The sequence below is a fragment of the Phacochoerus africanus genome, chromosome 2 (assembly GCF_016906955.1).
Source record: "Phacochoerus africanus isolate WHEZ1 chromosome 2, ROS_Pafr_v1, whole genome shotgun sequence".
In the NCBI taxonomy this organism is placed as follows: domain Eukaryota; kingdom Metazoa; phylum Chordata; class Mammalia; order Artiodactyla; family Suidae; genus Phacochoerus; species Phacochoerus africanus.
The window spans coordinates 71,148,835-71,437,192 of record NC_062545.1 but is presented as its reverse complement, the minus strand read 5'-3'; the positions used below and the strand labels follow the sequence as shown (position 1 = coordinate 71,437,192).

Here is a 288,358-nt window from a genome sequence, read left to right as displayed (position 1 = left end):
ATTGCTTTGTCTCTCACTGAATTCCTTCTGAGCTGAGAAACAAAGAACCTAAGCCTCAGTAAGTCCAAACACCAGGTAAATGATTAAAAAATTGTGGGTTCAAGTTCCAATATGGGTTCTGCCTCTGTTCGAGTTAGAGGTGTTTTGGTTTCAGAGGGTAGGTGGGAACTAATACTTTTCTTCTCTCTTTCTTTCTTTTTTCTTTTTTCTTTTTTTTGCTTTTCAGGGCTGCCCCTGTGGCATATGGAAGTTCCCATGCTAGGGGTCAAATCAGAGCTACAGCTGCTGGCCTACACCACAGTCACAGCAATGCCAAATCTGAGCAGTGTCGGTGACCTACACAACAACTCATGGCAACACCAGATCCTTAACACACTGAGCAAGGCCAGGGATCAAACCCACATCCTCATGGATACTAGTTGGGTTCATTACTTCTAAGCCACAATAGGAACTCCTAATCTTTTATTCTTTGAATCTCCCATAACACCACGAATAAAGAATAAAAATGATATATCAGAAGTAGTAAATTTGACTTTTTTAAAAGGAACATTTTGACCAAAGTCTTTTACTGATTAATCCCGTCAGTCTTCACTGTCATCTCTCTGCCACTAACAGACAATTCACTGTTACTCAACTTTTCTCTAATACACAATCTCCAAACGACATCTCCAGTCTGTTTTTGGTTTATAACATCCGCAGACAACAAGTTCCAATAACAATTTATGACTGAGAAAAGAGATTTCTAACTGAAACCGCTGTTGGCAATAAAGACACTAAGATTGATTCTGGAAGCCTAGCAATCACAGAAAACAACAGAGGCATATAGATACAATGGACTTAGGCATCCCGATTCCTGTGGAGAAACTGTGCAAAAAGATTCACATTTCTCAGCATCAAATCCGAAAGGCCAAGAAGAGATAGTCCTGTCACTTTACCCATGACATCAAATCTTCTGGACCCAGGCCCCCAAAGCCCCTTGCAGGGCCACTTGAGAGTACTGAACTTCAATCCTCAATCTGGGCCAAGGCCAACCTGCTTGTGACAAAGTTTTCTCTACAGAGACCACTGTTAAAGCTTCCAGGCTAGTATTAAATATGAGGTAAGATTCTCCAGTTAAAGGAACCAGAGCTTCTTAAATAAATGGCTGGTTGGAGGACAGTGAAAATACAAGATAAGCTGAGATAATCCTTTAGTGCCAGAAAAGATGGAGTTGCTCAAAAAATAAATAAAAATAAAAGACATGGAATGACAAAGGGACTCAAGAGTCCCGAAAGAGGAGTCTTTTCTGTGGCACAAGGGGGCCAGTGGCATCTCTGCAGCACTGAGACACAGGTCAGATCCCTGGCCCTGCACAGGGAGCTAAAGGATCAGGCATTGCTGAAGCTGTGGTGTAAGTCGCAACTGTGGCTTGGATCTGATTCCTGGCCTGGGAACTCCATATGCTGTAGGGTGGGGAAAACAAAAAATAAAACTGAAAGAGATCCCAATGGACAAAGCAGGAATAATTTGAGCAATGAAATAACACAGCATTGGATTATAACCCAAGTTACTATATAAATATCCACGAGTCCATGCTGATATAAATGAATGATCGAAGAAATGAATGTGGGAGAAGAGAAAAATACCTGCATAAATAATTTCAAATAATTCATGTAGATACCCCATCCTCGAGGAGGTGAAGCTAAATCCTCTTTCCTCCTTGATTTAGCATCTTCCTTCCAAAGAACAGACTATGGTAAGCTGGGGAGGCTTACTTTACAGTGGAGAAACCTATCAAACACTACTTTGGAGAGATGATCAAGGTTAACAACTTAACATCACAGGTCAGAAGTCAAGTTCATCAAATACACTCCTTGATATGATATGGTGAGAATGGTATTTTGCCTCTGTAGCATTCATCCCCCAAACCTCGAATGCCAGTATAGTCATCAAAAATCATCAGACCAACCAAAAATTGAGGGACAGTCTACAAATAACTCCTGACCAATACTCTTCAAAACTGTCAAGATCATGAAAAGCAAAGAAAGACTAAGAAACTGTCACAGGCCAGAGGAGATAAAGGAGATGTTAAAACGAATTATGGAGACATTACAACCACATACAGTGTGTGGTATCTTAGATCCCAGAACCCGGACTAGAAAAAGGATAGTAGTGGGAAAGCCAGAGAAATGTGAATAAAGTTTGTAGTTGAGTTAATAGTATTCCAGCATTATTTTCTTAGTTTGACAAATACACTGTGGCTCTGTAAGATGTTAACATTGGCAGAAGCTGCTGAAGAGTACAGAAGAACTCTCTCCATCCTGGTGCTTCTGTTTCATTTATTCTGAATTTGCCTTGCCTGGAAGCTGAAACCCAGTTCCTTAAAATCAACCAGGATGAGTGGATCTGGAAGAAAGCCTTCTCCTCAACAATGAAATTAATATTATAGAAATACTTTCAACTCCCTGGGCAGAACTTGTGATGCCTGGGGATAGCATCTACCAAAGATGAGCAAATAAGAGTTATAGGTCAGTGTTGAAAACGCTGCATCTTAGCCTTTTGAAATTAACAGCTTGCTTCAGTGCCATAATTCAGCATAAAAGGAACCAGTAGTCTTTGCCATGAAGAATTGCTAGTGACTATGTTATTTGCAACTATTAACACTTCTCAGTTGTGATCTTTGGTAATTACTTCTAGACTCCAACACTACCTTCATTTTTCACTCCAATTCTTTCTAAAACTCTCTTACAACACATAGTGTGTTTAGATTAATTTTACCTGCAAAATCAAATTTTAAAAACTAAAAGTAGAGATCAAGATGGCAGAGTAAGAAGACATAGACTTTAACTTCCCCCACTAACACATCAAAAATACATCTGCATGTGGAACAGTCCTGGCTGAATACTAACTGAAAACTGGCAGAAGAACTCTTATAAAACCAAGGCTGCAGATTATCAGGTAGGAAGGGAAGAAAAGTAATCTTCTAGGGACCTGTACCCCAGGGAGGGGACTCAGATGAAAACGGAGATTGCACTGGTAGATACCAGTGGCAGTGAGCAAGTCAAGCCACAGACTGGGCATTCCAATCCTGGAGTCCTATGCAGAGGAGAAAAGCTTTCTTGGCTGGTTGGAGGACCACTGTAACAGCTGGAAAGCTTGGAGAAGCCTGAACTCTGCTGGTAAGAGTGTGTATGGGCTGACATGCTCCCACTGCAGCATGGGGAGAGGTCTGCTCTAGCAGCTGCCAGATTTCCTGCAACCATATCACTGTAGACTCTAGTCCAAGCTAAGTAAATGCTCCAGCAAAACTCATTCCACACTGCAACATGGCACTGGATCTGGGGCTGTAAGAACCAGAGAAAACACTTGATCTTAGGATGCAGAGCCTGAAGGTATCACCTGCCCAGATTTCAGACTATACTACAAAGCTACAGTGATCAAAACAGTATGGTACTGGCACTAAAACAAACACATACATCAATAGAAGAGAATAGAGAACCCAGAAATAAACCTATGCACTTATGGTTAATTAATCTGTGACAAAAGAAGCAAGAATATACAGTGGACAAAAAATAGTCTCTTCAGCAAGGGGTGCTGGGAAAACTGGACAGCTATATGTAAAACAATGAGATTAGAACATTTTCTCACACCATATACAATAATAAATCAAAATGGCTTAAAGACCTAAAAGTAAGACCTGAAACAGTAAATCTCCTGGAAGAAAACATAAACGGAACACTCTGCTATAAATCATAGCAGTATTTTTTGGATCTGTCTCCTAAGGCAAAAGAAATAAAAGCAAAAATAAACAAAGGGGACCTAATTAAATGTAAAAGTTTACACAGCAAAGGAAACCTCCAACAAAATTGGAAGACAACCTACAGAATGGGAGAAGATATTTGCAAATGACATGAGCAAAAAGGGTTAATATCCAAACTATATAGACAGTTCATAATAATCAATACCAAAAAAAAAGTAATCAAAAAAAGCAGAAGGCTTGAATCTACATTCTTCCTAAAAAGAGATACAGATGGCTAACAGGCACATGAAAAATGCTCAATATGCATAGTTATTAGAGAAATGCAAATCAAAACCACAGTGAGGTATCACCTCACATCAGCTATACTGGCTATCATCAAAAAGTCTACAAATAACAAACATCGAAGAGAATACAGAGAGAATGGAACCCTTGTACACTGTTGTTGGGAATATAAATTGGTGCAGCCACTATGGAAAACAGTATGGAGGGCCCTCAAAGAACTGAAAATAGAATTACCATATGATCCAGCAATCCCATCCCTGGATATATATTTGGAAGAAAAAAAGTGAATATAAAAAATACCTGCACCCCAATGTTCATAATAGCACTTTTTTACAATAGCCAAGATATGGAAACAACCTGAATGTATACCAACAGATGAATGGATAAAGACATGGTCTACATATGCAATGGAATATTGCTCAGTCATGAAAATAATGAAATCCTGCTGTGAGCAGCAAAATGAATTGACCTAGAGATTATTATGTTTAGTGAAATAAGTCAGATAAAGACAAATACCATATAATATTACTTATATTTAGAATCTAAAAAATAATACAGATATTCCCAACATGGCACAGTGGGTTAAGGATCCAACGTTGCTACAACTGTGGTTGCAGTTGTGGCTCAAATTCAGTCTCTAGCCCAGAAACTTCCATATGCTGTGGGTTCAGCCAAAAAAGTTTTAAAAAAATACAAAAATAAATAAGAATACAAATGAATGTATATGCAAAACAAAAAGAGACTTACAGATATAGAACACAAATTAGTGGTTACCAAAGGGGAGAGAAAAGGACTGGGGGAAAATTAGGGGCATGAAATTAAGAGAAACAAACTACTATGTATAAAATAGATAAGCAACAGGTATATTGTATAGCACAAGGAATTATAACTATCACCTGGTAATAACTTTTAAATAGAGTATAATCTGTAAAAATACTGAATCACAATGCTGTACACCTGAAACTAATTTGTAAATATACTATACTTCAATTAAAAAAATGTTAAGTATTCCCAGGTCGCCTAGCACTTAAAGGATCTGGCATTGTCACTGCTGTGGGCTCAGGTTCAATCCCTGGCCCGGGAACTTCCCTGTGCCATGGGCACAGCCAAAACCAAATTTTTTTAAACTAGTGTTTAAAAAACATTTAGGTCATTTCTTCAACTAACATCTATTTGAACAAAATAAAATTGCCTCTTTGACTTGATAATCAAAGATTTAAACATGTTAATAGTAATATCTCATTTTATACCATACATTTGAACCAGTAAACAGTATTATACACCTAAATTCATCCTTACACTAACCCTCATTCATCCTTACGATAACCCAGTCAGGTAAGGTAGGTTAGCTACTCTCAGGGGAAAAAGTTAGGCAAGATGGTTTCTGTCATACCGGGAGCTCAGCAGTAGACAGGTCGGAAACAGAAAGAAGCTATAGTGGGAGGGACTGCAGTTAGAACAGGCACTGGCAAAGGGCAAACCCCTTAGAGGGAAAGCCATGGAGCACATTACAGAGAAGGGATGGACTGGGTCTGCCCTGGACCAGAAGACATCTCATTTGGAGAAGGTAAAAGCACAATGAGCCTCACGGAGCCTATAGAAGCCCAGGTGATGACTAAGATCTGCAGAAAGAGTATCCTGGCCCTAGCAATGCTAAGGCCTGATCCTGGCAGAACACCTCGCCTAGGATACTTCTGACCCCATCTCAGATTTCCTCAGGAGCTACACCGACCTGACCTCAAGACACCAGCTTAGAAGCCTGGAGAGACCGGCTCTAATGGTCATTCCCATTTTTTCAAATGAAGAAGCAATAACCAAGGTGGACTATGCAGCCAGGCTGCCTAGATTCACATCCAGATTCCACTACTTTCTGGGGTGTTAAGTGAGTGAGGATGGCTATACTGTGTAACAAGTAGACCCCTCAAAGGTGTAATGGTTCAAAATGTGTTTTTCTTCTCTCTGATGCACCAAGGAGGGCACTCCTGACTGGTGGGAATGACTCAGGCCCCTTCTACATACAGTGCTGCCATCCCCCAGGGCCTCATTATAGTCCCTCCAGCAGGCAAATGGGGAAAGAGCAAGGAGGGGCACTCCTGCCTCTAAAAACCTTTAGTCTGGAAAGGACACACATCTCTCACATTCCATCAGCTGGCACTTAGCCTGGTGGCTACTCGTCCTGCAAAAGAGACTGGGAAATGTCAGCTGGCTACATGCCAAGAAAGAAGAAACAGATCTTGGGCATGTGGTTTCTGCTATACTAGCTGTGTGACCTCGGGAGACTTACTTAGCATCTCTGTGCCTCATTTGTTCTCAACAATAAAGTAGGGATTAGAATATGACCTGCCTCTAAGAGTCTATATGAAGATGAAGTGAGTTAATACACAGAAAGCCTTTGAACCCTGTCATGTTCTTAGTCGGCCCTCCATAGATGCTGGCTACTATCATCATCATCAGCTCTGTCATCCCTTTTTTCAACATCACCATGATTATTTGAAAACTAAGTGTCTGGAATTGAAATGTATATATTTTGACTTAGAATCCGGGGAGAAATATTCCTTCCCTTCTAGACTGCTGCCACAGTCTTGAGCATTTTTATAACCTGATTCAATCCTCAGCTGTCCTCCTGAGATTCAAATATTGTTTCTCCAAAAAGCACAAATGAGAAAATTTGGTCATAATCGTTGGAAGCAACCACTGGGGCTAATGGACAGACATGGTGGCCTTATTTGATTTCAAGAATAATATTTCCGGGCTTTTTTTCTTGCTTTGAAATTTTTCATTTCAGTGAAAGACAACGAGAAATGTCATGTTGAGGAGAAAATTCAACTAAAGGCTCATTGTTCCCTAGGCTTGTATTTTGAGGGGAGAATATACATATTTAATTTTTTTTTTCAGAGAGCGGCTTAGTATCTCTTCCTAGATATTTGTTTATTAGGAACACATTAAAGCAGCCATGGAATTCTTAATCATTCTTTGCCCTTCTAGCCTTTTGCTTAAAACAGATTATATCATTCCATTTTTAGTTAATTCTATTTCACTGGCATGAATATTGAGAAGAGGATCAGGAAATGAAAATTTCTTTCAGTGAATAAACTGGGCACTTTTCAGTTAGGTAAATAAAAATAGAAGGGAAAATATTATCACTCATGAACTGTAAGTTTTCATTCAATATCCTTGAGCTATTTGACCCTCTAATGCTGTTGTCAGCCAGCATATAAACTGGGGCTTGATTATAAATGTACCGTGGTTATGCTTCTCTCTGAGGCTGCCTGTGTATTTTGCAGCGGCCTGGATTCGTTTATTATCTTATCTCACTCATCAGATGCGAAAACCTGCAGCAGAGTCGATTCAGCCCAGCAAGACTGTCTTTAACAGGATAATGTATTACTGGGTTTGAAGCTTTGATTTATCCTCACAAAAACCGGAAGCATTAAACAAGTAGATCTTGGAGAGGTATAATCAGGTCATCTCGCATCTCGTTCACTTTCAAAGTCATAAAGGTAAAGAGAAAGTCTACTCATGTGCTCTCTCCTAAAGAGGCTACCTCTGTACCCAGGAAATTCTGGGAGCGGGATATTTCTAGAACATGTGGGATAAAGAATGCTGTGAAGAGCCGTCTGGAAAACATCACAGACACTTCCCTGAGTACACCTCACATTATTGGGCGACCACCGCAAGCCTCTTAGAGGTGCAGGAGGGGACTTTAGCTAGAGGAATGTGGCCAGGACTGCGAGTTGTCTGCTAACATCTGCTCCCTGCTTTCCAGAAGTAAGAACCCTGGCTGCGCACATGGTTGCCCAGCAAGATTACATTTTCAAGACATTCTTGCCGTTCAGTGTGGCCAGGTGACTAAGATTTTACCCAGGTAATGTGAGCAGAAGTGTTGTATGTCTCCCCCAACCCATCAGCCTCTGCCCACTGCCCTTCCCTTACCAATAGGTTAGTCCCTGATTGGGGCAGTGACTCAGTGTTGACCGTGCAGACTATGATAATGCCCTAGGGTCTTGCTCCTCCAGCATAGTCAGGGAACAGCATCATTGCATCACCTGGGAGCTGTCAGAAATGCAGAATCTCAGGCCCCACCCCAGACCTGCATTTTAACAAGATTCATAAGCACAGTGAAATTTGAATTAATTGGCTAAGAAATGGCAGAGTCATGACTTAGAAGGAAACTGGGTCCTCAATGGAGCAGAGCTATCCCACTGACCTGCCACACTCACTTTGATACTGTTATGTGTGAGAGAAAAAGAAATTGTTGTTATTATTATTATTATTATTAAAGTCACAGTATTTGGGAGTGTCTTTATTACTAAAGTTTAGATTTATCCCAATACAAGTAGTGAGACACCATCCACAGGGTCTCATTTGTCAGACCTTATTTCAAACTCCCATGGAAGTTCCAATCCCCAAATAGATCAATTTATAAACACTGTCAGGAACCTACAGTCTTCTCAGCTTAAAGATAAACTAGGTGAGACTTCAGGGCCCAAAGATGGTTCCCATTACTAACTAGGGATTCCTATCCTAGAGGATTCTGCCACTGGGAAAATCATCAACAAAGTCAAGAACTAAGAAGGAAATAGAGTTCTTAGTGAAGTCACTATGCGGTCAAGGCTAGACGTCAAGAGCGGAACTGCTGTCATGAAATCAGGGCTACAGTAAGGGTGCTCTGGGACCCTCCTGGCTCTCTGGAGCAGCCACCTCCCACCTGCATTCCCTGCACCCCTAACTTGACCCCCTGTCCTCCACATGCTCTCTGATCTACTCAGAATACTGTGGTCTTTCACCTAAGTTCAAAACTTGTGTTAAGGTTAGCACCTTATCTATGAAGGAAATGACAAACCTGTATTCTTAAATGATACGTCTCACACAAACTCAATCTTGTTTAATTATCTAAAGAGCTCAAATGCTTAGCATGGCATATAACCCCATTCTAAGTCAGAATTCTTGCATCTCCAGCCTCAATTTCTTCTGCTTTCCCCATCACAGACCTGCTCCATATACTCTTTTGTTTTCAACAGACAGACCATTTTGTCATTCCATTGGGACCATTTCCCATCTCTTTGGCTTTGCACCTGCTTTGTTCTATAGCTTATGTGTTCTTTTTTTTCACAACCATTCTCTATCTGGATAAGTCATTCTTCAAGCCCAAGTTTAATGCTTCTCTCTCCTGGAAGCCTTCCCCCAGCTCCACTTTGGCTGAAGTTCTCTCCCTCTTCTGTTTACAAAAGTTAGGAGCCCAGTTACTAGTTAAGATACGGTATTTTAATTAGCAATTTTCTTTTATTACTTTCAAACTATCTGGAAATACTTAGAAGGATACACTATATATTTAAATTCATTTTTTAGCACATAGAAAGTAAATTCAGCACATAGAAAGTAAATGGCTGTTAACTAAATAAATTCTCTCTGTCACCCCATTCTCCCTGGGTCCACTTATGCATAACTATTGTACTTAACAGAGCTTCCTTGGAGTTCTCATTGTGGCTCAGCGAGTTAAGAACCTGACGTAGTATCCATGAGGATAAGGGTCTGATCCCTGGCCTCTCTCAGTGGATTAAGGATCCAGCATTGTTGTGAGCTGTGGTGCGTGTCACAGACGTGGCTTGGATCCTGCATTGCTATGGCTATGGTGTAGGTTGGCAGCTGCAGCTCCAATTCAACCCCTTGGGAACTTCCTTATGCTGCAGGTGTGCCACTCTCCCCAAAAAAAGAGAGAGAGTTTCCTTTGTAAAATATATGTACACAGGTCCCTGGCTGGCTGCACGCTTCCATTCTCAGGACTCATGTACACTTTTTAAAAACCTATGAGCACTCAAGAGCCAAATAATTTGCAACAGAAAGTACCCAAATAACTTTGGTTGACCAGCTGAATGAAAAGCTTTCTTTAAGGAGTCTTTAAAGAGGAATTTGCCATGTCACTAAAGTAAAAATTTGAATTTTCCTTTAGGTTTGAAATATATACAACAATTCCATTAAATGCATTAGTCAAATTTTTAGTTTTCCTGTTGGGATTTAATTTTTCTATTTTTTTTTATGGCCACACCTGTGGCATATGGAAATTTCCAGGCTAGGGGTCAAATCTGAACTGCAGCTGCAGGCCTATGCTACAGCCATTGCAATGCCAGATCCGAGCCACATCTGCAAACTATGCTGCAGCTTGCGGCACTGCCAGCTCCTTAACTCATTGAACAAGGCCAGGAATTGAATCCATGTCCTCACAGACACTATATCGGGTTCTTAACCCACTGAGCCACAATGGGAACTCCCTAATTTTTCTGTTTTCTGAAGCTTTTTATTTAATAAAACTTTCCTAACATTTGAATTTACCTTCAACACTCTGCTACTTTACCCTTAGTGCCCAGTGTGGCTCTGAATATGTTCTCACAAAACTGAAACCAGGTAGAGTTCCTGCTGTGGCACAATGGTATCAGCAGCATTTTGGTAGCACTGGGATGCAGGTTTGAACCCAGCCTGGCACAACAGGTTAAGGATCAGGTATTGCAGCAATTGTGGCTTGGGTCACATCTATGGCTTGGATCTAATTCCTGGCCTGGGAACTCCATATGCTGCAGGGCGGCCAAAAAAGAAAAAAAATAAATAAATAACCAGGGCACCCTGCGGACGTGACCAATTACAGGGCTGAAGTAGGAAATGTACAAGATACTTTGTTACACCAGAAAGCAAAGAAGCTCTTGAAGACTTCCAAAGTCATGTCAGTATAAGTTAGGAAGCAACTTGAAACGTCTTCTACTGGCCAAAGAAGAGACAGTTTGAACATTTAAAAAATACACCTTTAGGTGAAATACAAATTTCAATGGAATGAAATAAATCAATTAAGTTTTTTAAAAATCGATGGATTTGTGGTGATATGCCCATCCTCCCAAAAACCAAAAACAAAATTTAAAATCCTCATTGATCATCCTTGGAGGATCTATGGGACCAAGTCACTACTCTGAAAAGTGGTTTGAAAAGGAAAAATTCAAGCATTTATCCTACTTTTTTTGTATGAAGCAGACCTCAGAGCCTGTAAAACTGCATTCCTGCACCTCCCCACATTTGCACAGCCCACCTGCCCCTGAGACGTGGACATCCCCACCACTACCACCACTGCCTGCTCTCCTAACATGGCTAACTGTCTCAGCCTCCCCTGAGAAAAATGTCTGGGCTCTGAGTGTGGCACCTGTCATCCCTGCTGCTATGGAGGCAGCAGCAGCAGCTCTGGGGTTCAGGTCCAACTTGAGAGGATAGACACAAAGCTCCTCCCACTACTTCTGGACCCTCCCACGATGGCTCCTCTCACTACTTTTGGGCCCTCCCCCTATTTCTGGGCCCGCCCACTACTGGCTCCTCCCCCTATTTCTGGACCCTCCCACTAATGGCTCCTCCCTCTATTTCTGGACCCTCCCACTAATGGCTCTTCCCACTACTTCTGGACCCAGATACAGTTTCAAACGTTAGTGCATGGGCTCTAATTTCCCGAAGAAAAAACCGGATATGGGAAATCAGCAGCAGACAGAATTTGTGTCTCTTCCTCCTTTATAGACTGTTCCAAGATGTAGTGTTCATATTGCTCTCTGGCAGCCGTCCTGTGTATGTTTTTGTAAGGCTATGCCAGTGCAGTTAACATGCCACTCTACACTTGCTTTTCCTCCTTTCGTGCCTCCCATTCCTTTCTCCTTCACTCACGCTGTCGTTGAATTGCCTCTTCCAGTGAAACTTTACCATGTAAATCCGCATCCTGGGAACTCCACATGCCACTGGCATGGCTGAAACCCCCCCCCCCCAAAAAAAAAACAAAAAAACTTCAGCATGCAAACTGTGCCTCAAACTTTGGTTTCTAGGGAACATCATTAGGTCACAGGGTAACCAAATGGATGAAGACACAAAAGAAATTGGCATTATATGAGTTAATATATAATGAAGAAATTATAGAACTAAAATATCACCATTTCACAATCTCATAAAATAATGGGTCCATTATTTTCTACCTATCAATGGCTGATAATATCACAAGAGAGATAAGAAGGTATTGTATTCCCCTAATGGAAGCAGGCAGAGAGAAGGGTTGCACTCTGATTTCTGGGCTGGGAGAAAGGGTCTTTCTCCTCAGAGACTAGTACAATAGGAGCGTTGCTATCATATGTGCCCTTGACATCTGAGAGTAACCCCTCCTTTACCCTGACATCATAAACCTGACATAATCCAGCCAAAACAGTCTCTCAGTTTTGCAAATACAACTCTCATGTTTTCAATACCATACCCTCCATCCTATCCATTCCTTGACCTTCTTTGAAAATTCCATACAAACTGCTGTCTTGAAATGTCTGCAGCAGAACTAGGAAGAGAGAAGCACTGCAGAGAGCAAAGCGACGGGTGGAGGCTGGCGCAAGTCTGTGCCGTTGATGAAGCAATTGAAAATAACTCCTCCATCAAGTTTTCCTTGAACATTCTCCAAACAGAAATGATTTTTCCTTCCTGTGAGATTCTAAAGCACTTGCTTTGTACTTTTTGCAAGTCAGTGATCACTTTCATGCTTTTCTAACTTGAGTATTTATACCCACCTTGACAATGGACTAGAATATAGGCAAAACCACAGAGTAAACGTAGGGCATTTTCTAAGCTGTCAATTTCACATAAATATTTGAGGAACAAACAAATTAAAACAAATTTTTTTCTTCTTTTTATGGCCTCACCTGTGGCAGATAGAAGTTCCCAGACTAGGGGTCGAATCTGAGCTACAGCTTCAGGACTAGGCCACAGCACCTATGCTGCAGCTTGCGGCAATACCAGATCCTTAACCCACTGAGCAAGGCCATGGATCGAAACCACATCCTCACAGACACTGTGTTGGGTTCTTAACCTGCTGAGCCACAACGGGAACTCCCATAAACAAATTTCTTAAGAGTATTTTATTGTTAAATAAGACTGTATGTATACTAGCGTGCATATTTTTCTTGATTTTTTTTCAGGTAAAACATGTAACAGCTTTAAATTTTGATACTTAACTTCCCTGAGTTATACTCCCTGTTTGAAGGAGGTACAGGGGATCTAGACAGAAAGGTTTAACACAACCCTGGCTTGGTAAGCATCTGGTGAGCATGCAGGTATCTTCACATAATATATATCTCTATTGCTGTTATCATATGGAGTTTGAAGTTTTATTTTTTTGTTTTTTTGTGTTTTGTTTAAGAGGTGGTTATTTTCATGGGAGACAAGAAGTCTTCTGGAGGGAAAAAACTGAGACCTCAGTCCTATTTTTTCAAGATTCAAGATTATGGAACCAGAGTTCCCATTGTGGCTCAGTGGTAATGAACCTGACTAGGATCCATGAGAATGTGGATTCGATCGCCAGCCTCACTCCATGGGTTAAGGATCCTCTGTTGCCATGATCTGTGGTATAGGCTGCAGATGTGGCTCAGATCCCGCATTGCTATGGCTATGGCATAGGCTGGGGGCTGCAGCTCTGATTCAACCCCTAGCCTGGGAACTTCTATATGCTGCGGGTGTGGCCTTAAAAAAAAAAATTATGGAACCATGTCCAGATGGCCTGGGATGTTCCCGAGGAAAGCTAGGAGCCAGAGAAGGGCTACACATCTCCTGTAAGACAAGCCTATGTAGAAAGAAGGTAAGTGCCAAGTGTCAGAGTATCCTTGGAGTATCAGCTTGGTTCTCAGACTCTGGCTGGTAGGGGCATTGGTTAAAAAAAAAAAAAATACACTAAAAGATTTCATAAAGAGTTGCCAACGTCCACACCAGATTATGGTTCTCCCTAAAATGAAAATGTTGGTGGGGAACACTGAAGATCCAAGTGAGTCCTTTGGAACCCACCTGTAACAAGTTCTTTCTGTATTTCTGCTGCAGGAGTCACTCTGCCTAGTGCATGTCTAATACGTGGTCAAAGTAAGGCCTTTACTTAAGAGGAGGAAGTAGAGGATGATGGCAGTGCTAGCAGAGATCTTCTTTTTAATGACATTAATTGTCCTTGCTGATCCACTTACTTCCCCTTTGCCCAAGCACAGGCACCACCCCTGGTTAACCTCGTATTTAGTTGCAGAAGATAGATGATGATGATAAAGATAGATAGATGATAGATAGATAGATAATGTAGATATGTGTGTATATGTACACACACACCACACCACACGCACGCACACACACACGAACACACACAGTGTTCTTTTGTGTTTCTCAGTTAATAGTGATTAAAATTTATGTAACTTGGGGCAAATCACCTCCTCCTGTGTTTCCTCTCCTGATGCTCCAGGGCAGATGAAATAGGCTTCTCTATTCCGTGGGTGGACACTCAAGGAAATTTATGAACTAACTGATGAAGTTACTGCAGGGAATGTCATCATTTGCTATGCTCTTCCAGCAAAAAAGGATTTGGTTTTTATGAATATCAATAAAAAGCTGCTTCTCTGAGTTTCATAACATTATTTTCTTCACTATCGTATTCACATTCCCAAAACATAATTCTCCAGATTTAATGCTAAGAAACCATTCTTAAAAGGTTTAAGAGATTGCGTCTTATTGGAGGAATTCAATTTTGCTATGAGAGCTGGAAAGGATCTCAATTTATGTCAACACAGACATGCATAAGATTTAGTGGGTTTTGTGTTGACTCTGCATTATCAGAATTTGAGGCATGCCTTAATTTTCTTGGAGTATAAAGAATGCAGGAGCAGGGAGCTAGATGTGCCCTGTTGAAGGGTAAACACATCCATGTGTGTATCTGGCACTGGGCTCTTCCAGGAAAATGGTTGATTTAAGCAGCATGGGCTCTCATTGCAAAGCAAGCTCTCTTCAGTCTGCTGTTCACAGAATCACATGCTTGTGCCAAAACATTTTGTTTCATGAAGCACTTTGGACTTTTGCCATAATGAGGAACTATGATTCTTACAAGGTCAGTAAAGGTTATCAATAAAGACCCAGAGTCTACAAATGCATCCTAGCCAACTGAGTTACAGGATTGCTATAATAAGAGCACCAGCATCAGCAGAATTACAGCCAACAAAGAAAAATAATGACTTTCTCAATCTGAGTCCAAGAAGTGACTGGCTTGTTAACAGAAACAAAAGAACCAGCTAGCACGGATTACGATTTCCAATACTTCTCAGAAATGCCAAGTGTGTTCATTCTTTATTTCTTCCTATGAGATTCACAATTCTCAAGTAAAAATACTTTTTATTTGAGCTCTTTCCATCTTTTTTCCTTTGTTAGTCCTATTTTGTTAATGTAATTCCAATTCTAGCAGTAATAAGAACTTTGGTTCAATAACCTATTATTTGTAATAATTACCAACCAAAAAGACCAAGATGGAAATCACACTCACCAATTTGTTGTAATCCTCTAATGCACATTTAAATATATATTTGTGTATTTCATAATGTATTAAAATTATGAAACATCACATCTCTATTGTTTCTCAGCAGAAAAGAATAAACCAATGAGAAAGTTTTGTTGGATGGCTTTCAGGAGCACAGTTTAGCTGTGGATGCTCATATCAGGTAGGTCCTAAAGAAGATATTCACTAAATAACATGAGCAACAGTCTAATAAAATGAGGCTGATAATATTATTATTACTATTGAGAGTACCAACGCACACAATAAATAAGAGCATATTTTAACAAATAATGCGGTAATCCTCATATTAAATGTCTTGGAATTGTTTGGATGAGAAAAGTACATAGAATAAGAGAATGCGGAAGGTGGGCTATAATATCTTTTTTTTTTTTTTGTCTTTTTGCCATTTCTTGGGCCACTCCCATGGCATAAGAAGGTTCCCAGGCTAGGTGTCCAATCGGAGCTGTAGCCACCGGCCTATGCCAGAGCCACAGCAACATGGGATCTGAGCCACATCTGCAACCTACACCACAGCTCAAGGCAACGTCGGATCCTTAACCCACTGAGAAGGCCAGGGATCGAACCCACAACCTCATGGTTCTTAGTTGGACTCGTTAACCACTGAGCCACAACAGGAACTCCCTATAATATCTTTTTCAAATCAACTTTGTTAAGGTACAATTTACATACAATAAAATCATCTATTTTTAAGTGTAAAATTTGATGAATTTGACAAGCCTATATACCCCTGTGGCCATCACCACAATCAAGATCTAAAACATTTCCATCACCCGAAAAGATTCCTCATGCCATTTCGAATTTAGTCCCTCTCTCCCCAGCTCCAGGTGACCACTAATCTGACTTCTGCCACTCTAGATTATTTTTGCCTTTTCTAGAATTTCATATAAATGGTACCATACATACATAGATACAGTACCCGGCAGCCTTCTTTTGTTTAGCTTAATGTTTTTGAGATCTACCCATGTTTTTGCATGCCGAAGTAATTCCTTTTCATTGCCATTGGGCATAATTTATGTGTTTGACCAGTAGCTGTTTTGACTAGTAATGTAATGTAGTGAAATTAGTATTTTCTAATTTATTAACAGTTAGCTGTTAAATTTTGATTAGATGCATTCAAGTGTCATCAGTATGAAAATGTCTGGATGGTTGGGTTGACCATGATTTTGGTGTTTTTGTTTTGCAGTACATTGTGCTTAAAAAAGAAAGTTATAGAACTACTTTGGATCTACAATGATGTTTTCTCCCACTAGAAAGTATTTCTTCCATCAACCCCTGAAGGTGCTAAGCAGTCCATGACCCACATCTGTAGCCTCACTTGCACGGCAGGGCCCTTTGGATCCCAACCCAGGGCCTGAGGAAGAGGGTCACCAGCTTCTAACGCTGCTACTTACTAGACTCAGATTTCTGATACTCCTTCCCACCATCTCCCTGCTGTCCTAAGACCATTTTTTTAGCAGATTCTTCCAGATCAAAGACAGAAGACTAAGAATTTCCTATCCAGAAATTTGGCCTAGAAAATCCATACAATTGTTTTATCTCTACAGTGCTTTACAATGTTTAAAATTTTCATCCAGATTTTGTAGTTGTCTCCAGTGGAAGAAGTGCTCATCTGCTATTTCCAGTTTGAAGTGACCCTTTGTTCTTTTCAATGAGAACCTTCTGCTTCCTGGATCCTGAGAAAATTGAAACCTGATCACTACAATGAAAAGCAGAGCTAATTGAACACCTGGCAACCTGCCTTCCATCCTGCAATGTTCACTTTTCATTTTTACTGAGATTCTCCAGGTCATTCTCATGCATATTAGAGTTTGAGAACTATTTATCTAATTCATGTTCCTAGTTGGCTTATTGACAGAGGAGTGTGCCTGCATGTGTGTGTGTGTGTGTGTGTGTGTATCTATAGTCTGATTGTATGTTGCATTCAATTATTTGAAGAATCCATAATCCAGATGTGACTGGACCATAGTTGCTATGAATCACATATGTTACATTCAGAAATAAAATAACTCTGCCCTTCTCTTCCCTCTACCTGGTATTTTCCCTTCTGGGTCTTCATATACTTTTTGCCTCACTTTCTTAGATCTCTTCTCAGAGAGCCCTTTCTTGATGACCCTACCTAGAATGGCCCTATCATCCTCTATCCCCTGACCCTGCTTTATATTTCTTCATGGGAGACAATCTACATGAATTAGAATTTCATGATTAGTTTCATAAATAACAAAAAAAGCATAATTGGAAGAATTAACTTGTTAACATGTTTATACTACCCAAAATAATCTATATATTTGATACAATTCCTGTCAAAATTTTCAATGGCATTTTTCACAGAAATAGAACAAACAATTCTAAAACTTGTACAGAACCGCGAAAGACTCCGAATAGTCAAAACAACCCTAAGAAAGAAGAACAAAGCTGGAGGCATCATACTCCCTTATTTCAAACTATACTATAATGCTACAGTAATCAAAACAGTATGGTATTGTCATAAAAACTGACACATAGATCAATGGAATAGAATAGAGAGCCCAGAAATAAACCCATATATACATTACCAATTAATTTATGACAAAGGAGCCGAGAATACACAATGTGTTGGAAAACTGGACAGGCACATGCGAAAGAATGAGACTGGACCACTGTCTTATACTATACACAAAAATTAAGATCTGAAACCAGAAAACAGTAATAGGCTCCTTGACATCAGTCTTGGTAATGATTTTTTGGGTTTAAATCCAAAAGAAAAGACAACAAAAGCAAAAATAAACCATTGGACTATATTAAGCTAAAAAATCAAAATAGAATTACAATATAATCTGAAATTCCGTCTGTGTATTTATTTGAAGAAAATTAAAACAATAACTGTAAAAGACATATGTGTCCCCATTTTCACTGCAGCATTATGTGCAAGAACTAAGACACAGAAACACCTTAGTGTCCATTGATAGATGAATGGATAAAGAAATATAATACACACACACACACACACACACACACACACACAGTGGAATATTATTCAGCCATTAAAAAAGAAGGAAATCCTGGAGTTCCCGTTATGGCGCAGTGGAAACGAATCTAACTAGGAACCATGAGGTTGTGGATTTGATCCCTGGCCTTGCTCAGTGGGTTAGGGATCTGGTGTTGCCATGATCTGTGGTGTATGTTGCAGACACAGCTTGGATCTGGCATTGCTGTGGCTGTGGCATAGGCTGGCAGCTGTAGCTCTGATTCAACCCCTAGCCTGGGAACCTCCATATGCCACAAGCGCAGCCCTAAAAAGCTTAAAAAAAAAAAAAAAAAAAAGAAGGAAATCCTGCCATATGTGACAATATGGATGTACCTTGAGGGCATTATGCTAAGTAAAACGAATCAGATAGAGAAAGATAAATACCAAATGATCTCCCTTGTACGTGGAATCTGGGGGAAAAACTCTAATTCATAAATACAGAGAACAGATTGGTGCTTGCCAGAGGCAGGGGAAGGGTGTGAATGAAATGCATGAAGGTGGTCAAAAGGTACAAACATCTGGCTATAAAATGAATAAGTCGTGGGGATGTAATGTATAGCATGGTGACTACAGTTAATAGTACTGTCCTGTATATTTGACAGTTGCTAAAAAGTAGATCTTAAATGTTCTCTTCACAAGGAAAAAATGTGTACCTACATGTGGTGATGGACATTAACTAAACTTATGGTGATCATTTAGGAATGTATACAAATATTCAATCATTATATTGTACACCTGATACTAACATAATCATATGTCAATTGTATTTCAATTAAAAAAAAAAAAAAACTAAAGAAAGCTGGGAGTTCCCATCATGGCTCAGCAGTTAATGAAACCAACTATTATCCATGAGGACTTGGATTCGATCTCTGGCCTTGCTCAGTGGGTTAAAGATCCAGTGTTACCTGAGCTGTGATGTGGATCACAGAGGAAGCTCGGACCCGAATTGCTCTGGCTGTGGTGTAGGTCGGCAGCTGCAGCTCCAATTCGACCCCAAGCTTGGGAACCTCCATATGCCGGAGGTGCGGCCCTAAAAAGACAAAAAGTAAATTAAAAAAAAATAAGGAAATCTGAATCAACTCTGTGGACTTAGTTAATAATAATATATATCAGTCTTGGCTCATTAACTGTGACAAATGTACCATACTAATATACGATGCTAACACTATGGGAATATTGGAACTCTCTGTTCTATCTTTACAACTTTTCTATAAATCTAAAACTCTTCTAAAATTAAAAGTTTATTTAAAAAGAAGACAAAGCCTGCCATTCTGAGGAGTTAAGAAGCCCGGGTTGGGGATCGGCAGCCTCTGACTGGGAAGGACTCCCCTCCTTCCTTCCTGCACTGGAAAAGTCTTGGGTTTTGCTTTGATGATTTGTTTTCCTGTTTGACTTTTAATACTCAGTCTGTGGGCTGCTTTTCCTACAAGTCAGTTTCTCCATCTATAAAGCTGGAATGATGATCGATGACAGTGTGGGGAGACATCTCGAGGAGCAGTGAAAAAGCGATCCTAGGCCTGGGTTTGTTAACTTGTAGGATGGGTTCTTACCCACATACCCAAGCATCTCCAACAGTGACAGGCAAACTGGCCGCCCCTAGTCTTTATGTGAAAGTCAAACTGGATCTGCCTCTGGATTCTTCCTTCAGGATGTCTCATTAAATTCACTTGAAAATCTGTCCTACTACACTGGCAGTTTCTGCTGTCTTCCAGACAATATTGGTATTTTATGAGAATGGCAAACCCAGAAACTTTTGCAGAGCTCTGTCAGAGGATCAGCAGCTCGTCTATGAAACATAAAAGTTTTCAACTTGGATGTCAGAAAAGGTGAATGAAAAGATCCATCAAGTGACAACAAGAAAAAAAAAGAAAATGTCACACTAGAACTAAGAACTCTTAATAAGAGTCTCTTTGTTTTTCTGCCTCAATACAGCTTTACGTGTGGATTTCTCTTTCATAAAAGAGAAGACAAGCACATAATTAATCAAAGACAGAAATGAAAAGTCACACTGTCTAGCTCTATTTCATTAGGAAGCTGTTTCCAGCATTGTTTATTTTGGCACTGCTAATACAGGAGGAAATGAATTTGAATAATAAAGGTAAGATCTTCAGGAGGCATACACCTATTTTTATACAGAGGAAGTAAATACAGTAACTAGGCTATCGCACCAAGGTATGAGTGTGTGTGGGTGTAATAAAGTAAAGATCAGTTATGACAGGGTCAGAAATCTACGAATTAACCTGAGATAATGCACTAGAAAAATAGAGTGCTGTACACACCCAAGCTTTTGCTGTTGGAGATCGTACAACAAAATGGCCTAAAATACATGCAAGTGGCAGGAGAAATGCACACCTTTTTCACCTACAAGTCGCTATTTTGCTCTCCAGCATCTAAAACACCTTCTGTGTCTGGGAATTGGCCCTCCTTGTGAGTTTTGGTCACAGGTAATGACTACCTCCCACGGTCCAAGCTGAAACTGCCAGATACTCACGCTCACAGCATCCTTTGCAGCTAACATCTTGAGCTTCATGGGTTCCATATACTCCAGACCTTGAGACAGGGGATGCAAAGGAGCAGGAACAGCAAGCAGAGTTTCCACAGTGGCAGCAGTGGCGGCACCCAGGACTGAGGGGCTGCAGGGACCCAGCACCAGTGGTGGAGCACCCTAGCCAAGGCACAGGGTGTACAAGTCAGTGTTCAGGGTGCCCAGGGCAGTGTCCTCGCCAGACCAACTCTGTGGTATCATCTTGGATGGCAAGTTTGTCCCCAGTTGAGAACCACTGTCAGAAAAGAACATGAAGAAGCTGATAAAGTAAAGGACTTCAGGAGTGGAGAGCTTAATAAAAGAAGGTGACAGTCCATAATTCGTAAATCCTTAATTCAAAGGTTGGAGAGAAAACAGGAGACTCCATCTGACTTTGCCTAAAGACTCCTTTACGTGGTACAGGGGCCAGGCTATGAGAGCCACTCTCAAACTTGAGTTGCACACTGTTACGTGGCTCCCCACCCAGCCGAGCCAGGGGTGCTCAGAGAGCTGCAAGTTGGGGAGGCTTCTAGACCTCGTTGTGAGCTGCTCTTGAAGCTCTCCCACCCCAGCTGCCGGGGAGGTGCCTCCACACGGCCTTCAGCTGACAGCCCTCTTTGGGAACTGCCTCAGCTGAAGAGAGTTTGCCCCAGGCGATGCCCCCTTCCAGGGAGACGGCCACACCCAGGGACTGATAACAGAGGGGTATAGAGGCCCAGCCCTCTCACCTCAAATTTAGGACAAACCCAAAGGGCCATCCCGGCTTTCAAACACTCTGTGGGGGCAGCTGAGGCCTTGTTTGAGACTGAGCTGGGGCCGGGGCCCAGGGGAGCTGGCTCTCCAGAGGAGGAGGGAAAGCCCTGATTGACAGCCTTGGCCAATTCCCACAAGCCGGCTCCACTTAGGACAGCTCAGCTTCTCTCTCAGCCCCTTTCTGCTTTGTCCCCTTCTTGTCATGGTAATCCCAAAGAGCACAGCCTGATCAAACTCCTACACTCCAATTCTGTCTGCCTCAGGGTCTGCTTCCAAGGGAACCCAACCTGAAGCAAACGGGGACTTGGCGAGTGGCAGACTTCTGGAAGGAGAATAAGCTCCCACTATGGAGAGAAAAGAGTTCACTGTTCAAATCACGAAGAGCTTGCTCATGATGCAAAGTGGTTTGGGATTTATCTTGTGGACAATGAGGAGACAGTGGAGGGTTTTAAATTGGCACTAACAAGATCTGATACATATTTTAGGATGGTTGTTCTGAAAGCAGAACACAGAACAAACTGGGATGAAAAAGAAGTCCCACAAGAAACTGGGAGAATTTGGTGACTGATTGGATGTGATGAAAGAAGAGTCAAAGATTAAGTTAGGATTACTACTAGTTTGGGAGATCAGTTCATGGTAGAGAGTGTTAGGAGGAGGATATATTTCTAAGATGTGGAATTTAAGTTATACCCACATGGGGGGTTCCCATTGCGGTTCAGCGGGTTAAGGGTTTGATCCCTGGCCTCCCTCAGTGGGATGAGAATCCTGCATTGCCGCAGCTGAAGTGTAGATCGCAGATGCCTCTCAGATCTGGTGTTTTGATGACTGTGACGTTGGCCTGCATCTGCAACTCTGATTCAACCCCTAGCCCAGGAACATCCATATACTGCAGATGTGGTTGTAAAAAGGAAAAAAATTATATCCATATGGACCATCAAAGCTGGAGATGTTCAGAAGGGAGTGTTTTATATATATAACATCTCATATCATATTACTTACAGTTCTACTTTGACTATTTCAAAACAAGGCTATATAAATATGTACATTATAGCAGGATGAAAATAAATAGGTGAAAAAATTGAGTGGAAAAGAATTAAGGCAGGTTAAGGTTAACACAAAAGCAAAAGGCAGACCCTGAATGACAACAACTACAACAACAAAGGCCACCAAATCTGTCCTGAGCTTCCTAGCGGCAAAGCAGAGAGAAACACAAGCAAGCACACATTTCATTGAGACCCCAATTTAAAAGCAACTCAGTGCTTCAAAGAAGCACCCATTCTGAGATACTAAGTTGCTGTGGCTGTGGTGTAGGCCGGTAGCTACAGCTCCAATTCAACCCCTAGCCTGGGATCTTCCATATACAGCTGGTGCGGCCCTAAAAAGACAAAAAGAAAAGAACTTTGTCTAGAAATTTACCGATAATAGCCTTCAAATGCTTGCTTGGGGGAAAAAAAATTCAGCAATCGCTTATCTATCCTTTGAAAAACACAGACAAAGGTCACTGTCAAAACATAACCCCAAATGCAAAGGAATATTAGGTTATACCAATGATATCATGGTTACTATCACATGACTAAAGTAATGTCACTGGCAGCAGCAGAATGTCTATACAAGGCTTTATTAACATTTTCTAGCTTAACTCTAATTTTAAAGTAAAAATTACAACTGATGTTTATTTCAGGAATGACTAAGTCTTAAGAAAAGATACACATTTTTGAAGGGTAAGTTTCTCCCAACATCCTATCCTAAGAGTATAAAGGTTCAGTTTTTTTTTCTTTTATTTGCCTTGCAAATAAATTCCTCCCTATATCCTTCCATAGCAAAAGAATCACTAGGTTTACCTATGGATTAGCTGATAAAGAAACAGGTAATCTCTGCCCTGAAGAAATTTGAGACCTGCCTAAACTCTAAGGAGGAAGACTTGAGAGAATCAGTTTAAGAGGTTATTGCCAGTGCTGCTTCCCCATAGGGGTTTGGGAGGTGAGATACCATGAAATGCAAGGAAATAATGCAAACAGAAATTATGGTATCCCCCTAAGTCAAATAATTTCTGATAAATCTTCAACCAATGCAAATGTCATGGGGAAAATCCACTATTTTACATCAGATTTTTAAAAGAAATAGAAATAGGAGTAGGCTGTACCTCTTGTATGAGAAAAGAATGAACAGATGTAAAACAGGCAACCATATGAAAAGCCCATTGAAGAGAACTAGATGATTAATACCCTACGAACAGGCTGGGGCAGCATGATTTATCTCCATCTCAGAATGGAAACCTACGATGCAGAAAATGAGGTTAAAATGAAAAATGTAGGCATCTTGACAAATAGCAGAATAGGAGATAATCTATGTTTAAAGTTAGGGCATGAATTAAAATGAAGAACCAAAATTCTTATAAAGAATCCAAAAATCTACTGACAAGTTTTGGCAAGTCCGTAGAGTTGGAATGCTAACCTGAGATTTTTCTGTAGCCCAAGACAAACTATATGCGTAGAATGAAATGACCCACTGCGTTTCTTAGTAAGATCATGATGCTTTACTGGTGGCAAAGAGGATTTTACTGGGAGGGCCAGGAATGGAAACCACTTCGATGTTTCTTTGTGACATGCAGAGGAATCATTCAGGGCCCTCAGGGATATAATTGCACTTAGATGATGAGTCACTGCAGAAATTAAAGACAACTAGAACCAGACCTGGTGCTCATCAATATTCTCATAATATTATTAATAATCAAAAGATCATTTACCAGGTGCCGGACAGAGTGTGTATTCTCTTTCTACAGATGAAGATGCAGGCTTGGAGTGGAATGAGGGCAACTGTCAAAGAATAAGACTAACAAATGGCTCTACCTTCTATTGTCCTATTAAGAAGAGCTCTTAGATGGTTAGAGCTCTAACCATCTAAGAGATCCATCCATCTGTGAGGCATGGTCACAAATGTTTTACCCTTTTCCATAACCTGATGTTGTATCACTACATTTCAGATGAGAAAACTAAAGCTCCATAAGTAAAGTAATTTCTTCAAGGTCACACAAAGCTGCCCAGGGGTAGAAAAGGGGTTTCTGTGCTGGAGCCTTTTTGCACTAGTTCACAAGAATAGATTTTTAAATTTCCACAAATTTTGCGGGTGATCAGTAAACATAAACACTATTAAACTATATAGCACAGGGAACAATATTCAATATCTTGTAATAACCTATAATGGAAAAGAACCTGGATGTATATATCAGGAAAGAAACAGAATCACTTTACTGTATGCCTGAAATGAACAAAACACTGTATGTTAACTATACCTCAATTTAAAACATTTAAATGAGAGTTAAAAAAAAAAAACAAAAAAAGAGCCCTTCACAATTCCACAGTACAACTTGGAGCGTTTTCCTACACTTAGAGGAAATATATCTCCATTTTCCTTATTCCCACTTCTCAAGATCAAGGTCATAAGCTTTCCAGAGGAGTCATTAAACAATTACAGTTTCATTTTTTAAACACTTCATTAGCATAAACTTTTCCTTTAAAAATCAAGAGCAGTCTTAGGAGGATATTTCATTTCTTAAATACATTAGCGACTTTTTATCTTTCGCTCTGGATTTTCTGTAGTGTAAAATGTTATTGAAGTATATATACAAAAAGTGCATAGAGTTCAACTAATTTTCACAAAATAAACATACCTATGTAACAAGCTTTCAGATAAAGAAATTGAACATGAACTGATCCCCAGAAGTCCTCATGCACCCACCCCTATCACTAACATCTTGAATTGTAACTCAGTAAATTAACCCTGTCTGTTTTGGAACATCATATAAATGGAGCCACACAAATTTACATATTATTGTTCTGAGTGTCTCTCATTCAACACTATTTATGAGATTCATTACATGGTTGCATGGCTTGTCGTTTGTTCATTCTTACTGCTATGGAGCATCTGTCTTACCATTGATAGGTATTTGTTGGTTCTTTTTTTTTTCCTTCAATTTTTGATGGGAGAGATGCTGCTATGAATACTCCTATGTCTTTTTTTTTGCCAAACATATGGCAGTCAATTCAGATTTATTGGCTGTATTTTTGAGGACTCTGAATGGAACTTAAAAATATATGATTTCTCTCTTTTCAGTGTGTATGTCTTTATTAGATGTTGGGCTACTATTTGTGAACATTCACTCTACATATTTTGTTAAATTATTCTCTAAGAGCATTTCCAGTGCTTGTGTCAAGAAATGGCAAAGCCTTGATCTTCTGCAATATGTTACTTATTCCATGTTAAAGGAATTCAACAGTCACCAAATAAGATGCCAATATCAGCTTTACCTGATGGACTATGGCAGACTAGTTTCACAACCAGTGAAAAGCGATGGATAATATTTAATTTTTAAAAACTTCTTAGGAAGTTCCTATTGTGGCTCATCAGTAATATACCCAACTAGTTTCCATGAGCGATCCCTGGCCTTGCTCATTGGATTAAGGATCCAGCAGTACCTTGAGCTGTGGTGTAGATTACAGACGTGGCTATGGTGTAGGCTGGCAGCTGCAGCTCCTAGTCAACCCGTAGCCTGGGAACTTCCATATGCCACTGGTGCGGTCCTAAAAAAGCAAAAAATGATGGAGTTCCCGTCGTGGCCCAGTGGTTAATGAATCCGACTAGGAACCATGAGGTTGCGGGTTCGGTCCCTGCCCTTGCTCAGTGGGTTAACGATCCGGCATTGCCGTGAGCTGTGGTGTAGGTTGCAGACGCGGCTTGGATCCCGCGTTGCTGTGGCTCTGGCGTAGGCCGGCGGCTACAGCTCCGATTAGACCCCTAGCCTGGGAATCTCCATATGCCGCGGGAGCGGCCCAAAGAAATAGCAAAAAAAAAAAAAAAAAAAAAAAAAAGCAAAAAATGAAACCCCAAAAAACTTCTTAAATGCATTGAAGACTGGTGAGAAGAGACTATAAGAAATACTGTGGTCAAAAACTAAAGGAGAGCATGCAGGGAGGAGAGGACGCTGGTCTGCTTCCATCTTGAGGGCACACACTGAACTAGGTGAACAGGAGCTTTGAAATGCACAGACAGTAGAGCTCGCACCTAGAGTAAATCCTCAATGGAAGGATGAACTATAATAACTCCTATCTCCGAGAGGATGGCAAAGGTAACGGCTAATGAGTGAAAAAAGAAAAAAAAAAGTTATAATAAAAAACAACCCAGAGTTCCCATCGTGGTTCAGTGGTTAATGAATCTGAGTAGCAACCATGAGGATGCAGGTCTGATCCCTGGCCTCGCTCAGTGGGTTGAGGATCTGGTGTAGCCATGAGCTGTGATGTAGGTTGCAGACATGGCCCGGGTCTGATGTTGCTGCAGCTGAGGTATAGGCCAGCAGCTGTAGCTCCGATTGGACCCCTAGCCTAAAAACCTCCATATGCAAAGGGTGCAGCCCTAAAAAGCAAAAAACAGGAGTTCCTATCTTGGTGCAGTGGTTAATGAATCCAACTAGGAACCATGAGGTTGCGAGTTCAATCCCTGGCCTTGCTCAGTGGGTTAAGGATCCAGTGTTGCCATGAGCTGTGGTGTAGGTTGCAGACATGGCTCAGATCCTGTGTTGCTGTGGCTCTGGTGTAGGCTGGTGGCTACAGCTCCGATTAGCCTGAGAACCTCCATATGCCTCAGGGTGCAGCCCTAGAAAAGGCAAAAAGACAAAAAAAAAAGAAAGAAAAAAGAAATTGACTTAATGATTAAAAACCTTGGAGTTCCCACTGTGATGCCATGGGTTAATGATCCAGCATTGTCTCTGTGGCTGGCACAGTTTGATCCCTGGGCTGGCTCAGAGGCTTATGGATACAGCGTTGTCACAGCGGTGATGTAGGTCGCAACTGTGGCTCAGATTCAGTCCCTGGTCTGGGAAAATTCCATGTGAAGAGGGTGTGGTAAAAAAAAAAAAAAGCTGAAAACCTTTCTACATGAGAGATAATAATGGGCTCTTATTTAAAGCCTCCAGGTTTCAGGGTAGTTTGCTGCACAGCAACAGATAACTACAAGAGCATCTATATTTGCTATAAAGGGCTCTGGGAAAATACTTACTGACACCTAAGAATTATTATTAATTTTTTTTGCTTTTATTTTTTAATTTTTTTTCCATTTATAATGATTTTTATTTTTTCCATTATAGCTGGTTTACAGTGTTCTGTCAATTTTCTACTGTATTAGCAAGGTGACCCAGTTATACATGTATGTATACCTTTTTTCTCACATTATCATGCTCTATCATAAGTGACTAGACATAGTTCCCAGTGCTATACAGCAGGATCTCATTGCTTATCCATTCCAAAGGTAATAGTTTGCATCTATTAACCCCAAATTCCCAATCCTTCCCACTCCCTCCCTCTCCCCCTTGGCAGCCACAAGTCTCTTCTCCAAGTTCATGATTTTCTTCTCTGTGGAAAAGTTCATCTGTGCCATATATTAGATTCCAAATATAAGTGATATCATATGGTATTTGTCTTTCTCTTTCTTACTTCACTTAGTATGAGAGTCTATAGTTCCATCCATGTTACTGCAATTAATTTCTATTTATTTATTTATTTTTGTCTTTTTGCCTTTTTCTAGGGCTGCTTCCCATGGTATACGGAGGTTCCCAGGCTAGGGGTCGAATCGGAGCTGTAGCCACCGGCCTACACCACAACCACAGCAGCACAGGATCTAAGGCACCTCTGCAACCTACACCGCAGCTCATGGCAATGCTGGATCCTTAACCCACTGAGCAAGGCCAGGGATCAAACCCGAAACCTCACGGTTTCTAGTCAGATTCGGTAACAATGGGAACTCCACTGCAATTAATTTTAGATATGACCTGGTATTAGGTTTAACACAAGTCTTATCTTTTAGAAATACATTTTAAAGTATTTATGGATGAAACTATATGAAATCTGTAATTTTCTTTAAAATAATGCCATAGTTAAGGATCACATGAAACAGGAATAACTGTGTGTCAATAATTCATGGAGCTGAGTGATAGGTATAGGGCTCATCATATTCTCTTCCTTTTTGTGTATGTTTGAAACAGCTCATAACAGGATTTTTAAGTCCCAGGGATGAGAATCACAACATACATATTGTATAAATACTCTTTTGATGTATTTGATACTTAATTTAAAAATTAAAAAGTGAATTCAGCATTGCCAATATAAATTTAATATAACTTCTTAGATAATTTGGATACTTCTCACTTGTATCTTTTAGAGGAAACACATGGTAGTTTTACCTTTGAACACACTTAAAATATTTATTTAAAATTTTCTTATTGAAGTATAACTGACTTACAATACTATGTTGGTTTCAAGCGTACAACATAGAGATTTGATGTATTTATACATTAAAAAATGATAACCACAGTAAGTCTAGTTACCATCTGTCACCATGCAGTGTTATTAGAGTATTATTGACGTATTCCCTATGTTGTACATTCTATCCCAAGGCCTTATTTACTGTATAACTGCAGTTTGTATCTCTTAATCATCTTCATCTATTTTGCACATCCCCCCATCCTCCTCCATTGGGAAACCACCAATTTGTTATGTGTATCTTTGAGTCTATTCTTGTTTTGTTTGTTCATTTGTTTTGGTTTTTATTCCACATCTCAGTGAAGTCATATTACGTATCTTTCCTTTTCTAACTTATTTTTCTTAGCATAATGCCCTCCAGGCACATCACATTGTTGACAATGGCAAAATTTCATTCTTTTTTATGGCTGAGTAATATTTCACTGTGTATATATACCTCATCTTCTTTATCTAGTCTCCAATCTACAGACATTTAGGTTTCTTCTGTGTCTTGGGTATTGTTACTAATGCTGCAATGAAAACTGCGGTACATATAACTTTTCAAACTACTGTTTTCATTTTCTTTAGATAAATACCCAGAACTTGAATTGCAGGATCATTTGGCAGTCTTATTTTTAATTTTTTGAAGAAATTCCATACTGTTTTCCATAGTGGCTACACCAATTTATATTCAATGCGCAAGTGTGTACTTTTCTCCACAACCTTGCTAACACTTGCTATTCCTTGTCTTTTTGATAACAGCTATTCTATTAGGTAAGAGGTAATATCTAATTGCATTTTTGATTTGCTTTTTCCTAATGATTAGTGATGTTGAGCATCTTTTCATGTGCCTGTTGTCTACCTGTATGTTTTCTTTGGAAACATGTCTAGTCAGGTCTTCTGTCCATTTTTTTAACTGGATTTTTTTTATATTGAGTTGTATGAGTTTTTATATTTTTTGAATATTTACCCTTATTGGATATATCATTTGCAAATATCTTTTTCCATTCAGCAGGTTGCCTTTGTGTTTTGCTGATTCCTCCAGCTCCATTTTTCTTTCTCAATAGTGCTGTAGCTATTCACTATCTTTTGTGGTTCCACACAAATTTTAGGATTATTTACTCTGGTTCTCTGAGAAATGCCATGAGTATTTTGAAAGATATTGTATTGAATCTGTAGATTCCTTTGGGTAGTATAGACATTTTGACAATATTATTTCTTCAACTCATGAATATGATATATATTTTCATTTATTTGTGTTTTCAATTTCTTTCATCAAAGTCTTACAGTTTACAAAGTATATGTCTCATCTCTTCAGTTAAATTTATTCCTAAATGTTAAATTATTTTTGATGCACTTGTAAGTGGGATTATTTTATTATTAGTTTCCCTTTCTTATTGTACATTATTATCAAATGCAACCAATTTCTGTATATTAATTTTGTATCTGCAACATCACAAAATTCATTGATTAGTTTTAATAGCTTTGTTGTTGCCTCTTTAGGGTTTTCTATATATAGTATTATGTCATCTGCAAATAGTTACTATTTTACTTCTTTCCTTCCAATTTGGATGTATTTTGTTTCTTTTTCTTGTCTGATTGTTGTGGCTAGAAATATCAAAACTATATTGAATAAAGGTGGAGAGAGTGGGCATCTTTGCCTCATTCCTGATCCTAGAGGAAATTCTTTCAGCTTTTCACTATTGAGTATGCTATTACTCATGAGTTTGTCCTATATAGGCATACCTCAAAAATATTGTGGGTTTAATTCCAAACCACTGCAATAAAGCAAGTGTCACGATAAAGAGATTCATACGCTTTTTTTTTTGTTTTCCAGTGCTTAAAAAGATTTGTATATACTACACTGCTATTAAGTGGGTAATAGCACTCATTATGTTCTTTTAAAAAGTATGTAAATTAATTTTAGAATACTTTTCTGCTAAAGAAGGCTAACCATGATCTGAGCTTTTAGCAAGTTGTAATATTTTGCAATAGTAACATCAAAGATCACAGACCACAGATCACCATAACAAATATAGTATTAATGAAAAATTTTTAAACACTGAGAATTACCAAAATGTGAGAGACATGAAGTGAACAAATGATATTGAAAAAATGGCAGAGGAGTTCCCTGATGGCTTAGCAGATTACAGATCTGGCATTGTCATTGCTGTAGCTCAGGTCATTGCTGTGGTGCAGGTTCAATCCCTGGCCCAAGAACTTCCTCATGCTGCAGGTGCAGCCAGAAAAAATATAAACTTGTTTGCTATCAAGTTGCCGCAAATGTTCAATTTGTAAAAACAAAAAACAAAACAACAACATCTGTGAAGTGCAATAAAGTTAAGTATAGTAAAACAACTTATGCGTGTATTGCTTTTCATATGTTGAGGTATGTTCCTTCTATATCCACTTTGTTGAGAGTTTTTATTGTAAATGGATATCGAATTTTATCAAATGTTTTTTTTGCATCTATTGAGAAGATCATATAATGTTTATCTTTTGTTCTTTTAATGTAGTGTATCACATTGATTGATTTACAAATGTTGAAATTTCCTTGCATTCCTGGGGTAAATCCCACTTGATCATGGTGTATGATTCTTTTAATGTGTTGATTTACTTTGCTAATTTTTTGGGCCACATCTGCGGCATGCAGAAGTTTAATACAAAAGGGATCAAACCCGTGTCACAGCAGTGACCCAATCCGCAGCAGTGACAACACCAGATCTTTAACCACCAGGCCATTGGGGAATTCTTTTTTTTGTTGCTTGTTTGTTTGCTAAGGTTTGAGGATCTTTAGGTCTATGTTCATCCGTGGTGTTGGCCTATAATTTTTTGTCATATCCGTGTCTGTTTTTGATAATAGGATAATTCTAGCCTTGTAGAATGAGCATTCCTTCCTCTACAATTTTTGAAATAGTTTGAGAAGGATAATTACTAACTCTTCTTTAAATATTTGGTAGAATTTACCTGTGAGGCTGACTGGTCCTGAGCTTTTGGGTTTGGGGAACTTTTCAATTACTGTTTCATTTTCATTACTAATAATTGGTCTGTTAATATTTTCTATTTCTTCCCAATTCATTGTTAAGAGATTGCATATTGCTAAGAATGTATCCATTTTTTTTCTAGGTTTTCTTTTGCATTGGCCCATACTTGTTTGTTAATCTCTTGTGATCTTTCGTATTTATGTGGTGTCAGTAGTAAATTCTTCTCTTTCTTTTCTAATTTTATTTATTTGGGCTCTCTTTTTTTTTTTTCTTGATGAGTCGGGCTAATAATCTATCAATTTTGCTTATCTTTTCAAAGAACCCTCTCCTAGTTTCACTGATACTTTCTATTGTTTTTTAGTCTTTATTTCATTCCTTTCTACCCTGATTTTTATGATTTCTTTCCTTCTACTAACTTTAGGTTTTGATTGCTCTTTTTTTTCTAGTTCCTTTAGATGTAAGTTTAGGTTATTTATTTGAGATTTTTCTTGTTTCCAGAGATAGGCTTGTATAATTATAAACTTCCCTCTCATAACTGCTTTTGCTGCACCTCCCTTTTTGTGGGGCAGGAGTGTTGGCACCGCCCATGGCATACAGAGTTCCCAGGGCAGGTATCAAGCCAAAGCACAGTTGTGACTGATACTACCACAGTGGCAACATTGGATCTTTAACCTGTGCCAGGCCAGGGATCAAACCTGTGTCCTGGTGCTGTAGAGATGCCACCAATCCCCTATGCCATAGCAGGAACACCTGTGTTTCCATTTTCATTTGTCTCCAGGTACTTTTTTTTTTTTATTTTCCTCTGATTTCTTCAGTTAACCATTTGTTGTTTGCTGACATGTTTTTAGCCTCCATACATTTGTGATTTTTGCAATGTTTTGTGGTTGACTTCTAGTCTCATAGCATAGTGATTGGAAAAGATGCTTGATATGATTTCAATTTTCTTAAATTAATTTAGGGTGTGTGTGTGTGTGTGTGTGTTTGTGTGTGTGTGGCCTAGGTGATTTATCCTGGAGAATGCTCCATGCACTCTTGAAAAAAACATGTATTCTGCTGCTTTGTGATGAAGTGTGCTAAGTATATCTATTACATCTACCTGGTATAATGTGTCATTTAAAGTCAGCGCTTCCTTTTTGATTTACTGTCTGAAATATCTATTCATCAATGTAGGTGTGATTATTAAATTTCTCTATATTACTCTTAATTTCTCTCTTTATGTCTGTTAGTGTTTGCTTTATAAATTTAGGTGCTCCTATGTTGAGAGCATAAATATTTATAAATGTTATACCCTCTTCTTGGATTGAACTCTTTATCACTATGTATTGACCTCTGTCTTTTGTTAGTCTTTGTTTTAAAGTTTATTTATCTGGTATGAGTATTGCTTTCTTTTCATTTCCATTTACCTGAAATATCCTTTTCTATCTTTTCACTTTGAGTCTGTGTATATCTTTAAATCTGAATTGAGTCCCTTTTAGGTAGTATATAGAGTTAGGTCTTTTTTTTTTTCTTTAAATCTATTCAGCCACCCTATGTGATTTTTTAAGTTTTTTTAAGATTTTTTAAAAATTGACAAAAAAATAAAAATAAAAATTGAAGTATACTTAATTTACAGTGTTGTGTTACTATCAGGTGTACAAAATGATTCAGATATACATATGCACACAGAATGTACATGTATAAATCTATACATACATTCATTTTCAGATTCTTTTCCATTATAGGTTATTATAAAGCATTGAATATAGTTCCCTGTGCTATACAGTAGATCCTTGTTTGTTATCTATTATATATATTGTAGTATGTATGTATATTAATCCCAAACTCCTAATTTGTCTACCCTCTCTTTCATTCTGGTAACCATAAGTTTGTTTTCTATGTCTATGAGTCTATTTCTCTTTGGTATATAAGTTCATTTCTATCATTTTTTTAGATTCCGCATGTAAGTGATATCATAATATAGTGTTTGTCTTTCTCTATCTTACCTCAATTAATATGATAATCTCTAGGTCCATCCATGTTGCTACAAATGGCAGTATTTCATTCTTTTATATGGCTGAGTAATATTCCATTTTTTAATTCATTCATCTGTTAATGGACACTTAGGTTGTTTCATGTCATGGTTATTGTAACTAGTGCTGCAGTGAACATTGGGGTATATGTATCTTATTCAATTACAGTTTTCACCAGATATATGCTCAGGAGTGGAATTGCAGGATCACATGATAACTCTATTTTTAGACTCTTAAGGAACCTCCATGGTGTCTCCATGGTGTCTCCATAGTGGCTGCACCAATTTATATTTCTGCCGACAGTATGGGGGGTTTCTTTTTCTCCATACCTTCTCCAGTGTCTGTAGATTTTTGATGATCGCCATCCTGACCAGCATAAGGTGATATCTCATTGTAATTTTGGTTTGCATTTCTCTTTGATTTGGATATTGTTGAAATAATAGCAACATAGTTTTGGAAGTTCTAGGCACAGTAAACAGAAAAGAAAAAGAAATAAAAGAAACCCAAATTGGAAAAGAAGGAAAACTATCACTGCTTACAGATGATGTGGTGTTATACATAGAAAATCCTAAAGATGCTATCAGAAAACTACTAGAGCTCATCCATGAATTCAGTAAAGTTGCTGGATTAAAAATTAATACACTGCATTTCTATACACTAACAATGAAATATCAGAAAGACAAACTAAAGAAACAATCCTGTTTACCATGGCATCAAAAAGAATAAAATAGCTAGAAATAAACTTACCTAAGTAAGCAAAAGACCTGTTCTCCAAAAACTGTAAGATATTGATGAAAGAAACTGAAGTCAACACAGATGGAAAGATATAATGTGTTCTTGGATTGGAAGAATCCTAAGGAAATCCACAGATTCAATGCAATCCTGATCAAATTTCCAATGGCATTTTGTCATAGAACTAGACAAAATAACTTTAAATCTGTATGGAAACACAAAAGACCCCAAATAGCCGAAACAATCTTGAGAAAGTACAAAACTGGAGGAGTCAGGCCCCCTGGCTTCAGACTATACTACAAAGCTACAGTCATACAGTACTATCGTATGGTACTTGTATAAAAATAGACACATAGATCAATGGAAAAGGATAGGAAGTCCAGAAATAAACCCACACACCTATGGTCAACTAATCTAATACAAAGAAGGTAAGCATATACAATGGAGAAAAAATAATCTCTTCAATAAGTGGTGCTGGGAAAACTGGATAACTATATGTACAATAATGAAATTAGAACATATTCTTAACACCATATACAGAAATAAATTCAAAATAAATTGAAGACCTAAATGGAAAAGTGTATACTCCTAGTGGAAAACATAGGCAGAATAATGGAAATAAAAACAAAAATAAACAAATTAGACCTAATTAAACTTAAAAGTCTTTGAGCAGCAAAGAATATCATAAACAAAATGAAAAGACAACTCATAGAGGAGTTCCCGTCATGGCTCAGCAGTTAACAAACCCGACTAGCATCCATGAGGATGTGGGTTCAATCCCTGGCCTTGCTCAGTGGGCTAAGGATCCAGCGCTGCCATGAGCTGTAGTGTAGGTGGCAGATGCTGCTCAGATCCTGCGTTGCTGTGGCTCTGGTGTGGGCCAGAGGCTACAGCCCTGATTGAACCCCTAGCCTGGGAACCTCCATATGCTGCTAGTGCAACCCTAGAAAGAAAGGAAAAAAAAAAGACAACCACAGAATGGGAGAAAATATTTGCAGATGATGCTACAGGCAATGGATTAATCTCCAAAATGTAAAAACAGCTCATACAGCTTAATATTAAAAAAAAACAAACCAACAACCCAGTCAAAATGGGCAGAAGACCTAAATAGACACCTCTCAAGAAAGACATATAAGTGGTCAACAGGCATATGAAAAGATGCTCAATATTGCTAATTATCAGAGAAACACCTTATGTGCTTTGATTGAAGCATTTTTAACATTTACATTTAAAGTTATTAATACATATGTACTTATTGCCATTTCGTTAAATGTTTTGGGGTTGTTTTTGGAGTTCTCTGTTCTTCTTGGACTCTTTTCTTGTGGTCTGGTGATTTTCTTTAGTGTTCTATTTGGGTTGTTTCCTTCTGTCTGTCTTTCTTTTTTTGCATCAGCTGTTGGTTTTTGGTTTGTGGTTTCCATGAGGTTCAGATATATTGACCTATAATATGTTAGTTTATTTCAAGCTGATAATTACATGTCAGGATGCTTTCTAAAAGCACTGCATTTTTAATCCCCCCGGCCACGTTTTATGTTTTTGGTGTCATACTTTATATCTTTGTGTGTGTATCCCTTAACTATTCATTTTATAGTTAATTTTATTACTTTGTCTTTAACTTTCCTGCTAGCTTTTTAAGTGGTTGCATTTATATATATAAATATAGATATATAGAGATATATAGAGATATAAATATAGATATATACTTGGCTTTACTAGTGAGATGCTTTCTTTATATATTTTCATTCCCGGTTATGGCCTTTTCTTTTTCACTTAAAGAAAACCTGGTAACATTTCTTTTAAGGCCAGTTTAGTGGTGATGAACTTTTTTAGTTTTTGCTATTCTGGGAAACTCTTTCTCTCTCTTTCAATTCCGAATGATAACCTTGCTGGGTAGGTATTCTTGGCTGTCAGTTTTTTCCTTTTAGCACTTTGAATAAACATGCTATTCCATACAGTCTGCAAAGTTTCTGTTGAAAAATCAGCTGATAGTCTTTTGGGGTTCCCTTGTATGTGACTAGTTATTTTTCTCTTAAAGTCTTTAAAATTCTCCCTTCAACTTTTGCCATGTCAATTATATATATCCTGGTATGAATCTTTGAGTCCAGCTTGTTTGGGAATTTTTGCACTTCTGCTACTAGATGTCTATTTCCTTCCCCAGGTTAGGGAAGATTTCAGACATTTCTTCAAATAATTTTTCTGGACCTTTGTCTCTTCTCTCTCCTTTCTCTACAAGGCAAGTAAAAGTGCTAGTATTGGAGTTCCCATTGTGGCTCAGTGGTAAATGAACCCAACTAGTATACATGAGGACGAAGGTTCAATCCCTGTCCTCCCTAAGAGGGTTAAGGATCCGGTGTTGCTGTGAGCGATGGTATACGTCACAGATGAGGCTCAGATGAGGCTCAGATGAGGCTCAGATCCCAAGTTACTGTGGCTGTAGTATAGGCCGGCAGCTTATGGCTCTGATTCTACCCCTAGCCCGAGAAGCTTCATATGCCATAAATGTGGCCCTTAAACAAACAAACAAAAAAGGGGAGGGGGGGCTAGTATGCTTGATTTTTTTTCCAGAGTTTTCTTAAGCTATCCTCATTTAAACATTCTTTTTTTTCTGATTGGATGATTTTCACCATTCTGTTTTCCAGATTGCTGATCCATATCTCCGTATCATCTGCTGTAGATTTTTTCTAATTTATTTTCCAATTCAGTTGTTGTATTATTCAGCCCTAATTGCTTCTTTCTTACAGCTTCTAACACTTTGTTGAAGTTCTCACTGTGTTCCTCCTTTCTTCTTGCAGATTTGGCAAGCATCCCGATGACCATTACTTTGAACTCTTAATCAGATAAATTACATATTTCAATTTCATTAGGGTCCCCCCTAACCTGAGGTTTTATCTTATTCTTTTCTTTGGAACATAATCCTTTATGGAGGAACTCTTCAAATACTTTTCAGATTGAAATGGACAGGAAGAAAAAGAATTATGTATCCTGCTTACTAAAACATATAGCACATCATCTTACTAGTATGAAACACCCCAAACACCCCTTGCCTTCCTCTCTGCCTTCTTGCCAAGACTGAATCCTTAAGTTCAGAACAGCTTCCTCCTAGTATACCAACACAACAATTTCATGGACAATTTCTGGTCTCAATTTCCCACTAGAACGTATGCCCCTCCCTTCAGAACAGGGACCTCCTTATACTTACTTTGTGTGCATGATCCCAGCAGAGTACCTGGCCCATGGTGCAGGCTCAACACATTGTATGACTAGGTATTGCATTTTGCCAGTTCTCACCTCTCACTGGTTTATGGTGAAACTTAAAAGGGATGAAAGTAAAAGTCATAAATTAAATTTCTAATTGCACCAGATCCTCTGCCCCAGGGAGAAAGCAGGCAGCTTTCATCTTTGGAGAGACGCTTCTTTGAGTGAAGGAGAAGATTCCTTCCCTTGCTCACTCATTTCTGGGAGCAAGTGAAGCATTTCTTTGTTTCTTCACTCACTAGTCAGGCATGCCCACCATGAAGGATCCAACGGAAGATAAAACCCTGGCTTGCTGCCAGTCACACCATGGCTGTCTCTGCGGGGACATATTACTCAGGCTCATTTTGGCATAACTTCCGTCACTTCAGTTTACCCAGAAGGGGCAGGGTGTGAGCTCCTGGAAGGCAGCCACGTCATGTCTACAGGGCACAAAATAATGGGATTCTTCTGTGTGGCCTCACCCAATTTAAATTATCCTCTTAAGTATCTCAAACACTAAATGCAAACATTCAACCGCCCTCCTCCCTGAGCTCTTGACAAGGCAAAAGGAGTTTGAGAAAACTCCTTTTTTTTAAAAATTATTATTTCTTTTTTTGCTCTTCCATAGTCAAGAGAAAACAAAAAAGGATTATCATGCTTCCCGGGAGCATGACATAATTTCAGTTAAATTTGAGTTTGGTGTTTAACATGTCAGTTTGTCATTATAAATTGATTTTTCTTTGTAGATCAAGAAACAAAAGAGGTTTTTGGGAAAAAAATGCTAAAGGAGCTGAATACCCACTCATCATGGGTGGATTAAAAAAATCCATCCTGTTTCTTTAGTTGTGTAGATAAATTTTCATGACTTTTCCCTTTTCTGGTAGTTGTTTATTTTTCCACATGGTATAAGTCAGGTTAATTCAAGCATTTCACACCTAGGATCCTCTGAAAGATAGTTTTACATTTAAATATATTTAAGTCCCTAGGTCCACTTTTTCCCTTCCTGCAACTGTGATTGCTCTACTTCCCATGTCCTCCTGTTGTGACTCTGGCCAAGTTCTCCCAGCCCTCCTAGAGCACAAGAGTACAATTTAGTCACCCCTAGTCCATAGGAACCAATAATGCATCCTTGTAGCTCAGAAACATTATTATAGCTTTCAGAAAGGACCTCTCTACCCTAGTCCTAAAGACCTACTTACTCTGTCAACTTAACAAGCCCAGTTCATCAAGGAAGTCATGCACTGTGTCTATTTTATAAAATGTACCCAGCTGTAGGAGATATTTTATAGGGAATGTGTCTAAGGACTCTACACATGTTGACAATTTCTGTTTTCTTTTGCTCAGTAGGGAATTGGTCTTTCTTGCAAAATTGGAAGGAGGGACCACCATGCTTACCACTCCTTACCAACCATCTCTGTTCTATGGGTCTCCTTGGTCAGCTCAGTACAAGTAGAGAGTTGTTACTCACCATCTACATCCACAGCAACCAGATCTGACCCATTTGTGTGCTTACCTTTGAGATGGAGGGGAAAGAGGAGTCTCTGGAGTTCAGATCAGTTGCTCTGATTCCCATTTCCACTGGGGATTGGCTCATTTCTGTTTACTTCTCTCAATCATTCGTTTTTGGTTAGTGACCAGGTCACACAATGAAGAAATTCATATGGTCTGAAATGGCATGTGAATGTGTACATGCGTTAAATAGGTAATTTAGAAAAAGCATATTTGAAAAAATAAACCAGCAAGAACCTGGAACTCATGTCCTGGAACTAGGTTTCCTATTGCCTTAAACAGCTCTTATGAGCACATTCTTGTCAGTGGCTGTTTGAATTAAAAAGCAAAGCATGCATAACACAGACTCATCCAACCCTTTACCAGACTCTGAAGAACAGCTTGGGGTGGCTCTGTTTCATCAAAGGAAGCTCTGCTCTGCTCCAAGAATGGCTTGCTCATTCTGCTGATGAAGTGGTTGTATTGAGGTGCCGGAAACAAAGCAATGATGTGGGGATAATTTCTATAAAACTTGATGTTTCATCCAAATGTGATTAACACAGCCAAGAATTCTTGCCCTTGTTACCGAGTCAGAGGTTGAGTTAATCAGAGCTAATCTTTATCCACATTTGAAGAAAGGTGTCAATTGATTTTCCTTCCTTTCCATATGATAGGAGGGAGCCATAAATAAGCCTTTTGGTTTTTTATTTGAACATTTTTTTAGTGAGGATCAGAGAATGGAATCTGCCAGATTAGAGATTAATTTAGAGAAGCAGGGTATTCAAGGTGATCAACAACTATGCAAATGTTGTAAAAAAAAATGGTTATTAGATGCATATTCCAGAGATACTGACATTTAAAGCTAGAGCAGGTCAGAAGCTATAAATATAGCCTTGTCTTTGTTCTTTGGGAAGCAGTAGAAGATTATGATAAATATGCACATGAGGATATCAGAATGATTCAAAGTTTTGTTTTTTGTTTTGTTTTGTTTTGTTTTGCTTTTTGGCCACAGCGTGCAGTGGCTTGATGTGGGCTCAGTTCCCAGACCAGGGATCAAACCTGGGCCACAGCAGTGAAAGCACTGAGTCCTAGCCACTAGACCACCAGGGAACTCACAAGAAGGATTCAAAGTTTTAATACTCCCTCTGTCACTTAAGGTTATGATGGAACTGAAGCTAATTGCTGGAGCCCTCTCTATACCTCAACGTCCCATCAACAATAAGGGGTAGGACACCAACCATCCTCACTGAGAAATTGAATGACATAATTTAAGCAAAGCTCCTCGCACAAAGTACTCAACAAGTGGTAAGCATTTCTACTTGCTGCTTAAACCATTAAATCAATGTGATACTTCTGCTTCAGGTAATAGTGAAGATTACATACCAAATCAAAGGAAATAGTAACAATTTATCTTATTTGAATTAGTGTTAACTAATACGCTAATACACTAATTTTCTCCGCAATCCACACTTCCTTAACCATGTACACTCAGAAGATTTCTTTTTCTTTTTTTATAGCCAAACCTGTGGCATATGGAAGTCCCCAGGCCATGGGTTAAATCTGAGCTGCAGCTGGGGCCTACACCACAGGCACAGCAACACCAGATCCAAGTTGCAGCTTCGACCTATACTGCATCTTGTAGCAACACGTGATCCTTAACCCAATGAGTGAGGCCAGGGATCAAAGCCACATCCCCACAGAGACAATATGTGGTCTCTAACCCACTGGCCCACAATGGGAACTCCTTAATAGATTATTAAAAAACAAAACAAAACCAAACACCAGTAAGTACATATGCGACAGCTGATGTCCAGAAACCTTTCCAAATACATGATAATTTGACTACAGCAAGCTGACTCAGAGGTGGCAAAACAATTCAGTGTTTGGGTAGAGAACACAAATTCTAGTTTAAAGAGCTAATTCCCTTAGACCTCAGTTTCTTTATCAGCCAGGCTTTGGAATAGAGGGCACAGGGAAGGCATCATCTCCCTTCCTGCTTCTCCACTAAAAGGTGGAGCCAGGATTAAAATCTTTTAGGTACCAATACACACATTTGACTACTGTGCTGTAACTGCTTCCCAAGTTAGGGATAAAGACTGGGCTGTGCCAGTAGTTCCCAACGAGCGACACTCAAGAGAAGCAAGTGGTACAGGGGCAAAAGTTGTGGCTTCTTGGTACCCACTCCTGGGTTTGAATCCAGCTCTGCCACATGTGACAAAAACAAAAACAAACAAACAAACAAACAAAAACCTTGGAAAAATTACTGAATCTCTCTGTGCCTAAGCTTCTTGACCTAGAAGTGAGGATGGAAACAATACCTGCCCATAAGTTCATAGAATGATAAATTCCTTAATGCATGCAATTTGCTTAGAACAACAACTTAAGTATTACAAGCAGTTATTAAATGTTACTTACTTTGATGGACACATGGGAAACGTGCTAAGGTTGGTTTTGTCCTTCATTTATTTGTTACTGAATCTGTGGGACATTGCCTCATTTACATGATTCTTACTCTGTCCCACAAACCTGGGGCAGTACCTTTTCTCCTGACTACTTCAAACACTGCTCATGTATGTTTTTTAATCCTATTTCACAGGGATTTCTGGGACGTGAAGGAGATACTTCTAAATCAAGCTATTCCTTTGCAAGGAATTTTAAGTGTTATTTATCTTTGGGGCAATGGGTCCAAAACCACTAAGCTTTAAAAAGTGGGTTATCAGAACTGCATTGTAAATTGCTGAGAGCTCTAAAACTGTCAGGTAAATTCTCACTCAGGGAAATTGGATTTTATCACGGAGTCTAGCTTTAAAATCAGCATTTAAGGCAAAAATTAAACATAATTAAGCTTACTTTTGGGAGTTCCCGTTTGCCTCAGCGAAAACAAACCTAACATCTCCATGAGGATATGTGGGTTTGATCCCTGGCCTCGCTCATTTGGTTAAGGATCCGGCGTTCCCCTGAGCTGTGGTATAGGTCGCAGACTCAGCTCAGATCCCATGTTGCTATGGCTGTGTAGGCCAGCAGCTGCAGCTCTGTTTCAACCCCTAGCCTGGGAACTTCCATATGCCACAGGCATGGCCCCCAAAACACACACACACACACACACACACACACACACACACACACACACAAATTAGGATTAACTGTCATGGCTCAGCAGTTAGCGAACCTGACTAGCATCTGCAAGGGTGCGAGTTTGATCCCTGGCCTCGCTCAGTGGGTTAAGGATCTGGTGTTGCCCTGAGCTGTGGTGTAGGTCGCAGACACGGCTCAGATCCCAAGTTGCTGCGTCTGTGGTGTAGGCCAGCGGCTGCAGCTCCAATTGGACCCCTGGCCTGGGAACTTCCATATGCCACAGGTAAGGCCCTAAAAAGACCAAAAGACCAAAAAAAAAAAAAAAATACTCTTGAACTCCGCTTTGTCAGTAAATCCACTATAGTCACTTTTTTCCTCCAGCTTTCAAACAGATCGCTTTTTTTTCTGTTAAACACCCAATAAAGAAATTGACTTGCGTTTATGCCAGTCTTGTAGAAAAAACAAGCACCACATTAACCAAGCACTTTATACAAAGTATTTCATTTACTCCTGACAGTGGCCTTATGAAGTATTTGTAAGTATTCCTTTTTCACCTGTGAGGGGCTGAGGCAGGTGTGCTGTGGAGCCGAATATTGATTTCAGTTCACCAAAGCCCCCAATTTCCTTCTACATGTTCCCTCGGCCCTGAATCAATCACCTCTGTATGACACTGGAAGGTACAAATTACCCTTTACCCTGCTCTAACAAGACTGCTTAGCATCTATTAGAGGCAAGGTTGAGTTTAGAGCTTCTCAAATTGAATGCAGAGAAATTGGAGGAAGTCCAAAAAGACTAGGAACCTGTTTGATTGAAGGTCCAAGAGGGATGCAGTTTACGGGTGGAAAGATATGAAGAGGGAGCGAAAGGCCATTACTGGCTCTGCTGGGTTCTAGAGCCATAAATGAGTTATGCAGGGAAGCCCAGAAAGAAGCAGCCAGGCAGTTTGGGTCACTTGATTGCAGCCCTCCTTGAAGTCGGGCTTGGACAGGTGCCTCCTGAGAGTCCCTTCCATCTCAGGGTTCTTGGAATCCACCCTGGACATCACTAAGGAATGTGGCAAAGCTAGACAGATTTTGCCCAGAGCTAGTGACAGATAGTACTCAGCAGATTCCTGGAACACCTCTCTAAAGGGGGACAAGACTTTACTGTCTTCTCATTTAATGGTGGGAGGTGAGGCCCAGACACTCAATTCACAGGAAAAGGGACTGCTTGACAGGCAGCCCCACAACATCAGGGAGGGTCCACACCTACCCCTGAAGGAGAAGTGCACAGGGCCCCAGGGCACGGGGGGGGGGGTAATTTGGGTGTAATCAAAGGAATGTTTGTGATGGCTGGTGCCATAAACCTGTGCCCCAGCTCAGCTCTTCCCCTCTGCATAAACAGGCCTGTGAAAGAGACCCATTACTCAAATCACTGGCCCACAATAAAGTCAGATCCTTTCTTGTAGCCATGCTCTTTCTAGAGGGTACTTTTTCTCTTAATAGTTTTTTTTCCTGATTATGCATACCACATAATTAACACAAAAAAAGGAAAAAACAGAAAAGTGTACCAAAGCAGATAAACAATATAAAGAAAATCAGATAGCACAGGGAACTACATTCAATATCCTGTGATAACCCATAATGGAAAAGGATCTGAAAGAGAATATATATGTATAACTGAATCACTTTGCTCTACACCAGAAAATAACACAAAATTATAAATTAACTATATTTCAGTTTTTTAAAAAAGATCATATATTTACTATACATGGTATTTTTTCCTTATAAAACTCAGCTATATGTTTATGATATAGATAACAGTAATAATAATAATGAAATAGCTTATGTGTCAGATGCTGTGCTAAGGGCTTAATCTGCATAGCCTCTCTTTTTTAGCCATGCCCAGAAGTTCTCAAGCTGGGAACTGAACCTGCACCACAGCGGTGACAACTCTAGATCCTTAATCCGCTGAGCCGCCCACCTTGCATCATCTCTCTTAATGAAAGAAATCTTGGACAGGAATTATTTGATACTTCCTCCAGCTCCAATCCATTATGGCACTTTTAAAGAGTTAGATATTTTCTTTTCCCTTTCTTAAAAAAAAAAAAATCTAATGATACCAGAATATCAAAATCAGCTAGTTCATCTTATCATCTTTATAGCCTCAGAGGTATGGTTAATATAACAACCTGAGTTTACAAAAATTAATATGACTAATAAGCTTTTAGATTTGTAAGGCCCCTCTTGACTCTGCTAATCTGAAAATTCAACAATGGCCCACCACACTTAATCACCTGGCCAATAGTAAAGTTATCCGTCTGATTTCAGAACTGTTTAGAGTTTGTGCTTCAGCCACACTTTATTTTGATGACCCTCTGTAAAGGTCTACTTTTCTTTTTAATTCTGTAATTTTCAGTCTTGTAACTAGTAAAGATGATGCTAATACAAACTTTCTACTAAGCTTTATGAAGGAATTTAAAAGGCCAGCACAGAAGTTCCCACTGTGGTACAGTGGGTTAAGAATCTGACTGCAGTGGCTTGGGCCACGGTGGAGGTGAGAGTTCAATCCCTGGCCTAGAACAGTGGGTTAAAGGATCCTGTGTTGCCCTAGCTGCGGCATAGGTTGCAACTGCAACTTGTATTCAATCCCTGGCCCTGGAACTTCCATATGCCATGGATGGAGCCATTAAAAAAAAAAAAAAAAAAAAAAGACCAGAACATCTAAACAATAAAATGCTCATCTACAATTTCTTCATAGAATTGTCTTTGGAATGTAATATAATATTGAACAATGGTCAATAAAAACTGTAAAGTCCTTACAGAGGAATCCACATTTCCAAACTCTTGTTTTCTCTTTTACTTCGGTTGGTTTGTATTTCTATTTTTAAGCAACTTTCCATTTTTCTACTAACTCTAAACATTAATTCTCCCCTCTGGAACTGAGATAATTTTTGATTTAAAAATCCTTTAAGGAACAGAGTAGTGGTTACCAGAAGGGCAGAGGTAGGGAAATGGGTAAAAAGGATCAGCTGCATGGTGATGAATGGAAACTAAATTTTTTGTGATGATTAAAGAAAGATAAACACTGATATATGAACAAATGAGCAAGAACCATGAAATATTCCTATTCCACCTGAACAAATAAAAAATTAATTGTAGTCAGTTATATTTCAATACAAAATTAATTGTAAAGTAAATAAAAATGGGGAAAATGACAATAATCAATATATAAGGTATATATAAAGTACAAATGAAGAACAAGCAATAATAAAGAAATTTACTTAGAGAGCTCCCATTATAGCTCAGTGGGTTACCATTCTGACTAGTATCCATAAGGATGTGGGTTTGATCCCTGGCCTCGCTCAGTGGGTTAAGGATCCAGCATTGCCATGATTTGTGGTGTAGGTCTCAGACATGGCTCAGATCTGGCATTGCTTGGCTGTTGTGTAGGCCAGCAGTTGCAGCTTCAATTCAACCCCTCGCCTGGAGACATCCGTATGCTTCAGGTGCAGCCCTAAAAAGAAAAAAAAAAAACATAATGTATTTTTCTTTGTATCATGCCTCAATTCCAACTGTTACCTATTATGCAGAAAAATAGACATGTCCCATTCACTAATTCCACACATTAGAGCAACTCCACCAGGTCACTCAAATCAGGTTTAAAAACATGAGAGGGGAGTTCCCATCGTGGCTCAGTGGTTAACGAATCTGGCTAGGAAGTATGAGGTTGCAGGTTTGATCCCTGGCCTTGCTCAGTGGGTTGAGGATCCGGCGTTGCTGTGGCTCTAGCATAGGCTGGCGGCTGCGGCTCTGATTTGACCCCTAGCCTAGGAACCTCCATGTGCCAAGGGTGTGGCCCTAGAAAAGACAAAGAAGAAAAAGAAAAAAAATATATGAGAGGTGAGCAGAATACATTTAAAGGCTAATCTGCTTTTTTTCCTGAGTATATTTTCCTTGGAATTTGGGTTTTGAGATGAGCTGCCAACTTCAGATCACTGCCGTGCCGTGGCAATGTACCATAGAGCCATAATGAAGGCTGTGGGCATGTGTATGCCTAGAACTGTGTCTGGCACATGGTGGTACGTCATAAATATTTGTAGAATGAATGAATTTGCAAATGATGAAATGATTCTAGGAGCACAGTGAGAAATGGGCAGCTCTAGTCTCTGTCTCCTACCAGGAACCAAGCCAAGAAAACCTCAGCCCTTCCCAGGTTGCACAAAGGGCAGTCACCGTAAATCATTTGGTTCCTGGCCTCAAATGTTGGCTGCAGTTGAGTTTCTGCTACAGAAGAGAGTGAGGTCTTTTCATGAATATTGACTTGGACCTCAAATGCTGACCTTCATAATTTTTCTAAGAACCTCTTTGACACAAAGTAGAGAAGTAGCTGTTAGATGTTATTCAGGTCTCCATCCAAATTCCTGAGAGAGAACAACTGCTTATTAACATTAAGATTTGTTTTGTTTTGTTTTTTGTCTTTTTAGGGTCATACCTGTGGCATATGGAGGTTCCAGACTAAAGGTCTCATCAGAGCTGTAGCCGCTGGCCTACACCACAGCCACAGCAATGCGGGATCTGAGCCACATCTGAGAGCTACACTACAGCTCATGGCAACACCAGATCCTTAACCCACTAAGCCAGGCCAGGGATCGAACCCAAAACCTCATGGTTCTTAGTTGGATTCATTTCTGCTGTGCCACAATGGGAATTCCTAACATTAAGATTTGTGTTCCAGGAGTTCCTGTTGTGGTGCAGTGGTTAATGAATCCAACTAGGAACCATGAGGTTGCGGGTTCGGTCCCTGGCCTTGCTAAGTGGGTTAAAGGATCCAGCATTGCCGTGAGCTGTTGTGTAGGTTACCGACGCGGCTCGGATCCTGAGTTGCTGTGGCTCTGGCATAGGCCGGTGGCTACAGCTCTGATTAGACCCCTAGCCTGGGAACCTCCACATACTGCGGCAGTGGCCCTAGAAAAGGGAAAAAAAAAAAAAGTTATTGGGAAATGCAAATCAAAATAACAAGATACCATTCCATATCCATTATGATAGCCATAGTTTTTTTAAAAAAATAAGAAAAAAACAGGGTTGTCAAGAATGTAGAGAAACATAAACCCTCATACTTTGCTAGTATGAATGTAAAATGGTATAGCTGCTGTAGGAAACAGTTTGGCACTTCCTCAAAAAGTAAACATAGGATTACTATATGACCCAGAAATTCCACTCTATGTGTAGACCCAAAAGAACTGAAAACATATGTTCAAACAAAAACTTATAAACAAGTGTTCATCAAAGCACTATTCGAAATAGTCAAGAAGTGGAAATTACCTAAATGTTCATCAACTAATGAATGAGTGAATGAATTGTGGCATATCCATTCAATGGAACATTTTTAAGCCCTAAAAAGGAATGAAGTACAAACACATGCTACACCATGAATTAACTTTAAAAGCATTATGCAAAGTTAAAGGAACTAGATGCACACATATTTATAAATCCATTTATATGAAATACGCAGAATAGGTAAATCCATAGAGAAGAAATCGGATTAGTGATTATCAGGGGAAGGGAGAAGGAAGAATTGGGAAGTGACTGCTCTATGAGTACAAGGTACCCATACCCTTTCCTTTTGGGGTTATGAGAATATTTTGGAATTTGATGAAGATGGTAGTTGTATGACATTGTCAATGTGCTAAATGCCACTGAAATGTAGACCTTGTAATGGTTAGTTTTACGTTAAGAATATTTTACCTTAATTTTTGAAAGTATGGTGGGAGAGTGATGTAGCCTTTGACAATGATTTTATAAACGTACATTTGCTGACAGATATTTTCATGATTTTCTTTAAGTAATAAATCGGATTATGACGCAGGTTCAATCTCCAGCCCAGATGGTGGGTTAAAGGATCCTGCATTGTGGCAGCTGTAGCATAGGTCACAACTACGGCTCAGATCCGATCCCTGGCCTGGGAATTCCATATGTCACGAAAAAATGAAAATTTAAAAAAATTCTTCAAAATTAAAAAATTATGAATTTAAAAACAAAAGAATATAAGGAAACAAAATTGCAAAGGAAATTAAGAGTACAAGATCCAGGCGAAGTGAGACAGGGAGAGAAAAATGGGGGAAAGGAGAGGATGAGAAAAAGGAGAAAAGAAAGGAGAACTAGAGCAAGAATTTTAAAGTTAGTGATATCAAGTGTCAGAAGGCCTATGAGGATAGAAGCTGTCTCCCTCACAGCTCGTAGGAGCATGAACTGCACAGACACTTTGGAGAACAACCGGTTAGTAGTTAATAAAATCAAAATGGACATAACCTGGTAATGTTCAGCATGGCAACTCTAGCTAGTAATACTCTGCTGCAGATTTGAAAGTTACTAGGAGAGTAGAGCTAAAAAGTTTTCATCACACTGGAGTTCCCGTTGTGGCTTAGCAATAACAAAGCCAACTAGTATCCAGAGGACACAGGTTCAATCCCTGGCCCTGCTGGTGGGTTAAGGATCCTGTGTTGCTGTGGCTGTGGCGTAGGCAAGCAGCTGTAGCTCCAGTTCAACCCCTAGCCTGGAAACTTCCAATATGCCGCAGGTGCAGCCCTTAAATAAATAAATAAATAATAAATTAAAAAGTTCTCACCACAAGAAAAAATCTGTAACTACGGCAGGTGACAGATGTTAACTAGACTTATTGTCATTATTTCACAATACACACCAATATCAAACCTTTATGTTGTACACCTGAAACTAATATAATGTGTATGCCAATTATACCTCAATATAAAAAATAAAAAATAAAAATAAAATGGACATACTCAAGAGTTCCACTTCTGGTATCTAATCTGCGTTAGGGAGATCATTACATATGTGTGCAAGGAATCATACATACAACATTTGCTGATAATACCCATGTATCAGAAATAACTTAAATAGTTAAGGGAATGGATTTTTTTTTCTTCTGCTTTTTGGGCCACACCCACAGCATACGACAGATCCTAGCTGTGTCTGCGACCTACACCATAGCTCAGGGCAATGCCAGATCCTTAACCCACTGAGCAAGGCCAGGGATCCAACCCGCAACCTCATGGTTCCTAGTCAAATTCATTTCCTCTGAGCCATGATGGGAACTCCTGGGAATGGATATATTCTGATACACTAATAATACCCTAATATTACACAGTAGTTTAAAAGAATGATTATATATATATATATATATATGCACATGTACATATGTATTTCATATATAATCATATGTATTCTTATGTATTTTATATAGTCATATATATTTTATACATATATGGAAAAAGAAATGAGTTCCAAGTTATTTTTGTTCTAAAAAAAGATAGCTGACAATGTAGTTTGATGCCACACAATGTACATTAGTATATGACATTATATCTACGTATTACTTGTATAATAAAAAACTTTGTTAATAAAAAGAAATGATGGATACAGGGAAAGAATTATGGAAAATTATATTTATTGTTCACAAGCAGGTCAGCTCCCAACTGCACTGGAGGGGAAGGATCCCACAAAGGCATGAACACCATGGAAGAAAGAAAGAAAGAAGGGGGGAAGGAAGGATGAAAAAAGGGGGTAGTGAGCAAGCCAGGCTGGATTCATACCTGGAAGTAGGGGCAATTAACAAGCAAGCACACTAGGTGAAATGAGACCTAGTTTAGTACTTGTTTGCTACTACTTCTTTACCACAAACACTCCTCACATTGCAGTTACCACTTGAGTTGTGCAAGCTGAATTGACTGTTTCTATCCAGCCACAGAAGTTTCATCAAGGACCATACCAAAGGCTGTGGATCTCAGACACAGTTTTTGAAGCAGAAGTGTGGCTGGAAGTCTCAGACAGCCCTGGACCCGTGACTGATCTATGGGGCACCATTTCATTAGTTTTTATCTCATGGAGATTCTGCAGTGAGGATCAAGGCAAGGACATGTATGTGAAGGAGAAAGAGAAAAGTCAGAATGCAACAGGACAGCAACATTTAACACAAAATTTATCAAAGAAGGGAGTATGCTGTGTGTATTAACATGGTGAACAACACTTACAAGCTATCTTAGTTACTGCAAACTTAATGGCTTAAAATAACACACAATTTGGGTGGGTCAGGAGTCCAGGCATGGCTCAACTGGGTCCTCTGCTTAAGGTTTCACAAAACTGAAATTAAGGTGTCTCCTGGTCTGCATTCTCATCTAGAGGCTTGTCTGGGGAAGAACATCTCCAAGGTCACTTAGATGGTGGACAGGTTTCATTTCCTTGTCCTTGTAGAACCCCAAGGGTCCTGGCTTCTTGCTGGCTATTGTCTGGAGGCTACTTTTAGCTCCTAGAGGCCACCTGCATCTCCTCACCTCATGGACTTCCCCAGCATGGCCACTTACTTCATCAAGCCAGAAAGCACAGTCTCTAGAAAGAGTGTGTCAGCAAGACTGAGTCCTTTGCAATGTAGTGTAATCACAGGAGTGACATCCATCACTTGTGCTGTATTTATTGTTTACAAGCAGGTCAGGTCCCAATTGCACTGGAGGGGAGGGATCCCACAAAGGCATGAACACCAGGAGGTAGTGGGAATCATGAAGCCACCTTACAATCTGTCTATCACATAAGCATACCTTTGTTGCTTCCGAGTTTTTAAATTAAAAATGACCAGGAGGAGTTCCTGTTGCAACTCACTGGGTTAAAAACCCGACATAGTGTCCATGAGTATGTGGGTTCCATCCCTGGCCTGGCTCAGTGGCTTAAGGATCCCACCTTGCTGCAAACTGTGGCATAAGTCACAGATTCCACGTGGGTCCTGTATTGCTGTGGCTGTAGTGCAGACTGGCAGCTGCAGCTCTGATCTGACCCCTAGCCCAGGAACTCCCATATGCAGCCATAAAAATTAATTAGGTAAGTAATTAAATAAAAATGACCATGAGTATAATCTTTAAAAAAAATTGTAATGTACTACACTAAGAAGTAAAATCTAAACATAGAATACAGCTATGTCAAACCTCATGATCTTCTCGCTTCCCTAGCACTGTTTCAAAGTTATATGTATATACCATGGACTAGATTCAGTTTGAACTAGATTTCCTACATTACTGAGTAATTCCCAGAGTGAAGAATAAGAGCGAAGGCTTGGAAGACAAGTGGTTTCTGGCCACATATGGGATGTAGGAATATGGGTATATTTTGGCCCTCAGTGCCAAAAGGAGGCAATTAAAGGAGGTTAGTTTTACCATTTGTACTACTTCTGTAGTTATTCCTCAAAAGAGACAATGATTACTCAGTAAATGTTTCTGGAATCAATGTCACCAACCCGGCTTTATAACCTGAAAGTGAGTAGGATTTGCTGTTCCTTCATCAACCACCATAGGGTTTGATCACCAAAACCAAACCAACCCACCAACTTCATCGAAGGAAAAAATGCATTTGATTTTTGCCTTAAGTTGTATGCATCGGCTTATTACTACTTTAAACTTTTTTTTTCATCATTTGTATTTAACGTTTTTCCTTTCTATGACTGTCCATACTCTTTATCTCTCTGCTTTTTTTGAGCCGTTCATCGATTTGAATCAAGATATTAATCGCTCTCGATCCTATACAACCAAATATTCCCATCCCTGCTCTGGTCCTTTATCTCATTTTGTTTACAGTGGGGGGTGGGGAGCGAGAGGGCAGACGTACTGTCGCTTCCCATCCCAGGAGGCCACCCCATGGCTCTCTGCCTAGGATAACAGCGAAGACTAGGTTCATTTTATAACTGTGAGCGGTGTTCACCTCGGGAAACCCGTCTTTGCAAACTTTGGTCGGCCGCCGCCACCAGGTTCATAACCAGTCCAGAGACTCCCCCGAGGCTGCGGCCGCCCGGCCCGCACGGCCCCCCCCCCCCCGCCCTCCCCGCGGCCCACGGGGCGCGCGCCCGGGCTCGGCCCCCACCCGCGCCGCCGAGCCGCTCGGGAGCCGGGCTGCGGTCACTGAGAGCTCTGGCGCTGGGCGGGCGGCGGGCAGGAGCGCGCGACCCCGGCGTCAGGAGCTTGGCACCTGCCGGCGGGGCCCGGCGCTTTCGGCTGTGAAACTTCTGCGGGTGAGAGGCTGGAGCTCCGCGAGGGGCCGAGGAATCCAGGTAAGGAGGGGCCGGGGCGCCGCGGCCCCGGCCTCCCGCCGCCGTCCGCACCCTCGCTCATCGCGAAGCTGGGGCTGCTCGACCCGCACGGCCTCCGCCCCGGCCCTGCCCCAGTGTGGGGGCCGCGAGCCTCAGGCCGCTCAGAGCCCCTTCGCAGCCAGTGCTCCCCGGCTGGCCGCGCCGCCCGGCTCCCGGCCCCGCTCGGGCCAAGTGGGAGCCCTCAGGTGCGCGTCGCGCCGCTCGAGCTCGAAGGGCTGGCGGTCGCTGCTGCGGGTGGGCGCTCGGGGGTCCGCCCCATAGAGGCGAAGCTTCCTCTCAGATCTGCTGTCTCTCCCACTCTTGCAATGAGCACCCTGGAGTTCCCCTCTTTGGGGGGCGAATTTCCTAGGGAGAAAAGCTGGTCCAGGGGACCGCGAGAGCTTTAGGTTCGCCTTGGGGAAGTCGGGCAGCGGCGGGGAGTTTCCCTCTGCAAAGGGTCTCACTGGGGCAGGGTTTTCCGGCTGAGTCGGGGACGCAGAAAGCGGCCTCATCCAAGGTCAAGCTGACCTGCATACTCTATTTGGGCAATCCCCCTGCGGCGGGGGTGGGGGGTGGGGAGAGGAAAGAGAGAGAAAAGATATTTGAAAACCACTAAATTACCTCCTCACCAAGATCGGTGAAGAGGTAACGATACATTTTAAGTGTCGGTATTTTACGAAGAGATTAAAGGCACAGAATCAAATGCAATAATAGAGCTATAGCCAAAAAAAAAAAAAAGTTTTAGGGGACATTTTGCAAAAAGTGAAAAAGTTCTATATGTGAATAATAAATGGAAAAGTGAAATTAGAAGCCTGCTTTTGAACGTAAAACCTAACTTGATTTACCAAACTTCTAGAATCTTCCTTCCTAACTTTTTACTCTTTCGTGGTTAGGCATTTTCAGTTTGCAAGCTTGCACACTGCCAAGTGAGTTTTATAGCAGCTTTAAAAAAAAATTATTGCTGTCTGTTTATACTAAGGTTTGGTGGCCATTTTCTGTCACTTTTAGTACCAGGGACTGTTGCATGAACATACCCCTCGTGTGACAGTACAGGAACTTGGCATTGTCCTTTGTGGCAATGGAAAACCAAACAAGAAGTAGGTGAAACAAAATATAAACAAAAATTAGATCTCTTTCTACATTTGCAAAATGAAGTGGTCCAGTGGATCCCAGATGGTCTTTAAGGCTCTTCCCTTCCCTGAGGGACTCGGTTTGTCTTTTGAAGAGTTTGGGATACACAGATTGAGTGAAATCTAGAGTAAGATGTTATCGGTCCTAAAATTTTATGCATATAAACTGAGAGACCTTTGATGGTTGAGTTTCTTTAATCTCATCAGTCTCTCAAAAAAGCTGAATCATTGTGCATCCTGTGTTTCTAAATGGTGACAATCTATGCTATTAAGTAAAAATGTGTCATGGGAAACCAAAATCCCATGCTTCTTATCACAAGACTGACTAATAGGGTTGACACACTGCAGCATTCAGGTCTGCTTATTTTGAAACAGTCCCCAGGTAAGATCAAGAATGGTTATGAAGCATTTGCTGTTGTACATGAGCATAGCAACACGTAAGCAACATGACAAGCAAGAAGTTTCAAAAGTGCTTTAGAAAATATCCACAATAGATTTGCAAGCCTGCAAATTGCACTTAAAATCATTTTTTGGTAATTACGGTTGTTGGTCAGCTGGGATTATGAGCTGTAGAGAATAGGGAAGAATTTACAAGAGTCTACTGAATCACTAATTATTTTTTAAAGGAAAAGGAAAAAATATATTTCTCTTTTATCTAAGTAGTTACAGAAAAATGTCTTAAAATGAAAGTTACAACAGGTCATTTTGTAAATTAAATAAATAACCAGGAGAGTTCCCTGGTCCAGTGGTTAGGACTTGGTGCTTTCACCACTGTAGCCTGGTTTCAGTACCTGATTTGGGAGCTGAGATCCCACATCAAGCCACTGCATGCTGTGGCCAAAAAATAAAAACATTAGGAGTTCCCATCATGGCTCAGCAGAAGCAAATCTGACTAGTATCCATGAGAACACAGTTTCAATCCCTGGCCTCGCTCAGTGGGTTGAGGATCCGTGTTGCCATGAGCTGTGGTGTAGGTCACAGACGCGGCTTGGATCCTGTGCTGCTGTGGCTGTGGTATAGGTCAGTGGCTACAGGTCCAATTTGACCCCTAGCCTGGGAACTTCAAAGTGCTGTGGGCGTGACCCTAAAAATAAATAAATAATTTAAAAGGCGAAAAAATAAAAAATGAAAGCTTAAAGTTCCTGTAACAATGCTGGCTCCTCCTCCAGCCAGGGAGTTCAGGGATCAATTCACACAGACCTAAAGTGAGACCTTCTCATTTTGTGTTTTTCAACAGAATGACCTCTTAGTGATTCTTATATGGAAGAAGTGGATGGGTAGGGAATGGTACTAGAAGGCAGTCCATGGTGACCTTCAGTTTTTTGTGGAGTCTTTTTTTTTATTTTAAAAAGATCCAAAAATGTGACAGTGTTGGTATTTGTTAATTCTGGATGTTGGTTGGGTTCATGGATTTTTATTCTCTGAAATCACCTTTTATAAAATGATTATAAAGGAAGCAAACAATACAGAAATGGCAAAGGAAAAATAATGTTCCACCATCCAGAAACAACTATCCCTAACAGTGAGTGAAGATCATTGCATTTTTTGCATTTATGCAAATAGAAGGATACAGACACATTAATATGTAATGTTCTGTATAATGTTTTAGGGTTTGTTTATTTTTAGTCTTTGATAGAAGTTTTGAAAAAACAAACTTGTTTGTATTTTTTTTTTAATTTTTATTTTTGTCTTTTTGCTATTTCTTGGGCCGCTCCCGCGGCATATGGAGGTTCCCAGGCTAGGGGTCTAATTGGAGCTGTAGCCATTAGCCTACACCAGAGCCACAGCAACGCCCACAGCTCACGGCAACGCCGGATCGTTAACCCACTGAGCAAGGGCAGGGACCGAACTCGCAACCTCATGGTTCCTAGTCGGATTCGTTAACCACTGCGCCACGACGGGAACTCCGTTGTTTGTACTTTTGATTTTCAGGACTTTAGACTGCTTTTTAAACTTTAGCATTTATTTAAAAATTCAGTATGCAACAGCTCTGACTTTAAATGAGTTTTAAGTAGCTTAAGTTTATTTGCATCTAAGATGTATTTTTAGCTCTTTAAAATAGACCTCATGGGAGTTCCCATCATGGCTTAGCAGTAACAAACCCGACTGGTATCCGTGAGGATGCAGGTTTGATCCCTGGCCTCGCTCAGTGGGTTAAGGATCCAGCTGAGCTGTGGTACGGGTTGCAGACACGACTTGGATCCTGTGTTGCTATAGCCTGAGAATTTCTATATGCCGCATGTGTAGCGCTAAAAGGCAAAATAATAATAATAATAATAATAAAATAATATAAAACAGATCTCATCATTTGAAACTGGGCTTCAACAGTGTCAACATCTGATTTTTACTAAGATGCAAGCTCCATGAGGGATTTATTGAATTACTGCATGTTCATTAGTAATATTTTCCTGGCCATTTGCAGGTTTATGATACAGTCAACTATACTATAATGCTTGTTTTGAAAACCAGCAACATTCCAAATGCAGTTAAAATATTAAGGAACAATTTGAGCATAATGTGAATTTTGCACTTGCTTATACATGGTTTACTCAGCCAGAAGCACCAGATGAACACATTAACCTGCAACCAGCTAGCCGAGTCCTATAGGAATACACAAACTGCAAACACACACAGACCTCAGACATACACCAGCTACCTTGCTTCATGGCATGGTATCCTGCAAAACTGTGTTTTCCTGTTCTTTTGCACTTATGAATTTTTTACATAAAACACACTCATGTAACACCCCAAGAATGCCTAAGCATCTTGATTCAAAAATGCCAAATAGTGCATGCAGAAGGAAAGCTTCAGTATTGAAGAGAAGCTTGAGATAATCAAACATTTTGAAAGAATCAAGAGAATATGTGTCATTTCCTGAGCAGCAGGAATAAGGGAAGTACACACAATGTGGATCATGACAGGCAGTGGACAGAAATCAAAGAAACATCTGTGGCTGGAACCTCAACTACCACAACGTCAGTAACAACGAGGCTGAAAGAAATGGAAGAAATGGAAAGACTGTTGAGCATGTGGATGGAGGATCATGAACAGTCTTTCTTGCGGTCAACGAGAAAGCTCCTCTCTCTAGAGGGACACTTGAAAAGGAATCACTGTGCCCTTCAGGCATCTGTCATGGCTGCTTTGATGGTTTCAAACATCGCTGACCCTGGTGTGTGGCTCACATGTTCATTTAGCCCCCAAAATGAGAAAGGAAAGCCAATAGCCAATTAGCTAGCACGCAGGAACTGATTAGGTGTGTTTGCCAGGAAAGAACCTGAGAACCTGTAGTAAATAACCAGAAAAAAAGTGAGTTCATTTGCTGCATGTAGGTCACTTGGAGGAGAGGTAAAGGAAGGTGTCTACCTTGGATTCATACCAGAAAAGACTGTTTGATGCATCCATGAGTCCAGCTTTTCTTGCATCTTTCATCGGGAATCTCGGAGGAACCTACTGCATGATGTGATAGCGGCTGATGGAAAGGGAGTGGCTTCCTGCTTGTGCTTTAACCATTTCCAGGATCTGCAGAAGTCAGAAGAGCTTGAAGCAGAGCATGAGGACTGTTCATTTAAAGTGATCAAATGGAGAGGTTTACTGCTGTTTCTTCAAATTAACAGTTATAAAGCACTGAGTGATTTGGCACAGGACTCAACTTCCTATCTTTCTGTCGTTCCAAAAATTGTAATTTCTTTTTTTCTTTCCAATTTTATTGAGATATAACTGACATATAGCACTGTATCACTTTAAGACATGTAGCATAATGACTGATCTTCCACACATCATGAAATGATGACCACGGCAAGTTTAGTAAATATCCATCATCTCATATAGATACAGAATTAAAGAAATGGAAAAAATATTTTTTTCCCTGTGATGAGAGCACTTAGAATTTACCCTCTTAACAACTTTCACATATAACATACAGCAATGTTAATTATATTTATCATGTTATACGATATTTGCTTATAACTGGGAGTTTCTTCATTTTGACTACCTTCATCCAGTTCCCTCTCCTCCCACCCCCTGCCTCTGGTAACCACAAATCTGATTTCTTTTTCTATGTTTGTTTTTGAAGTATAATTGACCTACAACATTGTGTTAGCTCCTGGTGCACAGCATAGTGAATTGATATTTCTGTACGTTTCAAAATGATCACCATAAGGCTGGTTACCATCTGTCACCATAAAAGATATTGTATAATTATTGACTATATTTCCCACACTGTAGATTTCATGCTCATGACTCATTTATTTTGTGACTGCAAGTTTGTACCTCTTAATCTCCCTCATCTATTTCTCTCATCTGTCCTGCTGAGAAATTGTAATTTTTTTAAGAAGACATTTAAATTCATTGACTCTAGGACTGAAGGGGGGAAACAAGAATGTTGTTGGTTTGTTCCATTAGGTCAAGATATTTAGATCCAAACTGTGCATGAAGCAGCATGTCCTGGTTTAAGAGAGCAGAGTCTTGGCATCTACCTGCCTGGGTGTGAATCTGGGCTCTATCATTAATATATCCTTAAAAAAGCTACTTAATTTCCCTACACCTCAGTTTTTCTCATCTGTAAAATGGAGACAATGAAACTACCTACTTCAGAAGTTGTGAAGATTAAATGATGTAATATATTAAGGTTCTTAGAAGCATGCCTGTCATGTAGTGAGTGTTTAGTAAATGTAGGTAATACCATAACAGTAAGAGTGCTGGTAGTAGTAGTAATAGTAGTATATGAGGATTAAGAAGTTGGAAAATAATAGGAAACTATATCTAGTCACTTATGAAGGAACATGATGGAGAAAAATGTGAGAAAAAGAATGTGTGTGTGTGTGTGAGAGAGAGAGACTGGGTCATTTTGCTGTACAGTAGAAATTGACAGAACACTGTAAACAAACTATAATGGAAAAAATAAAAATCACTTAAAAAAAGATGGCAAATAGATATTACATTAATTTCCCATTGCACAACTTATCTAAATTTGGTAGAGTCACACAATTAGAAGAATTACAGAGCTATTTGTGGTAAGTTTCTATGGGCTCTTTTTTTGTTGCTGGGGTTTTTTTTTAATGATTTTTTTTTCGGTCTTTTTAAGGCCACACCTGTGGCATATGGAGGTTCCCAAGCTAGGGGTGGAATCGGAGCTGTTGCTGCCAGCCTACACTACAGCCACAGCAACGCGGGAACCAAGCCGTGTCTGCGACCTACACCACAGCTCACAGCAACGCTGGATCCTTAACCCACTGAGCGAAGCCAGGGATCGAACCTGCAACCTCATGGTTCCTAGTCGGATTGTTTCCATTGCGTCATAACGGGGATGCCTGTTTTGTTTTGTTTTTAGTGTTAATCTCTGGGTGTGTCCAAAAGATCAAATATTTGCCATATATATAAGGCTCAATTTTACAAAGAACTGATCCAACTGAAGGTCAACCAAGGAAGCATGGTATTCTGGGACTTTGGAGATTGGTATATGAATGACCAGACTACTCTAGACATTCCCCCTGTGTCCAAATGCTCAACAAGGTTGGGGCCCCACTGCATGAGGAAAACCTGTAAAGTGGTGCTGGGAACCACTTTATGAATGAATTTATGAGTGAATTTAAATGTCATTCCCAGGGCCACTTATCCTGCCTGTTTTCCGGACATGATCAAAGACCTATTATCACCTGATTTTCCTAATTTAAATCTAGCAAGGATTGAGTATCTTTTGCTCTATAGACCTCTAGTCCAAGTCCATCATATAGTGGAGATTATGAAGTTAACAAAAAGCTTCATATATAGTGAGTATTACTAACTGTGTGTATTCATTTTCTATTGCTTTATAACAAATTACCACAAATGTAGTGGCTTAAAACAACACACATTTATTACCTCTATTATTGTGAGTCAGAACTCCAAGCACGGCTAAATTGAATCCTCTGATCAGCCTCCAAAGCTTACAGTCCAGGTGTCAGCCACACTGCACTCCTTGTTTGGAGTCCATCCTCCTCTTCCCAGCTTTTCAGGTAGTTGGCAGAATTCAGCTCCTTGTAGTTGCAGGACTGAAGTTCCTGTTATCCTGGTAACTGTTGGTTGGGTACTTCTTTCAACTCACAGAGACTGCCTACATTTTCTTGCCTTGTGGTCCCTATAGGCAGTTCACAGCACAGGGTTTGCCTTTTTCCAGGCCAGTAAAAATATGTCTCTTTATTTTCCAAGTCCTCTCCAATCCTACAGTGGAGTCTTATATAACTTAACATAATCACAGGGGTGCCCATTGGCCATATAAGATTCTCTAATCAAGGAGCCACTGACACATCTCATTCATAGGTCTTACGCAGACTCAAGGGAAGTGGATTTTAGGGTGTGTACACAAGCAGGGCAGGAATCTTGGGGGTCAGCTTAGGGTCCTCCCTGCCACCATATGTCATAAAGTGAGAAATCAACCATGGCTGCAGATAATCAAATATGGCTTTAGCTGAGACACAACAATCAGAGAAGCCTGACATAGTCTGTGGGCATGTTCTCTAATTTCAAGTCTCAAGAGAAGGCAAGCTTTCGTTGGTATGAAAGGTCAAAGGTATTACTGCAGGCTAGAAGCCTATAAGAGACTAGAGCATTATGTAAAAATAAAGGCTGGTATGGACGAAATGATCTGTCTAAGATTTCCAGTCTGAGATGGTCTGTCTGATACTTCCACGAAGTATCATCAGAAGATGAAATGAGAAAACCATTCCTTATAAGTGCTCAGGAAAGTGGAGTTCTCTTAAGGCAAAAGGAAAAAGTAGTGACTTCCTTTGTAGGATAAAGAGGCCAAGAGCTGAGTAGGGTTGGCCGTCTATATAGGCAGAGACCAGATGGTGACACATCTATGCCTTGGATAACATCTGACTGTAGCATGTGAATATTGTAGCCAAATATCATTTACATTTATATCAACTCCCTGCTCTTAATCTTAGATAATTCTTCCACATTTATACATTTATATGCTATACATATGCACTGTTGACACAGCATCATGCCAAGTCTTTTCATTTCCTCTCTGTTGCTTGAGAGGCTCTAGACCACCACAGTCCAAGAGAAATGTAATGCGAGCCACACGTGTAATTTAAAATGTTCTAGTAACATGGAAAAAGAAAAAAAAATGAGTGAAATTCACTTTAGTAATCTGTTTAATTGAACCCAGTATTTCCAAAACATTATCATCTCAACATGTCATCACATTTATAAAAATTATTAATGTCATCTTTGCACTAAGTCTTCAAAATCCCTTGTATACAGTGCATTTTACTCAAACCAGCCACACTTCAGGTGCCCCACCACCATGTGTGGCTGGTGGCTACTGCCATGGACAGCACAATTCTAGAATTTTAAGGTCTCTCTGGTCATGGGCAGTGAACTTTGACCCTCATTTTGCTTTGTGCTCACTTTATAAATAACTTTACCAGTTCCAGTCCTTATTCAGTGTTATCCTGTGGTATTATAGGATCGTTGTTAAATATCCCTCCATCCTGCCCTTTATCTTCGGCTGTGAACTCTATTGCTAGACCAGGAGCATTAGGTTAAACATGACTCAGATTGAGTCCCCCTTTCCTTGGATTTCCTTCCAAGCTTCGAGATCTCATAATTCCAAAGTGTCTTTGCCCCTTTTGTGTTCAATATCTCAGTAGAGACATCTTCCTTTCATTTCTTCCTTTTAGTCTAACACCTAAGACGTTGATTCTGGTATTGGTTATATCTCACTTGAGCTTCTTGGCTTATTAACCAGCTTGTTCCAAGACTGTGTTCTAAACACTGCTTTCCCACCTGAGCATTATTATCACTGATATGTGTGTGTGTGTGTATATATATATATATATGCTAAATACATAGCATATTATGTATATATACACATATAGTCATTAGAGAATGGCCAATTAATAAAGCCAATATTTTAAAAATACACACTATCTACATTCATTTTTTTAAAAAATTAAATATATATCCCATCTGAGAGAAGAAATCATGATGCTTTAAAAAGGAACATTTACTTAATGGTCAATTTAATATATAGTGGAAGCCATGTAGACAGATAACAAAAGCCATGAGACCTCAGGGCTTAGAAAGTACACCTCAGGCCACCATGTTAAGGAAAGGCTGCAGCAAAACATCCACAAACCTTGACCCCCCCCCTGGAATGATGAGTGTGAGGAAGAAAAATGCCTCCTCACCTGAGCAAAGCATGGAAATGAGAACACACAGGATAAAATGTGCCTTTCCAGCCCTTTAGAAATAAGGAATAAAATCCAGATCCTTACTCTGCAGAATGCTCTGGTGTCTCTCAACCCCACTCTCCTAATAGTTCCAAACCCTGGTTGCAGAACACAATCCCTGGGCAGTTTGTGAAAAAATGCCAGTGCCCAGGCTCCACCACAAGCCCGAAGTAATTAAACAGTCTCTAGGGTTGGTCCAGGCACAAACCTGGTGTTAGGACCTGTAGTCATAATTCAGGTCTGCCCCTCAGCTCTATATTTTGACCTGTGCTAGAAATAAATCTTCTATTCCGTATCATAGAGAGCCATGTTATTTTAGAGCTAAAAGGAGCCTCACATTATTTGTGTAATCCTTTATCAGTGAAGAAACAGGTCTGGAAAGATTAAAACCACACGCTATTTAGGGGCACAGCTAAGACTAGGACCCTTCTCTTAAGTAGGAATGCCAACTGGACCGAATAGATAGCAGACAGGAGCACTAACACCAGGACCACTGCCGTGAACAGATAACTAGGGATCAGAGAACATAACATGTAGTAATCAGCACAGAAAGATAGAAATCAGCCAGACATGGACAAAGCTGAAGCCCTGTAAGCAAGGATAATTCAGAGATGCTTCAGGAATAGCATAAAATAATGGCTTTCAAACTTTGGAGGGCATAAGAATTAACTGGGATCCTATCAGAAATGCATCTTCCTAGGTCCCTTCCTGGCTCAGCAGTTCTAGGGCAGAGCCAGGGAAGGGGCGGTTTAACCAACCACCTGGGTGATTCTGATGGAAGTGATTGGAGGACACCCGCTGGGAATCACTAAGCACCAGTGTAAGGTACAAAATTGTTGATGGCTTCCAGAGACTGGCTTCCTGGCTATCGGAAAGTGAAGAGTTCAGGATGGGTTAGTTCTGAGTGAATACCTACCAGCAGCAGGTGGTTAGGAAACAAGATAGAGAATAACTGAGATCACTCCTGCAGGAATGAGTAAATTTAGAATTTACAATATAAGGTTAGTTTGCCTTCAGTTGTAATCCCCTGAAGGAAAGCATTCTTCTAAAAACTATTCTTCAAATGGCTCAGCTCTGTAACATGCAAGTGCCAAGTACAGTAATGCCATTAATATGTTATTTTTTTACATTGCTAAGAAGTAACGGAGATTTTCTCATTTGAATCTTCCAGCATCCTTTAAAGTGGACAGAATAGGTAATGTTACTTCTGCTTCACTGCTGAATAAACATGTCTAAGTTCATCTAAGTCGCAGGGAGGAAACTGATGCCTACATTTGCTAAATTCTGGTACTGTGGAAGCAGAATGATCTGCTTCTGATTTAGACTGTGAGTTTCAGAGTCAGGCAGACCTGGATAGACTTTTAGTTCCAATATGAGCAGTGTGGTGACCTTGAACAATTTACTTGCCTTCTCTGGGTTTCAATGTCCTCATTTGTGAGACGGAGATGATAATACCTTCCTTGTGGGGCTGTTGTGAAGATTGAGTGAGATAATTTTTAAATATGTCTGGCACATAGTTGCTGAGTAAGTATACCTCCTGAAAGATAAGTAGGGAAAACTAGCTTTAAGTTAATGATTATTTCCCATATGGCACACATACCAAAGTTGGGCTATGATTCCAATTAATGAGTAGAATATTGATGGAATTTTGATCTTCTGGGTTGCTTAGCAACCAAAACTAACACAATACCACAAGCTACTAAAGTTGTTTTAATCAGATCAGGAATTCAGCTGCTCTTCACGAACTGAATGTTTTAAGAAAAAGATTCTCCTATGAATTTGGAGTTGTGCCAGACATCTTAAATAAGTGATGTCCCAACCCTTTAGTGTCTTTGTTCTAAACTCCCTTGAATGTCAGGACCTCCCCCATTTCTTTTCCCGAGGTGACAGAAGATGTTAGAACATCTATTGAATTGAAATGAGATGGAGAAGGCAGGGAGAGAGCTTGCACCTCTATACCTGTGTGTTTAATCCACATTCATTGTGTCAAGGGTCAGAAATACAAAAATATTTTGTCTCATCCCCTTAGAATTTTGGAACCTAGAAAAGGGGAGTGAGTCAATGTTGAACAGTAATACATCAGACTCTTTCATGAGTCTCTGTCCCTGGCAGTATTCTAAGCATTATGGATTGAGCAGTACAATCAGATAGAGCACATCTCAGATAGCCACTGTTAGGATGATTATTTTCCTGGCAGACCATCCTGGCAGAATATCCCAGTGGTCTCGCAACATATTAAATTGCATTTGAAACCTTGAAAGGAGCATTGCCTGTTGGGGAGGGCAGGAAGCTGAGCGGAGGTGGACTTGAACTTCCATCCCCCTGCTGAGACTAACAGCCTCTTTTACCTGAAGCAAGTTATAACCTTACCCTGTGCCCCGCCTTTCTCACCTGTAAGCTGAGCGTGAGGATTCAGAAACTGCCTCCCTCCTGGCCCTGTGATGCACGGAGATAAGAAATGTCCAAGTTCTGAACTGATAAATGCCGTTTCTGAACTAATCAACCGTTTGCCACCAAGTTTATATCACATTTCATTGAACGCCCTTGTGCCTTCTTTTACATGCCCTTGTTCCTTGTATCTCACGGTCTTACTATTTATTTATTTATTTATTTATTTTGTCTTTTTCTAGGGCCACACCCATGGCATATGGAGCTTCCCAGGCTAGGGGTCTAATCGGAGCTATAGCCTCTGGCCTACACCACAGCCACAGCAACACTGGATCCGAGGCGTGTCTGAGACCTACACCACAGCTCACGGCAACACCGGATCCTCAACCCACTGAGCGAGGCCAGGGATCGAACATGCAACCTCATGATTCCTAGTCAGATTCGTTAACCACTGAGCCACGATGGGAACTAACTCCACGGTCTTACAATTTAAATAGAAAAAATGGGGGGACTCAGAAATATTGTTTATTTGCACTTAATTTTGTTTCCATCATTTGTATCTCCGTATATTAACTTCTTTCACAGGGAAGATTGACTTTGTTACTGAAGAAATCCATTGTGCTACTTGGGCATTTCGGCATTTATTTACCCCAAACATGACTTTAGGCCTACAGGCCTTTAAAACAGGCAGCTGGTGGATGAATCATGTTCAACATTCCTATAGTGCTGCTGGCACATTTCAGAGGAACACTCAGGCTCATCACCTGCCCCTGTCAGTTCTTCCTCTCCTAATAAAGTACATCTGTTTTGGTGACTGAATAAAAACACACCACGTGGAGAAAGGCTGGGTGTGGAGTAATTTAATCAGGGCAAGTCAGCACTCCCTGTTGAGCGATACAGTATCAAGCATAGGAAGATGGTTTTGTAGCAGCTCATTGAAACAGAAGTTGACTGGAAAGGGCCGGAAGTACTGTTCCTCTTATAATGGGTCATACTCCAGGAATGGAGGTGGCCCAGCACATCCCCCACGTCAAGAGTTTAAGGGGATGGAATTGCCATAAGAGCCCTTCTGAACAACCACAAACGTTTTACATGGTCTTTTTCAATTAGCATCATTTTAACAATTTGTGGAGGATTATAAATTTTTCAGGCAGTTCAAACCCAAGTTCAGGGCTCTAACGGCAGTGCTTTTTTATATTGACTTTTCGTGGCAATGCTTGGCATCCTGAGGAAGTGATTAATTTAAAAATACCTGAGTTTTAAAAGTAAAGCGGCAGGGAGACTGACATTTGCAGTCTGCATTTCAGGCTACTCGTATTTTTTTTAAAAAAATGTTTCTTTGTTGTGAAAATCCAGTAATACATAGTCTTGCGTTTTTTGCGTTTTTTTTGTTTTGTTTTGTTTGTCTTTTTGCATTTTTGTTTAAAGGGGAGAAACGAAACATGTTCAGGGTGCCAGTCTGCCTTGAATCTCATCTCTCGCAGAGAGATCAGTGGAGTGATAGAAGGATGCAGAATGTTTAAAATGTATTTGAGAGCAGCATAAGTAGAAATAACCATAGGACTGTAAGTTGTAGAGCCGTGTTGTTTATTTTTTTCTTTTAATGATTCACTTGGTGATGTTCTTAAAGTCATTACTTGCTGAGAAAAGAATCATTAACCAGGATGAAAAACTAGGAACTTCGGCAGCAGTAGCTTCTTTATTTTCATTTCTTTCATTGTTGGGAGTAATGCTGTTCCTTTTTTTGACCTCAGCTAGGTCATTTTCACCTCTGTATGTATGTTTTTTTTTTTTTTTTTTCCCTGAGACAAGATCTGGGGTATCTGATCTTTTATTCAGGTGTTCCAGGAAAAAAAAAAAAAATCCATCTCAAAAATCAAAACACTAAATATGGCCAACAAGTTTAAGGTCCTTAAATATTATTTTTGTTTCAAAAAAATCAGTCTAATGAATACTTCACATTGAAACCACTTATTGGAGTTCCCGTTGTGGCTTAGAGGGTTGAGAACCCATCTAATATCCATGAAGATGCAGGTTTGATTGCTGGAGTCGCTCAATGGATTAAAGATCCGGCAGTGCCATAAGCTGTGGCATAGGTCGCAGACACAGCTCGAATCTGGCATGGCTGTAGCATAGGCAGGTGCGGCCCTAAAATGAAAAAAAAAAGAAAAAAGAAACCATTTATTGTTAACACTGGTACTAAATGATACATACCCTACAGCTTCTATCATCATGGGTAAATCTCTGGTGAGTCAGATCACATATTAGCATTTTTACCATATGGCTGAAAGGGTAGGGAATATATGTGTGGAGGAACAAGTCAGTAACATTTTTGACCATCTGGTAAATAAATGTGTAAGTAGCAGGAATTTTAATATTATTTATTTAGTTATGTGGATGCAGCCTTTAAACTGAAATAGCCTCTAATACAGTCAAGTAAAACTGAACTTATATTTCTCAATTTTTAATTAAACATTTTCAGTCTACTATGTGCTCTTATAATCTGACTCCTAATTTTGTGCTTCTTATGTTTATTGATTTATTCAGGCTCCTTACAGTGCCTAATTTAAAATATCTTTCATGGGGGAGTTCCTGTCATGGTGCAGTGGAAACGAATCCGACTAGGAACCATGAGGTTACGGGTTCGATCCCTGGCCTCGCTCAGTGGGTTAATAATCTGGCGTTGCCGTGAGCTGTGGTGTATGTCGCAGACGTGGCTCGGATCCCGAGTCCCTGTGCCTGTGGTGTAGGCCTGCAGCTGTTAGCTCCGATTAGACCCCTAGCCTGGGAACCTCCATATGCCACAGGTGCTGCCCTAAAAAGCAAAAAAAAAAAATATATATATATATATATATATATATTAAAATAAAATAAAATATCTTTCATGGGAGACCACCCGATTGGGTCTGGCATACAGGCTCAAGTACTGAAGTTCTGCTCTGCCACCAAGCACTGTGTGGCCTGGGATAAATTACTTGGCTTCTCTGAGCCTCAGATTCTTCATCAGTAAAGAGCGAATAACATATTGTCAAACAGTATCTCTCAAAGGGTGGACCATGGACGGATGCATCAGAATCATGTGGGGAGCTTGTTGAAAATCCCAACACTCGGGCCCCACCCTCAGAGATTCTGACTCAGGATATCTGGAAACAGTCTATGAATCTGCATTTTAGTCACTGTCCCAGGAGATTCTGGGTTACACTGAATTACTGTTATAGAGAGCAGCTGATTCTAGCACTTGGCTTTCTTGAAAAATATGTAACACATTTAATTCTCACATGACAGCTAACTCAAACACTAAAATTTCTGTAATTTATTATTATTAATAAGCATAACTCTAAAATATGCATTCTATATCTTAGAAATCTAACACGACAGAATTTGTGCTGAAAATATTTTAACTTCATAGAAAATAGGATGTCAATTTGAATAAGTAATGCTGGTGATTCATTACATCTAGTTCTCAAGTCTCCTTGTTTAATTAGGATCCTTTTTTTTTTTCTTCCATAGGAAACCACAGAATATTCGAGGAATACATGTAAGTCAGAGGCCCAGATGAACTTAAGGATGCTATAACATGGGATTCTTAGTTTTTTAAGATCCATATACATCAAGCCCCAGTCCAGTGTCCAGGCTTTCGATTTTGTGAAGAGAGCAAAACTCTGATGATGGAAAAGCCAAGGACTTAATCACTTGCTTCGATATCATCTCACATCCACTGAAACGTGAAGCAGACCATAGCACAGCCATGGAAAGAAATTCAAGTTTATGGAAGAACTTAATAGATGAGCACCCAGTCTGCACCAGCTGGAAGCAGGAGGCTGAGGGAGCCATCTGTCATCTCGCCAGTATTTTATTTGTAGTAGGTTTCATGGGCGGCAGCGGCTTCTTCGGGCTCCTTTACGTCTTCAGCTTGCTGGGGCTGGGTTTTCTGTGCTCCGCTATCTGGGCCTGGGTGGATGTCTGTGCAGCCGACATATTTTCCTGGAATTTTATATTGTTTGTCATCTGCTTCATGCGGTTTGTTCACATTGCCTATCAAGTTCGCAGCATAACCTTTGCCCGAGAATTTCAGCTGTTGTACAGCTCCCTCTTCCAGCCTCTGGGGACCTCTCTGCCTGACTTCAGAACTATTGCTCTGAGCTCAGAAGTGGTTACTTTGGAAAAGGAGCATTGTTATGCCATGCAGGGGAAAACCTCCATTGACAAACTCTCCCTGCTTGTTTCAGGAAGGTTTGTACTCTTGGTGCTTGCATGTCTTTCCTCTTTATTACTTAGTACCTTGTGTTTCTTTCTGCTGCGTTTTCCCGTCTCAACATAGCATAGTCCTGGGCAGCATTCTGCACCCTGAGGCATGAGAAGGCCCTTGACACATGAGTCAAGGGCAGAGTCATTTAGAGTCCATGATGTTATTTGCTTGAAGCAAGATATAATCTAGAGTCTTCATATTTCTTCTTAGAAATCAAATGGATGAATTGGTTTGTCTGGATATGCTATTTGCTTCCAAGCTAATCACTAAGAGTCAAGAAGAGGATGATGCCAGCTTGAATTTTTAGAATACTTATGTCAGCATGCAAAGGGTTTTAAGTAGATTCTGATTGGGCATTTTTTTAAGTAATAGAGAATATTCAGGAGTTCCCGTCATGGCTCAGTGGCTAACGAATCCGACTAGGAACCATGAGGTTGTGGGTTCAATCCCTGGCCTTGCTCAGTGGGTTAAGGATCCGGCGTTACCATGAACTGTGGTGTGGGTTGCAGACACAGCTCGGATCCCGAGTTGCTATGGCTGTGGCATAGGCCGGTGGCTACAGCTCCGATTAGACCCCTAGTCTGGGAACCTCCATATGCTGTGGGTACGGCCCTAGAAAAGGCAAAAAGACCAAAAAAAAAAAGTAATAGAGAATATTCATATTTTATAATCGTCAGTGTTTTCGGTAAATTCTAGAAAGTGCAAGTGGGGGGAAGTGAACTATATATAAAATTTGAAAACAAAGTTTGGGGGAGGAAACAATAATGTGATTATTCATGTTTTTAAAAAAGCTCAATATTTAGTTTCCAGAAGCATTTCCAGTGCTACTTCTTTATGTTCTTCAGTGTTCTCCTTAATTTAAAATCTGACTGAGTGCATTGAAACTTTTTATTGAAATATATTATACACACATAAGTGGGCACATATCATAAGCATAGAGTTTGATGAATTTTCTGATGAATTTCACCCACTATACCAGAATCCTAACTATGTGAGGAACAGCAATACATAAATCTTACAAGAGATTTCTGTCACTTATCATAATGTATGAATTTAATATTTTGCCCTTCATGATTTTAAAAGCCAAAAAATAATCATCAGAGATCTGAAATACTGCTCCCCGCCCCCCATCCCCAATTTAGTGCTCTCTTTCTCCTTCCCTCATAACTGATGTCCTTTGTGTTTGGGTAGGATCAGAGTGACAGTTGATGGCGAATTTCTGCATTACATTTTCCCCTTCCAGTTTCTGGATTCTCCTGAATGGGACTCACTGAGACCCACGGAGGAAGGCATCTTTCAGGTAAGGGATAACTAGACCATGGCGTGAACACTGCCTCTTCTCAACAGAATCACGCCTTGTTTAAATACAGGCTAGCAAACAAATGGAATGGCAGATGACCCAGGAATAACTTAGATTTGACTCTGGAACGTACTGGGTAGCAGGCATGACTTCTCAATTCTACTTGAGTCTGGCTGATGAATATCGCTTTACAGGTTGGGCAACAGAAGAATGGATTTAACATATGCCCAAAAGGAGTCTATGATAAACGTTCTTATTTTCCTTCACTTAGCTGCATATATGGGAATTGAAATATAATTAATTGATATTTGACCCTAAACTAAACACTGCCACCTGTCACAGTTTAAAAAAACACCAAGAACAAAAACAAACAAACAAAAAAATCTGTCCTTATTTCAAAATTAGTGACTTAAAATTCAAAATGCTGATGAATTTCAGTTGTTTGCTGGCAACAAAATACTAAACTTACTGTTACTACTCTGCTGTCCTGCCTGGTTGTTTTGAAAGATACTTCTTTCAGTAGGTACTGTCTATGATGGTGTACTGTTTTCATCTGGTTAATACAAGTGACATACCTGTGTGTGTACACAAATGCAGATTCATATACATCAGCAGAATAGGTAAATAAATTCTATTCCTTATGACAGAAACTGTATTAGGGTTAAATGTCCCTAGTCTTCAGGATAGACTTAGAACTATTTTTCACACATTAGCTAACTTTACTATTGTTTAATATTAAGTAGCCCTCACTTCAGTAAAATGCAAAATATAGACACCTGAATTTAGAAAACAAACAAACTGGTGATGGGCACAACATGGTGCTTATTTGTGTTATTAATTACATACATAGTAATAAATTTTATAGTTTCTATTTTTACAAAATATGGAGAGTCCATGGGCTTTTTTTAATGTAAAAATCAGCAAGCGACATTCCTTTACAACTTGAGTCTAAAACATTGCTGCAGGCTGTGGCGTGGGTCCCAGATGCAGCTCAGATCCTGCTTTGCTGTGGCTGTGGTGTAGGCTGGCACCCGCAGCTCCAATTCATCCCCTGGCCTGGGAACTTCGGTGGGCCTCACATGCAGCCATGAAAAAAACAAAGAAATTTTAAAAACCCAAAAAAAACACCTTGGAGCCAAAAAACCTTGTGGCAGAACATTTCTTGTTTCTTAACCTCTGTTTATGTGTGTGGCCTTTTTTTTTTTTTTCTTTCTTTTTTTTAGGTAACTCTCACAGCAGAAACTGATTGTCGCTATGTGTCTTGGAGGAGAAAGAAATTATACTTGCTCTTGGCTCAACATCGTTACATCTCCCGCCTATTTTCAGTCTTAATTGGCAGTGACATTGCAGACAAACTCTATGCCTTGAATGACAGGGTATATATAGGAAAAAGATATCATTACGATATTCGGTTACCCAACTTCTATCAAATGTCAAGTCCAGAAATGTCCAGATCACCCCTGACGGAACAGTTTCGGAATTCCAGGCGATATTGTGATAAGTGACCCCGCCAAAGTCTGAAGTTTTATAATTATAAAAAAAGACTCTCGTTATCATTCCCCAGATGTAATAGCAAAATACAGAAAATTGAGTTCATTAATATTTTTATAAATCCAACTCAGAGGCAAGATGCCATTGCCAGCTGTTTTATTCATCTCAACTTGTGCATTGTCAATAAATTTTACAATTTTTTTCTGTATTTCTCATTGGAATATTTGGGGAGGGGTGAATAACCATGGGTAGTTTGCCCTTTTCTGCGTGAGAACTGGCAGAATGAAATTCTCCATTCTCGAATATGTCCCCAGATTTATTCAGATCTGCTGCCTTCCCCTATTGAGTTAGGTGTTGCTTCTCAAGAAGCAGACAGTTCCCATTTCAGCTCAGCAGGAATGAACTCAGCTAGTATCCATGAGGATGTAGGTTCAACCCCTGGCTTTGCTCAGTGGGTTAAGGATCCGGTGTTGCTGTGAGCTATGGTGTAGGTCACAGATGCAACTCAGATCCCCATTGCCATGGCTGTGGCATAGACTGGCAGCTGCAGCTCCGATTCAGCCTGTAGTCTGGGAACTTCCATATGCCACAGGTGCGGCCCTAAAAAGCAAAAAAAGCAAAAAAAAAAAAAAAAAAAGCAGACAGTAAGTTCTCTCAGCAAGAGAATGTCCACATCAGTGTTCCCAGAATCCACTTTTTTGCTACAACCTCTGATGAAATCAAGATATATTATTGCAGTGGGCGGCAACTATTTATTTTCAATGTGAAGTTATTTAATATGGATAGAAAGTAGAATAAATGCAAGATATGATAGTATTCCAATCTTTATTTTATTGCTGCAAGTAATTGATCAGCTTAATCATTACTATAAAGTACTTTAAAAGAGGCATTTCATGGGAAACAAAGCTATATATTGATTACTGAGTAAAAAGACTACCTGTGAACAAATAGTGAAAATGTAGCAGAACATCTCAATTTTACCTGTTGGGCTGAAAGTGCAAGAGGAGGTGGTTTGACTGGACAGTGAGGGACTCCTATTGAAAGCCCCACCCACCGCACAAGCAGGAGAGCCTGCCTTTCAGCCCTTCCTTGGATTTGTAAAGAAGAGCTTGAGAGAAAGACAGATCCTCTGTCACAGATCTGATCCCTATCTGGAAAACTGAAGTCTGGGTTTCTGAAAGTCACATGTAGGCCAAGTTTGTTTGTTTGTTTATTTATTTATTTATTTATTTATTTTTGTAGAAAGAGCATCCTACACTTAAGTGTATATTGAGCACGTACTGTGTCTTCAGGTGCTGACCTGGGCCCTGAATACTGCAGATGACAGAGATCTTATCCCTCATAGAGCTTACCTTCTGGAGGTGAGGGAGACAGATAAAACAGTAACTCAGAAACACCTAGAGGCAGAAAGAGATAGGACCATGGAGAATGCTAAATCAGGGAAGACAGATAGGAAGGGGCACTGCAGTTTTAATAGTGGTCAAGGAAGGCCCAGGTGAGAAAGATAACATTTAACAAAGACTTGAAAGAGGCAAAGGAACAGTCCATGCAGATATCTGGGGACAGAGCAATCTGGGCTGAAGAAGAGCAAATGAAAAGGTCTTAGGCAGGAGAAGGAGCAGCTACAAGGCCAGCATGGTTTAGGCAGAGTGAGCGCTAGGAAGAGAGGGCAAAGAGGGGGTTCTAGGGCCCAGTTATTCATAGCAAGACCTTGACTTTGATTCTGAGAATGACCAGAAGCCATTGGAGAGTTTTAAACAGAAGAGCAATGTGATCTGCCCATGTTTGAATAGAATCACGTTGGCTGGTCTGCTGAGAACAGACCAGTGGAAACTGGGACAGGAAGGGATTTGGAAGGGGGACCAGGGTTAGTTGTGAGATGCTCTGAAGTTAAAGAGAGTTGGAGGGGTCTAGAGTTCCAGAGAAAGATTTGGGAGTATTTTGCATATAGTTGATATTTAAAGCCACAAGACTAGATGTGATGGTCAAGGGAGTGGAATGTAGATTGAGAAGAAAAAATGGTCCAAGGTCACATCCTCAGGTGCACAACCTAGTTAGGAGGACAAGGAGGTGGGGAGAGGTCAGCAAGGATGTGAGAAGGAGCAGGTGGTGAGGGAGGAAGAAAATCAGGAGTGTGGGGTCCTGGAAGCCAAGGGAAGAAAGTGTTTCCAGGAGAAGGGAGCAATGAACCGCCTCAGAAGTGCCTGTCAAGGTGATGCGAAACCTGAGAATAAACCATTGGGTTGAGCAGCATGGAGGCCACTGGTGAGCTTGACAGGAAGCGCTTTTAGTGGAGTGACTGGGGATAAAAACTCGACTGAAGTTCAGTTGAGGGGAAATGAGAGGCAAGAAGCCAGCTTCTGCTCATGGCAGATTTATTTGCTGATGAGAATGATCCAGAAGAAAGGGGTGAATTGCTGGAGTGATGACTGTGGGAAGATGAGTGATAATGGGATCCAATGACTTTAAACAGGCACTGGGACAGTTAATCATCAGTAAGAAGAGAGGGCAGAGTAAACGGGAATGCAGCTTTCTGGCAAATGCGTGATGTAATGGGAGCTTGTGAAAGCTCTCTCATAATTACTTTTATTTTCTCAGTGGCCTGAGAGGCAAAGTCAGCACAGAGGATGGGGAGGAAGTATTGGGGTTATGTAAAGTACCTTAGTTTGTCTGTAGGTTGGCATCTGCCCTAAGTGGGACAGCATCTGAATCACTAGTTGGGATGAGCTACTGAGTTATTCAAGCGGGGCATGAACTAAATGGACAGTCAGAAGGTTCTTTTGTCTCCCAGCCACACAATGGCTGTCATAGGCAGCTCTTACAAGCAAACACAATGGCAGCTCTCTGGTACCATTGGAGGCCTCCAAGAAGTATCCACTGGCTTCACAGTGGCTCTGGGAGAAATTCACTCCTTTGCATCTGTAAGACTTTGTGGTATTAAATACTAAAATACAGAGCACCCCAAGTAGCAGTCATACCTTAAGTTATTCCTAGCTAATAATGTAACAGGGGTTGATTATCAGATAGTTTTCTAACCATGAAAGTCAACTGAGAACAAAGTCACACAGAAATAGGATATAGACTTTTGGCTCAAATCATGTGGCAGAGGAAGGGGAAGGATTTACATATAAGTTTTCCAGGAATCTAGCCATTTTTAGGATGAGAGGGAAGGAGGACAAACATCACAGGATAAGGAGATGCTAAGAGATGCTGTGAAACCTTTCCATCCTCACACCTTTGGGTAGGTCAGGCACCATCCCTCAGTATTAACAGATCGGAAATTATCCAACACCTTGGCTTGCACCCAGTTTCTCGCACCTCAAAAAATAAAATAAAATAGGAGTTCCCATCATGGCGCAGCAGAAACGAATCCAACTAGGAACCATGAGGTTGTGGGTTCAATCCTTGGCCTTGCTCAGTGGGTTAAGGATCCAGCATTGCCGTGAGCTGTGGTGTAGGTCGCAGATGGGGCTCAGATCCAGTGTTGCTGTGGCTGTGGCATAGGCCAGCAGCTGCAGCTGCGATTAGACCCTTGCATGGGAACCTCCATATGCCACAGGTGTGGCCCTAAAAAGCAAAAAATAAAATAAAATAAAAACCCTATAGTGACTTCTATTTGAAATGTCGAGCAAACCACATTTTACTATCTCAAAATATTCTAATCAACCTGGAGGGAAAGGAGAAAGCACTGATGTCCTGGAAGAGTACTCCGGAAGTGCAGTATCACAGTGCACTTAAATTTAATCTCTACTAAAAATTGGGCTCATTTTAATCTCAGCCTAATTATTTCCAGCCCTAAAATCCTTTGATTCCTTTATCGCTGGTAAGAAAGCTGTAAGTTAAGCTACCGATATTTTCTTGTGTTAAAACTGCTTTGTGGCTCTGTATACACTATATGTACATGCCCAAAGAAGTGGAGCACCTTGTTGAAAAGATTTCAAGATCGAGGCATTCGAGCATTATCCCCAGTGTGGGGCTCTTCCAAGCCTGGGGCTCTTTGCGACTGTAAAGGTCACAGGCCCTCAAAGCTGGCCCTTGCCAAGTGTGGTCCCTATGACTTGAAGGACCTGAGGTGACTGCTTTGTGCTTTTTTGGTTCTAAATTCTGTGGTGAGGAAGGACTCTGAGAAGTAGCCTGAGAGGGAAAGGGAGTGGCTTTGTCTTAAAATGAACCCATAACCCCACCCGCCATGCACCCCAAGTTAACCCCAGCCACCAAGACAAGTTCCCAGAGGTTGCAGTCACCTTGTTACAGTCTTTTATTTCACCTGGCTATTTGGAGGCTTCCCATTTCCTTGGGGCAGGATGTTGGGGGCGGTGGGGGCGGGGGGAGTCCTTTGAACTTGCTTTGACCTCTGTGCAAATATAAGAGAGGACCAGTGTGATTTGCACTGGACTCCGCACCCTTAGGAACAGAGGGTGCTGAAATTCATCTACCGTGAAAAATAGTACGATGCTCTCTCAGCATTTACAGGTTGAAGAATGTTCTCTCCTCTTCAACAGAGGAGCAGAAGGAAATTCATTTGCTCTCTGCTCATCTGAATAAGCTCTGGATGTCATACTGTCACACGGCACAGAACCAGACGGACAGAATTGATTTGACGGAGCCATTACATAGTGAAATCCCTCAACTAAGCTGGCAAGAGCCATAAAACAAAACATATTGTACTCGGCAGACAGTATACACTATTATAAGAGCAACATATTACACAACAGTATGTACTTGAGTCCTCTGGTTTGATCAAGGGTATAAATATAAATGTGGTATTGGATTGCACATCTAACTGGGTTCCATGTTCTGTTAATGTTACATGTGGTTATAGAAGAAATTAATCTTCAGAAATGGTGTTTTCAAATTAATATTTTTTAATGAAAGATTAAAAAACAGTTTTTGTACAAATTTGAGAAATCAATGGACCTAATCCCATTATTTTTCTTCATTCTACCAAAAATTAACACATTGTATATCAATTTAAAATACAAATAAATATCAATATCATATAGACCTATTATAATAAAATATAGGTTTAATTTGATAGAACTATATTATTTCAAGGTCAAAAAATCTTACAATAATGAAAAGATGCGGCAAGAATGAAATATTACTTTAGCACTTAGTCATCTCATTATGAGAATTACCATCATTTTAACGCTTGATTGTACATTTGCATATAATATCAGCATGGTTTCAACATAATGAAGTTTTATTATTATGCTACATTTGACTAGTTTTAAAACCTGCTAGCTATTAAAGATTGACAGGTAACTTTTTCCCCCTTGGAACTGATAATTAGTCTTGAACTATAATTTTTCCCTTTACTCTCTTTTGATTTAAGCTTTGGCAAGTTTAATAAATTTATTTTATTTATTGGATTCCCCAAATATTTGTTTCTATATAATAGTAGGATTTTTACCTCCATGTGATATAACACCAGATGTTTTGAGTCATCTAACTTGAGATTACAACTTATTCAGTATAAACTTATCTTCCAAAACATATACTTACAAAATGATATATCTATTTAATACTTCATAGTATACAAAGCATCTATACATGATTTCATTTGCTTGTTCCTTGGAAGAATTCCATTTTATGGATAAAGATTGGAGAGGTTATAATCAAACTTATAAGTTTTTGCAAACAAGGAAACCATAAACAAAATAAAAAGACAACCTACAGAATGGGAGAAAATATTTGCAAATGATACAACTGACAAAGGCTTGATTTTCAAAATATTCAAACACCTCATACAACTCAGTAACAAAAAGAAAAAAAAAAACTACCCCATCAAAAAATGGGCAGAAGACCTAAACAGACATTTCTCCAAAGAAGACATACAGATGGCCAATAAACACATGAAAAGATGCTCAACATCACTAATTATTAGAGAAATTCAAATCGAAACGACAATGAGATATTACCTCACATCAGTCAGAATGGCCACCGTCAAAAAGTCTATAAATAATAAATACTGGAAAGGATGTAAAGAAAAAGGAAGCCTCCTACGCTGTTGGTAGAAATATAAATTAGTATAGCCACTATGGAGAACAGTATGGAGATTACTCAAAAAACTAAAAACAGAGTTACTGTATGATCCAGCAATCCCACTCCTGGGCGTATAACCAGACATAACTGTAATTTAAAAAAATACATGCACTCCTATGTTCATTGCAGAACTATTCACAATAGCCAATACATGGAAACACCTACATGTCCATCAACAGATGAATGGATTAAGAAGATGTGATATATATTTGTGTGTGTGTGTGTGTGTGTGTGTGTGTGTGTGTGTATACACACAATGGAATACTACCCAACCATAAAAAAGAATGGTGGCATTTGCAGCAACATGGATGCAACTAGAGATTCTCATAGTGAGTCAGTCAGAAAGAGATGAACACCATATGATATCACTTATATCTGGAATCTAATATACGGCACAAATGAATCTATCTACAAAACAGAAATAAACTCACAGACTTTGGAAAACAAACTTATAGTCACCAAAACGAAAGGGTATGGAGGGATAAATTATAAGTTCGGAATTAACAGCTAAAAACTACCATATATAAATAAACAATAAAGTCTTACTAGATAGCACAGAGAATTACATTCGATACCCTCTAATAAGTCACAATGGAAAAGAATTTTTCAAATAGGCTAAAAAAGATTAGAAAGGTTGAATAACAGATAACGGTGACACTGAACTCAAGCCAGTTCTTCCAAAGCAGTGATCTTAGACTTTTCACACTACAGTAACCATGGAGCCACTAAGTGTCTTGAAGAGAACTAAAATGCCCTTAATCTGAACTAAGGGAAAACTCAAATCTCAAATGCTACTTACACATCTGCTGAACTTGTTAGTGAGAGCATGAGGAATATTATTCAATCACGAACCTTTCTTCCGAGTCATCATCAACTACCTTAAGCTCAAATGTGATTTACAGGTGAAATATGCAATTAAACGTAACTCTATTTAAATGGCTATAAGCTTATGATAAGAAAGCATAGCCAAGCTTCTTCCAGGCAGTTGAAATAAGTTCCTTAAATTTTGGATCTCTCCAATTTCATTTCATATATTTCCACAGCTCATTTGAGATGTCTCCAGAAATTTTCCCAAGAAGGCTATCATGCTTTTTGTGGCGCCGCCCTGATGTTTATTATAGATAAATGAATTCAGTGATCTTTTTAGTGCTGTTTCTCTCTTTTCTGAGATGGAATAAAATTTGATGTATACTGAAACTTTGTAAACTGAAGCTTTTTATGATAGTAGCCAGTAAGGTCTCCGAGAGAGAAGATATTTTTTGATGTGGGGTAAGTGGAGGTTTCTGAAGAACAAGGAATATATCTGAAGTGGGATGTAACTTGGTTCATCTGAGATAAAAGTTCAGCCAATGCACATGCGCAATATCTATTTTTCTGAGAAAAGGAATTCTCTTTTTAAACTTCCCTACTAGTCTACATTTTGTTTACCATTTGGGAACCAGTGCCTGGCATATGACAGCTGTTTTGTAATATTTGTTATGTAGAAGGAAAGAAATTGCATCTGTTCTTGAATCTGTATCTGGATTTTAACAATGAATCCCCCTCCCAATCTGACTTCATGATGCAATGCCATCAGAAGTTTTATCATGAAATAAAATGTAAGAGGTAATAATCTCATTTTTCCTACACATCATTTTTTTCTGCATGATGCAGAGATATTATTTCTTTAAATGACTTTCAAAGCCACATTTTTCTTGCTGATACTGTTGAAGTGAATTTAACAGCACTTGTTCAGAATTTAGTTATTAGTTTTCAGGCTTCAAGATCATTCTTTGCGTTGAAAACCTGAAAGCTGATTTAGCTTAGGGGCTTTTGCATTAGTAACGCAACAGATTACTGTGTTCCCTGTAAGTAATTCCATTTTAAATGATAAATAATATAACTGGCCTTTGTATTTCATTTTTCTCAAAAATTTATAGTTTGGGAGCTCCTCTGACCTCATGTAAAGCCAGTCTCCATACTTCTGTTATAAGTACACTTTTCTATGAACAAGTCATCCCTGATCTAATGCTTAGTATATAGTAAGTGCTCATTAATTTTAAAAAGATAATAAAATGTATAGCAGGTATAAATTGAGGAGACACTGATCAGACATATGCAAAACACATCTTTCTTTGACCTCATCCTTATTCTCACACCCTCTTCCCAGTGACAACAGAAAACACTTGATCCTACCACTTAAAAGTAATTTCTTCCCATTTTAAACAGTCATTTAAAATGAACCCATTAGTCTTTCTGTTTCTCTCCTTATTCCAGGAGGTGCAGGGACAAGTTTATAAAATCTCTTGGTAGAACAGAAGAGGTGTTTCAGCCTCTCCCTGTCCTTTAAGTCCTTCCTGGATTGACTGCTATGTTGCTTGGTCACATGATCTCTAGGCATCCAAGATGGGAAACCCTAGGGTCTGCAGCTGGTTCTGACTTGAGGGCTCTGTGACCCTCCCCCACTGCTGTGTCCTGACCCCAGGCAATTGCTGACCATCAGACTATTCAGTGTTTCTAAATGAATAAATGTACATCTCATGGTTAAACATCACCCCTTCTCTCCTTCCAAACCTATCTTTTCCACCTTGTCCTGTTCATCATAAATCATTTAGAGGGTAAGTCAGGGGAGAGGAAGATGTTGGTGAGAGTGAGCAGGGGTAGGGGAGAGAGGTGTCACTATTATCACTATTATAATGGAGAAGTCATGGTAATTCTAATAAAGTAATTTTTCGGCCACGCCCAGGGCATATGGAAGTTCCCAAGCCAGGGAAGGAACCGGCACCACAGAAGGGAGCCGAGCCACAGCAATGACAATGCCAGATCCCTAAACGCTAGGCCATCAGGGAACTCCAGGGATTTTTAATCGAGGAGAATATTAAATGTCATTTTGCTGTTATTTATTCCTTCTATTAGAAAGATAATATGACCATATCATAATCAAGTTGAAGGAGAAAAAAGAAAAACATTAATTTCACTATTCTTTTTTTTTTTTGTCTTTTTGTCTTTTTGCCATTTCTTGGGCCGCTCCTGCGGCACATGGAGGTTCCCAGGCTAGGGGTCGAATCAGAGCTGTAGCCACCTGCCTACGCCAGAGCCACAGCAACGGGGGATCCGAGCCGGATCGTTAACCCACTGAGTAAGGGCAGGGACCGAACCCGCAACCTCATGGTTCCTAGTTGGATTCGTTAACCACTGAACCACAATGGGAACTCCAATTTCACTATTCTAACCCAATTTCTATTAACGTGTTGGAGCATATTTCTTCTGTTCTATCTCCCATTCATAAAAATTTAAATTGAAAACACAGTTTGTTAAAATATTTAGTAATTTCTTCTATTGGAGACTAATATGTGAAAGCAAATGTACTCCATTATTCCATTACCTAATATTTACTGAGTCCCAAATATACACGAATCATGTGTGAGTTACCATGAAAACATGAAAGATAAATCAAGCACACTTTCTACCCTCCAGAATCTTACAACCTTGAAGGAGAAGTAGGACTTGTAGGTCAATATGTTAAAGGCAGCAAGTAAGAAAAGTCATGATAGAGACAGAGACAAACTGCTCTGGGGAATCCATCTCTGCACTATCACTTGAAAACAGGTGGGAATCACATGCCAGCAGGCTGAGTCATCAATGATGTCAGTATGAATGTCAAGGTATTTTTCATGACTTCATCATATGACATATTACAATGGTCATTAATAGTAATATTTTCTACTAGACGTTTTTTCCGCTCAGCATCTATTTTCTTGGTTTTATGCACTCATTAAGCAAATGACATCATCTACAAGATTTCCTGACTCACGTTGGAACGCTCTGTTGCTTTCAGATGCCATTTTCTGAGTTTATATTCATTGTACTTCTCTCTGGATAACTTAAAGTGATGTAGTCGATGTAATAAATATTAAGGAATTCCCAAGTACTTGTTTTTTCCTTGCTCTAAAGAGAGTCGGTGACTGTCAAATCTGTATCTTTTCAAATCATGTCATTTTTTTTTTTCTCCTATGTGGGGTCGCCATAGTCTTCAAACCAGACATCATTGTCATCACTTTATGTGGGCCTAATTTCACTAAATATGTTTGATCTTGGACTAAAGTAATGACTCATCTTGTTTACCATTTTTATGCCAAATGATAAAGTTGCTGGTGTGTGGCTCATAAATATTTTATTAGTTTTAATATATGCATCAAGCCAGTGAGGTATCTTATTTTCATGGATTTATTACAACAATTTGTGTAGTCGTAGTAATAAAAATTTGCATTTAAATAATTCCTTTCTCCTGGGAACTCTGAGTACTTTTGCACATCAATTAATGCGGATGGCAGCATCATTATTCCCAGTTTTATTTTATTATTCCATCATTATAATGCGTTGCTTTGGGGTTTTGTTTCTAGCCAATGTCAATCACTGGGCTGGCTATTATCAGTCCTCCAAAACCAGCTTTTTTTTTTTTTTTTAAGGATTAATTACATAACAGATTGATATCGCTCAGTAGAAACTCCATGATTGAAAGCTCTGCTTTCACCAGATATAGATTAAAAGCTACGCCCTGGCTTCACTTTCAATCAAAATCTTATCTATACATTCAAATTACATGTTATTAAAAATTTTCGAGTTATTTTTCTATCATTAACACTTTTTCCTTTCTAATCACCAAATTAATCATGTAAAGGAGTTATTTATACACTAAGAAACAGTACCTTTAAAAGCATCATCTTCAGAGCTGTAGCATTTCTCTTCTCTAAAAGTGTTGCAGGAAGGGGGAGGCCTTTTCAAGGCCTGAGCGTGGGCTCTTGTCTAACACTCGGAAATGAACTGTCTGAGGGAGACATACCTACTGACAAAGCAAAAGACTTTGCTGGGAAGGGGCTCCTGGGAGGAGAGCAGTAGGGTAAGGGAACCAGTTGCTTGCAGCCTCAGATAATGAGGTTAGTTTCAGGTTGTCTCTGGCCAATCATCTTGCTTGGCCTATATTGGTCCGACTCAGAGCCCTTCCTGGCAGCACTGGCATCTCTCGGCCAACACGGATTCCAGCGCCAAGGATTCTGGGAGGTTGGTCGTCTCCTCTCTGCTATGGGCCCCTCCCAAATCCTCCCGGTTAGTTTTCAGGGCAGCACCATGTTCTTTATTGGGGCCTCCTGTTATGAGACAACTCATGCAAGCAGTTATTATCATGCCTGCCCAAGGTGGGTGCTTTCAGTCAATGGTTCCCTAACAAAAGCAGAGGTGCTTAAAGTGGGATTCAGAGACAGGCTTCAAGGGTCTGTGAATTTCTGGAATTTCCTAAAAGGGAAAGAACAAAACAGGAGAGGTCTTTACAGTGGGTGGTGCTGTTAGGAAACCATTAATGGGAACCACCTGTCTTGGCCAGGTGCAATAATAACCACTTGCCTGCACACCGTCTCACAAGAGGAGGTGCTGATAAGGAACATGGTGGTACTGGTGCTGCTGCTGCTGGTGGTGCTGGTGTTGGTGTTGCTGGTGGTGCTACTGCTGGTGGTGCTGCTGAAAACTAACTCAGAGAATTCGGGAGGGGCTGAAGGAGACCCCAGTCCGTAGTGTGTCCTATCAACCTTCCTGAAGCCCTCACAGCCTCCCTGGAATCCCTCTTGGCTGAGAGGTGCACCACCAGGAAGGACCCTGAGCCAGACCAAATATGGACACGAGCTGGATAATTGGCCAGAGACCACCTGAAACTAATACCATTCCCATACCATCTGAGGCTGCAAGCCACGTGGCAGAGAATTCTCCTGGGTTCCCTGACCTTGCTGCTCTCTGCCCAGGCGCCTCTTCCGAATAAAGTCTTTTGCTTCGTCAGCACATGCATCTCCTCAGACACTTCCCAGTGTTAGACAAGAGCCCATGCTCAGGCCCTGGAAGGAAGTCCCCCCTTCCTTCAACAGTGCAAGACTTTTGAACCTGCTTCTCTGGGGGTTGGGAGGGATCTGCCTGGGCCTGGGATTCATTTTTGTTTTGAGAATCCAACATGGGCCCGGCTTTGAGGCTTCTCTGGGAATGACTGTGAATTCAGAGCTACTTCCCTGATCCTCTTTTCCCACTTTAGAAAAAAAAATATGATTCTGTATGCTTAGTTGCTTATATTAACTTCTTTCTCTTAGAAATTACCATCAGAATGGTTAGAAAATCCTATTAAATTCTTCATCTATGGCCTTTGTTATTTTAATATTTTAAACAAATAATTCGCAAGTGTGACTCTTCTGTTTTAGAAGGAAAGTTACATGAGGAAGAATAGAGGAAATATCAGGCTTTTAGTTTCTGACCATAGTCACTGTGCACACATTTCTGTCAAATTCCAAAACAGTGAATTACTGTAACTTAGTTCTGTCAAGTGCCCACTTTCAAGAATCTATACTATTGCATATTTTATGAATTTGCTTTTGAAGCCACTATCTCATTTCTGGCTACTCCAGGGAAATCCCAAATCACTGGATATTTTAGCATTAGCCAAAGTCTTACAATCTACAAATTTGGTTTGAAATCTCAGTCTTGCATATGCTACGTTCAGCTATTTAAAACAAGCAAATACATAGAAGATGAAACTACATTTTTATTTCAGGTGTTAGACTATTTCAACTATTTCATCAAACTAGGGAGTTTTGATGATGGAAATTCTAATAATTTTTATTGATTGCGTATCATGTGCAGAACACTCGTAAGTGGGGTAAAAAGAAATACGGTTAAGCTACCAAAGCTGGATGCCAGGCATTTTTTAAAACATAGTTTCTAAAGATCAAGATAATCCTGTAAACTAAGAATTATTTTGCCTTTTTGTTTTGTTTTGTCTTTTTTAGGGCGGCACCCGAGGCATATGGAGGTCTCCAGGCTAGGGGTCAAATTGGAACTGTAGTCACCAGCCTACACCACAGCCACAGCAACACAGGATCCGAGCTGCATCTGCAACCTACACCACAGCTCATGGCAACACCAGATCCTTAACCCACTGAGCGAGGCCAGGGATAAAAACTGCATCCTCATGCATACCAGTCAGATTCATTTCCCCTGAGCCACAACAGGAATTCCCTAAGAATTATTTTTGCAGACAAGAAATTGATGCTCAGAAAAGTTTAATAAGTGATTTGAATTCGCCCAGTTTATTAAATATAAAACCATCGTTCAAACCCAGCTGCTAATTCCAAATCCCTCACTCTTTTCACTACCTTAATAATTCACTGTCCTCTTAAAGGACTGGGTCACTTTTTTTTTTCTAGGGCTGCACCTGTGGCATATGGAAGTTCCCAGGCTAGTGGTCCAATCAGAGCTACAGCTGCTGACCTATACCACAGCTCACAGCAATGCAAGATCCGAGCGAGGCCAGGGATCAACCCATATCCTCATGAATCCTGCTGAGCCACAATGGGAACTCCAGGACTGGGTCACTTTTTTGAGTTTTAGTTAGGTTTTGTTTCTTTTAAGGGTTGAACCATTTTGGATAAAAACTCATTGTTCAATGACTCAAATATCACTCAAATTTTAAGGGAGCCTCTCCTTAAATTTAATATTAGAAATATTTAGACAGTGTTTTACCGTTTTTTTAGACTGTGGGTCTTTTGGATGCAATAATATGAAAGATTATACCTCTTCGCTTTGTTATTTCCTGCTTTTTATTTAGCCAAGATATAAACCTGTTCAGTGCATAACCTCTTCAGTTATTTTGAACAAATTAACAAAGTGAGTCAGTCTAAGCAAAAAGCAATACCTATTAGAATGGCTAAAATCCACAAACTGATTATATCAAACGCTAGCAAGAATGTGGAGCAACAGTAATTCTCGTCCATTGCTACTGGGACTGGAAAATGGTGTACAGCCACTTTGGAAGACCATTTGGCAGCTTCCTACAAAGCTAACAGGGTCTAATCATGCAATCTAGCAATCGCACTCCTTCGCATTTACCCAAATGAGCTCAAAACATGGGCAGACAAAAACCTACCACATATGTTTATAGCAGTTTTAGTCATAATTGACAAACTGGAAGAAACTAAGATGTTCATAAGATGTTGAATGGAGAAACAAACTGTGGTACATGCACACAATGGAATATTATTCAGTGATTTAAAAAATGACCTATCAAAACACAAAAAGACATGGAAGAAGCCAAAATGAAAATTTTAGTGAAAGAAGCCAGTCTGAAAGGTCAGTATTCTGTATGAGGCCAACTATATGACATTCTGGAAAGGGCAACAGTATGTAGACAGCAAAAAAAAAATTGTTGGCTGCCAGAAGTTAGGGAGGTGAGGAAGAAAAGGGTTGGACAGGGGAAGCACAGGGATTTTTACAGCAGTGAAATTATTAGGTATGATACTGTAATGGTGGCTACATGGCATTACTTAAAAAAAGAAGAAAAAGAAAAGGAAAAACTCTGCTTCCTGTACTCACAACACTTCAGACAACAAATGTGTGGGGGGTTTTCTAACACCAACCCCTTCTCCAACTTCCAGATAGCAAATGGGTGTCCTACAATTCAATTCTGATTCTAACTACCCAGAGCTAGCGCAGACACCACACAAGGTCTCAGTGACATAAGACTGCCCCCACTTTGGATGCCCGTCAGAAGTAATGGGCCCACCAGGTTCATACTTCATTCTGACTCGGCTGTAACTCCCACAACTTTGTCCTCTGGCTTGATAATTTGCAGTAAAAACTCAAAGAACTGAGGGAAACATGTAGACCAGTGTATTATAAAGGATGTATATGAACATCCAGGTGAAGAGGTACATAGAGCAAGGTGCGGAATGTTCCCCAGTGCAAGAACCTCTGTCCCGTGGAGCTGGGGCATGCCACCCTCCCAGCACATGGCTGTATTCACCAACCCCAGCTCTCAAAACCCCTTAGTTTATGGATTTTTTTTTTTTTTGGAAGCTTCATCATGTCAGCATGATTGATTATTAACTCAATCTCCAGCCTCTCTCCCTCCCCCTGAGGATGGAGGGTGGATGAAAGTTCCAAGCTTTGTGGCTTGGTCTGTCTGGTGATGTGGCCCCATCCTGAAGCTATTCAGAGGCCCACTCAGAGTCACCTCCTTAGAACAAAACACACTCCTGTCACCCAGGAATTTCCAAGGCATTAAGGAAGCTCTGTGTAAGGTTCTCCTATCACCCCATTACTCAGGAAATTATGAAGGAGCCCTATGTCAGGAATTGGGGATGAAAGACTAGATATTAGAACAAAAGATTCTCCTAGCACCCAGTCAGTCAGGAAATTACAGGGTTTTAGGAACGCTGCTTCAGGAACTGGGAGAAGATACCAAATATATATTCCTTATTTATTTCACCGGTGGATACATGACAAATACATTTGGCAAAAGCCTAAGAACTGTACAACACAAAGACAGACCCTAATGTAAACTTTCGTTAATAATAATGTAACAATATGGGTTCTTTAATCATGACACATGTTATCATGCTAATGCAAAATGTTAATAATTGGGGGATCTGTGAACTGAGGAAAAAGGGGGTATATAGGAGCTTTCTCTACTATCTGCTTAATCATCTATGAACCTAAAACTGCTCTAACAAAACCAAGTCTATTAATTTTTTAAAAAGGAAAATAAATTTTAATAGAGCTAATAAAGTTGGTTGTCGAACAAGTCAATGAAAAAGTTAATGTAACATTTAATAACATGATAAGCTAAGGTGCAGAAAGAATCTAATCAAAAGGAAACTCTCCTACATTGTTGGTAAGAATGTAAATTTGTGCAGCCACTATGGAGAACAGTATGGAGGTTCCTCAAAATACTAATGACAGAGTTGCCATGTGATCCAACAATCCTACTCTTGGGCATATGCTCCCCCTCCAAAAAAAATTCGAAAATATACATGCACCCTTGTGTTCATAGCAGTACTAATTAAAATAGCCAAGGGGAGTTCCCATCATGGCGCAGTGGTTAACGAATCCGACTAGGAACCATGAGGTTGCAGGTTCGGTCCCTGCCCTTGCTCAGTGGGTTAACGATCCGGCATTGCCCTGAGCTGTGGTGTAGGTTGCAGACGCGGCTCGGATCCCGCATTGCTGTGGCTCTGGCGTAGGCCGGTGGCTGCAGCTCCGATTAGACCCTTAGCCTGGGAACCTCCATATGCCATGGGAGCGGCCCAAAGAAATAGCAAAAAAAAAAAAGACAAAAAAAAATTACAATAGCCAAGACATAGAAGCAATCTAAATGTCCATCTACAAAGGGATGAAGAAGATGTAATACACATATATATACGATGGAATATTACTCAGCCATAAAAAAGAATGAAATAATGCCATTTGCAGCAACATAGATGGTCTTAGAGGTTATCATACTAAGTGAAGTCAGAAAAAAAAAGACAAATACCATATGATGTCACTTACATGTGTAATCTAAAATACGACATAAATGAACTTACCTACCAAACAGAAACAGCCTCATAGACTTAGAAAACAGACTTATGATTGCCAAGGAGGCAAGGGGGTCGGGGAGGGATGGATTGGGAGTTTGGGATTAGCAGGTGCAAACTATTATATGTAGGATAGATGAACAAGAAGGTTCTATTGTATAGCACAGGAAACTATATTCAATATCCTGTGATAAACCGTAATGGAAATGAATATGAAAAGAATGCACACATACACACATATATATAACTAACTTTGCTCTATAGCAGAAACTAATACAACATTGTAAATCGACTATATGGCAATAAAATAAAAAATTTTAAAAAGAAAAAAAAATCTAATCAAATCACTGTTTAATAGTTGATCAGAACTCTCTGCTATGAGACCATACCAGAAGAAGCCATGGTCTCTGTGCAATTGGGACCAACATACAAAAGAAAGTCTACACTGATGTAAACCATGGGCAGATAGAAATGAGGAAAGTAATGCTACACACTTTCAAAACCAGTGACTCCCTCAGGTCTTGTTTTATTTTCACAGAATTTATTCTGTCTGAACTTGGAAATCTCATTATGGTTATGTCCAAGTTATAAAAGCAAACTAAGATGTCCATAGAGAAATAAAGGTAAAAGTAACTGTTTATGTCAATCTAAGCTGTACTAGCTGGCCCTCTTGCAGAGGAGATAGGCTGCCCTATATTTTGTTATTTATGCTTCATATCCTTTTCATTCTACGCTTCGATGCAAGTTACCTTCTTGCCTCACATTCGTTTTCAAATAGTGCTCAGAATCATTCAATCTGAGCAGCAGGAGGACACCAGGGAGACTAGGGCACTCCCAAACCTGAGTTTTTGTGTCTAGAATTCTTACTTTTCATTTTATAGAGCTGGTACTCATATATCAATGATAAGAAATTTAAACATAAAATGTATGCTTTTAATCCTTAAATGGGTTATAGTCACGTAGGGGAGAGCTTTAGTTCAGTCTCCTGTCTCTGTGGAACACAGACTCAGCCAAAGCAGACTCTATCCAAGTTCGGGACGCAAGTCTTACGATACTGAATCCAGTACTCTTTTCATAAAAGTGCACGATCTTGAAAGGATCTAAATGCCTTAGATCTTAACCTGTCCCGTAAGGAGTGAGTTCATCCTCTAAGAGCTGACTCCATAACCGCACCTCTGGAGTCTGATATTCCAGTCTGCAAAGCCAGAACTGGGTTCTACAATTTTAGTAAATATGAGTTTAAATTATTACAAAAGTAACATGTAATCATCATAGAAAATTTAACAGAAGAAGCAGGAGGAGGGGGTGGTGGAGGGATGGACAGGGAGTTTGGGATTAGCAGATGCAAACTATTACACATAGAATGGATAAACAAGGTCCTACTGTACAGCACAGGGAACTATATTCAATATTCTGAGATTTAACCATAATGGAAAAGAATATGGCGTTCCCACTGTGGCTCAGTGATAACGAACCCAACTAGTATCCCTGAGGATGCAGGTTTGATCCCTGGCTCCTCTCAGTCAGTCAAGGATCCAGCATTGCCATGAGCCGAGGCACAGGTCACAGACATGGCTCAGATCCCACATTGCTGTGGCTGTGGTGCAGGCTGGCAGCTGCAGCTCCAATTCAATCCTAGCCCGGGAACTTCCATTTAGGGCGAGTGTGGCCCTAAAAGGACTCTCTGTCTCTCCCTCTCTCTGTCTGTCTGTCTCGCTCTCTATATACATATACTTTAAAAATGTATAAATAGATGTATGTATAACTGAATCACTTTGCTGTACAGCAGAAATTAACACGGCATTGTAAATCAACTATACTTCAATTTAAAAAAGAAGCAGGAGGAAGAGCAGAAGTTAGAAGATGAAGAGGGAGAGAGGAGGGATGGGAGAGAAGAAAGGAGGGAGATAAGAGAGAGGGGGAGAAGGTGGAAAGGAAGGAAGGAGGGAAAAAATGAAAAATCATTTATAATCTCAACACTCTGAGGCAAGGAACATAAGCATTTTAGTGTTTTAACATCATGGATGAGTTGTCATGTTCTCCTCACTCTTGTAACTTGCCTTTTTCTATTTAACATCTTTGTATGGGAGGCAGTGTAGGCAGTGATAGAAGGTGGCAGAAACTATATAGGTAGCAGACGAGAGCGTAAGTTCCAGAACTACACTGCCCAGTTAACATCCTGGCCCAGCTTCTCACTAGCTGTGTGAGCCTGAGCAGCCTACTCGACCTTGCTGTTATCTTAGTTTCCTGGCTATAAAATGGAGATTAATAACAGTAGCTACTTCTTCACAGAGTTTCCCGTGAGGATTTAATGGCTTAATATATCTGAACCATGTATAATACTGCCTGGCACAAAATACCTCCTCTATCAAGGGGCAGTACATTTTTTTTCAGTAAAGACCAAGATTGTAAATATTTTAGGCCTTGCAAGTTCATATAGTTTCTGCCACAACTCCTCAATGCTGCCTTTTAGCACAAAAGCAGCCATAAATGAATGAGCGTGGGGCTGGGTTCCAGTTAAACTTTATGGACAGTGAATTTGAGTTTCATATCGTTTTTACATGTCATGAAATACTCTTCTTTTGGTGATTTGGACCATTAAAAAATGCAAAAACCATTTTAGCTCATGAGCTGTGCAAAAATCGGCAGTGGACTAGGCCTTTGAGCCAGAGTTTGCTAACTTCTGTTCTATATAATTAGCAACCATTATTATGTCTCTATATCTGTTTATAAATCAATTTTAATGGCTGCTTAGAACAAGATTGTTTGGATGTCCTATAATTTACTTAGTCCCCTATAGTTAAAATTTAGGTTATTTCCAGTGTTCGTCATTATAAGCCATCCTCAAATATCCATGCAAAGATAGATTTATGCACATTTATTACTAAACCTTACTTAATATGTACGTAGTGGTAGCTATCAAAATGGCTGGCCAAGCAGCTAAAAAGAAAAAGACTCTGAAGAAGCAGCCTTGAAAATGAATCTTGGGCCATTAGAGCAAATTTCAAATGTGAGAGACAGAGCTTTGTAAGTAGAATATATATTCACATACATAGAATTTACTATGTACCACACACCATTCTAAGCCTTTTGTATATATCTAGTCATTTAGTCCTCAACACAAGAGGAAACAGACACAGAAAAGCCACGTAACTTCCCCAAGGTCACACAGTCAGTTGGTAGCAGAGGCAGGATTCAAACCTGGCCTGTGCAGCACTATCGCCCAGGTTCTTGAAGACGCTGCTGTGCTGCTTCTCCACTAGACAGACTTGGCGCGTGTGCACACCCAGGTACTCACTTTATAACGTACTTGTGGTCTTTAGGTCATGTTTGGCACGCAGGAAAAACCTCATCTTCTTATAATCAACACAAATTCTATCCGTCCACGGGACACTTCTGGCTGGAAACTGAGTGCCTAGCTAACCTTACTTACTCTTTTGTCCTCCAACTCCTCCCCTATACCAACTCTTCATTAATTCACCCAGCATTCCTTACCCAAAAGAACGATCCTCTATAAAAGTAATGATGGATTGGACCATACTTTCATACCTTGGTTTTCAATGCCAAACACACGTGCCAGATTCAGATGGAGCTTTGCCTACAGCTGAGGGCCAGGCGCCTCCACGAGAATGTAAATTTCGGATAAGTACCCTCCTTCTATGGAAATAAAACCGTGGCTCAGGCCGACGCGCCCTTCCAAGTGCCCCCGCAGCAGCAGGGCTGGCTTGCTCCCGCTCCTTGCCGGGTCCCCGGAGGCGCTGTCCCGCGTCCCTGTGGACCAAACGGCCAACCTCCGCTGCCATGCTCGGACGCCGATTGCGCACTCTCCCGGTTCTTCCGGCTCGTGTGGAGATGCTGGCGTTTGTCCCAGAAAGGAATTGTGCAAATGGGTCGTTCGATTTTGTGGGGAAATGAAGGATCTAGTTCTTCTATTCCTGATTTCTCTCTCTGCGAGAACCCTGTTGCTCAAGTTATCCCCGCGGAGATGAGCAACCAACGCCGCTGACCCCAAAACGCTCCTCGCCCCCCACTCATGCCCAAACAAGGACAGAACCGAGAAGTAGGGAGGAAACCAGGAAAGAAAGAAGCGGGTGTTTCAAATGGACCACGCTTGTGCAGACGCGGCGGCGACTTGGAAGAGCCGGGAGGGGAGTCCTGGCCAAGGCTGGGGACTCCGCCCGCCGGGGGGCGCCGGGGCGCCGGGCGCGTGCGCGGTGCGGCCCCAGCCCTGGCTGCGGTCTCCGCTATGCCTATTTTAGTCAAAGCCGCTGCCAGCGCTGGGACCCGGCATCCGCGCAGCAGCCTTCTGACCCGCGGATGCGCCGAGGCTTTTGCGTCTGGCGCCCGTCGAGCCGTCGCGTCCGTGTCCCTCGCGTCCCGCCGCTGACTCCCCAAACTTTGGCCAGCGCCGTCCAGGCTCTGCTCCAGGGACTAGCCAGGTAAGGAGCGGGAGGCGCAGCTGTCGGCGGCTCCCCCAGCGCGCCCGGCTGTTTGCAGCCCAGCTCTCTCCCGGCTAAATCGGGAACCGAAAGTTGGATCCCTGCTCGGCTGCGAGCAACTTTGCACTCCCGGGCAGCGTCTGCCTGTTTTCCAAGCCTCGGCCGCCGGGATCCCCGCCCTCGCCTTTCTAGCCGCGCCTTCCCGGGGTTCCCTGTCCTTGGAAGCCGCCCTTCACCCCAGCTTTGGGCTTCGCGCTCAGAGACCCTCAGGTGTCAGCTGCCGCCACTCGGGTCTGACAGCGCCAGCGTCCTCGGGCGCTCCGGCCTCATCGGGTGGCCATTCCCGCGCTCTGCTGCCCTCAAGCCGTGGATGAGCCTGGCCTTTCCTCTCCCGGCGAGGCTCCCGGGGCTCCCGGTCCGCGAACCTACTACGGCTCCTCCTCGCCCCCTGTAGGGCCGCGAGGCGCACGGTACCGCCCGCCCTGGCCTGGCGCAGGGAATGCGAAGTGGGTCAAGGCGCTTACTACCCACACCCCGGAGTCCGAGAGCTTCGGGTCAAGAAGAGCTGACACTGACCCTCTCTCATTAAGGAGCAAGGTGAACAGGGCGCCTGGGGAGCGCAGATAGCTGGAGAACCCGTGATCCACCCGCGCCTTCATTTTTGAGGCTTTAGGAAACCGGTTGCTGGCCGGACAAGTCCCAGAAACTGTTGGCTTTGAGGCAAGAATAAGTGTGAAAAGACTCTTAGCAACTTAATGCCTTTTGCCATTCCGAAGATATGCCAAGGTTCAGTTAGAATTGCAGAATGAATTGAGCGAGTCTACCAGCACCACTTTTGCTCACCGCTGTTACCTTTTTAAATTCTGTAGGTTGGTGAAGGGTTAATGTTAGTTCCGCCTTTATCTGTTCAGCCCTGCACACACCTATTTAAAAACCAGTAGATATACAGGACTTTACTAGAACAGGGACTTTAAGGAATTTGACTCCGGGGAACTAATAGGAGAAAGAAAATTTGCCTTGATTTCGTCAAAATTAATCTGAACGTTTGTCAACTTACCTAACTTTTCCTTGTTAGATCAATTCGTTCTCAGCATAAAGGATAGTTCAGCTTAAGCCACATAATTCCTTTAAATAGGGGTCAAAAGAAGCTGAAATCGGCAAGATCCGATCGATATTTATTGACAATAGGTTACTGGTGTTTCAAAATAGAGACACAGGTAAGTATATATAGGTAAATAATAGACTTTGTATGTTATAAACATACAAAAATGAATCACATATTATGTTAATTACTATGCAATATACATAGAGAAAATAAAATGAATATATGGACTATATTTTTAATACATTGCGGTGCATCAAAATGTGTTGTAGGATTATCTCATCTTTTAAAAATTCATATTACTGTGTCCTTGGTTCTTGGGTTAGTAGATCATAGTTTTCCTGTCATTTCTCTTGACCAGAAATTAATTCTTTAGTGCCACTTGGAGAACTTTTAAAAGCTTGAAATTTAATTACAGTGGGTTAGTTGGCAGTAGGTGTAATAAGTGAATGTAAAGGGGAATATGTATTCATTAACTGACTATAGAAATATGAGTTAGAGCCACAGGCTAGTAAAACTGGGAGGGCTTTCAAAGATAACACATCCAGTTGTCTCAATTCTGAGGAAAAAGGTGACCCAAGGAGCAGAAGTGACTTCCCCTGGCTTATGTGTCTCCCTGGGGCTTGTGGTATAGAACCTCACCCTCTCAACCTCAGGAAGGCTTGGTACTCTCTTGTCTTTACCACTGAGGTTTGGGGCGACCGAAAAGTAATTTCCAAAAGTGTTTGTCATTCTTTTGTAACTTCTTCCATATGGCTTTCACGTCTGCCTCTGGCATTCTCTGCAGAGTCTAGGCCTTGGATATACCTAGACGAATGTGACACTGTCCCTGCCCCATAAAGAACATAGGGTAGTTAGAGGAACAAATGGAACAGTGGGAGTGAAAGCATCTTCTAAACTGCCTAGAAATGGTAATTATTATTAGCTTACATAATGCTAATGCATAAGCTGATGTTGACATCATGAGTATTGCAGGACATTTAATATCATTCTTCCTCCTGAAGAAATGATGAGATTAAGTCTGGCTTGGTTCTTGAAAACAAACTTTTTATAAATTGAGTTTTTGAAATAATGATGCCCCCCCATCTCAATAGGCTTATATTTTTATTGTCTCAAACATTTGGAAAGAAGGGGATTAAGAAGGGAATATAGCCAGTATTTTATTATAACTATAAATGAACTCTAGCCTTTAAAAATTGTAAATCACTAGGTTGTGCACCTATAACTTATGTAATGCACATCAACTATACCGACGTGAAAAAAAACACTTGGAAAGTAGTTGAACTTTTATGATTTCTTTCCTTTTTGTACCAAATCTATATCTAATTCAGCTATTTCTCGTATTTATGACCTGTTTTAGAATTATAGAAAGAGCTCTTTAATTGACTTGATCATTTCATTCATAATTTATAAATTTGGGTATATATGTTTTTCCATTATCTTAAGAGACATGGAATTATTTCACATTAATCTGTTGACATCCTTTCAAAATGCCCAACCCAATGCGATTTATTCTACCACCTAAAACCTTTAGTTGTTTTTTTTTTTAGTAATAAAAAAAAATGGAAAAGTAAGGCTTATGGCACACTCTTCTTTGGAAAGAAATTCATATTTCTAAATTCAATCTAAAGGTATTTTGGGTCCCTGTTTGGAATTCTTTCTCTGAAACAAAGCAATTCAAACATTCTGTAAAACTACATAATTTTTGTCAGGGGCCAATTTGTATAATTAATAATAGGAAGAGTTTTTTTAAGTACCAGGGAACAAAGACAGATCATATAGTCAGGAAATAATGGCACTTTGCATTAAGGCTTAGGTAGGCATGTGTAAAATGTATATTCTTTGAAATGTATTTGCTGCAGATTCTAATACTAAGTAGGCAAATGTACATTCACGACTCCTCCTCCATATAAGGAAATTTACTACTTTCCAATTTGTGAGATGCTACCAGTTAGAATTTTTATGGGAAAGAAAGTAGATTTTTATTATTTTTAGATCTTTAGGCAGGTAGAGGAGTAAATGTAAAGTCTCTCTATACAGAGACTCTCTATAAATAAATAATGTATTTACCATGTGCATATGCAAGAACATGGAATATATATATGTATTACATAGTGATTTAACAACAGCATAAAATTAGAGCCTTCCAAATATCCTAAGCCTTCAAATAGTAAATAATAGGGTGTTAATATTTTTTGAAAGTATGAAAAAAATCTGTTTTTCTAGTTATTTTTCCTGTGTTTGCTTGGAGTCAGTGTCACCAGTGGGACTATGATGGAAAGCTATGATAAATAACTTTGTAATTGCTGTGGTTTATGAACAGTGGTTTTTGTCTTTGAGACTAGTTAATTCCCTTATTTCTCTCTCCTCCAAGTATGTTTAGATACAAGTATATAAATATATGGAGATATATATCTATCTATAGACATATATCTATGTCAAGGAATAGTAGTACACTATGCTAAGTATTTTATATATTTCATTTAATCATAAAGTCAGTGAAGTATTATCATTAACTGATAAGGATATATTTAAAATGTGACAGAGCCGGGATTTGAACCTGGGCCTAATTCATAAACACCAGAGAAATCTATTCATTAACATTTAGTTCACAGAAATAATTTGGTGTAACACCCATTGGGGTGATAAAATACAGCTGTCATTTTTTGATCTTCCTTTTGTTTATTTGTTTTTATAGGAATTTTCAAGATGAATTACACCGAGTCCAGCCCATTGGCAGAATCAACAGCCATAGGTTTCACACCTGAGTTAGGAAGTATCACACCTGTGCCTTCCAATGAGACCACCTGCGAAAACTGGCGAGAGATACATCATCTAGTGTTTCATGTAGCAAATATTTTTTTTGCCATTGGGTTGGTTCTTCCAACTACTCTTCACCTTCATATGATACTTCTTAGGGGAATGTTAACTATAGGTAAGATACCTAACTGAGATTTTATGTAACCTTTCTATAACTGGCATTAGATGGACTTTGTATGGGGGGCTTCTGAGTACCCCTCTGTCAGGTCTATAGCATACCAAAAAAATAAGTCTTCATTAACAAATTAACAGTAGATCAGGTAACTGAGAACACAGGCTCACCCTTATGTACTTAGATAAAGCTAAGTATGTGTTCATGAGTTGTTTAGGTTTTCCAGATATCAGAAAATCCATCCATGAGTGAGAATGTGAACCTTGAAGCCATTCCAACTCTGAAACTGGGGCGATAACCTTTCTATACCTCGGTTTCCCCATGTGTTAAATAAGGGTAAGAATAATATCACCTCCTGAAGTAGTGAGAATTAGGTGTGTGTGTGTGTGAGAGAGATATTTGACTTATAATAATGCCTGGCACATGGTAAATACGCCATAGTTTCAAATCTCGTTATTTAAATAGGCGTTTACTTTCTTTGACCAGTAAAGCAACAATGAGAACAAAAACAGTTACCCAGACACAATTGTTCAAGTAAAATTGGGGAGAGAGGAGACATTCCATTAACCCTGATGAAGCAGATTAAATTAATTCTCATCAAAATACTAAAACGATCCAATTTACTATTTCAGCCAGTGATTCCTAACAAATTAGTCGATATGATTATGTCCCTGATGATTCATTTATTCAGGTGCATTTTTGAGCACCTGTAATATATCATACAGAGACTGAAGAATGCAGTCTCCGTCCTTGAGAAGGACACTCTTTCGGGGGCCAGAGAGAAACAGATGGGCAGGTGGTCACATACGAAACATCAGATGCTATGCTGCAAGTGTGCTCCCAGAGTCTGAGAGAAATGGATGAGGGTCCCACTAAGGAGATGGCATTGGAGCTGGCTTTTGGAAGATGAGGAGAATTTCTGAGTGTGAGTGTGGTATCCAGGTAAAAGACACAGAGGAGAGGGAGATTCCGCATATTGAGGGAGAATGCGGAGTAGTTCATGGTGACTGAAATATATGACAGATGACAAGGAATGGTCAAAGAAGATGCTGGAGGAGTTTCTGCTGTGGTGCAGCTAGTTAAAGGTCTGCCACTGTCTTCGTGCCAGGCACAGGTCACTGCTGAGGCACGGGTTCCATCCCTAGCCTGATGCAGTAGGTTAAGTATCCAGCATTGCCACAGTTGTGACACAGGTCACATCTGCGGCTCAACTTCAGTCCGTGGCCAGGGAACTCCCATAGGCTGCAGGTGTGGCCAAAAAGAAAATACTGGAAGGATAGCTAGAAGATAGCTTGTAGGACTTCTGTGGCTTGTTACCTCTGAGTAGGGTAGGGATTACAACAGGAGGAGCAGTGTGAATGAGAAAAGAAAACCATACTCTATAAAAATCAAAAGCTAATTCTGAATTTTAAGACAGTTTTGGAGGTGAAACAGGAGGGAGAGAGATCATTAAATGTAACATTTTTATAAATGAAGAAACTGAAGCCCAGAGAAATTAAATGACTCATCCAAAATTAAGACCAGGAGAAAGTGGCCAAACCAGCACTGTAATTCAGGTCTTCCAGCTTCCTAGTCAGTCCTTCAGTTATGTTACCCTGTCTCCTTTGAGTAATAATATTTTAAATGTCTTCAATATTTAGTATATAATGTTATCTAAAGAACATTACATTTTTACGTTTTGGGCTATTACTCCAGTTTCCCAAATTACTCAGATGAAATTTAAGATTGCAAATGAATAATTTTTTTAAATGGGAGGTTAGTTTTGATGTGCATATATGCTGTTGATATACTTGTATTGATCATTAGTATTTATAATTTTATTTTAAATTAAAAATATATATTGAATCTTCTATCATAAAATTGATCCCCCCAAACTGCAAATTTGTACAGACTTCTTGGAAAACAGTCGTTTAATGTCATCAAAACCTATAAAGTTCCTTCCCCTGGTACACTGTAAGGTAATCCCCTCTAAGCAAGCAGTCATAAAAACAGATAACATTTTTATGTAGAAACCTGTTTTGGCTACTTACCGGAAATTACAGCCAAAATATTTCATCTGTCTACCAGTAGGGAGATGGTTTAAAAATTAGGGTTTAATCAGTTTCAGTCCTTAAAAGCTATGTATATGAAGAGTTTTAATGAAATTGGAACATCACTGCAGTAAGAGAGTAGGTTTTAAATTGTGTATTCTTTAGGTTTGCTTAAGATAAAAATGCATAGAAACTGTGAGAAAGTATTACCTATCAATAGTGGTTTTCTTTAAGTAGTGGAATTATGAGGGGTTTTTTTTCCCCCTTTGAAAAATTGTTTTTTATGCTTTGTAAGTTTTCTGCAAAAAAGCACCATTTGGTTTTGTTTGTTTTTGGCAATCAGACAAAAAACAAAATGTAACTTTTTTTTTTTTTCTTGTTCTTTTTAGGGCTGCACTTGCAACATAGGGAGGTTCCCAGGGTAGGGGTCTAATTGGAGCTGTTGCTGCCAGCCTATGCCACAGCCACAGCAATGCCAGATCCAAGCCGCATTTGCAGCCTACACCACAGCTCATGGCAACGCTGGATCCTTACCCCACTGAGCGAGGCCAAGGATCGAACCTGCAACCTCATGGTTCCTAGTTGGATTCGTTTCCGTTGCGCCATGACAGGAACTCTCAAAATGTAACTTAATATGATTTTTGGCTTAGGTGTTTCTAAGAAGTGTTTGGTGTATTTTATATACAGAGGACCACAAATGTCTTAAGCTACTTGCTGAAGCTACTCTCGATGTGTAACATGCCTACTTCATTGTTCAACAGGATGTACCCTTTATATCGTCTGGGCCACTCTCTACCGCTGTGCCTTGGATATCATGATCTGGAACTCTGTGTTCCTGGGGATCAACGTTTTGCATCTTTCATATCTTTTGTACAAGAAGAGACCGGTAATTACTAAGAATTAATTATCAAGGAAGAGACTTTAACGCTGAAAAGCTTTTGAAGTATTTTGTTCAGACTTGAGAATGAGCGCCTAGCATCTTGAGACCCTTTTAATATCATTTTGCTGAAGATTCAACTTTCTGTGTACATGCCCCTGAAAGTAGCACACTTGAATACCATGAAATTTGTTCTACAAATGACTAAAAACATTTTTAATCATTAGGGCAATTTACATTATTCTCTCTTTTTAGAACTATATTATTTCTTTTGCCTAATGATATTCCATTGTCACTTGGGACTGTCTTTGCCTAGCTATAAAATTAAGTACTCATAGACAATGTCCATAAACATGCTAAAGATTGACAAATAGCTTGTGCTATTTTTCATGTTATTTTAAAAATGTAATGACTAATTATTTTTTCTTATGCCCCAAACACTCATTCAAGGAAATCACCGTTTGGGTGAGTTATTAAAAACATTACATTTAACTTTTTCTTTTCCACTCTGATTCATCTTGTGTTTTCTTGGTCATACCAAGAACAAACAGATGCAAATCATGCCATAGCCCTTTGCTGACTCTCCAAAGACCACAGAAATATTCAGTAAAGTAAAAGATATAAAGCTTGCTCTAATCTTATGTTCAAAGCCAGCCAGTCATGTAGAAAACTAAACCACTAGAAAACCAGGCAGTTCATAGGAAGTTACAATTTCAGTGATACAGATTATATATATATATATAATAGGTATTCCATTAGATTGTCACCTCCTCAAACATTGTAACCCAGGCTCTTTTGTTTACTGTATTAGTCAGTTTTCACTATTATGCTGTATAAGTGATCTGAAAATCCCAGTGCCATATAACAGTAACAGGTTTTTTTCCTCACTCACCTGACTGTGGCAGCCTGTGTGTCAACCGTGATTGTATTCCAGGTGTCTTCTTTATTTCAGAGTCTCTGCTGAAGCAGCAGGTTCTATTTGGAGATGACATATTCCCAGGGCAGAGAGAAAAATATAAGAGAACAAAAACGATACACAATGTCTTTTAAAACTTCTGCTCAGAAGAGGCATGTGTCAATTCTGTTCCCATTTCATTGGCCAAAGAAATGACATGGCCAAGCCAGATAATGTGGGAGTGGGATGGCGTAAGAGGATATACAATCCTCTTATAGGAGGTGGGAGCAGCAAATAGCTAGAAACAATACTATCATCTACCACACTGACTGTTGTATTCTCAATTCCTGCCAACCATGACTGGCATTTAATAGGTGCTCAGAAAAACATTTGGTAAGTGGATGCTTTCAAAGAGAAGAATTAAGAGGGCTTCAAGGTGTTTTTGTTTGTTTGTTTTTAGGGCCAAACCTGAGGCACGTGGAAGTTCCCAGGCTAGGGGTCGAATTGGAGCTACAGCTGCTGGCCTATGCTGTAGCCACAGCAAAGCAGGATCCGAGCCGCATCTGCAACCTACACCACAGCTCACGGCAATGCCGGATCCTTAATTAACCCACTGAGGAAGGCCAAGGATCAAACCGGAATCCTCATGGTTCCTAGTCAAGTTCATTAACCACTGAGCCATGAAGGGAACTCCTAAGAGGGTTTCAAGAAGGAATTAGTACTTGAGTAAAAACTTTCAGGATGAGCAGATTATGAATACTAATCAAATTTGTCAGTTCGTATGTCCGTTGCTATGCCACATTGGGTAGTGTGCATGCCGGAAGCGAGACATATTTGTGAATAAATTATTTTAAACACTCATTACGAGAACTCTAAGATAGATGATAGTAATAATCAGGATTTTATCTTTTGAATATCAATTTACTAGGACCCCTAGTTCTAAACCTAAGATTCAAAAGTTGCTGATGTGATGGTAGCAACAAGGAAATATTACTTAGTATCTGTGCTTTTGTTTCTTCGTCGACTATAAACTTACCTTTTTGGAAACTATAAATGCTAGGTCCTAATTAAAATGAAACGGCAGGACACATGGGAGCATTGGAAAGGCTGCAGAGACATCTGAGCAGCCCTCATCAGTTGGGTTTCTAAGTTTCACGTCTTGGTTGCCGTTGATTCCATTGAAACAGATGATCCTTTGAACCCCTAAGTGCATTCACACGCAGTTCTGATTTCCCACATTTGCTGGGCCCAAAGGTAGGGCATGACCTGGGCCTTGGATAGTCTGACAGCGGTGGATGATTGAGCCCTTTTGCTTTCTCTTCTGGTAGCCTTCGGGTTCTCCATTCTACCAAATTTAGGGTAGCTCAGGGTACAACTGCTACATGGAAACCTTTTTACGACACTTCACTTTGCTTCAAAATAAGTAAAAGAGAAGATTGCCGCTGTGGATGTTTGTTTTCCTATATTAACGTGTTGGATAACAGTCACATAAAGTGTGGAATGTATGTATCTTCATAAATTTGTATCCAAGTTGATTCTACTTTATGTGCTTATTTTCTTGCTGTAATATTTCAAAGTTAGTGCAGTTTCTTTCTGTGAAACAAAGTGTTCTAAAAATGAAGGGGCCTTGCGTTATTTATAGAAAATGCAGAGATTGGCAAGGTGAGTGTTGTGAACCGCATTCAGAACCTCCACAGCTGCTTTACAGGGAGAGATGTAATCAGCAGCGCAGATCTTCACCATATGTTCTCAGAGTCCAGGTTAACTGCAGAAGTGCCCTTTTAACACCTAAACTTGTGTCACTGCTCACTCTCTGTGGTAAGGTTCGCCTGAGCAAAACACCCAAGGGTGATAGCATGTGCTACAGACTTGTCCGCTCTCAAAACCCCATTTAGACCACAGAAGCCAATGTTTCAGTCTCGCCGCCTTAGTACAGCATCTGGTCATTGCTGTGTTTCAGGTGAAGATCGAAAAGGAACTCAAAGGCATCTACCAGCGATTGTTTGAACCACTCCGTGTGCCTCCAGATCTGTTCAAAAGATTAACAGGACAGTTTTGCATGATCCAAACGTTGAAAAAGGGCCAGGCCTATGCTGCAGAGGATAAAACCTCAGTTGATGACCGTCTGAGTATTCTCCTGAAAGGAAAGTAAGTGCTCTGTGGAAACTGAAATGCCTCCGTTGCCTTGAACCTTCCCATGGCCTCTGGGCAGGAGATGAATGGAAGGGAATCTTGCCAACCAATGGAGGAGGTGGTCACTGAGTTGACGGTTGGTGAACTTCCACTGGACAGCTTGCAGTTAGAAAGAATTTACTGCTCCGCATCTTGTTGATATCAGGATTTTCATTTGTGCATAGTTTTCACCTTTGCGGGGGGGAGGTTTTATTTAAATTTAATGAGGCAGAATTGAAGTAGGTTTAAATTAGGTATTAAAATTTAAGAAGCTTCAGAGTTCCCGTGTGGCTCAGCAGGTTAAGGATCTGGCATTGTCACTGCAGTGGCTAAGGACACTGCTCTGGCATGGGTTTGATCCCTGATCTGGGAACTAACACATGCCATGGGTGCAGCCAAAAAAAATTTAAGAAGCTTAGAGTGTTTCAGAGGTGACTTGTTCATTTTTTTGAATATCACAAAACAACTTCCAGGAATATCAGTCTCCTGAGGAGAAAGCTAGTCTATTGCCCTGGCGTAGATATTTATACGACTTCTTTCCCTCTCAAAAGTGCCCTGGTTTGAGTAGTAAATTTTATGGTCATTCCAGCTATAGCAGTGATGGTAACTATTGGAAGGCCCATGTCCCCTTTCATATGGACTCCTTTTTTTCCTTGTTGGTGGTGAAATTTATTTTGAAGTACACACTTGTGCTTCAGTGCTTTTTCATTATGGCAGTCATCTGTGGGGTCTTTAAAACTTGACAAAAATACAAACCCATTAGTTGACGGAGATTTTAAAATGGCTTTCTGTGTTCTGTGTGAAATATCATGTCTTTGTTAACACTAATCTCTGTCCTCAGAATGAAGGTCTCCTATCGAGGACACTTTCTGCATAACATTTACCCCTGTGCCTTCATAGATTCTCCTGAATTTAGATCAACCCAGATGCACAAAGGTGAAAAATTCCAGGTATGTTTTGGCATGAGTTTTCAGGAGATTGAAACGAGTTAATGTCTCATTCAGAATCCAAAGGCTATGGATGGAAAAGTGGCCATGATTTCTTGAAAAAAGAAATGCCCCTATGGTATATGCAGTATGATCTCATTTTTATAGAACTTAAAGCAGTGTGTGTACGTGCACAAGCAGAGGTCTAGAAAGACCTGATTTAGCCCTCTTGTGAACACTGTCATTTCTGGGGAGTTCCCGTCATGGCTCAGTGGTTAACGAGTCTGACCAAGAACCATGAGGTTGCAGGTTCGATCCCTGGCCTTGCTCAGTGGGTTAAGAATCCAGCGTTGCCGTGAGCTGTGATGTAGGTCACAGATGCGGCTCGGATCTGGCGTTACTGTGCCTCTGGTGTAGGCTGGTGGCTACAGCTCTGATTAGACCCCTAGCCTGGGAACCTCCATATGCCACGGGTGCAGCCCTAGAAAAGACAAAAAGACAAACAAACAAACCAAAAAACCTGTCATTTCTGGGTTGTGCGCTTGATTGCTTTTTTGTTTTCCTTTTTTTGCTGATTTGAATTGTTATAATTTCTCCGTAGAGAACAGCTAATGCATTCATTATGAGAAAAAAGGGAAAATATCAGTTATGGATAATTAGTGCTCTTGAAACATTTAATTGGTTACCTTCATTGGGGAAAACCAGAAAACTGACTTTGCCCTAGAGAACTTAACTTTGTTAATCCTTATGGGGAAAAAAAAAATCTAACCACTATCCTCTTATAGTTAATGAATATCTTTAAGAGCAAAGAACAAAGTTCTTCACAGTTCATGATAATTAGAACCTGCCTACTCGGCATGGTTCTTTTTGTATCTTAAAAATATATATATATTCCATTATGTGACACTTCGTTCTGACTCTTCCTGTCAAGTGTCCAGCTCTCCTATTTCACTCCCCTCATGATTGTTAGGACAATAACCAAGTAATGGGTGAGAGTTTCCTTTAGTCTCAGCTTCAAGATAAAGAGCAGTAAGGAAATAACTTGAGAACAGGGTTTCTTAGGAGCAGGAGGGAGGATGTCTTTAGGTAGAAAATGGAGTAGAAGGATGCTGTCACCTGAGGAAGGAAAACAATCAGTGCTTCTTGATGACAAAATGTTTGAGTCTCATTTTGAGATGCCATACAAGTCAGGAGGCCACGTGAAGATGAAAGGAGGTGTTTAGACATTTGTTAAGTTTATGTACAGAGGTTTCAGGCCTGCCATGCTCCCACCCTGCCTGAGTAACCACACAACTTGTTAAAGTTATGTGCATCTTCCAGAAGGACTCATATAAATTTACTACCTGGCTGCAGTGCTGTGTCCAAGGTGGCTGAGCTGACAATACAGGAGGAGAAAGCAGATGCTGAAATCCTGGCTCCTCTCGTTTATACTCTCCCTTGTGTTTTCGAGGGTCAGCTGAGCACTGAGACTGATTCTATAGTGTCTTTAATCACCACCATCTTCTTTGGAAGAAGAAATTGTAAGGTGGTCAGAGGCAAAGGAAAGAGAAAAGACATACAGGGCCATGTCTTTTTCCTTTCCTTTGCCTCTGACTGCCTTACAATTTCTTCTTCCAAAACCCAGCATCTATCTGATACATCTGTTTCTCTGTTTATAGTCACAAATGGTTTTACACAATAACTCAGTTTCACATAATCCTAGAGACTGTCATTTGGGGAAAGGGTGGGAACAGAACCTCCTCTATTTTCAGAAACATATATGGATATATGCATATATATATATATATATATATATATATATATATATATCCTAGCATATAACATGCACTGTCTTTTCCACCAGACTTCAAATTCTATGTATGATTAAATGAAAAAGGGAATTTCTTCTGCTAGTCACACAGTTCTCTTTTTTGGGGGCCCAGGGTTAGGATTTGGTAGTTGAGAAATGTTCCTCGTGATTGATGTGTTCCTCATGTTTCTAAAAACATGACCAAACTCAAGGTCACGGAGTGAAGGAAAGTTAGTCAGCTTTTCTCTGCATAGAGTCTGGTGGGCATTTCCTGATTAGCCAGTGGATAAAAACTACCCCAGCCATCGTTGAACCTGTGCCGTGTAGAACTGGAGCAGACTCCACCAGAGCAGGCCCTCGGGAGAGATTCTGTTTTGATTGTTTACCAAATGTTCCGACTGGCAGACGCTCAAGAATAAAATAGCTCTTGCACATCTGTTTGGGAGTCTACTGCCTCTTCCTGGACCAAGTTCCCAAATGAAAAAATGTCACGTGTTCCCAAGGACCAGCTTTTCCCTATCTGGGCCTATGGCAGAGGACACTTGGAATTGTCAGTGGCCAGATTTCTCCACCCACACGCTCTGTTACCTGCTGGCCTCATTTTTCTCTAACTTGGCCAGTTACAGGTGTTCTGACAAGACCCTGCTTCTCTTGCCTTTTTATCTTTTTAAATTCATTCTTTAGGAGTTCCCATTGTGGCTCAGTGGAAATGAACCCAGCTACTATCCTTGGGGATATGGGTTCAATCCCTGGCCTCGCTCAGTGGGTTAAGGATTGGGCCTTGCCGTGAGCTGTGGTGTAGGTCACAGATTCAGCTTGGAGCCCCAGTTGCCGTGGCTGTCGTGTAGACCAGCAGCTACAGCTCCAGTTCGACCCCTAGCTTGGCAACTTCTATATGCCGCACCTGCAGCCCTGAAAAAAAAAAAAGATCCATTCTTTGGCATTCATTCCAATGAGTTCTACAGTAGGGTGGAGGGAGAAGAGGAAGCAAGTGGACTCAATGCCCCTTCAGCCTGCACAACGAATGTTGTTCAGGTACCTGTGGTAATTATAGTGCCAAGCAGAGTAACAGAGTTGAGACAGCAACTTTGAACTTCCAGCTGCTCCCCAGGGCTGTTTTAGCACTTACAGACCCAAGCCACTGCTCAGAACTGCTGGGAAGATCTTGAGTATCATTATTACAAAAGGCAGAAGTAGTCTCTGGGGTTTGATTTCTTTGTGCAGTTGCTTTATATCCGGTGAGCTTTGCCATGCCCATTTTTCTTTCAGCTTCCATCTCCCCATTGCCTTCCCAAAGTCAGTCGCATGTCCTGTGCTTCGAAGCCTTAAAATCAAACCTTTATTGACTTTAAGGGAAGAGGAATATCTTGGAGGCAGTTGTCCAAGCTCTGGTGAAATAAAGGAAGACTAGGTTTTCGCTGGCATTTCAATAAAACCTTATCTTGGTGCTTAGTAGATCTTTTGGTTGCAAAGCAATTTAATCTGCAAGACCTGACTCTGCTGTGTTTTAGTGTTGATGAGAACGCAAGAAGAATTAGTTGAATAGACTACGTTCTGGACATTTTCATGTTCCTGGTGTGTGAAATGTTGTGCAGCACATGATGAAGATAATAAAATCGCCCCTGAGGACAGTCCAACGTCAGCCTACCATTTGCCGTTCTAGCACGTTCAGCAATCCCTCTAGTGCCCTTGTTCTCGGGTGAGGTCTTTTTTTTCTGTGAGGGTGTAGGCTTGGTTTGGGACTCATCCAGCGCCTGGAGATAATCACAGCAAACTCACTTCCAAATGCCTGGTCTAATCGTGAAAGAAATTCTCTTGCGTCTTCCATTAATGTGTTTACTTTTATTTCTTCTATGAAATTCTTGCCAAGAACGCAAGCATGGCACTGCTGAGGTCCCTAATAACCTAAGAAGCAAATGTATTTTATGGAAGCTTTAAAAATTCCTAGATTGCTTCATAAAAACTCCTTAAAAATATGTTTCACTTGACTGTTGTCACAGGAAATCATTAAGCAAAATTGTCTGTTTGGCAGAAATGAAGCCATAGCTACCAAGTAAAATGACCTCAGTCAATATGCTAACTACCCTCTTCTAGCTAGATGCCTACTCTTATGAGCTTGTAAGACACATACATACTGTAAGTATGGCTTATTACTGGAATGCCATTATTACATTTAAATTTAATAATCATTTAAACAAGTTTAAACTAGTTTTCAGTCATCAGTAAGAAATGGTTGCATAATGCCATTTGCAGCAACATAGGTGGGCCCACAGATTCTCATACTAAGTGACATAGTCAGAAAAAAACAAATACCATATGTTATCACTTATATGTGAAATCTAAAATATGACACAAATGAACTTATCTATAAAACAGAAACAGACTCACAGACATAGAGAAGAGACATGTTGCCATGTCTGAAGGGAGGGCAGGGGAAGGAAGGACTGGGAGTTTGGAATTAGCAGAGGCAAATTATTATATAGAAAATAGATAAACAGCAAGGTCCTACTGTATAGCATAGAGAACTACATATTCAAGAGAACTATATTCAACTACTATATAGTGTAGTAAACTATACACAGTATACTGTGATAAACTGTAATATGAAAAGGTTATTAGAAAGAATGTATATGTATGTATAACTGAAATTGATGTACAACAGAAATTAACACATTCTAAATCAACTATACTCCAATTTAAAAAAGAAATGGTTGATAGATAAACAACAAGGACCTACTGCATAGCACATGGAACTCTATTGAATATCTTGTAATAACTCATAATGGATAAGAATCTGCAAAATATATATATATATATATATATATATATATATATATACATACATATGTGTAACTGAATCGCTTTGCTGTACACCTGAAACACTGTAAATCAACTATACTTCACTTGAAAAAATAAAATTTTGTTGTTGTTGGAGTTCCCATCATGGCTCAGTGGAAACAAATCTAACTAGTATCCATGAGGACTCATGTTTGATCTCTGGCCTCGCTCAGTGGGTTAAGGACCCGGTGTTGCTGTGAGCTGTGGTGTAGGTCAAAGATACAGCTCGGATCCTGCGTTGTTGTGGCTGTGGCTGTGGTGTAGACCAGCAGCTACAGCTCCAATTCAACCCCTAGCCTGGGAACCATGGGTGTAACCTAAAAAGACTAAATAAATAAATAAATAAATTTTTTTTAAAAAAGGAAACAGTTACTAAGCAAATTATAGTAGCATGTTAAAAGTGGCATTGTGGAAAAGTGTCTCAGTGGAAATGTGAGGTTATTAACACGGCGAAAGAAAAGTTAAATGCATTTACATCACCTAAGTACATTTCTTCTTTTCCTGGATGATTTCCAATTCCTCTTTCCACTTCTTGGATGGATTATATCTGTGCATGGATTGTATCTTCCAAAGGCGGGGGCGAAGTCTTTGCGAAATGGAGACCTCAACTCCCCTAACCCTTTCTGCAACCCTTGGGTGCCTGACTGGGTCACTCTGAGTACCCAGGGCTCACTTTCTCTAGTTTCTTCCAGTGGATTTCTTCCACTGAATATCATTCAGTGGCTTTGTATTTATATACCCATCCCCTGTTCTTTCTGGGAACACCTCAGGATTGGCTTATATGTCTCTTGACCTTATACTTCTCTTTATTATATATATACATACATACATACATATATATGTGTGTGTGTATATATATGTGTGTGTGTGTGTGTGTGTATATATATATATATTTTTTTTTTTTGGTCATGTCTTTCCTTGTTATCAGCTTCCTCCATTAGAATGTAGGCTTCATGACACAGTGCACAGCTGCTCTCTGTATGCGGGATTCTCGATGGTGAGCCGAGCTTGTGGTCACTTCACCAAAGTGCTTTCTGTGTGACTGACTGTCTTGATAAATATAGGACACCTTGGATAGGGTTTGGCCTGGTGGGAAAATATGTCTGGGCTGGAAGTCAGAAGTGTTTGCTCCACCCTTCATTAGCATGTTCTTAAGTTTCTTCCTGCTTTTTATTGGGCATCTGGAAAACGAGGAAGAATGTTCTGTCTTATCTCAGAGGCAATTTTAAAAATCTGCGTACATGATAGATAGACAAGGACCTTAAAGTTTAAAATATAATACATAGGTAAAATGAGTGGCATCATGTGTGTCTGTCATTTCCTAGAACTCCTCTACCCTTTTCCCCTGTTCCGTATTTGTCAAAGCACTTATTGCCACCTGAGGTTGTCACATTTCTTTATGTATCATCAGCTTCCTCCACTAGGACGTATGCATCACAGGGCAGGGATCTTGTCTTTCTTGTTCACTGCCGTAACTTCAGTGCCTTGAACAGCATCTGGCGTGAAATATGAACCGAACAATGTTAGTTGAAAGAACAAATGAAATCTAGTGTTTTATATGGAGTCACAGAGCTGCTGATGCATTTCTTAAATCCCAGTGTGCTTGGTTTGAGGGTTTCTACTTTTAATATAATAAATAAGAATAATTTTCCTCGGAACATTGACCCACCTGTTGCAGCCAAATTTGCCAATTTTTAAAAGATCAGATTTCAGCCACTGGTTAAGGAAGGAGGCTGAGGTTTCTGTGTTCTCTCTTTGTAGACATAAATACCCCCTTTCCACCTGAAACATGTTCAATTTTTTGACTAACAAAGAGGAAAGAGCTCCTTTCAAAATATTTTTTTCTGAGCCCAGATATGATTTTATGTCAATTTGAAAAACCTTTATTAATCTCCCACTTGGACAGGCATCGAGTTTCATGTTGAGGATATAAAAATGGTCTGTGCCTTCCACAGTATTTATGTACATTTGTTAATTCTTTTGTACAATAAATCTGTACCGAGCACCCCTTTGTGTTGGAGCCAGGTATTCAGTTAGGAAGATACTCAGCCCCTTCCTTCAGGGTGCTCAGGAGAGACAGGGCACCACAGATGAGCTTGGGCTCAGTGATAGCATCACCACAGGCAGATGATGGGAGGACCTGCCCAGGAGAAAGGGCTTACTGACACTGAGCCTGGAGTGAGGGCATGGCCCGTCGCCCTGGAGAGAGGCCCTTTTAAGGAATACTTGGGCTCTGAGTAGTGAGTTACAGTGCTTTCCCACTTTCCTATGTAAGAATTCTTAAAGAAAGGGTGGGGTTTCCTAGTTCTGAGCTAACTGGGGGATCTCCGTGTCTGTCACCCATGGGAACGCTGAAGCTAGCTTTGGCAGGTCACACTTAAGAGGTAGCTATGACACGGAATTCCTGTCGTGGCTCAGTGGTAATGAACCCGACTAGTATCCATGATGACGCAGGTTCGATCCCTGGCATTGCTTGATGGGTTAAGGATCCAGCCATGAGCTGTGGTGTAGGTCTCAGACGTGGCTCAGATCCCATGTTGCTGTGGCTGTGGTGTAGGCCAGCAGCTGCGATTCTACCTCTAGCCTGGAAACTTGCACTTGCTGCAGGTGCAGCCCTAAAAAAGACAAGAAAAAGGAGAAGGAGAAGAAGATGGAAGAAAGAAAAGAAAGAAAAAGAAAGAAAGAAAGAAAGAAAGAAAGAAAGAAAGAAAGAAAGAAAGAAAGAAAGAAAGAAAGAAAGAAAGAGAGAGAAAGAAAGGAAGAAAGGAAGGAAGAAAAAGAAAAAAGGAAAGGAGAAGAGAAAAGAAAAGAAAAAGGGAGGGAGGGAGGGTAGGAAGGAAGAAATACCTATGACAGTAGGACCCTTGCTAGCTGTATTCCTCGGTAACAGTCGAGACCATAAAAGCAATTCACATGAGTCCATTTTCTCATTCTCTAGGGTATTTATCTGGGTGAAAAGGAATACTTAGTCATAAATTATATGTCCAATTGGATCATTAGTCTAGTACATTCTTTAGCAGGACTACTGACATGGTGGCTGGTCTTCCATCAGACCTCACAAAACCAGAACAGCAAAACTTGGAGAGTTTACTTTCATGTAGTCTGCAGATTGCTTGGTTTTAAACATAATGCTATACACAGATAAGTTTGTGTGTATGGATCTTATTTTAACGAATATGACAAATCATTGCTATAATAATACCCACTAAATTATTCTGCCCTCTCCCCAAGTTACTAATGTCACAACTCAAATACATTTTGCTCTCTCTGTTTGTTTCTGTGTCAGGTCACCATTATTGCAGATGATAACTGCAGATTTTTATGCTGGTCAAGAGAAAGGTTAACCTACTTTCTGGAATCAGAGCCTTTCCTGTATGAAGTATTTAGATATCTTATAGGAAAAGACATTACAAATAAGCTCTACTCATTGAATGATCCCACCTTAAATGATAAAGTAAGTGTTTTTCTGAGTGTGTTTATTTCATTGAATAAATTAGCCTAGTGAGGTATACCTTCCTTTGTGCAATGTCTGTTTTCCTGGATCTTCATTAAGTAGTCGTGTGTTAAGTGAAATGAGGGTGAAACGAGGATGCTTGCAAATTGGAGACCCTTCAGGGAACCATTTATCCAGAGTGAAGAAATATCATGAATTTGCCATGACCTAGTGAGGTGTCTTCTTGTGAATATCAGGGGCCTCCATTTGTGGTGATGAAGTGCTATCCTCTTTATAGTCTTTCAAGCAGTCCAGGGAAGATGGTAAGTGAGTCCCCCGTAACCCTAACCCCCGACTCACTTACCATCTTCCTTAGGCTGCTTGAAAGAGGGCTTGGGGGTGGCCTTTGCCAGGGAAGGCCAGGCAGCGGGGAGGTTGCAGGCTGTTAAAGGCTGACAGACCCCAGTGAGCAGGAGGTTGGCGTGTTGACCCTGCGTCTTCCAGTCTTGCGCATCCTCCTGGTCAGGTCCCCAGAAAGATCATAACTGACAAGAGAGGTATGGAATGGAAGCCTGTGGCCATTCAGTTAGGAATTTGAGAGCCATGCAGATCTTCAGCGGTTTGCAACTTGAGCTTCATTTCACCACATTTGTGTAGAAGGAAATTAAAACAATTCTAGAAGAGAACTTGCAAAACATTGTTCTGTGATAGATGACGTTCTCTAGGGACTGTGAGTAGGGGTATGTGCACTTGTCAGGTCTTCTGGTCTGGGATGTTATCAAATTAGGTTGGTGCTAGGAGGTCCTGTCATGGCTCAGCGGTGTCAAGCCTGACTAGTATCCATGAGGACGCGGGTTTGATCCCTGGCCTTGCTCAGTGGGTTAAGGGTCTGGCATTGCTGTGAGCTGTGATGTAGGTCTCAGATGCAGCTCAGATCCTGCTTTGCTGTGGCTGTGATGTAGGCTGGCAGCTGCAGTTCCGATTCCACCCCTAGCTTGGGAACTTCCTTATGCCACAGGTACAGCCCTAAAAAAGAAAAAAAATTAAGGTTGGTGCTAATTATTGTTTGGATTAATAAATATCTATTGAGTATATTAAATTTTTATAATGTATTTGTACTAATAACTTACAATAAAAATTAAAGCTAATATGTAATGGGCACTTTCTATGTACCAATAGTTTTCTATTTCAAGGAAAAGTAAATGCTACTTATAGGGAATGTAGGATCTAAGTCCTATAGAGCTCAGAAATTTTAAAATTTCTCTTTGCAGACAATCAAAAAGTTGGACCACCAGCTCAGTCTTTGCACGCAGCTCTCCATGCTGGAAATGAGGAACAGCATAGTCAGCACCAGTGACAGCGAGGACGGCTTACACCAGTTTCTTCGGGGCACCTCCAGCGTGTCCTCTCTTTGTAAGTCATTCCCGCCCCGATGATACTGTGGGATTTTGATGGATGTTGCTGGAAAGGGACAAATGACAACTCTGATCAGAACGTTTCAGGACTTCCCGTTATGGCTCAGTGGTAACGAACCCAACTAATATCCATGAGGATGTGGGTTCGATCCCTAGCCTTGCTCAGTGGTAACAGTTAAGGATCCATCATTGCCATGAGCAGTGGCATAGGTCACAGATGTAGGTTGGATCTGGTGTTGCTGTGTCTGGTGTACACTGGCAGCTGCAGTTGCAATTCGACCCCTAGCCCAGAAACTTCCATATGCCACAGGTGTGGCCCTAAAAAGCAAAAAAAAAAAGTAACTTTTCAGGTAGTAACTATTTGGCAACCTAAAAGTAACAATAAAAATAATCACACTTTTCCTAGCTTCTTTTCTTATTTAGCACATGAGTTAAAATCCAACTTTAGAACTCCCATTTCTATTTCAGAAATTATCCTCTTTTTTGCCATAGACTTTTCTCAAACGCTAGTTCAGTAGCATAGTGTGAAAGAGTCCACGTGTTTTGCTGGGGATCTGGCCGTGTTGTTGTCATGATTTTAGTGAAAGTCTCAGGCCCAGTGTTGTGTTTAAAATGGCAGGAAACATGCTGGAGGTTTTGCTGCCAACTTGTTATCTAGGGGTGAGCACCAGGAGTTAACAGGTAATTGGGTGCTAGAATTTTCCTGAAGATGAAGGAGGCCACTCAACACCCCTGTGAGTCACCTCCTTCACACACCCACCAAGAGGCAAGTTTTCCAAGATTCTTCGAGAGTCTAGCTTGTTTTAAAACATTTTAAATAACACTAATGACAAATGTTGAAGTTTAATAAGTGAAATAAAAGAAATGATTTCAAGAAATGCTTAAAATTATTGTAAGAATTATTCCAAAAATGATTGTATACTGCTGAACAAATTCATGGGAAATAGCAAAAAGGCAGACAGATTCTCCCACTGCCTGAGCTAAAAATTATTAATCTTTACAACTGTATGTTAATCCAAAGTAACTTTTAAGAAAATCCAGATACACATTCAACAGCCCTAAATGTTTATGTAAAATAATCTTGTAACTTTGGATGCTTTAGATACATTGGATTAAGATTTTTAAGTATTTCATAGTCAGGAGAGAGTGGAATTACAGGTCCCTGTGGTTGGCAAAAGCCTGAGCATAGAAATGTGTTGTGCACCTAAGGGAGATTTTGGGAAGCAACACAGTTAGAAATGGCTATATTTTACTCCAAAGTAACTTTCTGGAAGTATAACTGAGGTTGACCAAACTCTGAATCTAATAGTGAATCTAATGTATTATCAGCCTTGTTGAAAATGGTTAGTGGTAAGAATTTTCATTACATGCATAATGATTACTAAGAAAGCCAGCAGAAAGAGAATTACAGTTAAAGATGGTATGTGAATTATTTTTCCTATAGAATAGCATATTTTAGTAGTTACTATTTTTTTTTTTAATCCTACAGGCTTGCTTAGGAAGCACTGAGAACAAACAGTATGCAGTATGACCATTCATTGTCTTTTCTTTCATTTTTTAAGTATAGTTGATTTACAATAGTATGCCAATTTCTGCTGTGACCTAGTCATACATACACATATATACACATTCCCTTTCTTATGTTATCTTCCATCATGGTCTCTTCCCAGAGGCTGGATACTGCTATGCAGTACCATTTTTTTAAATCATTTATCTATACTATTTTTATTATAGAATCTAAATCTTTGGGGGGTAAAATAATGCTTTAGGGGCAAAAAGCTTCTCTTGAGTACGTCACTTAAATAGAATTAAAACATGTTTTACAGATTAACATTGGTACTGTACTTGCCTCCAGAACCATACTTCCTGGTGTTCTGTGGGTGGATGACATGCTGTGCATACAGGCCAGGGTTCTTGGCTCCAGTAAGCATTAGCTGTGTGTCTTGGTGGAAGTCACATGACTTTTCTAACCTGACATGAGCTGTCATATCTCAGCATAGGCTTGGATCTAGTCACAACTCCTGGTCTGTTTCCTTCCTTTCTTCTTTTTCTTCTTCAACCCCTCCTACTTCTCCTCCTCCTCTTTTTTTTTTTTTTTTTTTCTTTTAAGGGCCGCACTTGCAGCATATGGAAGTTCCCAGCCTAGGGGTCCTATTGGAGCTGCAGCTGCAGGCCTACACCACAGACACAACAACACCAGATCTGAGCTACATCTTCGACATGTATTATCACGGTAACACTGGATCCTTAACCCACTGAGCGGGGCCAGGGATCGAACCCTCAACCTCATGGATACTAGTCGGGTTTGTTACCGCTGCACCACAACAGGAACGCCCCCTTCCCTCTTCTTACGGTGAATTTCAAGTTTAATTTCAAGGCCAATCCCTGTGTGGATAATTGATGCTTCCATGTCTGTGGAGAGGTGTGCCATCCTGGGAGGCAGGGTTGCAGCATTTCTTCTCAGTTCCCTTGTCCAGTTGAACTTTGCTATGCTAAAAAATGTGTTCAACCTGCTTACATTGTTTATTTAATTATCTTAGCCTTGGGTTTATTATACAAAATCTTACATGTTTTTGCAAATGCAGAGCCACATGTGTGTGCATACTTTTGAATGTGAGTGTGAGTGTGTGTGTGTGCGTGTGTGAACTGCACAGCAGATCCATGTTCATACCTGCTTCCTTGTGACCAGTCCTCCCTCTGAGTTTCTTGGCTTCACTCCTGCAGTTTAATGAAAGACATGAGTATTTGAGCACAACACTGATATTCCATTCTGAATTATTTAATTCACCTTAACACATGATGCATTAAAAACTGGTTTGTTCTTATTTCTCTCACCTAGATTTTTACCCCAGAACTTCTGAAGACTGTTTTTGTTTTTCTATTACCAGACCCATCAATATGCCATTGACTTTTCCATGTTACAAATGACATTCCTTGTGAAATAGAGACTACGAAACCAATCTCTTAGGAATGTTAGGCTGCGATAACAAAACTTAGCACATATTGAGCACATGGTAGGCCTTAGTCCATGTTAGGTCCCTAAAATGGGTGCCTCAGTTCTTATTCTTCTGGATTTTGATGTGCACGTGGGGGCAGCTGCTCTCAGCACCAGTATGTCAGCTGCATGAATGCTAGTGGACAGAAGGGAATGTTTATTGACAATAGCAGCACCAGGATTATTTCTTATTCTCTGTGCATAATCACATTTAATCTTCACTGTAACCCTGCACAGAGGTATCTCAGCTTTCACTAGATGATGCTGTGCTAAGACAGTCCCCGGACCTCTGGCTACAAGGAAGAAAGATACTGCCTTCTTTCTCTCTCCTGGGTGCTGCTCCAGGTGTGTCCTCCTCACTCTGGGACATTGGAGTGCCCAGTGTTTGGGTCACTGCCATGCATGGAAGAGGGCAGGCGGTGGTGGCAGAATCACCCCATGGCTCTTAAAGCTCCTGTCTCAAGGTGGCACTTGTGTCTCGCACTCATGTCCGCTGGACCAGAGAGGTCACTTAGCCAGAACTACCCCTAGTGGGTGGATCTTTAATCCTCTTGCAGGGGCTCCATGGGAAGGGGACCAGGGAAATCAGGTATGTTAACAATAACACCATCTACCTTGGTGAGGAAATTGGGACTATGAGAAGCTTACTCACTGTGCAGGGAGAGGTGCTGGCAGATAGACCTACACACCCTGTCTCACCCCTCAGGCCAGGCTTTAGACCATATTGCCCCTGTGGTTTAAAAAAGAAAAAGGAGGAGTTCCCATCATGACTCAGTGGTTAACAAATCCGATTAGGAGCGATAAGTTTGCAGGTTCCATCCCTGGCCTTGCTCAGTGGGTTAAGGATCTGGTGTTGCCGTAAGTAGTGGTGTAGGTCGCAGACATGGCTCAGATCCCATGTTGCTGTGGCTCTAGCATAGGCCAGCAACTGTAGCTCTGATTAGACCCCTAGCCTTGGAACTTCCATGTGCCTTTTGCCCTAAAAAGACAAAAAAAAAAAAGAAAGAAAAAGAAAAGACACATGAAATATTTGACCAGTGCTTTATAATGTACAGGTCGCTTTCACACCCATTCTTGCCCTTGAACCTGGTGGTTCTGCATGCTGGGCACAGCTGCTGCTGTTACTCACGTCTTTGCAGAGTCCATAACACTCAGTGAGAAGGGAATATTGGCCCAAAGTCACTTCTTCCCCCTCCACCCGCCTCCTCTGAGAAACTTACCTTCCCTCCTAATTCCTTCATTAGGACCTAGCAGTGCTGCAAATAGGTTTTCTTTTTTTTTTTTTTTTTCCTTTTTTAGGGCCACACCTACAGAGTATGGAAGTATGTAGGGCCACAACCTATACTACACCTTCTGGCAATGCTGGATCCTTAACCCACTGAGCAAGTCTGGGGATTGAACCTGCATCCTCATGGACACTGTGTCAGGTTCTTAACCCACTGAGCCACAACGGGAACTCCCCGAATAGGTTTTCTTAATTTCCATTTCAAAGAAAATTTTGGCCTTCTTCTTTGTATGGGGCTTCTACCTAGGGACATTTAAAATTATCCGGTAATCCTCTCTGGTCAGTTAGCTTTGCATCAGCTTTCATGTTACCTCATATATAACTTAGAGAAAGATGAGTAGTGCTGCTCTGTACAAATTAAAGTTTTTATTTATTTTCCTAATACAACAATTTTGACATTATCCATCCTAGTCACTCATTCATTAACATCCATTTCAACATTTCTCATAATTATTTTTAAAATCAGGATCAAAATGTGCCCATTGCATTTGGTTGAAAAGTCTCTGAATCGCTAGGCTCCACTTCCATCTCTGTCTCCCTCTGTGTGTTTCTGCTTTTTTCTTTTGTTTTGTCTTGTTTTGTTTATCCCGTAGAGCTGAGCTTCTTAAATATGCCTGTGCACACGCATCACTTGGCAATATTATGAAAGGTTTCCGTGCCGCAGACTGGGATGGGGCCTGGGAGTCCCTGTGCTTAACAGGCACCCAGGTGAGGTTGATGTGGCTGGTCCTTGAACTACACTTGGGGTAGTGAGGCTGTAGAATTGCCTGTGTCCTTGAATTTGGCTGATTGCATTCCTGTGGTAGGTGATAAAGATGTTTCTTGAAGCTCACCCAGGTTCTTGTGAAGGCTCTACTTTTAAAGATCTTGAACAGTGTGGGATATAATGCCACAGATGTATTGCATAACATCAAACAGCAAACATTTAGTTAAACAGAAATGCAGTCAGATGTAGAACTACCATATGACCCAGCAATCCCACTCCTGGGCATGTATCTGGACAAAACTATAATTCAGAAAGATACCTGCACTCATATGTTCAAAGCAGCACTATTCACAATAGCCAAGACATGGAAACAACCCAAGACATGGAAACAGCGGATGAATGGATTAAGATGTGGTACCTATACACAATGGAATACTGCTCAACCATAAAAAGGACAAAATACTGCCATTTGTAGCAACATGGATGGAACTAGAGACTCTCATCCTAAGTAAGTCACAAAGAGAAAGACAAATACCATATGACATCACTTACATGTGGAATCTAAAATATGGCAAAAATAAACCTATCTGTAAAACAGAAACAGACTCACAGACATAGAGAACAGACTTGTGGTTGCTCAGGAGGAGCAGGGAGAGAATGGGATGGACTGAGAGTTTGGGGTTAGTAGATGCAAACTATTACATTTAGAATGGAAAAGCAATGAAGTCCTACTATACAGCACAGGGAACTATTTCCAGTCTCTTGGGATAGGACATGATGGAAGATAATATAAGAAGGAGAATGTGTGTATTTGTTTGACTAGGTCACTTGGCTGTACAGCAGGAATTGGCATAACGTTGTAAATCAACTATAATTTAAAAAAAGAAATGCAGTCAGAGAAAGAAGGGAAACTTGAAGTGAATTATTTCAACAAAGTTGCTGCTGACCCCATTTCTTATCCTGTGCTCTGTGTTCACACGTGATGCTGAACCCAGAGTAAGATCTCTACTCTTTACCACAGAGTCTGGATTCCACTTCAAATGATCATTCAAAGCCAAGAAAGTGAAATAATGACATAGTCTGAGAAACACTGCTTCCTGTTTATTCAGTAGCATATAATCCAGGCAATTTAACTTTTTTGCTTTCTTCTTGCTTCATTTACTTGAGCTCCATGTTTGGAAGTGTGATCGTGAGATAGGATGTCCGAGACACAGGAGAGTGATTGAATGCCGTCACATGGACATAAGCTTTCTTCTCTGCTTCCGTGAGCTTCAGGCCTTGACCCTCCTCCTTCCCCTCATGTGCTTCATTGACCTTCTGTTGGGGCATTTATTCACCACGTCTGTGGTGTCTTCTAGCTGCTCATTTTTTCAGGCGAATCATTTCATTTCTTCTTAACGTCTGAGTAGCTGTTGCCTCTTCGAGCCATGCCTTTCCATTCTCTTCTTGTTTTATTGGCATCACTAGATGGCTTTCTTTTCCCTCATCCCTGCCTTTTTTGTCATACATCCCCACTCTCTCAGGCCCTTAACTCTATGTCCCCTTTTTCTCAGGCCTTCCGCACAGAGCTGCCCATGCTCCCGTGTCACCCTGGCCCAGCGATTCTCTAGGTCTGCTGCACAGCTGCCTCCTGAAACCGTCTCCCCTGTTCCCCTGAACTTACCCACCATCTCTGCAGCCCTAAACCTTTCTCTTTGGGGCAGGAAGGGGCTGCAGAATTCCCACTCGTCCTTGCAGCCCAGGGCCCTGACTAGCCATCTGAGCAGTCAGGAACTGATCTGCAAACCTCCTCATGGGATCCACTAATCTCATCCTCCCCATTTGCCATAACTTGTATTCTTTACTTGCATCCCTCAGTGCTGGTGCTGAGTCCCTCTATGGGAAATTAGATACAAAGGCCATACCCACCCTTCAGCGTTATTGTCCAGAAAGCTTCCATCCAAAGTCAATTTCTCCAATTTAAAAAAAAAAAAGCTTATTACCTCAATTAAAAAAAAAAAACCTTTTTTTTTTTTTAATTTAAAAAAGTCGCAATATAAATAGGCAAAGGCAGGAAAGGGGATGATAATCCTTTCTGGTAAAGAAACCATTAAATGCTTCCCTATCCCCATTCATCAAAAAAATGTATCATCTAATTAAAATTCCAAATCCCTATTTTTAATTACTTGCTAAGGCCAGTTGGCCAGATGGTTCAACATAATAAATATAAGAACACTTTGAAAGGAATGAAAATGTCATCAAAGTTAACAGAGGAAAAGGGGGGAAAACCTTACAGAATTATATTGCTTACTTCACAAAAGTGTCACTCCTTGTTAAAAACTGTGTTTCTGGAGTTCCCGTCGTGGCGCAGTGGTTAACAAATCCGACTAGGAACCATGAGGTTGCGGGTTCGGTCCCTGCCCTTGCTCAGTGGGTTAACGATCCGGCGTTGCCGTGAGCTGTGGTGTAGGTTGCAGATGTGGCTCGGATCCCGCGTTGCTGTGGCTCTGGCATAGGCCGGTGGCTGCAGCTCCGATTCAACCCCTAGCCTGGGAACCTCCATATGCCGTGGGAGCGGCCCAAAGAAATAGCAAAAAGCCAAAAAGAAAAAAAAAAAAACTGTATTTCTGAAGCAGAGAGATAAGCCACTTGACAATCTTCATATCACAGTCCTGTTCTTACTTGAGGATCAAACTTGAGGTCGGGTCTTCATTCTCGGAAACAGGTGTGATCTTCACTCTGTATTTAAGAACAACAAATATGTCTGTTTATTTTTTCCTGGGAAGAGAGACCCTCAGGCCCTCATGTAACCAGAAGCACATGGAAATAGAAATAAGCGCAATAAGGACAGAGTTCTGTCAAAGGGAATTTTTCTCACCCAATTCTTTACCACTTAGATGGCAGAGTTGGAACTGGTTGCTGTGTAGGATCTCCTTGGTCTGTGCATAAAAGGGCTTCCTGTGGTTCTCTGACTCCAGAACTTAGGAAGACAGGAAAAGCCTGAGCCTGTGGAGGCCCATGGTTGGTTTGCCCCTGTAGGCAGTGACCCTTCGAGATGCAGAGTGGGTCTCGATCACCAGCTCCTTTTCTTCTCAACTAGGCTCCACCAGGAACTGCTATGTGAACAGTCTACTGAGGAGAGACTTTGCTTCCCAGATCCAAATTCCCCTCTGGGTGTCCCTGGCATTGTCACCCCCCTGTGGTCTGGCAGGAGTGGAGGTGTCCACTGCTTAGTTCAGGCATCTTACATTGAAGTCTCTCTTCAACCTTTGCTCAGAGCCTGTGTTTTTGAGGTTTTCTTCTCTTTGACCCTCAGGATTGCTGCCTGGTGCTCCCATTCTCTTTCCCACCTGAACACGCTGAATTTGGTGCACAGCTCAGAGTAAATGCCCTTCTGCTGCCTGTGCCTTCTCCAGCCCTTGATGTCTATGCAGCTTAGATCCCGCATTGCAGTGGCTGAGGCATAGGCCAGCAGCTGTAGTTCTGACCCCTAGCCTGAGAACTTCCATATGCCATGGGTGTGGCCCTAAAAAAGCAAAAAAACAAACAAATACACAAACAAGCCAACTTCACACCTGATAAGTCTGGATTAAAGTTCAGTCCAAGGCCTTTGTTTTACATACTTTTAGAATAAACTGTGTTAATTAGCATCCAGAGCCAATTGAGAGGTAGGTAATAGCCAAAAATAATGCTAATTAATTATCCCTTTTTGATTATAATAAATACAAAAATATAGTTAACCACTTCTGTCTCCCACTTGTAAACGTGATTTTAATAGAAGGATAAAAATCCAATTTCTGGAAATTTTATGGATATGGAATTATTTGCTCCTCTAGAATTTGGAATAAATGAAAAGTAAAGCATTATACAGAAGCCATAAACCTCATAGTAGCATCCTTGAGGGGCAAAAGAAACATTAATAAACACTTAGCCAAAGAGAAGCTCAGTTTCTTCCTCTGTTCCCTCCTCTTGCTCTCACACTTAGGGAAGGTAATAGGCCTTCTAGGAGAACTTCTGATGATGCATCAGCTCATGAGATTAATGACAAATGAGACCACCTTGTAGAAAGAATTTATTAACATTCAACTTGTGAAATGTAAGATAGTCCCATTGAAGCAGAGTATTATTTCTTTTTGTTCATACTCCAAGTTGGATTTGGATTTATTAATGGACAAAGAAATGATTTGTAGCAGCATAGTGATCAGCTCTGAGACTTTTCAGTGAACTAGCAAGTCTTTGGGGAGGGTGGAGAGTCCTGGGTTCAAAGCCAGTGAACCCCTTCCCTGGGAAGCCCACCTTTCTCCTGGCCATGACTGAGGCCAATTCCCAGGTAGGGCCAAGTGAACATCATACTTGGCCCTTAGTGGTAGAACAGCCCAGGCTATCTGAGGTTGATACAGAGTGGGTTCTCTCTGTGCCTCTGACTCCTATTGAGGGATCAGGCAGCCCGCTGATGCTGACATCTACAAGTCCAATGATATTCCTGTCATCTTCTGGTGCATCTGGCCTCATGGCAAAAGAGCCACAGCATCGTGCTGGGAACTGGGATGCAGGGGGCTCATGGGCTGTGATGCAGCCATGGCTCCTGGAAGGGGATCTAGGCTTCTCTGTGTGAAAAGAACATCAGCACACATGTTCAGCCTTGCATGGCCATTAGGGCACCCTGGTTTATTTAGGGCCAAATCCGTTTCTGAGTGATTCCCTCCCTGGTGGGAAAAGTATTTGCCCACTGCATCTCCCTTGCTCTGTTTCTTTCACAGGCATCCAGGCTGTCTTTGTTTCAGCCTCTGAGTGTAAAGTAGAAATAATGATATGGATGTAATGAGGATGGATTGCTCCTGAAAGTACAGTGCAGTTCCCGAGAAATAAAACCAGCTAGAGGCAGAGACTATGCTTGGTTCATTTTGATTTCCCCAACCTTTAACCCAGCCTCCAGCACCTTGTAGTCATTTGGGACTTCTTTGGGCTGATTGGATGAAAACTTTGTAGCTGGCGACAGTAGTGACAAACCTAGCTGACGCTGACTTCAGGGCTTGGTACTCCATGGCCATGCAAGACTGAACATGTGTGCTGATGTTCTTTTCACACAGAGAAGCCTAGATCCCCTTCCAGGAGCCTGGGCTGTAAGCACTTTCAAGTCATCAACGCTATGAAAGTGGTTTCCCTCAGGGGACATGGTACAGAATAGAGTGATAACAGTCACTTTTCATAGTGAGGTGTGACCAGAGCCCCACTACACGTGAGGGATGCTGCTGGTGCCTCACTGGTAGGGTGGGGCCTGACCCTTTTGAGATCAAGGGTATGTTCATGTGATCTTCCCACGTTCCTCAGGATCAACTTTCAGAAGGCCCCGTGTTGAGTTCTAGAGGTGCGATTTTTCTCATGTACTAAGTAATTGTCAAGGACCTGGCTATGTGTAGGCTGCTTCAGAGAGGATGGGATGACAGCCCTCGAGATGCTTGTTTTCCAGTAAAGGAGATGCAAGTCCTTGTGACCACCGCACGTAAGGAATGCACACATGCAGAGGAAGATGGTGTCTCCCCACAGAAGGAACTAGGGAAGACCAGCAGTGAAGGAGGGCCTTGAAACCCACCTTGAGGAGTGGGTAGGAATTTTATGGGCAGAGATGAGAGTGGAGAAACCATTCCAGGGGAAGGGAAGAGCAAGAGGAGAAGAGGAAGAGGATGGGCTGGATTTGGGGAGCAGTGAGTTTGCCAGAGCTTGAACCAGAAGAGAAAGAGGCCCAATTTGGAGACCCCAGGGGTCACCCTAGGACTGAGGATGACTCTTGCTTTTCTGTCTTCTTAAGGTTCTATCATAAGCTCTACAGCCCTTCCTTTCCCAGGCAAATAGAATGAGAACTGAATAAATTCTTTTGCAGAGAAGTTGAATGTTCTCAGAAAGTTTCTCTAGGTCATTTCCAGCTGTATTGGGTCCTTTTTTCTTACCCTCTCAGTGGAAAAAAGGCAGTCGAGAGAGTCAGATAGCATTTGACCTGATGCAGATGGCAGCTTCAGGTTATTACAGAGTGTCACCCCTGGTTTGATAGATGGCCATAAAAACCAGAGACTAATTCTCCCCACTTCTCCAGGCATAATGCCATGGGCATGTTTGTGTTTATGTGTGTTGTACAATTATTTTTCGAATGCTCTACATTATTGATTTGGCTTAATGCTCTTAGACATCCATCTTGTTTGTTCTGAGCATTTTATCTGATTGCAAATACTCAGTCTAATTTAATATTTCATGAGATTCAATCATAACTTTAGGTTCAAAATATGATGGAAGCCGTGGCTATTATTATGATTATGATTTTTTTTTTTTTGCCATGCCTGCAGCATGCAGAAGTTTCCAGGCCAGGAGTCAAACCCATGCCATAGAAGTAACAACACTGAATCCTTAATTTCTAGGCCACCAGGGAACTCTATGGCTATTGTTTTTTTTCTTAAAAAGTTTTTTTTTTCCTGTACTCAGGACAGTTTAGATTGAAAACCACAAATCCCTGTTTGAACACAAGTCCCATTTCCTTTATTTGCCTTTGCTATGAATTTTAATAAATTTTCTAATGATTTAGGTCATTGCCTTCCCAAGATCATATTAATTAACTCATTTTACTGACTTTTTACAACGGGATTATGACATTCTAGGCACAGATATAAGAACTTTACAAGTGTTAGTCATGTAATCCTCTTAATAACCATATGAAGTAGATGGCATTATTATGATTCCTGTTTTATAGACTGAGAAATCAAGGCACACAGAAATGAAGTAACCCACCCAAGGTCACACAGATAGGCTACATTTCCATTTGAGCAGATATGCTAATTTGAGGTTGTGTTTGGTATGTTTGCTGTTGCCAGTGTGAAAAAGGATGCAAAGAATGTACCTGGGAGATTCTCCATGCTGTGCTAAGAGGCAGAATTGTCTTCTTGGACTGTTTTAATAGAGGCTGATTTTACAGCCTTTACATCAGTAATTGTCTCTCTAGAAACAGTATTTTAATTGACCATAGATGTTTGCAAGTAAACAATTTTTGTGTATGTACAACAAACACATTAGCTCTGCCAAAGTCTAGCCCTGCATAATTATGATCTTTTAATGTTGGAAGATGTGGTTGTGGGTCATGGCATCTCCCCAGATATATGTCAATAACTACATAGGTAATTAATAAGTGACAGTTATTATATGTAACTACTTGTTCGCCCACACATGCCAAAAAAGCCCAGCCATAGAAAAGAATTTGCAACAACATGGATGGATTTGGAAGGTGTTATGCCAAGTGAAATAGAGGAAGACAGATACTGTATGATATCACTTATATCTGGACTCTAAAAAATACAACTAGTGATATAACAAAAAAAGAAACAGATTTATAGATGTGGAGAACAAACTAGTGGTTACCAGTGAGGAGAGGCAAAGGAGGAGGGGGAAATTAGGGGTAGGAGACTACGAGGTGCAAACTATTATGTATAAGATAAACTATAAGGATATATTGTATAGCACAGAAATACAGCTAACATTTTATAATAACAATAAATGGAGATTGGAGAGACAAGATGGCAGAGTAGAAGGACTCAAGCTCACCTCTTCTCATGAAAACACCAAAATTACAACTAACTGCTGAAGAGCCATCAACAAAATAGACCAGAAGCTACCAAAAAAGATACCCTACTCCCAAAGACAAAGAAAAAGCCACATCAAGATGGTAGGAGGGGCACTTTTGCAATATAAGCAATCCCATACCTGCCAGGCGGATGACCCACAGACTGGAAAATAACTGTTTCACAGAGGTTCACCCACAGGAGTGAGAGTTCTGAACTTCCTATCAGGTTTCCCAGCCTGGGGGTCTGGCATTGGGAGGAGGAGTCCTGGAGCATTTGGCATTGAAGGCCAATGGCGCTTGAGGGAAGGAGCGCCACAGGACTGGGGGAAACAGAGACTCAGCTCTTGGAGGGCTCACATAGAGTTTCATGTGTATTGGGTTCCAGGGCAAAGCAGGGACTCCATAAGAGTCAGGGTCAGACCTACCTGAGGGTCTCCTAGGAAAGCAGGGGTTAGCTGTGGCTCACCATGGGGGCAGGCATTAGTGGTGGAGGGAATATCCCAGGGAATAATCATCAGCATGAGCTCCCCTGAAGGTGGCCATTTGGCAAAAATTGGCCCTTCTCATCAGGCCTGAGAAGCCCCAGGCCAAACAGCAAACAAGGTGTAAATACCTTCAACAAACAGGCTGTCTAAAGTCTTCCCAGGCACACAGCTGCCTCTAATTACACCCAGAGACAAAGTCTCATCCACCAGAGGGGCAAGAGTTAGCTTCACCTACCAGCAGCCAGGCATCAGTCCCTCCCATCAGGAAGCCTGCCACAAGCCCCTGTGTCAACTTCATCTACAAGGGAGCAGACACAAGAAGCAAGTGAGGCTATAACCCTGTAGCCTGCAAGAAAGAGACCACACAAAAATCTATACAAAATGAAAAGGCAGGAGTTCCCGTCATGGCACAGTGGTTAACGAATCCGACTAGGAACCATGAGGTTGCGGGTTCCATCCCTGGCCTTGCTCAGTGGGTTGACGATCCGGCGATGCCATGAGCTGTGGTGTAGGTTGCAGACGCGGCTCAGATCCCGCATTGCTGTGGCTCTGGTGTAGGCCAGTCGCTACGGCTCCAATTAGACCCCTAGCCTGGGAATCTCCATATGCCTCGGGCACAGCCCTAGAAAAGGCAAAAAGACAAAAAAAAAAAAAAGAAAAAAGAAAAGGCAGCGAAATATGAACCAGACAAAAGAACGAGAAAAAAAAAATAGCTAAGTGATCTGGAGATGAATAACCTACATGAATAAGACTTTAGCATAATGATGGTAAAGGTGATTCAAGATCTTGGGGGAAAAAAACTGGAGGCAGAGATCAATAAATTACAGGAAATGTTGAAAATGAAATAGAAGATTTAAAGAATAAATAAGCAGAAATGAACAACACAATAATCAAAATGAAAAATTCACTGGAAGGAACCAACAGCAGAATACAGGAGGCAGAAGAACAAATAAGCAAGGTGGAAAACAGACTGATGGAAATCACTGACGAGGAACAGAATAAAGAAAAAAGAATAAAAAGAAAAGACAATCTAAGAGAACTCTGGAACTTTAAGCAAACCAACATTCGCATTGTAGGGGTACCAGAGGAAGAGAGAAAAGGGGCCAGAGAAAATATCTGAAGAGATAATAGCTGCATATTTCCCTAACATGGGAAAGGAATCATTCACTCAAATCCAGGAAGCATAACAAATACCATATGGAATAAACTCAAAGAGGAACACCCCAAGACACACATTAATCAAAATGACTAAAATTGAAGACAAAGTATTGAAATCAGTTAGGGAAAAGCAACAAATACCATACAAGGGAACCTCAGTAAGGTTATCAGCTGATTTTTCAGCAGAAATTCTGCAGGTCAGAAGGGAGTGACATGATATATTTAAAGTGATGAAAGGAAAAAACATACAACCAAGATATTCTAACCAGCAAGGGTCTCATTCACATTTGAAGGAGAAGTCAAAAACTTTACAGACAAGCAAAAGCTAAGAGAATTCAGCCCCATCAAACCAGCTTTATAACAAATAATGAAGGAACTGCTCTAGGTGGAAAAGAAAAGGCCACAACTAGAAACAAGAAAATTACAATTGAGAAGATTCACTAGTAAAGGCAAACATATAGCAAAGATAGAAAATAACCCAGACACAAATATGATATTAAAACCAGCAATCATCAGAAGAGGAAGGTACAAATACAGGGTACTGGAAATGCATTTGCAGTTAAGAGACAAGCAACATAAAACAATCCTGTGTGTGTGTGTATATACTCCTATATCAAAACCTCATGGTACCTGTAAACCAAAAATCTATAGTAGATTCACACACAAATAAGAAAAAGCAATCCAAACACAACGCTTAAAGTCATCAAACCACAAGAGAAGAGAATAAAAGAAGGGAAGAAAAAAGACCAACAGACCAAATCCAGAAACAATTAACAAAATGTCCATAATAACGTACATATCAGGGTTCCCTTCGTGGCTCAGAAGTTAACGAACCCGACTAGGATCCATGAGGATGCAGGTTTGATCCCTGGCCTTGTTCAGTGGGTTAATGATCCAGTGTTGCCACGATCTGTACTGTAGGTCACAGACATGTCTTGGATCCTGCATTGCTGTGGCTGTGGTATAGGCCAGCAGTTGTAGCTCCAATTCAACCCCTAGCCTTGGAATTTCCATGTGCCACAAGTATGGCCCTAAAAAGCAAAAAAAAAAAGAGAGAAAGAGAGAGAGAACATACATATCAATAATTGCCTTAAATGTAAATGGGCTTAATGCTCCAACCAAAAGACATAGACTGGCTGAATGGATACAAAAACAAAAACAATGTCCATATATATACTTTCTATATATATATATGTATATATGTATATATATGAACCCAATTCAGTTCTAGAGACACATACAGACTGAAAATGAGGATGGAAAAAGATGTTCCATGCAAACAGAAATCAAAAGAAAGTTGGACTAGCAATACTTATACCAGACAAAATAGAATTTAAAGATGGTTACAAGAGACAAGGACATTACATAATGATAAAAGGATCAATCCAAGAGATATAACAATTGTAAATACATATGCATCCAACGTAGGAGCACCTCAATATATAAGGTAACTGCTGATAACTATAAAAGGAAAAATAGACAATTACACAATAATAGTGGGGGACTTTAACACCCCACTCACAGTAATGGATAAATCATCCCAACAGAAGATCAAGGAAACACAGGCTTTAAATGACACATTAGGCCAGATGGACTTAATAGATATTTTTAGAACATTCCATCCAAAAGCACTAGAAAAGCCCCAGAATACACACTCTTCTCAAGTGCATAGAAAACATTTTCCAAGATAGATCACATTCTGGGCCACAAATCAAGCCTTAGTAGAGTTAAGAAAACTGAAATAATATCAAGCATCTTTTCTGACTACAACAATACACTAAAAATCAATGATAAGAAAAAAAATTGGAAAAAATACAAACATGTAGAGACTAAACATTATGCTACTAAATAACCAATGGATCACTGAAGAAATCAAAGAGAATATCAAACAATATCTAGAGACAAATTAAAATGAAAACACAACAATCCAAAACCTATGGGATTCAGCAAAAGCAATTCTAAGAGGGAAGTTTATAGCAATACAAGCCTACCTCAGGAAACAAGAAAAACCTTACATCTAAAGCAACTAGAGAAATAAGAAGAAACAAAATCCAAAGTTAGCAGAAGAAAAGAAAACGTAAATATCAGAGCAGAAATAAATGAAATAGAAATGAAGAAAGTAATAGAAAAGACCAATGAAACTAAAAGCTGGTTCTTTGAAAAGATCAACAAAATTGACAAACCTTTAGCCAGACACATCAAGAAAAAAAAGGGAGAGGGGCTCAAATCAATAAAATTAGAAATGAAAATGGATAAATTACAATGGACATCACAGAAATGCAAAGGATCATAAGAGACTACTGCAAGCAACTATATGCCAATAAAATGGACAACCTAGAAAAAAATGGACAAATTCTCAGAATGGTACAATATTCCAAGACTGAACCAGGAAGAAATGGAAAATATGAACAGAACAATCTCAAGTACTGAAATTGAAACTGTGATTTAAAAACTTCTAACACACAAAAGTCCAGGACCAGATGGCTTCACAGGTGAATTCTATCAAACATTTAGAAAAGCGTTAATGCTTATCCTCTGAAACTATTCTAAAAAATTGCAGAGGAAGGAATACTCGCACTCATTATGCACCCACTACCACCCTGATACCAAAACCAGTCAAAGAAAACACAAAAATAAGAAAACTGCAGGCTAACACCATTCATAAACATAGATGCGAAAATCCTCAACAAAATACCAGCAAATTGAATCCAATAATACATTAAAAGGATCATACACCATGATCAAGTGGGATTTATCCCAGGGATGCAAAGTTTTTCAATATCTACAAATCAATCAGCGTGATACACCACATTAACAAACTGAAGGATTAAAAAAATATATGACTATCTCAATAGATGAGGAAAAAATTTTTTGACAAAATCCAACATCCATTTATGATTTAAAAAAACCCTCCAGAAAGTGGGCATAAATGGAACCTACCTCAACATAATAAAGGCCATACATGACAAACCCTCAGCTAACATCATTCTCAACAGTGAAAAAGCTGAAAGCATGTCCTCTAAAATCAGGAACAAGACAAGGATAGTCACTCTCACCACTTTTATTCAACATGTTTTGGAAGTCCTAGCCATGGCAATCAGAAAAGAAAAAGAAATAAAAGGAATCCAAATTGGAAAAGAAGAAGTAAACTATCACAATTTACAGATAACATGATACTATACATAGACAATCCTAAAGACACTACCAGAAAACTGTTAGAGCTCATCAGTGAATTTGGTAAAGTTGCAGGATACAAAATTGATACACAGAAATTGACTGCATTTCTATATACTAACAATGAAAAATGAGAAAGAGAAATTAAGGAAACCATCCTATTTACCATTGCATCAAAAAGAATAAAATGCCTAGGAATAAACCTACCTAGAGAGACAAAAGATCTGTACTCTAAAAACTTTTAAGACTTTGATGAAAGAAGATGACACAAACAGATGGAACAATATACAATGATCTTGGATTAGAAGAATCAATATTGTCAAAATAGCTATACTACCCAAGGTAATCTACAGAGTCAATGCAATCCCTTTCAAATTACCAATAGCATTTTTCACAGAACTAGATCAAAACATTTTAAATGTATATGGAAACACAAAAGACCTAGAGTAACCAACCAAAGCAATACTGAGAAAGAAAAATGGAGCTGGAAGAACCAGGCTCCCTGACTTCAGACTATACCACAAAGCTATAGTCATCAAAAACAGTATGGTACCAGCACAAATACAGATATATAGATCATTGGAACAGGACAGAAAGCCCAGAAATAAACCCTCACATTTATGGTGAACAATCTACGACAAAGGAGGCAAGAATATACAATGAAGAAAAGACAGTCTCTTCAATAAGAGTGATGGGAAAACTGGGCAGCTACATGTGAAAGGATGATATTAGAACTTTCTCTAACACCATACCAAAAATAAACTCAAAATGGATTAAAGACCTAAATGTAAGATCAGAGATTATAAAACTCTTAGAGGAAAATATAGGTAGAACACTCTCTGACATAAAGCTGTGGCAATATCTTTTCAGATCTTCTACTTTCTTAGAGTTATGACAATGAAAAAAGTAAACAAATGGGATCTAATTAAACTTAAAAGTTTTTGCACAGCAAAGGAAACCATAAACAAAATAATTAGACAACCCACAGAATGGGAGAAAATATTTGCAAATGAAGTGGCTGTCGAGGAATTAACCTCCAAAATATACAACATCTCCTGCAGCTCAATTTAAAAAAAAAAAACATCAAAAAATGGACAGAAGATCTAAACAGACAATTCTCCAAAGAAGACCTACAGATGGCAAAAAAAAAAAGAAAAAAACACATGAAAAAATGCTCAACATCACTAATTATTAGAGAAATGAAAATCAAAACTACTATGAGGCACCACCTTACACCAGCCAGAATGGCCACTATCAAAAAGTCTACAAACAATGAATACTGGAGAGGGTGCAGGGAAAAGGGAAACAGCTACACCATTGGTGGGAATGTAAATTGATACATTTTACACTTTGTTAAACAGTATAGAGATTCCTCAAAAAACAAAAAATAGGGAGTTCCTGTCGTGGCTCAGTGGTTAACCAACCTGACTAGTATCCATGAAGATGTGGGTTGGATTCCTGGCCTTGCTCAGTGGGTCAAGGATCCAGCATGGCTGTGAGCTGTGATGTAGGTGGCAGACATGGCTCAGATCCTGCATTGCTGTGGCTGTGGTGTAGGCCGGCAGCTGTAGCTCAGATTTGACCCCTAACCTGGGAACTTCCATATGCCACAGGTGCAGCCCTAAAAAGACAAAAAAAAACCCTGCCATATAATCCAGCAATCCCACTCCCAGGCATCTATCGAGAGAAAACCATAATTCAAAGATGCATACACCTCAGTGCTCATTGCAGCACTGTTTACGATAGCTAAGACCTGGAAGCAACCTAAACGTCCATCAACAGAGGAACAGACAGAGGATGTGGTAGGTATATGCAATGGAATATTACTCAGCCTTAAAAAAGAATGAAATAATGCCATTTGCAGCAACGTGGATGGATTTAGAAACTATCATACCAAGTGAAGTTAGACAGTGAAGACAAACATCATGTGATATTGCTTATATGTGGACTCTAATAAAGGATACAAATAAACTTATTTGCAGAATAGAAATAGATTCACAGACTTTGAAACAAACTTATTGTTACTAAAGGGGACAGGTGGTGAGGGGAGGGATGGACTGGGGGTTTGGGACTGGCATATGCGCACCGAGGTATATGGGATGACTGGCCAACAGGGACCTGCTATGTAGCATAAGGAATTCTACCCAATGTTCTGTGATAATCTATATGGGAAAAGAATCTGAAAAAGAATGATTTGTGTATGTATAACTGAATCATTTTGTTGTACAGCAGAAATCATCACAACATTGTAAGTCAACTATACTTCAATAAAACCTTAAAAAATGAAAAAAATAAATGGAGTATAACCTTTAAAAATTGTGAATATTGTATACCTTAATTTATATAACATTGCACATCAACTATTCCTCAATAACGTTAACAAAAAAAATGTGAACATTTATGTAATGATGTTTCTCTAACTGGAAAACAGTGATAAATGTTGTATTTCCCAAGAGACTTCTTAAATTAAAATAAGAACATGTAGGAGTTCCCGTCGTGGCGCAGTGGTTAACGAATCCGACTAGGAACCATGAGGTTGCGGGTTCAGTCCCTGCCCTTGCTCAGTGGGTTAACGATCCGGCGTTGCCGTGAGCTGTGGTGTAGGTTGCAGACGTGGCTCGGATCCTGCGTTGCTGTGGCTCTGGCGTAGGCCGGTGGCTACAGCTCCGATTCAACCCCTAGCCTGGGAACCTCCATATGCCGCGGGAGCGGCCCAAGAAATAGCAACAACAACAACGACAACAAAAAAAGACAAAAAAAAATAACATGTAAACGAATCCTGTCTTGCTAAATATGATATTAACATTCTCTCTCAACAATGGGGCATTGCTTATGAAACTGTCAGTGGAAGGAACACACAGAGCCCCCAAGTATGTACATATAAGGCCGCCCAAAGTCAGTTTCCCAGGTATCTTTATCCTGATCTCAAAATTCTATCTAAATATAAGCAATGTCATATGCTTTTTATCCAGATGAATAAAGATGAAATAAAATATGTGTGTGTGTATATATATATATATATATATATATATGTGATATCTATGTATTCCTTCCACATATAAGTGAGATATATATATATAGAAAAAATAATAAGTGACAGTGACATTTTCTATGTACCCAGCCAAGCACATGCGATGATTATTTTGTTTAGTCCTCTCTCCAACCCCATGAAGCAGGCCCTGTGAATGCTTCCTTTCCAAAGATATGGACACAGGCCTGGAGAGGTTTAGCAGTGCAGGAAAGGCACACCACACAGCAGGGATGTGAACCCTGGAAGTGTCTGCTGAGCCTCTGGCCTTGGCCCCCTGGGACCCCTGTATATATGTGGAGCTCACCCCAGGCCTTGCCCCTCCTTCTGGCTGACTGCTCTCTGGGCGGCCTGGCCCTGCATCTGCTGCGGACTCTTGCCAGAGATTAATAGCTGATCTTGATAATTTCTTATAAACCATTCTGCTTCCTGTCCTTTGCTCTATTGCAAGTGCTTGAAAAGTCAGATTTCACTCATTACGCCTCCGTCATCAACCTTACTCCTTTGCGGATTGATCGTATCGCTAACAGACCCCGCCCTGCTGGAGCGCAGAGCAAGAATGCAGCACAGGTATGGGTGGGGCCGAGAAAGACCTGGACAAAGCGGAGCCTGACACAGAATGTGGAACTGTGTGGAGGGGAGTTGGCGTGTGTGGTGACATTAGGCACTTTGACAAGCTTTTGCACCTATTTATAATAACTTCTACTCCTACTTTTAGGAAGTATATTTTCTACATCAATCATGGTGTCCTAAATAAGCATTTGGTGAATGCATGGATGAATGAGGGATGGAATGAATGAGTTATGTTTGGTTCCTTGGATGTAAGGGCATATGCTACAAGGGCCTGTGGATCTGCTGCTCTTTGGGGTAGTATTTCCTTGCTTGGCTCCTTCCTCCTGTGAGTCTCCATTCTCCCCCCTCCAACTCCTCCTCCCACTCCCTCTCCCACAAGAGTCCAGGGAGTGGCAAGAAGTGTTCTCTTAACTGGTTAGGTTCTGTGGTTTTAGAGTAGAACCATTCTTCAGGGAAATTAGGAGTTAAATCAGCCTTGAGGGACTTGCATCACCATGTATGTTATTAATGTATCAATGTATGTTCTGAGCTCTAAGCTCAGAACCCACTGGGGCAACCCGCTGGGAATTGCATTTGTTTGAGATGCTCACACCAGCCAGACACCTGCAGTGGAATCCCCTCTACATCTGTCCTCGCCACTGAGAATGGCTCCTTAACTTTGCTGGCCTGGCAGGACATCTGGTCCACACCAAGGTCCTTGGTATTTGCAGGGCCACCTACCTAGTCCTGTCCAAAATATCCAAAAGACATTAGTTTATGCTAAAAGGCCCTTGGTATTTGGTCTTGTCCAAAATGATTTGGCATGGATGTTTTGCAAGGGGCCATGTATCAAGGACTTTTTGGCATGGACCAAATTTACTCATGAATATTTTGGATAGGACCACATTTCGGAGACCTTTTGGTGTGGATCAAATGTCTGCACACCCTTTGTTGTCTTCTTGAAATGCTGGATTGAAAATACAATATTTAGGGAAATGGCATTCCTGGTGCCAGCTACAATTCCCAGAGAGTTTTCTTTTTCAGCTGGAGTTTATCTTTGATGTTTCACACCGGCATCAGCGCAGGTGTCCACTGAGTGGTTTTCCTTTCTGTGTCTCTGACAGATGTCCCATCCCCACACCAGCGAGCCTCTGCCAAGATGAAGCCAATAGAAGAAGGAGTGGAGGATGACGATGAGGTCTTTGAACCAGAGACTCCAAATACATTCAAAGTTCGTCAATTGCCTTGATCCGGAGAGAGGATTCAAGTTACCAAGAAGGAAACTCTCTTGAAGAGATCCTGAAAAATACCAGCACTTTTTCACGGCTTTTAGATTTTTCTGCTTTAACACACCCAGCCTGGTAGAGTCTGAGGGCAGGAACATGATGGAGATTCAAAAATGGGAAGGTTGGGAGTTCCCTGGTGGCCTAGCAGTTAAGGACCTGGCATTGTCATAACCGGCAAGGGTTTGATCCCTAGCCTGGGAACTTCCCCATGCCATGCACATGGCAAAATAAAAAAAAAAAATGGGGGAGGGAGGTATCTTTGCTGTCTTCACTGGTCAGCTTTTTGTTTTACTGAGCCTTCTGACTAAACCTAGTGCTATTTTTGAGAGAGATATTTTCACAGTATTTTCTAGATATATTATCACTTAACTTAAAATCTTAGCGCTTTGTCATCGCAAATGCCTTCACTTTCTCTTTCCAAGTTATTGTGGGTTTTCTTCAGAGATGCTTTTTTTTTTTTTCTGCCACGGCAGTGGGGTTGTCTGTGTGATCGTTTTAACAAGGTCAATCTGAAATCGAGGCTGAGGTAACATCTAAAGGCAGGGACTCTCAGGCTTTGTTGACTCTTTCGGATGGAAAAGTTTAAAGAAAGATGTGATGTCACTCATGCAGATTTTTCTCTCAGGCTGGACACGTACTGGATCGCCTCACTTAGGTGGGCCCTGTGTGGGTGGCTTGATAATGGACAAAACTCGTCAGACTTTGCTCACATCTCCCTTGTAGAGCGATGTTCATAAGCGGGGCTGAAACCTAAAGGAGAAGGATGACAGATGGAAGCTGTTCTGAGCTCAGCGCCGGCCTTCGGCTAAACCAACTCACCGGCCATGTGGAGCCATCTGGCCCCACATGCTGCTGCAGGAAGCACGTTACTTGGGGCGGGATGATTGAGGAGTCAAGGGGCCAATCAAGTGGCCCAGGATGACAGGGCCATCAGAGCCACTGCACTCTTCGGTTGCTCTTCTGACGTTTCAGATTGTTCCTCCAGGGCCATGGCTGTTTGTTCTGATGTGTCCGGGTGTGGGGTACCAAGGCCGGACACATAGACACAGCGGTGGGCAGCTAGTCCACCACAGGCCTGTGTGAGCACCAGCCTAGCTAGTGTCGTGAAGGCCTTAACTCCAGAAATGATGGTATTTGGGAAATTAGCAGTTTGCTTGAATCGTCAGGCTGGTCAGTGTGACGGTGGCACTTGGCCAGGCCACCCACGGGGGGAAGCCCCCTGATGGGCTATGCCCCACTTACCCCCACTGGCCTTTATTTTGGTCAGTGGGGGTACCAACATACCACTGGTACCAATGTTGAAGCAGTCCCCTGTGATGTTAAATAGCCAAGAAAAGTTGCAAATGAGATTATTTTCAGGTGAGCTGAGCCAAAAGCATCTTTTGCCAAGAGGTGATTTCTGTTAGAGAAGATATTAAAAAAAAAAAAAAAGCTACTCTAGGGTCACCTCATTTTCCTAAACTCATTTTTAGAAGCCAGTCATTTTAGTCATTTCACTGGAGTTAAATTTACATGCTTGGTCACTCACTGAGAAAACTTGCACAGACTGGATATCCAGCTCTGAATGTATTTATCACATGTGGGCTTATTAACCTCACAGTAGAACGGCTGACTTCACTTTACTGCTATCATGGTCTCTTCTGTTTGCTAAAGTGTCATTTTATTTTGGGGGAAATGAAATGAAAGAATGACTTTGCCTTGACTTTAAGACTGTAAAGAGATGGGAGCATGAACCTTCTGGTTCTGCGCCTCAGTCATGTGCATATGGTACAATGGTGTTCAAACTGCTTTAACTGGGGGGGTGAGGTCACGTGGCCCAATGAGTTTACACATGCGTATGGCTAATTTGCAAAGCCACTCTATAGAGTCATTACATAGTGCATCCTTCTGAATAATTTTAGGTTCTACTAAAGCCAGGTTTTTGATGCTCAGTGAGTCCACAGAACCTTAACGGTTTCTCACCCCGACCCATCTTCAGGTCTCCCTTTATCGACCTCAGGCAGCAGAGAGGGTCGTCTCTACTGATGAACGTGGATGTGTTTGGAGGTTATTTTCTCTAGTGCTGAGAATAAACATGTTTAAAAGCGCACTGCTAAAATGTAGGTGATGTGAAGTCATTTACTGTTTTTATTAAAATGTGTATGTGTGTTTTGTGCCATTGAGGATGAAGATTGTAATCTCTAGATTAGGAATCTTCAAAGAACCACTTAGCCTGAATAGGAAACACAAAACTATTTTTAAATACATCCCTCTGAGGAGGACAATGAGACTCAGAGAAAAGGAGCCGAAGCCATTGAGTAGCCCTCCCACTGGATTTGACAGCAAAGAAGCATAACAGAGCAGAAAAGATCTCCTGTGAGTGAGTTAACAAGTGTATCTTTGTATAATGAACACATAGAGAAAAAACATGTTTGCTGCCAAAGCCACCAATAATGCTTCCTGTGTTTTTTGTCATTCATTGAGCCGTGTGACCAAGGTTCAGAAAGCAATGTGCAAAAACTATTCTGTATATTACCCCAAATCTATGTTTAAATGTAACATCGTCGGCTGTATGAATCGGGAGTGTAACATTTATACCAGAATGTATGTCATTTATAATATTTTGAAAGCCCTCATAAATATTTATATTTATAAAATAATAGCACAGGCCCTATGTAGCTCCCTTGTGATGTTTATAGATCTTTGATTGGTCATAATGGGTGCTCTATGATTCTTCTTCTCCCTGTGGTTCAGTTTCACTTTAATCATGGGGTACCTTTGTGCTCTGCTGCCGACAGCGTGCTGGGTCCACTGGGAGATGTCACCACCTTCCACATACCCGAGGCTTTTCTGATCGTATAACTGGGAGCTGCCGATTCCTGCCTCCCGGGTCCTATCGTGGCCCCAAAGTCAGAGTCACTTGGATGCTGGAAAAAAAGGTTAGGAGAGTGGATGCAGCCTGTACACTCTGCCCTGTCCTCGGTTTGCTCACGTGATGACCTTGCCACCTGTGAAGGTCTCATGCTCGTGGGTGGTGGCACCCGGCTGAGCACTTGGGCGTGCTGGTCAGTCCCGACCTTTGGGGACTGGCCCTCTTCCATGAAGACCTCTTCGTGCAGCGTGAAGGATCAACCATATTATTTTTTTAATCCATTTCCTTGATCATTTCTAAAGCTGCTCTTCAGAAACTTGCCATGCTTCCCTTCCCTCTCCATCCCTTGTCTCCCAAGCTCTTTTCCTAATTATCCCTAATTAGAGTGATTAGAAATTCCCACCCATGCAGTTCAGACTCCCAAGGATGTGAAGGGATGGACACTGTAGCAAACTCCAGGTTGCCCAGCGCTCATCCTACATCACCTACTGATGGCAGCCTGGTTGGGTCGCTGCAGACCCCCAGACACCTGCATGGAATGACATCTTGTAAGAGAAATTTAAGAAACCCACTTTAAGTACTATTTACAGGTGAATTTTCTGATATACCTGCAACCCAGTTTTAAAGTGCATGAGGAGGTGCCTCATTAGCATGGTAGGTAGACTGTCAAAATCCTAGAGTACATGAGTATTTGTGACTACTTTACACAGATATGCTATTTACAGGAGAGGGATTCTTTCTGCTTTTAGGTGCCATTTACATTGATACCATTTTACTTTATGTAAAATTTACATTTTGTTGGAAGAGAGCCTTATAGTTTAAAATATCTTCATATGGTCATTTGATCAAATAAATTTCTTCCACTGAAAATGTGCATGTTTTTTATTTCATTCCTCTGACATGTAGTTGGTTTCTTCTAACGTCATGCCCAGAGGTTCAAGGATCTTCAGAGGTGATGGGAATTGCCCATGCGGATGTGCCGAGCATGCTCTTGGGTTAGTTCCACATCATTTTGGAGGTCTGAAATCTTGCCACCTTTGGCTGTGAAGAGAAGGGGCCACCAGGCAGTAATTGAGAAGTCTCCAGAGTTCCTCTATGTGGGTAGATTAACCCACTGTATTCGAAACCTCTTCTGGTTTCATAAGTTTCAGCAATGCACAGAGTCACATGAAAGCAGCAGCAAACTTCTCCTGTGTCTGTTCTGTGGTGGGCAGTCTTTCTACTCAGGGAGAAACCCATGTTTTCCTCACCACCTGTGCTCAGGGTGGGACAGGGAACTGCACAGCCCACCTCTTGGCACTTGATCGTAGGTCTTTGACATCTAATAAATTTGCCCTCATCAGCCTCCAAACTGGACTCAGCTGGAAGGGTCCTCTTACGCTACTAGTAAAGGAATTAATCCTCTGGCTCAGGAAGCTGTCACTAGCCCTAAGGTCTGGTTCTGAGCCCTGAACTTCTTGCTGAGCCTGCTTTGGGGCCAATCCCCCTTACCTGGCTTGTGCTATGAGATCTACGAGTTCCCATGTACATCCACGTGGGGGTGTCTTCTGTGGACAGATGTAGGTACAACCCACCCGGTGGAAAAATCAACAGGATTTGGCTTCAGATTTGTGGGGACAGAGGGGATGATGAGACAGGGAGCCTATCAGAGGTTCTCTGGCCAGAGTTACTGCTGGCCACTCTCCAGCGAGGACCGGACTTGAGTGGAGAGACTGAGCGTGTTTTCTTCAAGCTGAGTTTGAGGGGTCTTCGAGGGAGCAGAGAGGTGTCAAGTAGGCAGGTGGGTGAGTAAATCTGGAACTCAGTCAAGGGGCCAAGGCTAAAGATACAGATTTCAGAGTTGAAGATGGTACCGTGAGCTTGACAGCTTCCCAGTATGTAAAAAGTTTTCTAAGGTTTTGTGTTTGTGTATGTGTGTGGGTGCATGTGTGATGAATAAATATGAATGGATACACCACATCAATATTTCCTTGCTGCAGCAACATGGATGGCCTAGAGATTCTCATACTAAGTGAGGTAAGTCAGAGAATAATCAATATTATATGATATCACTTATACGTGAAATCTAAAATGTGGCACAGATGAACTTATTTACAAAACAGAAACACTCACAGACATAGGAAACTTATGGTTACCAAAGGGGAAAGGGGCTGTGGGAGGATAAATCAGGAGTTTGGGATTAGCAGACACGAACTACTATACCTAAAATAGATAAACAATCATGTCCTACTATAAAAAATAAAACCATGTTCTTGCTATTTAGTAGGTGCAGGCATATCCCCACTGACTTTCAGCCCCTCCCAGCTGCCTCCCTCACCCCGTCACGAGAGAACTTACGACTTGCCAGCCGGCAGCTAAGATCTCGGCTTTTCTTCCCCTGTCTACCTGGCCCAGCTGCTTGGTGCAGCCAGGACTCTGCATCACTGGACTGGCTCGGGATTTCACCCTCTGACTTCTTGCAGGACAGGCCAGCAGAAGCAAACATGGTTTGGATGTCACTAAACTACCTTCCAGCTGAGTAAATGAAGCCCCACAAGGATAACCGAGTTCTTAAAAGGAGTCTTCAGGGGGACATGATCAGAGCCATTTACCTTTTGGTACTTCTCTGCCAATGATGAAAACTTTCCAAGCTGCTCCAGTTCGTTGGTGGTTATGTGGAATTAGGCCATCTGTGCCGAGATGGCAGAGGTGAGACACGGAGTCCCCAAGAAGAAGCTCAGACTGATGGGTGGCGGTGCTGCCCTGGGAATAGGACAACCAGTTGGTCAGCTGCTCTGAATCCATCTCTCGGAGAAGGGTTTGTGTTATCTCAGAGACCACGGCAATCTTCTTCAATGTGCTTCCCGCCATGTTGTTCTCATCTGACCTCTTCTTTTGGTTGTTGCTTCATTCTGCATATTTTTTAAACTAAGAATTTCTGCTGTACAGCATGGTGACCCAGTTGTACATAGGTATATATATTCTTTTTCTCATTATCTTCCATCATGGTCTATCCCAAGAGACTGGATATAGTTCCCTGTGGTCCTATACAATAGGACCTCATTGCTTACCCATTCTAGATGTAATAATTTGCATCTACTAACCCCAAACTCCCAGTCCATCCCACTCCTTTCCCCCTCCTGCTTGGCAACCACGAGTCTGTTCTCCACGTCTATGAGTCAGTTTCTATATATAGATAAGTTCATTTGTGCCATATTTTAGATTCCACATCTAAGTGATATGATATGGCATTTGTCTTTCTGACTTAGTATGAGAATCTCTAGTTGCATCCACATTGCTGCAAATGGCATTATTTTGTTCTTTTTATGGCTGAGTAGTATTCCATTATATACATATGTACCACACCCTCTTTATCCATTCATCTGACGACAGTCATTCGATCCCTTTCAATTCTTCTCCCTATTAGTATTGACACATTTTGCTACAAGAATAATTACAATAGAATGTGATGTAGTAATAATAGCTGCCTATCGAGTGCCTGCTATTTACCAGAGGCAGTTACAGACATTTAAAACACACCACTTAGTATTTTCACAAAAATCCTGGCAGGTGGGTAAGGCAATAGAACTGAAGCTCAGATCGGTTGACTTTACCACGAAAGCCCAGCTAGGGGAAGGTCGGGACCCCGTTCCAGATCTCCGGCCTGCAGACCTGCTCACTCTGTGGCTCTTTCCAACCCCCTTCCTCAGGAAGCCTGCAGCTCCTGTCTTATTCTCAACTTCCTGCCTTAGGCTATCAAGGAGCTTCCATGCTGAAATTTAAAAATATGATGCTTTTTAGTTTTTGTAGAAAAAAATGTATTTTTTAAGGGAGAGACTCTTTTAGAAAAAAAAGAGAAGCTAACATTTGATATTGACCTTTAAAACAATCTACCCACTGCCACAGGTGTGGCCCTAAAATGCATTAAAAAACAAATCTCTCTGCTCGTGTGAAAATGTGGGGTCCTACTTACCTGTTGCCCTCAAAAGATTTCTTGTCTCTGTCGTCTCCCTTGACCTCTTCAGCAAGTCATTTCCCCTTTTAAAGACGCTATGCCCTTGCGTGCCTTCCAGAACCATCCCAAACATGACAGAACGTACATGTTCCTTCTCATCCTCTTTTCCCCTTGGTTGCCATGTTGAATCCTTAAGGTTTCTGGACTCCTTGACAACCACAGTCCTCATAAAGAGCCAGAGCATGGATGCCAGCAGGACCTGAGGGACAGGCAGAGCAGGAGAACCTTCCCAAGGCCCCTTCTGCTCACAGCATTAATGTCCACGGGCCAGGGGCCTGGCTCATAGGCTTAGTCTCTCTGGATCTGCCTGACCTGGACAAATGGCCCCAGGGAGCAGCAGGCAGGGAAAGGAGGCTGTCGGCGCCTCTCTGAGGTGGCTGAGGGTGGAAAACCCTCGCATTAGGTTAAGTGAGACACTCCAGGAGGTGAAGAGAAGGAAGAATGCCTTCAGCTGTGGTTGTTTTGAAAGAATTCCCACGGTGACCATGTGAGAGCTAAGAGCAGATGGGTGGAGGTACATGGAGCCCAAGATGGGTAAATTTTGACACCAGAAGGTCGTCTAGACCCCAGATTGTGAGGTGGGGGGCGAAGTTCTCAAACATGCAGGAGATGTGTGTTCCTGATGCGGTTTGATGGCTAAAGGATGACAGCTCGTGTCTGCTTCTGGGCCCTCAGTGTCACCTGTAAAATGAGATCAGACCAGGTGAAGGTTCTTCCGATTCTGGTGCCTGAATTTAATTCCCAGGGTGCGGGCTTCTTAAGGGCTGACATGGTGTCTCTTTTCCCCTCATGTTCCTTGCGATGCAAGTGAATCAGGACTTGTTTTGTTTTGTTGGATTGGGCTGAGGATAATTTGGGAGTTCAGCAGAGGTTCACCTGCCGTCTTCCTATCCAGCTGCCCCTGTCCTCGGCGTGTCCTCACAAATGCCGCCTCAGTGAGAGTACCACAGCTATCAAGACCCAGGTCCTCTGGAGTTCCCGTCATGGCACATCGGAAATGAATCCAACTAGGAACCCTGAGGTTTCGGGTTCAATCCCCGGCCTCGCTCAGTGGGTTAAGGATCCGGCATTGCTATGAGCTGTGGTGTAGGTCACCAGACATGATTTGGATCTGGCGTTGCTGGGGCTCTGGTGTAGGTCAGCGGCTACAGCTCCGATTCAACCCCTAGCTTGGGAACTTCCATATGCTGCAGGTGCGGCCCTAAAAAGACAAAAAGGCAAAAAAAAAAAAAAGACCCATGTCCTTCCAGGTCCTTTATCACCAAACGTTCACAGTTTTTCCTTATATATCATTTAAAGGATTTTTCAGAAGTTGTTCTCAAAGCAGTCAGCTTGCTGAAAACCCCTCTTCAGCCCTTCTGGAATGGCATGGCTTGATGTTTTCCTTTGCCAGGGACAACACTGTGGAATTTTGGAATAGATAGAAACTTCAACTCATCGAGAAGTTCTCAAACTTGAGCAAGTATCAGAATCACCTGGAGGCTCCTTAAAGCCCAACTCGCTGGGCTCCACCCCCTGAGTCTGATTCAGTTCATGAGGTAGGGCCCAAACACTGCTCTTCTAGTCAGTTCCCAGATAAGGGTGATGCCATTAAGGCACCACACTTTGAAGTCCCTGTAATTAGCCCCAACCCCTTTATGAGGGTATGGCTGAGAAGCCTGAACCCAAGAAAAACCAGAACTCAGGGATCCTCAATCATAATCCAATGACTTTCAGTCATAAGCAAATTGCCTTTTTTTTTTTTTTTTTTTGGCTCTAGGCCAATAGTTCCCAAAGTTTTAATGAAAGAGTCACTTAGGAAACCAGGTAAAAATCTGGCCCCAGGAACTCAATACACCTAGAACAGGGAGTGGTAACTCTGGCTTCACAGTGGAGTCAGAGATTCTTGAGTAATGTATCTGGGCTTCAGGAGTCATAAAAACTCCCCAGGTGACTCAAATGGGTAGTAGATTTGAGAAGCTCTGGTCTGGAGGAAGGTCGGCAATCCTCACTAGTACAGGCATCCCAGGTAATTCAGCTGTAGCTGTGGGCTGGTCCAGACTTTGCAGGTGAAACCTTTCCTGGTCTTGCTCCTGCTTTAGGAGACACAAAACCACAGAAGTGTTAGTGTGAGGTTTGAAGCGTGACAAAGCAGAAGCAGGCAGCATGGGGGGAAATGTTTAGACCAAAGCAAAGGGAGGCCGTCCTGGCGTGTGATTTTTTTCCTGTATATACCAATGTTTATTTTTGGAACATTGCTTCTTTTTTACTGAGATGTAATTGACCTATAACTTATTAATTTCAGGTATAAAACAATGGTTTGATATTTGTATGTATTGAAAAACGATCACCAAAATATGTCTGGTTAACGTCTGTCACCGCACAGTTACAAAACTTTTTCCTTATGATGAGAACTTTTAAGATCTATTCTTTAACAACTTTCAAATATGAAGACAGCATTATTAGCTATAGTTACCATGCTATACATCACATTTCCATGACTTTCTAATTATACCTTTGAAAAGGTTTGCACCTTTTGAACACTGTTGGTGTATGATTTTGATCCTTTTAACTCCCTTACTTCCTTTGGCTTCCTGTAGCTTCCTAAATTACAGAGTGAGAAAGATGCTAACTACCCGGTTTTGGTGTTCAGGAGAAAAGAATAATTAGAATGAGAGTTTTCAGGTGACTTTTCTAGCTCCAAACTTGGCTATGTGGCCTGAGCAGTAAATGGTAAAGCCCAACTGTATATTCCTTTGTAATATAGGCATAGTAATTTCTGCCATCTTTTCCTTGGAAGGGTTTTGTCAGAACCAAATTTCAAAGCCCATGTTAACTATAAAGCATTATAAAAGTGAAAGCTGTAATTATGTTAACCAATGACATATAAATGGAAGCTCGAGGTAAAAGAAATATCTTCACTAAATTATGTCTGGGAATTCTCTGGGAACTTGTATCTAATTTGTCCTCACCTCTTGGTGTGCACACACAAACCTTAAATCCAGAACACCTGGGGGTGATGATGTGTGCATTTTCACAAGATACGGTTTCCTCTCAGATAATGGGAGCACAGACAGACTTAGAAAGGTGTCTAAGTGAGAAAGACAGCTTCAAATTTTTAAGTACTAAAATCCCAAACAAAAATTTTGGAAGGCTTGGAGTTCCCTTGTGGTGTAACGAGTTAAGGATCCAGCGTTGTCACTGCAGCGTCTTGGGTTGATGCCATGGCATAGGTTCAGTCCCTGGCCAGAGGACTTGCATGTGCCTCAGGCACTGTCCCCCACCAAAAAATTTAGAAGTCTTGTATTTCTTATAGATTGAAAGGTAGATGAGAATTTATGGGGTAGTAATGCACTGTGAGTACTTAATATTATACAGGTGTTTACAGTTGTGAATTTTTTCTAATTACAAGAAGACCTAGAAAAATTCTGATAAAATATTTTGTCCTAGACAAGTTATTACTATCACTATCCCTTCAGCGTCATGGACTTCATATTAACAGTCTCTGTCTTGTGCAAAAGAGCCTATTAAGTCATTACATAACTATGGATTTTCCTGGATAAATTTATCATTCAGGTGAAATACTCATTCAAATATGTGGGTAGCTCTGAAGTGCTGTAAAATTGTTTGAGAGTAAGTGAAGGGTGCCCTCTAGTGGTAGCATGCATAACTGAAATGTGCGGTCTTTAATCAGAATTATTAAACATTTCTAGTTTCTTGAGTCAAACTTTCATCTTTTTTTTTAATTAAAGTATAGCTGATCTGCAATGTTGTTCCAATTCATATGTTCATCTTAACCATAAAGACTTTTTACATTGCGAAAGTCCCATTGTACAATGGACTACATTAGAGCACACATTTTAATTATTTTATATTATTTAGTTTATCTTTTACAGAGGACAAACTTTCATCTTTTTTTTTTAATTAAAGTATAGCTGATCTGCAATGTTGTTCCAATTCATATGTTCATCTTAACCATAAAGACTTTTTACATTGCGAAAGTCCCATTGTACAATGGACTACATTAGAGCACACATTTTAATTATTTTATATTATTTAGTTTATCTTTTACAGAGGACAAACTTTCATCTTTTTTTTTTAATTAAAGTATAGCTGATCTGCAATGTTGTTCCAATTCATATGTTCATCTTAACCATAAAGACTTTTTACATTGCGAAAGTCCCATTGTACAATGGACTACATTAGAGCACACATTTTAATTATTTTATATTATTTAGTTTATCTTTTACAGAGGCCTAAAGAAAATTCTAATTGAGACAGTGTACCATTTATATATATTTTATGGCTGCACTGTGGCATATGAAGTTTCCGGCCAGGGACTGAATCTGAGCTGCAGCTGCAACCTACACTGCAGCTGTAGCAAGGCTGGAAACTTCAACCTAATGTGCCGGGCCAGGGATCAAACTCACACCTCTGCAATGATCCAAGCTGCTGAAGTTGATTTCTTTACCCACTGCACCATGTTAGGAACTCCAGAAATTTCTAATTAAAAAGCAGCACTGTAGGAGTTCATGTTGTGGCTCAGCGGGTTAAGAGCCCGACTAGTATCCATGAGGACTTGGGTTTTATCCCTGGCCTCGCTCAGTGGGTTAAGGATCTGGCATTGCTGTGGCTGTGGTGTAGGCCTGCAGCTCCTATTTGACCCCTAGCCTGGGAACTTCCATATGCCACACTTGCGGCCAAAAAGCAAAAAATAAAAATGAAAAGCAGAACTGTGGGTTGTTAACATGGCACTTCCAAATGGAATCTCTTAAATAATGTGATCTTGGCCCAGAGTTTTTTGTTGCTTATTTGTTTTGGTTTTGAGTGCTGTTGGGTATTGTGTTGGAACATTTAAACCTTGTGCTGGGATTCTGATGGACTTATCACATCTTCTCTGGCAGGTTTTGGGAATAACCATCTACGATGATCCAGTGAAACCCTACAAAAGATAGACTGTTGGGCCAAATGACATTTCAGGGTCCTCTTTGACCATTATGTTCTATGTGAAATTCTCCCTGGAAATCTGATACGTCTCCCCTTTACTGCTGTGCAGTATTCACAAAACGAAAATACATGCCTAGAGAAGTAGAGTGAGCTAGCGCATCTCCAGAATGCTTCTCCAACAGTTGCTCCTACTTCAGCCGCTTCTTTGTATTTTTCAAATTTTCTACCATGAGAAAGTTTATTTTGGTCATAATTAGATTTTACTATTGTAGTTTTAAATGGATTGCTCTGGGTGAATGGCGGAAGCAAAGTTAACACAGGAATGGCAAACTAATATCTGGACTAGTTAATGACAATTATCTGTACAGAGTTAATTTCACGAAGACATGAAAGAATTATGGAGTTCCTATAGTGGCTCAGTGGGTTAAGAACCTGACATAGTACCCATGAGGATGTGGGTTCAATCCCTAGCCTCGTTTGGTGGGTTAAGGATCCAGTGTTGCCAAGAGCTGTGGGGAGGGTGTTCAGCTCTGGTGTTCCTGTGGCTATTGCTGTGGTGTAGGCCCCTAGCCTGGGAACATCCATATGCTGCAGGTGCAGCCCTAAAAAGAAAAGAAAAAAAAAAGACATGAGAGAATTTGAAGAGCCCAATGCGGAGATAAATGTAGTGACTTGAATATGTGACATAATCTAAATGAAAGAAGTAAAAAGTAGGGCTAAAAGGAATGAGGCCACATTCTGAGAAGAAAATGTGGACGACAAGACCACATGTCAATAACACATGTATTTGAACTAAGTCAAACCTAGATATGGTTTGGAGTTCCCTGGTGATTCCGTAGGTTAAGGATCCGGCCTTATCACTGCAGTGGTTCAGGCCGCTGCTGCTGTTGTGAGAGTTCAATCCCTGGCCAGGGAGTTTTTGCATGCTGTGGGTGCAGCTAAAAGAAAAAGCAAAACAAATGTAAATATGGTTTGAGTTTTGCATGAAATTGTCTTCCCCTATACTCTGATTTTGCAGTATTGCTGCTGCTATAATACTTAGGTGTGAGTCCAGTTTTTCTGACAATAGCAGACTGAACTATGTCATTTAGGAGTAAGCAAAAACCCCAAGGCTAGAGTTAGTATCCTAAAGAATTTTTACCACCTGGAGCAGGCAGATAGCTCTAGATGATAGGCAGCTCAGAAATCAACTAGAAATCGAGGCCCTTGACTGTGAGTGAAACAATTCACATCTCCAAAAAACTTTAATTTCAAAAGCAAAGTATGCATACATGTGTCCTAAAGTCAGGACACTTTGTGAGTGGAAATAATTGTGCTAAGAAACACGCCTGATATGCAGCCTCAGAAACACATTTTCCAGGATACCTAAGACCACTTCAGGAAGTGTGTGTGTGTGTGTGTGTGTGTGTGTGTGTGAGAGAGAGAGAGAGAGAGAGAGAGAGGGAGGGAGGCAAGGAGGGAGAGGGAGAGAGGATTAGAAAGAGTAATGTACAATGATTTCTAAACTGAAGATGACAAATTATATTTGAGTAACAATAAAGGCTTTTCTTTTAAATTTTAATTGTTTCTAAACAGCAAAGCAGAGAATACACAGTGTTTTTGAGGAAAAATCAATTTCATGAAAATAACAAGAAAGCAGGAGCAGGATCTAGCTACAAAATGGTAGACTGTCACATAAGCAATTTTGTTTTGATTTAGGAGCCTGGCAAGCAAAAGCTTCATATAAAAGCTTTTCCAAAAAGCTTATACAAGAGGAGCAGACATGAGAAGTGGCTCAAATGCAGTGCTCTGTGGATACATAAGAAAAGCTGAGGGTTCTGGAGTTCCCCTCATGGCTCAGTGGTTAACGAACCCAACTAGCATCCGTGAGGACACAGGTTTGATACCTGGCCTTATTCAGTGGGTTAAGGATCTGGTGTTGCTGTGGCTGTGGCATAGGCCAGGAGCTACAGCTTCGATTCGACTTCTAGCCTGGGAACCTCCATATGCCACTAGCGTGGCCCTAAAAGACAAAAAAATTAAAAAATTAATTAAAAACCGAGGATTCTGGAGCTTCCCATTTTCTGGAATGAGCCTTCCATGTGCTCTCTATTAGGAGAAAGGAAACGTTAATTACAGAAGCCTATTGGACTACCTATATTTTAATTCTCCCATCATTTAAACACCAACTTCTTCCCCCAGGGTAGCTCTCTGGAGGGGAGAAGCTTGGGGAAATGTCTCCAAATCCACACGGGGTGCTCCAGGGGAACGTGCTTGTGCATTTCCAAATGTTTAGAAAAATTTAGACTACCTGAGTCCCTGCTTTTCAACAATGATCTCTGACCCCCCCAAAAAAGGACCACCTATAGAGCAACCAAAGGGAGTGGTGAGAAGCCTTTTCCCCCCCGAAAGAAAAACTGCTTTTCTTTCCTGAAAGTAGTTCCATACTTAGGGCCTCTTCTAGAATGTCACATACATCTCTCTTCACTGGTTCCATTCCCTCTGCCTTCAAACACGTGCTCAGTAACCCTAGAGGGAAAAGGACAAGGTCATGAGAAGCTGCTATTAAGGGACAGAAGCAGAGGGTTGCTTTTCCCTGGTATTAGGACAGGTGTGTCTTGTCTCTTTGCCTGTCTGTCTTGTCTACCTGTCTGTCCTTTCTGCCTGTTTTATCGTCAGAGTCTCTGGTTTCATACCCACAATGAGGTCTTGGGAAAGACAGACACCTTCAGGAATAAAACTAAAGAGTAGAATTTCAACAGGGCTGGCAGCTACGATTGTAGCACACAAGGTGGGAGGCAAGATGATAACATTGAAAGAACTCTAAGGAAGCAACTTTGCAATCATCTGGATCATTTTGTTAACATCTGTAGCGTCTCCACATTCACTGTTTTGCTATTTTATATATTTTTCCAATCATGAAATAAACAGTAAATTTTTTAAAAGTAGTCAATTTTTTTTCATCTTAAAAGATTAACTTTTACATTTTCTAGTTGCTGCTTTCCATTTATCCTCCCTCTCATTCCCATTTCAAACAAGCGTAGATTCCATTATTTTTTTTAAACCTCAGTGATTTGGTTTCACCCATATTGTTCCATCAAAATTTTTCTGTCCATCAATCTAGATACTTTCTATTGACCTGTCTTCGCATTGACTAATCTTCTGTTCTGTTGCTTTTAACCTGCTGTTAAAAATTATCTGTTGCAAGATGCTGACTCACAGACATTGAAAAACTTATGGTCTCCACAGGAGACAGTTTCGGGGATGGGGGTATGTGCCTGGGCTGTGGGATGGAAATCCTGTGAAATCAGATTGTTATGATCATTATACAACTACAGATGTGATAAATCCATTTGAGTAAAAAAAAAAATTACCTGTTGCATTCTTAGTTTTAGCTTTAATTTTTGGTTCTCAAATTGCTTTTTGACTTCTGTACTGTCTCTATTTAATTTCCATAGTTGTTTTTAAAGTCCTTGTATGATAATTGCAATATCTGAGTCTCCTGTGTGCTTGTATGTTTGTTTTTCTTTGTTTCCAGTCAATTGGTCCTATTTAGTAGCATACTTCATCCTTTTGGACTGGATGCTAGACAGTGTAGATGCAAATTTGTAACAAATGGATGATGTTAAATTCTTCCAAAGAGGGTTGAGTTATCCTTTGGTAGGTGGGTAGTGGACCAGCTGGTCACCTTCGTCCCATCCAGTGTTTATTTTAGGCTTTGTTAGGGCTGGTCTATTTCAGTTTTGCCCTATTTCTAGTGTATGTCCTATACTTGAAAGGGTTAGTCCTATACTCCTATGGTTAGCCCTCTGGGAGCTAGAGAAAAAGCTCAGGCGTTTACCAAGGCCCATCTAATCTCTGTGCCTTGTACTTCCCTCTCTCCAGCAAAGATGGCTGCGGAAATATGTGGTAACTCCCTTGCCTCCCAGCCAGGGGCTGGACTAGGATGAGGCAAGGATGCTACCCTATGTCAAGGTACCACCTTAGGTGGGTACCTTCTTAAATTTCACACCCCAGGGGCCCCCCTCACCTCACCCTGGTTGTGGCCCTGCACTCGATGGCTGTTTTCTGCTGAGTCTTTAAGAGTCAGTCAATGACTTGAGAGGAATCTCTTTGAAGCTTTGGGGGTCTTCCTTCTTTGTGACCCCTACCCTCTGGGGCTTGTCCCTCAATTTTCTGCTGCTCTGGCAGCCCTGCATTTGTTTCCTCAGCTCAGTAAGACTGCTTGCCTCCTGTGTGATTCTACCACTCGGGTTCCAGTTCTCTGGGAACTGGAAAGTGACCAGAGGGCAAAAGGTGGGATGAATGTGCTCAGCTTGCGCTTTTCCCTTTTCAAAATGGTAAGCCCCTCGAGTTCCTGGCTGCATTGGTGGCCCTCCCCCTCCATTCAAAAAGTTGCTTTTAATACTCTGTGCCACCAAATTCATCTCTTTACTGATCGATGACACCTGCACTGCTTGGTTTCACCTCTGACCTTGTGTTTATGCTGTTTCGTCTGTCCTGAAGAATGAGCCTGTTTCCCTCTCAAACCAGGCCCATCCTCCCTGCCCTACTGCCTGATCTCCCTTTCTCAGACCACATGTGCACTTATCAAAAATGGTGTTTCTCAACAATGTTTCCTGGTGTGACAAAACATTAAATGATGGGAGTTCCCATCATGGAGCAGCAGAAACGAATATGACTAGGAACCATGAGGTTGCGGGTTCAATCCCTGGCCTCACTCAGTGGGTTAAAGATCCGGCGTTGCCCTGAGCTGTGGTGGTGTAGGTCACAGATTCGGCTCGGATCTGGCATTGCTGTGGTCTGGCGTACACCAGTAGCTACAGCTCCAATTACACCCCAAGCTCGGGAACCTCCGTATGCCATGGGTGTGGCCCTAAAAAAGAAAAAAAAAAAATTTGATGTTAAGGGAAAAGCGTAAAATTGGAAACCATTTCTAATCTAATTTTATTTTTAAAACTCCATCTACACACAACATTGAAAATCAATGAAGACTGTCAATGGTTACTTGTAGGTAATGAGATTATGTATCTTTAAAAGATTGTCTTTATTTGAAATTAAGAAATTTAAGTTTAATCAATGAAACTATATTTAATTAATACATTTAAATTCAAAATTTAAACTTAAAATGAATTTAAATGTAAATTTAAATTAATAAAATGCAGGTGATGGGATTATGTACCATTTTAATTTTCTTTATGCAGGTGATGGGATTATGTACCATTTTAATTTTCTTTATGCAGGTGATGGGATTATGTACCATTTTAATTTTCTTTATGCAGGTGATGGGATTATGCACCATTTTAATTTTCTTTCAAGGTTCTCCATATTCTGTACAGTAAGTATGCTTGTAACAAAAAGCTACTCTTTCCAATAATAGTTATCAATGAAAGTAAACATGGTTGAAATGTTTATGTAATAAGCTTGTCATGAGCATTTAAGATCAAGTCCTTCACGTCACTGTTGCACAAGAAAGTGAGTGTACTTCATCCTACTGAACCCTACACTTAAGAGATGTTAAAGTGATAAATGACATTATTGTGTTTTTGCCGTAATTAAAAGGGAAAAAAAGTGAGAGTAGACCACAAAGGGAAAAAAGTAAATCATCCGGGACATAATAGAGCAGAAATGACAATCAGTGTAAAATTGTGGGGCTGGACAATTTCTGGAACTGAGCAGGTTTTTTTGTTTGTTTGTCTTGTTTTTTGGTGGTTTTTTCTTTGTCTTTTTGCTATTTCTTGGGCCGCTCCTGCGGCACATGGAGGTTCCCAGGCTAGGGGTCGAATCGGAGCTATAGCCACCGGCCTACGCCAGAGCCACAGCAACGCAGGATCCGAGCCACGTCTGCGACCTACACCACAGCTCACGGCAACGCCGGATCGTTAACCCACTGAGCAAGGGCAGGGATCGAACCCGCAACCTCATGGTTCCTAGTCGGATTCGTTAACCACTGCACCACGACGGGAACTCCTGGAACTGAGCAGTTTTTATCAAATTGTTTGTTGAGTATAGCAAGGCTGTATGCAAAGCTTGATAAATCTGTATTTACATTTTAGATATTTGGTACTGAGGTAACCTGGCCTTGGTGTTCTTTTCAAAGAGTCAAAAATTCTTAGGGAAAAAAATCACACGAAAATCCTAAAATGGTTTCTCCAAAAATGTTTGAACACTTTTGTTTCAGGCTACTTTTCCTGACCCCGTGAAGTATGTGTCTTGATTCACAAACTTGCCGAGTCCATGCTGGCTGATGCAGGATGATTTTTTTTGTAATTGAATTATAGTTGATTTCCAATTTGGGGTTAGTTTCAGTTGTATAGCAAAGTGATTTGTTTATATATATATATATCCAGACTTTTCCAGTTTCTTTTCCCTCATCCATTATTACAAGATGTTGAATATAGTTCCCTGTGCTATACAGCAGGTCTTTGTTGATTATCTATGTTATATATAATAATGTGTATATATTAATCCCAAATTCCTGATTTATTCCTCCCCTTCCTTTCTCGTTTGGTGACCATGGTTTGTTTCCTGAGAGTTTACTTTCATTTTGTAGGAACAATTCTTAAGAATGACAGGGCCCACCTTTCCTTCTTCATTCATTCAGAATTTATTGGCCTTTTGTATCGTCATAAGTAAGGTGTTTGTGTTTGTTTTTGCCACAGCATGCAGCAGTTTGATGTGGGATCTCAGTTTCCCGACCAGGGATCAAACCCAGGCCGCAGAGATGAGAGTGCCAAGTGCTAACCACTAGACCATAAGGGAACTCCCATAAGTAAGTTTTATATTTATAATCACTGCTGAGGATATGTTAAAACTATTTTATTTATGATCAGATTGGTATAAATACTGCCTAAGCAGCCTTTTCTTCAATCACACAAATAATGAAAAACCTCCAAAACTCACCATAAATGCCAACGTTATATGTTTTATTTTTAATCAAGTAATTTCTTTAAACCTCAAAATATCCATAATTGACAGAATAAGACACTAGGCATGAAATGAGCATATAAAATCCATGGTCTGCAGAAAGGCAAACAGTACTTTTTAGTCCATAAGATGACTACACGAGTGAATGCCATTCCAAACACCTACGCTTTTTATGTCCTTTAAAAACATATAGTTCAAGTGTTTTGTTTTGTTTTGTTTTTTCACTTGTAAACAACAGGAGCCAAAATGGACAATGAGGTCATCTAAATACTACACAGGATAATTTTAAAAACACTAGATAAAACACCATATTAAAGACATATAGCAATCAGTGTTCACTTTGGTCTCTATTATGGTTAAAGGTGTTAATACCAAAAAGCAACACATACTAATAATAGCCAGCTGGTGGTGGGTGCCAGTGGTTGGTGGATGTAAGTAATTCAAGAGGTAGTCAACACCATCATTTTCAAGCTGGTAACTCTCACATGTGCGAAGCCACAGATGTATTAAATGCTGTAATAGTCTCTCCCAGTACAGTACTTTACCATAACGTTGTAGCTTTGTTCCAAATGGACAATTTAAAAACAACTCAGAGGTCAACCTCACTCTAACTGAACAACTATGACACAGATCACACACAACCACCACAACTGAAAGAGGCTGTTGACAGTGATGTAAGACAGAATTCGATGCTTTGATCAAAAGTTGTTCTTCCCTAAAACAAATAAATCTCATTAAGACATCTAGAAAATGAAAGTCCGTGCAGCTGCACTTGTACATACTTTTCCAAATTTTATAACCAAAGGGGAAACACACATATATATTTTATGATAAACATTTCTTAGAGAAAACAGATAAATTAATTTAAATTAACTTTAAGACTTAATGAGATTTCCCATGTCCTGTATAATTCATCTTACAGTGAATGTTACAAAGTCTATTAACACGTATGGGCTTCTATTCACAAACTAAATACAACGAGCAGTAATGTGGGGCCACATTGGTGCAAAATAAAACCAGGCCAGAACATGAAAAAAAAAATGTATCGGCAATAAAAACACCCTATATTTGTAGGTGGACCAATGCTAATAACTCGATGTTTCTTGATCTTTTCCCCTACATTGCACGCCAAACTTCCAAGTTATAAGCAGGTAAAAATCTTTCTAAATCTTTCCACTTGTAAAAATACATCCAAAGTCTTCTAGTAAGGACTAGAAATGCAAGTATAAAAATGTTTCTACTATAATCTGCCATGTAACAATGAATAGCTCACAGGGCTGAGACCGGCAGTGCATCTTTCTTAGGAATTACGTTTGTGTTGACATGGGGAGGGGGGGAGGAGATGAGGTCAAGGGGCAGCTAATTCACAGACCTCCTGCCCAGCCCATAGCAACTCCTGTAAACTGATGCTTCTCACAGACCCTACCCCTCAGTAGCTAGAAATGGCATTGCACGTTCACTCAATGTTCACTCCTTGGCAGCCATGCTCCTTAGTTACTTCTAGGACAATAATGCTGCACTACACTTGGCCTCGGGGTAGCACAGCCACAAAGGAAGGAGATTGGCATCTCTGATACTTCTGCCCAGCACAAACACACTCACACACCCAACCTCTCTTCCCCACCTTTTCCCGCTACCGACATCTGAGCAAAGCAGACGTTTCCAAAACTGCTTGCCGGTTCTGCCTTGCTTCAGTGGAAGAGGCCCCGTAAGTCTTTAAACTAAACACATGGAACTTGAAGGAGATGCTTGGAGACTTTGCTAACTAAATGAGATGCTTCCTTATTGACGGGTGTTTGCCAGGAACATGCAGTTGTGAATTGCTATCTATCCTAGAGATAAAAAAGGTTCTGTACCAGAGAATTATCAGCCACTGTAAGGCTGGAGCAGCATAAAGGTATGCTGTGCATCAACGATGAGGTAGCCTTTTGCTGTAAACAGAATAATATTTCACCCATGTAAATGGACACTGTGCTTACGTCAGTGATATTCACATATGCGAGGAGCTCGGGAAGTCTCCTTTAGAGTACTTTTCACATGAAACAAAAATAGAAGAACTGAAATCTGATATTCAGAAATTTTGATCTACGTCAAACTCAGAGGTAGTTATTACTAGCGTCAGTACATAATAATACTTATATAAAGGTCTAAGTCTTTTGGTTTGTTTTGAGTAAGCAGGACTGTAGACTATTCTGTAAAGAAACAACAATATTACATGGTATGTTCCCTGAGCAAAGTTCTTTGTCCTGAGTATGTTATGTAATAGTGATAATATTCTTTATAAAAAATAAACCCCAGCTTTTAATCATAAGATAGGTTCGGTATGTGCTCTCAGTTCAGTCTAGTAAGATGCTGAAAATGATTTCAAATTGCACCCATAAGGTCCACGGTTATAAAAGCTTTCTTTCTCTGTTTCTTTGTTTTTAATCATGATCTCTCAGTTCTGAACGTTTTATATGTAAACAGGGAATGTCCAATTCTCAAGTCCATAATTTCCTATTTCTAATAAGGTCAAGGAACTTTGGTTTGAATTCTCAAAGTGACTTCTTAGGGTTTGCATTTTTTTTTAACTGTTAACCTGCTTATTACACCTGCTAGAAATTAAGCAATGCCACTTTGATTTGTCTACATAATTTAAATAAGCTTACGATCCTCACGTAAGGCAAGGAAGTACTTCTCTCTAGCTATGTATCATCACATTCAATATCGTCAAAGGTAAGCTTTGCATCGCAGCACACTGATATTTCAGTGTATCCCACAGAGATTCTCACAAACACTGTCAACTCAAGCTGAGTTGGGAAGGGCTGGCAGCCCAGCCTGAGCACCCTCTCCTGGCACGGGGCAGCAGCCCTGTCTCCCTTGGCAGGACCAGCCGGGGAGGGAGCAGAAACTGTTCAGCAAGCTGTGTCTCATTTGAATCATGTTATTTTCTTTCTTTCTTTTTTTGATTATCTGAGCTTCCACCAATTGGCTCATACGAAACTATATTTACTGCCTGTGTTCGGCATCATCACTCATCGGAATCTTCTAGGAGATGTTTCTGAAATTTATCTGTAACATCTGGAACCAAGATGACACCAAAATGACTTTCTTGTCCTCTTGTCAGGTTTCATGACTGAAACCTGAAGGGACCAATACTACGACTGGCCCCCAGCCAGTTTCTTAACGTAACTGAGGAGCAACCTGAGAAGGGTCCCTATCACTGAGTGTTCACCCTGAATCCACCATCCAGGTCCCTTCAGTATGAGTCACGAGGGAATTTCCATAAGATCAACTGTACTGTAGAAAACACTCCTAGCTCTTGGCTAGGAGAGGCCTGGGAACCTCTAGCCCCCGGCTCATCACTCTCCGCGCTGCCTGCCACCAAACTCGGCGCTGTCTAACGTTATTCCGGGTCAGACACACAGGGCAACTGTGAACATCCACTTAATTTGCACTCTCAACCCTGGCATTTTACTCGTATCTGTGATGTTTTGTTTGTTTTAGAAACAAGTTGGGTCACTCTCCAGGGGGAAATTAAAAACAGCCACCAAAAACATACACCAAATGACTGGAGTTTTCCTCCAAGATCTTCAGTAGTAAACTAGGAGGCCCCCGCTCGAAGTGATGCTCGGAAGGATGGACTCAGTCAAAGGGAAGCTGCTGTTGCCACAGTCCCACAAAAGCTTCACAACAGGTAAGAGATTATAAGGAGCTGGTATCAAAATACCACGGACAACAATCAAGTCACTACATGTAGACACGGCCCGCCCCTTCACTTCTCTTAATAGGCATCTAATTTACAATTAAAACATAGGAATTAAAAAACTTTTGAAATATCGGCACAGAAAGTACACATTCATTGTCTTTTCTGGAGTTATGTATCCCAGATTCAAAAGAGCTTATGGCAGTCAGAGGCATATGGAGTTAAGGGACTGCCTTCAAAGGGGATGGGAGCGAGGGACACACTCTACAGATAGCAAGAAAAAGAGGCAATCCTGAACTTGGGAGAACGGATGTCTTAAAAACCTTTAGTACCATATGATTGGCAGCTGTGCGATCTGAAGAATCCTTTGGTTCACACAAAAGGTAACAGTCACATTTTTTTGTTGTTGTTGTTTTTTCCTTAATGTAGCCTACAGGGACTGATATTTCAAGAAAAACTGCAGGGGTTATTTTCCAAACCATCTAAAATGCTTCACATGGGTCTTCAATTCTTGGGGATGTCCAATTCTGGGAGGGAGGGTGTGTGCTTTTAGCTCTAGACACACATATATAAAGACAGGCCCTCTTTATATACATGTCTACATTCTCTATAAACTCCTCCGACACACACACACACACACACACACACACACACAGACGCAGGCTCTCTCCCTCTCACACATGCACGATCTGATACACAGCATCTTGTCCTCTGAGTCACATACAACACAACACCCTGCTCAAAGGTTAATTTGCTTAGAGTGATTTGTCTGTTTAAAAAAATTCACAGTTCCTCAACAGTAGTTAAAATCCCAGGTCAGCTGCTTCTGGTGAAATACTGTTCCCCTGTACTCGCATGAGGTAGACGTCCCAACCAGGGAGAGAAAAACGACACGCTAAGAAGAAGGGTTATGTCTTTTTCCTTTTTTGAACGGAAGGCCCCTTTTTGCTTTGTTCTTCTGGCGCTGCAGAGGACTTCACGGAGGAAGCTTCTTGAGGCGACCTGCCTGGCCACTCTGAGATCTCGGACCTCGCCTCCTGAGGAAACGGTGGTGACGTACAGCCATGCCCTCCCCCCACCTCTCGAGGGAAAGTCGACGTGCATGGCTGGGGCTCTGCTTCCTGTCTTCCCTGAGAACTGGTGGGCGCCTGCACCACAGTTTTATGAGGGCAGTTCGCCACCATGTGCGTGATGCTCTGACAGCAATGGCACTTCTTTGGCTGAGGAGGTAGACTGCATTCCTTAGCATGATGATCAAGGCCGCCACAGTTGTAGCATCTGCAACAGGAATAATGAAAGCATCTTAAGTGGGAGCATGGGTCATAAAATACCTAAGTCAAAAATATACTGAAATACACCAACTGTCGATGAGATCAGCCTATTTTAATAGGCCTTCTTTTTAAAAATTTTATTTTATGGCCACACCTGAGGCATATGGAAGTTCCCAGGCCAAGGATTGAATCCGAGCCACAGCTGTGATCTATACTGTTACTGCAGCCACACTGGACCCTTTAACCACTGAGCCAGTCAGGGGATAGAACCCACAACTCCACAGCGACCAGAGCCACTGCAGTCAGGTTCTTAACCCACTGCACTAAAGCAGGAACTCCTTAATAGGCCTTCTTAATAAGTATGTAATGCTATTTAAAGTATATTGCTTCACAGATAATCACTATCAAAATGTCCCAGCAAAGGTATAAAACTTGTACTAGACACAAAGGTCAATGAAAAACAAGAGTACTAAAGCATGAAGGATTATTTAATCACTTCCACAGAGAAATGACTTCTTCGGAGCTGACAAGTTATGGTAAAGAAAGTTTAGTCCACTAGAGGGCGGCCACGTTCAACAAAAACAACCCACAGCCTTAAAAAGACAGTTAAAAACACAGCTGCTGACTTAATAGGCAATGCCAATTGAATCAGCAATTGGGAAAATTAGAGACCAAATTAAATTTTATGAGTTTAACATTTCTTTGGATGTTAATTATTTTGGCTGCGGAAACCAGTTGCACTGGAAGAATTTTTTTCCCTCTGCACAAATTAGTGCAGTGAAAATTTGATAAATAAGAAAGTCAGACATCTACAGTGAATGCTATCTGGGAAATTACCCAGTGCCATTGCTGATAGAGTGAGATGGAAAGTATCTGAATCAGAAGAATTCTATAGAAGAAAGCTTCTAGATACTTAGATCAGATTAATAAAGCCTGATGCTGGTTCAGTGACGGGAAAAATGTGCTTTCTTTTTCTCTAAGAAGTTTTCTTTAGGGTAAATTCTAAATTGAAATAAATATTAATCCATCTTTAATTAATATCTGAATGCACACTGGGGACACAGCTTGTACTATATGTGTAAAATTTTGACAGCTTCTAAAAGCTGAAAAATTATTTGGAAGATATATTTGCTCAATTTCAATCAGATTTTTGTTTAAAATTTTATATTAAAACAATAAAACATCGAGTGGAGAAAAAGAGAATTTTGTATTTAAAGAAGGGTTTTGCTCTACTTGAGTATGAAATTTACTAATTTGTCTCTAAACGAAGCATTTTAAAGACTTTCTCTTTTAAATTTATTTTCCAAATATATTTATGACACTATAATTCTCATTATGAAATATACACAATAGGTCACATTTTTAAAAAGCAACAGCAAAACAGGTGGTAACTGTGAGAATCAGCTTAAGATCATAATGACAAAATACCTAATTATAATTAATTAGATTAGTGTGTGTATGAGACTAGCACGCTTAATAATATATTACCATATATTTCGAAGACAAGCTATTATTAACCTGGTAAATATATGCAGTATATTTAGTATTTTATCTTCTGAGATGTTATAGAGTGATTTTTTTTACTTGGAAAAACTAGGATAACTACAGCCTGCTTCTCCAGGTATTAATATTACCTCGAAGATTTTAGAATAATGAATTAGCAAGATGGGCTTTTATTCTTTGCAGTAATTAACAAGTGTTTATGTCAGGAAAAGAGAAAGCATCAAGTTTTCAGAAATTTAAGGGAAAAACCAAGAAATCATTGTTACGATTAAATTACTTATTGTATAATTACATACCTTAGTATCATAAATTAATGAAACAATATTACAATGCAGATTCAATATTGTTTCAGCCAATTGTTCTAAAAGATCATGCAAAATTAAAAAGCAATAAGAATAACTAATACTTGAAATTCAGGTGCCCAAAATACACGAAAAAATGGCATCTTTGAGGAATATAAGTAACCATATAACTTATGATAATGTTTTCCCCCATACTTCTCTTTCATAATGGCTAAGTGGATACTTAAATTTGCCCATCTATAAAATGTCTTCTTTTGAATTAAATTCACTTCCTTAAGGATCACAACCACTTAGGAGCTCATTTTTGAAGAGAGAAAATAGGTTACAGGCTTGAGTAATAGAGCGGCTCTCCTGCGGACACATCAATTTCATCCATCGCTGTGGTGTGCACTGTGTTATCCGATTCAAGGGACCATTCGCCCACTCATTTACCAAGGGCCTGATGTCGGGATTCCATTTTTACAAATGGGGTCTTCCATCATATTCCATATTTGCATTTACCATTACATTTGGGCTTTTAAGGTTATTTTTAAGAATACTATGTAATTTTGGTTTCCTTGCATTTTGATCTGCATAGTTAATTCGCCCCCCTAGCTTTTCAGATTCCAGTTCTCATTAGGCCAGACTGCCTCCCACACTGAAAAGATTTGCATTCAGTGTATATGTGCTTAGCCTTAAAAGGGGAGGAGTGGTATGTATGCTCTTCTATTTAATCATTCAATGCCAATCACTCTAAGAGTGCAGATCACACCCCATTATGAGATCCCTTCCTTCCCAAGGGGCTGACACCAAAATGAAAATGTTCAGCTACCTTTCAGCTCACAAATGATACCACACCACATATTCCATACAAAGCTCTGTGTGATACTAGTCTTCTTTGTTCACTCTCCACACCTTTCCAAATCAGCCTGCTTTTGTTAATTTGAATGAATTTTAGGTTGCAATGCAAGCACTAAAAATGTCCCCAAAGTGATTTTTTTAAATGGGAAGAGGGATAAAAAAACAATGTGTGTGTGTGTGTGTGTGTGTGTAACTGAGCCACTTTGCTATACAGCAGAAATTGGCACAACATTGTAAATCAACTCTACTTTAAAAAAATAGTTTTTTTAAAACATGAGAAGAGGGGTGACTGCAGACAGAGAGCAAGCAATGGGGCAGGGAGGAGAAATGAATAAAGGAAAGGACTACATAAAAATGCCTGGGGAAAAAGATGAAAGCATCAATAAAGTTTCCAAATGGGAGGCCAGAGGGGTAAAGAGAAGCTGCAGGAAATACCCGTTGTGCCTCACCAGTAAGGAACCTACCAGTATCCATGAGGATGTGGGTTCGATCCCTGGTTTTGCTCAGGGGTTAAGGATCCTGCGTTGCCGTGGACTGTGGTGTAGGTTGCAGACGTGGCATGGATCTGGCATGCTGTGGTTGAGGCTGTGGCCAGCAGCTGAAGCTCTGATTCAACCCATGGCCTGGGAACCTCCACATACAGCAGGTGTGGCCCTAAAAAGCAAAAAAAAAAAAAAGTTCCCAGGCCAGGGGTCCAATAGGGGCTACAGTTGCTGGCCTACACCACAGCTACAGCAACACCAGATCCACGCCACGTCTGCGACCTACACCACAGTTCATGGCAATGCCGGATCCTTAACCCATTGAGCAAGGCCAGGGATCGAACCCAAGTTCCCATGGATACTAGTTGGGTTTGTTAATCGCTGAGCCATGAAGGGAACTCCAAGTCTACAGCTTTTTATTTCACTGTCTGAACACTAATTCTACTGTGTGTCAATCAACCTAAGGCCTGGGATAGCCAGATCTCAGTTTGGAGGCGGGAGGGAGGTGGATGGGCAGAAAGGCCATCACAGAACCTGAGACAGCAGAAGAGAGCAAAGGATCCAGAGTGTAGTTTTGTCTTTTTTGTTTTGGGGGGGCCATGCCCGGGGCATGCGGAAGTTCCTAGGCTAGGGATTGAACCTGGACCACAGCAGCAACCCGAGCCGCTGCAGTGACAATGCTGGATCTTTAACCTGCTACACCACCAGGGAACTACTGAAGTAGATTATTCTCGAGATTTGGGCTACTGTTCTGTCACTATGTTGTGGAACAGTAAGCTTCTGTCTTTGAACTCTCTCATCTATAAAATCAAAGACTGCAACTAGTCCAGTCCAAACTTTTCACTGCCAATGCCCAGTTTTATTTCTACCCCTCATGTACTTTATGTTAAAAATTTTTGTTTAAAACAGTAAATAATTTTTCCATTCTCCTTTATCATATGTGTAAGACTGTAAATGGGAACTTCAAGTTGACATGCTGTCAGCGCTATCAAACTGACTCAATGACATTCTGGCTAAAATAAAGAAAATAAATTCTACCACTTAAGTTAGCCCATGAAGTCACACTGTGATGTGAATCATTTATTTAGGCTTTGAAATAAATATTCCAATGAGAGTCTAGTGGCTGAAGTAAATATAAATTGCTATTGGAGGGAAATTTGATAGCATATTTCAAAATATTAATATGCATATTCTCTGACCCAGCAACTCTAACTCTCAGAATGTGCCATACAGGAATATTCACAGGTAGGCACAATGATTTGGGTACTAAAATAATTACTAGATTGTTGCCCATATTGGTAAAAAATAGAAAAATTAAATAATACAAAAAACAATAAAAAATATTTATAATCAAAACTAGGTCTAGCTAGAGTTTTTACTCTTTGCCACCAAGCTGCAAATATGTGAAAATGAACAAGAAATTAAAGCCACCATATACTGAGAAATATCCTATAGGCATTAAAAGGAATGACGTAAAAGAATATTTTTTAAAATGAGATAGAACTACATGCATTGACAGGGAAAGATCTCTTACGACAAATTAAGTGAAAAAAGCAAACCACATGATACTACATAAATACAGCATAATTCCACTGTGTTTCAAAAGCACTACAGATGGTAAGTAATTATATGAATTTTAAAATGCATGGAAAACCACTGGAAGGATAAACAGTATATTACATCTAGAGAGGAGAACAGAGATAAAGGGGGACTTTCATTTTTACTCCATAAATTCTTTTTTTTTTCTTTTTAGGGCCGCACGTGGGGCATATGGAAGTTCCCAGGCTGGAGGTCGAATCAGAGCTGTAGCCGCCAACCTGCCTACACTACAGCCACAGCAACGCGGGATCCAAGCTGCATCTGTGACTTACACCACAGCTCAAGGCAATGCCAGATCCTTATTAACCCATTGATTGTGGCCGCATCCTCATGGATACTAATCAGGTTCGTTACCGCTGAACCACAACGGGAACTCCCCATAAATTCTCATATAGTTTCTTGTTTTTTGGTCTCCTTAGGGCCGCACCCGCTGCACATGGAGGTTCCCAGGCTAGGGGTCTAATTGGAGCTTACACCACAGCCACAGCAATGCCAGATCCCAGCTGCATCCGCAATCTACACCACAAGTCATGGCAACGCCGGATCCTTGACCCACTGAGCAGCAAGGCTAGGGATAGAACCCGAAACCTCATGGTCCCTAGTCGGATTCATTTCTGCTGCACCACGATGGGAACCCTCTCATGTAGTTTCTTTTTTAAATAACCAGAATATATAATTTATGTAATTAAAAAAGGAAAAAGTAATTATAAAGCTGCACTTCCATTGTGTAATTTGACCTTCATTATCATTATTAGTCACCTGGCAGTAAATGTATCATTTTCAACTCTAGAATCATCCTAGAGGCTTTTTTTTAAAAAAAATTACTTATGCCTGGGCTCTACTCCAGATCATTAAATCAGAATCTCTGAGTGTGGAGTCCCAGGCATCAGTACTTTTAAAAAAGTCTCCCAAGTGACAGTGAGTAGCTACTATGTACAAATCTGAGTTTAGCACTGAGAGCCTTACCAACCGTAAGGAATGTGGTCAAAACAGAATATGAACTACTCCTGAAATGCTCTTTCAATAGTTCATGATGCCTTGAAAGGAAGGAGACAGGAAGGGAGGGAGGGAGGGAGGGAGAAGGGAGAGGGAGGAAGGAAGCAAAAGGTGTGTATGGATCCTATTTCTTTACTGTGAACTAAAATGATTCCCTCCTGAAACTTCTGGCTACATAAACCTACAATTTTTTACCATCACTGATTCCTGCCAATTTTGGAAGGCCAACATTGCAAAAATCTACTGAGTTTAGCTTCAGAAGTGCTTTCTCTGTTTCTGAGACCATTATTCAATTTTTGGTTCATCAATCAAGGATGGGTTCAGTGGTGAAGGCCCCCTGTCATCAAAACGGGTGGTAATTTACAGCTCTTGAATCAATTGCTCCTTTCTCTAAACTTCACTATCATTACCGATTAACATTTATTGATTTCCCATAATAACTGTTTTAATTCTTCATCTTTTGTTGCCTGCATCTAAAATAATTCCTTAAACCATACACATTTGTTTGCCACAGAGAGATCCCTGCAAACATTTTCAATGGTCAAATTCTGTTGGATCTTACATAGAAAATAAATATAAATATAATTTAAAAAACTCTGCTTCTTCTAAAATTTATTAGTCATGGAATATTAAAAAAAACCTCTAATTTTTTTGGGGGGGGGGTCTTTTTAGGGCCGTACCCATGGCATATGGAGCTTCCCAGGCTTGGGGTCTAAGTGGAGCTGTAGCTGCCAGCCTACACCACAGCCACAGCAACACCAGATCAGAGCAGCATCTGTGACCTACACCACAGCTCATTGCAACATCTGATCCTTAACCCACTGAGTGAGGCCAGGGACCGAATCTGAAACCTCCTGTTTCCTAGTTGGATTTTTTTCCGCTGCGCCACAATGGGAACTCCTAAAAAAAACCTCTAATATTTAAAATATATTTCACCTAAGAGTGCCATTGATAAAGTTACTATTGTTCACTTGGTTTTCTAAACTTAGAGAAAAAGAAAGCGCATCATAAATGGTTTCAAACCTGCTTATTAGATAAGCAATGAGATCATTACTGTATAGCACTGGGAACTATATTCAGTCACTTATGATGGAGCATGATGGAGGATAATGTGACAAAAAGAATGTATATATGTATGTTTAACTAGGTCACTTGCTGTACAGTAGGAAACTGACAGAACACTGTAAACCAACTATAATGGAAAAAATAAAAATCATTTGAAAATAAGAAAACAAAAAAAACCCTGTTTATTAGTTAGACTACCCCAAGGATCAGTTTTCAACGTTATTTTTAAAAAGCAAAATTTAGTCAGTAAAACTGCCATTCAGTTCTTTCTGGTGGATAAACAGATGTGTGGATAGCGCAGAGTTGCCTAGCTTTAGTCATAGTGAGCAAGGGTCAGTCTATTGTGGATGGAACCAAAACTGCTGGCAGTGAAACATGAATACTCTGTCTCCTCCAAACCTCAGTGTTCAGCCCATTTACTAACTAATCTAGGGTGTGCACTGAGTTTAAGGGGAAATTTTTACTTAGCAACTACTGTTCTAACCTCTTGTATCATCTGCTTCTATGATGTGCAATTATCTAGATACCGTGCCTATTAGTAAGTATATTCATCTGCTTCTAATATCCATGCAAGCATTTTCATAAAGTCAAATGAAAAATAGAAGAAAAAAGACACGAATATCTACAATGAATATGACTTTGTACTACTCGGGAAATGTATGCAAATTGTTAGTTGGATGGTAGTGGGTGTGTATGTGTGTGTGTGTAAAATCATGTTTGATATCTTCTCCTGACTGCTTTTTGGATGGTCTTATGTTTATTAGTTTTTGGACACTCTCTCTTGATTAATGCCATGGTCTGTCGCCTGTATCATAACACCAGCTAAAATGGCACCAGAATATCTTGACAACCAGCTAAAATATAATAATGGCTCTATTCGCAAACCTTTTATCATCTTATAAAAACAAGAAGATAAGATGGAGAATGTGGGGGACAGATACGTGATGAATGTTGGTGCAGGGTCAAGAGAAGCAGAAATGGAACATACAGCAGTTTTTAAAGAGAAGAGGACATGAAAGGGGCAAGAAATCACTGGAGAAATTGGGACAGAAGGAGCCTTTTTTATGGAAGGGCCTTCCATCATGTGTAATTAATTATGAGCCAGGCATTTTTGTATTTCATTCCATCATGTTTAAAAGTGCTCCTAAGTAATGCAGCAATTCCATGGAAAAATAATTGTTTGTTGAGAATTGGCTACTTTGTACCAGAACTTGAGAAGGAGCATAATAATGAATTCTAGGTCATAAGTCAAATCTGTATTTGAAATAGAAATGTTATCTTTTAGGTGACAAACAATATCCCACACAGGTAATCTCTTCTGCCTAATGGAAAAGGTGAAAAAAACAAGGAGAAAGATGTACTCAAACACAGATAACTTAATGTTTTCCAATTTCTTGTCAGTAAAAGCAGTTTGTTATAAAATAGGACCCCAATCTCACATGCAGTGGGCCCTCTGCCAGCATGGCTTTTATGATCCCAACACAACTAAGGAGGTGTGTCTAGGTCAGGACAACACACACACACACACACACACACACACACACACACACACACACACACACACACGCCACATGCATTTCTGCAGTGGCAGTGTTGCAGCTATCCAAACTGCAGGAACCAAGGTCAATTTATCCCCATACTTGGTCATGATGACCTTCGGGTACACAGTATTTTTAGAAGGTAAGTGCAGGTGTTAAATATGAAGGTACAGACATTCAGTATTTAACTTCTCCTGAGATGGTTAAAATTAGGTATTTATTTAGATGGAAGAATCAGATTATAATAATCTGATTACAGCAATCCGAAAAGGGTGGTTCCTTTATCTATGATAGCAGCCTTGTGGGAAAACTTACAACCCCCAAGGCTGCCTGCTCTCTTCTTCACCAGGCCATTTCACACTCGCCAGTGTCAGAGGTGTGACACCTTCTGTAAATAAGCACCAGTTTGGCCTGAAGAAAGACAATTCCACCACCACATCCGTGTCAACTTTTATAAATGCTTTTTTCTTGCTCATCACATGATTTCTTTTAGGCTGTGGCTCAGAAAACCAGCCTGATTTTTATGGCTGACATTATTTCACAAATCATTCTAAAGTGATATATTTCTCTTTATGTGTACATTGAATTTCTTATTATTAAACATTTGGCCAGAGGCGCAATAGATTTTAAAAGAGTAATTTCATTATGATTACTTGATAGGTGAAACAATAATGTGTTAGGTAGAGAATCAAATGTAAACATAACAATATATGAAATAATTTAAACACATAAAAGAAATACTTAGATATTTTAAAACCTTAGGTATTCAAATAAGGACTGCAAAATTAAAAAGTGACTAGTTCAGGAGTCCCCGTCGTGGCTCAGTGGAAACGAATCTGACTAGTATCCATAAGGACTCAGGTTCAATGCCTGGCCTTGCTCAGTGGGTTAAAGATCTGGCATTGCTGTGGCTGTGGTGTAGGCTGGTAGCTACATCTCCAATTCGACCCCTAGCCTGGGAACCTCCATATGCTGTGGGTGTAGCCCTAAAAAGACTTTAAAAAAGGGACTTATTCATATTTTGTCACACACACCTCCTCTGTTAAAATATAGACAGAAGAGACAGCATGAGAAATTTCAAAGGAAAGGAAGATGTAGAGAGATCAAGAATTTTAGTGGCAATGACTGATGAACTGCCCAGAAGGTTAGATAACAATTCCAGATTTATGCTAGTTATTTGCAAGATGGAAACAAAAAGAGGGCTGGATTAAAAGATTCGATCCAGTTCTAGCCAAATGAGTTGTTATTAGTATTATTTAGCTAAAATGCTTATTTGAAGCGTAGAAGTTACCTCAGCTTAATTACCTTCAATATAAGTAATAATGTGAGTAGTATTTGAGTTTCCATAAAGATAACGTTAAGATAATTCCCTACTGTATTACTGAATTAATATTTTTAGTATTAATACCATGTTGTTTCTATCTTGCTGAATTAGTAAGAACTATGTGTAAACTTTCCATTTTGGTAATGTTTACATGAGCAGCATTAAAAAACATAAAGACCTGCTGTCCTAGAACATGTTGCTTGGTGCGAGCTATCCAAAATGTACCCTCAGGATTAATTTCTGTGCAAGATGCAAAAGTAGACTGTGTTAAGCCATCTCTGTTGCTCTAGCTACTCAGGAATCAGAAGGAGTTAAAACTATTCTGCTGAAGTCACCAAGGAAAGGCTTCTAATGATCGATAAGTTTGATCTCCTGTTCCAGCACCAGCTATTGCTAGGGAAATGATGAAGTACAGGTGAGATGTTAATTACCTCTGCTCACTGCCCCCTCCAGTCCACTGGTCTTCCTCTGACTGGCTATATACTGCCCTTTGCCTAGAATTAGCAGTTCTCAAACTGTTTACCATGTAGGAAGGAAGGCAGGTAGGTGGGAGGTGAAAACTGAACAAGGAAAATTACTACTCTGTTCAGATAACCTCCATAAATTGGGATATTATCTCCTTTCTGTGTAAATCTGATTCTGAAAATTAAAGTTTAAGGTAAAGTCAGGTAAAAGGTACTTTAGGCCTCATGGCTGCTTCCTTTTTTTCCTCCTTATTGTTGCAGCTGCCCTTCACATCAACCAGCTTTTCAAATGACTCGAGATTGATGGTCAAGCCATTAAAGCATCCTTGCAGATCTTTTTTCCAATCACTGATCCCGTAAGTAACCTTCTTTCCCTATTTTAACATTATAAGGCTGTGACTTTGCGAATACATGGATACTGGTGTAGAAAGAGACGGTTGTCAGGCCAAGGATGGACGTAAAAACTAAAGGTAGGCATGAGTAAAAGGGTAGGTATGGACATAAAAAGTAAAGCAAGAATAAAGGTAGGTATGATTAAAGCAGACAGGTCCTTGGATCGAGTCAAGGCGGGGTTAACACATGTCCAACACCCTTAATAAGTATGAACCATTATAACTAGATTCTACACATTAACAATTCTTTTTGTGCATATTTTATAAGCCAAATGATGGCTTGTCTTGAAGACAATTCCTCTAGCATTTGAACAAATGGAATTTTCACCTCATTGGGTCATTCTTTGAATTTGGCTGGTAAAATTAACATGGAGAATTTGGTTTATTCTCTTAAATGGGACAAAAGAAACAAAGCCACTGAAAAATTTTTCCATGTTTTTCTAACAAAAGTCTTGAAAAATATTTTGGCAGATGTGGTGAAAAGAGGTAACCTTCTCTGGATGATACTTGATCTTTTTAATCTAACAATGTATGTATTTCTTTTTATGGCCGCACCTGCAGCATATGGGCGTTCCTGGGCTAAGGGTCAAATCAGAGCTACAGCTGCCAGCCTACTCCACAGCAACATCAGATCTGAGCCACATGTGCAACCTATGCCACGGCTTGCAGCAATCTACTGAGCAAGGCTGGGGGTTGAACCTGAATCCTCACAGACACCACAACCAGTTCTTAAGCTGCTAAGTCACAACAGAAGCTCCAAAAGGTATGTATTTCAGAAAACTAATAAACATTTTAAAATATGATAGCTGCAAATGGCTTCACTGAGTGTGAAGTTCTCTTTCTATGTCTTATCATTATTCTTCTATTTCCTTTTAGGGCCACATCCGTGGCATATGGAGGTTCCCAGGCCAGGGGTCTAATCGTGCCAGCCTATGCCACGGGCACAGCAACGCCAGATCCAAGCCATGTTTGCGACCTACACCACAGCTCAAGGCAATGCCAAATCCTTAACCCACTGAGTGAGGCCAGGGATGGAAACTGCAACCTCATGGTTTCTAGTTGGATTTGTTTCTCCTGTGCCAAGATGGAAACTCCTTTATATGTTTTATTTATTTATTTATTTATTTTTTGTTGTTGTTGCTATTTCTTGGGCCGCTCCCGCGGCATATGGAGGTTCCCAGGCTAGGGGTTGAATTGGAGCTGTAGCCACCGGCCTACGCCAGAGCCACAGCAACGCGGGATCCGAGCCGCGTCTGCAACCTACACCACAGCTCACGGCAACGCCGGATCCCTAACCCACTGAGCAAGGGCAGGGCTCGAACCCGCAACCTCATGGTTCCTAGTCGGATTTGTTAACCACTGCGCCACGACGGGAACTCCTATATGTTTTATTCTTATAATTTACTTGAATACAACATATGTGGAAGGAAAGAGCTGTGTTTCAGTGTAAAATTGTGCATTGTTCAGACCTAGTACTCACAATTATTGATTATCTGATTCTGATTCTGTGGGAGTTCTTTTACAGCTCTTTAAATCGCCAATAACTGCAAAGTTATTCTTGCTCAAAGAGCAGCAAATTCTGCTCTGTCAGGATGAACTGACTTCCCTTTCCCACCTGGAAAGGGCTCCTGTTGTTTCCATTTGCATGTTAATTTCAATATTACTGCTCTACAAATGTGTCTGGTCCTTGGATTCTCCTCTGAAAAGGGTATAACATCTGCTTGTTTCCTTCATTTGAGTTAAATAAACTCTTTAACACTTGCTCATGTTATCTGTATGAGAATCATCATGCTACCTATTTTGAAAACTATCCTATAATTCCTATACCATGAAAACCTCTGCAAGTGATGCAAAGATCATTTAAGCACACAGGACCCAGACAAGAGATCAGATAAATGCCCAACTGAACTTTAACTTTAACCCTCAGGGTTATGGGACCCAATTTAATTTTTTGTGTTTCTTCTCAGTAACCATATTTTTCCTATACCTTGAAACATTTTGCTCTTTCATAATCCTGGGAATTATTTCCAACTATGCTAAGGAGCTTAAAATAATTAAAAACAACTAAATTTTTCCAAAGAAGATATACAAATGGCCAACAGGCACTTGAAAAGGCACCTAACATCATAATCATCCAGGAAATGCCTATCAAGAGCACAATGAAATATCACCTCACACTGGCTAGAGTAGCTGTCATCAAAAAGACAAGGGATAACAAGTTGGTGAGGGTGCGGAAAACAGGAAACCCTTGTGCACTGCGGGTGGAAATGTAAAGTGGTGCAGCTGCTATGGAAAACAGTACAGACTTTCTTCAAAAAATTAAATAGGATCCAGCGACTCCACTTCTGGATATAGATTTAAGGGAAAGGCAATCCTTTCCTTGAGAAGGTATCTCCACCCCCATGTTCACTGGGGTTACAACAGCTAAGACACAGAAACAACCTAAGTGTCCACTGATGGATGAACGGATAAAGAACATATGGTGTTTTTATACACATAATCCAATATTATTCCGAAAAAAAGGAGTACTGCCCTTTACAACATGAAAGGACTGAGAAGGCATATGCTAAGTGTAATAAATCAGATGCTAAACAACAAACACTTACATGTGGAATCTTTATAAAAAAAAAAGTCAAACTCATAGAAGCAGATAATAGGAAAGTGGTTGCCAGGGGCTGGAGGGAGGTGGGAGAAATAGGGAGTTTGTAAAAAAATACAAACTCTCAGCTGTAAGATGAATAAGGTGATGGTCTAATGTATGACACAGTGATTAAAGACAATAATATTGTACTGTATAACTGAAATTAGTCAAATAAGTAGTATTTAAATTTTCTTACAAAAAAAAGAGATAAATATGTGAAGTGATGGACGTGTTAATTAACTAGATGGAAGGAATTTTTTCACAATGTATATGTATATAAAATCATCATGATGTATGCTTTCAATACCTTACAATTGTACCTGTTGATTATTACTTCAATAAAGCTGGTGCAGGGAGGGGGCTTAGAATATTCCCCTTAAAGTACCTCATGCCACTTTAATGATTCTTCTCTTCAGTCATATTTTCTTTTCTTCTAAAGTTCCTGGGCCAGGGATCGAACCTGTGCAGCAATTGTAGCCTGTGCCACAGTTGCAACAATGTCAGATCCTTAGCCTACTGGAACTTCCTCTTCTCTCATGTTTTATACAGCTTTCCTACTTCCCAATTCACCATGCTGGAAACTCACTTAAACAACGGTCAGGAAACCTGGGGTCCTGTTGAGACCTCTACTGCTCACTGACCCCTCCACTCACTTGCAAGACGGTGCTGGGACGCAAATTCTCTTGATTCTATCCCAGATTAAACTGTCTATGATCTTGGTATCTCTCTACCCTCATAATGCACAACTCAGTCTGATTTTATGACTTTCTCCAAGAAATATGTGCCAGCCTGGCAGTGGGCAGTGGGAGGCAGAGTTGGGGTTGGGAAGGTAGATGGTGGGAAGGTACAAGGGGATGAGGGGGACTAGTTTGCTGGTAAAAGCATTATTGAAATGAGTGGGTCCAAACTGGGAGGAAAGGCACGTGAGACTAAAACAACTCAGAGATGAAAAAACAAGGGGAGAAGATGGATTTTTAAATACCTAGACCCAACAGTCTCAATCTTATCTAATGTCAAACTGTAAATATCAGTTATACTATATGTTCATTTGGAAAAAAGATTATATAAATTATCATTCAACTGCCCCATGCAAGCTGGAGTTCAAAACTGTTAGAGACTTTAGCCTGTTTTGTTTAACGTTATTCTGATCTGCCTCCATAGTGATCTATTAACTATAATGACGTACTTTTCTGTTAACTGGAAAATAGCCATATTAAATTTAAAGCTTTCATAGAAGGAAAAAAAAAAAAGCTTAAAAATGATGTAATCATCTAGAAGGATAATAAAATCCTGAAACAAATCATTGCTATTTCATCATCCTTTTTCTTTTCTTTCTTTTTTTGCCATACCCACAGCATGTGGAAGTTCCCGGTCCAGGGACTGAATCCTAGTTGCAGCTGCAATCCATAACGCAGCTGTAGCAACAGTTTTGCCGTAACCCACTGCTCGGAGCCAGGGATGGAACCCGCACCTCAGCAGTGATCTGAGCTGCAGAAGAGACAATGCCAGATCCTCAACTCACTGCGCCAAAATCAAGAACTCATCATCCTTCTTAATGCATTTGCCCAAAGTATCGTCTGATCTTTCCAGAAGGTATAAAAACATCAGAAGACAGGATTTTTGTTGTCTTTTTCTTTTTAACCCTTCATCAAATACAGTTGTGAATTCAGAAATTTTCCCTTTCTGTCCATAATGGCAAAGAGAAGAAAACTGACAGAAGATAATCTGCAATCGTTAGATGAATAAGAACACAAATACAAAAAGACAGCAATACTCCAGACTCAAATGATGATGATGATATTAATCAGCTAAATCTCAGATTATAAGCTGTCACATAATATATCCTAGAAGCATATTTTCTCAGACTCAAGAATCAATGAGTGAACAAAATACTTTTATGGACAAATAGGAAATTTGTTTTCCAGTTAGTCACTCTACAAGGAGGATATCATAATGCAATATTTTCTGCATAAGAAATGTTTGCTAAAGTACATTTAACAGTATATTTTCACCTTTTATCAAGTTTGTGCTAGGGAATTTACTTGATATGGTTCACAGGTAAACAAATGCTGAAGGCACTGAAAGGAAATAAATAGCACAGAAATGAAAAAGTTCATTGAACTGATCATTCTAATCAATATCTAAAAATGAAAACATTTTGTTACTACTGACTGATGAAAATAACCACCCTCTCTTCAAAAAAATTATAAACCATGAAAGGTTTCAAAGCTTTTTTGCATTTTGACAAAACAAGTACAAGAAGAACCAGAGGTAATAAAATCTGGAATTGCTTAAAATATATTTGAAATCTGATCATTATTTATCAGATGGCGATGTCCCAGGCTCCTCCATGAGCAACTACTCTCATTCAAAGGATGCTGCCCATTGTGGATATGTGTATGTTCACACCAGAAAAGTAAGGAATAAAATTTCAGCGTGTTATATTTAAATTCTTACTAATTTCCAGTCCAGCTGTTTTTCACAACATCCTTTTATGTTTATATCTGTAAATTATTTGTAAAAATTTTTAAATGATTTTTATGATTTGTGAAATTTTTAAATATGTTATACAAGAGTCCATTAGATTCAGATGATAGCTGGTAATGACTATTCTTCCCAGTATACTGTTACTAATAAAATGTAGAATTTGATAAATGGTGCAAAAGATAGAAAGTGTTACATCTTTTCCAGAGAAGAAATCATCACAATTACTGGGAGCAATAGAAATGGTTTTGTAAGGGAGTTGCCTGGATACCACCAAGCTAGTTAAAAGCTATTTACAATGAGTAAGATTTATATAGATGGAAGAGAAAACATGTGAAGTGAGTATATGGCATGAATAAGAAGACAGAACTAGAAAACAGGAGGATACGTTTAGGAAGGCAATTGGCTAGCTTGGAAAAGAAAATGGAAACCAAGATTACCGAGCAGATTAAATGTATTAAATGTATTTCGTAATTAAATTTTTTGTTAATCTTTCATCTTATACTTGAAAAAAACTGAGTTTCAAAGTTGACACACATTGCTCATGACCACAAACCTAATAATGGACAGCCCAGGGTTTCACCCTATAGTTCCAGTGATGCATGATAAATCATCTAATCTCTTTGGGTTTCCTCAACCATAAATAAAGTTCATCATTCAGGAATCATTATTTAAAGATGATAATGATTCCCACTTACTTCATGGTTGCTGTTGATCTCAAATGAGATAAATATTTAAAAATGCTTTGCAAGTCACAAAGCTCTATATAAATGGTAGATATAATGCCTTTGCCAAATCTTAGATATTATATTCCTGAAGCACTTCTACCCCACTAGTAGTAAGATAATTAACAGTAGAAGAACTGAAGTTCTTGGGAATTAGGGTGGGAAAAGGCAAAAATAACTGACAGGAAAAGCTTAAAGTAGATTTCCCTTTTTAGGAATAGTAAAGAACCAACTAAATAGCCTAATAATGCTATTATGCATATCTTATGGATGCTCTATACTAAATTTGCATTTACCATTCATTTTCCACTACTATTTCCTTTACCGTATCCTGCTCTGCATTTTGATGAGGTACCAGTAAATTAATGTGCTTTGTGGCAGGTGCCAAGCATTTTTTCTTGTATGCAGGTAGTTGAAACACTTAGTATTTCTCTGATTTATATATTGGAGTCCCTAAAAATCAAATCTAGGGTAACTTTATTTTAATAAATTCTATCAGAAAATTTTGTAGATAAAGAAAATTATAAAGACATTAATCTGTGAAAAATAGAGTTTTATGTATGGGAAACTTGCTCACTATGGCTATGTTCTAGAAACTATTCTTTCATCTAGCTTTTAGGATACTCTATGTCATTGCTTTTCTTTGTACCTTCTGACATTATTTTCCTGTCTTATTCTCAGTGTCTTCCTGGATTCACCAAGATCTAAATATAAGCTCTCCTAGCATCTCTCCTTTGAAAAACCGACCCATTTCCTGTAAATGAACTATTTTCTTTATTACATTATTCCCACTTTGATGTCTTCATGTAAACTCTAACTCAACTCATCTATTCAAGGCCATTTTGACCCCTTGTTTCCAGATGTCTTCCAATATTGATTAATTTTCCTGTAAGTTCCATCATTCATCATCCCATTCAGAGTGTTTATTGTTATACTACTTGGGTGGCTCAAAGAAAAGGAAAAGATACAATTAAAATCTTTGCTATCTTTTCGTTCTTTAAAAGCAAAAATGGAAACATAAAGCTTACTTGTGGGTCAACTTTCCTAAACCTATAAACAGTCTTCTCACTTTTTGTCCATGTGGGGACAGATTTCTGGTCTCCTGCCTTCATGCCAAGCCAAAGATTGGTCATGCTAACTGATAATCCAGGTACATCTATCAACCAACCTGGGCCACTCATGTATGATCATATTACTATTACCTTAGATCATGTAAATGAAACTAACAAAATTTATTAAATTAGTCACTGTATTATTTTTAACAGTGTAATAATAGAATAAAATCAATGAAAAGTAAACTAATATGAGCTGCTGGAACCTGAAGGTGGAAAAGAGAGAATTTAGTACCAAAAGGGCAGCATCATTAAAGTGGGTGAGGTGTAGAGTGATTAATATCAAAGAGAAATAAAAGCATGAATTCCCACCTACCATACTTTTTGTACCAATGTTACTATCACGTATTCTAGTCAATACCGCAGAGTAACACTCTTCCACTAAGCTATCATATAACCCTATGGCAGCAGCCTCGTCTCCTGGGCAAAAATGACCGAACTCAGCTCAATTTCCCGTTATCTAGTCATATATATACACACACATATATATACATATTTTTTTTTTGTCTTTTTGCCATTTCTTGGGCCACTCCGGCTGCATATGGAGGTTCCCAGACTAGGGGTCTAATCGGAGCTGTAGCTGCCAGCCTATGCCAGAGCCACAGCAATGGAGGATCCGAGCCTCGTCTGAAACCTACACCACAGCTCACAGCAACGCCGGATCCTTAACCCACTGAGCAAGGCCAGGGATCGAACCCGCAACCTCATGGTTCCTAGCCGGATTCGTTAGCCACTGAGCCACGACAGGAACTCCAATATCTAGTCGTATTTTGACAAGTCTTTTAGGCTTTTGACTAAGCTTCAGTGATCACTATATAAGGAGTTTTGAAAGTGGCAGAAACAGGAGAAAGAAAAGTTAACTGTACGTTGATGTACATCTTTGGAGTTACTGCTGCCTGAAATCTGAGGAAGTCCTGAGGGTGAAGTCACAGATTTGGGAGGCAGCACTGAAAAGACAGACAGTCATTAAGGCCATGGGACAGAGGTCTATCAGCAAAATGTAAAGAGTGAGAAGAGACCTGCCGATAAAGTTTTCAGAAATACTTCTATTCAATAATTTTCAGGCAGAGAACCAGGGAGGTGCCTAAGAAAGAAGAGTCGGAGAATTACAGGAAGACAAAAAAGAGGTGTTTCCCTAGTTAAAAAAAAAAAGAAAGCACAGTTTTGTAGCAGAGAAAGTGGCTAATAGTGACCAAATAGGACAAGGTATTAAAATAGGTTGATGGATTTAGCAAGCAGGAGGTGATAAGGAGCCTCAGATAGAACATACAATGAATACACAGAATGATGGAGCTAAAAGTGAACTGCAGTGCCAGTATCAAACTTAACTTCCTCAAAGTCAAACACACTTATCTTAGGAAATAGGGGTCTCTCATAGAGGGTGGAGTATTAATAAGCCCTTTCCAAAGCTGTTTACTACATTTTCTTTTGAAAATCAGAGTCAAAAAAAAAAAAAAAGACGTGAATAGGAAATTCAATAAAAGGGAAAGAAAAATGACACAAATACTTTTTAAATACACACACTAGTAAAAATGAAAAAATTTTTAATCAACTATACCAAAAAAAGCAATAAATTATATTCCCTTTAAAGTAGCATATAAAAATACTCTGACTATACCACTGAGAATGACTAAAAATACTGGACAAAATATTTTAAAAACATCTTTTGAAATGCATAACTGATCAGACAATAAAGTACGGAATGCTTAGAAGTCAAAAAGGAAGTGAAAGCAGGAAACCAGGGCCCTCAGTAGAGCATTGAACCGACTCTCACCCTGGAGGCATCCACAGAACACTGACAACCTTAAGCTTTGACCTTGTAAAGGGGATGATGGAGCAAAAAGGGCAGGAAACAAAGTCTGGAATCTGCCCCGAAGTTGGGGGTGTCATCAGAGATCCTCTCCAACAGAGCTAGAACCTCCCCCCCCAAAATCTGCACCCACAATGTAAAGACAAATGAAAAATAAACTTGTCCTGAAGAAGAGGATACCATGGAAACTTTCCCACCCCCAACACGGTGCTGAGAGGAAGAGAAAACAAGTCTCCCCTGCGAAATGATAACCACAATGTAGACTGCAGTTCACGTGGGGATGTGGCATACATCAGCTGAGCATTTCTTATAACGGTTCCCAGCTGGTACAAGTGTCTCCAGGCATGTGATAAAGCAAATACATACACACACAAAATCTCTGGAAAAATGTATTACAAGCCAAGAGTCAAAGAATTCCCATAGATATAAGTCCAAGAAATATGACTAGTTTAAAAAAGAAATCATAAAAGGAGCTCCCTAGTGGCTCAGCGGGTTAAAGATTTGGCATTGCTATTGCTATGGCTCAGGTTCCACCCCTACCCTGGGAACTTCCACATGCTGCGGACAAGGCAAAAAAAAAAAAAAAGAAAAAGAAAAAGAAAAAACGTAAAAAAAAGAAAATAGGGCACCATTAACCATAGCCAGTAGAATCAGACACAAAGACTTCAGATATTGGGTTAATTAGATTCAGATTGTAAAACAAATACACTCTTATACGTTTAAAGCAATTGTTCTTAACATTATCAGGCCCATGTCAACTTTTGGTTTGTTTTTGCTTTTGTTTTTGTTTTGTCCTTTTAGGGCTGCACCTGTGGCATATGGAAGTTTCCAGGGTCAAATCAAATCAGAGCTGCAGCTGCCAACCTATGCCATAGCCACAGCAACGCAGGATCCAAGCTGCATCTGTGACCTACACCACAGTTCATGGCAACACCAGATCCTTAACCCACTGACAGAGGCCAGGGATTGAACCCACATCCTCATGGATGTTAGTAAGGTTCGCTACCACTGAGCCACAACAGTAACTCCCCATGTCTACTTTTTATAAAAAATAATCTTGTAATGCTCCTAGAAAATAACATAATCTATATATAATCTACATATGTATTCACATATTTATACACATCTTAAGTATAAAATATAGGAAAAAAGTAATTTAGAGTGAAACAATACATATTTGAATAAAAAAATGCAGTAACAAAACTACACTACAAGACATAATAAAATTGTCAGCGCTTATACTTGTCTATGATAAATAAATTTGGACTTAAGAGAAACCATTCCATACAAGTACCAGCAAATAAAAAAAGAAGAGGTCTAGGGCAACACTAGGATAAATATTAGTAGTGTGCCATATATAACAAGAAAGGAAATGACCTTAACTGAAGCAGCATATCATGTCAAGACAAACTAAAAAACAATCCAAAAAACAATCAACATATAAAATATGAGAAAATACAACACTCTTCAAATGAGATAGACCTTATTTCTAAGTGCAGTGCCCCATTCCCCATGTTATATATAACATGGTAAACAGCAGTGATAAAGCAGAGCAGAAAACATACCATCTATCTTTGAGCTCTACCATACACTGAGACATGAATTCAGTGACAAGTATATAAAAAGACTTTGGAAACCATACCCTGTAATAGGTGACAAGGAATAGCTGATGGATTGGAAAACAAAACAATAAGACAATGCTATAGTGGGGCTGAAAAACATCTTGCAACCCCAAAATGAATAATTTCTACAAGTAATTTTTAATCTATGTTATGGAAAAAAAATGAAGAACATACAGGTTCAGTAGGCGTCTAACCATGACAGACTCACTGTTACTATACTTGTCCTACTTTAGTAAACAAATAAAAAACTGGAAAAGATATATGAAGTAACTGTTTATAGGCACAAGATGGGACAACAGGCAGTGGAAACTGTGATGCTTTATAGAAGGGAAATACCAAAGTAAGCACTCAGTGTGACCTGGTTTTCTAAGTAGACTTTTGGGACTAAGGGTCAAAGAGATGGAACCCAGGCACGGCACAGTGGTGTCAATGAGCACAAGAATTAAACATCTGAGCTAGAGGTTTATGAAGCAGTGGAAACTGTGGAAGAGACTACTGGATAGGAGAAATCTGTACAAAAGAGCAGCCCTTACCCCCAATTACTAAGTGTGACTGCTGAGCACAACAGGAAGAGGCTGCTGCTATTTGGTGGAGAGAAAAGCAGATATCCAAGGTCACACAGTGCTGGGAGATACAGGAGTTCTACCCAGCCAGAGTGGTAAGACCACACTGGATTCTTTTTGTGTATGTCTTTTTAGGGCCACACCTGCGCCATATGGAGGTTCCCAGGCTAGGGGTTGAATTGGAGCTGTAGCCACTGGCCTACACCATAGCCATAGCAAACACCACATCCGAGCCTCGTCTGCAACCTACACCACAGCTCACAGCAACATCGGATCCTTAACCCACTGAGCAAGGCCAGGGATCAAACCTGCGTCCTCATGGATGCTAGTCAGATTCTTTTCCACTGAGCCATGACAGGAACTCCCACACTGGATTCTTTTTTTTTTTTTTTTTGTCTTTTTGCCATTTCTTGGGCCGCTCCTGCAGCATATGGAGGTTCCCAGGCAAGGGGTCTAATCAGAGCTGTAGCTGCCGGCCTACACCAGAGCCACAGCAATGCAGGATCTGAGCCGTGTCTGCAACCTCTATACCATAGCTCACGGCAACGCCGGATCGTTAACCCACTGAGCAAGGCCAGGGATCGAACCCTCAACCTCATGGTTCCTAGTCAGATTCGTTAACCACTGAGCCACGACGGGAACTCCCCACACTGGATTATTAATCCAGCATCTGGCACCTTCAATTGAGATCCCAGAAATTCATACTTCAGGAATAAGGACCATATCCCAGAAGAAGTGCTATAAACCTAGGACTAAACACAAAACCAAAATAGATCTATACAAAGTTAGAATAAAAACAAGGCTGGCAGAATAAAATTCCAACAATAATTCAATTGCCTGCCAGAATAAAACTCAGCACTTCATAAAAAAAGATAAAAGCCCAGATTCCTTACAACTATCACCAACAACATTCTGCATACAGTAGATTAAGTGCAATCCCAATCAAATTTCCAGTTTACATAGTTCCCACCATGGAGCACAGAAACGAATCTGACTAGGAACCATGAGTTTGTGGGTATGAACCCTGGCCTCACTCAGTGAGTTAAGGTTCCAATGTTGCCGTGAGCTGTGGTGTAGGCCAGCAGTTTTAGCTCCGATTAGACTGCTAGCCTGGGAACCTCCATATGCCACAGGTGGGGCCCTAAAAAGACAAAAGACAAAAAAAAATTACAGTTTATAAGATCATTTGTAATTTATATAAAAATGCAAAGAACCTCAAATATTCAAGGCAATTTTGAAAAAAGATAAATATGGACTGATAACTACCTGATTTCAAGAGTTACTATAAAGATACAGCAGGATTTTCAATCTCAGCACTATGACATTAGGCCAGATAATTCTTGTTGTGTGAGCTATGTTATGCATCCTAAGATTTTTAGCAGTATCCATAGCTTCTACCCACTAGATGCCAGGAGCAATTCCCCTCCTCAAAGGAAAAAACACTGATATAAAAATGAAAAAGAGAAACCTCAGACTTAAGAGATATTCTCAGTACATTCTGTCAATGAGACTGTATCCAGAATATATAAAGAATTTTAATAATTTGGAAACAAAAAAAGCTACCCAATTTAAGAAACAAACAAGCAAAAGAAGAAATACAAGTGGCTCAGAGTACAGGAAAAGATGCGCCTCATCATTATGGGAATGAAAACTAAAATCAAAATGAGATATCAGGAGTTCCCGTCGTGGTACAGTGGAAACAAATCCGACTAGGAGCCATGAGGTTTTGGGTTTGATCCCTGGCCTCGCTCAGTGGGTTAAGGATCCGGCATTGCCATGAGCTGTGGTGTAGGTCGGAGATGCAGCTCGGATTTGGCGTTGCTGTGGCTGTGGCACAGGCCTGTAGCAACAGCTCTGATTCGACTCCTAGCCTGGGAATTTCCATATGCCATGGGTGCGGCACTAAAATGACAAAAGACAAAAAAAAAGACAAAAAAAAGAGCTATCACAGTATCATCAACAGAAACACTGAAATTAAAAACACTGGAATTTTCAAGTTTCTACTGTGGCGCAGTGGGTTAAGAACCCAACTAGTCTCTGTGAGGATGCAGGTTCAACCCCTGGCCTCGCTCAGTGGGTTTGGGATCCAGCATTGCCGAAACCTGAGGCCTAAGTCACAGATTCAGCTTGGATCTGGTGTTGCTGTGGCTGTGGTGTGGACCAGCAGTTGCAGTTCCCAGTTGATCAGGAGAGGAACTTCCATATGCCACAGGTGTGGCTCTAAAAAGGAAAAAAAGAAAAACAAACTAGAGTTTTAAGTATTGAGAAGGATGTGGAACAACCTGAAACCAAACACTGATGGTTTAGAAAACTAACAGTTTCCTACAAAGTTTGGAAAACTACTCAATGATCGTGCAATCCCATTTTCATGGAATTACTCAAGAAAAATAAAAAATACATGTGCACAAAAAGTCTCTTACAAAACTTTATGGCAGCTTTATTTATAAAAGCAACACACTGTTAATGAGCTAAATATTTACCAACAGGTAAATGTATATGCAAATTATGGAATATTCATACAAAAACTACACTGTAATTGAAATTAAAATGACCTAGTGATTCAGACAACAAGATTAATCAATCTCATAATCATTTCATTGAGCAAAACAAACTAGAAACAAAACTGTATACTGCATGATTCATTCCATTTATCTTAGGTTCAGGCAAAACAAATCTATGGGGACAAAAATCAAGAATGATTTCATGCAGAGAGCAAAGATTGGCTGGAAATAGGCATGAGGTATTTCATGGGATGATGAAAATATTTTATATAACCCTTACTCGTTTGTGTATGCTAACTTGATAATATTTGAATTCAAATCTGTTAAAAGAAAGCTCAAATTTTCTCTTCAACATATTTACATATGACAACTACAAATGCATGCTTGTATTGATGTGCTGTGTTGGCAACTCAAATATTATCTGTGGCACAGCTGTCAGTGACGTCATTTTCTGAAAAACAAAGACTTTTAAACAAAACAAAGCATAACTTTGATTTATAGTACAGTTTCACATCTATAACATTTGGTGTTATATTAGAATAGATCAAAGAGTCCCTCCCATTCAGTACATTTGTACTGAAATGTAAAAAAGAATAAAATTTGATGCTCAGATATTTACAAACAGGTTTTTTAGCCATACAAATGCTGGCATGAAAATCTAAAAGTAATAATGTAGGTAGAACAATGTGTGTGTTATGTGAGACTTTCTCAAACACAGAAATTGTCTAGCATTACTACATGACAGCAACTACCTTTCCCCAATGTTGACCAAAGTGGAGATGACCAAAATACCCTTTCCCATCACTGAGTATCAAGTGTACAGAAAAGAACCAAAATACCCTCCTGAAATTTCCAAATACCTTCTGTGTGATTGGACCATGCTGGTTGAGAATCACTGTTCTAAAGAAATAACACGGAATTAAAAATATGATCAGAAGCAAGACTCTAGATATCACAAGGCAAATTTGAAAAAAATACACACCTAGAAAAAACAAATGACTAGTCATGGGACCAGCAGCATCTAAACTCACTTCCACACAAAAGCAAGGATCTCTGAAATTAGTTATAATGATCAAAGCTAAGGAAATCCCTAGTTTCAGGCAGAAGCAAATACAATTCTTTCTAAAGGAGAGTTTTCTCAATTTAAGCCTGCACTAATTCCACAGATAATAATCAAACATGTATGACTTCATCAAAGATAATGAGACACCAAGAAATAAACCAACATGAGGTAAGGGTCACCAGAAACAACAAACTACGGAGTTAGACTTCTAAGAACTTTATTGGAATTGTCAAAAACAGGCTATAAAATAGCTAGAGACACAGTTTTTAAAGAAGTAAAACATGAAATTACAAAAATGAACAATTAACAAGAGACTAGCAAAAATAACCAAGCATATTTGAAAATATGTAATCAATAGAATCATTATATATCAATGATATGGTTTACATTTAAAACTCAGTTGAACTATTAAATGGCACTTAGACACAGCTAAAGGTTAGATTAGTCAACTGGAAAATAAATATGAAGAAATTACACAATATAGCATGAATAAGTAAGATTGAAAATGTAAAGAGTTAAAAGATGTTGAGAATAAACATGTCTAAGTACATCATAAGTAAGAATGTCTATAAAGTACCTCATATACATGTGTTTGTATGTGTGTTTGTGTCTGGGGGTGAGGGAGGAAAGAGAAAGAGAGAATAGAGAGAATAAAGGAGAATGATGTTTGAAGAGATAATGAATGGCTGAAAGTTTTCCAGAAGGAATGAAAGACTTTAACATACAGATAAAGGGACTATTACATATACCAAGCAGAACAAATAGAAATTAATCCATATCTGTGTATGATATAGTAAAACTGTAAAAACCTAGAATAAAAAGATATTACAAGCAGCTAGACAGGAAAGATCAGCTGCAAAGAAATAGCAATTAGACTGCATTAATGGAAACCAAGAATCAGTATCATAATGTCTTCAAAATGCTGAGAGAAAATACAAACAGATGTTCGTACAGAAAATTCTGAGAAGATATATTTTGGGAAAATTATCATCTTGCACCTCTCCCACCATTCACCTCACTCTCATCACACTGGCTGGCTGGCAGCCCCTCAGACAGAATCAATTTATTACTGTCTCAGAGTCTTTGATTAGTTTTGCCTTCTGAATAGGAAGCACTTCCCTATAAGGTTTGTTCTCTCTCTTCATTCAGATCTCTGCTCAGGTGTCAACTCCTTGGGCATTTCCTGACCACTTGACCTAAAAGAGTCCTACTGCTACCCTCTGTCCCTCTACCCTGCTACATTCCTCTTCACAGGAGTTACCACTACCTGACTTTACATTTAGCATTTACTTAAATATGTTTGCCATCAGCCTCACTCCAAAATGTTTGCTCCAGAATGGCAAAACCCATATATGTCTCATTCTCCACTATATGCTCAGTGCTGAGAACAATGCCTGGCACACAGTAGGTATGCAACAGAAGTTGGTGGTGTGGACAAAGAATATATTCTTCTTTGGGATAGGATATGCCCAACCATATCAGCAAACAAGGATGTTGTAGCCACCAAATCATAACCAATGCAGCCACCCCCACCCGCCTCACCCCTGCAGTGCACCCTGAGGGAATTCAGGATGGAGAGAAAACAGGTCCTAGATAGTTAAGGTGTATATCAAAGGAATGACTGCAATGAACCCAGACTTGTTGCATCTTCCCATACATAGAAAAGCACTAAATTCATTAACCTGAGCTGTCCATTTTCTTTAATTAACAATAATCTTTTGATGTTCTAACTACTTGGTTTTAGATGCAAAAACTCCTTAATATCTTGCCTCCTCCCTTCTCTCTTTGGAGCAGTCCCTTAGAACTATCTGAGGCTGTCTTCCAGGCTTAAGTTCTCAGAAAGTGTGCCAAACAAAATGTAATTCTCAACTTTTAGGTTGTCTGTGTGTGTGTGTGTGTGTTTTCAGATAACAGTGGAATGAATGATTTTACAGATTAGGAAACTGAGGCTCAAGGAAAGTTAAATGCCCAAGGCCACAGCTGCTTATACTAAGTATCTACCAAAGACCAATTATATACCACACTAGGTGCTTGGAGCTAGATATACAGTGATAAATAAAGAAAAGCAGATCCTATCCTCATGGATTTTCTATGTCAAAGCAAGTCAGACTGCAGGTCCCAGGGCCCTCTGCTCTTTCTATGACACACACTTCTTTGAAACTTTAAAAAAGTCCTTTAAGGAGTTCTCTTATGGTGCAGCGGGTTAAGGATCCAGTATAATCACTGGAAAGAATGATTTGCAGGTCACTGCAGCAGCTCAGGTTTGATCCCTGGCCCAGGAACCTGCTGCAGGTATGTTGCCCCCTCAAAAAAAAAAAAAAAAATCCTTTGAGCAAAGTAAACAAAGATAAAAACACAACATCCCTTAGAAATTCAGCTACAACCAAGTGTTCCTTGGTTGTCCATTTCTTTTATTCATTAAAAACTGCATTTTTTTCTTTCTTAAAAAATTGAATTGTAATTGGCATCCAGCATTACATGATTTTCAGGTGTACAATATAATGATTCAGTATTTTATATATTGTGAAATGATAACTATAATAAGTCTAGTTAATAATCCATTATAGTTACAAAAATTGTTCTTCTTGTGATGAGAATTTTTAAGATTTATTAGCAACTTTCCAGTATAACTGCTTTTTTTTCTTTTAGATATATCTCCTTTGCCTAGAAGAGCCCTATGTACCTTTCACAGCATCATTTATAAAAGTCTTACATTTTATACCATGTCTTGAATTTCCTAATAAAACAAAGTGGCTAAGTCAACATTTCTCAGATATGTTGGCTATCTGCGTTTAAGGAAAAAATTTTAATTAATGAAGCCTATAATTGATCTATAATACAAAAACAAAGTTATGTTAAAACATTAAAAATCACTTAGCATTAATTAAAATTACTATAAAAATGCTCTTTCATAAAATAGAATGAAAACAGTATATGAATAAAAGAATGTCTAAACTTCAGTTTTTTAAAAAAAAGTAGTATTAGGTATCAAGCACATCGTATATTGATCATTTGGAGAGGGACATAGTCCAAGTTTATAGTTTTGAGTTCTGGCCAGATTTTGCTCAGTATCCCACCAAATCGACTTTGCAAAGCAGCCTGGCCATGTACTATAATTGGACATGAGAATTCCCTGCTGTGCCAAAAAATGAGTGATTTTTTTTTAGCATAATTCAAGTGTTTGCAGATATGATCACTCAGAATGTAATTAAACAGGTCTGCCTATATAGAATAGACAGACAATGCCCTCAGGTACTCCTATAATTTTCAGTCTGTGATGGGATTATTTATCTGCTTTATCTCTTACTACTCTTAACAGTTTAATTGCTAAATTATTCATAATACATATACTTATAGCATTATTTTTCCCTTCTACTTTTAGCAACATCTTTCTGATATATTATAGATCCAAATTTTACTTATTACATGGTGATAGATATTAAATGTCAGAGTAAGTTATTCTTAATAAAGATGAAGATTTTAAACTGTTGCTATTAATTTCCAATGGCTGTATTAATCCAATTCTTAGAGCACGAAAACAATAGATCAAGGTTTATAGCTATGATTAGATTTATGACTTCATTATAGAAATTTAAATTTCTATTTATAGTATTGTACCTCAGATTTATCAACTGCCAAACTGGGATTCCTGTACCTCAAGAACTTCATGAATAAAATAACTTAAATTCCTAGCAAAATACCAGTGAGATTCTCTTGGTAGTAATAGGAAGACTTGTCAATGCCATTTTAGAGATCATCTAGGAGCTACAAGAATATTTTAGAACAGTAATAAAGGGAGTTTGGCTTTCTAGGAACTAAAAGGTATTACAAGCATAAAGAAATAAAAACAATTGGTGGAAGAAAAAAGCAAGACAAATAATACAAAATTAGAGTCTTGAAACATACACATTAGAAGTAACATATAGAAGAAATCATGTAACAAAAGTCTTCACAAATAAATGGAGAGAGTTCAAACAAGAGATACTGAGTATGCAGAAATTTAGATTAAAGCTTTATATTATATAAAGTTACAAATTAAATATAGATGGATTTAAGAGTTGAAAGAAATAAACCAGAAAAAACATAGATTAGTATTTATCTGATCTGTTAGAAACAAAGCCAGAACAAAGTGGAAGACCTCACCAAATGAAAAGAGCAATAAAGTTGGATATGCCATAAATTATCACAGAAGAAGCAAAACTATTATTTATAGGTGAAACTACTGCATACCTTGAAAACCATAAATGCATTGAAAAATTATTAAAATCAATAAAAAGAAGGTGGCTGGTTACAAAAATTATACAAAATCAATTCTATTTAGAAAAAAGAGAAAAAATGTCAATTTTAGTAAAACATAGACACACACACACACACACACACACACACACACACACAAGGATAATATGCCCTAGGATAGATTTTAGACATGTGTTTAGATTACCTGACTTCTTTTTTATGCTAACAAAGTATAGTTTTCATTTTCTCTATTTAGGTCCTGTATATCTCTTATTAAGCTTTATTTCTGTTTTCATTTTTCATTCCCTTGGAAAATGAAATATATTCTTCACTGAGCAGAGAAAGATACAGAGTTTCTCTCCTCCGCCTTCCATCTTCCTATCTGCCTTAACAGAAGGGTCACGGTTTGAGAGTTTGTTTAATGACAGCTCAGAAGAGCAGAAACTGTACCTTCCACAGCTTGGAGAGCTGTCCCTGCTCAAGAAATGCTAAAAGCCAGCTCTGCACTAATATTAAGGGAAGAAAACCCACAATTAGAGGAAAAACAAAAAACACAGCAACTCACAGGGACAATGTAAGCTGAAGAAAGATGCACCTTTAGAAAATGTGGCTCCTACTGAAATTCTCTATGAAAATTTTAACAAACCAATTAGCTCAAAATGAGGGGAGTAGTTTCTCTGGAACTAATAACATGATTTGCATTTTTAAAATTAAAGAAAAAGAACAGGAGTTTCCATCATGGCTCAGTGGAAACTAATCTGACTAGTATCTATGAGGATGCAGGTTCGATCCCTGGGCTCACTCAGTGGGTTAAAGATCAGGCGTTGCTGTGGCTGTGGTGTAGGCCAGCAGCAATAGCTCCAATTAGACCCCTAGTCTGGGAAACTCCATATGCTGCAGGTGCGGCCCTAAAAAGGCAATCAATCAATCAAAAGAAAGAACAATGAAAGCTACAGTTACACCTGAGAACTCCATATTCTGGAAGTTCAAGAGGAACAATCTAATAACAAAAAGATAAACCTTAGGTGTTTTTTTGTTTGTTTGTTTTTGTTTTGTTTGTTTGTTTTTTGTCTTTTCAGGGCTGCACCCGTTGCTTATGGACGGTTCCCAGGCTAGGGGTCCATTCAGAGCTGTAGCTGCCGGCCTACGCCAGAGCCGCAGCAACATCAGATCCAAGCCGCATCTGCGGCCTACACCACAGCTCACGGCAACACCGGGATCCTTAACCCACTGAGCAAGGCCAGGAATCGAACCCGCAACCTCATGGTTCCTTGTTGGATTCATTTCCACTGGGCTACGAAGGGAACTCCAGAAAAAAGATAAACTTTGAAGACCAATGTTGGAACTAAGAGTTTAATAAGAACGGTTCTAAAAAGAGAAAAGGAAACTATAATTTTAAAAAAAGAATTAAAAAAAGTTAGGTCCAATAAACAGTTTCCCCTTGTTATGAAAATAAAGAGAGAAAAGGAAACAGGAAATGAGTAAAAAATTACAGAAGAAAATCGAAACACGTGAAGAAATAAATATTTAGTACAGGAGACACTGTTTTTGTACTAAGACTTTCTCAGTGAAGGAAGCAGCATGCTTCACATTATGTTACAAGTTCCTGGTGGTGTTGAAAAACGGAAAGAGTCTGCAGAGTGGCTGCTCGAAACAGCAGTTTTATGGATATCAATTGTTTTGCCTAACTCATCCAGTATCTCCTTTCATAACAGCACCTTGGTTTTCTTGTGGAGAGTCCTCCTTCCCCTAATTTAAATCCTGGTATGGGGGCTCACCTCACTCCTCAGCTCAAGGGGTGGGCAAATGAGTCCTGTCTAGCAAACCAGAGTGCCACACTGATTTGCAACAATATGATCATGCCTGTGCTTTTTGTTACAATTGCTCAGAATTCTATTACTCTTGGCATGTGGATTGAGCACTCAAATCCAGATGTATCTGAAACTATTCTAATTCTTGGAACTATCAATTATATGAGTCAATAAATTTCCTTTTTTCTTCCTTAAGCCAGTGGTTCCCAAACTTCAGAGCACATCGCAATTACCCAGAGGGTTTGTTTCGAAAAAAAAAACGTAACAGAACAAAAGACAGATTGCCAAGATCCACATCCTGAGGCAAGACTCTATGAGGCCTGGGAATATGCATTTCTAACAAGACTCCATGTGATGGTGATGGTGCTCCTGGGACCACAATTATGAACAACTGCCTTAAGTCATTACAAGCTGGTTCATATTACCTACACCAAAAATATTAGTGACCAACATATCTTTAGTCAGATGGAAAGCAACTCTTGAAGCAAAGTAAAAATTAAAATGAAAAATTTAAATTATTTAGAAAATAATTAGAAACTTATACCCAAACCAATGCAACACAGTGAAGCTTTTCTAAAAGGAATATTTATTGTCTGAAATCTCATCATCAATAAAAATAAAGACTGAAAATAAGCTAAGTATTCAACTTCAGAAAACAGAAAAAAATTAAAAGAAGTTGAAGACATTTTTACTTTAAGATCTGAAAGTAAAGAAACAGAGAAAAGCAGCAAAAAAGTAGATAAGAAATAGCTAATTGTTTAAGAAGCTAAATCCACAAGAAGCCTAAATAGGAAGAGGGAAAAGAAAAAATGTAAAATGCTAGGGATTATTAAAATCCAATTGCATAATGAAGAGCCTAAAAGAATAAGAGACTCTAATTGCAGCTTCATGGCAATATATTAGAAAATATAAAGGAAGTAACTTCCTAGCAAAATATACCAAGTTTGACCAACAGGAAGCAGAAAAACTGAACACATCATCATATCATGACTAAGGCCTTTTTTCAGGAATATAAGGATTGTTCAACTTCAAAGAATCTATATATATAATTCTTTTATTAATAACTTGAAGTCAAAAATTACATAATTATGTCAGTAGATGCTGAAAAGACTTTTGTTACAATCCAACAGCTATTCATAATAAAAACTCAGCAAAAGAGAAGGGAGGCAATTAAACATGATGCTTTACTGGAAAACAGTAACAGATTAAATTTGAAATAGTAAAGCCATTTTCGTTAACTCAGAAGACAAGATGCCTGCTGTCAGCAGCATTTTCAACACTGTTTAGGAAATTCTAGTCCATTCCATAAGAAAATGAAATAAAATATATGACTAGTGGAAAAGAGACAAAACTATGCCCCATTTCCATCATTTTCCCCTATAGTAGCAATAATCAGTTAAAAGAAAAAAAAATCATTCACAATAGCATCAAAAATTATAATACCTAAGAATAATCATCGTAAGAACAGCAGGAAATCTAAGTAACCTATTAAAGGATACAAAAATAACTTGAGGGAGTTCCCATCGTGGCGCAGTGGTTAACGAATCCGACTAGGAACCATGAGGTTTCGGGTTCGGTCCCTGCCCTTGCTCAGTGGGTTAACGATCCGGCGTTGCCGTGAGCTGTGGTGTAGGTTGCAGACGCGGCTCGGATCCTGCGTTGCTGTGGCTCTGGCGTAGGCCGGTGGCTACAGCTCCGATTAGACCCCTAGCCTGGGAACCTCCATATGCCACGGAAGCGGCCCAAAGAAATAGCAAAAAGACAAAAAAAAAAAAACTTGAAAAAATGGGTCAATACAACCTCTGTTCATCCAATCCCATTCTCTTCTCTGCTTCTCAGAGTAGCATTATCATGAACTAGGAGTTTATTATGCTTTTATATTTTTATCACACATGCAAGTATCCATAGACAATATATGATGGTTTTAAAAAATTAATAAAGATGAATTAACATTGCAGGGACCATTCTGCAACTTGCTTTATTATTCAACATTATAGTGGGATTTTAAAGAGTAACCCAGATTTATAGAGGAAGCTGTAATCTGTGTATTTTAACTCTGTATGAGAATATACTACAATTTAATCATTCCCTTGTTAACAAACTTTTAGGCTGTTTCCTTTTTTTTTTTCTATTACAAACAATGCTGCAATAAACACTTTTTTGCACAATTCTCTTCATGTACATACAACCACGACCCAGAGAGAAAACATTTTGCATCACAATTCAATACTCATGCACACAAACACACCTAGCATGACCCAAAAGTATATGAAACAATGGTTATTCTTACTACCCACATGATTATTCTATCTCAAAAAATAGTAACAATACTTGTCATAAATCTAACAAATTAATATCAAAAGCCACCAGTGGGTCCCAACCCACAATTTCCCACTGCCCTGGGAAATCCACATAGAAGTAGAATCATAGAATATGAACAATTTTGGTTCCAGCAGATATTACCAGATTGCTCTCTCAGGTAGAGTCATCAGTTATGAGTCATATCAGGACTGCCTGACATTCTTTACAACAAGCAGTATTGTCAGACCTTAACGTTTCTTCTAATTCTATGGGAATGAAATGGTGTCTCTTTTAAATCAGTAATGCTGAGTATCTTTTTACCTGTTTATTGAATATTTATTTTTCTCTTTTATAGCGTACTGTTTATTTGCTTATTTTTCTATTGGGTTTTTACTTCTTTTTGAATTGTAGTCCTTTATATATTATGGATATGAATACTTTCTCAATTAAACTCATTCCAACTATCTTTTCCCACTCTATATTGTATTTTCTAACTTTGTTTACATTGTTGGTGCTAGACCATTTTATGCCAATTTGGTTACATCTGTGATTTTCCCCAGAATCATTTTTTCTAGATGGTTCCAGGTTAGAGTCAGCCAAAAGAGAAACTCATATACAAAACATAGGAAGCAAAAATAAAACAGAAGCCATTATTCATGGAGGGTCATCATGGTCATACACGGGTACAGACACAGATTGCCCAGCAGGTCCCTGTTTGTCCTCTCTTGTGCTCTGTGCCCAGCCTGTCTTCCCAAAATTGGTCTCGCTGCCCAGCAGCCTGCCACCATCTCTCATCTGCAAACTCAGAAAGGCTATCACAACAAAGAGGCAGCAGTTTCCACTGACCTCCCCAGGGGCTCCCTCTTCCCAGTTCCTCTGCAATACCAGTTATGTCTGGCTTTTTGTATTTTCCTGCAAGTGCTGATTTTTAAAATCTAGTTCAAAACATCTGAGGACTGGTTAGTGACTATTTCTCCAATGTGTTGACTCTTCCCTGCCCCAGGAACTCGCACATTTGTGTAAGATCTAAATCCTCAAATTTCCTCATGCTTAGTTCTAGCCTTCTAAATGAAACCTTTGCCAGGTATAAGTTTTAAATTCTGAAGTAGTCGATTTAATGTTATCCTTTACAGTTTGTGTTTTTTCTGCCTTGTTTTAAAAAAAATCATTCCCAAACTTAAGAGCTATAAAGTTTTGCTTTACACTTTTAGGGTTTTTTTAAAATATGGAATGAGGTACAGGTTCAATTTTACTTTTTCTTGATGGTCATATATATTCCCAGGACCATTTATAATCTTTCCATTATTTTCTAAGACCTAAAATGCATTTATCAAGATGTGTACATACTCACATTCTCGGTGGTCTATTCGTCTTTCACTGGGCCATCAACTCACTTAATTGCATATACTTTACAAAGTTGTATAATAAATATAAATAGAAGGGAGAGTCTTCACACTTTGATATTCATCTATAAAACTGTGGTTTTATTGGCCCTATTCACCTCAAAACCAATTTAAAATCAACCTTATTGGAATTTTGAAAGAAATTACATTGAATTTGTAGATTAACTTATGGGGAATTACCCTCTTTAAAATACTGAGTCTTGCTATTCATTAATAAAATATCTTTCTCCATTTGTTTAGGCCTGCTTTTATATTGCTCAATGTAAGTTTATCATTTCCTACATAAAGGTCTTTCATAGTTTTATTAGACTTAGTCCTAAGTACAGTATACTATAGTTTATGTTCCACCTGTGAAACAAACACTTTTTTGAAATTACAATTTCTAATTGTGAGTTTCTGGGATAGAAAACTATACTAACATTCCAGATGTTTAGTTGTTCTCAGTTTGACTTTTGTGAATCTTGTGAAATTCTTTTATTTATACCAATTATTTGTAGAAAACCACGGATATAAAATCATATTGGAGTTCCTATCATGGCGCAGCGGAAACGAATCCAACTAGGAACCCTGAGGTTGCGGGTTTGATCCCTGGCCTTGCTCAGTGGGTTAAGGATCCAGTGTTGCCATGAGCTGTGGTGGTAGGTCACAGATGGGGGTCGGATCTGGCATTGCTGTGGCTGTGATGTAGGCCGGCGGCTACAGCTCTGTTTAGACACCTAGCCTGGGAACCTCCATGTGCTGTGGGTGCAGCCCTAGAAGGACAAAAAGACACACACACAAAATAAGCCTAGATGGGTTATTAAAACTGAGAGGACTAAGAGCAAATGCTTAAACTAAGAGAACAGACTCTCAAGTAAGTCAAGCAGGAAAAAGAAAGAATTGAATTAATAGCAGTTCCATACAATGATCCCATTAAAAAATAACTCACTGTCCCCAGAGGCTTTTATTTATAAGAGTAGAGGACTGACTGGGGAAGAAGCAGTTTAGGTATAAAGAGAATCCTAATTGAAATTTAGCAAGGCAATTGTGCTCCTCTAAAATCATATACCTGCTTTCCCAATTAATGAAGACATCTATGAAATTCAACGTACTTAGTAAAAGATTCTTGAAAAACTGAGTTGTAAAAATAATTATAAAAAGTATAGATAAGGAGTTCCCATTGTGGCTCAGCATTAACAAACCCGACCAGTATCCATGAAGATGCGGGTTTGACCTCTGGCCCTACTCAGTGGGTTAAGGGTCCAGTGTTGCCATGCGCTGCAGTGTAGGTTGCAGACACGGCTCAGAACTGACACTGCTGTGGCTGTGGCGTAGGCTGGCAGCAGCAGTTCCGATTCAACCCCTAGGCTGGGAACTTCCATATGCCAAAGGTGCAAAAAAGCAAAAAAGCAAAAAAAGTATAGATAATATTAGCCTTTATAGATGAGCGTAAGTATATTTTTAGCATTTCTAGAGATTCTAAATATTTTCTATAGCCACTAAGAGTAAACAAATAACTATCCCAAAAGGAAAGGAAACATTTGAGCTCAATCCTTTTTCTGGAGCACACCCACAGCATGCAAAAGTTCCTGGGCCAGGCAGGGATCAAATCCATGCAACAGTAGTGACCTGACCCATAGCAATGACAATGCCAGATCCTTAACACACTGTGCGCCACCAGGGAACTCTTGATTTTGATCCTTATTAACCCACACTTAAAATAATCATACAACAGCTAAAACTTAAAGGAAATTTTTAAATAAAAAATTTTTAGAAGTCAAAATTCTTGAATTCTTGCTTGACTCATTCTAGATTTTCATTTAAGAGAACATTCTCCCCTTTACAAAACATTCTCTATATTTAATATCTGTTCTTTTATATCCAGAGAACCTATGCTTTACAGGCAGTCCTTCATTAGGTAAAAACACACGTTAAGGGAGTTCCCGTCGTGGCGCAGTGGTTAACAAATCCGACTAGGAACCATGAGGTTGCGGGTTCGAGCCCTGCCCTTGCTCAGTGGGTTAACGATCCGGCGTTGCCGTGAGCTGTGATGTAGGTTGCAGACGCGGCTCGGATCCTGCGTTGCTGTGGCTCTGGCGTAGGCCGGTGGTTACAGTTTCGATTCGACCCCTAGCCTGGGAACCTCCATATGCCGTGGGTGCGGCCCAAAGAAATAGCAAAAAGATAAAAAAAAAAAAAAAACACGTTAAAATTTTTACTTTATGGGAGTTCCCGTCATGGCACAGTGGTTAACGAATCCGACTAGGAACCATGAGGTTGCGGGTCCGGTCCCTGCCCTTGCTCAGTGGGTTAAGGATCCGGTGTGGCTGTGAGCTGTGGTGTAGGTTGCAGACGCAGCTCGGATCTCGAGTTGCTGTGGCTGTGGTATAGACCGGCGGCTCCAGCTCCAATTTGACCCCTAGCCTGGGAACCTCCATATGCCGTGGGAGTGGCCCAAGAAATGGCAAAAAGACCAAAAAAAAAAAAAATTTTACTTTATATGGAAATTTGTTATTAACCTAATTATACAAAAATAGAACCTGCTTTACTAAATTACAACTTCTTACTGATGAGTGCAAATACATTATAATCTATTTATTAAAATTTGATGATCCTTTTACACAAACGAAAAGAACATTTTCTTTATTATATGAGAATAATTCAAGTTATAGCTCTTAATTTATTTTAACCAAATTTCAAAAAATAAAACTCTGCTGTAAATTTAGAAGGAGCTTTGCAAAAAAAAAGGTTAGCTGAAAGCTGCTAACAACTTTGTAATTCTCTCAATTATTACTTGGGCTTGGGGCATGGGACTAGTATTTCAGTGGAGGGATTTAGCATTATAAAATAAAGTATGAAAATTTTCTGTTGATTAGTCTTCAGCTTAATCAGCCCTTATTGTTCATACAGGAATAGACTGGACCTCATAGCAAATATAAATATAAGAATTTATGTTTTTAAAAGTTTAAAAGTAACATTCTGAACAATGTCATCTGTTCATTAAAAATGCACATTCTTACCATTAAAGGCTAAATTAGTTTTCTTTTTGAAAGGATCTCCAAGTTTAAAAATACTACCCATATTTCATAATCCCTTATCTTAAAACCATACAATAAATATTTAATCTTATTTTTACCAAGACCACAGTCTAAAGGAAGGAAGCCATGTAAAGTTACTTCTTAAACCCACAAATTCTATTTGTAATATTATCATAGTTGCTTCTGGACCATTTTTTCCTATAGGCATTATCTGATTATTTATTTTCCTTAGAATAAAACGACAATCAAAAAATCAACCTAAAATTGTGATTTTCTGCCACTGGGCTTCTGACCACTCTCATCAGGCATCTTGGGAGACCTATGCAGCGCCAAATGAAGCTCAACCCCACACAATGTCTTGTGGAGGGTGATGAGAATGGCACATTGTCTGCCCAGTCTGAACAGAGGTCACAGCAGGGAGAGCATCTGCTAAGATAATGTGAATGAAGGAAACAACCATAATTGCCTCATTAGGAGATCTCTGGCCAAATAGTCACAAGAATAAAGGCCTTGGAAAACCACCCTAAAATTGAGTCTATAATAAGGAAGATTTGGAGTAAATTTTTAAAATGCAGGGGAATTAAGGAGAGTTGGGTAATCAATTGGTTTTACTAATTTCCTAAATCACTGTATGAATGAATGTAAACTTGGATGTAACAGTTCAGTTATTCAACTCCAGCCCTGGCCAGTCAATAGTAGGAAGCAGAAGATGCAAATTCACAGCTGTCCAGATTACAAACAAATGTAAAATAAAAGGTAGTGGAGAACCACTTACAAGGGACCAAAACTTAGGAACTAAGACTTTAAGTCTGTATTTTGAAATTACAATGAAGATACACAATTAAAGACATAAGGAACATTTTAAGAGAGAAAGATGTAAAATATAAAAGAGCAAATAAGAACGGGAGGGGGTAAAAAAGAAAGGAAAAAACGAGGGAAAAAGGAAATTGACTGACTAATTTACTTCTACTTTCTGTCTCTACTTTTTAAAAACATATTTTTCTTACAAGTCAATAGCATATAATTACAACTAAATCCTCGGTCACTTTAAATTATCAGCATATATATATATATATATATATATATATATATATATATATAAACTCAATACTCCTGATAAATCAGGATTATTTCATAGTAAAAGCTAAGGTAAATATTTTCCCATTTTTAATTTAAATTAAACGTCTAAACTGGATAAAAAATAAAACATATTAAAACTGTGACAAACTATTTTTGCATTTCCTGATATTTTGAAATTTAGCTTTACAAACATAATTTGTATTATACGGCTAATATTATACTATACAAATAGAATCCTGAAGTAAATTATGAAATTTTTTGATTCCAACAAACACAGTAAAATTAGCTTGTTACAACCTTAAGCCAGGTTTAAAATAAGCAAACTATTTGATGACTTTGATGTTTTGCACCCAAAATGTGCTGGCTAATTTTTCCATTCCATTTACCATTCCGGTCTTTAAACTGCCTTAATCTCCTGCCCTCAGATGTTGACCCTGTAAGAATAGGGGTCATAGGTCAGACTAGACAGACCTCAAAGGATCTGGACTATCAATTCATGCCTGAGAGATTTCTCTTCCACAATAGGAACCTACTGAACAGCAAATTCCTAAATCTAATCACACAAGTATCAGGGTGAAACAGTTATTTATTGGAATTTGTTGATTTACATTTTTCAAACATCTCCAACACCTAAAGAATATTTTTCTTTTTCTTTTGGAAAAAGGTTCTGTGATAGAATAAACATGAGAATAAAGTCATTAAAAGAACTTAATAAAATAGCACCACAAACCTAAGTATAGTTTATTATTTTCAGGAATGCCATGTGGAATTCAAAAAGTAGAGTACTAGATTTCCAAAGTATAAAGTACCTGGAAAATCTCAAATTATACCACAGAGATAATGAGTCAAAGAGATTATACTGCCTCAGAGGTGGATGGGGAAGGGGGTGGAGGAAGGTTACCATGAGTTAGTTTTGAGCTGACTTGCTCTGAAGGTGAATGAGGGTATTAAATAAAAGTTTCTTTTTAATAAAGACGTGAAAATTCAGTCTTTCAATGAAGACACCCTAAATAGATAAAAACAAAAAAATTTTATGGTTTCCACACTTTCTTGCAAATTTAAAGAATTTGAAACCACAAAATGATGGCCCTTTTGTAAAATTAACTTTTCTATCATACATCTTTAATTTGAAAAAAGGGCAAGTTGGCTCCTCTGAGCTGAGGATAATTTAGACATACATAATGAGTTTCTATTTATGTTCACCTTGCTCTTTCTGACCATAAACAGTAAATACATGTTAGGTGTACCACTCTAACACCATTTTAATTCTGGACTAAAAGGAATGTTAAATTTCAAAATCGAATTTTTAAGAATAAATGAAAAGTACCTTAAAAATGATAAATTAATGTGTCTTTCTAACATGAACAAATAAAAGGAATTTCCTACGCTTCCATGCCAAAAGCAGTAATACTGAACATCATAACAATTAACCTTTCTAAACAAAATACATTAAAACTTCAACTCATGTAAAAAATCAAGAAGCTTACACATGTGCTAATGCAGTGATGCAAATGAATTATTGCCTGAAATGGAATGAAAGCAAAGGAACATTGGTATTATTTCCTAAGTTATTTAAAAAATCTCAAGTCAACATTGTTGAAAGGGAACTTGCATTATTATGAATAGCACTTCTTCGACTGTGTGGTTTGGGTCAAAAGATGTGTAAGGTTAAGGAGAACAAAGAAGACAGTCACTACTCTAGAAAAAAATTAGAATAAAAAGGGGGATAAAAAAGAAACCATAAATAGGAAAATACAAATATATATATATATATATATATATGTATATATATACACACCCAACATATATATCTATCATGTATACATGTATTTCAAAAATGTTTTTCTTAATTATATACATTTTTATTCTTTAATTATTAAAGATTAAAATCATTTAACCTACACAGAAAGATTTCCAACCAGTTGTATCAGTCCACATCCATTTTATTAATACAATGTTTTCATTACTATAAACTAAAATTTTATTATATAAAATATTTAATTCTATACTATAGGTTGACATGATTACTTCATATTAATAGGAAAACTCAATAGTGACAAACAAATAAAATCATCATTCTACTATCTTCCCCCACATCTTCACTCTGTTAAAAGTTATTTCTTTTTCCTCATGGTAAATTGTGGCTCTTTAAAGAATAAAAAGGTATCAAGTATAGGCCAGTTTTTGGAATAAGAATAGAGTTTTTAAGTTTTTTATTAACAACCTTTATTGTAGTATATAGAGAGCTTTTTATGAGTCATTAAATCTCTTTACTCTTTTGATAATGAACATAGGAAAAAGTAAACAGCAAATATAAATAAAAAATTATTTCAGTTAAAATTTTAAGACATTTTAAATGTGGAGAATTTAAAATAAAACAAGATAACATTGCTATTGAGTAACTGGACACTAAATTCAGCAGAATTAGGACAGAATAAAAAAAAAACACTTTCTTTTGTAAATAGTTTACTTAAAATTAAGACAGAATCTTTAAAATTACATTTCTTGCCACAAAAATTAAAATCTTCACAAAATATATATAAAACAAATATGTTTTCATGAGTGATGAAAACTAAATTGTGAATTTGTTATTAATAATGTAACAAAAACTTTAAAGTTTTACTTTTTTAACCTAAAATGAAAATTTAACTTAGAAATTAAACATTCTAATTTAAAAACATGTCAAGAGAAAATATATTCTTTTCAATAGACGTTGTTTGAACAATTCACATTATTCACAGGCAAAAAATGAGCCTAGACCTCAACCTCACACGAGGGAAAAAACTTTGTGATTAATCAAATCTGGGGTTAATCAAAGATTTTTTAAACATGACATAAAAGATTGAGAAATATCTCAGAATTTAAAATTTAAAACTTTTGCTTTGTGAGAGATATTTAAAAGACTGGAAAAATAAACCACAAACTTGGAAAAAAAATAACTGCAAATCACGTACCTATGAACTTGTATCCACAATTTATATAAAGAGCTCTCAAAATGCAACAATAAGAAAACAATCTAACAAAAAATGGGCAAAATGTATGAACACACTTCACTGATGAGGATATAAGGATAACAAAAACATAAAAGGAGCTAAATATCAGCAGCCACTTGAGAAAAGGGAATTGAAACTATAAAGAGATACCACTGCATAATTACATGGCTTAAAATTTGCTTAAAAAAAATAGTACTGACAATACCAAGTGCTGGTCAAGATGTACAGCAACTGGAACTCTCCTATGTTGCTGGTAGGAATTCAAAACATTATGATAAATTTGGGGAAATATTGGCAGTTTCTTATAAACATGATACCTGTAACCATATTATCCAGCAGTTTCATTCCTAGATAAATGAAAAATTATGTTCATACTGAAACTGGTACACAAATCTTCACAGCAGCCCAAACTGGAAACCACCTAAATGGCCTTCAATAGATAAATGGAAAAACAGTACTATATCCATACAATGGAACACTACTAAGCAATAAAAATGAATAAACTATAATAATCTGCCTTATCTGTCAGGGACATATTACAGGACTCTGAGTGAATGCCTGAAAGCACAGATAGTACCAAAACCTATATATACAATGTTTTTTCCTATACATACAGACCTATAATTAAGTTTAATTTATAAATGAGGCAAAGGAAAAGATTTACAATAATAATAATAATAAAGTATATGAACGTCTCTCTCACAGTATCTTATTGTATTAAAATTAATGCCTATTCCATCCTAACTATACACTTACACTGTGGCCATAACTTTTGCAGTTTCAACTACCATGAACTTCTTCTCCTTCTTCACAATGTCACAGATAGAAGATTCCTCCATATTATCTTAGCAACCTCAGCACATGAATTTTTTCTTGCCTTATTACGTTAATAATTTTCTCCTTTCACTTAAAAGAAACACTTTGAGGCTGTTCTTTGGCACATTCAAATTGCCAGCATCACAACTCCTTTGTTTTGGAGCCATTATTAAGTTTAAAAAGGTTTACTTAAACACAAGCACTGTCATACTATGACAGTCAATCTGATAACCAAGATGGCTACAAAGTGACTAATGGGCAAAATATGCTGAACAAAAGGATGATTCACATCCCAGGTAGGACAAAGCAAATGGTGCAAAATTTCTTCACATTACTCATAACAGTGCATAATTTAATACTTATGAGTTGTTTATTTCTGGAATTTTCCACTTAATATTTTTGTTGACCATGGGTAACTGAAAGCAAAAATGTGGTTATGTAGAGAATACTGTATTGAGTCATCCAAGCTTTTGAGTGTATTTCAAAGCCATTACACTGAGTAAAAGAAGCCAATTTCAAAAGGTTACAAACAAACCTAGCACAAATGAGTAGGAGGAAGAAAATAAAGACCAGAGTGGAAATAAATGATACAGAGATTAAAAACACAATAGAAAAGATCAATGAGACTAAGAGCTGATATTTTGAAAAATTAAACAAAGTAGACAAAATTTGAGTTAAACTTAACAGAGAGAGAGAGACAGAGGACACAAATAAATAAAATTAGACATGAAAGAGAAGGCATTGCAATTGATGCAGCATAAATAAAAGGATTCTAAAAGACTACAAAAAGAACATCCTAAAAGAAATAAACATGCAACCTACCAAGCCTGAATCAGAAATTAATAGAAAACTGAGCATACCAATTATTAGTAAGGAGACTGAATCAGTTAAAAAAAAAAAAAACCCTCCCCAAAAAGTCCACAACTAAGTGAATTACTCTTGAATTCTACCAAACATTAAAAAAAAACTTAGGAGTTCCCGTTGTGGCGCAGTGGTTGACGAATCCGACTAGGAACCATGAGGTTGCGGGTCCGGTCCCTGCCCTTGCTCAGTGGGTTAGCGATCTGGTGTTGCTGTGAGCTGTGGTGTAGGTTGCAGACGTGGCTCAGATCCCGTGTTGCTGTGGCTCTGGTGTAGGCCAGTGGCTACAGCTCCGATTCAACCCCTAGCCTGGGAACCTCCATGTGCGGCGGGAGCGGCCCAATGAAATAGCAAAAAGACAAAAAAAAACAAAACAAACAAAAAAAACCTTAAAACCAAAACTTCTTAAACTCTCCCCCAAAATAGAAGAGGAAAGAACACTTCAAAACTCATCTCATGAGGCCAGAATAACCCTAATACCAAAACCAGACAAGAATACAAGAAAAAAAAAGGTCAACATCCCCAATGAACACAAATGCAAAATCCTCAACAAAATATTAGAAAACCAAATTGAACAACAGATTACAAGGATCATACATCACAATCGAGTGGGATTTATTCCAGAAATACAAAGATGGTTCAACATCTGCAAATCAATCAATGTGATATACCACATTAACAAAATGAAAGATAAAAAGCAAGTGATCATCTCAGTAGCTGCATATAAAGCATTTGACAGAATTCCACTCTCAATAAATTAGGTATAAAAAACATTCCTCAACATAATAAAGGGTATAAGTGACAAGCACAGCTGACATACAATGGTGAAAAGCCAGGGCTTTCCTCTAAGATCAAGAACACCTATTCTTGCCACTCTGATTTACATAGTACTGGAAGTTATAGACAGAGCAGTTATGCAAGAAAAAGAAAGGAAAGCATTCTGAATTGGAAGAGAAAAGGTAAATCCTTGCAAATAACATGGTATTATTACACTAGAAACCTCCACAAACTCCATTTAAACACTCTTAGAATAAATGAATTCAATAAATTTTCAGGATAAAAAAAATCAATATAAAAATCAGTTGGTTTCTATACAATAACAACAAACTATCAGAAAGGAAAGTTAAGAAAACAACCCCATGAACAACTGCATGAAAAACAATGAAAATACTTAGGAGTAAATTTAACCAGAGAGGTGAGATATCTATATGCTAAAAGCTAAAACCCATTTGATGAAAGATATTGAAGAAAACACAAATAAATGGAAAGATTTCTGTGCTCATGGACTGGAAGAATTAACACTATTAAGAAGTTTGTATCACCAAAAGTGATCTACAGATTCAATACAACCTTTATTGATGTTTCCCATGGCATTTTGTGCAGAAATAGTTCAAACTATTTTAAATTTATGTGGAACCACAAAAGACCCTGGACAGCCAAAATAATTTTGAGGCATCACACCTCCTGAGTTCAAACTATATTACAAAACAATAGTACTCAAGCAGTATGGCATTTGGCATAAAAACAGATACTCAGATTGATGGAATAAAATAGTGAGATAAAAACTAAGCCCACACATATATGGTCAATTAATTTACAACAAAGGAACTAAGAATATACAATGGGGAAAGGATAGCCTCTTCAATAAATGGTGTTGGGAAAATTAGACAGCCACATACAAAAGAATGAAACTTGAACACTGCCATACACTATACATGAAAATCAATTCAAAACAGGTTAAAAATTTAGAAAATATAAGATATTCTCTTTGACAATGGTCTTGGCAATGATTTCTTGGTTTCAACACCAAAAGCAAAGGCAAGAAAAACAAAGATAAAGAAATGGAACTACATCAAGCTAAAACACTCCTGCACAGCAAAGGAAACAATTAGCAAAAAAGGCAACTTAGAGAATGGGAGAAAATTTTTGCAAATATTTTTATCAGGTAGATAAGGGATTAATATCCAAAGTATAAAAAAGGAATCACACCAGTCAACAGCAAACAAGTAACCCAATTAAAAAAACGGGCAGAAGCCTTTTACAATCACATCAAAAAGAACAAAGTTTCTAGGAATAAACTAAGGAGATAAAAAATCTATACTCAAGAAACCATAAGACACTGATAAGAAATTAAAGGGCACAAACAGATATAAAGATATACCATGTTCATGGAATAGCAGAATTAATATTATTAAACTGACCATACCAGCCAAGAAAATTTACAGATTCAATGCAATCTCTATTAAAATTCCAATGGCATTTTTCACAGAACTAGAATAAATAATTTTAAAATTTTTGTGGAAACACAGAAGACCCCAAATAACCAAAATAATCCTGAGAAAGAGTGGGAGGAATCATGCTCTTTGGCTTCAGACAATACTACAAAGCTATAGTTATCAAAACAATATTGTACTTGTACAAAAAATAGGCACATATATCCATGCACCAGGACAGAAAGACCAGAAATAAACCCACTCTTATGATCAATCTATGATAAAGGAGAAAGAATACAACAGGGACAAGACAGTCTCTTCAATAAGTGTACTGGGAAAACTGAACAACTACATGTAAAACAATGAAATTGAACATTTTCCTGTATCATATATAAAAACAAACTGAAAATGGATTAAAGACCTAAATGTATGACTGGCAGGCATAAAACAAGAAGAAAACACAGGCAGAACACTCTTTGACATAAATTACAGCAATACTTTTTTGGATCTGTCTCCTAAGGCAAAGAAAACAAAAGCACAACAAACAAACAAACAAATGGGACCTAATTAAACTTAAAGGTTTAGTACAACAAAGGAAACCAATGACAAATGAAAAGACAACCTATTGAATAGAATAAAATATTTGTAAATGATATAATCAATAAGAAGTCAATATCCAAAATATATATAGCCCATACAACTCAATATCAAAACCCAAGCGATTCCATTAATTCCAATAGGCACATGAAAAGATACTCACCATTGCTAATCACCAGAGATACTCAATTCAAAACCACAATGAGATGTCACCTCACAACTGTGAGAATGACTATCATCAAAAACAACACAAATAACAAATGTTTGTAAAGATGAGGAGAAAATGGTACTCTTGTACACTATTGGTGGGAATGTAAATTGATTCTGCCACTGTGGGAAACACTACAGAGGTTCCTCAAAAAAACTAAAAACAGTACCATGAGATCCAGCAATTCCTCTCCTTGGTATACGTCTAAGGAACACAAGAACACTAATTAAAAGAGATACGTGCACCCAAATGTTATTATTTATAGTAGCTAAGATATGGAAGCAACCTAAGTGTCCATCAACAGATGAATGAATAAAGAAAGCGTGATATGTAAATACACACACACACATACACATGTACAATGGAATACTACTTAGCCATAAAAAAGAATGAAATTTTGCCAGTTCCAACAACATGAATAGACCTTAAGGATATTACGTTAGAGAAAGAAGTCAGACAGAGAAAGACAAATACTGTTTGTTATCACATACATGTGGAATATGAAAAATAAAACAAATGAATGCATAGAGCAAAACAGAAATAGATTTACAGACATGGAGAACTAACTAGTGGTTACCAGTGGGGAGAGGAAATGGGGGGAGGGAGACATGGGGTAAAGGATCAAGAATAGAAACTACTATTTATAAAATAAATTAGCTACAAAGACACAGTATACAGCAAAGGGAATATAGTCAATATTTTATAACAGCTCAAAATGGAGTATAATCTATAAAAATATAATAGCTGTATATGGAGTATAATCTATAAAAATCACTGCTGTACATCTGAAACTAATATAATAAATCTATACCTCAATAAAAAAAATGGGCTGAGGAACTGAAGAGACATTTTTGCAAGGACAATATACAAATAACCAACAGGCACATAAAAAGGTGCTCAACATTACTAATCATGAAGGAAATGCAAATGAAAACCAGTGAGATATCACCTCACACCTCTTAGAACAGCTACTATCAAAAAGACAAGAAATAACAAGTGTTGGCAACAATGTGGAGAAAGGGGAAACCGTGTGCACTGTTGGAAAAAAGTAAATTCATGCAGCCACTACAGAAAACACTTTGGAAATTTCTCAAAAAATTAAAAATAGGACTTCAATACTATTCAGCAATTGCACTTCCAGGCATTTATCTGAAGAAAAATTAAAACACTAACTTGAGGAGTTCCCATCGTGGCTCAGCAGTAATGAACCCAACTAGTATCCATGAGGATGCAGGTTCGATCCCTGGCCTTGCTCAGTGGGTTAAGGATCCAGCACTGCTGTGAGCTGTGGTGTAGGTTGCAGATGAGGCTCGCATCCAACATTGCTGTGACTGTAGTGCCAGGCTAGCAGCTGCAGTTCCAATTCAACCACTAGCTTGGGAACTTCCATATGCCACAGGTACATCCCTAAAAAGACCAAAAAAAAAAGAACAAAAGAAAAGAAAAAGAAAACACTACCTTAAATAGATATATGCAATCACATTTTCACTGCAGCATTATCTACAATAGGCAAGATGTGGAAACAACCAAAGTGTGCAATGGATGAGTGGAGAAAGAAGATATGATTTGTGTGTGTGTATTTGAGTGTGTGTGTATATGATATAAACACACACACACAGGAACATTAAAGCCATAAAAAAGAATGAAATCCTTTCACTGTGACAACATGGATGGACACTGATGGCATTACTCTTGGCATTACTCTAAGTAAAATAAGTCAGAAAAAGACAAATACCATATGATCTCCCTTTTATGTAGAGTCTAAAAATAAAAACAGGGAGTTCCCATCATGGCTCAGCGGAAACAATTCCATCTAGTATCCATGAGGATGCAGGCTTGATCCCTGGCCTCCCTCAGTGGGTCAGAGATTCCGCATTGCCGTGAGCTGTGGTGTAGATCACAGACCAGGCTCGGATCCAGCGTTGCTGTGGCGTAGGCCAGCAGCTGTGGCTCCAATTTGACCCCTATCCTGGGAACTTCCATATGCCACAGGTGAGGCCCTAAAAGGCAAAAAAATTAAAAATAAAAATAAAAACAAAAATCAAGCTCTTATATCCTAGGAACAGATTGGTGGCTGCCAGAGGAAACCTGGGGAAATGTTAATGTGGACTGGTATTAGATTCCTATTAAGAATGTCTTGTTCACTTTGATAGGAATAATGAAACATGGTATTACAGTGCAATGCACCTGCAATATACTAGTTTAAACAGTTTCCACAAAAATGTTTATAATTATCAAAATATAAAATGTGGGGGAGTTCCCGTCGTGGACCAGTGGTTAACGAATCCGACTGGGAACCATGAGGTTGTGGGTTCGATCCCTGGCCTTGCTCAGTGAGTTAATGATCCGGCGTTGCCGTGAGCTGTGGTGTAGGTTGCAGATGCGGCTCGGATCCCGCGTTGCTGTGGCTCTGGTGTAGGCCGGTGGCTACAGCTCTGATTAGACCCATAGCCTGGGAACCTCCATATGCCCTGGGAGCGGCCCAAGAAATAGCAAAAAAAAAAAAAAAAAAAGTGGGTATACATGGTATACTCTTTTTATTTTGAAAATTTCCATAATAAAATAGAAGGAAGTAATAAACATAATCACAGAAAGCATTAGACAAAAAGTATAATATAAATTAATCCAGAGTTAGTTCTTTGAAGTATAATAAAATATCTAATCAAGGAGAAAGGGAAGAAAAAGCTCTTTAAAGCCTTTTAAATATTTACAGAGAAAATCAACACCTTAGTAACTGTTCCAGCCATCACTTACCACTGTCACATCTTGTTTTCTCATTGTTTCAGTTTCAAAAGAATCTCTAGGCTTATTTGAGTATTTTATTGCAGTTTGTCTCTATCATTTTATAAAAACAAATGGCACATGTAAAACTGGAACTGCTAATCCTAGTGGCAAAAATTATGGACATCCTGAGCTCAGTTGAAAATCATTAGTTACCAAATGCGTAAAAATTTTGTTAAAAAGACACACAACATAGGCAGTTGGAGAAGTTACTCACCCTTTGACCACCACTATCTTTTTTCTACATGCTCAGATCACTCCCTCTAGTCCTCCAGCTACAGTAATTCTCTGGCTGCAGTTGCACCCTACCCACCATGAGGCTGCCACCTCTTTGTGTCTTTACTCAGTACCCAGTTTATATGCTATGATCCACCACTACAACTAATCCCTTGCTCAGTGCTCTTGCTTCTCTCCTTTCATTATTCTCAACTAGGAAAGCCCTAATTCTAGTTAAATCCATCTTTCTGCCTATTTGACAGCTGTAGCAAGGATGTCAGCAAAGGCTGGAGAAAATTCATGATCATACTGACTAACTTTATTTTAAATTCATGCCCCCTAACCATAGTGGGTTTTTGATCTAGCTGGGAATTCTACATTTCACTCCTTAATGCATTCACTCTTCTATTTTCCTATTTTAAATCTTTTCCTTTCTTTTTAAATCCCCATAACCTCCTCTTCCACCATCACTCACTTGATGGCCTTGCTTCAAATTTCACTAAGCAAATAGCATAAAAATGTGAGAATCTTACCCCATCCTCACAAGTACCTACCCATTTGTATCTATACCTGTATATGTGCCTTACATCCCATTTTGAAGAACAAATTGTCTGTGCTTATGTGGCTAGCTCTCTCAGTTGTGCTTTAAATCCCAATCAAAGAAATCACTCCATCAATTTTCCTCTCCCCCTCTTGAATGCTCAATCTTTCCTTTCGTACTAGACTATCCCCACTAGCGCATAAACATGCTATAATTTTTTCCCCTCAGCTACTGCTTCACTTTTCTGCTCCCATTTGTAGGAAAACTAAAAAAATTGTCTATATTTGCTGTCTCCATGTCCTCTCTTTTCCTTCTCAGTAGAACACAAATCCACTCAGGCTTTCACTCCCACCAGTGCATTCAATCTGATCTCGCCAACTTCACCAAAGACTTTCTTGTAGCTAAATTCTCAAGTCTTGGTGGTCATCTTACTTGATCATTTTCACCAGCAGCACCATTGAACACATCTAATACCCTTTCAAGCACTTCTTGCCTTGACTTTTGAAATAAAATCCTCTCTTGGTTACAAAGTTCTGTTAATTTCTGCTGTTCGCATCTCCTAATCTTTTTGATCTCTACGTGCTGAAATGGCCTAAGGCTCAGTCCTCTTCCTTTTACTTTCTTTCTTTCTTTTTTTTTAATTTTTTTGCCTTTTTAGGGGTGCACCTGCAGTATATGGAAGTTCCCAGGCTAGGCTACGAGTCAAATAAGAGCTGCAACTGCTGGCCTACATCACAGCCAAAGCATCTCTGGATCTGAGCCATGTCTGCAAGTTATACCACAGCTTACAGCAATGCCAGATCTTTAACTGACTGAGCAAGGCCAGGGATCAAACCCTCATCCTCACAGATACTAGTCGGGTTCATTACCACTAAGCCACAAGGAGAACTCCTCCTCTTCCCTATTCTATGTATACCCACTCTGACAGTGATCTCATTTAGTCTTAAGGCTGTAAATACCTCATTTAGTCTTTTGGCCAAATACCACCCAATTCTTGCCTCCAGCTCTGGAACTCCATATTTATGCACACATCTGTTTAACCTACATTCCACTTAGATGTCTATTATGCACATCCAGTTAAAACATCCAAAACCATACTTCTGATTGTTTGCTCCTTCCCTGCTTCTTCATCTTGGTAAACACTCCCTTCATTTTTCTAGTTGCTCTGGCCAATCGAATCCTGGAGTCTTCCTGAACACTTCACTCTCTCTTATAGTCAACATCTGATCTGGCAGTAAATGCTGTTGTTTCTACTTTCAAAACATTTCAGAAATTTTGCTCACCACTCCTACTCTAGCATCCCAATGGGAAACACCATAACCTCTTCCCTTTCTGGTATTACCAGAACTGCCTTCGTGTCATCTATCAGCTGCCATCTTTGTTCTCCACTTTAGGTTGTTTTCACAGCTGCCTGAATGATACTTTAGGTAACTAGATCTGCTCATGTTACTTTTAAATTTAATATTTTCCCAAAGATTTCTCATTTTTCCCCAAATCAAAGCCCTTACAATGGTTGACAAGATCCTACATGAAGGAATGTCTTGCTATCTTATTTCTCTACTATCAGCTCCCATAACTCTCTCTTGCAGTGATTCCAATTCAGCACATGTGTAAAACATGCCACAACTACAGTTAAAGAGTTTATCTAAAAGACATAGGAAAAGAAAGGATTTTGTTTCATTTTACTCTGCTTTACTTGAATGTATGTGGATATATAATCTCTCTTTGGGATTAAAAAAAATCACTTTAATAGGTAAGCGTATCATTATACTTTCACATGTTTTCATGGACTTTTCTTTATATAAAATGAACTCCTAAAAAATGAAGATGGAAACTGAATTTATTCTCTTACTGATGGCTTTTCAAACCAGTATGAAAATATGCACTAGACGATAAACACTGTAGTGACAACTACTTAGCAATCTGCAGAGGAAAGAAAAGCTCCACCCTTATAATCCTCTCTTCCAAAATAGTTACATACAAAAAAAGACAGTAAAATGTAAAAGATAAATTAATAAAAATTATGTAAGAAAATATACATGAATTCAGTATATTTTCAATTTGGTGGTTTGAAAAGCCAGATAATATTAAGGAGGGAGTGACAGACTTATCAAAACATCAGTACTATTTTTAAAAGTCTCTATAATTAAAGCTAAAATACATTTCACAAGCTGAAAAGGATATTTCTTATATATTTGAGACAAAGATTAACATGGGGACTTTATAAGAGAATGTGCGATAACAGGAAATAGATATTGGTCTCTGCTCCTGGTTCCCAGCACAGAGCTCCTAAGACCTTTGTAACTTCCTAAATGACAAGAACACTAGTAGAACAGAAATAAACTCATGGACACAGAGAACAGACTTGTGGTTGCCAAGGGGGAGGGGGAAGGATTAGAATGGACCAGGAGTTTAGGGTTAGTAGATGGGAACTATTACCTTTAGAACAGATAAGCAATGAGGTCCTGCTGTACAGCACAGGGAACTCTATTCAATCACTTGTGACAGAACATGATAGAATACAATATGAGGAAAAGAACATATATATATATATATATATATGTATGATGGGGTCACCTTGCTATAAACAGATACTGATAAAACATTGTAAATCAACTATAATAAAAAATTTTTTTCAAAGAAATCCAATAGAACTTTTTTCTCTAATATTAGTCTTTGATCTCTGTTCCTGACACAAGACTCTTGAAACCCTTAAAATTTCCTGGTGTGACAGAAGGGTTTTCTGTTCTTTTTTTTTTTTTGTCTTTTTAGGGCCACACCGGCAGTATATAGAGGTTCCCAGGCTAGGGGTCTAATCAGACCGGCCTACACCCCAGCCACAGCAACGCCAGATCCGAGATCTGTGACCTGCACCACAGCTCACACACAAGATCCTTAACCCACTGAGCAAGGCCAGGGATCGAACCCACAAACTCATGGTTCCTAGTCGGATTTGTTTCTGCTGTGCCACGATGGGAACTCCCGGTTTTCTGTTCTAATGAAGTGACTCTGGGTGGGCTACCAGATGGCTCCTGGATGAGGGTCACTACAAGCTCCAGAGGCTCAGAATTGTCATCCACCCCCAATTTTCTTGAAAGAAGGGAAAGGGGCTGAAAAACCTTTGTTTTTCAAACCTATGTGATGAAGCCTCTGAAAAATTCCAAAAATATGAGCTGGAAAGAGCTTCTAGAGTGGTACACAATCCACACTGAGAGGGTGAAGCACCCTAGCCTCCTGGAGACAGAAGTGTGCTTGGGACCCTCCCAGACCTCTCCTAACGTATCTCTCCATCTGGTTGTTCATCCATATCCTTTACCTGGCTGTTGTCATATCCTTTAATAAGCTGAGATATATATATATATATCCCTGAGTTCTGTGAGCCACTCCAGCAAATAAATCAAACCTGAGGCAGGGGTCATGGGGCCAACTCAGACAGGAGTTGCACTGCAACTGGCATCTAAATTACAGCGGGAGCAGTCTCGTGGGACTGACCACTTAGGCTGTGGGAACAGACACTATCTCCAGGTAGATAGGGTTAGAATTGAGTTAAAGTGTAGGACAGCCAGCTGGCATTGTGGAGAATTGCTTGGTGTACGGAAAAACCTCCACACATTTCATGACCAGAAGTATACTGTTCTCTGTAAAAGTAATGGAGACACAAAGGTGAGAAACATAAAATGGAAAAACTGAGTTTTTCCCAGCATAGGAAAGAGGAAAACAGATTTTTTTCTAAAGAGAGAACTTAGATATCAATAACAGCAAATGAACATCTCAGTAGAAAAATAAGCAAAGACAAGAAACACACAATTCATAGATAAAAAAATAAAAATGAAAATTAAAGCGTAAGAATATATTTAACCTCAAATCAAAGGAGGCAAAGAAAAAAAATGAGGGGCATTTGTTAACCTAAGTAACTGGAAGAGATTAAAAAGATGACATTATTCAATGAACAGTCTCACTTTTAAAGCGGTTATACATTGGCCTTAAACGTTTCTGAAGAGTAGTTTGGAAACTGATATCAAAATTTTTTAAGTGCATAGGTTTTTGTTTGTGTGTTTGCTTTTGCTTTTTAGGGCCACACCCTCAGCTTATGGAGGTTCCCAAGCTAGGGGTCGAATTGGAGCTGTAGATGCTGGCCTATACCACAGCCACAGTAATGAAGGATCTGAGCTGCATCTGGGACCTACACCACAGCTACGGCAACGTGGGATCCTTAACCCACTGAGCAAGGCCAGGGATCGAACCTGTGTCCTCATGGACGCCAGTCAGATTCGTTAACCAGTGAGCCATGATGGGAACTCCAAAGTGCATAATTTTTGACCCAGATTTTTCACTATTAGGTATTTAACTCATCATATAATCAGACAATTTTTCAAAAAAAAAATATATATGGATTCTTACTGTGGTGCTATTGATAAATTAAAAATATTGAAAATAGCCTAAATTTAACAATTAAATTAATTTAGCATAGTCTCGTTTAAATTTTGGTACATTCACACAACAGAAATTTATGCAGGTGCTAAAGACTGACATGAAACATTCCACCACACCCTGTTAAGTGAAAAAAAGATGCATTTCAAAAACAGTGCATATGTATTGATTCCTACCTCTAGTTAAAATTTCCAGTGATTTTTTTTTTAATATTTGAATTTTCAGTATTAAGTTATCTTTTCAAAGCAGAAAAACAATAAGTGTATTTTCACTTGAAAAAGACTGGTTAGGTGTTAAGATGTTCAGAGGGGTACCTCTGTCTGTTGGAAACTTCAATTCCACATCGTGGTCTCCAGAGAGATGGAAATCGTGGGTGGGAGACTGTCCAGTGCTCAGTGCTAAAGGCTTAGGTAAGTACATTCTTCAGAGAGTTCAAACTGCAAGATGGCCTATATCTCTAATAAATTCCACTCAAATACTCATCGGTGGCATTTTATTTTGGCTAGATGATATAAAGTCCAATAACATCATGAAAATATAAACTGAGTTTTCAGAAATCTTTTCCAAATACAATCAACTCAAAATCAACAAAGTAAAATTACCTGTCTCCCTTTGGTTTTCTTTTTTGTAGTGTCTTCCCTTTCGGTCTTCTTTCACTTCCTAAACAGGGGCTCCCACCAGGTCCTGTTACCCGTATTGATTCAAGGCCTTTGGAAGATTTTTTAAATGTGAATTCCACTGGTTCTCCTTCTTTTAGGCTTCTAAATCCTTCCATGAATAATTTGCTCTGAAAAGAGCAGTGGAGGGAGAGAGAGAGAGAAAGAGAGATCAGGATCATTAATGCTTTACACATTATCTCTATGATTTTAAAATTGACAAAAGATATTTGCAGTTATTCATTATAAGGCATAAAATCTTACAAAGATCCTTTTTTTTTTTAAGTTCAGTGAAAGGTACACCATTTAAAAGTTTCCTGTTGCAATGCTAGAAGCGGGAGAATAAAACTTACACCATATTTAAGGCAACTTGGCAATACTTACAAAATTCAAAAATGTTTATTTTTTGACCCAGCAATTCCACTTCAAGGACTCTCCTACAGACATAGTCACACAAAGCTCCCCCCACAACCTGTATCAAAATTCACTACAGCACTGCTGTCTGGTAAAAAAATTACAGCTCTTCTAATGTTCATCCATGGGAAACAGATTAAACAAATTAATAGTAGAGCTATATAATGTAACATTATTGAGCCATTAGAGGATAACATGTATTTTTTGTCTTTTTTTTTTTTTTACAGCTGCACCCACAGCATATGAAGTTCCCAGGCTAGGGGCTGAGTCAGAGCTATAGCTGCTGGCCCACACCAAAGCCATAGCAATGCGGGATCTGAGCTGAGTCTGCAACCCACACCACAGCTTCCGGCAACGTCTAATCCTTAACCCACTGAGCAAGGCTAGGGATTGAACCTGTATCCTCGTGGATGCTAGTTAGATTCATTTCTGCTCAGCCACGACAGGAATTCCAGAAGGTTACATGTATTAATGTGGGAAAGACAAATATGTAATACTGTTGAGTAAAAAAAATTAAGGGTAAAAAACAATGTGTCCACCATAATCCCATCTATATAAAGAAGTTTTTGTTTTTGTTTTTGTTTTTTTTGTCTTTTTGCTATTTCTTTGGGCTGCTCCCGTGGCATATGGAGGTTCCCAGGCTAGGGGTCGAATAGGAGCTGTAGCCGCTGGCCTACGCCAAAGCCACAGCAACTCGGGATCCGAGCTGCGTCTGCAACCTACACCACAGCTCATGGCAACGCCGGATCCTTAACCCACTGAGCAAGGGCAGGGCTCGAACCTGCAACCTCATGGTTCCTAGTCGGATTCGTTAACCACTGCGCCACGACGGGAACTCCAAGAAGTTTTTAAAAGATACATGTTTAGTGCTTGGGTTGTGGGATGGAAATCCTATGAAATTGAATTGTGACGATCATTATACAACTACAGATGTGATAAATTCATTGAGTAATAAATAAATAAAAGATGCACGTTTACATGTATACATGCAGCAATGAGATCTGGAACAACAAAACAGCAAATTATAGTCATTTTTGCCAGTCTTTTTTGGGAAAAAGGGGAAGATTTCGGATACACATATTATTGTACATCATTGTAATGTACTAAGCTTTGAGCTTTTTTTTTGACCATGCCTGCAGCATGTGGAAGTTCTAGGGCCAGGGATTGAACCCATGCCACAGCAGTAACCAGACCCACAGCAGTGACAAAGCCAGATCTTTAACCTGCTGAGCCACCAGGAAACTCCTTAAATGGCTCTTTCAATCTCTTTCAAAGGCAATGTGCCAATTCAAAATGTACTGAAATAATTAAATCAGTCATTTTATTTATTTCTTCAAATCCCCTTGGGTACAGTTTACAGATCTAATCTCAAGGACCACGTAGTTTTTAAAGACTTTTCTGAACTTGGGGGCAAAAGGAAGCAAATCTGAATATTGCAGGAGATCTTGGTTCAAGTATAGTTCTTTAAGTCAATAACTATGCAGCTCTGAGTGAGCCATTTATCTCCTTTTTGTTTATCTGTAAATTTAAGGGATTGAGTTCTCCCACATGTCCTCTGAGGAAAAAGCATTCTGAAAAGACCCTAGGAAAAAAGATTTGGTGGTCACATACGTTTAGAATTGCTATCTATAGTTTCTCCTTAGTTGAACCATAGTAGGTGTTAAAATCTCTGAGGTTCCATAGCCTTCCCCACCGCCACAGAAATAAAAACCTTGTGTAACTGTGTTCAACCCAGCAATTTCCAACCTAATTGATCTCAGAGTGCTTTCTTTATAACCAGAGATGACTAACATACTTAGGGAAATGTTGGACCAGAAAAATCTCCACCCTTCCCAAGTCTATGACTCTAAAGGCAGGTAAATACTTACATGTAACCAAATAATTACATGGAAACAATAAAAATAACGCTTCAAATTTCAAGGATAAAAGAGAACAGTCATTGTGAAAGTAATACAACACATGAAAACAGGGTTTTTAACCGGTTTCTAATGCAGGTCATCTGACACTGAGAAACCTTCATGTGGAAGTACAATTTGGCAGCATCTTTACTGCTCTGATGGATGCTATATAGGAATGCGGTGGGGGGAGGGGGACACAGATAACTGCCTACACGCTTTAAATGTTTTTTTAAATTTTTTTTTGAAAGCTTTATATACTATTTCCAAATCTTCTATTTTTTTGTTCTTCTAAGCTCTCTCCTACTTATTAATAGTCCTTTGTTTTCATTTTCCTTCTTACTCCCCACTCAAGAAAGTGCAGATTATCAAATCAGATGAAGTGGAGCATCAGTCACCTACCACAATTAAGAGAAAGGAGGGATAGTTTTAATTAGAGCTATCATAGGTTCATATTTTGTTTCTGGAATCAACATTCTATCACTTATTTCCTCATAGTTCCTTGTGTACAGGTACTCTTAATTTGATTTCATTTTCTAGTATTACAATTTTTAAAAGGTATTATTTATAAGTGAACTGCTTTTCCAAATTTGCTCTTATGGACCACTAAGTTCTGACTATTCTTCATGATATTGTGAAAGAATACTTTTTTTTGTTCTATCATTTACTGCCCCCCTTCCCCAAATGAGTACAAGGTAATCTAGATTCACAATAATTGACACACACACGCACACAAAAAGTCCCTAAGAAACTATAACGGCTTTGCAAGAAAAGGACAAGAATTCACAGAGAGTATCCTATCTTTGCTATTACACCAAAATTGCAGCTACATAAGTGGGAAAGATTTGTTGAAAGATGGGAAAATAGATCATTTTATTTCTTCACAAAAATCAACTTCTCCTCTTGCCTTGGAAATTTTTTATTAGAAGTGCCTCCATTTTTCGAATCACACTGGTTTCAGTCCTTAGTTCTACCATTTATTGAATTGTGTGCATTCTTACTTCATAATCTCATCTGCCCCGACCATTTCATTGGATTGCTGCTGCCCTTCCTCTGGTCCTATCTCCTACCTGGATGAGTGGAAATTTCTTCACTGCTATTTCAGCATCACATCTCCTCCCTACTCCTTAGCATGCTCTACATTTGCATATCTCTCTGAATAAATCAGCCTGTTCCTCTCCAGTTTCAAAAAATCTACAATCTGGAGTTACCATAGTGGCTCAGTGGTTAATGAACCCGACTAGTATCCATGAGGATGCAGGTTCACTCCCTAGCCTTGCTCAGTGAGTGGGTTGAGGATCTGGCGTTGCAGTGAGCTGTGGTGTAGGTCGCAGATGCAGCTCAGGTCCCGTGTTGCTGTGGCTGTGGCATAGGCAGGCAACTTCAGCTCCGATTCTACCTCTAGCCTGGGAACTTTCATATGCCACGGGTGTGCCCCCTCCCCTGAAAAAAGACCAAAGGGAAAAAAAATCTACAATCCTCTTAAGTTGTAGATGAGACCACTCTAATGTTACCTCTAGTCCCATTTGTCAGTTCCTTTCCCATTACTCTATGACACAACTCCTCCATTAATAAAGCTGGCTGACTTGTACTTTATTGAACATACTTGATGTTTTCTCACCTCTGTACTCGAGCTTATGCTGGAGCAGATACACTGTCTTAGTCATAGCTATCTATCAAAATCTTACTCAAGATTCAAGGCAGAAACTCATGGACTTGGAGAAGAGACTTGTGGTTGCCAAGGGGGAGAGATAGGGAGTGGGATGGAGTCCGGGGTTAACAGATGCAAACTATTGCTTTTGGAGTGGATAAGCAATGAGATCCTGCTGTGTAGCACAAGGAACTACATCTAGTCACTTATGATGGAATATGATGGAGGATAATGTGAGAAAAAAGAATATTTATGTGTGTGTGTGTTAGACTGGGTCACATTGCTGTATAATAGAAATTGACAGAATACCATTAACCAACTATAATGGAAAAAATTAAAAAAAACATTTAAAAAAAAGATTCAAGGCAAAATTCAGATCATCCTTTATGCATCATTCTCAATTACCCAAGGTGGTAATTCTCTCCTTTTTCATTTAGTTGATTCTCCTATATACTTTTTACAATTCACTGGTGTGTAATGCATATATTTGTGTATGCCTTACTTCTATCTGCTCTTTTGGACTTTTCTCCTGAAGGCAAGCGATTATGATATATATCTCTGTTTTTCCTAAATGGTTTAGCCCAATGCCTGCAAATAACTATCATTCAGTAAGTACTTAAAGGAGTCCTAGACTATTTAGTCCAACTTCCACTTGAAAAAAAGGTGGACTGAACCCTAAGAGGTTAAGAGAATTGCTGAAGCAAAGTTAAACTTCCCAGCTCCTACTTCTGCTATATAAAATAACTTCTCCTATTTTTAGTGTCAATGTGATACTGCATGGTACCTGTGGGTTAAAATGCTGATAGGATTAAAATGGTTCATGGTAAATAATGTTATTTTCTGACTCTATTCAGATTAATATGAACCTATTTTTCTTATTCCTCCTTCTTCCAATATTCTCCAGTCACTCTCACTGATATGCCTCACAATTCATGATATTCTTCCTATGTGAACCGGTGAATTTATAAACATAAGACTTGCATAAGGTGAGACATTTGCTGTTTGGGTTTACTTTGTCATCTGTGATGCTATTTGGACAAAATAGACATTTATTTCCTACAGGAGAGAATTAAAATTATTACATGAATAAAGGAATGACCAAATGAATGAAGAAGCATTTAGAAGAAACTGCTGGAGTTTCTGCTGAAGCTCAGCAGGTTAAGAACCCAACAAGTATCCATGAGGATGTGGGTTCAATCCTTGTCCTCACTCAGTGGGTTAAAGATCCAGCATCGCTGTAGGCCACAGTGTAGTCACAAATGCAGCTCTGATCCCATGTTGCTATGGCTGTGGCACAGGCTGGCAGCTGCAGCTCCAATTCGACCCCTAGCCTGGGAACTTCCATATGTTGCAAGTGTGGCCCTAAAAAGAAAAAAAGGAAGAAGTTGCTGCCACGCCTGCTAAGATATCAGGCAAAGGGGACAAGCCAACCGTGCAAATATTATCTCATCCAACATCTCTAATTTGTGATTCTCTCTCCACCCACTTCCCTTCATTCCCAAATTTTAAAATTCATTTTGGAAGGAATTTATTATAGAATTACAAAAATACTGGCTCTCAATTTCCTTGCTATACTCCCTTTCCTCCTCCCAATCATTTTAAAATGACAGGAACATGGAGTTAAAAGAAAGTGGAACAAATACTATGCTTTATTTGCCAAGTGTTCTAACCCAAGGTTCCAGTCAGTAATGAGATTACTTATCTCTTTGGCACATGCTTTTTCTAACTAGGTTGGGAAGATAAGGTGTTGCTACAGTTATATTCTTGATTCTCCTCAATAGAGAGAGTATATTTTCTACTCTAGAAGCAGAAACTGACTTCTAATTCAAGGTGGCAGGTTGAATAAATGTGTCTCATGTTACTCTTAGAAGCCATCAAAAGGACAGCAAAATAATAAAAAGAAAAAAACTCACAATAAGGAAGAGAATAAGAGGGGTACCATTAAGAGAAAGTAGATTTAAAGAAACTTCTGGAAGTTAGAAAGACTGCTGACTGATTAACTGAATAGGAGTCAGACCCTAGGAAAACTAATGAAAGAAGCAGCAGCAAAAATAGGAACCAGCATTCCTAACAGAACGCAGAGAGGCTATGCTGAGACCCTACACATACAATGAAAAGAGAAGTACTGATGGATGGTCTGTATATGGACAAGATGCCCATTTCAATCTCCCACCCATAGTCCCATCTACGTTGGTGAAAACAGGCAAACAACACCCCACTGCAAATAATGCAAGGCCCTTCTCTTAAGAGACAGAAGGAAATATCTGGGCAACTTGTGAAATATTGGATCCTACACACAAACCTCTATTCATTCTGACAATTAAGAAGCCACTGGTGCAAGAGCTGTCTCCTTACCCACTCAACCTTAAATCATTCCTATCCCACATTCACCCTGCATTCATATATCTGAAGGGTGAACCAAGAATCACAAAACATGCAGCATAATGACGAAAGGCCAAGATAAATGAGGGAACAAAAGAAATTTTATACACCATCTAAGTAGTTATCGCCACAGATGTTTGAGACAATGTATCAACAAAACATGACTAAAAACAATCAGAGAATTTTAAAAATACTCTCAGAAAGTTAAAAATGATTGTTAGAATTAAGTGGGCTGGAAAAAAAATTTAGAAAATCTCTCAGGACATAGCATAAACAGACTGTCTGTCCAAAATGAAATGTATGAGGGAGGAGTTCCCATCGTGGCACAGTGGTAAACAAATCCGACTAGGAACCATGAGGTTGCGGGTTCGATCCCTGGCCTTGCTCAGTGGGTTAGGGATCCGGCGTTGCCGTGAGCTGTGGTGTAGGTTGCAGACGCGGCTCGGATCCCGCGTTGCTGTGGCTCTGGCGTAGGCCGGTGGCTACAGTTCCGATTCGACCCCTAGCCTGGGAACCTCCATATGCCACGGGTGCAGCCCTAGAAAAGGCAAAAAGACCAAAAAAAAAAGCAGTAAAAGAGAAGTATAGAGGATGAATCCAAAACATGGACTAGAGTCCCTGGGAAAGAGAATACAGAAGATGGAGGAAGACAAATTCAAAAATGCACAGTATGAGAACATTCCCCAGATCTAAAGGGAACATTAAGGAGAGGCCTATACTGAGTGGAGTATGCATTATATATATAAGCTTTTTCATATTAGGTACATTTTTAAATGCATGAAGAGAGAGTGAAATTTCAATGGAGATAAAAGACAGTAATCTAAACTGAGCTAAGGATTTAACTATATGCTTACATAGCATGATAGTTAATACATGTTTAGAGAAGGCAAGAAGCTTATTATTTTCAGTGTATGAGTGAGAAGAGGGTGACCATAAATGAGGATAGATAATGCAAGTTAGAGCCAAGTAACGGAAATTTATGACTGACATCCTAAGCATTTATTCCGTATAAACACCTACTGATCCATTTTTGCTATCAAAAGTAGCAAGATCAAATCTGTGTTTTAAAATATATAACTTGCTTGGCGATACCATGGATGTGTGGAGACATGAGGAATGTATGTCAGGATGCCTACTACAACATAACTGTCATAGTCTTAGCAAGAGGAGGTTACAACTAAACTAAAAAATGAAAGAAGGAACTGGTTTTGAAAAAAAAACCCATTCTAAGCCATATATATCATCTGCTAAAAAATCATTGTTTGCCTTATGTAACAATTTACTGGTAAATGGATAGTGACATTATACAAACAACACAAACATATTTGCAAGACTGCTCCAAGTATTTCATCACAAAAAAAGATCATTTAACACTGTCAGCTGGAAGACAACTCTAAAAATCAAAAACTGGCATTTTTTAAACCACCATTCCTTGAAGAGCCAATTAATACCTTCATGATAGCCGGCTTACTTTAATTATAACCATAGATTTAAGTGATTCACTTCATTGTTAGGCAATGTAATGAGAATATAATTAAAAATTAAGTTGCAGAAGAATTTCTCCAATAAATCTGGGTGACACAGATTTCTAGAATAACAGATAATATTATGAGGCTGAAGAGCTGAAAATTCAAACACATTTTGTTTCTTTTCAATATTTTTATGAGGGAAAGACTACTTTTTCTAAAAGTATCAGTGGAAAAATATACAATTAGTGATGGGCAATTAACTATTATACAATATGCATTAAAGATATTATACAATATACATGAGTAATGGCCAAGACTGTTAAGGACTATATGCTTTTGATCTATATGCCAAGAATCATTAAGTCTGAGGCACCTACAGGAACACAATAAAAATATCACTGGGCTAAGTATTAGGAGATCTGGGCTCTAGCCTTGGCTCCAACAACAACTACTGTGTTGCACAACCAGGGACAAATTGCTTACCATTGGGTGGGTCCCCTGTTTTCTTTGTTATAGAAGAACACGAGTCTCTATCCTTCATTTAAAAAAAATATATATATATGTATATATACATATATATATTTAATTCTATAACTTCACTCTGTCTATATAGACATGGTCAAAATGAATGAGCAACAATTTATTTAGTCAAGACTGAAATTTCCCTTTAGGCATTCTTATAATTTCCCAGTTTACTTGAGGAGCGAGATTTTAGTTCTCACTTAAATCTCTAAAAACAGAAACTAAAAGAAAAAGTTGATGTTTACTCAGCTTTACCTACATAGATAAAAATCCAAGTTAGCCCCAGTCACATCACTCAATTTCACATAAACAGGATTAAAAAATAAATTTTTCTACTTTTTTGATATTAAAGTAAATCCTAACTAAGTCCCTTCATCTAGCCTATACTTCAAAACTGAGAACGATACACTAAAACTGGCAACACTGCTGGAATTGTATTTAAAAAGACATAATGGAAAGCATGCAGGGATTAAAGCTGGATTTGAATAGTGGTTTGAATCCTAATCCTACTGCTTAACAACCTCAAACTGCATGACTAGAGAGATACTTAAAAAAAAAAAAAAACACCTGTGCCTCAGTTTCCTTATCTATCACCTGAGGATAGTAACATCTTCAAGGAATAAAAAGTATCTACCACAGTTACTGGTAGATTCTAAATAATTAAGGTAAAATGTCAAGAAGGATGCTTAGCAGACTGAAGAGCAGCTCAATAAATGGTTTATACTTTTTTGCTAAGTATCCAGTCAGCTTCTCTACCTGCTAACACAAGTATGGGAGAGGGTAAGAGAAAACAAACAGGTTCAAGAACCTATTCAAAAACAGACACTAACTGAATGCTTTCATTTGATCCAAACTACACTTACCCCTGACCTCCACTTGGCAAACGTCTGCACAGCACTGAATTTCAGTATAAACATGATCTCATCTTCAAACCTCTTCATGACATTCTTGAACAAATATAGGTACTTTTTTAAATTACACATGGCATATATCATCTTTATAACACTTACTATACTGCATTAACATGTGACTGTTTTCGTATCAGACTACAAACTTCCTAAAAGGAAATATAATTTTTCGTTTACATCACCACACCTACAACTCTCCCTGAAACATGGCAGGTGCTCAATATATATTCAAGGCCAAGGAAGAGAATTAGGGTGGTGGGGAGCAAAGGAGAGAGGGAATAAGAAGGACAAAGTAGCTGTAACTTGGTGGAATTCCTGCTGTAGCTCAATGGTGATGAACCTGACTAGTATCTATGAGGACCCGGGTTTGATCCCTGGCCTTGCTCAATGGGTTAACAATCCGGCATTGCAGTGAGCTGTGGTACAGGTGGCAGATGCAGCTTGGATCCCACACTGATGTGGCTGTGGTGTAGACTGGCAGCTGCAGCTTGGATCCCACATTGCTGTGGCTGTGGTGTAGGCTGGCAGCTGCAGCTCTGATTTGATCCCTATGCCTGGGAATTTCTATATGCCAGAGGTGCAGCCCTAAAAAAAAAAAAGGAGCTGTGACTTTGTCTCTTTTAGATAAGGACACTGAGAAGTCGAGTCTGATAAATGATAGGTCCAGGACTCAAAACTAGATCTTTTTACATCAAAAGCCTTTACATACCATGATGCCTAGTGTCACATTTTTATTTTTACTTTAGGTATTGTCCTTGTGCAGTACAATTTATAAAAAATTTATTACAGTATAGTTGGTTTATAATGCTGCACAGCAAAGTGCCCCAGTCATATATGCTTACACATATTCCCTTTCTTATATTCTTCCAAAATAGTCTATCCCAAGAGACGGGATATGCTATGCAGCAGGACCTGATTGCTTTAGTGTACAATTTAATATCTGGGATCTCACAACACCAGAATATTTCAATTGTCCCACAACACCACAGTCAAATTAGGTTTAGAATCTTGATGCTATAGGCCTCTGGCAGGCCTTCTTGCTCAACTCATGCACACCTTTGCTCTCTTGTTAAACTTTTTTTTTTTGTCTTTTACTTTTGTCTTTTTGTCTTTTTAGGGCCACACCCGCAGTATATGGAGGTTCCCAGGCCAGGGATCCAATCAGAGCTGTAGCTGCCAGCCCACACCACACACAGCAATGCCAGATCCAAGCCACATCTTCGACCTACACCACAGCTCACGGCAACGCTGGATCCTCAACCCACTGATCGAGGCCAGGGATCAAACCCGCAACCTTATGGTTCCTAGTCAGATTCGTTTCCACTGTGCCACTGTTAAACTCTTTTTAAATAATTTTTTGTAAAATTTTTTTGTTAAAATTGTTTTGTTAAACTCTTTAAAAATTTCTCTTTTAAAAAACTTCTTAGGAGTTTCTGTCGTGGCTCAGTGGTTAACGAATCTGACTAGGAACCATGAGGTTGAGGGTTAAATCCCTGGCCTTGCTCAGTGGGATAAGGATCTGGCGTTGCCTTGAGCTGTGGTGTAGGTCGCAGATGCGGCTCGGATCCTGAGTTGCTGTGACTGTGATGTAGGCCGGCGGCTACAGCTCTGATTAGACCCCTAGACTGGGAACCTCCATATGCTGTGGGAAGCGGCCCTAGAAAAGGCAAAAAGACAAAAATAAATAAATAAGATAAAATAAAATAAAATAATAAACTTCTTAGCTGATACACTAAATTTTAAGAACTGAATCTTTCTATTGTAGAACATCTCATTTTTATTGCCACCCTTCGAAAATAAGAGGTTACTTAATACATGATGACTAAATAATTTATTTTTTCATTTTTATTTTTTCATTTTTTTGTCTTTTGGGCTGCACCCATGGCATATGGAAGTTCTCAGGCTAAGGGTTGAATCGGAGCTTCAGCTGCCAGCCTACACCACAGCCACAGCAATATGGGATCCAAGTCATGTCTGCGACCTACAACACAGCTCACGGCAACACCAGATCCTTTAACCTTCTCAGCGAGGCCAGGGATCTATCTCGCATCCTCATGGATCCTAGTCAGGTTCATCACCACTGAGCCATGACAGGAACTCCAAGACATTTTTTAAAATCCTAATCAACTGTAAGCTTTAACTATATTCGTGTTTCATCAAATAGAAACCATTATATATTTATTTTATATATTAATAATAATTCCATTACCTATTATAATATATTTAAGTATATAATTAGATATAATTATACATATAACACATAGAATTATATCTTACTTATAAAAATTTCATCTCAACAAATGGTATTGGACCAACTGGACATTAACATTAGAGAAAAAAAAGTCTACACAGCTCTTATATCTTACACAAAAATTAACTCAACATGAATCATAGACTTAAATTTAAAACACAAAACTATAAAACTCCTAAAAGATACCAGAGAAGAAAACTTAATGACCTTGGGTATGATGGTGACTTTTCAACTACAACACCACAGACATGACCATGGAAAAAAACCTGATAACCTGGACCTAGTTAAAATTAAAAATTCTGCCCTGCAGAATACAAGGTCAAGAAAATGAGAAGTTAAGTCAAAGATTGGGAAATATACTTGCAAATGACACCTCTGATAAAGGACTATAATTCAAATACACAAAGAATTCTTAAAATTCAACAATAAGAAAATGAACAATCTGCTTTTAAAAATGGGCCAAAGATCTTAACAAATACCTATTTTAAAAAAGATACATAGATGGCAAGTACACATATGAAAAGATGTTCCATATTGTATGTCATCAGGGAAATGTTAATTAAAATGAAATATAATAATACACCTACTAGAATGGCCAAAATCTGGAACACTGACAACACCAAATGCTGGCAGGATGTATAGCAACAGGAAATCTCATTCACTGCTGGTGGAAATACAAACTGTGCAGCCACTTTGGAAGACAGTTTAGTGATTTCCTAACCAAACTAAATATATCCCTACCATACAATCCAGTAACTGAACTCACTCCTTGGTATCTACCCAAAAAAGTAAAAAACTTATGTCCATCAAATACTTGCATACAGATGTTTATAGCAGCTTTACTCATCACTATCAAAACTTGGAAGCAGCCAGGATGTCCTTCAGTAGGTAAATGGATAAAGGAACTGTGGTACATCCAGATAATATCATATTATTCATCACTGAAAGGAAATTGAGCTAATATACCGTGAAAAGACATGAAGGAACCTTAAATGCACATTCCTAAGTGAAGAAAGCCAATCTGAGAAGTCTACATACTGTATGCTTCCAGTTAGATACTTTGTGGAAAAGGCAAAACTATGGAGAGAATGAAAAAGATCAGTGTTTTCCAGGGGTTTGAAAAAAGGGAGATGGATGAATAGTCAGAGCATAGAGGGTTTTTAGGGCAGTGGAAATACTCTGTATAAGACTATAACAATGGATACATTATCATGATACATTTGACCAAACCCATCGAATGTTACAACACCAACAGTGAATCCTAAGGTGAATCATGGTCTCTGAGTGATTAAGATGAGTCACTATAGGTTCAACAACTGTAACAAATGTACCACTCTGGCAGGGGATGTTGATAATTGGGGAGACAATGCATGTGCGGAGGAAATTCATGAGAAATCTCTATATTTTCATCACAATCTTGCTCTGAACCTAAAACCACCTTAAATAAAATCTTAAAGGGTATAACATAAAATGTCATGAAAATAAACAAAAATGATTTTTTTTTGTCTTTTGTCTTTTTGCCATTTCCTGGGCCACTCCCACGGCATATGGAGGTTCGCAGGCTAGGGGTCGAACCGGAGCCGTAGTCGCCAGCCCACGCCAGAGCCACAGCAACGCGGGATCCGAGCCACGTCTGCCCTACACGACAGCTCACGGCAACGCCGGATCCTTAACCCGCTGAGCAAGGCCAGGGATCGAACCCGCAACCTCGTGGTTCCTAGTTGGATTCGTTAACCACTGAACCACGAAGGGAACTCCAACAAAAATGATTTTTAAAAAATACCTCTGGGGGTTAACGATGTGGCTCTGGCGTAGGCTGGCGGCTACAGCTCCGATTAGACCCCTAGCCTGGGAACCTCCATATGCTGCGGGAGCGGCCCAAAGAAATAGCAAAAAGACAAAAAAAAAAAAAAAGCATAACTGAAAAGCCTTGCGGAGTTCCCTTTGTGGCTCAGTGAGTTAAGAACCAGACACAGTGTCCATGAAGATGCAGGTTCGATCCCTGGCCTTGTTCAGTGGGTTAAGGATCCATTGTTGCCACAAGCTGCACTGTAGGTATTAGATGTGGCTTGGAGCTGGAATTGCCAGTGGCTGTGGCATAGGCCTGCAGCTACAGCTCCCATTTGATCCCTAGCCAAGAAACTTCCATATGCGTAGGTGCAACCATAAAAGAAAAAAAAAAAAAAAAAGCCAATGGGGAGTTCCTGCTGTGGTACAGCGGGTTAAGGATCCAGCATTGTCTCTACAGTGGCACCAGTTCGATCCTTAGCCCAGTGCAGCGCACTTAAGATCCATCTGATGTTGCCACAAGCAGCCACATAGGTCACACAGCTGTGGCTCAGATTTAATCCCTGACCCAGATGCCACAGATGCAGCCAAAAAAAAAAAAAATTGCATTAAAAAAAAGCTGGACTTCCTGTCGTGGCTCAGTGGTTAACAAATCTGACTAGGAACCATGAGGTTGAGGGTCCAATCCTTGGCCTTGCTCAGTGGGTTGAGGATCCGGTGGTGCTGTGAGCTGCGGTGTAGGTTGCAGATGTGGCTCGGATCCTGAGTTGCTGTGGCTCAGACGTAGCTCCTATTAGACCCCTAGCCTGGGAACCTCCATATGCCGCGGGTGTAGCCCTAGACTAGGCAAAAAGACAAAAATAAATAAATAAATAATAAATAAATAAATTTTTAAAAAATGCCAATGGATGAATTAAAATGGGACTTTAAAAACATTATACTAAGACAGAAAGCGGAAATGAAAGAAAAGAGGTACCAAAAAAAAGGCCAAACAAACTGGATGGTATAAACAAAAAATGGCAAAGTGGTAGATCCAAATCAAACCATATAAATGAATATATTAAGTATACATGATCTTAATACTCCAGTTAAAACACAAAGATTTACAGAATGGATAAAAAGGCAATTTATGACTATGTGCTGTTTGAAAAAAAATACCTTAATACAAAGATACAGAATACTTAAAAAAAAAGAAGAGAATGGAAAAGATACAACATGAAAACAATAAGCAACAAGAAGGTTAAAGCTATATTAATCATGGCAAAAATGAAATTAAGATACTGTAGTACCAAAAATAAAGAAGGACATTTCAAAATGAAATGAAACATAACTTACTAAGAAGTCTTAACAATCTTAAACGTGTATTACCTGGTAACAGAGCTCTGAAATGCATAAATCAAATATTGACAGAATTGTAAAGAAAACACAAACAAAACCAAAATCACAGCTAGAGTTTTTCTTTTTCTTTACATTTTTTTTTTTTTTTTGCCTGCACCCACAACTTGCAGAGGTTCCCAAGCCAGGGATCAAACCTGCACCACAGCAATGACAACACTGGATCCTTAACCCACTGAGCCACTAGGGGACTCCATGGAGGTTTTCTAATAAGCTACTCTCAGCAGTTGGCAGAGCTAGAAAAAAAAAAAAAAACTTCGGACAAAAGACAATCTTAAAAAACACAATTAAGCAATTTACCCTAATAAAATAAATACAGATATAGAAATAGATATAGATCACACACACACATTTATAAACTATCATCAACTGAAGATAAAATTTTTTGCAATTCCATGACCTGTGCACCAAAATGGACCATAAGGTATGCCATAAAAAATAGTCTCAATACAATTCAGATGATTTACAGAGTATATCCTTAGGTCAAAACAGAATTAAAATAGAAAGCAATACCCATAAAGAAAAATTTTTGTAACTGAACTAATTGCTTTTGATTAACCTGATAGATAAAAGAAAAAAAAATCACATGGAAATTTGAAAAATGTTTTAAATAAATAATAAAAAACACAACATATCAAAATTTGTGTAATGTGGCTAAAACCATCCATAAAGGAAAACTTACAGATTTAAATGTTTATATTAGAAATAAAAGAGAGGTCTCAAGTTGATGTCATAGGGTTTCACCTTAAGAAGGGAGGAAAAAAATAAAAGAAAAAAGATCCAAAGTTAGTAAATGGAAAAAATAGTGAGAGCATGAATCAATAAAATAGAGGAAAATAGAGAAAACTAAGAAACCCAAAAGTCAGGGCTTTCAACAAAACTAATAAACCTTTAGGTAGATTAACAAGAAAAAAAAGAACACAAATTATCCAAAGCAGGAACTATAGTGGGCCTAGAAATCCTACAAAGAAAGGAAAGTAAAGGTATGTTACGAATAAATGATTACCAAAAAAATCCTGACAGCCTAGGACAAATGGACAAATTTTCTTATTTGAAAAATAAGACAATTTAAAGGGAAAATAAGAACTGAAAATAAAATAAAAATCAACAAAACCTCTCAGCAAACTAGGAATAGAAGTAAACATTCTGATCCACTAAATAACATCTATGAAAAACCTAATAAATCAAACGTACTGGGAGTTCCCATCTTGGCTCAGTGGTTAACGAACCCAACTAGCATCCACGAGGACACAGGTTCGATCCCTGGCCTCGCTCAGTGGGTTAAGGATCTGGCATTGCTGTGAGCTATGGTGTCGATCACAGATGTGGCTCAGATCTTGTTGCTATGGCTGTGGCGTAGGCTGGTGCCTACAGCTCCTATTCGACCCCCAGCCTGGGAACCTCCATATGTCTCAGGTGTGGCCCTAAAAAGACAAAAGACAAAAAAAAAAAAAAAGGAAAATCAAACTTACTAATGAAGTATTGAACACTTTCCTCCTCAGATTGGGGATAAGCAAAGATACTCACTTTCATCACCTCTATTCCAACGTATGGGAGGTCTTAACCACTGCAATGGGGTGGGGGACAGTGAGAAAGGCAGAAAAATATTTGGTCTTCATTCCAGTTTCTGACACAGAGCTCTTGAAACCCTTGAAATTTCCTTAAGGTGTCTTTTATTATGATGAGGTGACTTCAGGATAGCACCTAAGGATGGAGGCTGGTTGCTAGGGAAACCAACCTAGAGTGAGAGCTTAGGAACTTGCAGTCTTGCCCCCTGAATGATTTTTGCACCACCATCCTACCCCCAAGGCATCAACCTCTGGGGATAAGAGAAGGACTAGAGGTTGAGTTCAATTGCCAATGGCTAATGGTTTAATCAATCATGCCTTGGTATTGAAGCCTCCATAAGAACCAAAAAGTTGTGTTCCAATAGCTTCTGGGTTGGTGAATACATGGAGGTACTTGGAGAGGGTGCTCAGAGAGGACATGGAAGCTCTGTCCCTCTCCCCACATACCTTGACCTATGAGCCTCTTCCACCTAGCTGTTCATTAGTGATATCCTTTTATAATAAAAACAGTAATCTAGTAAGTTATACGTTTCTCTGAGTTCTGTGACCTGCTCTAACAAATTAATCAAAACTGAGAGGAACGCAGGAGCCTTAATTAAATAGCTATACAGTCAGAAGCGCAGGTAACAAGGTGGGCTTGCAATTGGCATGTAAAAGGGGGTGCAGTCTTGTGGAACTGAGTCTTTAACTGCAGGAAATGATGCTATCTCCAAGTAGACATTGTCAGAATTGAGTTAAATGTAGTACACTCAGCTGGTGTCATAGGACTGCTTAGTGGTAGGGTCAAAAAATCTACAGTCAGAATCTTATGGAACAATTACAATTCTTATAAACTGTAGGTAAGAGTATGAAATGGTACATCTTCTTAGGAAAAAATTCTGTAATTTCTAATAGAATTACTGATATGTATGTCATATGGCTTAGTATTTCACTCCAAGGTATTTACCCACGAGAAATGAAAACACATGCACCCCTAAAGACATATGCAAATGTTTATAATGATTTTATCTATACTAGCTAAGAAACCAGCAACACTGCAAGTAACTTTCAATAATAGAACAGATAAATTCTGCTATGTACATACAACAGCACAATACTAAGAAATAAAAAGGAATGAACTACTGGTATACACATCATAATACTTGTCAAGAACTGCAAAGGGTCTTCAATTTTACCTCAAATGCAGGTTTAAAAATTAGCCCACTAGAACTTCACAGATGCTGATATAAGTACTACTGATTCACAGACAAAGGACAGTTTATTATTCAGAGCAATAGTAGTAACCAGGGCATTAGCATCTTTATGCAGGTTCTACAAACTCTGATTCCCACAGGGTGATGTGAAGAAGGCCAAATAAAACACAGTTAGTTGCATTATAGAGAAGAACACTGACCTTAGGGAACCTGGATTTTTATAATGGGCAATGGTACTTGACTCTGGAAGGAAAACACTCTATGTTCCAAGACTGTTTGCTACATAAACATCCTTGAAAATACAGTCTAAGACAAAGGAGAGTCAGGGCCTCATGCACAAAACAGGCAGCAATCTGGGAGACCTAGGGAAAACTGTTTCCCAACAATACAGAGTAAAAGCAGCTTTATACAAAAAGAGTACAGAATTGACTAGGAAGGACATAAGGGATCCTTCTGGAATAATAATGTTCAATGTTTTGAGAGTGACTCAGGTTAAAAAAGTGTAGTCATTTGTCAAAGTTATTGAATGGTGCACTTAGAGTTTGTGCATTTCATTGTTTATCAATTTTACCTCAAAAAAGATATTGAACTCTAGTTAATGATATGCATGTTGAAGGACTGAGGTGGGGAGTGCATTGATGTTTGCAACTTCTCTTGAAATGCATCAAAAAAACCCAGATTAATGGATCCACATTAACAGATACAGAATTATGTGAAAAAACAAGTATAGGAAGATGTTAATTACACAAACTAGATGTTGGATATAAGAGTTCACTGCTAAAAATTCTTTCAACTTCTTTGTAGGTTTCAAATTTTTCATTTAAAAATACTGTAAAAACACATCTTTGATAAGGAGTGATTTCAAGTAAGAGTTATGTCAGCATACTTAAATTTTATTCAAGTATTAAGTTGAAATTAAAGTTATCATTATTATATTTAAAGTATCTAATAAGACCAGCTTGTATATGGCATTATATTGGACATTACCAACAAGTTTTAGAAAATTAAATATTTTATTGATTCAACAATCTGACATTTTATATTACTTGTCTAATTGGAAAAGAAAAAGTAGATGGCAGGGAAAGAGAAATGAATAAGAAGAAATAATGAATATAGGAATTTCTGCTGTGGCGCAGTGGGATAGGAGACATCTCTGGAACTCTGGGACACAGGTTCAATCCTGGCACATTAGGTTAAGGATCCTGTGTTTGCCTCAGCTGCAGCTCAGATCTCATTCCTGGCCCAGGAACTCTATATGCCGCAGGGTGGATAAAAAAAGAAAGAAGAAAAAGGAAAGAAAGAATAAATATAAACATGAATGGAACTGAGAACAAATGAATATAACATGTTTGGAATGAATGTGTGGAATTATTTTCTGACTCTATGCTCTGGGCTGCTGAGCTGCTGCCTGAATTTGCAAGGCAGCAGGAAAGTGATTTAGACGACAGCACAGCACTGGAGAACACAGATCTTGAAACTACAGGGAACAATTGATAGGGGTATCCTGATCTCCAATTTAGCAGATTTTCTCAGAGGAATTACACTGGATCCTTTCCTGCAAGGCAGCTCTCGCCCTCTGCATGGAGCTGATCTAGCTCTGAGAACAGTATGATTATTCACCCTTTATCACCATGACCGCTGTTGGAGCTGGGTTGCACAGAAGATGAATCAATGAAAAGTGCATCCACTTTCTCTTTAGAGCTAAGGAAAAAATTAGAAACTTCTCAAGTTGCACAGATGATAACAAAAACTCCAAGCTTATCTTTTTGGGTTTATTTAATGTGAGAAAAAATCAGTAACTCAGCTTTCCAAAACTCATCCTGCTCACCCGCATCTGATGCCCTCTGAAAGAGTAATTCTGAAAGCTTGCAACTTAAAAAACTCTGGAGTTTAGAGAAAAGCTTCAGTGAGTCTACAATAGCTGATTTGGATTTCTATCTTTAGATATATTTTTAAAGTCTCTTAAGATCTATAGCATACAACAATCATACTAGACACTCAATATTGAGTCAGTAGAATGTCTAACATGTTATTTGGTACCACTGGGTTTACACATTTTTGGGGGTGCAGATTTTAGAAGTTTCTACTGATATTTTTTAATGTATATATTAAAACTTGTGCTTTTGATTTAAAATAGTATGGCCCTGTATTGCTCTTTGTTTTTGTTTTTGTTTTTTAGGGCCACATCTATGGCATATGGAGGTTCCCAGGCTAGGGTTGAAATGGAGCTGCAGCTGCTGCCCTACACCACAGCCACAGCAACGCCAGATTTGAGCCTTGTCTGCGACCTGCACCACAGCTTACAGCAACACCAGATCCTCAACCCACTGAGTGAGACCAGGGATTGAACCCACATCCTCATGGATGCTAGTCAGATTCGTTTCCGCTGAGCCACGACAGGAATTCCCTGTATTGCTCTTTCATTAAAGCTTCTGGTTTGTTCATGGCCACTCACAAAAAAAGTCAAATAAATGCAGTTACTACTAGAGCACATGTGATACACACAAATGTGGCAAGACCCTAGCATATAATGCAATTGTCAGTTGTTTATTAACAAGAGAAAACATAACACGCTTTGTTATAATATCTCAAGAGTTCCTCTTAGCTGACTATCAATGTGTGTTAATGTAGAAATAACTACTTTTAAAGCTGAGAAGATTTTCTATTTCTTGCCTAAAAGTAGATCATTTAAAAATAAATATGTCGAGGAAGTTGCCTTGTGGTGCAGCAGGTTAAGGATCTGGTGTTGTCACTGCAGCAGTGACAACAGTTCAATCCCATGCCTAGGAACTTCCACATGCCATGGGCACAGCCAAAAAATAATGTGCTGAAAGAGAATTTATCTGGATCACTTTGCTATGCACTTGAAACTAATATAACATTGTAAATCAACTATACTTCAATTAAAAAAATAATAAATGTGTTGAGTCTTTAGACCCAAAGCAAAATAAGTTTCATTACGCTGATAACAAACTGTTCAACTGTTTCTACTAGGTGAATAGTGCCTAAAACTCTCATATAAAATCATCATTCAAAGTCAAGGAAATATTATAACATTATTTCATGCTGGGGTACTCCTTTTTGAAAATAAAAATTGTCCAAACATACATGGATTTCAAATAATGAAATTGAACAGAGTTGTTTGCATGATCACTGTCAAGATACAATGTCATTTTCAAATACAAAATGAAAATAAAGCTGTTAATTTATTTTTAGAGTAAGTTGAACAACTTAGTGGTTTGGAAAAACAACACTGTGTCATTTAAATTAACTACTAAATTGAATATTTTGGGAAAAGAGTCATGTACAGGGAAAAAGATTAGTGATTTAGCAATGCAGTGTTACAATGTCACTAGGCTTACAAGGATAACATCAGCAATAAAATTAAAGCTTGAACCTAAAGCACAAAATAAATGTGCCTGAAACTTTATATGACTGAAGGGTACCAAGGTATTTGAGGTAACTTAAAAACAACACAGAATAACATAATTTTTTAAAAGATACATTTAAAAATATACAACCAAGAAAGACCACTTAAGTTAGCTGAGGAATCTGGTCACTTATTTTTTTTATTTATTTTTATTTTTTGTCTTTTTGCCATTTCTTGGGCAGATCCTGCGGCGTATGAAGGTTCCCAGGCTAGGGGTTGAATCGGAGCTGTAGCTGCCAGCCTACGCCAGAGCCACAGCAACATGGGATCTGAGCCGCGTCTTCAACCTACACCACAGCTCACAGCAACGCCGGATCCTTAACCCACTGAGCAAGGCCAGGGATTGAACCCGCAACCTCATGGTTCCTAGTCGGATTCGTTAACCACTGCGCCATGACGGGAACTCTGAATCTGGTCACTTAAAACCTCCAAATTGGATGCTTATAATTTAAGAACATAAGCAGTTGTTAATATTGATAGTGATTCAACACAGAAACAAAAATGTCCTACAATTCTGACAAGCTTCCAAATTTGTTTCTTTAAAAAAAAAATACACTGCTATTGAGAAAAATAGTTCCTACCTCTGATGGAATATTAGTGGTTCTATTTTCACTACATTTATTGAACACAGTAATTTTCAACAAGTTTTCAGGGATGAGTGGTAGTTATTAACTCCTATACCCATAGGATTTGAATCTGGAAAGGAACTTTCTTAGACAATTCATTCTTAGAGGCTATATATATTGTAAAATTCATTAAAATAGCGAGAACATAAAGAAATCATAGGACATGTATAAGTGAAAATAACATGGTGGTTGCCCTCTTCCCCTAAGCAAATGATAGGCTTGCACTTCACCAGTATTTTAAATTAGGCATGGCCATGTGACTTGCTTTGGCCAATGAAATGTGAGTAGAAGTGGGAGTTCCCATCATGGCTCAGCAGTTAAGGAACCTGACTAGTATCCATAAGGATGTGGGTTCAATCCCTGGCCTCATTCAGTGGATTAAGGATCAGCACTGCCATGAGCTGTGGTGTAAGCCAAGTATGTGGCTAGGATCCCACATTGCTGTGCTGTGGAGCAGGTCAGCAGCTGTAGCTCTGATTCGACCCCTAGCCTGGGAACTTCCATTTGCCATGGATGCAGCCCTAAAAAGACAATAAATAAATAAATAAATAAATAAATAAATAAATAAATAAATAAATAAATAAAAAGAAATGTGAGTAGAAGTAGTTTAGATACCTTTGGGTAGAGGCTTTAAGAGCTAGTGCAATATCTGCCATATTACGTATCCCTGCTTCAAGGAGCAGAGAAGCAAGTTTTATGACAGAGCCTCCAATACAGCCTGAGTCCTCTAGTAAGGATCATGAGTACAAGACCATATTGTACATGTGACAGAGACAGAACTGTGTACACAACTGAAAATCTGAAGTTGTTTGTTATCAAAACATAACCTAGGTTCTCCTGCATGGTACAGAAAAAGGAACCTAAAAGTGAGTTGTGGCCATACCCAAAGCCTAAAATATCTGCCATTATCGCCCCCTATCCTGGGAACTTTCATTTGCCGTGGGTGCAGCCCTAAAAAGACAATAAATAAATAAATAAGAAGAAATGTGAGTAGAAGTAGCTTAGATACCTTTGGGTAGAGGCTTTAAGAGGTTGGTGGGAGGTGAGGAGACCAAAAGCTTCTAGGAAGAAAGAAAGGAGGAGTCTTCTAAAAAGAAATAAGAATCAGAATGGCATTTCAATTTTTAGCAGCAACAACAGACACTAGAAGATGATAGAGAAATATTTTTAAATATGAGGAAAAAGTATTTCTAGATGAATTCTATACCTAGCCAAACTAACAGACACTGGAATCTTGAAAGCTTTACCTCCACGGTACTCTTTCTTAGGAAGTAGTTTAAGTATGCGTTCCATCCAAAACTGGGATAAAACCGAGAGATGAAGATAAGAGTTCCAGAAAGAATAATGAGGCAAAGGATATTCCAAAGATGAGAGTTTAAAAAAAAACCATGAGGACAACAGTTATACAGCAGGCCTGAAAAGAACAACAGAATTTAGACTGGAGCCAGAGTGTGGTTAACTCAGGGAGAAATGTGCCAAGGGCAAAAAAAACCTGAAATTGGCAGATGCTCTGAGATGTTAGAAGCTAATGGAGTAGCTCTCCAGTTCTGCTGAATAGTTTAGAGACATAGTAACAATACCCATCAAGCAAAAGAAAAAAGTAATAATTAACTCTAAAAACTGTTTTAAAAAAGGAAAAAAGAAAAACACAGTACACTGATTCCACTGTTAACAACTACAGCTACAAATAATACTAAATATTTATTGAATAAAAATTGTGCTGAATTCTTTTTTTTTTTTTTTTTTGAAGAATGGAGGAAATAAAGTAGCTAAGTCTTCAGGAAGTCTACAGATGATATCTTGGGAGAAAAAGTAATCGAATGAAACACGGCTGTAAAGTCCAGAAGAAACAGCTGGACAATTTTATTTACATTTCCTCTATAAAAATGGAAGTGGGGTGTGGAGAAATGGGGCACAGGACTGGTTTGTCCTTTTTTCCTTCTATTTCACTTTTTAAAACTATTTCATTTTTAAACTACAACTTTGATGAAACTAACTTTTTTAAATCAGTGAAAGAGAGGAAGAGTACCTCCACGGTACTCTACAGAAATGCTCTCATTGTGTATCCAGTGGACTCTTCAATCTTCAGTCTTTATCATACTTATCAGCTTTACAATATTTGACATTAATCACTTCCTCACTAGTATTCAAATCCTAAGGCCTGATTTTCTTCCTCATGTCTCTGGTCACCCCCCCCTCACAGAAAGCCAGACTATCTTCCTTGACTTCTAAATTATTGGGCTTCTGTAGAACTCCACCTTGGCCTTGTACTCACTCTATCTGCTTTTCCTGGGATAGTTTCTATATTTCCTTAACCTCTAATGATAACTCCCGCTGTAGTATTTCCAGCACAGACTGCTCTATTGAGCGCCTCCATCCAGCCTCACGTATCAACTGCTCACTAAGTATTTCCACGTGATTCTCCCTTATTATGCCTAAAATTTAACCAACTCAATCCTCCAATAATAATAACAGCGAAGATATATAGGGCTTACCCACCAGGAACTATCCTAAGCATTTTACACATATTAACACATGTGTAAATGAACCTAATGGATGAAATTAAGGTACAAAGAGATGAAGTAACAAGCCCAGGACCACAAAATTAATAAATGGCAAAGCTAGGATTTTTCACCCAGGCAGTCTGGCTCCAAGGACTAGCCTCTGAGACACATACTATACTATTGCACCGGTCAAGTCAATGTTTTCCTTACCCAGTGAAAAGTGACCATCATCCATCCAGTCACCTGAGACAGAATCCTCCACCTCCCTCAACCCCACATCCATCAGCCACCAAGTGCAATGCATACTGATTTTATTTTAACAGGAAGGGGCAGAATCTGCCCCTTCCTCCCAGTTCCCTAAGACGAATCTTCATCATATCTCATATGTATCTCATACGCAAGGGTAAGCCTGGGAATAGAAGCAGAGACTAGTAAGTAAATGGAGTAAGAGCTTCCTGCTGTTCTCTTTCCCTTGAACCCATTCTCCATGCTGCTTCTGGAGTGAACATCCTGAGGCACAGGTTTGCTCCTTCTCTCCCCACACCTTTACACTACCCTGCTCATATATACAAGCTTAACACTTTTCAGTGTATCCCTGGTGTTCAGCATGAAGTTTATTTTATTTTATTCTATTTTTTTCGCTTCTTAGGGCCGCACCTGTGGCATGTGGAGATTCCCAGGCTAGGGGTCAAATTGGAGCTACAGCTGCTGGCCTACACCACAGCCACAGCAACGCAGGGCCCAAGCCATGTCTGCGACCTACCACAGATCATGGCAAAGCCGGATCCTTAACCCACTGAGCAAGGCCAGGGATGGAACCCGCAACCTCACAGTTTCTAGTTGGATTTGTTTCCGCTTCGCCACAACGGGATCTCCCAGCATGAAGTTTAACCTTCTTAATCCTTTATTTTCTAGTCTCTGCTTCTATTCCCAGACTTACCCCTTATGTACTCTTGTACTCCTTCTCAATGCTTTACCAGCTTACCTCACTTCCCAGGGCCCAGGCACATGCCACCCTGCCTGGAATAGCTTTGCACTGTTCTCTTCTCTCCTTGGCCAGCTCTCAAGTAGACAACCTCACTTTCTCTTTTAATAATACCTGGTATGCAGACTTTAAGTCTATAACAGACTTTCCCATCTATTACTGTAATTATGTGCCTTTCTCTCTGAACCGACTGCAGGCTCCAATGTTATCACTTGATTTCATTTGTCCCACAGGCAATAGAGGCAGGTAGGTTATGTAACTTGCTCAAGGTCACACAGCCAGTAATGGGGAAATGCTATCTAAAGCCAGGTATGCATGAGTCCAAAGCTAAAAAGGTTTTTTAGGTAGAAGGAAAGAATACAAAGAAAGCAACATTTTCAAATAAGCTGCTATAATTTAAGACCAATGCAGTTCTCATATTCCTGGGCCACCATTAGTGGTTTTTACAGCTAACTGCTCTATCTTAAAATGACTGTGAATAAGGGCCTGGTTCTCTTAGCAGCTTCATTTACACCTTCTTTTTCTCTTTGTATTACCTCTTTCATTCAAAACCATAGGCCTCTGATAAAAGTTGTACTTAGGGAACAAAGGACCCAGAATTAGATACTATAACAAAAGAGACTTTAAAAATATTTCATTTAGGGAGTTCCCATTGTGGCCCAGGAGAAACGAGTCTGAATAGTAACCATGAGGTTGCAGGTTTGATCCCTGGCCTCCCTCAATGAGTGAAGGATCCGGTATTGCCATGAGTTGCGGTGTAGGTTGCAGATGTGGTTCATATCTGGTGTTGCTGTGGCGTAGGCTGGCTGCTATAGCTCTGATTTGACCCCCAGCCTGGGAACACTCATATGCTTCAGGTAAGGCCCTAAAAAGAAAAAAAAAATTTTTTTTTTCATTTAAATCTACAATTTTAAGAAAAAGAAATTAAATCCCAAGTTAACTCTGTAAAATTAAACATCTAAAATCTTACAACTAGTTAGTGGCAAAGCCAGGACAAGATCACATTTCCTGTCTTTCAAAGTTAGTGTTCATTGGAGTTCCCATTGTGGCACAGCAGAAACGAATTTGACTACGAACCATGAGGTTTCAGGTTCAATCCCTGGCCTTGCTCAGTGGGTTAAGGATCCAGCCTTGCTGTGAGCTGTGGTGTGGGTTGCAGTCTCGGCTCGGATCCCGCGTTGCTGTGGCTCTGGTGTAGGCCGGCGGCAACAGCTCCAATTAGACTCCTAACCTGGGAACCTCCATTAGCCTTGAGTGTGGCTCTAAAAAGAGACAAAAGACAAAAAAAAGTTAGTGTTCTTTTTCTCGACCTTCATAATGCAGTTTCCCACAAGCCCCACCCTGACAGTATTTTACAGCTTAACACAGCAAATTGCCATTACCAAGTAACTTGAACAGAACTCCCCTCATACTAAAGTTAGCTAACTCATAAATCCACTGTCATTGTTATGTATCATCAAAGTTGTAAGAACAATGTCTGCCCAACTTGAAAGAGCACAATGGTTTCTCTTCAATAAACCTACACTTTAAAAGCTACAGATAAGGCAATACCAATGACTGCCTCAACAGATAAAATTTATTAGAGGACAGCAGACTAAAAGAATTTAATGCAATGACAGAAACACTCTACATTTGAGCTGTCTAAGATGGTAGCTGCTAACCAGCTACATGTGGTAACTGAGCACTTGAAAGACTGTTAGTGCTCCATTTTCTAAATACATAATATTTTATAATTCTTATTAATTTAAATTTAAATAGCCAATCAAGCTAGTGACTACCATCTTGGACAGGGCACTTTTAGAATTATGTCATAGAGATCTGAGAGCTACTTTGCAAAGGAGGTTTGAAAATGGATCACGGGAGTTTCCATTGTGGCTCTGGGGAAACAAATCTGATGAGCACCCATGAGGACGCAGGTTTGATCCTTGGCCTTGCTCAGTGGGTTAAGGATCCAGCATTGCCATGAGCTGCGGTGTAGGTTGCAGAGGTGCCTTAGATCCTATGTTGCTGTGGTTGTGGTGTAGGCCGGTGGCTACAGCTCCGATTCGACCCCTAGCCTGGGAACCTCCATATGCCTTGGTGTGGCCCTAAAAGGACAAGAAAGAAAGGAGGGAGGGAGGGAAGGAAGGAAGGAAATCACATCTCTATACTGCTCAGTCTGACAAAGGGATGATGTTATTTTGAAATTTTTTTACTGATGGCATGACCACCTAACCATCTTCTTTTTCCAATCTATGCATCAGAGAGCAGGATATACATGTCATGGGAGAAATCTTTATGGCTGGTGCAAAGTTGGGCAAAAACATGAACAACCCTCGTCCTCTGAAAAAAAATCAGAGATCTCTTCAAGTGCCCAGCCTGCTCCAGTGATCACAGAAAGGTCACAAAGCCCCAGGGAATCTCCCCAGGCATGAAACAAGTTCCACAACTCTGCTCTAATTCTTTCACTGGATAAATCACTGGATACATGTAAGGCAATGTCCCAGCTATGCCACGTTATAATGTCTGCATTACTACAAATTGTTCCAAATAACCGGAGTGAAAAGAAAAATTATGTAAATTTTAAGTGAGGACTTCATTAACTCATGACCATGCTGTGTATTTCACTCCTCCTCCCCTTTCTCTCACATTTAAGTACTTGCCAAAAAAATTAACTTCCAGCTAGGAATACAAATTTTTTACTATCAAGAAAATCTTGGAGAAGGGCTGATTTTACTCATAGGGATATCATAATATTTCTTTCATTAGCTTATCATCTTTCAGTAATACTGTTTAAATTTCTGTGATTTTTCGCTGTGTTTACCCTATATTTATAGCCTTTAAACTTCTCTACCTAATCATTCTGAATACTTCAAACCCTTGGTAATAACTCTTCCTGTCTCTTATACATGTCTCTTTTTCCCTTAAAATCTTGATAATTTTTCTCCTAACACTCAACAAACTGATACAGCATTTTGGAAATAAACTATCTCCTGCCGGGGGAAAAAAAGCATATTCCTAAAAATGATTGGTCTTGAAAGGCACTCAGACCACTCCTATCTTTTTTACCTAGCTCTGTGAAGGCCTCCAGGATCATGGATAAGAGAGTATGCGCATGGCTCGACACAATCAGTTACCACCATAAATAAGTCAAGCAGAAATCTTGCTGACAGTGGAAAGTCTGGACCAGGAAATAATACCAAAAGAAATAACATCTTTGAGTACAAAAAAACTGTGATTCGTGTGTGTTCCAAGGGCAAATGATTTCTATTTATTCCAGAGGCACAGCATGTAGACACTTTCCATAGAAGTACAGTACTCGGCTTACTTTGAAGCAAACATAGTAACTCAGGGTCAGGGCTACCACAGACAGGCTTCTAAAATGTTTTAATAAGAATGGGCATCAGGGAGTTCCCAACATGGCTCAGTGGAAACGAATCTGACTAGCATCCACGAGGACACAGGTTCGATCCATGGCCTCGCTCAGTGGGTTAAGGATCCAACATTGCTGTGAGCTATCGTGTAGGTTGCAGACGTGGCTTGGATCCTGCGTTGCTGTGGCTGTGGGAACAGCACCCCTAGCCTGAGAACCCCCATATGCCACAGGCACAACCCTAAAAAGACAACAACAACAAAAAAAGAATGGGCATTAGACTGACTTGAAAGATCCTCTTGTGTCCTTTCTGCATAAAATGGTGGCAATGAGTGAAGCAATAGCAGTAGCAGATCAAAAGCTTCTAACAGATGACATAAAAAACTGAAAATATGAGCAAATATAAAATATATACAAACATGTCAACATATTTATGTTTTCACATCTACCATCTAGGAACTATTTCTGAAATTTAACGTAATTAGTGATATGAACTGGGGTTCAGGGAAATGAAATTCTTTGAAAACAAAAGGAGATACGTCCAAGTAGTCTGAATATGGCCTTGGTCATATTATTTAAGCTCTCTATGTAAGGACAGTACCTAAATTGGGTTGTTATAAAAATTAGATGAGTTAACATATGTCAACTGCTTAGCACAGTACCTGGCATGTAGTATATCCTATAGTTACTGCTATTATTCTTGGGTAAAGAAGCATTTTCAGAGTTCCCATTGTGGCTCAGCAGTACAAACCCATCCATGAGGACACAGGTTCAATCCCTGGCCTTGCTCAGTGGGTTAAGCATCTGGTATTGCCATGAGCTGTGGTGTAGGTTACAAACGCAGCTTGGATCTGGCATTGCTGTGGCTGTGTCATAGGCAGTAGCTAAAGCTCTGATTTGACCCCTAGTCTGGGAACTTCCATATGCCATAGGTGCAGCCCTAAAAACAAACAAACAAACAAACAGGAACAAAATCTTCCTAACAGCCATCAGGGTGCCAATCATCAAAAAACCTACAAACAGGAGTTCCCGTCGTGGCGCAGTGGTTAACGAATCCGAATAGGAACCATGAGGTTGCGGGTTCGGTCCCTGCCCTTGCTCAGTGGGTTAACGATCCGGCGTTGCCGTGAGCTGTGGTGTAGGTTGCAGACGCGGCTCGGATCCCGCGTTGCTGTGGCTCTGGCGTAGGCAGGTGGCTACAGCTCCAATTCGACCCCTAGCCTGGGAACCTCCATATGCTGGGGGAGCGGCCCAAGAAATAGCAACAACAACAACAACAACAACAACAAAAGACAAAAGACAAAAAAAAACCCTACAAACAATAAATGCACAAGAGGGTGTGGAGAAAAAGGAATCCTCCTACACAGTCAGTGGGAATGGCAACCCCTATGGAGGACAGTATGAAGGTTCCTTAAAAAACAAATATAGAACTACCATGTGACCCAGCAATCCCACTCCTGGGCAGATATCTGGAAATAAACATAGTTCGAGGGGATGTATGTACCCCAATGTTCGTTGCAGCTTATAGCGCCCAAGACAGGGAGGTGACCTGGATGTTCATTGACAGAGGAATGAATAGAGAAGATATGGTGCACATATGCAGTAAAGTATTGCTCAGCCTCAGGGAAGAGTGAAGTAATCCCATTTGCAGCCCTATGGATGGACCTAGAGATTATCATACTCAGCAAAGCTCATCAGACAGAGAAGGACACATGGCATATAATAGCACCTATGTGTGGAGTCTAATAAGTGATACAAAGGAATTTGTTTATAGAATAGAAACAGACACAGATTTCAAAACCAATCTTATGGTTGCCGCAGGGTAAGTTGTGGCAGAGGAGGGAGGAATTAGCAGGATGGGAATAGCACATACACACTACTGTATAGAACAGATGATTAACAGGAGTCTGCTGTGTGGCACAGGGAAATCTACTCAGAGGTTTGTGGTAACCTACACTGAGAAAAGAAGGGATATATGTATACATGTAGGTGATTCACTTTCCTGTGCACCTGAAGTTGGTACAGCGCCATAGGTCAACTATTTCCCAATAAAGTTATATTAAAAAAAAAAAAGAATGAAATGTTGCTATTTAGGACAACATGGATGGACCCAGAGGGTATTATGCTAAACGAAATGTCAGACACTGAAAGACAAATACAGTATCATTTCACTTATATGTGGAACCTGAAAAGTGAAACAAAGATAAAAAAACAAAAACAAACTCTTAGATATAGAGAACAAACTGATGGGTGCCAGAGGGGAGGGAGGTGGGGGGATGAGTGAATTAGGTAAAGGAGATTAAGAGGTATAAACTTCCAGTTATAAAATAAATAAGCCATGGGAATGTAATGTACAATCTAGGAAATACAGTCAACAATACTGTAACAATTTTGGGGCCAGATGGTTTCTAGGCTTATCGTGGTGATCATTTTGTAGTGTAAAAAATATCGAATCACTATGTGGCACACTTGAAACAAATATTATATTGTAAGTAAATTATACTTTAATAAAAACAAAAATCAAAAACTAATACAGACAAAACTGCACTGGTTGAAGCAGAATGAATTTGTACTCGATCTCCCCCTCCTCCAAGGAAAACAAAGGCACTTCTGAATACAGTTTAACAATCAAAGTTTGAAAACATTTTTTAAAAATTGGCTATACAGTATTTGATTACATGGATGTTCATAATTTCACCTAATGAAGAACATTAATTCCTTCCAATTTTTTGTTATTATAAAAAGTGCTATGGGAGTTCCTGTCATGGCTCAGCAGTAACAAACCCAACTAGTATCCATGAGGACATGGGTTCGATCCCTGGCCTCACTCTATGGTTTTAAGGATCAGCGTTGCCTTGAACTGTGGTGTGGATCGCAGACCTGGCTCTGATCTCGTGTTGCTGTGGCTGTGGCATAGACTGGCAGCTTCAGCTCTGATTCGACCCCTAGCCTGGGAACCTCCATATGCTGAGGGTGCAACCCTAAAAAGACAAAAAAAAAAGTGCTATGAGAAAAACCTTTGTGTATATCTATCCTAATTATTTACAGGCTTTTGACATGTATTGCCAAACGTATTGCTAAATTATACTCTAGAAACTTTTATTAGCACATGTGTGCCAGAGATATGTAAGATTGACCATATCTTTGCATCTTTACTAACATTATCTGATAACTAAAATAATAATATTGCCAAACTTTAATCTATTAAATGCTATATTTTTTTTCTTTCTCTCTTTTTAGGGCTGCACCCACAGCATATGGAGGTTCCCAGGCCAGGGTCCAATAGGAGCTGTAGCCACCAGCCTACACCAGGGCCACAGCAACGCAGGATCAGAGTGGTGTCGGCAGGGTCTGCGACCTACACCACAGCTTACAGCAATGCAGTATCCTTTACCCACTGAGCGAGGCTAGGGATTGAAACTGCATCCTCATGGATGCCAGTCAGGTTCGTTAACTGCTGAGCCACAACAGGAACTCCTATTAAATGCTATTCTAAACTTACACTTCTTTTGTTTCTAGTTATACTTTTGTGAAATTTTATGTCCCCGTTCTCTGCCCATTTTCTATGAGGATAAATTGATTTTTTCTTGTTTTTTTCTTACTAAGTCACCAGATTTCTTTATATTGCAAGGACATTAATCCTTTGCCTTTGCATTGTAAATAATTATCTTACTTTGCAATTTGCCTTTTAATTTCTTAATAAGTTTCTACAGGCTATTTAAATCATTAAAAATAAAAATAGAGTTAATATGAAAAAGATCTATGGTCAAGCATAATATAAAAAAATCTGGATACATACATATTAATTTACACATAATTTACTCACTTTACTTAAATGTGTAAGACTCCAAACTGTGTAACTAAACTGTACTTTTACGAAATTAAAAGATATTTGGAATAAAATATTTCACTCATAAAATAAGTAGCCATCATTACTTTTATAAGAGATAGGTCATCTAAATATAAAATTGACTTTAAGTGTTAATGTCAGTGAATGCTTAATGATATTGGATCCTAAGAGGAAATGAAGAAGCAAGAATAAATTAATTTTTTATACATGCAGTTGTAATATGACACAGCTGGCACATCTGGAAAGAAAAAATCAGCTAAATATAAACAGCAAAGGTCAAAAAAGTTTCAAATCACAAATCTTACTTTGTTGTTATTCTCTATATATTAACAATAAATTAAACAATTATACTAAGAGTAAAATTAGATAAAGTAAATCATTTAATCCTAAATTATTTCAGGCTATGTTCATTGTTAAGCACATTTCCTCTTAAGTTTTAACACTGAAAAATCTAAATAAAATGATAAAATATTAATTAATATTACATTCTTTTTTTGAACTTTATGCTTTAAGAATGAATTGTAGTCTTAGGACTTGAATTAGATGATAGATTAAATTCTACTACAATGAACTTCGACCATTTCTAAATTTTTTCCTGATGAAGTTTTACAACATGAAATACTTCTTAAAATTATGGGACAGGAATTAGGCATATTCACTTTAATACTCTGCTATAATATGGTTTGATTTGTACTATATACTACATCTAAAACTATTCTGTATATGATTAAAAACAAATTAAGTGGACAGCAAAACTGCTTACAATTTACAGTATTAAAGTGTTTAAAACAATCTTTGAACAACCAGATGTCGCCAATAATGGAACCTTTCTCTCCTTAGTTTATTACTGTGTATAAATAAGACAGTTTTTTCAAAGACATCTAAAGAAAAAAAATCTCATCGAAAAGGCACCAGGGTACAAATTAAGGATGAAAGACAAATGCTCCTTCCCATGAATGCCACCAAGGTAATGGGGATGGATGCTAGACATAAAGTGTCAGCCTTTACTACTGCTCTCAGACTAATTTTTATAGGGTTTGAACCTAGCCACATACAGATTATAAATTCTGAGTTTAGTGTTAAGTGTGAACTCTTACCACCAGCAAAGTCTACTGTATCAGTATTTTCTACCATTGTCACCAAATGTTAAAACTTTCAACCTAAAAACACATACTAACCCTCTAATAATCATGTGTATACCACATAACTTTTAGAATGTCTTATAGAAAAAGCATACCTTTGTTGATACTCTTATTATGCAATGAAGAAACTATGTATCTAAGTATAAGTTCAATTCTGTCACTTTCAAGGATTTGGAATTTTTTATTCTTCACTTTACTTCACTCCATTTATCAGTAACAGAGCTTTACTAGTTCTTCCTCCAAGATGCCTGCCATTTCCCTTATATCACTGCTTTTACTGTCTTTCCCTAAGAAAACTGATAGTCTCACATGTAACTAATGGAATGATCTTCTAACAAGGTAAAAACACAGAATAAAGTGTATGATGGTACACTGACCAAAAACTTTTTAAAATTCAGAATATAAAATTGTAATAATAGCAATGTAAGAAAATATACTTTAAAAGCAGTTGTATCACCCACAGATACTCATTATACCATAATCTGGTTTAGGAAGCTACCTGAACTATATTCTAGGTTGGAGTTCCTGCTGTGCCTCAGTGGAAACGAATCTGACTAGCATCCATGAGGACACAGGTACAATCCCTGGCTCGCTCAGTGGGTTAAAGATCTGGGGTTTGGGTGAGCTGTGTAGGTCACATATGTGGCTCGGATCCTGTGTTGCTGTGTCTGTGGTATAGGCCAGCGACTACAGCTCCGATTCAACCCTTAGCCTGGGAACCTCCATATGCTACAGGTATGGCCCTAAAAAAAAAAAAAAAAAAAAAAAAAACTATATTCTAAGTTGATCATCTAAAACCATTCATCAACTGGTCTCTCCTTGCCCTTCCAGGGTAACCTAATCTCCCTTACTTACTATCTTTTTTGTATTCTAACTATGGACTTACTAGAGTACCTCCTAATGACACCCAACATTTGTCTTTGCCACTGTGCCTCTGCTGAAATCTCCTCTTCACTTATCTCTATTATAGACTGACAAACACAAACGCAGCCCCTGACAGCTGGGGGCTGGCCTGTCGCTATGAGTCAGGTGCTATGTTGCTGGGAGTTGGCTTGGCACTCACAGTTACTCCAGGATGTGCATAACATTAGCACTTTATTCTGAACATAAACCTTTTCAGGGAACACCAACACCAAACAAGGCCACTCTGTGACTTTATCTGAACAGAAACGAAAACACCGTCCAAATCAAAAAATGGTCAAACACTCCCCTTTTCTAATTTGTCTACTTTCTAACCAATTCCAGTTAGAGCCCACCAGGTTCTCCCTGTCTTCTAGATAAGAATTATTAAGATACCTAATCACAGAATGATTCCTTTCTTCTCACAGTATCCACTCTAGAGCAAAATCTCACTTCCTCGACCTTTCCGGCAAATCACTTAACATAAACCCCAATCTGATGATGTCTTTTCTAACACACCCTTATGAGATGCTCCAAGATTCCATACAATGTGCAACATCCCTTGCTACCAAGTTCATAAAGCCAGGTTTTTTTGGTTCAGGTGTGTTTACATATATATAAATATGTATATATATAATTATATAATGCTTATTGTTTTTAGTCTTGTTCAAATCACATATTAACTAAAATGTCTCTATTATTTGAAACCAAGGTATTTTTAGTTTCAAAAATACTTTACAGCTCATATTACATTTTATGCACTTACTTATACATTAAGCAGATGTGTTTTCACTACAATTAACAGCTAAGACATGGAAACAACCTAAATGTCCATTGACTGAAGAGTGCATAAAGATGTGGTACAGATACACAATGGAATATTACTTGGCCATGAAAAGGAAAGAAATCATGGCATTTGCAGCAACATGGATGGATATAGAAATTATCATGCTAAGTGAAGTCAGTCAGACAATGAGACACCAACATCAAATGCTATCACTTACAGGCGGAATCTAAAAAAAGGACACAATGAATTTCTTTGCAGAGCAGATACTGACTCACAGACTTTGAAAAACTTATGGTTTCCAAATGAAACAGGTTGGGGGGGTGAGGGGATGTGCTGAGGGTTTGGGATGGAAATGCTATAAAATTTGGTTGTGATTATTGCTGTACACCTATAAATGCAATAAATTTCATTAATTAAAAATAACATATATATACATTTGCCTATTAACGCCATTAAAAAACAAAAATAAGCTCCTTGTGGATCGAAACATTTGTAACTTTATTTCACTACAAAGAAGGCACGTATATGTAATTAATCCCTTTTATGTACTGGTACTTTCCAAAATCCTGTTCCTGGATCTTTCTCTTCCCAGTTACATTTTCCTCTGGTGTGATATGATCTGAGGCTGCCCACCTCACTTTCCCTACCACCTAAGACTGCTGACTTCTAAATCTGTAACTATAACCAGACTTTTCTTCTAAGATACACCTGGACCTATCCAACTGGACACTCCCAAGGCCCTAATGCTCACATTTCTAAAACAGAAGTCAGTATCTGGCCCCCCAAACCTGGGTCTCTCCCATTCACTCAATCATCCAAGTCAGAAATCTGGACTTTCCTCTACAATAGTTTAACAATAGTTTAACTAATAATTTAACAAATCTTGAGCATTTTTTGTTTTTCTTAGCATTCCTCATCTTCCTGTTTACTTGCAGCATTAGTACCATGGTTAAGTTCCTCACCACCCTTCCTCTTAAACTACAGTTCTCTTATGTCCCTCAAATCCATACTCAATATAAGAGCACAAAACTATCTAGATTGAAAAACCTGTTCAAATCAGCTCCTAGCTTAAAATCCTCCAGTGGCTCCCCAGTGTCATTAAGTTGAAGGCCAAACCTTCCATCTTTTTCACCTCTTCAACTGACTCTCTGGTACTGTCCCTCATCCTTCAGTCACACTCAACTATTTGAAGTGTCCTGAAAATGCCAGGCTTTGGGCGTAATCTTCCCACTGCTGAGAATCACTTCCCTGCAAGTCTAAATGACAAATACTCTCCCCTTATACAACTCAGGTTAATAATGACCGCAGATGTTTTTTCAATACCCTGACAAACCAAGCATATATTTTCTTTTCAAATTCTATATTTAGTCTTCTGAGGTTCCTCCATACTGTTTTCTACAGTGGTTATACCCCAACAGTATAGGAGGGTTCCCTTTTCTCCACATCCTCTCCAGCATCTTTTCTTTTTTGTCTTTTTGCCATTTTTAGGGCCGCTCCTGTAGCATATGGAGGTTCCCAGGCTAGGGGTTGAATTGGAGCTGCAGCCGCTGGCCCACGCCAGAGCCACAGCAACATGGGATTCAAGCTGCATCTGCGACCCACACCACAGCTCACGGCAATGCCAGATCCTCAACCCACTGAGCAAGGCCAGGAATTGAACCCACAACCTCATGGTTCCTAGTCGGATTCGTTAATCACTGAGCCACAACGGGAACTCCCAGCATTTTTTATTTGTATTTATTCATGATGGCCATTCTGACTGTTATAAGGTGGTACCTCATTGTAGTTTTGACTTGCATTTCTCCAATAATTAGTGATGTTGAGCATTTTTTTCATGTGCCTGTTGGCCATCTGTCTTCTTTGGAGAAATGTCTATTCAGGTCTTCTGGACATTTTTCAATTGGGTTGTTTGTTTTTTTGGTGTTGAGTTATGTGAGTTGTTTATATATTTTGGGGATTAAGCCCTTTTTGGTTGCTTTGTTTGAACTATTTTCCCCCATTCTGAGGTTGTCTTTTTGTTTTTTTAATGGTTTTCTTTGCTGTGCAAAAGCCTGTAAGTCTGATTAGGTCCCACTGGTTTATTTTTGTTTTTTTCTTTCTACTGACTTAGGAGACTGACCTAAGAAAACATTCATATGGTTGATGTCAGAAATGTTTTGCCTATATTCTCTTCTAAGAGTTTTATGGTGTCTTATCTTTGGTTTAAGTCTAAAAATAATTGTAATAATGCTAATTAATAGAAACCTATAAAATCAGGGACTTAAAGGTAAAAGGAAATTTTGTTTGGCTGTGCCTGAAGCATACAGAAAATTCCCAGGCCAGGGATCAAATCCAAGCCACAGCAGTAACAATGCTGGACCTCTAAACCACCAAGCCACTAAGAAATTCCTAAAAGAAAATATTTTAAAGCTTTAAGAACAAAATTAAGGAAAACAACCTTATAATCTCAGAGTAGTAACTGATAACCACTGTAGAAAACAATTTATCATTTCTTTTTGTCTTTTCAGGGCTGTACCTGCAGCATATGGAGGTTCTGAGGCTAGGGGTCAAATCGGAGCTGTAGCTGCCCCGTCTATATCACAACCATAGCAACGGCAGATCTGAGCAGCATCTGTGAACTACACCACAGCTCACAGCAATGCCAGATCTTTTACCCACTGAGTGAGGCCAGGGATGGAACCCACGTCCTCACAGATACTAGTCAGGTTCATTATCACTGAGACAGGATGGGAACTCCAACATTTCTTAATCAAGTTGAAAATACACCTACCTTATGACTGAAAATTTCTATTTCTAGATTTGTAACCTAGAAAAACTCTTGCATATGTGCACTTGAAGACTTGTAAGAGACTGTTCAGTAGAGTATTATTTATAACAGCAAAAACATTAAAAAATCAATTGATTAGAAGTGATAATAGAATACTTATGGTATAGTCATATACAATACAAATTATGAATGTATGAATATCGATATGAATATGGATTACTTACAGCTACATATAATAATGTCTTTAAATATTAAGCACAAAAATCAATTTTAAACAGTAAAAAAAAAAAAAGCCATAATAAACTACCTCTTAGCTTCTTATTTTGTTCTAATCCCAAAGAAATATAAATGGAAAAACTATTGTATGACTGACTACTTTTTGTTTAATGGCCACACCCTCAATATATAGAAGTTCCCTGGGCCAGGGATTGAATCTGAGCCACAGCTGCAGCAACGCCAGATCCTTTAACTCACTACTGCCAGGCCAGGAATCGAATCCCCATCTCCATAGTGACCCAAGCCTGCTGCAGTCAGATTCTAACCCACTGTGCCACAGTAGGAACTCCAACAAGTTATTTTTTATAAAATAAAAATGAAGGATCTAAGTCAGCACTACCCAACAGAATTTTGTGATGATGGTAACATCCTCTATTTATAGTATGCAATACAATAGCTACTAGTCACATGTAGCTACTGAGCACTTGAAATGTGGCTATTGCAACAGAGAAACTAAATTTTAAATTTAATTAATTTAAAGAGATATATATGTATACCTTTTTTTTTTTTTTTTTTGCAGGAAGGAGGGGGACACACCTGCGGCATGTGGAAGTTCCCAGGCCAGGGGTTGAAACTGTGCCACAGCAGCAACCCAAGCCACTGTAGTAACAATCTCAGATCCTTAACCCACTGCCCCACAAGGGAACTCCTAAAAACCTATATTTTACAAGTCATTATCATACTGAACTATATAACCCCAAATGTTTCCTTCATAGAAACATAACTAAGAAGAATTGTTATGCACGGCATAACTATAAAATATTTAGTTTTGGCATCTTAATAAGCTGTTGACTTTTTTAAATAATAAGTCTATATTAAAGTATAATGTTTTTTGCTTTTCATCTATCACCACTAAATCAAAGCTCAGATGTTGGATGGAAAGTTGCTTTGGTTATAAAAAAAGACATTTTACATTTCTCTAGGTCCTTTCACACCTAAAATCTCCATTGAAACCGCAAAGCTACTCAAAGCATACAATTAAATTTCCATTCTCCTACCAAAAATATAATAGGAAATCTGTTGTCACAGATGAGAATACTGGCTCTGGCACTTACTAATTCTGTGACTTCAGTTAAGTCTATTTAACCTTCTGAGCTTCAATCTTCACATTTTAAAATGGAATAAGGAGTTCCGGTCCTGGCTCAATGGAAACAAATCTGACTAGTATCCATGAGGAGCAGATTTGATCCCTGGCCTCAATCAGTGGGTTAAGGATCTGTCATTGCTGTGAGCTGTGGTATAGGTCACAGACGTGGCTTGGATCTGGGGTTGCTATGGCTCTGGCATAGGCCTGCAGTTGCAGCTCTGATTCTACCCCTAGCCTGGGAATCTCTATATGCCACATGTGTGGCCCTAAAAAGACAAAAAATAAAAATGATTTTTAAAAAATGGAATAATAGATATCTAACCCAGATGAACATCAAGATGAAATTAAATGAAATAATAAATCTCTCTGACCCTTATTAGAAAATTCCTAAATGTGATTTGCCTTTCCCACATCCCCCTTTCTCTTTCCACCTGAACAGAAGGCTATTTTGATCTCTCCAAAATAACCAAACCTTGCTCTTTTACTCTTCTTCTGAGTAAAAAGACATTTTCCTCTTTTACTCATTTTTTTTTAAAATTCAAAGCTTTGTTTTTGGAATAACTTAGAAAAAAACATAATATTAAACTATATAGCATCAAAAAAGTACCCCATGCCATAGATTACACTATGTTTTAGTATGACATTAAAAAAATTGTCAAAATAATTTATATGTCAGAAAGTCAAAACTAACATGTTAACACAGCTGTTACATGAACTCAGGAATGTTTTATAGAAAACCAGAGTGTAAATCTGGGGAGTAACTAAGAAAAAGAGGCTTTTAACCCTTTATAACCATGATTAAGAAAAATAAAAAGGACCATTCAAAATTTAATTATTTAAAATGCATTTATTTTTTCTAGGCATCAGTAGTAAATTTAGCTTTATAGCATTTAACATTACATAATGACCATACCCTAAATCATTAGTTATTCTTCAATTATTTTTTTGATGGGTAGTATATTATTTTATTCAGAGCTGAATACAATGTTTGGCATATGGTAGATGTTCAATAAACAATGGATGAGTAAGTCCAAGTTTTTCCATTGTATGGACATATCATAATTAGACCACTGGCTGATTTTTGTACATTTTTCTTCATGTCAATGTTTGCATTGTTATCAATAATGCAATAAATTTTGCCATAAACCTTGGCTTAACTATTCCTTTATAAGCCAGGTTTTTCAATAAAGGATAATTTTTATTTAGTATGAATTTCAACCTTTTTACCACTACCTTGGAGAAACTCCCTCTTCTTGGGTAAGCATATTAGTTGGACTACCTGTTCAGACACAAGGCTTTATACTTTATACAGGTATATTAAGTATTTCCTTTTTAGATAATGTTTAGATATCTTTGAACTGGTTTTCTGATCCATCATTTAGATAACATTCAAAATAAGTTTTCTCTGTAATATATTTTAAGTAAATAATTACTACCTAGACTTAAGAATAAAATACAATACAATCTTCTCTTCACTATTTTACTTCACTATTTTCTACACATCGGTACCTTCCCCCATTATTTTAAGTTGCTAATTCAAGAGATTAAATTTTTATGTATACTAAAAATTAATTTCTGTCCTGAAGGAAATGACTATTGGGTTCAGATACAACTTTTAAAGCTTTATCACTATATGGAAAGTTTTAACATAGCCTTCCTTAGGTTTAAATGAGATATATTTTGTATTTGTTTGACAAAACTGGCAGAATTTTATCACTCCCAGTTTCCGCTAATCCTTATATAATACCCCCTTTTTTAAGGTGATAGGGAAGTGTCGCTCCTGTGATTATGTTACATAGATATAGTAACTAACCAGTTGACTTCGAGTTAATCAAAAGGGAGATTATGGGGTGTGTCTTGGGCTCTAAATAATCACATAAGTTTTTTAAGAGCAGAAAAATTTTCTCTGGCTGGTGACAGAAGGGGAAGTCACAGATCTGAGGCAGGAGAAGACTCTGACCCACTACTGCTGACATGAAGATGGAGGGGTCCACGAGGCAGGGATGTAAAGATGGCCTCTAGGAGCTGAGAGTGGTTGGAACCTGGCTCACAGCTGATGAGAAAATGGAGACCTCAGTTCTTATAACCACGAGGAACTGATTTGTACTAATGACAAGAATGAACTAGAAAGAGAGCCATGAGCTAGAGATGAAAACAAGCTGTCTGACACCTTGATTTCAGCCTTGCGACATTTTGAGCACCCAGCACCAGAGAACTGAGACACACTGTGCCAGACTTCTGACCTATAGACTGAGAGCCAATAAACAGGTATTGTTTTAAGCCACTGAGTTTGTGGTAATTCAGTATCGAATTGGGAGGAAGGAAAAGACGGGAAAAGAAGTGTAAAAAAAAAAAATGTATACCTCATAAACTGCAGGAAGTAGTGCTCAAGGACTATCCTACAGCTCAAAAATAACAGCCCCAGGGTAACAATAGCTCTTAGGCAGCATCTACCTCCTCCTGCAACATGGAAGGTTAAAAAAAAATAAATGCCTACATAAAAGTTTAAGTCTTTGGGGTTTGTTTTCTACATACTTTCTTATACGTGAGTGCCTCTCCTCGCCCATTTAGATTATGAAATTTGTATGACTAACAGTAACTCACTATCTCTATCAAAACAGAAGAGTATCTGGGTGATCCCTGGTACATGTTTGCTAGACTTAAGTAAAAATTAGCTTCATTCAAATGTCACAATACTAGCCAGAAAAGTGGTTCCCACAGAGCTGTCCGATGCCATTTTAAATACTCCACTGCAGAAATGTAAAACATAAGAACAATGCTGATGCTTCAAGTTGTCTTTCTTAGGGTTTTTCCCATATTCAGAGATGATACTCCTCTCATGAAATGATAGTAATTAGAAGTAAATGTCCTCACATTGCAAAATAAGAAAGAGGCAATGCAGCAATATGCTGGAGCTGGCTTCTATCAGTTTAAGACAGCTGACTGATAAATTTGTAGGAATTCCATAAGATAATTGTTAAACACAGCTATTATAAAAATTAAATTATAAAAATAAAGTTAAATAATTATATGAAAAAAGGTAAAAAATACTCAAAACTTATTACTCCCTAAATATTTTACTACACTGTACTATTATCACCTGTGTTGTGAGGTTATTTTACCTCTCTTGAATCTGTACAGTGGAACTACTACATAATGACATGTCACTATGCATTTCTTCCCACTTCTCTTCACTGACATCACATTGATAGCCGGAAACTGGCCATGATGGAAATATTTACACCATGGAAATTGGCAAGTAGTACAAATCAAGGCATGATGTATTATTGTGCTGACTGTCAAGATACTTGGGAAAGTGATGGAAAGAATGTTAATAATGCACATTAAATATAAGTGATTCATGTCCATAGCTATTATATTGTAAATAGTATAAAAATTTAGGAAATATTCTTACAGTATTCAAAAACTGTTATCTGATTCAGCAAAGAAGTCACAATAAAGTTCCAACAGTCATCTTTCTTTGTTGTTTTCCTAAATGAATAAAGTGCTAACTCATTAGTATTAAAAAAAAATCACTTAACATCCCTGTAAGAAATATATTTGCTCATCAATTGCAAGCACAGTTTGACAACAGACACAAGAGTTCAGAAAAAAAAATCAAGGAGGGTATTCTGTGAGAATCAATTGGTCACATAGAATTTATAACAAAGAGTATTATATATGTATTCTTATATGCAAACTGTATTCTACATCCTTTATATCAGCGAAATTTATAAGACACACTCAATTTCTTTTTGAAAGACAATTATTAAAGATTTACCAAATCACTACTTCCTAATTTTTTTTAATGTCTACAGGTCCACAAATTACCAAAATTACAATCTGATACAGAAACAGCATTTATACTTTCAAATCACTTTTTTCTCTAGTTGTAGAATAAATGGTTTAGTTCTCGTTAGGAAGAATTTGGGGCAGTTGTAAGTGGTGAGACATTTTCAAGTTGAGAGCAGGGTAGAAGTGGTGATAATTCAGAAACATTGCTGGTGAAATCTGAGGATCAGTGCTGTTAAGTAAGCTGTTTATTATTGGACCATGACAAGGATACAAACTGAGAAAAGCATTTGTGTGCAAGAGATCAGAAATTTTTTATATTGAAAAAAAAAAAAAGAAGCCTGGAATCACTACTCTAGGACGTCAAAATTTGCCAGGAGAGTACACTTGAAATTGTCCTGTTGAGCAACTGGGGTAGCTGCCTTCCAGCAAACTCCACTGTTACTCAAAAAAAGGCAGCTAGCTATATAACAGAGAATGAAATTTTGCCAACTGCAACAACGTGGATGGACTTGGAGGGTATTATGCTAAGTAAAATATATCAGACAGAGAAAGACAAATACTATATGACATCACTTACATGTGCAATCTAAAAAATACAACAAACTAGTGAATATAACAAAAAGGAAACAGACTCACAAATATAGAGAACAAACTGGTAGTTACCAGTTAGGAGAGGGAATGGGGGGCAGCGGTTAAGATAGGGTCGGGGATTAAGAGGTACAAACTATTATGTATAAAATGAATAATAGGATATATTATACAACTCAGGGAACATAGCCAATATTTTAATAACTATAAATTTTATAAGCTATAACTTCAAAAATTATGAATTACTATCTTGCACACCTGTAACTTAAACAATATTTTACATCAACTATATCTCATTTCTTCAATTAAAAAAAAAAGGCAGCCAGGCGCCAGAGGCCATCCCCAGAAGCTGCTAGTGAAAGACAAATGAGTACTACTTACTGTTTTTTTTATTCCATCTGACACTTAACCTACTGTGGCCAAATTTCAGATTCCTTATACCACCACCACCACTACCATTTACCAGTCTTGAGCTATCTTCACTCTCTTTTAAATGCCCAGATGCATGGCTGATGTTTTCTAAATACCTGATTTTAGTTCATCTCAGGCTATTTTTATATGATGAACCACCCCCCTCTCCCAGCTTGTCTGGATATCTTAAATACTATTTATATTTTTGGTTTTGTAAAAATAAGAATATATCATTAAAAATGTTTAGAGGAGTTCCCGTCATGGCACAGTGGAAACGAATCCGACTGGGAACCATGAGGTTGTGGGTTCAATCCCTGGCCTTGCTCAGTGGGTTAAGGATCTGCTGTTGCCTTGAGCTGTGGTGTAGATCGCAGATACAGGTCAGATCTGGCGTTGCTGTGGCTGTGGTGTAGGCTGGCAGCTGTAACTCCAATTGGACCCCTAGCCTGGGAACCTCCATATGCCGCAGGTACATTCCTAAAAGAGACAAAAGACAAAAGAAAATAAAAAGTTTAAAAAATGTTTAAAAGAACTTTAATTTCTCTTAAGGATAAATTATAAGCTAAAAAGTAAAGATGTTATTATTTACTGATATATACTGATATATGATTATCACACGATAATTAATATAACTGATTAACTGGACTAACTCTTGACCATCACGCAAGAATTTCTCAGTGCTTCTTTCCGTGGAATCATGTCCCATAAGACAATTCTTTAAAAAAAAAAAAAAGAGGTGCCAGTGTTCAACAAGTATGGAAAATACTATACCCCACGCCATTATCTTGAGACTAGTAACACACTTTGGTAAAATAAGGCACTGAGAAGTTATATATCAAATGAAGAACAGGCTGAACTTCGTATAACCAAGAATTTCCCAAACTTACTGAAAAGGGACTTTTTTCCCCTTTCAGGGAACACTTGCTAAAACACCACAGAACCACTTGTTTGCAAAACATGCTTTGGAGTATTAGGCATCACTCAGTCTCACCAGTGGCTTAAAGCCATTCAAATTAACTCCTTCCTACAATAATTCTGTCCATCCCTAATATTATTATGTGCAAAAGCCTTTATATAATGCCAAAGGAATAGTCCAAATACATTTTGGTCATTTTGTAAATTTTCTCATCAGATCTTATAACCTTATTATCAGTCTAGCTGGCTGCTCAAACTTGTCTATGACCTAAAGACAAATTCTTTTAACTGTACCGAAGTATAACAATACTAGACATGTTTAAAGAAATATCTCTATTTAAAAAAAGCAATATAGTAATTCTCCCTGGTTTTTCTAGACCTCATTGCATTAATTTCTATGACGGCATGATTTCCTTTTAAGTGCTTTGGAACTGCTTTGCCTCCGTTTTTGTAGGAAAGTCAACAAGAATTAGGAAAGAAATGCACTCATTTGATTTGCAGTCATTCTCTCCTATTCATTTTCTGAATAGGAAGAAGCTTTAAAAATTAAATTGTGCAAGTACTAGAATTAGCTGTAATTGTGGAGGATATACAAATTAAATAAAATTGGCTCTTCAGTCTCCAGTGTAAATGAGGTAACTGAAAGCCAAGAATTAGAAGTTTACCAAAAAATGGTAAAGTTACAGATAAGAACAGAAGAAGAGCAGATACAAGCTGGGCAGCAATGGGCAAATGATTGAAATTTCAAGCTAGTTTTCTTTTGTTAAAAGCAGCTTCTCCAGTAAAGAAAAATTGATTAATCAGAGAAACTGACAAGGATCACAGGAACCTGGTCAATTTCTCTTAGCAGCCAGCTCCATGTGTTAAAGACTTTGAAGCAGAAAGACACCGATTATCAATTTCCTACAGAAGCTCTTTACACCAGGAAGAGGGAGTGGGGGTGGAAGTTGAGAAAGAGGAGAAACACATACACACACATGCACACACACAAACTGGTGAGAGAAGCAAAATGATGAAAGATTTTTGAAATCGCACTGTTTTAGAAAAGATGGAAAAATAATAGCACAAAGGAAACAAAGGCTAAGGGAAATTTATAATGTGGAAGGATATGCCCTGCATCCTTTGTGATGCTTTATTTTTGCTAGCTAAAATAAGACGTTTCAGACTCTACTGTAGTATCCAACCTCAAATCTGATTAATATTATATTAAAAATGGGCCAAGCACCCAGGAAACAAGAAAAAAATTATAGCAAGAAATACATAGCAGAATCTGACAGCAATATACATACCTTTGAATATATGGTTGTTATAAAATTAATAGCATTAAATTAGGGATGGGCTGTTCCTAGTGGTTGTGTTGAGAAAAGAGCAGACCAGCCAACAATTTAAGTGGACATGATATGAAAATGCTAATTCAGTTTGAGTGTAGAGAGATTCTCAGTGTTAAAGATACATAGGTGGCAACTAATGAATAGGTGGATGAGCAAATAATGAAATAATCACTGTTGAGAAATGAACATTTAAATAGGGTACATAATAAATGCTGTTTCCTTTCATATTGCATGAAAATTGTTCCTTTAATACAGGTCTTTAATTCCTATAATGCAAGATAGACCTGAAGTATATTCGCCACTTAAAATTAAGTCAACATAAAAGGAATATGTACTTTGTGCATCTCTGAAACCAATTTGGGAATTTCAAGTTGAGGGGGGCTCCTGGGAACTTGCTATGGCATATAAAATGTTCAAACTCAAAAAAGGACAGTTTCTACCTTTTAATATCTATATCATTTTTCCGGTCCACAATGCTTTTACTTCTTGCTCTATGGCAAGAAGAAATAAAAACTCATCTTCTGTCAAAGGCAAATAACATTGACAAGGTACTTAACATACTTTGGTTATATATACAGATTCATCAAAACTTGATACATTTAAAAACAATTACTTCATGGCATTTTATTAAATTTAAGACAACTAAATTACAGAACTTTAAATAATATATTTTAGAAATGAAGGTCATCTCTAAATATGGCTAGCAGAATTGAATTCCATATCAGCTATGAGAAAAAAATCATTAACTTGCCTATAAAATTGAAAACTAGCCAAAGATTTAATGTTAGCTTCTAAATTTTTATACAAGATAAATACAATATATCAGTCCTTTCTTTAGCATGTAAAAATAAAGACATTTTAATATAATTCTATTGTTTTCTTCTGAATTTTCTGAGATGACACAATTTTATAAATTAATTTATAAATCTATTTCTCCTATTATAATTTATTACTTTTAAACTTCTCTAATTTATAATTGGCAGTATTTTGACAAGGGGAATTGAAAGTTATTTTTCCCATCTGTAAAAAAAAAAAAACTTTTAGGCAAATAGCATAAAAAAATGAATGATTCAAAAACAGTGTTTTTTTTTTAAGTTATGAAGAGGAGAAAAAGAGTAAAAAAAATACACTGAAAGGTAAACAGTGGTTATCTCTGGATGGTGGGACAGTGGGTGATTTTTATCATCTTTTATACTCTTCTTTATCTAAAATTCCTGTAATCAACATGGACTACATTTATCATCAGAATACAGTGTGTAACATCCTAAAAATAAAACTGTTAAAAAGTTTCATATTTAGCTTTCAGTTCATATTGTTACTTAAATATGAACTTATTGGTAATTTCTTATCCCAAGTATTCAGGCCCTCTAAAATCATTTTAAGACTATATTTCTGTCTAAACAAAAGATGATAGATATTAGTTATGAAGCATTATATATTTGGTAAAGCACTTACCAAAGTCATTTAATCAACGGCTCTCAAATAGGGATGATTTTGCCGTCCAGGGGATGTTTAGCAACATTGGGAGATATTTTTGGTTATCAAAACTGGGGAGGTAATGCTCTTGGCATCTAGTAAATAGAGGTCAGATACTGCCACACTTCCTAGAAAGCACAGGCAAGCCCCTCGCAACAAAGAACTATCTAGCCTAAAAGCTCCACCCTGACCCAGAGACTATATATGAAAGGAATTGTTACTGGTGGGAGTTCTACACAAGGGAACAGAATAAAGGTAGAGAGAAAGTAAGAATCACCAGACGTAGAAGAACAGTGAATCTATTCATAATAAAATGTAAACAGTTGCACCCTCAAGACTGAAGAAGCCAACTTACAGTGTCCACTACAAACACCTCAGCTCTTTCTCACACAAGCAGATACCAAGACCAGGCCCATCCTACTTGGAACTGACTTCCCCATCCATTACGCTCTTAAGATGCAGATATCTACATTTTCTCCATCAAGTTTCACATGTGTGGTTAGGCTCATTTATCTGCTAAACCTTGGCCCTGCCATATCTTACACCAGATATCCTTCTCTGCGTTATATCAGTTGTAGCATAACTACTTTTTTTTTTATTTAAAAAAAAAACAAAACAAAAAGAGAAGGGCAGTGAGTGAATCTTTTATTCTCCTTTTAGGCACTAGGCTAGACACTAAAATACATTAATTCTAATCCTCACAACCTTAAAAATGTTTATTGCTATTTGATTTCTATAGATAGGAAATCTGAGGTAAGGTAAGTGGCAAAATTCAAACAACTAGTAAGAACTAGAGCTGGTATTCAAACCCAAGTCTATCTCACTACAATGTCTCTACCATTTACATTTACTATCTCTAATGATATTGCCACTTAAAATATATATATATATTTGTCTTTTGTCTTTTTAGGGCTGCACCCACAGCATATGGAAGTTCCCAGGCCAGGGGTCGAAACGGAGCTACAGTTGCTGGCCTATGCCACAGCTCATGGCAACACCGGATCCTTAACCCACTGAGCAAGGCCAGGGATGGAACCCTCAACTTCATGGTTCCTAGTCGGATTTGTTTCCACTGCGCCACAACAGGAACTCCGCCACTTAAAATATTTATTAAACATCCATGTCAAGTTCTCTGGACTTAAAAAGAGAAGACACATAGATGCTTCCCCTCCAATAAACTTAAGAGACTTTAGACTTAGCAACAAATTGGTAATAAATATGGCACAGAAGCCACCATCTTTAATGCTCAAGGCAGGGAGGGGGACAGGTAGAAGCCCAAAAACATTTTGAGCCTACAGAGGCAAAACTCGATGCATAACAAACAAGTAAGAGTGATACTAAAAGGGAACTGAACGTAAGTTGGAGCCTAGGTTTTCTTAAGCAAGAGTTTACATAAGATCTCTTGGATAATATCCACTATCTTTTTATCCACCAATGGAAGATAGGGGAAAAGATTCCAGCTTTTTTTTTTTTTCATTTCTTTGTTTTTTGTTTTTGTTTGGGTTGTCAGGGCCACACCTACAGCATTTGCAAGTTCCCAGGCTAGGGGTCAAAGCAAAGCTGCAGCTGCTGGCCTATGCCGCAGCAATGTAAGATCCGAGCCACATCTGTGGCCTACACCATAGCTCATGGGAATGCCCGATCTTTAACCTATTAAGAGAGGCCAGGGATTGAACCCGCATCCTCATGGATATTAGTTGGGTTCGTTACCACTGCACCACAATGGGAACTCCTGTAACATGTGTTTTTTAATGTTCAAGAAGTGTTTTTGAGTGGGAATTATGAAAAGCATGCACCCATACATTGCAGGGAATAAAAAAAAACTTGATAAAACAATTCTACTTAGAATTTGCAATTAAGTCAGAGACACAAGAAAAAATGTAATAGAAAACAATCTATGACAAGTGATACATTATTTATAAAGAGTTCTGGAGTTTATAAGTAAGCAAGCAATTCTACCTAGAATGATGAGGAAAGGCCTCAGGGAAAAAAGGAACTGAATTTGGAGCTAGATTCTGAAAGGAGGCAAGGATTTCCAAAAATGATTGTAGGAAGGAATTTAGGGGAAAGACATCATATTGTCTACGCAAAGGGGAGGAGGCAAAGAAGTATAGGGTACATTTACCAAGTGACTTGACAGAGCAAACAACTTAAATATGAGAAGAAAAATGGAAAAGTAGATTCGATCAGGTCATGAAGTGCTGAGATGCCTGGCTAAAAAGTCTAAATTATATTTGAAAACAAATAGCCAGTGAAGATTTTAGAGGAGGGAGTACTTTAAAGAAATTCACCAAAAGCAATGTTTAGGGTGAGGACCAAAGGATAAACCTGCCTGATCTCAAAGTGGCCCAGCCCTGGCTTGAGTTTCATCTTCTACCCCTGGTCCACCAGGCCCTTTGCCTGCTCCTTCCACCCATCAAGCCACCTGTACCTTATCTACACTCTGGCCCCTAGAAGCTCTTTCACCTCTCCTCATCTTTGCACAAGAACTTTATGAAATGCCCTCTTGGGCTGCCAAGCTCCTAGGTATTTCTAGGGCCCATCTCAAATTGTCTCTTTCTTCATGACACCCTCCTCATTACTAAAACAAAGGGTAGGGTTCCCGTCGTGGCACAGCGGAAACAAATCCACCTAGGAACCATGAGGTTGAGGGTTCAATCCCTGGCCTTGCCCAGTGGGTTAAAGATCCAGTTTTGCCGTGAGCTGTGGCGTAGGTCGCAGACTCGGCTTGGATCTGGCATTGCTGTGGCTGTGGCTGTGGCTGTGGCCAGCAACTGTAGCTCCAATTGGCCCCCTGGCCTGGGAACTTCCATATGCTGTGGGTGCAGCCCTAAAAAGCAGAAAAAAACAAACAAACAAACAAAATCCAACGGCAATTCCTGTTTTCATCATGATCTTTTTCCTATAGCACTTATCACTGTAGTCACTGCTGGACACACACACACACACCTAACTGCAAGCTTCTTGAAGACAGGGACTGGATATTTACTACTGATCTTTGTAATCCTAACGCCTTATAAAGCTAATATTTACTTTCACTCCTGCCTCTGCACATCAACCCTTCCTCTGTTGGAATATTCTTTTCCATGTTCTTTGTCTACTCACTTTTCATCCTTCATCACAAATTTACTGCCCCAAAGAAGCGTCCTTGACCCCGAGTCTAGGTTGGGGGTCTCATGGTTATATACTCCCAGCACTATGTACCTTTTCTTCATAGCGCTTATAGTGGTTTTATTTTACTTTCACTAGTGTGATCAGATTGTTTGTCTCCTCTACTGTTCTTTAATTTCTATGAAGTCAGAATCAATCCCGCTCTGCTTTGGGCTCACAACTGAATCTTAAAGCCCTCAGCCTAATCACATTAACATAAAATTAAAACAGATAGAAATGTGGCTGGAACTGACAGACTTAAGAGCACTGCTCTGGAGTAAACTGCAGGATCAATTGTGTGAAATTAGGCAATTACCTATCCTAATACCATTTTTTTTCATCTGCAAAAATGACAAAAGTAGTAACTATCAAGTTGCAAAAACTTAATGAATGTAAAATGTTAACATAGTACTTTGCACATGTAAAACCTCTATAAGACTTACATGATACTATTATTACCATTCCGCTACTATTGCTGATGTCATGATCACTGTCATTGCTACAATACTGACTGGCCACAGTTGAAGGATTCTCTTGTGTTGGCAGAACAGAAACCTTGATATAAGGGAGTTACACCAGAATCTTTGGATGATGAGGAGATAGGATCAAATGATGACAAACTGGGATCTATCCTCAGGGAATGTAGTAGTGGGAACTTAGCATTAGCAAGCAGCTAAAACAAAATAAATACAAATGTTGATCTGGAACGGGAATAGACTAGTGGAATATATGGTTACATTCTAACTGTATTTTTAAAGTCACTCTATCAAAAGATTGCTTCTACTTATCATTTTTGTTACTTTAAATATGCTTGCAATTAGTTCTGTTTTAATAAGTGATATTCAAAAATTTCAAAATATCACTGGTTCATCCTATAAAACAAAAATATTAAGCATTATTCTCTTTTATTATCTTTCAACATAAATTATAATTTCTAAAATCCTTTTTAAGCTAATTGTGAGATCCCATGTACATTCGCTTAAGTTTTTCAAACAATGATCAACAAGTATGAGAGCCTCACATGTGAAACTAAGTAAAGAGACTGCCCTTTAAGATGAAGAAATGCTAGCAGAAATAGCTATATAGCACAATAAAAGATACATGGGCCCTGCATCAATCTTACACTACAACTGTAGTACCCCACTGAATCTGCATTTCCCTACTCATCCTGAAACAAACAAAACAAAAGGGATTTATGAACAATCTATGGAAGTAAAGAAAACATTTCTAGATCTATCAATATCAATTTATTTTCATTGTTAGCCTTTTATGAGTTAGCCTGTGGTTTAAAAAGCCTACTAGGCAAAAATAGTGTTACACACATTCTCCTTAGATGATAAATGATACAGAGTAAAACATTTCATATATATATTTTCTTTGGAAATTTAGGAAAATACTGCAAATAATCAGTAAATGCTTAGAAATGTTAAAATTACCTAGCCATCCATGGCTTTTATTCAGAACTCACTCTCCTCTTCAATGTTAGGAAAATCACTGGCAATAGCCTTTAGAAAAAGTAGGAAAGATTTAACCAAAGCTAAGTAAAGAGAGGAAAGTGGTGAAAGGACTGGATTTGACTTTTGCTAATGCCTGAGACAAAGTAGACTTCTTTTTTCATAGCACAATATCCAGCTATAACAAAAAATAAATTCTAAATTAATGTAAATCTGATAAACTCTCCTATTATTAACCTCTACTCAACTACCCTCTTCTCCAAGGGATGATACTTCTGCTAGACAGACACTTTCTGCTGAGTGACTGCTTTTTTCCTGGTATCTCTAGAGCAGGGGCCCCAGGCTTCCTTCCCTAAGGGGGTGGGGGAGGGGAAGAAAGAGGAGGAGGACACTAAAAAGAGAGACCACTTAAGGCCGTAATAATTCCTGGTGGTAGATCAAATAGTAATGATAGGACAGGGAATAATTCGGGGGCAACACAATGCTTTAATAATTGCAGCAATTTCTTTTTTCAATTTAAGCTAAAAATGGAAACTTATGTATCAAAATAATGAATTCTATTAAATCTTAATCAGAAAATATTATCCCATGTCTTATGAGATGTTCCAAATATCATTTGAATTTTGTAAATTCAGGTAACTGAATACAGGTGGAGCACTGAATTTCATAGGAAATTTTAGGTTACATTTAGGAATATTAATGATTTAATAATACTAGATACTTTTAAAAGTAAAGGCAGAGAGTATGGAAAAGTGGTCAAAAACAAACAAGACAGCTTCCCAAACATTATTTGTTAAGGTTCTTCTATATTAGAATATCTATAAAAACATGAATACCCAACCCTAACGTAAAGAATATGTACTGAAATAAATGTCCCTATTTACTTGGCCTTCAGATATTTCAACAATTTGAAAAATTATTTCCCACTTATTATAGTTTATTTTAGGAAAAAGAAAGTCCAGAAATCATTCATCAATCATATATTTAAAATAACTCTAACAAAAATAAGTAGCAATAACTCAACTGGTGTTACTCCCCCACAAATGAACCTTGTTTTTCTGACTAAACATGAAAACATAAAGCCACATAATTTAATTTAAACACTACTTTTCTCCACACAAGTTAAAGAAAACTTTTGCATAAGAAAATAGAGTTATAAAGGGAATAGCACTCAATTTCACACTTTCTAATACCAAATTTTGTTAGGGAGGCAAAAAAAAAAAAGTATGTGGTACAAAAAAACCTGTTAATAGTTTTTTTAAGTTAGACTTTGTTTCTTTTTTTGTTTGTTTTGGTTTTGGGGGTTTTTTGGGGGGGATTTAGAAACATATCATGTTTGTGTCCAGTATGCACCTTCCAGTTTAGACTTTGTTTCTTAATCTCTTCATTTTAAACTCATAGTGACACAAAGATACTAAATGATTATTTCAACAAAAAATGTCAGTACTAATTCAAATACCTAATAATAGACCATTGCTTTTTTATGAATACTGTGCAATCCAAATGGTAAATGAAGGATTATCACAGATTTGCAAGATTCAGTATCCTAAACCTTCCCCAAAGCAAAATTTTAGAAGCAATCTAAACATTCAATAATCAATAAATATTTAGAAGTCAATTAAAGAAATAGGCTGAAATTCAAATGTTCAAAAAGCACATGCAAAATAAATCACTTGCTATAAATTTTAATGTCAATGAAAATACAGACCAACACATCACAGACTTCATACCAGATCCTGGTTATCGAAAACCTGATAACCCAGTGTTAATCAAACTTAAGTAGCTTTTCTATAATCTCAACACACTTTTCATATTAAAAAATCTTATCTAACCAAGTTATCTTGGATAATAGCAAAATCATAGGATTACATATCACTGCCTTTTAAGATCTACAAAGCTAGTAAAATATAAGAAATAACGCTTTTATGGAAAAATTTATTTTATTAAAACACAACATTTTAAATAAAAATGACTGCAGGATTTTAAAACAATAGAATTCTTAGAAGTCTTTTAAAAGTACTTACGTGCTCAGCAATACCATGAGTCAAGGAACATTACATTTTAAAAACTGCTGACAGGGTACTTCTTTTAGAACTACTGTTTTTAAAAGCATTTTATTTATTATTTGAAGACAGCCATACTATTTACTAAAATAGAATTTAAAGGTTTGGAAAAATAGCTTAAGAACAAATTCAAATAATTTTAAAGATAAAATATTTAATAGCAAATTGTAACATCATGACTGAATCACCATATTGGGACTAAAACATCAACCAAAATATTCTAAGAGCTGTAAAGCACTTCCCATCTAACAGCTAGTTACACAGCTTATTATTATAGAGGGGTGAGTCAGAAGAGAAGCAAAAGAAATATATCCAATTAGTTCCTTCTGATATTTACATGCAGTCCTATACCACATTTCTTTTTTTCCTATCAGCAATTTTTCCTTGCTAAATCATCCCAAACCATTACCCCTACTTTCTTTACACTGAGTTCTGAGAAATAAGCTAGTTTAGAAACCTCAAATGATGCTACAAGATAACTGAGAAAAATCAGTATACTAAGAAACTACCATGATGTAGATAAAAAGATCAGCATTATTTTTTAAATCTATTTAGTAACCTTTTTTGACTTCTACAAAACTATGTGAATGTAAAATAAGGTAGTTATTCAAAATAAAGATTTTAATGTATAAAATACATGAATTAGGCACATTTCAATAAATATTTCATATAAACATAAAATTTGATATCTTATGCATTTTGAGATTCACTTGGACCTTATCTGTAACTAACTAAAAAGGAAATCACATGACTTACACAATGAAAGAGAAAGAACAGTTTTCTTTCCTTTCCTTTTTACAGGAAGAAACAAAAGCTCGGTATTAGCTATCCAAGGCCAATGGGTGGGGCCTGCAAGCCAAAAAGCTGTAATGGACTGAGGTTAATCTTAATGGGGGCCCACTCTAACCTTCTGAAAGCAGCAAAAATGTGAAAACTGCAACTAGCATGTGCATGAAATAACAAACATTTAACGGAAATTAGATTTTACAACTAGGAAATTCTACCAAGACAAAATTCAGTTTATAAACAACGTTGCTGCTTTTGTTGGGGGTAAAATCACCTAGCTGTGATTCCCTACACAGATCCACACACCATCCCCCCACCAGCACACAGATACTTCACAAGCTTCTAGAATAAATAGGAGTATCCAATGTCCAGGGTGATGGGTGGTCCTGAGGTCCTGAACCAGAGCTGTATACTTTTGAGGGATGCTGAGATAAGAACAAAGTGTTTTGTGTTTGCTTAAACCTGGGTCTATATTTAAAGTCTTTACACCATTATTGATACAGTTCATAAACTTGTGCCCTAATTGATTCAGACAAATTTAAAGTGTCAGCATAAAGGCTAGAAATTAAGCACATCAAAACAAAATACTTTGGGGCTTTAAACAAAATACTTTGGGGCTTTTTATAGATCTGATTCAAATTAACTAATTCAATTTACTTAAAAGTAATCACTACATTTCAAAGGTGTTAAATCTCAACCTGAGCTAGAATATCGTATCACCACATTTTCACTACCAATGGGATGCTTTTCTAATATCTAATTAAATAGCTTGTATGTAAACAAAATCACATCATTAAATAAGCTGCAATGCCATGAAAAAGTTCCCAAAATAGTGAAATTGAACTTTGTGGAGTCACAAGCAAGCATCAACTATTATGCTCATTTTTTTCCTCCAGGCTTTATTGTAAGTTTAATATAAGGAGGGGCTTTTTTTGTTTGTTTTTGTTTTTTTGGGGTTTTTTTTTTGTTTGTTTTGTTTTTTTGAGAGCAGAAAGGCAGGATTTATATGTGGCCCAAGGAAAAGATAAGCAATGAATAGTTCTGACCCCGGCTTCTCTGGTTTGATCAAGTGGGTCTGCAACCTGAGCCAAAGGGCACAAATTCCTCACCATTCAAAATTCTTCAATGGCAAGGGGGAGGAAACAGTGCAAGGGGCAAACATGCAAATCCACTGTCCTTAGATTTAGTATTCAACTAAAAATTTTAATTAGAGAGCTAAAAAAATGAGGTCAATGCTGTGATTAAATTTGACTCATAGTTTAACCAATCCTAAAAAGATTTTAAAAAATTGAAAAAGATTCATTTGTTTATCTTTTTAAATGTATGGCTTACACTGAACTATGTTAGGTACATCTCTCCAGTATGATTTAATCTAGTTAAAGGAGTTGCTGAAAAGTGGAATTCATTTCCAAACACCGCTGTTTCCATATTATAGAGGATATATTATTAAAATCCTAGCTTGAGGAAAAATTTGATAGAATTCATTCACACCAAGCTTTACAACGCATCAATGCTCTATTAAGTATTTAAAGTGATAGATAAAACCCATGTTGTCCGGTTTCTGTTACAGACTGAACTAAGGATAAAGACAATGCATTTGAATGAAAACATGTTAAGATAAAAGAGTTGAGGAATTACATTTTCTGGGAACATCCTAGCTATTATCAGTAATGGTCTAGGGAATTGCAAAGCTTAAGCAACAATCATGAACAAATTGCAGCCAAAGTAAAATTAATTTGAAATTTACATAGATTATTTACATAATGTAGAATAATAAAACTGAGCAAAAATTTTCGAGTTATTAGCAAATTAAACATTCAAGATTTTGAAATAGAAGCTAAGTGAAGACCAACAAAAGTAATACATTTCAGTGGGGTCTGAGTTTTTAAAGTGTCTCATAACAAAAAGAGCAGCTGATAAAAATTAAATATATTATTAATAGCACAATAGAATGATATTATTCTCAGAATGATAAAGGCAGTTTCTATGCATGAAATCTGAAAATATATATATTTGTGTGTGTGTGTGTGTGTGTGTGTGTCTTTCTTTTTAGGGCTGCACCTGCAGCATATGGAAGTTCCCAGGCTAGGGGTCAAATAGGAACCACAGCTGCCAGCCTACACCACAGCAACACAGAATCCTAGCCACATCTGCAACCTACACTGCTGCTTATAGCAACATTGGATCCTTAACCCACTGAGCAAGGCCAGGGATCAAACCCACATCCTCATGGATACTAGTCAGGCTTGTAACCACTGAGCCACAATGGGAACTCCTGGAAACTTATATATTCTGTAACTGATGGGAAATCATTGTATTTAGTTCAAAAGTTTAAAAACTAACATTTATTTTTTTTCATCATAATTATCCTCAAATTATGGGTAGAGGTTGCAGAGTTAAACTTTGTTAAAAAAAATGAAAGTATATGGGAAAAAATGAGCCCTTGCTTCCAACCTTGTATGAAAAGAATGAGAATTATTTGGGAAAATCTTATTAAAAAGTTTGGTAAAAGGAAGAAAACAGAATATGTAGCAATCTGGAGCAGAAGTCTTAAATTTATCATCCAACAGTACTTTACACTTAGGATGTGATCAATTAAAAAAATTAGTTGAATAGATAAGTTATTAAACTAGAAATTTTTCTAAAGTAACCATTTTCTTAAAAATTTTATACAAACTTTTATATAATAGCCATCTTGCTGATTTATACCTCTAGGAATGTATATGTAAAAACTCAGTTAAGACAGGTATTCATTAAATTTCTGATAAGAAATATGAATATCAATAAGCCTAATTATGCCCTTGGGTAAGCAAGGAATGATTGAAGATTAGTGAAATGTATATTAATTAATCTCACTTTCACGAGCACAGAAATTACTGGTGAAAAGGCCATTGCCAAACAGAAATAACTAGAGAAACAACAAAAAACATGAAAGTAAGTGTGGACTGTATTTCATGAAGTGTACTGGATCATAGCTTACAGAGAGACAGAGTTAAAAGGAAATAGGTCATTTAACCAGTTAATATGACAGACATATCAATATCATATAGGACAGCTGGGACTCTCATTTTCAAAGGTGACTACAAATGAGCACAAGGGAAATTTGGGGGGACGGTGATGAAATATTCTGTATCTTGTCTGTGGTGATGGTTACACAATTTGTCAAAACATCACGTACGATTAAATTTGGCAAATTTTATTCTATATAAATTTGCATCAATTAAGTTGACCAGGCAAGAATAATTTACTACCTTTTTTAAATTCTGACAATATGGTGAAAGTATTAATAAAAATATACTGCCTGAATTAAAGATTAAAACTAAACCTGGAGGGTTAGAATTCTTAGATTATTTTCATGTATGCTACCTCAGTTGACCCTTACCCTCCTCCTCCAAATTAGGGAGGGAAGATATTATCAACCATATTTTACCCATAAGAATACTGTAGCTCCTTGGAAGAACTAGCCAAAAGTAAAAAACCTACCAAGTTGCACTACCAAACCCAAACCTTCATTTTTGATATTTTTGACCTCACTCTAACACATGACATCTCTTTGGTAATAATACTATATACAATCATTGCTGAGTTCTCACTATCTGCCAAGCTCTGTGTTAAATGCTTTACATGTGTAATAACATTTAATCCTCATAATAACCCTATAGAAAGGGTTATCCCGTCCTTTGTAAGATAACTAACAAGGTAAGTCACTTCCTCTACAGACACATAATAACCTGGGCTTTGAACACTGATCTATTTGACTAGACTCTATATCATTGTATAGTATCTCATGAGGATTAATTATTAATAGGGCAATAGATATTAAATTATCACAATGTTTTATGTTTTTTCCTTAGCCTATACTGAGGAATTCACGAACTGAAGAGTTATACTTGAATACACAGGTAAAATCTCAGGATATAACAAACTATGAAAATAAAACCTGTTTATTCAACATACACTTGCTAGGGAATTTGTATAACAATATCGCTACTCTTCACAAAGATAGATATTGATATTCCAAATTGCAGTTGATTATAAAAAGAAATATGACTGAAGTTATCAATTATCTATAAATCTTATTTATAGATTTATAAGTTGTCTAAATTGGCAGATAATTATAAATTGTCAAATATTTAGATATGGGGAAAGGGACAATCATAAAATAATCTTCCAATCTGTTGTAACATAACAAACACTTTTTTTACTCATTTGATAGAGTACTCTTTAAAACATCATTTCTAAATGTACCTCACTGATCTACAATGTATTTTATTGAATATATTACTGTTATCAATGTTTATAATATTAGAAAGTGTTATAATCAAATTGTTTTAGAGAAGAATATAAATCGTTTAAATTTCTTATGGACTGTATGTTACAATGCCATAACTTTAGTAACTACTAAAGTTTCAGCTACATAAAATTCAGTGAGAAATACCCAATATTTAGTTCCAAACTGTCTAAAATATCATATTTAAAGTAACAAATTTCCAGTTTAATTAATCAGAAATATCCTTACTTTGTCAGGTTACACTTGGTTTAGAAATAAAAACACAGTACACCATATTTTTAAACAGTAACTTTCAAATTAATCACAAAACCAACAGAACAGCTCAGCTAGGATGTATAAAACTAACTGCAGTAGTTAAGTAGTTTCTGAACAGGAAGATGAATTCAATCAAATTCAAATAATAAGTGTTCCTTGATATCCAAAAGCAACAAAATTTACAATGAAGGACTACCATGTTGAATGCAGGTAACAAAAGAAGTTTTTAACTTCTTATGAAACTGAAGAACTCTGAGATGAGTTAAAAGATAGGTTGAAGATGTCATGCTAAATACTTGTAAGTGGCTTGTCAGTTATATATTTGTTTAAAAAACAATTCTTAGATTTATTGCCTTCATTTGTTGTAAATGGTCTTTTTAAAAAAGAATCACAAATAAGTAAGAGGAAAATACCTGAGTTACATCAATAATCTTTAAAATGAGGAGGGAAGACAATGTCCTAATTATGTACTCAATTCACATTTCGTGTTTAAATTAAATGAGAATATCTTTTTAGAAATACACAAAAAAGATCCTGAAAATGGACCAGCATTTGAAAATCAGGACAGTACTCACTGTCTTTTAAGATAGTTAAAGTCTTACAACACTTTAATTAAATGCCTTAAAAATGTGATTTTATGATTTAAGTAGCTTTAAAGGACTTCACTTGGGATTCCTCCAAACTTATCAACTGGGCAAATCATCCTAAAAATTTGGTAGCTTCAGGAACCAATTTCAAAATATTAAAATGCATAACTCACAAACAAATGAACTACTATATGATCACATTTTTGCACTTACAAGATTTGTCTAAATGTACATCTATATGCGTACACATATATATAGATATAGACTTTTTCAATAGCTCCAAGAATAAGTCATATCCCACAGGTGAAAAATGGTTTCATGCTAATCTATGATAAAAGTAATATGGCTAATAAGTTGGTATTATGAAAAGCCTGTAAACATGAGCATATTAGAATAAATTTGTTTTCATAATTGTGTAACTAATTAATGTTGAAAACACTGAGACAATCTCCTTGCTATATCAACAGAACTGTGTATGATATTTGTTTTCATATATTTAAATATTAGTCATCTCCAAATATTTTTATACCCTATATTGTTAATAAAAATGCTTTAAACTTAACTCTTTTACAATAGTTATTCTTATTTTTTACCTGTTTCTATTATTCTTTGAAATGTTTTCTGAGCAAGGTAATAAAATATATAAAATCTTTGTAATGTAAGCATCTGTATTCTCCAAAAAAATCAAACTATAAATCAGAAATAAAGGGCTTAAGAAGAAAACATCAATACCTGAAAAATAAATAAAGCCTTCAAAGCCAAATTAAAATAAATATTTAAGCCCAAAGAGTAATGGTAGCTAATGCAGTCATTTTGAAATTATTCTCTCTCTTTGAAAAAGAATTCTTATATAAATTATGAAATAAATGAAATATTTGTTAAAAATTTTTGTATAATAGTTGATGGCAAAGTATCCCAACTATATGACCCAATAAGAAAATATCATTACACAAATGAGCTGAAGAGAGGGTAATAAGGAGAATGAGTTCCATCCCTCTGCTGGACAAAGTAAAGTTCAAATGATCATTTTATCTTATCAGTTGAGATAATGACTTTAAAAATAAATGTCAAAATCTGTGTGAAAAAAAAATGATAGCCTCAATGGGCTGTTGAGTAATACTGTCTTCTTCTAAAAAATACCTAATGTTTAATTATCATGTGATTCATTTAAAGTACCATCACATATTTAAGTTCTATTAAAAGATTATAATATTTCAGAAAGTTGCCAGGAACCTTTCCAGGTAATTTAAACATGTTACTCCACAATCTAACTATGGATGCAAATTTTTCAAAAGTTATTAATAACAATCAGTTGAGAGAATTATTAATTATTAGCACTTACAAAAAAACGGTATTCTAATTGATAAAATCACCTGAGTAGAACCCAGACTTACAAATCTGTATTCATTATGTATACTCTTACTTCAACTGAGAGACAAAACTGTGTTTCGCATTGGACACTTAAGAAATTCCTACAAACTTATCCTATTTACAAAATAAATCATCAAAAAATTTAAATATTAAAAAAATTTAAGGAAAAACTCCAAACAGTGAGCTGTGACAAAATTAAAATATATAATATTTAAAGATTTTTGTTGTTTTTAAAAATATTGAAAGTTTTCAATGTTTCAATATTAACATGTCATAATACATCTATTAATTACAAATCCATAAAAATACAAACATTTAAATCTCCAATTAACATCAAGAAGTCCAATGAAGAATGTCATTTTCAACCAAAATGGTCACATACCATCCTCAAACAACAGTCTCACTTCATTTATCAAAAAGTCTGAAGGCAGAGAAAGGACAGCACTTAGGTCTTGGGATTCTTTTTGAGGTGGTGACATTACAGAAAGTAAAAGAAAGTTTGATTGTATTGTTGCTAACAAATTTCAAATAGAATTATGGAACTACAAATGCACAACTATTTTAAAAACACACTCACATATACACTCTTTATTTCATAGTAACTAAATTGTTTTTGATGTGCATTTCTTTGCAGTCAATATTTTTAAAGATTGAAAAATATCCTTGGCATGAATTTTTAAATATTATTTTAAAGAAACTAAATAATTTAGTTTTTATTTCCCCAAATATCCACTATTAAAAACATGCTTCAGAATACTTTTAAAAAATCCAATGACACATGTACTTCTAAACAGTAAAAACCACTATTTGATATATTTAAAATAATACCTAGATATTTAAAATTCCTAATTATCAGTGAAATCTATTCTTTTCCAACAAAATAGCATATAGACATAATGGAGAAAGCCTAATTTACAATTATACACAAAATCTAGTATGCTTTCAAAAATGCTCATACAGTTAAAAAAAAGGCAGCTAAAATAATAATTTTTAAATATCTTTAAAACTTTTGTAAAATGGTCTTCAATTGCAACCTGATTGTGTAAGTGATGCTCACATGATACCTGCACACATCATTTGTGGCCACCAAATTGTTACTTGTGGTTGTTGGCTAAAATCAGTAGGATACTGCCTTCTTCAAAACAATTATTCATAGGACTTAAATGCAATCTAGAAGTTTCAACATAAGACAGAAACCCCTTTACCTAGGTATCAAAGTCAAGAAACAAAAAAACCCAAAGCTACTGATTCTCAATAATTTTCCCTAGGGAGAAAAAAAATAAACTGAGATAATATTTCACAAAACAAATACTGCGACCATCAAAGATGCCTTACAATGACACTTTCCAAATTTAAATTTAAAGATTATTACTGCTCCGGTTTTTTACATCACAAAAATGCTAATATTTGAGTTTTGTTGACTTTTTACATACTTCTTCCCAAGAATGTATCCAGATATATCCTTATGAAGAATACAAATACACATATTTTGAGTTTTTATCATATACATCATTTTAATACTGTTCTACTAGTAAATATATGATGTGTAATAGAAGATTAAAGGAAGTCTAATATGAATAATCAATATTTGTACTCTAGAAAGTGCTCACTATCTACATAAAGAAAACTTTTCCAGCAATACAGCATTTCTTAACCCACTGGATACAGCAATGTTTATCAACATATAACCATTAAATGACTTAAAATTGGGTATCTCATGGTTCTAAACAATAATATCAATTAATAAAATGTCTAATATTTGAATATATTAAAAGGTAAACACAGAAAACCAAATTACAACAAGGTGTGATCAGACAAAGAAGAAAAGGGCTATTTTTTTCATTCATCTATAAAACAAATTTATGAGATTGTAAAGAACAATTTAACAACCTAAAGGAGGTTCAAAGGGGGGAAAGCCAGAGCCTGAGCGAAAACGGATTTGTCAATGATTTTAGTCTTTCAATCCAGGGAGGAAAAAAGCAGAAAACATGGCTTCATACGGCCATGTGAAGTAGGAGGGACAAAATCCAGTAGCCTGTCTGTGGACTTCTATTTATGTATTTAAACCCTGTTTCAATTCACAGATTATGCTGATCCTTCCACATGTAAACAGCCAATAATGATAGCCAGGCCTCAAGGAAAGGAAAACACACACCATACAGCAAGGTCAGGAAGCTACCAAGCACACAGAACAACAGATCAAAACAGAATGGTTTCATATGTTTCTATTGTTTATATACTTAATTTGAAGATGATATTCCTTAGGGAGAAAGGAGGTTGTAAATTATTACCAGGAACATGCAACATACTATCAAACAAGACAGATAATTTTCATGCAAATATACTAAGTATTCCTGCATGTATCTGTGTCAGTCAACCTGAAGTCCTCAGATCCATTCATTCAATGCTTTTTAACTTAGATGACAAGCAAAAATAAACTCTTTGGTCCTAAATCCCTTTTATCCTAGCAAATAATTCACTATAGATAATTTATATTTCTTTAACTTTTTTCGATCAAACAATCAAGCTTGCAAACTGTAAATACATCTTTTTACTATGAAGAGATGAAACAAGAGAGAGGAGTGAAAAGGCGAGAGGTATTAATTTACTTGTTCCTGAGTAAAATTTCAAAAAATAAGAAGCAATGGCATTCTATATGGTATTTAAGCATCTTAAAAAATTACGATACAATATAAGCAATGGTGGAAATTTACTCCAAGTAGCCTACTAGCACATTTTAAACACACATACTAGAGCCGCCTCTGGCCACATGTTTTTTTGAGTTCAGTCTCTTAAAGGGACAGTATCCTTGAACCTATACCCAACAGGGTGCACATTTCCAAAATGTTTGATTACGAAGAATCCTCTCTTGCATTTTTTTCAAACTCACTCTAGGCCAACAATGTTCATCTTTATTTTACTGTGAAATCAAATTATTTTCAATTCGACTCTACAAATGACTACCAGACAGGCAGAGATGAAACGGGAAGCTATTGATAAGAAATGTCTAAAATAAGAGGATCTATAGATTTCTTTTAACGGCAAATTGGTTGTTTTTCTTTTTTTTTAATTTAAATGACCACTGTTTCTACATTCATTTCGCACTCATTCCCCAGGCACAGGCCACAGAATGTACTGTAACCAATAATACCGGAAGCTACACCAGGGCAATTTCGCTGTCGAATGAAGAGGGGAACTTGCTTAGTAAAAATCAGCCAACACCCAGCAGTGAAATTTCAAAGATTTTCTGCTTAAGAAAAGACATCCTGTAATAAACCCATGAACACGCCCTAAAAACTGGATTCACCCCTGACTGTAAGGGAGATTTTGAAAGGCACATTATTTTAAGTCCATTGACAAAACGACCGACCAACTCCTTCTGGAAAAAGGTGAAAAAGGGGAGGAAAAAAAAAGTTTTGGCTTACTTGGTGTACAAATACATCGACTGGAATATCCAAGGGGCTTCCCTCTCGGCTTATCATGGAGATGAATCCAAATCCCATTCGCACGTTGAACCATTTACAGTGGCCAGTTCCGTGCAAAACCTGGGATTCCTCCTCTGCCTGCTCCGGCAGCTTCCCGGGCTCTTCTCCACCACCTTTGCTTGCCCCGCCTGGGTAGAACAGGACAAAAAAGTCAGTTAGTAGTCCCAAATTGTTCATTGAAAGAGGGGAAAAAAACTGCTTGGGAGTGGGGGTGGAGGGTGGAAATAAAAATTAAAAAAAAAAAACAACGCTAGTATATGGTTGATTCCTTTTTTTATTCTGCAGAAAAATATTTAAAATGAAAGGGTTAAAAGGAAAGCGGGGGAGGGGGGAGCCACACTGTTCTATCGATCACAACTTCCACGTTTCTGTACATACGTGTACTTTTTCATTTAACTCCGTTTTTCAGCCACATATTACAGTACAGCATGCGATACTTTACTTGCATATTGCTGCTGTAACACTGATCCCATTTACAAAGAGAAATTTTCAGCGAAACGGATTCTTTTCTGGCGGGCACGAGGAGGAAAGAGAAATAGTGAAGATGGTTAGAACTAGTTAATGCACAAGCGGCAGCAGTGAATGCAGGGTTATTTGCAATGTGCGTTCCCCTCCCCCCCATAACTTTCAATTAAAGTTAGGGTGGAATGGGGGAGGGGGCAGGTGTATAAAAGTTTTCTTGGGCTCGCTAACAGAAACTGCGCTTAATCACACTCAAACAATTCAAACAATAGCCCCCTGAAAGCTTTTCAAGTTGTGAATCAGTGTGGGCGGTACAAAACATTTTTGGAGATCTATAACAATAGGTTGCAGAAAGCCCCCTTGCGCGGTGGGGGGTGGGGGTATTGCTCAGTATTGGGGTAAAAGGGGAAGGGGGGACGGGCAAAGAGGGTGGGAGAGGGGGAGGAGAGAGAAAGGAAGAGAGAAAATCACAGTAAAACAATAGAAAAGAAAATTAACCTTCGGCCATGTTGCCCCACGGGCCCTCTGCTCCAAACTCGTGAGATGAAAACTTTCCCTTTGGAACGGAGTGATCTTCTGCATCAATCTAACATCTTGATTTTGTGCGATCACAAATTTTGCTCGCATGGTCTAATGTGCTTTCCCTCTTTTGATTTTTTTCTCTTCTCTCTCCAGTTTCTGGCCCCCTGAGCACACGTGACTTTGTCAATTACATGCTTTCTTGCTACTAATTTCACCTCGGATCCTTAAGGGGCTGGCAAGAGGAAGAGATAACCAATCGCCATTTCATCTACGCTGACATCAAAATAATTTATGAATGAACAAGAAAAACTCAAACATGTTATCTTAAAGACAATTTGGGACGCTTCTTTACGATAAATCAGAATGCCGATTTCGTGCTTTTGCTTAAACACAATGGAGGGTCCTTGTGAATCGTCGATTTAGAAAAAACGGCAGTCATGTATGTGCACACGCGTGCCTTACGCACAAGGCTGTCTAAATAATCTTTTAGGGGAAAAAGCCATTTAAATAAAGCAACCGATGTTATGCTCTTTTTCCCATAAGAACTCAGCTGCTTCATAACAGTAAACCTGCTTGGGGCACAAATTTCATATTTAATTCAATTCTTAGAGGAAAATATATAATTAACGAAAGATCTAATTAAATCTAATTACATACCCATGAAACTTTGGATAGTGGTAACCTACACCTCCAATAAGATAAATGCACACAATTACCTAATTGTGCCTGGAAATTTTTTTCAAATTTAAAATAAAATCCTACTGGAAAAATCGGTATCACCTTCATGTAGTCAAATTGTGTTTAGGTTTACCATTTTGAAAATTTTGTAGGAGGTTGGTAAGGAATTGTACTTCACAGGTTTCTCCGCCATCTCTTTCCGGGGGAGGAGATGTGATTAATGACTTCCTAAATAACAGCCCGGTTTTCCAGCCTAACATAGAGTGAACCTCAATCAGTGGCGATTGTTCCCCAAGAGCAAGGCGACATAGGGCAGGGAGGGGGAGGGGAGCGCCAGGCAGGGGAGGTGAAGAGGAGCCGCCAGCACAGGCGGCTGCAAAGCCAGAGAAAGAGGTGGGGGAGAAACAGCGGGCTCGGGCAGGGGGAGGGGGGTGAAAAAGGGGCAAGTGGGAGAAAAAAGGTAAATTCATATCGTATTAACTCTAACCTGACATTTAAAAAGTCCACTACCAGTAGAAAGAAGAGTTGGATAAACGAAAATTTAATAACGGATTAGGCTCCTACCTTCCCTTGCCGGCCAGCCCTGTTTCAAAATGCTTACCGTTTACCTTTCAAATTGGTTCAAACGATTGTTGATTACTAGATGCTGACACCAATAATGCCTCCCTCATCGACTACTACAGCAAATATTATAGATTAACTAGAAATTCTTGATTTCCTTTAGAATATAAAATAACGCACGCCTTTGAAACATTAAAACGCACCACTACTCTTCCCCCCACCCCACCCCCCATTTTCTTAAACAAGCAGTTTACGGAGAAACTGTACAGATACCACTTCCCTTCGGCAAAGCTACCGAGTTGACCCTCCCCCACCATGCCCGCAACCCCCCTCCCCGTCTCTCCAAACACACTCCTAACTCTAACATTGTTTCATACAAACTAAAACGGATTCCAAATCAAAAAGCTTTTGAAACCCACATAATGCACCTATTTACACCTCCTCCCCATTTTAAACAGATATAAATTTATATTAATTAGTTCAGACCTGAAATAAATGGTTGTACATAAATAAAATGGTATTTTCAGCTGTTTGTGGTAGAAGGCAAAGGGACTGATGAATTTGAAAACATTTTTCGTTTATTTCCTTTGTTGTTGGCTCAAGAAAGGGGGCAAAGCTTTCTCATTTTATTTACTGGGGGGGGGGGCAATAGATAACCATGTGCCAGCTGGTTGGGAGGAAAGAAAAAGGTGTAAAAATCCAAATGATTTTGCAAGAGTCCCAAAAGCTTGAAGCGCTCAAAAAAAAAAAAAAAAAAAAAAGCTATTTGCTAACAAAACATTTACTAGATATTACTTTAATAGCAGAAATCAACTGATTACACTGACCTATAATGAAATAACTTTATGTTCCAGGTTAAATATTTTGAATAACACAAAATAGAAAAACTAGTTTAAGTTGGGTGTTTTTTTTTTTTTTTAATTTTAAATGAAAGATTTACTTTTATAAAAGTCAACATCTGGTGACAGAAAAATAATCTGAAAAAGCATTCATGCAAATTTAGGGGAAATGCCAGTATTTATGCAAAATTATCATAAAATTCACAGACCAGTATAATTTAGTTTTGTCACTAACATATTTATGATAAACAATATTTTATCTGTAAGTTTGCTTTTAATTAGAAAAGTCTAGTCATCATAAAATCAGAAATGTGTAGGTAGATTCTGAATCCTTGTTTGCTAAATTTGAGGAAATTCAAACCTATAAATACACTGATGAAAGGTGTGAAATACCACAAGTGAACCACACTGGATGGTATGGTTATGAGATTCAGTCTTGCCTGATTGGGGGCCTCCAGTATTAGTGGAATTAAGGTAGGGTTCACTGGACTGGTCACTGGTGTCAGAGGTTATCGACTCATTCATTTCCTGAGAGGGACATCGGCCTTTCAAGTCCTGTAGAAAGCTTTTTCCAACTGGGAACTTTGAGAAAATCCTCTAACATTCATTCACAAAGAATTTAAGGCAAATTCATTTACATACCTGGGGGTGGGAGATGGGGAGGGTAAAAGAAAGAAGAGAAAGGAAAAGGAGAGGGCAGAATGAAGAGAGGCAGGAAAGAGAATTGGGGGGGGGAGAAGAAAGTAGACACAGTGACACAGAAAATATCAGAACCCATTTCAGGGACATGGCACTTTCTTTTAAATAGATTCATCTTTTCTGCGCCCCCCCCCCCCAATCTTTTGAGCCTAAGATCCTTTTATAAAACTAACCATAATCTCTTTAAGCTCATAGAGTGCTTCTTTCACCTAAAATGTCCCATGAATCTCCTAGAACGCTTTCCAATTTGTCACCTTCCTGAAGTCTTCTGGTTTTAATTTTTTTCTCATTTCCTACTTGTTTTTAGGGCCAGAAAGACCTGTGCTTTACTCAAAACTCATGTTTTATACTTGTGGAAGCCAAATGTTTCAGTAGCTTGATTTATCCTACTTCTTTCAAAATGTCTTTAAAATGAGTACAAGTAGCTACAAAGAATCCTCAGTGCACTCGGGGTGAAAAAAAATCAAGGAAATAACCTATCCTACGGCCATTGATTATCGCAATCTAAGACTTCTACGTTTTAAAAACGAAGTACACGTTTTCTTTTCTTCTTTTTTTAAAACTCCAACCGTTCAATGCAAGGAACCAAAAGAGGTACCAGAGCCCACCGCCGTCGTTTTCAACTATAAGCCATGAGTGACTTCTATTAAAGCAGAAACAATGCTTCGGTTTTTCTTAAAACTAGGAGGAGGGGCTGCGGTACTGTGGCGAGCGACTCCACCCGCGCCATCCTCCCGGCAAATAAGGCTGGGGTCTGCGGCCCCCACACTGCCCTCGCAGCCGCGGAGCTTCACGCGCAGCTCGCGCCCCAGGGTGGCTGAGACCCCCAGGTCAGCGGATCTGCCCTTTCCCTCCACCGACCGCCCCCTGCACTTCCTCTCCCCTTTCTCTCTCCAGTCACCTTTCCCTTATTCACCACAGCACCACCTCCTCTCTAGAAGTCGCGGATGATGATGTCTCACTAATTAGGGGACTTTCACATGTCATTTTGTCCCCCCAAAATGAACACCAAACAAAAGAAACCTTTGCCTTCATTTCACCATGATGAAGACAACACTTGGCACAATCTACTTTTACTGCATTTCCAGACATATATCATTTATAATCTGATCCCTCTCATCTGTGAGATGTCAAAGTCTCCGCAGTCAGAAAAGTCAAGTCTGGAGGAGGGCGGGGTGGGGGACGGGACCAGGAGAACCCGAGAAAAATTACCACACACACCCCCACTCCCCCACCAGGCCATGCCTAAAATGGAGCTGTCTTCAGACAGACCCCTGGCGCCATCCTTTCGGGAAGCCACGGAAACGTCGCCCTGCGCCTTTGGGAGATCAGGAAAAGCCCTCGGCGGGGAAGGGGGTGGGGGGCGGCCGGGGGCGATTTTGGGGAACCAGCTCTTTGGCCGCGGCTTGAGGTTTCCCGCCCAAAAGCTGCGGACCTGCACGTCGGGCAAACTGTTGCAGGTCTCACAACTGCGTTTCAGAAAACTACTGGTAAATAACTTTCATGAAATTATTAAAATACGGAGTCGACGAAAGGAGTACTCGGCCGGGTACTTTGGTCTTATAGTAGAGGCACTTTAGAATATGGGGGCTATTTGTTTTTGTTTCCAAGGAGCAAAATTCCGTTCACATTTAATTTCTTTATCTGGAATCTAAATGCTCTGGCTTAATTGTTTCAATTTCAGAATTTTTACAAAGCTGTAAAAATCTCTTAAAATTTTTCCTTAAATATCTTAACACATTTCTCCAGGTATAAAGTTACGAAAATACAGGAACCGATTAGCATAAATTTTAAGTTTGCCAAATTATCTTTATATTTCAAAAAACAAGCATTTGCAAATATTTTCTGCTTTTTGGTCCATTATGTTTCATCAAGTGAAGTACTTAGTGCAACAAAATTAATTCAGAAAATGGGCATTATTTTAACACTATTTTGTAGAATTTTTTTAATTGAATAGCAAAAAATCATATTCTATTAACATACTTCTTCAATTAAAATTAAAAATAAAAATTTATTATTATTCCTCCCAAATAGGTTCTGAACTGTGCTCAATAAATACTTTCCAAGTGATTTTAACTATAATAGCAACAGGATAGAGAAATCAGTTAGTAATAGGCACCATATTACTTTGCCCAGAATAGCAAAAAAGAAAGCTTATTTTATTTGAAAAAATGAATCCATGTTTTTCACCTATAGTACTTGAACATGTATACCTCATAATTTAAAGATCTTTTTGCAATAAATATTGAGTCTACAGAAATGACACCAATAAATATAAACATACAATTCTGCCCCCTCTCTCAAAGGAATGAATGAAAGTTTATTCTGTAAAAGTTAATCTCATCAAAACAAACAACTGAAGAGTGTGGACTGTTTCTCAGATATTTCTTTTAATATTTTTACTTAGAGTTTATTTGGGGGAAAAGGACAGGTACATGGACAATGGGAAGGGAAAAAACAGTACAGGAGTAAAAGATGAGACAAATGAGAAGAAATCTTCAGGCTTTAAAGATGTCTGTATGGGAGGCAAACCTGTGGAGAAAAAGCATCCAGCTAGAAATTGGAGGCCAGAGTTCTGGTCCCACTTAGTGACCTTGTGATCTTGGATCATTAAGCTTCTTTGGGCCTCAGTCTCCTCATCTGCAAAGTGAGGAAACTGGAGCAGTTGATGTTCAAGTCTTTGGCATAAATGTAATATCTGGCAATAACCTTTCTTTTGGTGAAAGTGGAACTTCTCCCAGGCCAACTCTTTTTTAATCACAAGGAAACACAGGCATGAAACTTTATTGCAGTCACTTAACACATTGGTGTTAACATTATCCCAAAAGAGAAAAGGGCCTCTGGACTGCTTCCAGTTTGCCCCCAAAGGAAAACCACAATCAATGGTATGGGGAAACTAGTTGGTAAATTAAAATATTTTAGCAACTTTTCAGAATCTTCTTTTTATGATACTCTTTGGAGCATAATCTCTTGGGTCAAAAGATTCACTTTAGAAAAAAGTGCTTGTCAAAAGGCAATGCAGAACAGTGGTTTCCTCATTAAAACTTTTGATCCCTACTGCTTTCCTCTTGCCACCTACAATCCAGTATTTGATCAGAATAATAGAATAACATCTTTTCACTTGCTCATAAACTCTGTCATCTCACAGCTCTTAAGTGTGTTCTGAAAGTAGTATTAGTCAAGAGCAGAGACAAGACATTAAATTCAACAGAGCAAAAGCCAGAGTAATACATTACCAAATAAAATGATTATTAAAAAAAGTGTTGTCGGTTTTCAGTTAATTTCAATAAAACAAGAAAATATTTATACATCAAATGCCTAGGTTTTACAGTACACCTAAATAAAGTTTGGGGTTTTTTTGCCACACCACAGCATGCAGAAGTTTCCAGGCCAGGGATCAAACCTGAGCCACAGCAGTGACAAGCCACAGCAGTGACAATGTCAGCTCCTTAACCCATTGAGCCACCAGAGAACTCCTGGATATATATTTTAAAAGTGTAGGTTTAAGATATTGAAAGTTTATATGACTCATTTTTGTAATATAATGAGGAACAAATTTGATACATGCTCATGAAAAGCAAAATAAATGGAGCTTCCCTAGATTAGGAGAATTCTTCAATTCCTGAATAAAATGTCTAAAATATTGTGCTATTTATGTTATGGTCAATTATTTTGAAAAGAGTAGCAAGTCTCTATCTTTAAATTAATTAAACAGATGTGTGTGAATGCCCATTTTCCTTTGGGATTTATGAAAATGAACAAGTCACAAATACTTTAGATTCAGCTCCATAAACATTTAAATATCTATTATGTATTTTGCCTGAGTTATGGATAAGGGAACCACAAAATCCAGTACTGCTAAAATCAGGAAGAAAAGGAGTAAGCAGTTAATGAGAAGATTTCATCCATGCAATTCTTGTGGGACTATCAGTTCATAGATTGTTATCTGGAGTATTTATCTTGCCAAAGTAGAGAATTCCTGAGGGCTGTCAAGTTTTCTCTTATGCCCCCAGTCAGCTTTTTAAATAAGTATTAGTTAAGTAAAATATTTCATTGGGGGAAAAAAAAAAAAGACTAACCTGGGGCTGATGAAACCTGGTTGAATGACCTCATTGTCTTCTGAAGAACCTAAAATCAGAGAGCTCAAGTCAGTACTACATTAATTGCTCATTTAATTGCCTCTTCTTCAGCTTAATGGCTCATTAGAAAGCAGTAAAATGCTTAGGTTTTGACTCTGTGAAGTGACCTGTAAACTTTTTTTTTACAATTTAAGACTCACCTAGCAAAATTTGATAACCAGTTGGCATAAACTTGCCTTTCATTCCATTAAGGGATAGTAGTTTTAAAAACATTCTAAACAAAACCAATGGAATGTACTCAAAGATTCAGATCTCAAGAACAATGCATTTTTATTTTTTAATATTTCATTTTACCCTGTATTTCAAAAATCTCATTTTTTTTTAACCAGAGTTAAAAATAAACCTAACCTACAATATTTTGTTCCTTGATGAACTTATTTGACTATTCTCTTCAGGTATCTTTTAGAAGATAAATCATGAGAATCTTATTGTGATAATATACCACATAATACTGGCCTATTACATTCAAATATTTTTTGAGAAAAAAGTTTAATAGTAACACATTTAATCCTTCAGTATATTTTATAAAAAAATATCTAATATGCTTTAACCCAGTTTTTAAAAAGCAAAAAACCCTCCTTCAAAAAATAATAAACAAGTACCAATTTTTATACTGTATCTACTGGCAGATGGCACAACACAATAAAACTTGCAATAAAGAGGTCACCCGGTAATGAAGTATAGTGATTGGAAGAGGAACTCCTGATGACCACTGAATTATTATTTTTCTCCTCAGGTCAGAATTATTAAGGCTTGGGAAATAGATTGGTTTGAACATGCATCCATTCATCTGCTACCCAGGGTTATCTTTCCTCCCTTTACTAAGTTTTATTCACCATACCTACTATATAAACTCACAAAAAATATACACCCTTATATGTAAATTCTTTAAGGTGCAATCCAATTTCCTTCTCAAAATGAAAGGGAGGCTTCCTCAAGTGCAGAGTTCTACTGAATGTTGACCCAAGATTCTTCTTACAAAGGATGACAATCCCACTGAGTAAGATTTGAAAAGAATAGAGGAAGAATGTGAACAAAAGGCACGTGAACGTCTGTATATTAAATCCTTCAGTTATCCTGTGTTTACAATCAAAAGACAGAAGATAATGACAGACTCTAATGTTAACAAAATTCATTATTAAAACTTATTCAAATACTTTTCCTTTACACTAAGCTTATATTAAGTTTCACACATTTGGTTTATGTGAGGGTATATTTAAATATTACACATAAATTTCAGCAAAACCTAGCTCATGTTTTTCTAATAGCCCACAGCTCAGGCTTACTCATTTTATTTCCAAAAAAAGTTCAAAACAATATATTCTAAACATGTGAAAGAAATATGGAATGTGTTTGCAAATTTTTTTAAATAATTCAGATGATAAAATATTATAAATAATAGGTTTAATAAAGTGAAAGTCATATGGTGTGATAAGAAAGTTAGTTAAATAACATTAACTTTAGGAGCTCTATCTGTGAGCTTTTGGGGTTTAAAGAAAGCCAGTCAATTTGAATGATAAAGATGTTCAGATTTTTCACTATCCAAACTTACACGTGATATTTTTGGTTATTGGTGGATTTAATATTATCATCCTTTTCAGTAAGAAAAGTAAGATGGAAATATTTCACAGATATTAATATATTTCGCTGATGTTAAGTAATGACTTA

The 288,358-nt window shown here is 38.8% G+C and overlaps 3 protein-coding genes across 8 annotated transcripts; 2 read left to right on the top strand and 1 right to left on the bottom strand.

Moving 5' to 3' along the window:
- Positions 1 to 52,369: 52,369 nt before the first annotated feature.
- On the top strand, positions 52,370 to 71,570 carry POPDC3 (popeye domain containing 3). The gene is made up of 4 exons (XM_047761682.1): positions 52,370 to 52,567; positions 67,833 to 68,555; positions 69,763 to 69,871; positions 71,095 to 71,570. Exons 2-4 carry the CDS (start codon positions 68,071 to 68,073, stop codon positions 71,374 to 71,376), a joined length of 876 nt encoding a protein of 291 aa, XP_047617638.1. The 5' UTR covers positions 52,370 to 52,567; positions 67,833 to 68,070; the 3' UTR covers positions 71,377 to 71,570.
- Positions 71,571 to 92,030: 20,460 nt separating this feature from the next.
- On the top strand, positions 92,031 to 137,300 carry BVES (blood vessel epicardial substance). Of its 3 annotated transcripts, none has more exons than XM_047761657.1 (8): positions 92,031 to 92,210; positions 96,011 to 96,247; positions 99,036 to 99,160; positions 102,007 to 102,194; positions 103,060 to 103,168; positions 111,058 to 111,225; positions 112,476 to 112,617; positions 134,709 to 137,300. In XM_047761657.1, the coding sequence occupies exons 2-8, from the start codon at positions 96,022 to 96,024 to the stop codon at positions 134,831 to 134,833; spliced, it is 1,083 nt and encodes a 360-aa protein (XP_047617613.1). In that variant the 5' UTR covers positions 92,031 to 92,210; positions 96,011 to 96,021; the 3' UTR covers positions 134,834 to 137,300. The 3 variants fall into 3 exon arrangements, with proteins under 3 accessions (XP_047617613.1, XP_047617630.1, XP_047617620.1); XM_047761674.1 differs by lacking the exon at positions 134,709 to 137,300 and adding an exon at positions 125,127 to 126,327; XM_047761664.1 differs by lacking the exon at positions 111,058 to 111,225 and having other exon boundaries at positions 92,043 to 92,210; positions 134,709 to 135,040.
- A 16,231-nt stretch (positions 137,301 to 153,531) lies between these two features.
- Positions 153,532 to 286,671, bottom strand: LIN28B (lin-28 homolog B). 4 transcript variants are annotated; one of them, XM_047769362.1, is made up of 4 exons: positions 286,631 to 286,671; positions 278,731 to 278,918; positions 213,637 to 213,821; positions 153,532 to 158,510 (listed from the first exon to the last, which is right to left on the bottom strand). In XM_047769362.1, exons 1-4 carry the CDS (start codon positions 286,662 to 286,664, stop codon positions 158,141 to 158,143), a joined length of 777 nt encoding a protein of 258 aa, XP_047625318.1. In that variant the 5' UTR covers positions 286,665 to 286,671; the 3' UTR covers positions 153,532 to 158,140. The 4 variants fall into 4 exon arrangements, with proteins under 4 accessions (XP_047625318.1, XP_047625320.1, XP_047625319.1 ...); XM_047769364.1 differs by lacking the exon at positions 286,631 to 286,671 and adding an exon at positions 279,751 to 281,167; XM_047769363.1 differs by lacking the exon at positions 286,631 to 286,671 and adding an exon at positions 279,233 to 279,282 and having other exon boundaries at positions 157,970 to 158,510.
- Between the last annotated feature and the right edge of the window lie 1,687 nt (positions 286,672 to 288,358).

What these genes read in the sequence shown, in the direction of transcription:
- POPDC3 (XM_047761682.1), top strand. Translation starts at nt 68,071, where the DNA reads ATGGAAAGAAATTCAAGTTTATGGAAGAACTTAATAGATGAGCACCCA. An exon ending in TCCCTGCTTGTTTCAGGAAG is followed by an intron (nt 68,556 to 69,762) that starts GTTTGTACTCTT and finishes GTGTTTGGGTAG; the next exon opens with GATCAGAGTGACAGTTGATG. An exon ending in CGGAGGAAGGCATCTTTCAG is followed by an intron (nt 69,872 to 71,094) that starts GTAAGGGATAAC and finishes TCTTTTTTTTAG; the next exon opens with GTAACTCTCACAGCAGAAAC.
- LIN28B (XM_047769360.1), bottom strand. Translation starts at nt 278,967, where the DNA reads ATGAACAATTTGGGACTACTAACTGACTTTTTTGTCCTGTTCTACCCA. An exon ending in TCGATGTATTTGTACACCAA is followed by an intron (nt 213,822 to 278,730) that starts GTAAGCCAAAAC and finishes TGCTCTTTTCAG; the next exon opens with AGCAAATTATTCATGGAAGG. An exon ending in AGAAAACCAAAGGGAGACAG is followed by an intron (nt 158,511 to 213,636) that starts GTAATTTTACTT and finishes TTCCTGTTGCAG; the next exon opens with ATGCTACAACTGTGGCGGCC.
- BVES (XM_047761657.1), top strand. Translation starts at nt 96,022, where the DNA reads ATGAATTACACCGAGTCCAGCCCATTGGCAGAATCAACAGCCATAGGT. An exon ending in ACAAAGGTGAAAAATTCCAG is followed by an intron (nt 103,169 to 111,057) that starts GTATGTTTTGGC and finishes TTTCTGTGTCAG; the next exon opens with GTCACCATTATTGCAGATGA. An exon ending in CTCCAGCGTGTCCTCTCTTT is followed by an intron (nt 112,618 to 134,708) that starts GTAAGTCATTCC and finishes TGTCTCTGACAG; the next exon opens with ATGTCCCATCCCCACACCAG.